The 288,358-nt window shown below is 44.8% G+C and overlaps 2 protein-coding genes and 3 pseudogenes across 2 annotated transcripts; 3 read left to right on the forward strand and 2 right to left on the reverse strand.

Annotated features, from left to right (window-relative positions):
• The first annotated feature begins 5,110 nt into the window (after positions 1 to 5,110).
• Positions 5,111 to 35,393, forward strand: CNN3 (calponin 3). Its single transcript, XM_028102044.2, has 7 exons — positions 5,111 to 5,260; positions 29,783 to 29,904; positions 30,102 to 30,168; positions 31,148 to 31,285; positions 31,749 to 31,865; positions 33,339 to 33,485; positions 34,722 to 35,393. The coding sequence occupies exons 1-7, from the start codon at positions 5,204 to 5,206 to the stop codon at positions 35,061 to 35,063; spliced, it is 990 nt and encodes a 329-aa protein (XP_027957845.1). The 5' UTR covers positions 5,111 to 5,203; the 3' UTR covers positions 35,064 to 35,393.
• LOC114207919 (small ribosomal subunit protein eS7 pseudogene) lies at positions 22,875 to 23,577 on the forward strand (annotated as a pseudogene).
• A 977-nt stretch (positions 35,394 to 36,370) lies between the features above and the next one.
• On the reverse strand, positions 36,371 to 127,421 carry SLC44A3 (solute carrier family 44 member 3). Its single transcript, XM_028102095.2, has 15 exons — positions 127,365 to 127,421; positions 126,729 to 126,836; positions 122,929 to 123,071; positions 120,018 to 120,154; positions 118,807 to 118,900; positions 98,033 to 98,193; positions 95,875 to 95,964; positions 94,528 to 94,652; positions 89,351 to 89,537; positions 78,356 to 78,521; positions 68,510 to 68,666; positions 65,801 to 65,887; positions 39,917 to 40,054; positions 37,659 to 37,895; positions 36,371 to 36,469 (listed from the first exon to the last, which is right to left on the reverse strand). The coding sequence occupies exons 1-15, from the start codon at positions 127,389 to 127,391 to the stop codon at positions 36,371 to 36,373; spliced, it is 1,956 nt and encodes a 651-aa protein (XP_027957896.2). The 5' UTR covers positions 127,392 to 127,421.
• Positions 127,422 to 176,810: 49,389 nt separating this feature from the next.
• Positions 176,811 to 177,456, reverse strand: LOC114208063 (ADP-ribosylation factor-like protein 6-interacting protein 1 pseudogene; annotated as a pseudogene).
• A 78,601-nt stretch (positions 177,457 to 256,057) lies between these two features.
• LOC114208080 (KATNB1-like protein 1 pseudogene) lies at positions 256,058 to 257,074 on the forward strand (annotated as a pseudogene).
• Positions 257,075 to 288,358: the final 31,284 nt, after the last annotated feature.

Raw genomic sequence — 288,358 nt, forward strand, 5'->3', positions numbered from 1 at the left:
TTAATTCATTTTTTTTCTTTTTTTCTTCTATTGTTTTTAGAAAATCCATGCTATTAAGAAATCAGTTTTGGAGATGAATCTGGGAGAGGAAGGCTGAGGTCGGGATGTCGTTCCCTGGCCACAGATGAGAAGAACCTCAATTTCAGGCTGTCGAGAAGGGAAGGAAAAGAATAGATAAGCAACTGATGAGAACTTGATGCCTAACTGGCTGTCAGGGAAGGGGGCAGTGGTATTCTGAATGACTTCCTTATAGGGTCTCTCCAGATTTGGGGGAGCTGGAGCTTAGACAATTTTAGGTGTCATCTCTGAGAAAAAGAATAAAAAACAATGAATAAAAAATTAAGCGCAGGGCTCTGACAGGTGTCCTGGGAAGCTAGGGGGCCCTTCTAACGTACACCTGAGAAGAGCATGTGCAGGGGCCATCACGTTTATTTGGCCTGCCAACATCAATTTCCTCCCGTTTTCCTTTGGGGTTGTGCATCTGCCCTCTCTCAGCTCTCGTGCTGCGGGAGGAACTGCCTCCTCGCCTCGCACTGCATCTCAGACGCCTGGCCCAGACCTGTCAGTCAGAGCTTTCCTCCCTGAAGCTGAGTGATTGTGGCCGAGAGCGGTCGGTGACCCACACCAGGCCAAGAAGACTCAGTTCTAGCACTTTTGTTGGAACCGTTGGGGAATTGTTCACTTTTTTGTCATGCTCTCTTTTCCGTCGTGGCTGCTGAGAAGTTAGGGTGCAAGCCTGGATCTTCTGGTGGTCAATTTGACATCAAGGGGGAAGAGAGTCAACAGGTGTGTGGAGACACTGGCTTGTGATCCCTGTGACTGGGTCCCTGAATCCAGTCATGCCTAAAGTTCTATCTTCTCCACACTTTTCTGTCACGTAAGCCAATTCAGCCCATTTTTTTCCCCGTCTAAGTCAGTTTGAGTTAGTTTTCTGTCTAACCAAAATATTCCGACTTCCATATTTGTCACTTGAAACCAGTGACTGTGCCTAGGAGGGCAAGCACTTTGACAGGTCTGCCCCATGCCTGCCTCTGGTGTGGAAGGAGGTGGCTATGGGACTGATAGATTCACAGTATCATGGGGAGTTAGTGGTAGGCACTCCTCAAAAAAAAAAAAAAAAAAAAAAGAGCGGATGTACCTTGCAAGAGTGATTTCAGGTTCTCAAGGGATCCAGGAAGTTGATTTTTGAGAAATCCTAAAGCAGGCCTGGTTTCAAATCCCAATTCTGCTCTCTATTAACCATTTGACTTTGGCCAAGTTGTATATCCTTTCTCACTGAATCTTAGTTTCTGACTGTGAATGGGAATAGATAATATTTACCATTACACGGTTATTGTGAGGGATATCTATAAGTGAGGTGACCATATAATTTATCATCTAAACAGGGACACTTTTGAGAGTGAAAAGGAAAACTATTCAGGAGACTTACCAGGACTGTGTGAGACAAAAAATAGTAGTAGTACCATGTTTCACTCTCAAAAGCATCCCTATTTGGGTAATAAATTATACAATCTCACTGCCCATAATGCATCTCTAATGGTGCTTAGCACAGAGTAGGTGCTGAAGTCTTAGCCTCCTGTGAGCCTTCTAGGGTCCCCTCTGCCTTTAATAAAACTGTTCTGTGTAATTCTCCTGCACTGTGGATTTATAGGATGTATCCTCCAAAACATTTGTTACTATTGTCCTGGTGGCAAGATACGTGACAATATGATCCACAGATTTGTATCTGTGAAAGCATCTTTTCTTACAACTGCCCAGCAACTGCTTAAAATGGGAATTTGGAAAGGTAGCATTGACCACTTTAAGAGCCTTTATTTCAGGGCGCCTGGGTGGCTCAGTTGGTTGAGCGACTGCCTTCGGCTCAGGTCATGATCCTGGAGTCCCGGGATCGAGTCCCTCATCGGGCTTCCTGCTCAGCGGGGGGTCTGCTTCTCCCTCTGACCCTCTTCCCTCTCATGCTTTCTATCTTTCATTCTCTCTCTCTCTCTCTCTCAAATAAATAAAATAAAACCTTAAAAAAAAAGAGCCTTTATTTCAGTTCAAAGTGTTCTGCGTGTTAAAGGCGTTTCTAGCTAAAATACTTAGGATTGTTGGGACACACCCTGGATGCTATTTTGTAATGTGAAATTTTACTTAAACCTGAGCATTTGCTGACACATCCTATTGGTAGAAGTTGGTCAGGATTTTCTAAATCTAGCCTGGCAGGGAAAAATTAAAGAAAACACAAAATATGGGCAAAAGACTGAACAAACACTTGATGAAAAAGATACACAGATGACAAGCACATTAATTTATTTAATTTTATTTGATTAAAATTAAAACTACAATGAGATGCCACTTCACACCTATTAGGATGGCTAAACTTAAAAAGATTGATCACGCCAAGTGTTGGTGAGGATATAGAGGAACTGGAACTCTTATATACTGCTGATGGGAAATGCAAAATGGTACAATTACTCTGGAAAAATTTAGCAATTTCTTGAAAAATTAAATAGGTACCTCTCATATGATCCAGCCATTCCACTCGTATTTATCCATGAGAAACGAAAGCATAGGTCCATAAAAGACTTGCACGTGAATGTTCGTACAGCTTTATTTGCAAGAGTGAAAAACTGGAAACTCAAATATTCAATAAGGGAATGGATATATACACAGTGCTATATCCTTACCATAGAATACTACTCAGGGGCGCCTGGGTGGCTCAGATGGTTAAGCGTCTGCCTTCAGCTCAGGTCATGATCCCAGGGTCCTGGGATCGAGTCCCACATCGGGCTCCCTGCTCCTTGGGAGCCTGCTTCTCCCTCTGCTTCTCTCTCTCTCTCTCTGTCTCTCATGAATAAATAAATAAAATCTTAAAAAAAAAAGAATACTACTCAGCAATAAAAAGAAATGAACTATTGATATATGCTACAACATGGATGAATCTGAGTAATTTTGCTGAGTGAAAGAAGCCAGTTAAAATGGAATACACAACGTATGGTTCCATTTACATAAAATTCTAGGAAACACACACTATATGTAGAGACAGAAAGCCTATCAGTGGTTGTTTGGTCAGGTAGGGTAGCAAAGAGGAGAAAGAGGGAAGGGTTACAAAAAATCCACTTTGAAGTAGACAGTGGCATTAAGTTACTTACAATGTTTTGTGACTTTCATTGCTATCCATTTCCAGAGCTTTTTCATCATTCCAAACTACAAATCTGTACCTATTAAACAATAACACCCATTAAACAAAACTCACCTTTATGTCTGTAAGTTTTTCATGACAAAACTGAACATAGTTCTTGACCATTCTATAAGGAATGAACTTCTAGTAGATTAAAATGATTGTGACTGTATGTTTTCCATCTCCACTGTACCTCAAATCTGGCCACCACTTCTCACACTCAAAAGAAAAGTGGGTGAGGTTTTGTGGATGACACATGGCCACTATCACACTACTGGAAAAACAGCCCAAACCGCTTGTCTCGCTAATTGTGGGTCAATTGTGTCATTTGTGTGGGAAGAATGACCTAATTACCATTACTGCCTCCTGTCTAAATTAGCAAATCACATATAAATCATTCACTTTCCTCCCTATTAGCCTCCCCTACCTTCCCACCCCCCACCCCCAGGCATTCCAAAGTCCATAGCCTTTTTCTTCATTTTCTCTTAAAGTTCCCTTATTCATTCCTGTTCCAGGATGGCTCAATTGCGGTAAGATGTTTAAACGGCTTCTCTTCTCCCGATTCCATGATCTCTTCTGGCACAGTAGCTGGGGTTTGCTAAACAAAACTCTTATACTAGGATCTCAGGGGTGGAAACATGTCCTAGGTGTGCCCAGGAAAGTGATGACAAGAGGTGAAGTTTTGCAGATGGGCAGACCTTGGCCAGGATACTTAGGTCTCTGAGTTTCATTTTTCTCATCTCTGCAACAGATATGATGTCCACCTACTAGCTGTTCCTAGGGGTAAATGAGATAATGTTTGGAAGACGCCTGGTACAGTGCTAGGAGCTCAGACGAATGATCAAAGTTATGCTCCCTTCCTCCTATGTATCAAATTACTTGGAGATCGGAGGAAAGAAAGTGGTGGGTAGGAAGCAGCACCATGAAAGAATGGAGGCCGCTTCTGGCCCAAAGGAGGATACTTATCTCTATTCAAAGGTCTCCTATTCAAAGAGCCCTCTAGATTAAAAACAAAATTTAAAAAGTAGAGCAACAGCCACCTGGGTGTTTGGACTAGCTGAACTCCGGATACAGATGCTTGTAAAAAGGAGCCGTGCGAATCCAGAAAAGGACTTGAAATGCCCCAGGCTTTGCCATGGCACAGTCCCCAGTTTTTTCCTCATTGCATTTAGAGGTTTAAAGACAGGGTGAGCTCAAATTTGGCCAAAAGCCTTGGCTGTTCCCGCGGCGGCAGCGGGGTAGAGGTCAGACCAACAGGTGTGGGAGGCTGCGAGGTAGGGAGGAAGGAGCAGGTGTCGAAGGACCCTCCCTGCCCCCCACGCCGCTCCCGCTTTCTCTGGCACAGGGGCTCCGAGGCTGCTCGTGGTGTTCCAGGCAGCGAGTGGAGGAGCCCTGCCCCGTATCAGAGCGCTCTGGGCCAGGAGCCGGGGAAAAGACCCCGGTAGGCTTCCCTCCCTCCGCCAGCCCCGAGCGCGGCGGCGAATGCCTGGAAGTTGACGTGCATTCTGGGCCGCTGGGAAGCCCCCAAGCGCCCGACGCCGGGGCTGGGCCGGCTCCAGTCCGCGGGCCTGGGCTCCGCCCGCGGCGCCCAGCCCTCGGCCCAGCTGGGAGGAGGGGCCCCCTTGCCGCGGGTCTCCGTGGCGTGAGGACGGGGGCGGAGGCCCGAGACCCGCGCGGGGAGAGAGCGCGGCGCCCGTGGCCCTTCAATTGGCCGACCCGCCCCCTCGTCGGAGCAGCGCGAGGAGGCGGCTCTCCATTGGCCCGGCCCGTCGGCCAATCCCTGAAGGCCCGGGGGAGGCGGTGGGGGCAGTTCGTGGGGGCCTCAGCAGCGGAGCGGGAGGCTCTGCGGGACCCAGTCGGACCGAGCTGCCGAGGCACCGCCCGCGCCCCGCCGCCGCGTCTGGGCGTCTCCTACGCCGCCCAGGGGAGCGAGCTCCGAGCATCTCGCGCTGCGGCCACTCCTCGGTGCCAGGAGCGGGGAAAGCGAGTACGAGAAACCCCCAGACCCGAGCGCAGCCTCTTCCCGTCGCCCTAACCACCATGACCCACTTCAACAAGGGTCCTTCTTACGGGCTCTCGGCCGAGGTCAAGAACAAGGTACGCCCGGGCTCGGGTGGAGGGGTCCCCGCCCTGGGCGAGGGGTGGGAACCTAGACGCCGCCTGGGGTTCCCTGGGACTGGGGCGGCGCTGGGCCGCGCTTCGCCTCTGCGCGCCCTGGCCGTCTGGCTTTGCAGGGAGGAGACGTCGGGGCGGCGCGAGAGTGGCGGCGCGTCCGGGTCCTGTCCCCGGGCTCGAAGCGCCGGCCCCCGGGCGCTCGCCCGGCTTTGTTCAGCGCCGCGGGCTGGGACCGGTGGCGGGCGGTGAGTTCCCGGGCTCCTGGGATCCCGCAGCGCCAGCTTGCAGTTACCGGAGCCAGTCCGTGGCTGCAGGACGCGCCCCTCGGGGAAGGGGGCGCTCCTGCCTGGTCATTCGCCCTTAGGTGGGGCCCGTCGGCGCGGCTGGGGACCCAGCCGCAGCCCCTGCCGTGCGCCCCGGCCTGGGCAGCTGCCCGACCCAGCGTTTTCTCCCACCCCAACCCCTGGCTGAATTCAGCCACAAGCGAAGTTAGGCGGTTACGTGGCCGAACTGGGCCGCCCATTGTTCCTTGCTTCTTCCCGGGGAGGGGAGCGTTGAGCGGTCCGCCGGCCCCAGGGACCCTAGGACCCTTCCCAGTTTTCGAATCGCGGTGCCTCGAGGCAGATTTCTGCTGTCCTGCTGCAGAAAACACACAAAGCCTGAGCGCGCCGCTTTGGGAGTGAGATCTGCTGTAGAGTTGAGATTTAAAAACAAACAGAAGTTTGTAGTACATTAGACTTCAACGATATCAAGGATATTTTCGTGGGTTGCTTTTGTTTGGGGTATATTTGCTGAGGCGGGTTGTAGTTTGGAGTGATTTGGCTTTGGTAACTCTCGGCTTTGCCACTGCGCAGCCTAAGAATGCGTTGGGTTTATCTTTGGGACTTTTGGTCTGGGAAAGAGATGAGAGGCGTCCCCCTCCCCAAATCCTCTCCTTCCTTCCTCCCTCCCTCCCTCCCTCCCTGCATTCCAAGCCCATGACATCAGGGGTTTCTGGGGGGAGAGCGCAGCCAATCGGCGCGGAACTGCGCACAGAACGCTCATTGTCTCCTTTCTGCTGTTCTGGCCAAAGCGCCACAAAGGAGGGCTGCTGCGGTTTAGTTCCCATTAACCTCCCGGGAGCCGAAGCATGTCCGCGTTGCCACCGCACCGCCCGACCGCTGGTAGAATTCGCTGCCATTGTCGGCGCTGTAATCCCAGCGCTGGGGGTGTTTGCGGTGTGGAGGGAATTGTCGCGAGGCAATGGAGCGCGCCGTTGTCAAACCCCAAGGGGGAGTTCTGTCTCTTCTCACCCTTGCTGTAGCCTGCGCAGCATAATTCAGTTGTTCAGAAATTCTGCACAGTCGGTGAAGCGAAGCGTTGATTTTAGTCCCCGAATCTAAAATTGGAACGTTGAGGTCCTTTACCTTGTCAAGTGTGTTGTCCTTATTAGAACAGTCTCCTGAACATTTTTTTTTTTAGAGGACAAAACTAAGTGGTTTGTGTCTGATCGTTCGGTTCTTTCCAAGGCTTACACATGGAGCTTTAGGATTCTTTTCAGAGGAAATCGACAAGTCCAAACTGTTGGATGGGTTACCCTGGCCTGGCTTGTGCACATTAATTTTAATTCGCCCTTGTGATTCTTGGCCGTTGGCAGTTGAGTCTCTACCTTTTGCATTGTAAATGAGGTCCTGATAACTTTGGCAGTCCTTCAAGTGACTTATTTTTCTTGGATGTTAATATCCATATTAGTTTCTTTTTGCTGACTAATGAAGCAGCTTCTGCCCTTTTCCTACTTTTTATTGAGCAGACCGACGAAGGAAATGCAGAGACTGAGGCTGGATCACTGTAATTATTATACATTTTTAAAAACAGTAAAACCTCAGTTTTCAGAGCCTTTGGAAAGCTGTTATAGCTTTCGGTTTCTGTAACTGTGGGTTTATTCCTTTAAGCACCAAAGCCGAATTTTAACAACTCCCTTCATTTATATGGGCCCTTTGGACAGTACCCTTTCATAGGAAGCCTTTTGATCTTAACAGCACAGCAGCCCGGTGAGGTGGAAAGGATTGCTGGGGCTACCTAACATCATTTACAGGTCGGGATGGTGAAGCTCAGACCGGGTGTGATTTGCTCACAATCACAGAAGAAAGTTGGAATATTCTAAGAATTTTAACTCTAAAAGTGGTATCTTTTTTTTTTTTTTTTTAAAGATTTTATTTATCCGACAGTGAGAGACAGAACACAAGCAGGGGGAGTGGGAGAGGGAGAAGCAGGCTTCCCGCAGAGCAGGGAGCCCAATGCGGGGCTCGATCCCAGGACCCTGGGATCATGACCTGAGCCGAAGGCAGACGCTTAACGACTGAGCCACCCAGGCGCCCCTCTAAAAGTGGTATCTTAGTGAAGTGCTTAGGGATATTCTTAGTGAAGTCACTCTTGTCTGCCACACCCTCCCCACTTTTGCTGTCCACCTGTCACTTCTTGACACTGATTATTCACACAATGCTGTTCTCATCTGTTCTAGGCTTGGAAATCGAATATCCATGTTTGCTAGGCCTTTGTGTGAGACATTGCATTTCAGCTGAGGACACAGAGCCAGCAGTGGAGTGGGTATATGGAACATGAACTTTGACATCGCTTGGTTTGGACACCTTTTGATTTCTTCCTGCTTTTTCTTTATGTATTGCATAACTGATATGTCGCTTAAATGTAAGGTGTTTTTTTTTTTTCCCCTCCCTTTTAAAACTTCATGTAACAAAATGGAAGAAATAGAAACCTCCTCAGGAAGCAGTGTGGAATGGACCTTGGAGTTGAGCAGTTCTGGTCCTCGCTCTGCCACTTACTGCCTTGTATGGTGTTGGACAAGTTAGTGGATATCTCTGTCCTTGTTTCCTAATCAGTAAAATGGGGGGAATGATAGTTACCACCCCTAAACATTGCATTGAGATGTGTGTTTGTAGTAAGTCCTCAGTGACTATGTTGTAGCTATTAGTTCTTAGTAATAGAAAATTGGTAATCTATTTCTTTTTTTTTTAAAGATTTTATTTATTTATTAGAGAGAATGAGAGAGAGAGAGCACGTGAGAGGGGGGAGGGTCAGAGGGAGAAGCAGACTCCCCGCTTGAGCAGGGAGCCTGATGCGGGACTCGATCCCGGGACTCCAGGATCATGACCTGAGCCGAAGGCAGTCGCTTAACCAACTAAGCACCCAGGCGCCCCGGTAATCTATTTCTTAGGCTTGTCACTGCCTCTGTAAGTATTCCATTTCTATTAAATAAGACTTTGGTCTTTTTATATTCCAGCTGTGAAAGCAGTTCATCAATGAATTGAGGAAGCCTTTGATCTTAAGTACTTTTAATTAGTAAAATTTCAGGGAAAAATCTGTAAGCTTAAGATACTTTTTTGACAAGATGATAATACATGGCAAAACATGTCAAACTTTTTACTTTTTTTAATGGGCAAGAAGTTTGAAAACAGCCTAAAAAGTAGAATCCTTCAGCATGGACTCTGAACGTCTTTAAACAACAGGAGTCCGTAACTTTGGATCTATAAAGATCATAATAGAGTAGTAGGGTCGGGGACGGCACAGAAGCTGGTGTAGACAGCTCAGTGGGGTAGGTAGACACTCATAAAGTAGTAAGGTCTTGCATGTATTCTGCAGGGTGAGCCAGACCCTTGACTGCATCTTGAGGACCAGAATGAGAAGGAATACACCTCTGTGCCCCTTAAGCTGTGAGAAAACAGGACAGGCCCTCAAGGGAAGCACAGCATCTCCTGATGCTTGGCTCTGAACAAGATGTTGGGCTCAGGGTAGTTCCTTGTAAAGTTGAGGACGCAAGGAGGCACGCCCTCACCAGTCTTACAACAATTGGGGTAGAGAGCTGAGAGGTCCCGGGGAAAGTGGAGGAAATGAGTTGTGGGGGGAGTGGGTAGAGCTGAAATTATCTTACCTCAGGATGTTTTTAGGGGGGAGTCTATCTGAACTATTAAGAAGAATGGGATTGGAATGTGTGTTCTCACTGTTTCCTGCTCACATGGAATGTATAATTTGAGCAAAGTACTTCTCACAGAATCTTCTTGGTTACAAAATGGCAGCACTCAACAGCTAAAAACCATGTTGGAAGACTTACTAAAATTGTAAATCACTGAAGAGTAAGTGAAACAATCATATAGTAATAATTAAATAGGACCAAATGTCCCATGAGTCCTGCCAGCCTGCCTGCCTTTGGACAAGCAGTTGCTCCAAGAGCGTTCCTGATCAAGGTAACCCCAGGGTGATGGTGGACTCCAGCTGTAGTTGTACCCTAAGGTGGTCTGCCTTGTTTTGCTAGTAGAGCACCAGAATCATGGTGAAAACGTAGATGAGTTTAGCTTTAGCTTTTTTTTTTTTTTTTTTGCTCCACACCCATCGTGGGGCTTGAAGTCATGATCCTGAGATCAAGAGTCCATGCTCTGCTTACTGAGCCATCCAGGCTCCCACAGAAATAGGTTTTTAATTCAGAACTTTTGTTTATTGGCTTTTTCCACCAGCCCTAAGGGTTCCGGTCTTATTCATTGATGAGATATGTCAAAATCTATATTTTAGAATATAACTTGGCATGTAGTTGGTGCTCAATATATGTTGATTTAATGAATTTATCCGTCAGGAGTAGATTTTACTATCTTTAAAAATTGGAAACCAACCCTGCTAGAGTATTCTTCGTAAAAGAATTTTGTAGTGCAGTGTGATATTTTGGAAGGATCAGGTGATTTTTTTTTTTTTACAGCTTGTTTTTCTTCAGTTTGTTTTATTAATATTACATTAGAAAATTTATTACCAAGATAATTCCTTTGTTGTTGCTGAGAAGCAAAGCAAGGTTTGTTTATTTATTTTTTTAAAGATTTTATTTACTTGATGGAGCACAAGCATGGGGAGCGGCAGAGGGAGAGGGAGAAGCAGGCCCCCCGCTGAGCAGAGAGCCCTACGTGGGGCTCAATCGGAGAACCCTGGAATCATGACCTGAGCCGAAGGCAGACGCTTAACCACTTAACCCCTTAACCGACTGAGCCGCCCAGGCGCCAAGCAGTGTTTATTGAGCAATAGCAAAGTGATAGTACGGAGCTCCTGAGGAGGGAGGGGACTGGAGAGGGTTGTCCCTGAGGCTCTTCCTTAGACTCCCAAATTAGGGAGGAACAGTAGAAGTCCCCTCTGGAAGGTTCTGCGGGATGCTAGCATGTCCCAAAGACCACCTGTAAAGTGATCATTTAGCTCACCTGGGTGGGACATCCCCCTCTTCACCAAAACAGTTAAAGAAAATAAATACATTTGCTAACTTGAGAAGGGGTGCCATGCTTTCCTCTTTAAAAGGCTGAAACTTCTTTTTTAATTTTTTTTTTCTTTTTTTTTATTTGACAGAGAGAGACAGGGGTGGGAGAGGGAGAAGCGGGCTTCCCGCGGAACAGGGAGCCCGATGTGGGGCTCGATCCCAGGACGCCGGGATCATGACCTGAGCCGAAGGCAGACGCTTAACGACTGAGCCACCCAGGCGCCCCAAAAGGCTGAAACTTCTTTACTGTGGAATTTTTTTTAAAGATTTTGTTTATTTGACAGAACACAAGCAGAGGGAGAGAGAGGGAGAAGCAGGCTCCCTGCTGAGCAAGGAGCCCGATGTGGGACTCGATCCCAGGACCCTGGGATCATGACCCGGGCCGAAGGCAGCCGCTTAACCGACTGAGCCACCCAGGCGTCCCTTTACTGTGGAATTTTAATGAAGATTATTATCAAGCTCACTGTCCTGTGACCCACAGCTTTTTTTTATTTTTTTATTTTAGGGAGAGGGGGAGAGAGCGAGCGAGCGAGCACTCGTGGAAGGGGCAGAGAGAGGGAGAATCCCAAGCAGACTCCCTGCTGAGCACAGAGTCTGCTGTGGGGCTTGATGTCACCACCCCTGAGATCATGACCTGAGCCGAAACCAAAAGTCGGACGGCCAACCAACTGTGCCACGCAGGAGCCCTAACCCACAGCTTTTTACACTCTTTCCTTCTTGGAAATTGTATTATTTGTCTGTCTCTATCCACTTTTTTAGATTTCAGAAGTAAGCTTGACGGTGCACCTGCCTGGCTTAGTCGGTGGAGCATGGGACTCTTGGGGTCATGAGTTGGAGCCCCACATTGGGTGTAGGCCTTAGTAAAAAAAAAAAAAAAATAATAAATAAGCTTGATGAGGAAGATCTTGCTGCTACAGTCATCAACCAGAGGCACATCCTTTCTCCCCAGACTGTTTCCCTTCCAGGTTGGGGTCACGGGGGCTAGTGAGTGTTTTCACTTAAAAGTGTGTTGTGAACCACAGTTATTATCTGTAAGGTTTTTAAAAAATGAAGCACAATTGGATGGTTTTGGTTTTTCAGCCATTTACCATTATACCCAGGAGAATGAGAAAATGCTTTACTCACCTTCTCGGTACGACTAGGGGGTGGGAGGGGGCTTGTCCTTAGTTTTTTTGGCGAGTTTCATTTTACTCTAGGCATTAGACTCCTATAGCATATACTCCACGTGCATTGGCTCTACTTAATGCTAAATTCCTGGCCGTAGAGGGCTCTTAGCTGTCCCTCATATGTACTTGTGCTCGGGTTTTGGGTAAGGATTTCCTGAGCCCAGAGTAGATCCTGCCTGTCTGTGGGGCCTGAGGCTTATGCAGTTTGGGGAGGGGGAGGAGATGGCAATCATTCTAAAAAATATAAAAATATGTTGCAAATTTTATGAAGAGATGACCAGGGGAATCCTTGTGAACTTGAAGATGTCTGTTCATCTTCTCCAGGTTCTTGTCCTGAGAAAGTAGAACCTAGTGGCTAAGAACGTGGACTGTGGAGCCTGTCTGGGTTGGAATTTTTGGCCCTGCTCCTGACTTGGTCACTTTGGGCAAGTAACCCGCGTCTCATCTGTAAAATAAGGATATGGGAATACCTACCTTTTATAGGGTTTTTGGGAGAAATAAGTAAGGTAGACAATGCATGTAAAGTGGTTAGCATCCATCATGCCTGGAACCAAAAGTGCACGTTATGTCAGTGTTAGCCATTGTTCCGCTTTGCTGGCTTGTTCCCTGCCGGTTAGGTTCAGTCTTGTGTTCTGAGCTTCTCTTATCTTCTAGACAGTGAGATTATCTCCAGGACTTGGACATTCATTCAGGAATCTGTTTGTATCTGGCAGATAAGGGACGACGGTGCCAAGCAGTATCTCTGGGTTTTGCTTTTGTGTCAGGAAAAGGATTTGCCCCCGGAGTCCTTATCCAAGACTCTTTCCCCTGGCGGCCTTTGCCCCCTCTGTGAAATCCCAGGGCCTCTAACCCTGTTCTCATTCTGTCCACGGTGCCCTCAGAGCCAGGGACTTCTGTGTAGAGCTAGAAGCTTTGCATTCTGGCCATGTTCTTATTTGGCTTTTTCTTCTTGAGAGACTGATTTATTTTAAACAAGATAAGATAGGTCTTTCATTTCTTGGTTTCAGAGAAGCCTCATATTCTTCCACAGTGGACTGTGGACTGTTTCTTTTCTTTTTTTTTTTTTTTTTTTAAGATTTTATTTTTTTAAGTCCTCTCTACACCTGTGAGGCTCGAACTTTCAACCCTGAGATCAAGAGTCACAGCTCCACTGACTGAGCCAGCCAGGTGCCCCTACCTCTTCGTGTGTAAATCTTGGTTGTCACTGGAGGCCTTCCGTTTTAAATGGTCTGATGAAGGCTCCACCTAGACCTGTGTGAAGTAAGTCCGTGAGCTCAGAAGACTTAGTTTTCCTCCGTGAGCTAGGGAGGGACCTTCTTCAACATCTTCCTCCGGCCGAGGGGAAGCTTCAGGATGTGATGCTCCCAGCAGTCTGCAGTGGGCAGGCCAGGGAACTGGACGCAAGAGTGAAGAAAAAAAGAGGAGGTCTTTGGACTTGGAAGGACTCTTGGGTGAGACACAACCTCAGCATTTATGGCCATTTTCGTCTTCTCCCTCACAAATTTCTGGGGGGTCCTAGTTGTGGAGTGGCTCCACAGAGCCGGCTGTGATTTCATTCTTTCCCCTTCCCAAATGTTTAGACACTGATCTTTCCTCATTGTCCCCTGCCTCTCAGCCTGCTTGGTGCTACACAAGCCTCCACACTGGGGGTGGGGGGTGGGGGTGGGGGGAGAGCAAGTGTGTGCTTCCTCAGTGCAGTTTTCCCTCCTTCCTTTTGTTTCACATGGGAGGAAATAGGAGAGAAAATAATCAATACCATGTGTAGTAAGTCTCTCCTCACTCAAACATGTGATTCCACTTTGAATGCAAAAATAGCAACAGCAATCATAGTTCTAATCGAGTATAGAAGTTATACTTACGTTAAACATCACATTGTGAGCTCGTCTGCGTCCTTGGCCCTTAGCAGCTAAGCTGGAGCTCCAGGGCCTTTCTCGAGAGTTCACATATGGCCACATCCCTTCCCCTGAATGGGCCCATTCTCTGCTCTGAAGACTGGAGGGCAATTGTCTTTGCTTTTACTTTACCTTTCTTGAGAGACCTGTAGGTTGTATCAGTCCCTCAGCCCCACCTCGCCTCAGACGCACGCACATATGCGTGCTTTGCCAGCCGGGCTTTCCTTTTGAAGTTTCTTCCTCTCTGGGCTTGATTTTTTTTTTTTCTTTTTTTAAAATTTTCTTCTTTTCCTCTTTCCAGTGACCGCTCCACCGTTGACACCCTTTCCTGCATTCCAACTTACAGCACCTTCTAAAACACACATGTCGTAGGAGGCTCTTTTTATAAGGGCCGGTGGAGGAGTTAAAGTGTTTTTAGTCTGAGACATCTCTGCCAAATATCTTATTATGAACTTTTGAACCATACCGGCGACGCCCTCTGAGACTGCAGAGTCCCCATGGGCTGGTTTGAATCAACGTTTTTTCTCGAGCTCTGCAGCCGGTTCACGTGCATCGGTCTGATACAGTGATGGTGGTGGATGCGCCCTTGCTTCTCCGTGAGTTGAAAGGACTCTAGGGGAAGACACAGAGTCTAAGGCTGCTGGCTCCTCCTCCTGCTGCAGGCGGCACAGCTTTCTGGGCTGTCGGCTCTGTGACTGGATAGAGAATTCCTATCTGGGCTTGTTTAGGAGCGTGGGGGTAGGAGAACATCTAGTGGAGGAAAAGATGTAGCCTTGGAGTCAGACCTGGGTCCAAAGCCCTGTGGAGCCCGTGACTTTCCGACAAGGCATCTCGGTATGGCACCATCTTCCTTGCCTAGGAGAAGCTCTTCTCTTTTTACTCTGATTTTGTGAATGAAATGTTTGTTGGGAAGGATGCAGACGGTACCAGAATATAGAAGTAGTGAAAGTATCCTGTATCCCTTAACCCCCACCCAACTGTTTGTGCAACTCTGAATATCAGTCGACCATTTTATTTATTTATTTATTTATTTATTTATTTATTTATTTAAAGATTTTATTTATTCATGAGAGACAGAGAGAGAGAGAGAGAGAGAGAGAGGCAGAGGGAGAAGCAGGCTCCCAAGGAGCAGGGAGCCCGATGCGGGACCCGATCCCAGGACTCTAGGATCCTGACCTGAGCTGAAGGCAGACGCTTAACCATCTGAGCCACCCAGGCGCCCTATCAGTCGACCATTTTAGAACTGAATTAGAGTCTATTGTATGGATCCCCGTTGTTTATTCATTACCTTCCTTCTGGTGGGTATTTCCTTCAGAAGTACTTGTGTAGGAAAAGTGCATAACTTTTGACCTAACATTTAAAAGTGTTATAGGTAGTATCAAATGGCTTTCTAGAAAAATCAGTTCATACTTCCCACCAAAGGTATGAAAGGGAAGGTGGTTCTCCTCTTGATGTTCAAAAACAAAACAAAACTATATCAGAGTGGCCTTGTCAAAATTCAGGTCACTTGCTTTAGTTCATTATCATCAAGTCACGAGCCACTGACATCTGAGACACCTACTCTCTCTGCCACCCCACCACTCAGGTGAGAGTTGGCAGCAGAGTGAGGTGGGGGCATCTCTTTTACAAATTATTTCATAATGAGTAGGTTTTTTTCTTTTTTTAAGATTTTATTTATCTGAGAGAGAGGGAGAGCGAGCAGCAGAGCGGGGAGAGGGAAAAGCAGGTTCCCCACTGATCAGGGAGCCCAACGCGGGGCTCGATCCCAGAACCCTCGGATCATGACCTTCGTTGAAGGCATATGCTTAACTGAGCACCCAGGCACCCCAGATAATGGTTTTTGAAATAGAAAGCCTAGGCAGCATCAAAATGATTTCTTATCAAAATGACTATAAAATAGGGGCACCTGGGTGGCTCAGTCGTTAAGCGTCTGCCTTTGGCTCAGGTCATGATCCAGGGTCCTGGGATGGAGCCCCGCATCGGGCTCCCTGCTCTGCGGGAAGCCTGCTTCTCCCTCTCCCACTCCCCCTGCTTGTGTTCCCTCTCTCGTTGTGTCTCTCTCTGTCAAATAAATAAATAAAATCTTTAAAAAAAATGGCTATCACATAGTGTCAAGCAATTTTTCTGTATGATATATTGAATTTAAAGAAGGAAATCTTTTTGGTATCCAGACAGGAATGGCCAGCAGAGCACAGATGGAAGGATAAGGGTTGACATTTATTGATTTCTTCATGGTTTATGTGAATTAAGTCATTGATTCTTCCCATCAGCTCTCTGATGCAACTGATGTAAGCGCTGTTAATGATCTCTGGTTTACAGGTGAGGAAACTGAGGCACAGTGGAGCTGGGACTCCAACCTGAGCATTCAGCTTCCGGAGCCCATGCTCTTCACTATTTTAATCAGAAGCCAGAACTCAGGGAGAATTGGCAGCTTTCAAGGGGAAGGGGAGAAGGCAGACCAGAGAGGGAAGCTCAGGGATGATGTCCTTTAACAAGAAGCCACAGGAGCCGAGATTGGAGGGGCTTTCTGGAGTGCTGCAGAAACACACTGCTGGATTTGGCTATGAGGGGTCCCTGGTGACCTTTTGAGAGATGGTCTTCAGTAGAGCAAATTTCCAGAGGCGTTAGGAAGAAGTACTAAATGGAGAGGTTTGTCATGAAATAGAAACAGGACAGTTTTGGAAGTTGGCAGCAGGTTTAATCAAAGATGTGCCTGTTGGGGCGGCTGGCTGGCTCAGTTGGAAGAGCGTGCGACTCTTGATCTTGGGGTAGTGAGTTCAAACCCCAGGATGGGTGTAGAGATTACTTAAAAATATATATGTGTGCTTGTGGTGGTGAGTGTAGCATAACGTGTAGAGCAGTAGGGGGTCACTGTGCTGGGCACCTGAAACTACGTAACACTGCGTGTCAGCTATACTCGAAAAAAAAAAAAGATGCACTTGTTTCAGACAGGATGGGGGGTGGTCTGTGCCCATCGATGGACCAAATAAGGGGGGGGGGGCTCAATACGCAGGGTGAGTGGGACCGAGGCAAGAGAGGGAAGAAGGTTCCCGTGGAAGGCGGGGAAGGAACACAGAAGAGGGCGGGGAAACAACTGAGGTGGGGGAGACCTCTCCCGTGCCCTTGTTGGGTTCGCCCTCTCCTGGGAAAGAAGGGTGTTACTGTGCTTCTGCCCTTGTCTTCCCAGGGCTGTGAGGAGCTGCGAGCGGCCAGGGTGCAGCCAGCGGGGGGCCGGGGGGGGGCGGGAGGGGGATGCGGGCGATGGGCCAGGCTCTGGATACACTGCGGACTCAGCTGCTTCTCTCGCCTGAGTCCTGCCGAGGCCCCTTTGCAGCCTGTGCACCGCTCGCTCTCCTCATTCCCTTGGCCCTTGATCAGGAAGGGATGCAAAGTTGGGTTTATTTTGTTTTTGTGCCTGGATGTCTTTAGCATGCCTTCGTGACCTAGCCCCCAAGAGACTGTGCGCACTCTGCTTCCCGAGGAGCTGGTCGTCTCTTTCCCCTGCTCTCAGCTTGCGCTACAGTCAGGTAGAATGGGGAGGTAGCCTTGTCCAGTTGTGACCTCATCGCAGAGGCCTCCTGGACTTCAGGACTGGAAAAGGGAACCGTGGTCACATGTAACTATTGCTTGGACCCTGGTTTGTATCTATCCTGTCTTTAGTGGCAGTTGTGTGGGACTTGGTAACATGAAGGTATTTGAACCTTACTTTTGACTTCATTTTTTTGGGTACTCCCCATTAAAGTGAACCAAAAACCTTTTTACTTAGGGTCTCAACAAGTGGAGAGTCCTATATCTTCATATGCTGTTTCATGATATAAGTTATAAAAATTTTTTAAAAAGAGGAAATGTGAAATTCTGTCCTTTTTGATGGAAATTTCGTATCTCATTTTCACTGGGGAGGAAAAGGCTCTGGTATCTTGCGGTTAATGTCTCTGGAAGACTCCTGTGACATCTCACTAGCCAGCATCCAGCCTGTTTCAAGTGAGGTATTTGAGCTCTGTTCTTCCCTGGTGGTATGAAGCCAGCTCTCTCAAAGGGACAGACTCTACTGTAGTTAGAAAAGGCCTTCATGATATGAGATCTAGCTGGGCCCCCAACAGGAGCTCCCGATGTACCGAAGGCTGCCTGAAAGCCTGGCGTCCTGCTTCTCCTCAGCCCACTTTCTGCCCGTGGCCCATCGGGAGCTCAGAGGGAGGGGGTGATGTGTGTTTGACTCACCTTTGGGGTGGGCAGCTGGGAGCGCTTGGATGAATGTGGTCAGCCGTGCGGGAACAGAGGGCGTTTCCCGGGTCAGGAGAGGCGAGTTCCTTTGCAAGTGCAATGTCCACTTGGGGCCTTGGAGGTGGATTTCATGCCCCCTCGGGTCACAAGACCCACCCTCCGAAGCAAACTTGCTATATCACTGATGAGTGAGTGTGCATTCCAGTGCTATGGAAAGGTCACTGCCATGATGTCCCTTGTGATTAGAGAAACAAAGGACAACTTTTCAGGCTGTCCACGTGCCGACTCACAGGTTATGGAGAAGGCACCTGGATGCCCGCTGAGGACGCAAGTGCCTGGAGTTGTAGATGGCAGTAAAAACGCCCGAGGTCTGCAGGTCTGAGGAGTGGGGAGCCAGGCGGAGCCTTCAAATCGTAGAAGCGCGACAAGGAAACAAAGCGCGGAAGAGCATCTCTGTTTTCATCTACTTTGCCCGTGGGGCTTTGGGGACAGTCCCCTTTCAGCAGGATTTCTGCAGCAACATCAAATTCAAGACCCAGTCAGCCTCCTTCCGAAGCTAGAGAATGTTCTCCAGCAGGCTTTCTCATGGGTCTCCCGCGGCTGTGCTTGGCTGGCACTCCCGTGCGCTCTCTGCATTCCTGCATGCATCCAGTACGTCTCCCTAGAATCTCCAGTGTGCCATTCAGAATAGATGGACTTCCTCTTCTAAGGACTTTTTTTTTTTTTTTAAGATTTTTATTTTTATTTTATTTTTTCCTTTTTAAAGATTTTATTTATTTGAGAGGGAGAATGAGATAGAGCATGAGAGGGGGAGGGTCAGAGGGAGAGCTCCTGCTCGGCAGGGAGCCTGATGCGGGACTCGTTCCCGGGACTCCAGGATCATGACCTGAGTGAGCCCAAGGCAGTCGCCCAACCAACTGAGCCACCCAGGCGCCCTAAGATTTTTATTTTTAAGTAATCTCCACACCCAGGTGTGGGGCTTGAACTCACAACCCCTAGATCAAGAGTTGTGTGCTCCACTGACTGAGCCAGCCAGGCACTGCTATAGGACTTTCAACTAAAAATTCAGATGGTAGGGAGCCTGGGTGGCTCAGTCGTTAAGCGTCTGCCTTTGGCTCAGGTCATGATCCCAGGGTCCTGGGATCGAGTCCCACATCGGGCTCCCTGCTCAGCGGGAAGCCTGCTTCTCCCTCTCCCACTCCCCCTGTGTTCCTGCTCTCACTGTCTCTCTCTGTCAAATAAATAAAATCTTAAAAAAAAATAAATAAAAAATAAAAATTCAGATGGTACTAGCCTGTTTCTTCTCTTGTGCCCACAGTCCCTTCTAGGTTATATAGAGCCACTCCTGGCTGACCAGTCTCTCCTTATGGGCTGTGGATGATTTTTTTCCATTCAATTTGCCTCTTCTAGAAACTGATGTCAGTTTGTCAGTGGCCCTTTTAGAGTGCAGCCCTCAGAACTGATCACAGTAATGCCACGGATATTGTTTAACGTGCTAGGGTCTAGTGGGATTATTAACTACTTTGACGGCAGAACACTGACTCAATCTGTTTTGATCACTGTGATGAGGTAGATGAGGCACCTTCATGTCAAGGGATTGTAATCCTTGCTTTGGCAAGTTGGTTTTCCTTATAAAGTAAGGGCGATGATGATTGCATAAGGTTTTCTAGTTCACATACTCCTCTCACACCTGTTTTATTTAAATAATCCTCTCCTTGGTTACCTCATAGGGAGCTGTTGTTATCAAGCACATAAGACAAGCAGTATTTTATTTTTTAATTTTTTAAAATTTTATTTTCTTATGTTAATCACCATACATTACACCAGTTTTTGATGTAGTGTTCCATGATTCATTGTTTGCGTATCACACCCAGTGCTCCATTCAGTACGTGCCCTCTTTAATACCCATCACCAGGCTAACCCATCCCCCCAGCCCCCTCCCCTCTAGAACCCTCAGTTTGTTTTTCAGAGTCCATAGTCTCTCATGGTTCGTCTCCTCCTCCGATTTCCCCCCCTTCATTCTTCCCTTCCTACTTTTTTTTTTTTTTAACATATAATGTATTATTTGTTTCAGAAGTACAGGTCTGTGAAGCAGTAGTATTTTATAAAGGATTGTATACCTGTGCAGAACAAGACAGCATTAGCTTTTTTTTTTTTTAAAGATTTTTATTTATTTATTTGCCAGAGAGAGCGAGAGCAGGAACACAGGCATGGGGAATGGAGTGGGAGAGGGAGAAGCAGGCATCCCGCTGAGCAGGGAGCCCGATGTGGGGCTCTATCCCAGGACCCTGGGATCATGACCTGAGCCGAAGGCAGACGCTTAATGACTGAGCCACCCAGGCGCCCCAGCATTAGTTTTTTTGGACAGAGTTGTATAGCTTATTGAGTATGCATGACTAGTTAGTTCTAGAACTTGCTGCAGGATTTTATGTATATCTGGAATAATTTATTAAGCTGTGATTTTCTGAATCTGAACTTTGTTTCTTTTGAGCTATTCCCAATTTAACTTTCCATTACGTTTAATAAGTATGTCTAACAGTTTCCAGGTTGTCAGTTGTTAATTTGTTACCAAAACAGAAGAGACTTGGATGCAGTCTTTCGAGCATCCAACCCTGTTTTGGCTCAGGTCCTGATCTCAGGGTCTGAGATCGAGCCCCGTGTCGGTCTCTGCTGCGCTCGGTGTGGAGTCTGCTTGAGATCCTCTCTCCTTCTCCCCCTGCCCCTTCTGCTTGTGCTCTCTCTCTCAAGTAAATAAGTCTTAAATATTTATATATATATATATATATATAACCCAGAAGAGAACAGATCTAAACCTAAGCCTCAAGGTACATATCAGTGGGAGTTCCTCCTTCCTTGACATAGATCGGCACAGTGGGCATGGTTGTTGCTTCTGACCAGGCCCTACTTCTAGAGTTACTAAACTGGACCGAAGGAGTGCCATAGACATAGGGACTTTTATGAGAAGGTAAAACAAATATGTCCCTAGTGATCCATCTAAGATTACTAGATTGGTAGATCAAGGAGATGTGGCGCCTCTAAAAACCAGCAGCATTCAAATGCAGATGCCTTTCGGAAACAAGATAGATCTTTAAATCTGTAGCATTTTTCTAGTTGGGTACTACTGTCAGTGGATGAACAATCATTTATTGAATACCCACCGTGGGCCAGATGCCCCAGGCATGTGCACTAGGGGTACAGGACTAAAGCCCGTCCTGCCCCCAAGGAGAGGACACAGGCATGTTGGATGTGGCTTGCCGTAGGTATGCTGGCTCCTGGTGATGGATGACTGCCTCCCCATGGCAAGCCCCTACCCCCCCCCCCCCGCCCCAACCCTCCCGCCCCCCTGCCCAGGTCCCTGCACACCCTCGCTCCAGGAGTCCACTGTAGCATGACAGCAGCAGGCTCTTCAGCCTGTAATAGAGAGGCCCTTGCCTTTTGCGTGGGGGTCAGGAAGCAATGGACCCACATCTAGGTTCCTGTTACTTGGGTTTATCGAGGTTTCTCACAAACTGAGCTGTTTAACATGTGCATCTTCGTTCATCGTCCTTTCTGAGTCTAGATTCTTCTGGGAATCCAGCCTCTAGGCTTACTCCTACTTGAGAATTGAAACTTCAAAGTCCCAATTTACTTTTTTAGATGTCTTCGTTTCATTATTATTTTTATAATTTTAATTCCAGGATAGTTAACATACAGTGTTACATTAGTTTCAGGTATGCGATATAGTGATTCAACATGCCCCTCCCCCCACTTCCCCTCAGATAACTGTCAGTTCTCCATAGTTAAGAGTTTGTTTTTTTTGGATTGTATTGTGTCTTTCACTCTTTTTTTTTTTTTTAAACCCCTTTGCTCATTTCTTGTCGTTTTTGTTTTTTTTTGTTTCACACAGTTAAATTATATGGTATTTGTCTTTCTCTGACCTATTTCACTTAGCCTAATACTCTCTAGCTCCGTCTGTATCATTGCAAATGGCAAGATTTTGTTCTTTTTTATGGCTGAATAATATTCCATCACATACACACCACTTTTTTTTTTAAGATTTTGTTTATTTGACAGCATAAGCAGGGGGGCGGCAGGTGGAGGGAGAGGGAGAAGCAGGCTCCCCACTGAGCAAGGAGCCCGATGCGGGACTCGATCCCAGGACCCTGAAATCATGACCTGAGCTGAAGACAGACACTCAACCGACTAAGCCACCCAGGCGCCCAACCACTTTATCCATTCATCTATGGATGTACACGGGCTGCTTCCATAATTTGTCTGTGGTAAATAATGCTGCTATAAACATGGGGATGCGTGCATCTCTTTGAAATAGTGTTTTTGTATTTTTCTGGTAAATATCTAGTAGTGCAATTCCGGGATCATAGGGTCATTCTATTTTTAACTTTTGAGGAACTTCCAGAGTGGCTGCACCAGTTTGCATTCCCACCAACAGTGTAAGAGGGTTCCCCTTTCTCCACATCCTCACCAACAGTTCTTGTTTCTTGTGTTTTTGATTTTTGCCGTTCTGACCCGTGTGAGGTGGTATCTCATGGTAGCTTTAATTAGCATTTCACTGATGATGACTGATGTTGAGCATCTTTTCATGTGTCTGTTGGCCATCTGCATGTCTTCTTTGGAGGAGTGTCTGCTCATGTCTTCTGTCCATTTTTTACAGGATTATTTTTTGGGTTCAAAGTCCAACTTTGAACTATGTATATTCTAAACTGTGGTCTAAAGGTCAGTTTCTAGATAGAGAAGACAAAATTGACATTCTGTTTTTTCTGCATTTTCTTAATCATTTATTAGTTATGCTGTTTGCTTTAGGCACTGGCCCAACTCCTCTTAGATTATTTCAAAAACTTTGTCAGTTTCATAGTATTGGCACATTAAGTCATAATGTCTTTGTATTTATTTGAGTATACATATTTGGAGAGAAAAAATTGTGCTGGTGCCATACGCTGATACATTGATCTGAAGGTCCAGCTGTCCCTTTGAGAAAAGGACCCGACTTGAAAATGCTCGTAGGTTCTTCCTAAGCCAGGGCGCTCACCGAGAAGGCCATGTTCAGTTCCAGCACGATCATGAGGCCCAATGGCAAGAAGCTGGATGAGCTGGAGTCCGGCGTCTACCAGGCTCTCCTTGAGCTGGAGAGGAACTCGGAACTCCAAGCCCAGCTAGGGCAGATGAATATAACAGCAGCCAAGAAAACTGAAGTTGGCGGTGGTTGGAAGGTTCTTACCATCTTTGTTTCCATTCCTCAACTGAAATCTTTCCAAGAAGTCCAAGTCCGGCAAGTCTTTGAATTGGAGAAAAAGTTCACTGGGAAGCATGTTGTCTTTATGGCTCAGAGGAGAATTCTGCCTCAGCCAACTTGAAAAAAGCCATACAAAAAACGAGCAAAAGTGTCCCAGGATCTGCCCTTTGAAAGCCGTGCGTGATGCAATCCTGGAGGACTTGGTTTTCCCAGGCAAAACTGTAGGCAAGAGGATCCACGTGAAACTGGATGGCAGTCTGCTCACAAAGGTTCATTTGGATAAAGCACAGCAGAACGACATAGAGCACAAGGTTGAAACTTTCTCTGTTATCTGTAAGAGGCTCACCAGCAAGGATGTTAACTTTGAGTTCCAGAGTTTCCGTTGTAAACATAAATGGCGGGGGGAGCTCGTAGGTGTCCCTCCTGTTTACCTGAGGCAAATATGGCTTTCCATCTCTCTGGAATATATAATCATTCCCCATCAGATCTTAACACAGTTCACACCATAGAATGAGTCTCAGATTCTGTAGTGACCTTGAGGAAGGCATGCAATCTACCTTGACCTTCTTATGCCAAGTGTAAAGGGATTTTCTCTAGAATTCCCACCTCTGTCCCCCGTAAGCAAGCATTTCTGCTTTTTAAAAAGTAGTTACTTCATCCTTTTCATCAGCGATAATCTGAGAAAGAATGGGAATTTGGGATGCAGAGACAGGCAGGAGTGAGCTTTGAGATGAGTGGTGATGGGCACTATCCCAGATGAGTCCCAGTGGAACTGTTTGAATTGGAGACCGCAAAGTGAACAGGTTGTGGTGGGGTTTGGCTAATAGAAAGCTTTGTGCCTCTGAACTCAAGCCCGTATAAAAGGAGAACATTAACTCGGATGTGTCAGGCCCTGAGATGTGCCCTTCTTTACCCGTGGAGCGGTCTTCATGCTCACAGTAGTCCGGGAAGGAAGGCTACCTAGGAGAAATGGGTCATCAGGACGAGGTTACTGACTTAGATCAAACTGGAATTGGGAACACAGTTTTGGGAAGTTTTTAAAGCTTGACTGCAAGGCCTGTGATCTTGTTTGTTCTATCTGTCATGTGAATGAATACTTTAAAAATTTGCAAAGGTGTGTGTGGGAGGGGGTAGGTAAGAAAATGTCAAAGCCTGTTCATTGTCTTGCATGAGGTATCAAGAATGGCAGATAAGAAGAAGGGAAGAGGCATCATGGTATTTCAGATGGAAATCTGTTTGGTCCTTATATTAGGACAGTGGTGGTCCCAGTGGATTCTGTTCTTTATTTTATTTTACGGTTTTATTTTTAAGTCATCTCTACACCCAGTGTGTGGGGCTCGAACCCGCAACCCTGAGATCAGGAGTTGCATGCCGCACCAACTGAGCCAACCAGGCTCCCCTCTATTCTTTGTTTTAAATACGCTACATTATTATTATTACTACGACTACCGCTATTACTATTATTTTGCAAATGTCTTAACACACCTTATTAATAGGTATTTGTTGGGGCACCTGGGTGGCTTAGTCACCTGGGCATCTGACTCTTGATCTCGGCTCAGGTCATGATCTTAGGGTCTTGGGATCGGGCCCCCACATGGGCTCCATGCTCAGTGTGGAGTCTGCTTGTCCCTCCTTCCCTCTGCTTACATGCGTGCGCTCTCTCACAGATAAATAGACAAAATCTTTAATAGGTGTTTGTCTCCTTCCAGTAGAATGTAAGCTTTTCAGGGCAGAGACTTTGCCTTTGAAGCTAACTGGTATGTACGTAGTAGCCACTTGAATGACAGACGGGGTAACGGAGAAAGACGTTGACGGAAGAACCCACGGGGCACCTGGGTGGCTCAGTCGGTTAAGTGTCCAACTCTTGTTTCTGTCTCAGGTTGTGATCTCAGGGTGGTGGGATTGAGCCCCGAGTTGAGCTCCACCCTCAGTCTGCTTAAGACTCTCTCTCTCTCAAATAAATAAATAAAATCTTTTAAAAGGTGGGGCTGCCTGGTCGCTCAGTTAAGCATCTGACTTCAGCTTGGGTCATGATCTCAGGGTCCTGGGCTTGGGCCTCAGCAGCAGGCTCCCCACTGGGTGGGTAGTTTGCTTGTCTGTCCCCCTCTGCCCCTCCCTCTGCTCATGCTCCCTCTTTCTCAAATAAGTAAGTAAAATCTTTAAAAAAAAATTAAAAATCCACGACACAGGAACATTTGAAAGAGAGGGGAGCTGCATTGAATATGATGGTACTTACAGGGTTTGGGGTAATGCTGGATTATCTTGGTGGCATGCAACAGGGAGCCTAGTGATCTGGAATTGTCTGCTTCCAGGTTTTACCACGCACTGTGGTAAGAATACATTGTGAGGAGTATACGGGAAAGACACGTCTTCATTCTTTAGTAGATTCTAGAACATCTCTGGGCATAAGTAGGGCCCTCAGACAGTTCTTGTACATACATAATCACCGTCCCTCATGCTGGGTGCACCCCCACCTTTTCACTAAATTGCACTTTGGCTGAATGCTCCCGGCTTATGCGAGGAAGCACCATAAAACAGTGCAGGAATTGCACTTTGGGATCTCTTGTTGAGATGGTTTTGAAGCTCGATGTCCCTCACTGCTCTGTATCCCCTTTTAGGGATTCTGGTGGGGGAACTGCTCAGACCTCAGTGCCTGGGAGGGATGGCTGTTGGCAACCAGCAGGCTCTCATCTGCTCTAGTGTCTCTCTTTATTGTTACAAAGCCTAGGCTCTCCGGGCTTGTGCTTGTGAGACTGTCTGATTCTCACGGTGTTTTATACGTGATTCACCCTAATATACGTGCTCATGGAAGACAGGTGCCTATCTCTGGGAAGGGAATAGGATGGGGGGGGGGGCAGGTGAAGAGAGACTTGTGAATTTTCATGGTCTCAGGGCTTCTCAACCTTGTTTCCATCATCGCTTTCCCAAAGAAAGTCAGTAGAAGTTTTTCCTAATTGCTTCCTGACTCCCACCACATTTAGTACAAAGGAATAGAGTTTGTTGGGGAGGGTCACAGATTCTTGTCATGTCTCCAGGGGTTTTCACTGCCCACCACGAGAACCTATTTTCACCCCTTTGGGGGGGGCAGTATCACCCCCATTGAAAATGTACTCTACATACTCTGTACCATTTATTATTTTTTTTAAACAAGTGTTACTTTAGAAATCCAAAAGAACCGTCATGCAGCTAGACCGGATTGAGCTGCCCTTGAACCAGAGGGTGACTCCACACTGTTGCTCTTCGTTCCGAGGAGCGAGGGGGGAGGGCGGGAAGGGCAGAATGCTGATGCCACACGTGGCCCTAGTGTCAGCCCCAGCAGGGGAGGAAGGGGGGCAATGAAGGCGCCAGCGGGGTGGGAGAGGACAGGCAGGAGGGCAGTCACCCGGCCCCAGTGTCCCAGAGGCCTTTTTCTGTCTTCATTTTCTTCACCTCTTGAATGTATGATCATATTCGGCAAGGGGGATGTTGGTGAGCTTGAGTGAAGAGCTTGCAGCAGGTGTACCCAGTCAGGGTACCTAAGTCACTGGGAAGTGTGCCTGCCTGTGGGGGGAGGGGGGGACAGGGCGCTGGAGAAGTGGTATTCAGTGGTGTTGGCGTGGCGGGGGGAGGAGACATGGCTGAGAGGAAGGGGGCCGCTGTGCACTTGGGCAGACACTGAGAAAGTGGCTTGGGAAGATCAAATAAATCTTGGAGAAGAGTGAAGAAAATATTTAGAAATAACTTGGAAGAGCGATTTAAAAAAAAAAATTTATTAACATAATGTATTATTTGTTTCAGGGGTACAGGTCTGCGATTCATCAGTCTTACACAATTCATAGTGCTCACCATAGTACCTCCCCAATGTCCATCACCCAGCCACCCCATCCCTCCCACGCCCACCCCCACCACTCCAGCAACCCTCAGTTTGTTTCCTGAGATTAAGAGTCTCTTAATAGTTTGTTTTCCTCTCTGGTTTCGTCTTTTCATTTTTCCCTCCCTTCCCCTATGATCCTCTGTCTTGTTTCTCAAAATCCTTGTATCAGTGAGATCATAGGATACTTCTCTTTCTCTGATTGACTTATTTCGCTTAGCATAATATGCTCTAGTTCCATCCACATTGTAGCAAATGGGAAGATTTTGGATTTTTTTGATGGCTGCATAATATTCCATTGTGTATATATGTATGTATGTATGTGTATATATGTGTGTGTGTATATATATATACATACATACATACATATATACACACACACACACACATACACCGCATCTTCTTTATCCATTCATCTGTTGATGGACATCTGGGCTCTTTCCATAGTTTGGCTATTGTGAACATTGCTGCTGTAAACATTGGGGTGCACGTGCCCCTTTCGATCACTACATTTGTATCTGTGGAGTAAATACCCAGTAGGGCAGTTGCTGGGTTGTAGGGTAGCTCTGTTTTCAACTTTTTGAGGACCCTCCATACTGTTTCCCAGAGTGGCTGCACCAGCTTGCAGTCCCACCAACAGTGTAGGAGGGTTCCCCTTTCTCCGCATCCCCGCCAACATCTGTCGTTTCCTGACTTGTTAATTCTAGCCATTCTGACTGGTGTGAGGTGGTATCTCATTGAGGTTTTGATTTCTATTTCCCTGATGCCGAGTGACGTTGAGCATGTTTTCATGTGTCTGTTGGCCGTTTGGATGTCATCTTTGCAGAAATGTCTGTTCATGTCTTCTGCCCATTTCTTAATTGGATTAGTTCTTTGGGTGTTGAGTTTGATAAGTTCTTTATAGATTTTGGATACTAGCCCTGTATCTGCTATGTCATTTGCAAATACCTTCTCCCATTCTGTGTGTTGTCTTTTGGTTTTGTGGACTGTGCTTTTGTTTTGCTTTGCTGTGCAAAAGCTTTTTATCTTGATGAAGTCCCAATAGTTGCCTCCCGTGCCTTTGGCGATGTGTCTAGGAAGAAGTTGCTGCGGTTGAGGTCGAAGAGGTTGCTGCCTGTGTTCTCCTCAAGGGTTTTTGATGGATTCCTGTCTCACATTTAGGTCTTTCATCCATTTTGAGTCTATTTTTGTGTGTGGTGTAAGGAAATGGTCCCAGTTTCATTCTTCTGCATGTGGCTGTCCGATTTTCCCAACACCATTTGTTGAAGAGACTGTAGTTTTTCCACTGGACATTCTTTCCTGCTTTGTCGAAGATTAGCTCACCATAGAGTTGAGGGTCCATTTCTGGGCTCTCTGTTCTGTTCCATTGACCTATGTGTCTGTTTTTGTGCCAGTACCATACTGGGAAGAGCGATTTTTAAACAAATCACAGTGAAATTTCCATGATGTATTAATTAATTTTGATCCTGGCTACATTGCACAGTGTTAGTTGTCTTATTTCAATGTAAACTCGTTTAATTTCCATTTATAATTCTGGTTGAGTAAATCTACAGCTTAAATAAATTATCCATTATTCTGCTAGAGGAATAGTGTCATTTCCCGAACTTGGGAGGAAAATGCAGATCAAGGACTGCTGTCTCACTAAAGGACACACAGTGATGAGTGGAATCATCTGCCCGCGCCTTTTGGTGGTGAGGGTCCGGGAGAGGGTTCCTCTGTGTAACTAGAACTTGAAGGGCCGCTCTATAACAAAAACGTCATCAGACTATTTATTTCACTAATGAAACCTAGTCATGTTTCTGGAAACAAATGTTTCTGTGTTCATTCCCATTTCCATGGACGCTGCATCAGTTGGTTGCAAGCGCATCGTGGTCTCCATCCCCCTGGGTGTTGTCTGCGTCTTGGTGGCATTTTCACCTGTGTAATGAGAAGAAAAATGACACCTAATCTCCTCTTCTTTCCAGCTGTGCTCTTCTCCTTAATTGGCTGACCAGCCTCTTTAATAGTCCTAGGATAAGGAATAGCTTGAGAACTTGAGCGTGTGATTTTTAACAATATTTTGTGTAAATTTTTTTTTTTAATTGAGGTTTCTGGTCTAAGTATGAACAGATCTTTGAAAATCTGTGTGTACTGGGTTTTAGCATGTATAATAGTATAGTATCTGTATTGCTAAGTTGCCTTTATCATAGAATTCTGTAAGTAAAGAGTTAAATTTTTTTTTAGTTTTATTAAGTGTTTGGATGTCAGGTACTTGCTAGGTCCTCACGGTCTAAAAGTGACTTGTGACTTCTGCGAGGAGTCTGTAGGATAGAGACTACATAAACAGCGCTTCAGTATTGTACTGCAAGGACAATAGTGTAAGGAGTGTGTGTGTGTGTACATGCACAGTGTGCATTTGGCTAAACAGAGGCATAGAAACGTCTTGGCCAGTTAAATACTGTGTAAAAATAGTTGCACGTGTCAGAATTCTACTGCCCTCTTTGCGGGGGAGGGGGATGTGATTAATGACTTAATTTTTAAAATTTAATATGGCTGGTGCCATATTGTAACATGCGGTTAACTCTTGTCACTTCCTGTGTGTCATGAGTGGAAATCTGTTTTCTCTTGATCCGTAGTTTCTCCTTCTCTATCCCAGTTCTCTCCATGTACTATTCAAATTTTGTGTAACAACCGCCTTAACCAAAAATTTTTTATTAGTTACTCAAGCTGTAATAGTTGGTTAGATTTGCCAGTGAACTCCAGTGAGTATAATTTACTGCATGTCACAGTTGTGGTCTTAATGGATAATAAAAGAGCAAGTTGAAGTCAGCAGTTTTTGATGCTTTAGTGAAAATTCTTCCAAACTTGGTTGACTTGTATTTCAGATCGCTTCCAAGTATGATCATCAGGCAGAAGAAGATCTTCGAAACTGGATAGAAGAGGTGACAGGCATGAGCATTGGCACCAACTTTCAGCTGGGCTTAAAAGATGGCATCATCCTCTGCGAGTAAGTTGTGGCCATTTCTGTTCTTCCGGTTCTTTCCACGGGCTTCTGTGTCATCCTCCTTCCCAATCCAGGGTGTCAAACCTTGACATTTCGCAGATGTTTTTAATGCTTCCTTTACTGATGCAAAAAACCCAGCTTTACGTGCCAATCCTTGTTTTTCTATGGACAATAAACGTCACCTACACTTTTCTTTTCAGGCTCATAAACAAGCTACAGCCAGGCTCAGTGAAGAAGGTTAATGAGTCCTCGTTAAACTGGCCTCAGGTAATAGACCAGCAACCTCCAGTTATTCTGTATGCAGCAAAGACTTGATTCGTTTTAAAACAGACATTTTAGCAGAAATTTGTATACATGGCTATATTTTTTTACCTTGCTTCCATAATTACTTGGAATTAGTTCCGTGATTATCAGATGCTTAGCTTAAGAGTTTTCTTATATTTAGTCTTATCTACTCTCAGGATTCAACACAGCTAATACGGAGAAATACAACCTAGACCGAAAGGATAAATGAGGGGAAAAAGCAAGCAGTTTAACATAACTGCTAATGGTTGACTGTAGAACACCGTATTAAGCAGTCTTAGTTCATGAATGGGTGTGATTAAGTAAAATCGGGTATTTTGAGTATGTGTTTTGAGATAATAAGGAAAACAGCAATTAGTAACCACAAAATTTATGTTTAAATTAAAACATAAATTGTTAATGTGAGTAACCATGTACCATTTGACAAAATCTTAGCCCTGGATAGCTCTGACAGAATCCCAGAATTCTTTTTTTTTTTAAGATTTTATTTATTTATTCCTGAGAGACAGAGGGAGAGAGAGAGAGAGAAGCAGAGGAAGAAGCAGGCTCCCAAGGAGCAGGGAGCCTGATGCGGGACTCGATCCCAGGACTCTGGGATCGTGACCTGAGCCGAAGGCAGATGCCTAACCATCTGAGCCACCCAGGCACCCCCCAGAATCCCAGAATTCTTAAAAACATTGTAAGGATGATCTTTCCTTCAAAGAACTGAAAAAAACATGACTGCATAAAATTATTAAAAACACCATTATGTGACCCACTATGAAATACTCTTCACTCTTTCCTTTTCCAGAGAGGGCTGTGCTTAGTATGTATCTGGCCAAGAAACCTTGCCAAGTAGCTTTCTGCCTGGCATCTTACAACTAACTAGTCGTGAAGACTTAGAATTCTTAATGTGAATGTCTGTATTTAGCTCCCAAAGTTATATGACTCTTTTCCTTTATAGTTGGAGAATATTGGAAACTTTATTAAAGCTATTCAGGCTTATGGCATGAAGCCACATGACATATTTGAAGCAAATGATCTTTTTGAGAATGGAAACATGACCCAGGTTCAGACTACGCTGGTGGCTCTGGCAGGTCTGGTACGTATATGTCTTTAATGGCTGATTTTAAAAGTCCCACCGTGTTGGTGATGCATTGCGTCTTTTATCTCCCATGGGAAACCAGGCTAGTCAGGGAGGGGCCTCTGTCTCCTTCATAATTATTAGCTCTGTGGAAAGGCTGCTGACATCAGCTGTCTCATAAGAGAGCTTAATTAGAATACTTACGTTTCAGAGCTACATGTATTACTGAATGGCCTTAAATAGGTTTTTCACCTCTAGTCTGAGTATTACCTAATGAAGCCTTTATATCTGGACAGTATCATTTCAGGGGTAAAGCGAGCTTACTGAATAATCCTGATGCCGAATCTTTCTTAAGAAGCAGTACTCACCGGCTCTCAAGCTAGCTCAGCCCTTCCCTTCAAATCCTCGCTGTGCTATAAAACCGTTGGCAGAATCTCCATTTTAGTCTTCCTTTTTAGTTAGTGTGCAAATTTCTCTCTAGGCTAAAACAAAAGGATTCCATACAACCATTGACATTGGAGTTAAGTATGCTGAAAAACAAACAAGACGTTTTGATGAAGGAAAATTAAAAGCTGGCCAAAGTGTAATTGGTTTGCAGGTAAGTAATGTATTATTGCTTGATCAGTTACTTCGTCAGTATCATTAATTCTCACTATGCAAAATGTGTCTCTCATGAGTAAGGAATGGGTAAGATACACCAGAATGTAGGTTTTGGGGATGGATATGTAGTTTATATAATTTATGTCCATTTAAAGCCCATGAGACATTGAGGATGGTTTTAGAAGAAACTTCCAGCATGCCATTGGACTTAACAATTGTTTCTCTAGGAAATGCTTCCCCCCCGCCATTACATTGTCTTTATTTTTTAAGGAAATGTACTTTATAAATTCCTAAACGTTATTGACCAAATTACAAAACCTTAATGCCAAAGTTATTTATTTGCACGGTATGGTAGCCACGTGCTATTAGAAATAGTTCAGGGTTTTTGGTGTTTTTTTTTTTAAGCCCCCTTCACATTGTTCCCCTGGAGGGTGTCACAAAACCACCACTACTAAATGTCCAATATGCTAAGGACTTTACTACCTCTGATACCTGCCCCTCTGTTGACTGAATCTATGTGAGGTGAATTTATTTTTGTACAGTACAAAATTGTACCTGGTAAGAAATTGGAAACCTGAAATTCCAAAGAGTAGTCAGTTGGTTAAATTATAACTTAACAAAAGGAACTCTAGAGTAAGGTAAAAATGATAGACAAGAATTCCAAGATGAAGGAAAACAAATCAGGTTATAAAATATTATGGTCAGTGGGATCACAGTTTTAAAGATGCACATGCATATTTTTCTATGTGTAGCTCTTTGTATGCATGTGTATTGATATATACACAGATATAGAAGGTAAATCTAGAAGGATATGCACAGATGTTTACGGCTAATATCTGGGTGGTAGGATTGCAATGATTTTTTTTTTTTCCTTCCTTCCTTTTTAAGGAAAAAGACCAACAGAAATATATCCCCAGCTAGTAGAACTGGGTGTACCGGTTGGTCTTAAAGCCATATTCTCAGTGGAGAAGAGAATTACTGTTCCTCTGAACTTCACATTCCTCATTCTTTCTATGTGGCTCTTTTTCCACGAAGATGTTGGTGATTTGGATGAAACTTTAAAGAAGCCCTTGTTGAGCTGCCAGAGAAGACACCTGGCATTTGCTATCACATTTTCTACAAACATCTAGAGTAGAAAAGCATAGTATGTAGCCTGAGAGTGCTTCTGTCCCTTTAAATGGCTGAAGCAGGTACCTCTTGGTTTGCTTCACTGTGCTGTAGACAGTAGGGAAGAGAGGAACAGAGGAAATTAATTACTTGTAATTCTGCCCTGTACAAACTTGTTGAAAATTTTCTTTTTAACATGAGCACCTTGAAATTTGTGAAAGCATGGAGATTCTGTATCTCGCTAGCCTCGGCACAAAAAGGGACCTGTCAATCATGCCCCTCCACCTCTTTAGAGGTAGTTTTGCTTGTCATAGATGTTGTTGACTTCTGATAATCAGTGCTCATTTTATTTTTAACTTAAAAGATGGGAACCAACAAATGCGCCAGCCAGGCAGGTATGACAGCCTATGGGACCAGGAGGCATCTTTATGATCCCAAAATGCAAACCGACAAACCTTTTGACCAGACCACAATTAGTCTGCAGATGGGCACCAACAAAGGAGCCAGCCAGGTAAGGACTGTCTTTTTATACTTGCAGCAAAGAGTACAGAAGGACTATTTAAATTAGCACTTACCTCATTCTTATTAACTAAGTTCAATTGAGGTGGTTTTTGTATGGTATATTTAGAGAGTACATTCCTTCAGGAAAATAGATTTTGCTGAGAAAGCAAAAGAGTCAGAGGACCTTTTCTGTAGCAACACAAGTAGGGTGTGTGGCTCATGGCTTTTGTTGGCAGTTAGAACAGCCGGCCTTTCTACCTGACCAGAAGAAAAAAGATAAGTTTATTACGGCATGTTTATTTCTTGCTCCAAATCCAAGTAAATTGCTCATTCGAATGCCTCGGACTTTTATTTTTATAGGATCCCTTAACTGGTAGGTACAATTATCTGGAGTTCTAAAAAGGATTTAGCCAGCATCTCTGTTAAATGTGTGACTAGAAGTAGATGGAACTGTAGCCTGGTGAGGAGGCCAGTATTCTAATACCACGCAAGATGCAAGTATGTTCCCTTACAAGGAGGTTCCCTTAATCACCAGAGACAGGCAGGCCTCCCGTTCCCACAGGAGTGGAGAGAGAAAGTGTGAAAAAGCTTTTTCCTAATGACCTCAAGATGAAATTTACCATTTGCCCTTTCTGGAGCACGTCCTGCCCGTCTCTCGTAGCTGCCATTCGAGTCTGCTTTTTTTTTTTATCGGTTAAATCTGGAAGTGTCTGCTTGGCCTAAATGGAGAAATGAGGTATGAGTTACTGTACTCGTGGCTGGCTCTTGGAGACTCAAGTCCTTAGGGACTGGTTGGCATAATTTCTGTTGAATGTGTGAAGAGCTTCTGAAATCGGTGGCCTGGAGAGAGTATGTGGTCCTAATAGGTACTCACCTGTAACCTTCCAGGCTGTGTTTTTACATTCTTTACATCTAATCCTCTCCTAAATCCAAAGTGGGTGGTATTTTCTCCATTTGCATATGAGAGACCAAAAACTAAAAGGAAGCTAGCTGGTTTTGAGGCGATATAGCAGTTTTATAGCACAGCGAGGATTTGAAGGGAAGGGCTGAGCTTAGCTTGAGAGCCGGTGAGTACTGCTTCTTAAGAAAGATTCGGCATCAGGATTATTCAGTAAGCTCGCTTTACCCCTGAAATGAAGGTATTCCATGAGCGTTCCCATTCAGTGTGAATTTCATAATTTATGGACTATTCCCAAGAACAGACTTGAGCCGCAGTCTTCACTTTTCTCCTCTGTTCTAATACCAGGCGGGAATGTTAGCACCAGGTACAAGAAGAGACATCTATGATCAGAAGCTAACATTACAACCGGTGGACAACTCGACAATTTCTCTACAGATGGGAACCAACAAAGTTGCTTCCCAGAAAGGAATGAGTGTGTATGGGCTTGGGCGGCAAGTATATGATCCCAAATACTGTGCCGCTCCCACAGAACCGGTCATTCACAACGGAAGCCAAGGAACAGGAACAAATGGGTCTGAAATTAGCGATAGTGATTATCAGGCAGAATACCCAGATGAATACCATGGAGAGTACCAAGATGACTACCCCAGAGATTACCAATATGGCGACCAAGGCATTGATTATTAGATTGACACAGAGGAGCTCAGTATTTAGCCCATTGTTTTTATTCAGTGAGAACCAAGCTAGCCTTGAGTAATTTTTATCTTGTCTTCCTAAAACACTATTATGCTTATTGTACCTAAAAGAAATACTGCCTTACATACATTCCCTTTTCCTTTTTCTGCCTCTTCCCTAAATAGTTGCCTTTTAGTGCTGTAACAGTTCAATCCTACAGCAGAAGCAATAACTCGCATATGAAGTAAAAAGGAATACTGTGGGAGGGGAGTACTCTTGTACAGCCAATTCTCTTATTCAAGACCTATGCATTTTTACAATCTCCGTAATAACCTGGGATTTTCAGACAGGAAGTTTTTTTTTTTTTTTTTTTTTTACAGTTTAGTACTTGGTTTCTACGAGGAGGACTAAACTCATGCTTATAGCTACGTGTGGTCTCCGCCAACTAAATTTAAGATGCAGCATTTTAGAAATTTACATATCAATGTCTCTACAGTATTGTTTGCTAATTTTTAAATAAAGTCCTGATCCGTGTGCATTTGTGATTATATGTGTACTCATTCTCTTCCCTAAACTGACAAGATCTTTTCAGAGCCGTGTTTCTAAAGGAGCGCTTACAAAATGGGCCCGCAGACGTTCAGGTCTGGGTGGTGCGTCCGCTCTTCCTGTTTGTGCCAATGTATCGATGTAGAGTTGCTCTGTGCTCTTCGACTGTATTTATTGCTGCATTTCTCAGCGTAAACTTATCCCATTGTATTTTTTATAAATAAATATTTTTTTTGAACATTCACACGAGCCACAGGCTGATTATTTTCTGGCTGACTTCCAGAGAGGTGAAGGCAGATTTTTAAAACGTCCCCTTTTCCCGGTACCGTTCTGTTACTCTGTCATTGCTTGACTGAATCCACATGACAACACACTGCTTGGCACCGAGGCTTAGCAAACCGAAGGGACCTGCCCACTGTACACAGTCAGTGATCGCCAAGATTCAAACTGTTCTTTGACCATGGTCTGACCCTTGCTTATGCCACTGAGAAGCACATGCCTCCAATTCACCCTAAATCCAACTTGGAAGAATCTTAAAGTCATGCTGAGGAACATTGGTGGGGATGGGGTGGGAGTACTTTATATTCATATCCTAAGTGAATATTAATAAATTAGGAATAGAATCTACTTTTATGGTATTTTCTGGTATTCTAATGGCCAAACAATAAGGACAAGAAAACGAAGAATAGGGTCCATCAGCCTTACCATTTATTCTGTGGAATGGCTCTTAGAAGAAGGCAACCTTCCAGGGACAGCTAACCAATGGGCACCTATCACACCACGGGCTGGAGTTCCATTCCCTCCTCGTTCCTTAATGAGCGCTCAGCTCCCTGCGCCCTCGCGTTTACTCTGTTGATCCTTTTTACAAAACTCTGAAAAACAAAAATGCGGGAGACCGGTGTTATGTATCCGCACTTTGGGCAACCACTTACTTGACCATTTCATTCAGGGGAATGTAATCCTTAAAGTTTTCCCTGTTGAATTAAAATATTTTAGGGGGGAGATTTCCGAGTGGATTTTTAATCGGCAAAGTGCAAGTCGGAGAAAGAAGCCCCAGTTAGCTTCCTGCCACCATCAGAAACCATTTCCTTAGGGTACATACAACTAAAGTGCTATTTTTGTTTTGTTTTGTTTTGCTATTGTATTTTTAGGTTTTATATGGAGGTGGTTGAGAATACATTTAACTTTAAAACCAGAGAAGTGCTTGTTAAACTTCAGTGCCTGGCCGAACTGAGGAGTGCTTTGAATGCTGTTTCAAAGCCAAAGGGCTCTGGGGCCGGCTGGGTCAGTTGGTGAAGCGTGCAACTCTTGATCTCGGGGTTGTGGGTTCAAGCCCCATGTTGGATGTAGAGATTACTTAAAAAAAAGCAAAAGGGCTTTAACACTTAACTTTTATGGCAACAGAATGAAAGAAAATTACTAAAACAGCACTTCACCCAGATAGCACAGAGACTTCATTCAGTTGTTAAAATATCCCTGTCTACACCTGATAAGACAAATAAGCAACAACTATGTTGGAAACAGCTGCCTGTTCTTTGCAGATAGAAGCTGAATGGGACTTGACAGGGTGTGGCTTCTGCATCGGTGGGCCTCGGTTAATAAGGGGCCTGAGAACCGCAGATCTGTCGATACTGGCACAGAAGGTGCCACGTGTGTCCCCTAAAGCCCGGAGGGGCTGACATGATGCTCAAGGAGGCAAGAAAGCTTTGGAGAAAGATCAACTATTAAACCTCCAGGCCACCCAAAAGGCCAGACCAAGCCTATAGCACCAAAGGGACTTGGACTGCTGTGTCCGGAACACCTGCCCAAGGTCATGTGGTCCGTATTCATTGTTCAGCTTCACTTCTCTCCAGGGAGAAGGGTTCAATGAGGGAAGTGGGTTCAGCCTCAGGAAACAGAACCCGAGCCGCACTCCGGACATTCAGGCTGTGTGGTAGAAGCCCACAGAGCCCTCTGGAATAGAAAATGAGGTGAGGTATGAGCCCCCTTTATGTGCGACTCTCTTACACTTTGGAGATTTTGAGCATTGAGATGGCAACAGGAAATGAAATGTTTGCTTACCAGAAACTCTTGGTCCATAAAGTAGGGCTTTTCTGACGATCCATCATTTGTTTCCAGGTCAACAGCAAAACACAGGAAGAGTGCATCCAGCACAGTTTCAAACACAGATAAAAAACTATGGGCTACTAAGTAGGCAAAAAAAGTAACCAGCAGCAGAGGGATCACCCACACCTGGAGTGCACGGTTGTAGTTAAATGCCATGAGTCCTCCAAAAACAGTGAAACACACCACCAACACCTGTCCAAGCAAGAGTTTGTTGAAAATCTTTATAAACTGGTTGGTTAGAATATTTTAGAAATGATTTTTGTCAGTTACAAGTGATAATTTCATATACATGCATATGTATGTGAGTGTGTGTGCCCTATTATAAAGAATGCTTGTCAGAAAATGTGGTTACAGTGAAATTAAGAAAAAAATAAGAGCCGTGATATCTTTTGATACCAAAAGAAGGCCCAGTTAATTTGGAGGGGGGAGAGAGTAGATGCATTTACATATTATCTGTAGACATAATGATACTTCAGAATTTTTAGTTTTTTCATTTGATACCCCCATAAGCATCTTCATTTAAAAACTTTTTAGTGAGTGCCATTTCAAAATAATGGCGCAACAATCCATTGAGTGGATATACTGTAGTTTAATATGTGATTGTTTTTACCAGAGGGATTAAAGTAGAACGGCATTCCAATGCTGGCGGGGGAGATAATAGGATTAATCCAGGCTTTTGCCATATGTAATTATTTCCAGCAACATAATTATAGACCCATGATGTACCTAATTCTTTAACAGATAAAATGGAGTCCATCTGGAATCCCCATTGTCCTTGGATAGCCACAAAGATGGACATGAATGTCTGAATGCTACTTTATTCCAGAAATACGGGGAAATGGATTATTGCCTAAAATAAAAGTCTTTTATAAAGACTTGAGACTTTTTGGAAGTAGTTATTAGACAACATATCACCCACAATCTTACCAAACTAACATAAACAATATTATCCGTTTAACTACAACTACAAAGATTATTTAGGCTGTTTTGAAAGGCATAATCAGTTTGTGCTTCTAGAGCTACCGTTGCATGAAAAATCTCGGGCCCAGCTGAGCCTTACAAAAATGTGCAACTAACATACCACCTGCGAAATCCACACATGTTATAACTTGTTACTGACAGTTAACTCTGATAGTAATGCACCAGGGACCTTTACCAAATGCCACAGAGGCACAAAATGCTAAATGAGCCAGGAGTCCTTATTTGACTTTGGCCAGGTTACAACCAGAGACCAAGATCTTGTTCACTTTGGGACACCACTGAAAGCCTCAGCATTCAAGTCCTTCAGGACGAATGGCTGGAAGAAGCCAGCATGTCCAGCTTGGAATAGTGAAGATGTGGCAGGAAGGACAGGAGGTCTGTGGTCAAGAATCTGAAGGGCAGGCAATCAAGTGGAAATGGGATCAGGCAAACAGGTGTGCAGAATTAGGCCCAGTGGGTGACAGTCACATGGAAAAGGACACACCATGTCACATAGTGTAAAGAACCCTCAGCTTGAAGCATGGTCAGTAGGGACTATCATACCACTTTCATCAATATTTCAGTTGCTCTTCCCTACAACCTAGAAAGGCCACGTGTTCTCTTTAGTTCAGATATGAAGACTGAGGTTTGGAGTTGTCAAAGACCCCAAGTTCAGGGCTTGTCCTTCACACCATGACATGGAACTCTTAAGATGCTCATTCACTGCACCGCATACAAGACTACATACAATTTCTTGAAAAATACTATTCAGATGACAGCAGAAATGCACCTCTGGCCCCATTTGGGACATTAACAATCTGTCTTTATATTTGTGGACTTAATGCCCTTAAATAATACAGACCTTGTATTAGGTTCCAATACTGTTCCCTTATATTTTACCACAAAAACCCCAGAAAATACATCCATTTTATGAGGCTAGTAGCATTTTCATTTTAGATATGAAAAAGCGGGACTCAGGACGGTAGAGAGAATTGAGTATCGCTAAGAGTTAAGGGCTAGGATTCAAATCATGACTTTATCTTTTGGGGGATCCTGGACAAGTTATTAAACCTTAGTTTTCTCATCGGCAAAATAAGATGCCTCACAGGATGGATTAAATGAGAGAATGAAACACAGCACCCACCAGAGGATAAGCACTCAAGAAACATTCGTTCTCTTTCCAAGCCTTGCTGTATGGCTTAATGTTTGGATCCCAAGTTCCTTTATTTATTATTTTAGTGAGGACATCTCACCTTTCCTAGAAAAATTATGAAGTCTCCAAAGCAGTTCACAGATGTAAAATGACTTGAATTCTTGGATAAGAGTTTGAGTGCGTCTTGTGCGGATGTACAAAAGTCTGTCCCGTTAATGGCAGTTGCAGGGTAGGCATCCTGAAACACAAGACAATGATGAAAAAGATGAGGATTCTTATGTTGTTTCAGAGATAATATAATGACAATACCAACTTATTTGCAAAATAAAGAAAAATGGTTACTATACACCATCTCTACCCATAAAAAATCATTTCATTTGCAAAGTCCCCATCCAGTCTCTGATTATAGACACATACGTTTTCATACAGTATGTGTCTAAATGGAAAAAATAAACAAGTATTTCTGGTCATTATGGTAGATGGGACATCCCACTACAAACACATGGAAATGATGGGTAAAGCGTCAACTTTTTTTTAACGCACAGCAGAGTTTGAGGGCAGAGAAGGAAGTTTAGGTGCTAGAACCAAAGCAGACCCTAGCAGTTAAGGACAGCTGAACTCACAGGCTCTCGATGGGCAGGAAATCAGTAAAGGCTTTAGAGGTAGGGAGCCAGGGACTTAACCCCTTAGGGTAAGAAACAATATTCAGGCCCTTGCTAAGGAACTGAACTCCCGGCATAAATTCAGACTCAACCAACCATCCCGGGAAAGTGGTGGGTACAGAAATACACGATCTGCCTGGGACCACTGAAATTACTAGAGTCTGGGCAGGAGCAAAGCAAAACCACTTCCTTGTAAGCCAGGGAATGGTGGAGTCCCACAGACAACCACCCTTGAAGACAGGTAATGCTCACAGGAAAACTTTTCCGATGGCCCAAGGAAAAGAACATCACAACAGACAAGAGAATCTGTACCCTGAGAACAGTCTGAAAGTATTCAAGAAAGTATGTTTAAATGCTAGGACAATGGGGGGCACCTGGCTGACTTAGTAGGTACAGCATGCGACTCTTGGTCTTGGGGTCGTGAGTTTCAGCCCCATGTTAGGTGTAGAGATTAAAAACAAAATCTTAAAAAAATAAAAAAGATGCTAAGACAATGCAAAGAATAGTGACCATAGGAATGAACAGCTTGGTATGAAAAGGGAAGAGAAAGAGTCAAAAGCAAACCAAATGGAAAGTCTAGAAATGAAAAAATATACAATTTAAGTGGCACAGTGTCATTACATACCTGGCTTTTTTCCTTTATATAATAAGCATTTTCATGTTCCTCCATGGCTTTTATAATTTTAATTTTTAATAAATACATGTTCTATCAGATGTGTGTGTAGCTAGGGCACATCTAGACTATTTCAAATATTTTGCTATTATAAAAACTATGCAGGGGCGCCTGGGTGGCTCAGTTGGTTAAGCGTCCGACTCTTGATTTTGGCTCAGGTCATGATCTCAGGGTCGTGAGATCTAGCCCCGTGAGGGGCTCTGCACTCCGCGGGTAGTCTGCTTGAGATTTTCTCTCTCTCTCTCCCACTACCCCTCTCCCAACTCGCACACACTCTCTCAAATAAATAAATCTTAAAAAAAAAACAACAACTATGCAATTATGGCATAGAAATTAAGGCATCTTAATTTCTGGTTTTTGGAGAATTTCTTAAGGATAAATTTCCAGAAATGGGATCACGAAGTCAAAAAGGACAAGTGTATGCATTTCTGTGTGTTTATGTTCGCAAGAGAAGATTTCTTGGATTTTTCCAAAATACCTTCTTATGACTATATGATAATTTCAAAACCATCTATTTCTTATATTTCCCTTGAAACCTTTAAAAATGCTATTTGCCTTGCAGTTTACAACACAGAATTTATAACTTCCCTGGGAAAATACACTGTAATACTACCTTCTTGGGTTTTGGCATTTCTTTTGGCCTAGGAAAAGGACGACAGTTTTTTATCTCATGATATACAAATGAATCCTTTCCTACGCCCACTCAAAACCATTGTAAGGAAACCAATTTGGAGTCTATTATCATAACCCACCTCCCAGTGTTGCAGGTCTTAATCAGAGTAAGTGACAGAGGAGATGGAGAATAAAGGGGCAGAACTAATTTAACAAACTCCCTCTTCACCAAGGCCAACTAGAGAGTGAAGTTTGGTTCTCAAAGACAAAGGCTAGGTACCCACCTACCCCCATGGGGTATCCTGCTTGCCTCACAGGGGATAATTCTCAGGTGTCAGATGAACTCCCTGCAGAAATGCCTTAACAGTATTCCACAAAGAACTTCTGGTTCCTGACTTAGATGGAATGCATGTGAATTTTGCTTTTAAAACCCCAAACTGGTTGTTGCAGAAAGCTGACCTCAAGGTGAGGGCTTCAGTCTTGAGTAGGGATGTGAAAACTCATTTGCTCATTACTTGACTAAGCACCTTCAATCATCTAGGATTCTAAGAGCCCTTATGACCAACCAATTCATTATCCTGAAAATACATTTGTCAGGTACGTGGATAAAGACTAGCATCATCGTTCTTTTATAGACTGGAAACCAGGATCAAGGGCATTTCTCCAGATCCCCCGGTAAATCAGAGAGACTTTTTACCCCCTTTAAATTTCTGGACATGACACTATCAATTTTCATTGGGACAAAATGCTATTTAAAAGCGTGGTGGGTAAGGTAACCACAGTCTCTGGGTTCAAATCCCAGTTCTACCACCACCTGGCTGTCAGTCTTGGGCGAATGATTTAACCTGTCTCCGACTCCAATTTCCTCATCTATAAAGTGAGTTACGGCACCTACTGCAAGGGGGCGTTGGGAGGATTAAAGAATATACTCCCTATAAAGCAGTTAGCAAAGTGCCAGACACACAGAAAGCCTGTAGTCAAGGGGAGCTATTCTCATCCAGACGTCAGCAAGGATGACCTCATTTACAGCTGGGAAATACAGGCCACTCTTCAGCACTGAGGAGGTGTGGAAAGGACCCACAGTTTCTTTATCCCTAGGCTTTGATCCCTTGTGCTCTCAGGGATCCAGTAAGGGGAGGACTTGCTTCCCAGACCACATTCGGGGGCCCAGCACGGGAGGAGGGGGGGTGCTTTCTCAGCAGCAGCTCAACCACATGCTTCTCAGTGGCTTTCTTTGCATTCAGGCTCTGTCCCCAGCCAACCACCCACTCCCCACCTTTAAACTGGGGTTCTTAGGGTACTTCCCAATTTATACTGGGGAATACAGGTTTTGCGGGGCCTTCCTTTTCCTGCTGATCACCGCCTCGTGGTCAGTGTAGTGCTACTGTTTATAAGCAATAAAAATAGATTTTGCTTCTTGGCTAAAATGATTAAAGGTTAAAAAGGTAATTTCTTGCACATGTGTTGACTCCGCAGATTTTTGGGGGCCTATAACCATTTATCTTTTCTTTAATGTATCATGCCCACTGAAAGACGGCATTAAAAACCACTCTGACCGGGGAAATTATAGATGCCTTCCTGCAGTTACTACACCACTAGTATTTTACCACAAGGTTCAACCCTGAGTGCAACAGAGAGACCTAGAATTAATGTCTGAATGAAGAGCTGGAGGAGGGAAGCATCACTCGAGACACAGGATATGGATTGAAAATTTCTGCTGTTTCAGCATTAGCTAATTTATACTTATTCTCAATAGAAGCTGCTTCCTTGTCAGGCAGCTGGAAGATGGATTACCCTAAATGTTCAGTGTGGTAAGTCCTTGCTTGGAGCATTTAATATTTGCCTGGGCTGACAGAACTCCGTGGACATGCTAAGCTAATTTGCAGACCCTAACAATATGTGGAAAGGATTGGATATAATACAGATTAGGTCATGTTTTGTTGGTTGTGAAAGTTAATCAGGAGATCCTGAAGGCTAATCTTTAAGCAAGAAAAGAGTCGTTTCAGCCTCCTAATTTATTACCAGACAACATTCAGTGTGCATGTCTCTTTAGAGTCCCCGAACAAGTGGCTATTTCTGTGTCTTGAAACTGAATGGAAAACAAAGATTCTCAACTCGACAATGGTAGCACCTCAGCATTTTATCTCCATTCTCATTCCCTCGCCCGGGGTTAAAGACTCCCTCCAGCGGGGGTTTGATTAGTTTTCAAACTCTCATGGACTGTCACAAGCACGGGGTGGGGGGGTGGGGGTGGCGAGGACACAAACGAGGAAGGGCCTGCATGACAGTGAGGACTGCTGAACGGTGAACTGTAGCTCAAGCACAAATGTGAAAGCAACATGGAGAAGCACAAGCTGGGGGTGAAGGGGAGGAAGGAGCATGGGGGAGGGGAGCAGTGAGGAAGACTTCAGAGAAGTGGCAGGGAATTGGGGTGGGCGGGTGCCGAGGCTGGGCCAAGGCAGCAGCAGGGGGCAGTGGATGAGACTGAAGGGCCCCAGGAGGAGTGTGGTGGGAAATGGGTCCAGAGGAGCTGTGAACCAGACCTAGGTGGGGCTGAAATGCCCTGCTGTGGAGCAAGGGGAGAGACCAGAAGTTTCAGGATTCCTGTCATTTTCAGCCTGTGCTTCTGGGAGCTCTCCCAGGGCAGACCTCCCCTCATCACTGTCTCCTGTTTAACCACAAAGCCCTGTACCTCTTCTCACCTACTCCTTTGGGGAGCCCCAAACACCTACATAGTGCCTAGGGGGCTCTGCTTAAGTTATGCATATATGCAGTGCAATCAGCCATCCACTGGGCACGGTGGTACCATTAGCAGTCATAAGCCAGGGGCCAGGCCCCAAGAAAGTGAACCTTTCTCTGGGGAGAAAATAAGAATATTAGGAATTGTAATATTTGTAGTCCTCTTTCCAGGTACTCTGCTCCCCTCCACCCCGCTTCAAGACATGCCTTAGTGATATGTCCCAGATGGTTCACCCGAGTCCTGACAGTAGCTTCTTAATTTGTTTCTGTGGCCTTTCTCTTTTCTCTTTCTTTTCTTTTTTTCCCGTCGGTAGGCAAGTGTGAAGCTTCTGTGTGTAAGGCAATGATAATAAAGAGTAATGGCAAGCATTCATGGAGTGCACACTATGCGCCATGCCCTACTCATATTCTACATTCCCCTGAACGCATGAACTCGTTTAATCCTCTGCAAACCCCAACTGGATGAGAAGGCTGTTGAGAAAATGCAATCACAGAGAGGTCAGTCAGGTCGCATGCCCCCAGGTGCACACAGGCAACCCATGTTGCGTCACTTACAAGAAGTAGATCTCAGACTCATTCAGGCCCATCTGCAGGAAAACATTTACTTTGAGCTGTACTTTGTGCTTTTCCTTCTAAAAGGTTCAAAATAATAAAGTGGTGCTCTCAAGAGATGTATCATTAAAAATGGCTAAAGATGTGGCAGGGTGGCCCAGTGGAGAGGGGCTGGGTTCCAAGCACATTGCCTCTGACGACTGGCTACGTGACCTCCACTTGTAAAAGGTGCCTGCCTGCTCTAAAGTTCCGCACTAAAGATGCTTTATGCTTGCCCTCTACTTTGCAGTGGCCCAGGCACCCTCCTTTTATCATGTTATATAATCACTGAAGAAAAAGGAAAGGGATTTAAGTATACTTTTAAGTAACAGACCAGCTGGATTACCTCCGTAATTTGAGAGTTGTCCAAGAATGTTAATCGCACCTTTGACACAGAAAGAACATTTCTGCTCCCTAAGTCAAAACTGAAGCCAGCACAGTTCAGCCCTGTGTCCTTCATCAGCTAAGGGCAGTCGTTTGTCCTCGCACTAAACTGAAGTGGTTCCTTCTTTCGGTGGAGGAACTGTGAACCTGAGGTTCTACTGATTCTTCAAAAAGGTAAACAGAGTTTCCCTCCGTATAGGCAGGAAGGCATGTGCCAAAAACCATGCCATGAATAGCAAGCTTTATTTCTGGAATGCCTTCCTAATATAAAGTCCTTATATTTATTAACTCAAAAATACAACAAGAACTACTAAAACAAACTTGAGAAACTGGATGATGAATAAATAACCCTGGTATTCATACTTCCCTCAAAACTAAGAGAAACATAGTGAAATCTGAGCCCAGATACATCCCCATACATCCGAGCGTCCTTCCTTGGGATTACAGTAAAAACTGCAGGAACTGCCCCAAGCCAGTTTCATCTTGAGCTCTGTTTTTATCACAAACACATGCCCAGTGAGGCATATACAAACAGCCTCTGGGACTTCCAAGACCTTGCATTCACCCTTCAGAGCTGTTCAGGAGTTCACCAGTCACTAATTGCATAAGTCCAATGAGATGGTGAGCAGGGGCATCTGCCCGTCCCCTCCAGGGTTGGGGCCAGGTAGGAGGTGGATGGAAGAAGGAACATGACTTTGATGAGACCCGCTGCTGCCTGTAAAGCCAGGGCACAGTGCTGTCTTGTTTGCTCTTTTTAAATTTATTTGCTCCCCCCCATTTTTATTTAAATTCTAGTTACTTAACATGTAGTGTGTAATATTGGTTTCAAGAGTAGAATTTAGTGATTCATCAAATATATATAACAGCCAGTGCTCATCACAACAAGTGCCCTCCTTAATACCCATCCCCCATCTAGCCCATCCCCCACCCACCTCCCCTCCATCAGCCCTTGGTTTGTTCTCCATAGTTAAGAGTCTCCTATGGTTTGCTTCCCTCTTTTTTCCTCCCTTCTTGATCATTTTTAGAATAATGGCTTTATTATTTTTATTTCCACTATAAGAAAATCAAGCAACATAGAAAGAAACAAAGAAGCAAGGAAATCATTCTGATCCCACTCCTAAGAAATAATCATTGCTAACATCATGTGGACCATACTCCAGCATTTCTCTGCAAATATAGCAGACAGAAGGAAGAATGGATGGACAAGCATGTTATAAAATGAAACATACTCTCTATATTATTTTATTTATTTATTTTTAAAGATTTTAAAGTAATCTCTACACCCAATGTGGGGCTCGAACTCACAACCTTGAGATCAAGGGTTACATGTTCCACCAACTGAGCCAGCCATGCATCTCTCTATATGTTATCTTAAATAAAAATACTAATGTTAATTTGACTTCAACAGAAGAAAATGAAACTAAACTGAAAGTGAAGGAATATTTGAATTTCAGGCAAATCTATCTTCACAAACTAGCCTTTGATTTCTAAAAAAAATCTTTCTAAAATCACTATTAAAAATGTTAAGAGATTACTTACTTAACACTGTGTCTTAAATTAGGCAGCATAGGTGGTGAAAGATGAGGTGGATGACCCCCCGGGATGACCATACACAAGAGCATTCTTTCAAGTTTAGAAGTAGCTGTTTTGCTTAATTCACAGAAACAAACACAGAAAGGCAAGCAAAATGAGGAGACAGAGGAATATGTTCCAAATGAAAGAAAAAGACAAAACCTCTGAAAAAGAACTAAATGAAATGGAGATAAGCAATCTACCTGATAAATAGTTCAAAGTAATGGTCATAGAGGTGCTCACCAGCCTGGAAAGAAGAGAAGAACTCAGTAAAAACTTCAACAAAGAGATGGAAAATATAAAAAAGAACCAATCAGAGTTGAAGAACACAATAACTGAAACAAAAAACAGACTAGAGGGTATTAACAGTAGACTAGAAGATGCAGAAAGAATGGTCAGTGATCTGGAAGACAGGGTAGTGGAAAGCACCCAAGCTGAACAGCAAAAAGAAAAAAGAATTTAAAAAATGAGAATAGGTGAAGGGGTCTCTCGTATAATATCAAGTAAACAAACATTATAGGGGTCCCATATGGAGAAGAGAGAGAGAAAGGGGCAAAAAACTTATTTGAGGGGTGCCTGGGTGGCTCAGTCAATTAAGCATCTGACTCGATTTCAGCTCAGGTCATGATCTCAGGGTTGTGAGATTGAGCCCCGTGTTGGGCTCCAGTGTGGAGCCTGCTTAAGATTCTCTTTCTCCTTTTCCCTCTGCCCCTCCAGTCCCCCTAAAACAAAACAAAGCAACAACAAAACAACAAAATTTACTTGAAGAAATAATGGCTGAGTATTTCCCTAACCTGGGGAAGAAAACAAACATCCAAGTTCAGGAAGTACAGAGAGTGCCAAACAAGGTGAATCCAAGGAGATCCACACCATGACACATAATTTATTGTCAAAGATTAAGGATAAAGGGAGAATTTTAAAAGCAGCAAGAGAGAAGCAACTAGTAACATACAAGGGAGACCCCATAAGACTAACAGCTGATTTTTTTTAGCAGAAACCTTGCTGGCCAGAAGAAAGTGGCATGGTATATTCAAAGCGCCGAAAGGGAAAAACTTACAATCCAAAATATTCTACCCAGCAAGGTTATCGTTCAGAATTGAAGGAGAAATAGAGTTTCACAGACAAAAGTTAAATGAGTTCATCACCACAAAACTGGCCTTCAAGAAACATTAAAGGAACTTCTTTAAGTGGAGAATAAAAGACCACTGTTAGAAGAAAGTTATGAAAGGAAAAAATTTCACTGGCAAAAGCAAATAGACAGTAAAGGTAGTATAGGAATCACTTATACAGCTAATATGAAGGTTAAAAGACAAAAGTAGTAAAGTCGATTATATCTAAAAAAAATTAGTGAAGGGGCCTCACAAAATAAAAAGATGTAAAATATAACAACATATACATAAAAGGTTAGGGAGGATAAAGAAGTTCTTTTAGAATGTGTGTGAACTTAAGTGACCGTCAACTTAATATAGACTGCTTTATACTTAGGATGTTATATATGAACCTCATGGTAACCACAAACCCTATCATAGATACACGCAAAATAAAGAGAAAGAAAGCCAAACATAACACAATGAAAGTCATCAATCACAAAAAAAGAGAGCAAGTGAAAAAGAACCGGAAAAAAACTACAAAAACAACTAGAAATCAATTAACAAAATGACAATAAGTACACACCTATCAAGAATAACTTTAAATGTAAATGGTCTAAATGTTCCAATCAAAAGACATAGGGTGGCAGACAATGAATTAAAAACTGAGACCCATCTATATGCTGCCTAGAAGAGACTCACTTCAAACCTAAAGAGAGATACAGACTCAAAGTGAAAGGATAGAAAAAGATACTCCATGCAAATGGAAGTGGAAAAAAAAAAAAAAAAGCCAGGGTAGCAATACTTATATCAGACAAAATAGACTTTAAAACAAAGGCTGTAACAAGAGACAAAAAAGGGTATTACACAATGATAAAGGGATCAATCCAATAGCAGGATTTAACAATGTGAATATCTGTGTACTCAACATAAGAGCACCTAGATAAACAAAGCAGATATTAATAGACATAAAGGGAGAAACTGACAATAATAAAGTAATAGTAGAGACTTTAACACCCACCTACATCAATGGATAGATATCCAGGCAGAAAATCCCTAAGGAAACTGTCTTTGAAGGACATATTAGACCAGATGGACTTAAGAGATATATACAGAACATTCCATCCAAAAACAACAGAATACATATTCAAGTATACATGGAACATTCTCCAGGACAGATCATGCATTAGGCCACCAAATCAGTCTCAACAGATTTAAGAAGACTGAAATCATATCATGCATCTTTTCAGATCACAATAGTATGAAATTAGAAATGAATTATAAGAAAAAACACAAACACACAGAGGCTAAACAACATGCTACTAAACAACTAATGAGTCAATGAGGAAATCAAAGAGGAAATTTAAAAATGTATAAAGACAAATGAAAATGCAAACACAACAGTCCAAAATCTTTGGGATGCAGCAGAAGAAGTTCTAAAAGGGAAATTTATAGTGATACAGGCCTACCTCAAGAAACAAGAAAAATCTCAAAACAACAACCAAATCTTACACCCAAAGGAACTATAAAAAGAACAAATAAAACCCTAAGTTAGTAGAAGGAAGGAAATAATAAGATCAGATCAAATAAATGAAATAGAGATAAAAAAAAAACAATAGAAAAGCCCAATCACACCAAGAGCTGGTTCTTTTAATAGTTAAATTAAAAAGCCTTTTGGCAGACTCATCACAAAAGAGAGAGAGAGGACCCAAATAAATAAAATCAGAAATAACAGAGGAGACGTAATAGCTGAAACCACAGAAATACAAAGGATTATAAGAGACTACTATGAAAAATTATATGCCGATAAATTAGACAACCTAGAAGAAATGGATAAATTCCTAGAAACATATAATCTTCCAAAACTGAATCAGGAAGAAACAGAAAATCCAAAAAGACTAATTACTAGAAACAAAATTGAAATGGTAATCAAAAAACTCCCACCAAACAAAAACTGAGGACCAGATGGAATCACAGTTGAATTCTACCAAGCATTTAAAGATGAGTTAATCCCTATTCTTCTCAAAGTATTCCAAAAAATAGAAGAGGAAGAAAAGCTTCCAAATACATTCCATGAGGCCAGCATAACCCTGATACCAAACCAGACAAAGACACCACAGAAAAAAGAAAACCACAGGCCAATATCCCTGTTGAACATAGACGCAAAATCCTCAACAAAATAATAGCAAACTTCATTCAACAATATATTAAAAGGTTCACTCATCACAGTCAAGTGGGATTTATTCCAGGGATGTAAAGATGGTTCAAATATCTGCAAATCAATCAATGTGACACACCACATTAACAAAATGAAGGATAAAAATCATATGATCAACTCAATAGATGCAGAAAAAGCATTTGACAAAATTCAACATCTGTTTACGATAAAAAATGGGTTTAGAGGAAACATACCTCAACCTAATAAAGGCCATATATGAAAACCCACAGCTAATGTCATCCTTGAGAGTGAAAAACTGACAGCATTCCCTCTCAGATCAGGAACAAGACAAGGATGTCCACTCTCACTACTTCTCTCAACAAAGTACTGGAAGTAAGTCCTAGCCACAGCAATCAAATAAGAAAAAGAAAAGGCATCCAAATTGGTTGAAGGAAGAAAGAAAGAAAGACCACTGTCTTTAGAAAGAAGTAAAACTGTCACTATTTGCAGATGACATGATACTATACAGAGAAAACCCTAAAGACCACCAAAAAACTACTAGAATAAATAAATTCAGTAAAGTTGCAGTACACAAAATATACAGAAATCTGTTGCATTTCTATATACTAATAACAAAGTAGCAGAAAGAGAAATTAAGAAAACAATTCCATTTACACTTGCATCAGAAGCAATAAAATATCTAGGAATAAACTTAGTCAAGGAGGTGAAAGACCTGATCTCTGAAAATTATAAAACACTGATGAAAGAAATTGAGGACACAGAAACAAATGGAAAGTCATACCACAAAGAGTGGAAAAACTAATATTGTTAAAATATCCATATTACCCAAAGCAATCTACAGATTCAATGTGATCCCTATTAAAATATCAATTGTATTTTTCACAGAACTAGAATAATCTAAAATTTCTTTGGAACCACAAAAGACCCCAAATGACCAAAGCAATCTTGAGAAAGAATAAAGCTGGAGGTATCACAATTTTAGATTTCCAGGTATAATACAAAGCTATAATAATCAAATCAGTATGGTACTGGCATAAAAACAGACAATGGATAGAATAGAGAGCCTAGAAATAACCCACACTTATATGGTCAATTAATCCACAACAAAGGAGGCAAGAATATTTAATGGGGAAAAGACAGTCTCTTCAATAAATGGTGTTGGGAAAACTAGAGAGCTACATACAAAAGAATGAAATGGAACGACTTTCTTACATCATACACAAAAATAGATTCAAAATGGATTAAAAACCTAAATGTGAGGGAAACAAAAGCAAAAATAAACTACTGGGACTACACGAAAATAAAAAGCTTTTGCACAGCAAAGGAAATCATCAACAACAACAACAAAGGAAACCTATTGAATGGGAGAAGATACTTGCAAATGACATATCCAAGAGAGGGCTAGTATCCAAAATATATAAAGAATTTTTACAACTTAACACTAAAAAAAAAAAAAAATCACTCAATTAAAAATTGGGCAGAGGACCTGAATAGATATTTTTCCAAAGACATCCAGATGTCCAACAGACATATGAAAAGATGCTCAATACCACTCATCATCAGGGTAATGCAAATCAAAACCACAATGAGGTACCACCTCATCCTTATCAGAATGGCTGGGATCAAGAAGACAAGAAGCAGCAAGTGTTGGCAAGGAGGTGAAGAAAAAGGAACCCTTGTACACTTGGTGGGAATGCAAATTGGTGCAGACACTGTGGAAAACAGTATGGAGGCTCCTCACAAAATTAAAAGTAGGAATATCACATTATCCAGTTATTCCACTCTTAGGTATTTACCCAAAGAAAATGAAAACACTAGGGGCACCTGGGTGACTCTCCAGTCAAGCGTGTCTGCCTTCAGCTCAGATCATGATCCTAGGGTCCCAGGATAGAGCCCTACATCAGACTCTCTGCTCAGTGGGGAGTCTGCTTCTCCCTCTCCCTCTGCCCCCCCAACCCCGCTTGTGCTCTCTCTTAATAAAAAATCTTTAAAAAAAAGAAAATGAAAATACTAATTCAAAAAGATATATACACCCTATGTTTACTGCAGCATTATTGACATTAACGAAGATACGGAAGCAATCCAAGTGCCCATCAATGGATAGAGAATATTACTCAGTTATAAAAAATAATGAGATCTTGCCATTTGTTTTGTTTTGTTTTGTTTAGATCTTGCCATTTGTGACAACATGGATGGAACTAGAGGGTATTATGCCAAGTGAAATAAGTCAAAGAGAAAGACAAATACATATGATTTCACTTATATATGGAATCTAAAAAACAAACAAAAAGCAGAAACAGACCCACAAATACAGAGATGATGGTCGCCAAAGAGGGAAGGAGGCAGAGTGGGTAAGGGGGAGTGGGAGGTACAGGCTTCCAGTTAGGGAATGAGTAAGTCACGGGGATGAAAGGCACAGCATAGGGAACAGTCAGTGGTACTGTAATAGTGTTGTCTGGGGACAGATGGGAGCTGCGCTTGTGAGCACCGCGTAACACACATGAATCACTATGTGCTATATCTGAAACTAATGTAGCACTGTGTGTCAACTATACTTCAATAATAACTTTTAAAAAAGAATAAAGATAGAGGTTTAAAGGAGATTGTCTCCCCAGAGAGTAATTGCTAAAAAAAAGGGGGGGGAGGCAGTGAGAGTCCCCCACACTTTCTCCCACCTCCTGATTTTAGTTACTATTCTGCACTTCACAGTGTCTGCAGGGCCCCTCCTGATCCCTCTATTGCAAATGATATTCCTTCAGCCAAGATGATCTTCCAGAGCCCCCCGTACCCCCCCACTCTCTCTGGGAAGCTAACATTTGTTGAATGATAAAGGAGGGTGCTTTTGGCAAACAAAAATGTTTTCCAAATAATATTTCTTCATACAAAACCCAAACTCAATTGATTGGTACACCTGTTCTTTCGGTAGAATGTTAGGATTAAAAGGCACCCCAGACATCACCCAGGAAAATCCTCTCATTTTACTGATGAGGAAAAGAAAATCTCAACATGCTCAGGGACCAGGCGAAGGTGACAAAAATGGAACACGGATTAGGCGTTCACAGCCAGTGTACCTTCCTCCCACAAATCCAGAAAAAGCCAAATGAGGCAACTGCATCTTGCTGAACCTGACCTGTCACGGGCGTGTGAGCAAAGCTCTGCACTCTTCAGTGAAAACCCAGCAGCACAACAATTTGATTAAAAATGACGAGGCACGTGCAGGATTCAGGGCTGTGAAGGACGTGCTGCCTTGGTCCAGGACGCCCTTTACCAGCACAGAGGGCTCTCGCGTCCGTTCATCTCATCTAGCCTGTGCACCATCAGCAGAGGGACTGACAAGGCAGAAGGGAGGCTCGATCTTCCATAGGGCCAGATGAAACTTGTGGATCCGTGAGACGGGAAAGGCCTGTTTTGTTGTTTTGACTTCAGGCTTTATCAGATAGATGGTCTGTCCCTGGTTAGTGAAGACCCCTAGTTTCCGGTCCTCCTCACCCTTCTCCTTGACAAGGAACTCCAGGCAGCAAAATGGAGCCTCTAAGGCCACCGATCTGTGGTCCTACGGAGCACCACACAGTAGCGCTATCACCCTCCATAAGCTCTTCCGCCTCTGGGCCTCAGCTTCTTTGTTTGTACAAAGGGCGTAACACCACCTGATCTGCAGCATCCCTGAGAGGATAAATCCAGACTACGTATGTAAACTGTTTACCGCGGTGCCTGGAATACTGTAAAAATGCAATAAATGGCTGTTACTTAGAGACTTTAGGAGGCTGGTTCTTCAGAACCATAAGAGAATGTCAGGCATCTCTGATTTGAAGCTCAGGACGGTGGAAATGTCAAGAGGGGATGGAGCGCAGAAGGAATGTTTACACGTTTTCATATACCGCGTGATCTGGGGAGGTTAAGTCACGTGTCTGTCCCTTCATGAACACGTTTTTGGCGGACACAGGCGAGGCAAAGACTGACCTGTAGGAGAAAGGCCTGCTGCCAGAGAGCTGGGTTGTGGAGAATGATTATGGGTTTGTACCGTAACTTGGCCCAGTTTGCAGCAAAAAACCCATAAGAAAAATGCATTTGCTTAAAGACACTATAATAACAGATCTTTTCTTCTTGAAGCTTCAAAAGACTATCAGATCTTCTACTCTAGCCTCCTCCATCCACAGGCTCTTCTCGGAGAGAAGTTTCCCTGGAAGTCAGTCCGAGGTGTGGTAGTGCAGCTCTAACGAGAAAGGGTAGCTCTTCCAAGCTTGTGTTTCTGTTTTCTTTATTCCCTCCCTGCTCCTCTTAGCAGATGCTAGAAGCTGCATGAAATGGCACGAAGCCAGGGCTGGTGCTGAGAAAGTTCAGGCCCTCACCTTCAATCATGCTTCCATCCACAGACAAGGTCAGGGCTGGGGACAGGGCACCGAGCCAGGTCAGCAGCCTTGTATTCTTGGGACCTCACCAAGTTTCTTTGCTGCCACCTTGATGGAGGCAGGACGTGGGCCCAGCAGGCAGGCTCAGAGTGCCCCTCCCCGCCCCCACAGTACCGCATCCCAAGGAAGGCATTTGGCCTCAGCTGTCCCCCTGCCTGGATGAATGCTAGTCTAGCAAACACTCCTCGCTGCCCCGCCCCGACGCCAACCGAGGCATTCTGTAAAAGGTGGAAGGAGGAGGAAGATGAACCCACTTGAAGAACTGTCAAAGCCTGGATCCGCGTGCCAAAACTTTTAGGCACTGCCTAGCCCCACCTAGATAAAGAAGCAAATTGAACCAAATTCCCTTAATTGCTTCTGCTCCTAGTTTTCACAGCCCTTGTTTCTCAACCATCTATAGAGATGAGACTGTGAATGGAAGGACTACCCAGCTACCCCAAATCGATGTGTGATGACTTCCTCTGCTCTCTTGACCTCTGTTTCTTTTCCCTGGGTACTTTCTACTTTTCCCCTCCTTCACATTCCCCACTCAAGGAGGACTCAGGCTCTGTGCTCATTCCCTGAGGTGAGGTTGGGGGCTCTTGAGGGGTGTGGGCAGGAAGACACCCAATCTGCATTAGCTTTTGCTTTCCAACATTTTAAGCTCTTGAAGCTCTTACCTACCAGTGGAGGAGGTGAAGGAAGGGGATTCTCAGTGTGAACCAAATGTCTCAGAGTAGGAGGTGAGCATGTAGGCCTTCCTCCACCCCTAGATTAGATAGTGAGACTCCCCTGGGCTGACGGAGGCAGGGAAGAGATCTGTGGGTCTGACCACGGGTCCAGGTCTCCTTTTTTTTTTTTTTAGCAGAGCACCGAGAAGTGGCAAGACTCTAAAGGGAAGTGCCCACTCGGAGGGTGTGGGTTTGCTGGGAGCAAGGGGATTCCAGAGACCTAGGGCTTTCAGCGCTAAAACCAGAACATCCCAGACGAAGCAGGAGGGTTGGTTAACTAAGCAGTGCACATCCAGGCAGATAAGACCATGAGGGGCCTTGCAAAAGATTCCTGCTTCCCAAGTAAAGCGTGAAGATGGGATGCCATGAACAGGAAAGGGGGATGTCCCAAGGGCAACCTGTGTGTACTAATGCTTGGGGACACCTGAAATCTCCTATAAGTCTAAGAATAACAGCTGAAATTTACTGCCAGCCCAGTGTCATGGGAGCTCCAAGTCAGAAATTAGGTTGAGAAACATGATACAGTACTCCCTACACAGCTGAGTTTGTGACTGAGATTCACACCTATGTGGAAGTCAGTCCAAGATGACACACAGAGGCCGGAAGCCAGAGCACCATGAGATTCCAACTTGTAGCAGAACTTGAGTTAGTGACTGGGGCATTGAAGTGGCTTTTATTACCTCATACCTTTCAGGTTTTAGTTTATGAATGCATCCTTTAGTCCCTGGCCACCAATCACTTTTTCCTCCCAACCAGTCTCCATGTCTAGGACAAAGATAATTGGGGGAGACAGCTGAGGAATGTCCTCCCAGTCACTGTCTTGCTTCGAAGGGCATGGAAGAGAGGAGGGGAAGGCAGGGGCTCAGAGGTGGGCATGTGGAGCCCTCAGACAATAACTGTTCCAGAAGCATTCCCAGATAGAAAGAAATGACATGAAGAAACCTCCTTTCCATCACGGGAAAGATTAGATTTGGGATAGGAGCTACTCAATAGGTTTAATTTCATCTCCCACACTAAATGAATTTGGGAAATGTTGAAACTAATCTATAATCTTTACATTTTTTTTAAGTTTTTACTTAAACTCCAGTTAACATACAGTGTGATATTAGTTTCAGGTGTACAATACAGTGATTTAACACTTTCATACAACACCCAGTGCTCATCACACGTGTGCTCCTTAATCCCCATCACCTGGGGGGGGGGTTAAGTAACGTTTACATTTCTTAAGCATTTAGGGTAATGCTGAGAACTTGGACTGTGAAAGTTCCATCTTCCATTCTGAACTACCTCTCCCAACCCAGCCCCCACCCTGACTGGGAATCACAGATGATGGCAAACCCAGCCTCAGTGGCCCAGCAAGCATGGTGCCCACAGCAGACACGAGCCTGTGGATGGGAAGGACACAGGAGTCCATCTGCAGTTGCCACAGCCCCACATAGAATACTGTTCATCAGAGCAGTGTTTTCATGTGTCACCTGCTTCCTTATTTATGAGGAAATTAGATTTTACGAATTTCAAAGGTAGTTTTCACAGACCAATGCAACAGATGACCTTTAAACCAGTGCAGTTGGAAAAAGCCCCAGTTGCCCTTGATAGGCAGTGACACAATGGCCCAAGACTGCTGAAAAATGGGAGTGAAGAAGAAAATGAGCGTTAGATGCAGAAGAGAGGGGCCAAATGGATGGCTGTGCAGGGCATGTTTCCTCAACCTCAGGCCACAGTCACTTCTTGTTTCCTGGTCATGGGTTTAGATTTAAATGAAGACTTTCCCTCACTATCACCCTTCGTGAGGGGAAAGCCTGGGCATTATTGTGGACTAGGGGGACTGGAAGGGCCTCTCTTAGCCATTTAACTGCCCCCAACAAGTCATTAGCGCAGTGGTCCTGGGAAGAGAAAGGTGTAATCTGAGGACTTCCCTATGGATGTGGATACACTTCTAACTGAGCAGCCTTCATGAATAATCCCAGGAGCTCAGCATGACCCTAAGTGCATAGGAAAGAATCAGTGCTCATCACTTAGTGGGCTGGTGATCATAATGACTTCCATTTATGTGGTACATACCTCTACATGCCAGGCACAACACCAAGAGCTTTGCAAACATTATCTATTTAATTACCTATAATAATAATCCTGGGGGATGAGCATTGTTGTACCAAACTTGTCTAGCTAGGTAGACTTCCAATATTTGGTGAATGAATGAATGAATAAACGAAAGCAACTAAACCCTCTCCTTCCCCTCACAAAAGAAACTAACACTTATGGAGCATGTACTGAGCCAAACAGCATCCTATAATATATGTATTATATATATATATTATAATATATATATATAATATATATATATATTAGCTTAGCTGACCCTCTCACTGCCTTTGAGGTAGGGTTAGGAATTTTGCTTTATATATGGGGTTTGTCCAATGTCACACAATAAGTGGAAGAGCTATAATTTGAGCCCAGACCCGTCTGCCTTCTTCCCACCTCATCAAACTGCTAGGAAATGGGTATATGGTCCAGATCCAAGGAGGGGGGAAAGGGGAGTTCTCATAAGATGTGGATAACTGTTGGGGCACCTGGGTGACTCAGTAGGTTAAGTGACCAACTTTTGATTTTGGCTCAGGTCATGATCTCAGAATTCTGGGATCAAGACCTGCCTCAGGCTCCCTGCTAAACAGGGACTCTGCTTGTATCCCTCTCCCTCTGCTCACAAACACACGCTCTTTCTCTAAAATAAATTAATAAATCTTAAAAAAAAGAGAGAGAGAGAGAGAGATGTGGGTAAATGTCTTCCAGAGAAAAGGGAGAGCTAAAGTGTAAGGAGAAGAGAAGGGGCTTGGAGAAGGAAGCTGGGCACTTGAACCCTTAACTACTAGGCAGTAAGCTTACAGGAGAGACCCCACAGGCAAGTATACACTGTTGGCTGGGCCTGGGACAGGGTGAGCTGGTCTGTCTGTTTCAGGAATGAACCATTAATAAGCTGTTCCTACAAAGCATTTTCTGACATGTTCCTTAGGTACTCAAGGTGATTTTTTAAAAATGTTTTAACACATTTAAAATTTTTTTTTTATTTTTAAAAGATTTTTATTTATTTATTTATTCATTTATTTATTTGAGAGAGAGAGAATATGTGTGTGAGCAGGGCCAGGGGCAGAGACGGAGGGAGAGAGACAAGCAGACTTCGTGCTGAGCACAGAGCCCGACATGGGACTCGATTCTAGGGCCCTGAGATCAAGACCTGAGCCCAAACCAAGAGTTGGACACGCAACCAACGGAGCCACCTAGGCACCCCTTAACACATTTTTTTTTTTAAAGATTTTTATTTATTTGACTGAGAGAGAGAGAGAGAGAACACAAGCAGGGGGAGCAGCAGGCAGAGGGAGAGGGAGAAGCAGGTTCCCCACTGAGCAGGGAGCCTGATGCAGTTCTTGATCCCAGGCCCCCGAGATCATGATCTGAGCCGAAGGTAAACACTTAACCAGCTGAGCCACGCAGGCGTCCCTTAACACATTTTTTAAAGACTTTACTTTTAAGTAATTTCTACACCCAACATGGGGCTCAGACTCACAACCCTGAGATCAGGAGTCACATGCTCCTCCAACTGAGCCAGCCAAGCCCCCCTCAAGGTTTAGTCTTTATCTGCTTGACTCTTAGGTCTCTCGGTTGTTCAGAACTTGGGAAAGGAAGAAGGAATGATTTATTAGGTCTCCAAAAACTTCAACACTCAGCTCTATTACTTTCCTACTGTTCCAGAGCAGGCTGCGACTTAACTTCTCTGAACCTAAGTATAAAACATAAAAGGAAAAAGGATACTAATCATAGCGTCCTCACAGGATTATTGGTGAGTTTGGAGATGGTTAATACGCGTAGCTAGCACAGCACCTGGCACACACAAGCGTCTGGTAAGCAGAGGTATTCTTGTCTTCAGGAGTTACACACCATGGAGAGTCAAAGTCATGAATGCCTGACACTCGGATGCCTCTCAGGAGGGTTTTCTGATTAGCTGAGGGCTGCGTGCACAACTGACCCTCCCTTCCCCATGGTGAGGCAGTCATTCCCTCAACAGATACTAACTGCCTCTCTGAGTAGGCAGAAGAATTTCAAGTCAGGAAGGACCTCAGAGTCCAACCCAAGACGGCAGCTGTTCACTGGGCCTTACCCCAAAGGAGGAGAAGCCGCTGAGGCCCACTTGGGGAAGAGGGCTTGAGGGCCTCACCCTCCTGAGCCCTGACCCTTGCAACACACCCACAGCAGGTGGGAGCTGGGCTCCAGAGAGGCTGCTCCCAAGAAGGCACATAAAGCCATGGCCCTAAGCACAGCAGGCTCAGAGCCAGGCACCAGGAAACATGAGGATACAGTCAGTTTTACCCCAGACAGTCTGGGGCCCCTGACGAGTAGGTGTCTCAATTCCTTTCTATCTAAAGCCAGGGTAGTAGCATCTGCCACCAGACAGCTGGGCTGTGAGGATTAGCATCGTCTAAAAATGGGCCTTAATGCAAACTATCATATTGACACACATGTTAGCTTCTTCCTGAAACATGCACACTTGGGGGCACCTCTCCAGGGCCCTCACCATCAGCTGGCCACCCCCAGAATAGCTGGGGAGTGGCAGGATCCAGGGCCACCGCCGTCATGAGAGACTGTGAGGAGGCCATTATGGCGACGTCAGCCCCCGAGAGCACTGTGTCCTTTCAGGAGACTTCCTCTCATTTTCATAATCTAGTGAGAGAAGTTGCACAATATTCGTTACTTTTTTTTTTTTCTTCCTGATTTGTACATGCTGCCCTGGGGAGAGAGGAGAAGTCACTGGAGATCTGCCAGTTGGCTTGGGATGAATCAAAACCAGACATAGAGAGGTCACCGAGTGCCTTTGCTATTGATGGGACGATGAGAAAGAAGATCATTGAAACCGAGCTAACTGCAAGGAAGGCCGGCAGTGGGGCGAGGCTTTGAGATATTACAAAATCAAGCCTGCCACAAAGGCTCGGAAGACAGAGACCAACATTATGTGCACTGAAAAAAAGGGACTGGCAGGCAGTGTGGGTGGCAGGGGTGGGCGAAGAAGTAGGGAGGGGATGGGGGGGTGTGTTTTCCAAGCAGCGGCAAGTTTTTCTCTGCCTTGGCCTGGACAAAGTCATCTGGGGCCTTTTGGAGCAGTATTGTGTTAGGAAGACAGGAAGCTATGGCCATTTCTGATCAACTTCGTTTCTCACACCCAACAGATGCCAAAGGACCGCAGGCTGGTAGCTTTATGGCCTGCATGAAGGCAGACATGAGTTGTCTTGTCTTCTCCTCCAGTGGCGGGGCAGGGCATGGGGAAGAGATGCCCACGGCGGAGGAGGGAGGCAGCTACATGATCCCTGCACATACAGAACTCGGGGGCTGGAGATCTGGGCAACATAAGCCATCGCTCGCCGCTCTTTGTGATCCCAGGGCAAGTCCTCAGCATGGATAAGAAGTACGGTGTGCAAAATCCAGAAAAACACGCAGTTCACACTCTCCCCATGCTGCCATGCAGCAGTGTGGCCTCCGCGGGGGCCCACCCCTCAGCTGGGCACCACAGGGGTCTGAAAGCTGCATTCTCATTCTGCAGGAGCCCAGTAAGGTGGAGGGATTCTCCCCAGGGCTAGGAAGCAGGCAGGAGCCAGCTACCGGCTGCCCCTGACTAGGGCCGGCTATACCGAGAAGCTCCTCCCAGGAGACTGGAGCGCAAACAGTCATTCTCAAATCGTTTGCTCTCTTCCCACGCCCATCCCCACTTCTGCCTCAAGAACAAAGGATTGAAGAGGAATGCGGTGCTCCACACGATTAAAAGACAACGAATTAAACAAGAGCCAAATAGTCAACAGAACTAAAATGTTAATTAGGACAAGAATAACTGCAATTGAACAACAGAGCCAATCCAAATAATGCTGGTGGTACGCCCACAGCAAAGTGTTCTTTCCCCAGTTTGCTACGCCCAGCTCTGTGCGCACATTCACAAGCTTTGCAGCGTTGCCAGGCATAGTCATGGTGGCCTGATGTCTTGACAGAGTAATAAATCTGAGTCCTCAGGAAACCAAGTAAAACACCAATTTTAGTTCATAAATAGCACATTTTAGTAAGCTTTAGTAACACACTATGTACTTTACTGATTAGTTAATAGCTCTTGGTTGTAGGCGAAAATGAAAACCCAGGCAATTTTGCCATTTGCCTGTGAGAATTGAAGAAAGAACATTCTGTAACGTTCAGATCAGCTGGGAACCATCAGGAAGAGTCTTGTGGCCAAGCAGTGGGTTTCAAACTTAGAGGAACACTGATCTAAAACTAACATCAGAGTTAGGATAGACATCTGTGTCATCAATGGACAAGAGATGTGCGCTTCGGGAGACATTTCCATGAGGAACTGTGTGGGGACACCCTAAGAAATAAGAGGTGTGTCGCTCCTGCCATTGCGTTAGCCTGCAGAGCCCCACAGGGGAACTTCTCAGTCAGGCTCCTGGGACGTGCTGGGCGGGAGGGGGGAGGCTACAGGATCTCTTTGACTGAAAAGCTCTGAGAACAGCCAGCCCAGCCTCCCAGAAGCTTTGACACTGACTTGCCTGAGGGGAGAAGGTGGGCCCTGACCATCCCCCCAAGACTTTTCTGGATCTATCATTGCATGATTCATCCTTCACCCTTTTCAATACCCCTACGCCTTTCCTTCCTCCTCCACAAAGATCTGCCCCGTAAAAGCGTGTGCTCAACTGTGAGCAATCTGATGGGCCTGGCCCCTGTGGGAGATCTACCACAGAGAGTACTCACGCCTCCCTCTCCCCTAGTTTAACGATGCATACTGGTGAAGGGCTTGGGTCCCGGAGGCGAAATCCATACGGATTCAAATCCTAGTTCTGCTACTAGCTATGTGCCCTCTCAAGCCTCATCTATAAATCGGAGCTACTATCTCATAGGGCTGTGGGGAAAACGAACAACTGATATGAAGGCAGGGAAAGGGCTCAGAATACAGCTGACAACACAGTGAGTACTAGAAAGCCCAGGGCTCCTGCTGTCCTTATCAGCTGGTGACCTCCAGCGGGTGCTCTCTGCTCTAGGACAAATGCAAGGTCTTCATGAACCCTCTCCTCATCGCCAAGATTCCCCTTTCGGAACTTCCGTGTTCCCTTTTCCAGCACCCAAACGTGCACCTCTCTGCACTGTTACATTAATGTCTCCCACAAATGCCTCTTACTGTTCCCCCATCGCTCGGGCTAGCTTGTCAGCTCGCTGTGTATTGGCTCTGTGACCACAGTCCCCTTCCCCTCTATGCCCGGGGTTCAGATGGTTCGAATACAGTATAAACAAGCACATAGGTGTTGGATAAATAAATGTGGGAGGTGTACCCGGGTCATTTTTTCAGGTATACACATATTTGGTCTTTATGGTGGAGAGATAAGTAATAAGACATAATGCGCGGGGTTTGGTCTCCCAGGCTACAAGTGAGTTACTGTGTGGCCTTAGTCAGGGTGTCTATAAAATGCAGCAGCTACCACCTGCCTGCCCCCCACCCCCCACCCCGGGGCCAGGGCAGATGCGCTGGGCTTTTAAGCAGCAGTGGTGAAGCACAACCAGCTCCTTGATGTTAAGAGCATCTGGGTTCTGATGGTAACAAATAGGTCTCATTCTCTTTTAGCATTTCCCAGCTCCGATTGCACCAAACAAGGCCAATAAAATAGGCCTCAGCGCTTTTAGATCAGATTTCCAGAGAAATCTTCCCCCCAGTAACTCATGACTGTGCCAGGAGATTTTTCAAAAGGCTAATCTAAATTCCTTCTCACTTTAGGCTCCCTTTCCTTTGTCTTCTGCCGAACGAGATCAACAACAGCCCTGACCACCATGATACGGTGATCACCTTTATTTTTAAATCTTTATTTCACTCTGTTTCCCAGTAATTGATCTAGACTAGAGGGGACTGTTTCCTCCCTATCAGTATTCCCATCATTTTTTTTCTCTTCTTTTTCTGTGCTTCCCCCTCTTTCTCCCTCTCCTAACCCTCGGGCCTCCCACCGGTCCCCTGTTAGCCCGTACTGTCTGGTCCTGTAGGAGCCACCCCAGGTGAAGGACGCTCTGATGGCTGGTTTAGGCCGAGGCCTATGGTACCAGCCCCAGGATCAGAATTTGAAGGACGCAGCCCTGTATGCAACACTGATGCCCCATGAGCTGCATCCAGGCTAGCTGAGCCTTTTGGTGAGTCAGGCACCATCACTCTCCTTGACCATCTGGTATAGAGTCCTTTGCCTTTATAATGCTAATTAAGGTGTGACTAATACCAATGCTACTCATAATCTCTGAAACTGAACTCCCACGGGAAAGGGGAGTGGGTTCATACGAGGTGGTGGAATTTCAGAGTGCAAAAAATATGTCCCTTAGGATAACAAGGCAGAGGAAAGAAGCATAAACATGGTACAGGACAGTGGCTAACAAATATGGTTTGGCAGCCCAGCCCTGTCTTCAAATGAAACCTTTGGTGGTATCCCACTCCTAACTCCGATCGGAGTGGCGCTGCTCTGTGTGGAAGGCAGAGTAAGGTGGTGGAGGCACGGGGCCAGAGCCCACACTTCTGCCTCCTCACCCCTGCTCTCCTCTCCTGACAGGGTGGTTCCTGCAGCATCCACAAGGAGCCCCCATGCTTCCATGAGTGAAGGAGCGACAGAGACAGCAAGAGGAGATGACAAATCAACTTTAGGGCCTTATGGGACCATGTGGCCAACATACCTGCAAAATGACGGTCCCATCGCTTTTGTTTTTTTAGTTTATGTTTCTTAGCCTTGATTTTCATGGATATATATATTTTATCATAGTATGTTTTTGTAATGCATCTCAGAATCTTTGCAGAACAAGTTGGTGTCTGGATATGTGCACACCAGTGCTAGGAAGAGAGAAGCTGGATATCACATCCGTGGCAAGCCATTCATAAGGTCTGGTTTCACTTGCTATACGACTCACCACTCTGAAAGATGCTATTGTATTTTTAAAAAATTTTATTTATTTATTTGAGAGAGAGAGAGAGCAAGAGAGCACAAGCAGGGGGAGCAGCAGAGGGAGAGGGAGAAGCAGACTCCCCGCTGAGCAGGGAGCCCGATGCAGGGCGCTCGATCCCAGGACCCTGGGACCATGACCTGAGCCGAAGGGAGACACTTAACCACCTGAGCCTCCCAGGCACCCTAGGTACTATGGTATTTTACTGTGCTTTATACATGATGACTTAAAGCAAACCGAATGAAAACTAAATACACTCTAAAATAAACTCCAAGATTCTTAAGAGCCTCAAAAGTAGAACTTTACACTCTAAGACTACATTTTCCCCTGAACGATGACAGGTATTCTTAATAGCACTTATAAGATGTTAAACATGGATGGCCTAATTAGTCCCTTTACTTTTGCTTGTATATTTATTAGGAAGAGGGGCAATAATAAGAAACACTTTGCTGGGCGCCTGGGTGGCTCAGATGGTTAAGCGTCTGCCTTCCGCTGGGTCATGATCCTGGCTCAGCGGGGAGCCTGCTTCTCCCTCTCCCACTCCCCCTGCTTGTGTTCCCCCTCTCGCTGTGGCTCTCTGTCAAATAAATAATAAAATCTTTAAAAAAAATACTGCTTTGTGTAAATTTGACTAAGGGCTATTAATTTCCTAAATTATCTACAGAAAAATGTAACATATATTTAAATGTCCATTAGTTTGAAAGACGCGAGAAAAAAATCTGAAATTCAAACAATTGCAGTATATAATTTTTTTCTGATTTTTAAAGGAATATTTATAGCTTGAAAGGGAAGAGCTGGTGAAATATATAAAAATCAGAGAGGCAATTCTTTTCCTATTTCAGGAAAATTATAGTTCTTGAAGAAGACATTGACAATTAGCTCTCAGTTGACACATACTCATTATGCTGGAATTTCTAGACTCCTCCCCTTTTTATTTCTGAGAAGGGAAACACATTTCTTTCAGAATTGGACGAATGGCTTTAATGACCTATATCATCTACAGCCCAGAAGTCAGATCCAACAGACAGCCTGCTTTCCTCTGGTCAAAGCTAAGAATAACTTTCACATTTTTAAACTGTTGGGGAAAAAAAATCAAAAGAAGAAGAACATTTCTTGACAGGTGAACATTACATGAAATTCCCATTTCGGTGTCCATAAATAAAGGTTTTTGAAATGCAGTTATGCCCCTTCATTTGCATTTTGTCTGTGGCTGCCTTCCTACTAGGATGGCAGAGCTGAGACTGAATGGCCCCAATGCCTAAAATATTCATACAGTCTGGCCTTGCACAGAAAAATTTGCCGACCCCTGACCTAAGAGATGGAGCCCACTGGAGGGCCCCCTGTGTGTGTCCCTGGGGCACACGGCAGGAGACGTACCTGGTTGAATTGGCGCAGCCATTTGTCAAGACACCAGAAACAGCAGAAGCAGCATCTGAACACGCACCTGGACCACACACCATGCTGCTGGGATCGGGGTCAGAACCAAAGGAACAGAGTCAGAAACACAGGAAAGAAGGAAGCAGGTAGACACATAGTACGTTTCTGCAGACACGTAGTGCGTTCCTAACTTGGAGATTCATGCACCTGGGGAAGCACGCAGTGTGGGAGACGTTCTATTCTGCAGGTGCTATTCCTACTACGAATTATTACATTATCCCTGAGGAGTGAAGTTTCTCTCCTGTGGACTTACCTTGTGATGACTGCTGTTGCCCTCAGCAAAAAGGGAAATGGGTTATAGCCCATATTTACTAGCAAAGGTAAACTAGGCTTTCTGGTTCTAGTTAAAAAAAAAAAAAATCTCTTTCCATCTTCCCCTAAGTGTCATCAATGATACAAATTGCTTTTATAAACCAGTTTGTATTCTTGAAAAATCCACATCCCAAATCACAGTGAAACAAATAATGCATTGCAGGTATTAATTACATGCCCATATAGAAAGAAGAATCAAGTTTAACTTTTTTTGCAAAAAAAAAAAAAAACCCCATACTGAGATTTTCAGGGCTAAATTTCAAGGGACAAATTAGTCCTTTGAAATATAATTTGGACATAGGCATAGCTCAAGAATGAATAATTTAATAAAACTCTTGGAGGAGGGGTGATTGGATGTGTCCTACGGACTGCCCAAAGGTTAAAAAAAAAAAAAATCCCTGTAAACAATCCTGAAATAGTCCTCTCTGAGGACCCCAGAAGTAACTCAGCCTTATATGGACATTTTCTTGTCCCACCGTTAACTCAATTGGATGAAATTTTATCTGGATACTTTTCAGCCTGGCTATGGTTGTGAATGAGCCATTTCACATAAGGAAAGCTCACACAGTGGCGGTGCGAAGTGTTTAAGTTAGACACAGTATGGGGAAAACCGCGTCTTTTTAACTGAAGAAAGGACACATCTCTCCAGTAGTGAGATCACTAAAGGGGAGTCTGGCCCCTTGATCCTTCTGGGATCTCAGGAGTGATAAATAACCTTTTAGACTTCTGCCAGAGAAACCAACCCACCGACTTCTCTTTTAGATTTATGGAAGGCTGCTGGCCCAGAGTTCAAGGTGCCTAGCTCTTGGAAGGATGGCAAGGTCCCCTACTGCTCATTAATTTGTGATTATCTATTGCTAATGCATATAATGAATATATTTAAAATAGAAATCTGTTCTGCTCTTCAAAAAAATCCTTCTTGAAATTGAAGGATCAATTGCAAAATGCAGGAGACAGAGGAACTAGATTTGGCTTGGAATTGGAATGCCTCTTCAAGTCACCAAAATGCACGTATATTTTTATCGCTTGAAATTTAGCCCTGAAAACCTCACCATAGGATTTATTTCCAGAAAAGTCAAACTTGATTCTTTTTTAACGTGGGCACATAATTCGTATCTACAATGCAATCTTTCAATAGAAATGTAAGAAAATACTCTATGCTCAGGGGAACCGCTTAGCATGTATTTCATGATAAGGAAGCTAGATAATTTTATGTGAAATGCAATCCATTATTCCGAATTCATATACTAATCTTAAGTCTTGATTATAGACTTAAAAATATCAAACAATTTAAAATATAGGAATAAATCCATGTGTAGAATTTCCCCAATTTACTAAGGACACAAGGTTGGAATCAGGTAAACTTGCAAAACTCTGATCAAGTCACAAGCACTGAGGTGGGGATGGGGGGAGGGATTAACAATCGTGTGAGAACAGAAAAGTTGGGAAAAGTCCAACCTTCCCTTTTTTGGCAGGCCAGAAATACCATGAGAACAGCTGTTTTCCTGGTGTTCTGGTTTCCACTGGCATTCATAACCAAATGTGCATGGAAATAAAAACCAGGGAGGAGAAAAACCCCCAGGCACAAAAGCCCTACAGTTTTCTCTCTTTTGACCTGAGATTTAGGTCAGCTTATCCATTTCTCACTATTAAGCACATTTTCTCTCGCTGTCTCTCTCTCTCTCACACACACACACCCTCTCTCACATACACACACGTGCATGCATGCGTGCACACACACACATACACACACACATTCTCTCTCACACTCACTTATTAAAACTCCCCCCACACACACACACCAGTCACTTCCCATGGCACCCTCTAGGAAACAGAAAAGGAAGGAATATTTTAGCATTAAAACAGAAACAAACAAATATTATTCCTATCTTGTAGCATATTTTCTTACTTAAAAAAAAATCTTGTAGTATATTACTTAAAAAAAAAAAGGCAGGATAAATGTCTACAAAACTTGTTAAAAGTTTTATCTGAAAAATCCCTTCCGTTTGTTCAGCATTTAGATGAGAAGGAAAACCAGCTAACTTAGAACTACTCCCTCCCCAACCCACCTCCACCACCTTGTGGTCAAAAAAACAAACCCCCAAACCCCAAACAACAAAACAACAACAAAAAACCCAACAGACAAAACATGCTAGGGACAAAAAGGTAGCTGGGGCGGGGGTGGGGGTGGGGGGCGGATCTGAAGAACACTGAGGCTTGGGAATGGCCACTGTCACAGGTCCACACTACTGTCCTGGGACCTGTGGCAGCTGTCCAGTCAGTACCTTTTCTGCCCCTTCAAAACCCTCTGCCTCGTGCACTAAGGAGCTGCCTTACCTTGCCTTTCAGAGCGTTGGAAATGTACATGAGAATGGTTCTCGGAATCCTCATCAGAGTGATCAAAAACGACCCTTTTATGGCTGTTCCTTGATGGTAGCAGAAAAGAATGGAGAGAGACCAAAGGATTGGGCGATCAGGAGGGTCGTTTTTATTTCTGGGAATAGGGGGGAAAAGATAGCATTTAAAAAACACCATTTAAAACTTCTCTCTGGTTCAAATCATCAACGGTGCTAACATTTATAAAGCAGCAATGCAATTTGGCAAAGCTTTTATACACGTTCGTAGCTAAGGTTAAATTATTTCTTGGACTAACTCCTTTTCATGGCATTCAATGCTACTAACAAAAAGAACGGAAAATTAAAAAAAAAAAAACACTGAGGAATGAAAATAAACAAGCTTTCCTCTTTATCATGCCTCCCCCCTCCCCCAATCCTGTAAGTTTTCTCTTAATCTCATTTTCACTTTCAGAAGTTTAATTATATAATCATTTCCAAGGTCTACATTACATACGTAAATATTGCCAGCATTAGCTTGGTGATTAAAATCACCACCAAATCAGGTGACCAGGAAGGGCAGCCAGCCACAGGGACACCGGTGAGCTCCAGCTTGATTAAAGGGACAGAAAGTTTCGGCTTCTACACAGCTCAAGTCTCCTAAAATCCAGCTGATTTCTACTCTGCTCTTTAAAGGTCACTTCAGTGTGAATCATTTGTGGAGCATGTCATGACACAGCAACCAAGAACGCAAAAGCCAGTTTCACAAGCAGGGGGGAAACAAAAAGTAAAAAAGAACAGAATGGGCATGGCCTTCATCCTACCCCAAACCTGCAAGATAGAAGAGAGGCAGGGCTGGTGCCACCCCTCCCCTGACCATCTCAATTCCCGCTGGTGCCAGTTCTAGAAAATGAGGCCCTTTCCAAGAAGCCACCTCACTGATTCCAAGTGAGGCTTGCTTACTTCATAATGGATTATTCTACAACTCGCTCAGGTCGCTAATAAGCCACTATGAATTAAGGTTGTGACAAGAGCCTAGGTTTTGAGGGAGAAGAAAGGAATGCGGCCAGAAAGGTCTCAAGAGTTGGCAAAAGGCTGTATTTTGCTGTTACTGAAATCCTCCAGGAAGGAAAGGAGAACCCGAAAGTCCTATTGGGTGCGGAGTAATCATGATCCTGTCGCCCCACAAAAAGGGTGATGTGTGTTTCAACTCAGTATTATTGAAAATAGGAAATACCAGGGAAACTATTGCTGATATGAATTCATGTTGGTCTGATAAACTAGAAGAGTAGTACCGGCCAGGAAAATCTGACACGGTTTTTCCCTTTCCTCAGCTTTTTTTTTTTTAAGGAAGGAAGAATGTTTACTTTTCCATTTAGGAGATTTATGTGCCTTAGAACTTATTACAGTGCTCGAGAAGATGCAGGGGAAAGAGGACAGCACCTGCTTTCCATCTGGTAGGGAAACAAGTGACTCACAGGCCACGCGAAGGGGGCTCTGGAATCTGGTCCTCCAGGTTTTGAAGTCTGGGCTTGCGCCTCATCTTTCTGAGAAGGTTTTGCTGGGAGGGGATTAACCACTTCAGGCAGCAGCGGGGCGGGGGGGGGCTGCCGTGGCCCGTGACACATCCTGACTGTGACTCCAGCCTCTCCAGGGCTTGGGTGGAAGACGTGTTAGTTCCAGGAGCTGGCTTCTCACGTGACGAGAGAAAGTTAAAAGGAAGACCCTTCCAACTCAGGCCAGCTCGTGGAGTCAGGAGGCGTTCAATACCCACCCCAGCCCCCCATTAGAAACCACCCTCCAGGAAAGGGTTAAATGAGTGGCGTGTCTTTGAGGCCTCCACCTTCTCTTGTCAGACCTTTCTCCGTGGTCAAAGGTAACATCGTCCTGCCCTGCCTCCCCTGCTGTGTTTGTGGCCACGACCTTCATCTCTGTCTCCTTCACGAGCAGCAGAACCCGCCCTCAGGAAGAGGACCTGATTATATCCGACGAAGCTTAAAATAATACTCCTCACTGGATTTCATCGTCTCTTGAGAAGTGGCTTGCGGGGTGGCAATGCAGGGCCGGGCGCGTCGGGCACCCCAGTGAGGAGCTGAGGAAGCTGGGGCCTCCCGTCAGGCCTGCCCTCTGTCCCTAGGGCTCACTGCGTGTGCAGCACCTTCCACCCCGCTTCTGTGGGGGTGGCATAAGGAAGATCTGGGTAGTGTGGGACAGCAGGTGACCCTAGCATGTGCTCCCCACAGCCTGGGCCCAGCTTCCCCCTCCTTTTAAACTTGCGGCTGTCCTGTGGGAGCTGGAGCCCCAGGACACCACAGCAACTCCAGGCGCTCGGCAGAGGCTCTAACCTTCCCCTCCATCCGAGTCCTGTGGCAGCTTTGGGTCACGGCACACTAGGGCTGTGCAGCGACCACTCGTCCTGCGGAAAACACGGCATCAGGCCAAGCAAGCAACTTCAGGGTCCTAGAGGCAAGTGTCACGCCAGTGAGATCCGGCCCAGCACTGGGGACTCTTCAACAGTATGAGGAGTAATTGTGTGCTGAGGCTCCTGGACAAGGACCAGCCTGAACGGGAGGGATGGCCTCCAGTGTAAATCTGGTCCCCAGCAAAGGGGCGCTCTGTGGTCCCTGAAGAGACTATCCTTTCCTGAGGTTTCTTTCAGCAACATCACAGTACGGTCCATCCTTCCAACCCTCTAGGAAAACGAGATTGTCTTTATTATGAAGAACAGGATTCTGTAGCTGTCCTCAGCGCCTCCTGTTAGGGTTAGGAAATCCAGCAGTCTCCTGCCTAAATCCCAAAAGCTCGGCTGTTCACCCATCCCCCTCATTGCCTTCTCAGCCAATCAAGAGCTGCTGGAAACCATCTTTGGGATATTTGAAAGCGATGATGAAGTCATGCCTCAAACGCCCCTTCTCCAAGTTGAATGGTTCTAGTTCCTTCCTATCACCATCCCCAGCCACATCTTTATGGCTCTCTATTGACCCCTCTTCAAGCGAATGGTTGTAAAAGAGAAATTTTACAGGTCACCGTATCCTGGCACTTGATGCTCTCTGCATGAGCTCTTCAGCCCTCATGATGCTTACGTGAATCACAAAGATGAGCTGGTGAATCCTCCCCCTGAGTGCAGGCCAGAACATGAGATAATGTCAACCTTGGGACAAGGGAAAATCTTAAGGTTTCAAAATTCAGCACCATGTGAAAAAGAAAGTGGAACTCCTTAATAAAGAAATAGTGCTCTAAGTTAGTTGACACGCATTTTATTTGTACCAAAGTAATATGTAAATATCCTAAGTCAAATAGCACGAGGCTAACCAGGGAAGATAGCAGTTGGCTTTCTCCACTGCTCATTTTCTTTCCCTAGAGGTATGTTAGCTATTTCTTCTGTAACTCACCCCACACTTCCAAATTACATGTTCTTTCTGCCATGTGTTTTTTTCAGCCTCTGATATTGTCTACTGGCTTCTCACTTTTTTTTTTTTAGAGGTGGGGGGAAGGGCAGAAGGAGGGAGAGAGAGAATCCCAAGCAGGCGCCACAAGTGTCGTGGAGCCAGATGTGGGGCCCCATCTCACGACCCTGAGATCATGACCTGAGCCAAAACCAAGAGTCAGATGCTCAACTGACTGAGCCATTCACCCAGGCGCCCCTGATTTCTCATTTGAAACATGTTTGTCAATTGTTTGTCTTATACAACCTAAACATTTTCCCATTCTCTCCTTCTTCTCAATATAATTATATTGAACTTTTTAGAGTTTTTCCCAGCTTTATTGAGATATAATTGACATAAGAAATTGTGTAAGTTTAGGGTGTACGATGTGTTGATCTGATACTTACATATTGCAAATGATGACCACCACAGCGGTAGCTAACAATGTTGTATAATTACATTTCTTTATTGTGGTAAGAGCATTTAAATTCTACTCTCTCAGCAATTGTCAAGTATATGATACAGTCTTATTAACCATAATCTCCATGCTGGACATTAGATCCCTAGAACTCATTCATCCTAACTTGAAGCTTGTACCCTTTAACCAACATCTGCCCATTTCCCCTAGCTACGTCCTCAAGCCCTGGTAGTCACCACTCTACTGTTGCTAAATTTCTATTGTTTTGGCTTTTTTACATTCTGCATATAAGTGAGATCATACAGTATTTATCTTTCCCTGACTTATTTCGCTTAGCAACAGTGCCCTCAAAGTCCATCCACATTTTCCTCTTTCTCATGACTGACGAAAATTCCATTGTGTGTGTGTGTGTGCGTGTGTGTGCGTGCGTGTGTGTGTGTGTGTGTGTACCACAACTTCTTTATTTAGTCATCTGTTGATATTTGATTAACATTTGGGTTGTTTCTATAGCTTGGCATTGTGAATAATGTTGCAATAAACATGGGAGTGCAAATATCTCTTTGAGATCCTATTTTCATTTCCTTTGGATATATACCTAGAAGTGGGATTGCTGGGTCATAAGGTAGTTCTATTTTTTATTTTTTGAGGAAGTTCCATACTGTTTTCCATAGTGGCTGCAACAGTTTGCATTCCCACCTATAATGCAAAGGGGTTCCCTTTTCTCCATATCCTTGCCAAAACTTACCTCTTGTCTTTTGATGACATCCATTCTAACAGGTGTGAGATGATATCTCCTTGTGGTTTTGATTTGCATTTTCCTGATGATGAGTGATGCTGAATACCTTTTCATGTACCTGTTGGTCATTTGTATGTCTTCTTTGGAATGATATCTATTTAGTTCCTCTGCCCGTTTTTTAACTGGATTTTTTTTAAGAGGTGACCTTTATTTTATTTATGTATTTATGTATTTATTAAATCTGTGCATTTCTTTTTTTAAAAAAAGATTTTATTTTAGAGAGAGAGAAAGTGTGCTCGTGCAAGTGGGGGAAAGGACAGAGGGAGAGAGGGAGAGGCAGAAAATCTCAAGCAGACTCCATGCTGAGTAAGGAGCCTGACCCTGGACTCCATATCAGCCTGAGATTGTGACCTGAGCTGAAACCAAGAGTCAGACACTTAACTGACTGTGCCACCTTGGCACCCATTTATTTTCTTTTTTAAAGATTTTATTTATTTGTTTGAGAAAGAGAGTGAGAGCGAGAGCGAGCATGAGTGGGGGTAAGGCCAGAGGAACAAGCAGACTCCCCACTGAGCAGGGAGCCCGATGCGGAACTTGGTCCCAGGACCCTGAGATCATGACCTGAGCCGAAGGCAGATGCTTAACTGACTGAGCCACCCAGGCGCCCCTATTTATTTATTTTTTTAGAGGGAGAGAAAAAGACAGCATGCATGAGTGGGGTATGGGGGGAATGGGCAATAGGAGAGGTTGAGAAAGAGAATCTTAAGCAGGCTCCACAAGTGCGGAGCCTGATGTTGGGCTTGATCTCATGAACCTGGGATCATGACCTAAGCCAAAATCAAGAGTCATACACTTAACCAACTGAGCCACCCAAGTGCCCCTTAACTGGATTTTTTGTTGTTACTGGATTATATGAGTTCTTTATATATTTTGGATATTAACTTATGATATATGTGATGTGCAAATATTTTTTTCCATTTCATAGGTTGCCTTTCATTTTGTTGTTTTTTACTGTGCAGAGGAGCTGAACAACCTATATCTTGAAAACTACAAGAGTTTGATGAAAGAAACCAAAGAAGACACAAACAAATAGAAAGATATTTCGTGTTCAAGGATCGGAAGAACTCATATTATCAAAATATCCATACTATCGAAAGCCATATATAGATTCAATGCATTGCCTGTCAAAATTCCAATGACATTTTTCACAGAAAAAGAAAAGGCAGTTCTAAAATTTGTGTGGTATTACAAAAGATCCTACATAGTTGAAGCAGTCATGAGAAAGAACAAGCCTGGAGGCATCACACTAATTTCAAAGTATGCTACAAAGCTATAGTAATCAAAACAGTGTGGCACTGGCATAAAAATGACACACAGGGGCACCTGGGTGGCTCAGTTGGTTAAGCGACTGCCTTTGGCTCAGGTCATGATCCTGGAGTCCCGGGATCGAGTCCTGCATCGGGCTCCCTGCTCAGCGGAGGGGTCTGCTTCTCCCTCTGACCCACTTCCTTCTTGTGCTCTCTGTCTCTCATTCTCTCTCAAATAAATAAATAAAATCTTAAAAAAAAAAAAAAAAAGACACACAGATCAGTGGAACAGAATCAAGGGCCCAGAAAGAGAAAGGGATAGTTCCTTTAATAAACGGTGTTGGGAAAACTGGATAACTACATACAGAAGAATGGAATTACACCCCTCTCTTTCACTACTCACAAAAATTAATTTGAAATAAAGACTTAACCATAGGAACCAAAACCATAAAACTAAAGACAACACAGGGAAAAAGCTCCTTGACATTGGCCTTGGCAATGATTTTTTGAATATGACACAAAAGCACAGCCACAAAAGCAAAAATTAATAAGTGAGACTACATCAAACTAAAAAGCTCTGCACAGTAAAAAAACCAACAAAATGAAAGGCAACCTATGAAATGGAAAAATTTATTCCTAAGTATTTTATTGATTCTTGATGCTATTGTGAATGGGGTGGTTTTATTTTTCAGATATTTTGTTGTTATAGAAATGCAACTGTTTTCGGTCTGTTGATTTTGTATCCTGCAACTTTACTGAATCCATTGATTAGTTCTAACAGTTTTCAGTGGAGTTTTTAGGCTTTCTCTCTATATAAGATCATATCATCTACAAACAAAGACAATTTTACTTCTTCCTCTCTGGATACCTTTTATTTCTTTTTCTTGCTCTGGCTAGGACTTCCAGTACTATATTGAATAGGAGTGGTGAGAGTGGGCACTCTTGTCTTGCTCCTGATCTTAGAGGAAAAACTTTCAACCTTTTACCATTGAGTATGTTTTAATCAACGTTTAGTGTTTACATTATCTGTACATAAATAACATTCACAACTGATCTAAGTAGTGTATTTTTTAAAAAAATTATGTATTCATTTATTTTTGTTGAAGTATAAACCAAGTAGTTATTCTGATTATAGTTTCTTTCCTATACAACTTTTGGGTTTTCCTGAAGTTAATAATTGTTTCACATTTTTTATTTGCTTGGTTTCCCATGGGCTTTACTGAATGCTTCAGCAAAGTATAAATCTTTTCTCTACTTGTTCAAACACATCTGGTATTCTCTTAGTTTCCTCCCCACCCCCCCCCCCCCGCCCTTGGACACATGCCTCGGGGAGCCCACTGCTCTCCTGCTCCTCCTTGGACTGGATATTTTTTTATACCTGCTTCATAGCTACCCTTCTGGGAATTCCCTATTCTTTACTGTGTTGGAGCCCATTTCCTGAAACTCCTATTTTCCTCCCTGGCTTACTCATTCATTTCAGAGGAGAACACCCTTCCTAGGAAAGGAGATAGGGAGCAAAATCTCTTGGGATGTTGCAGTCCTGAACATGACTTTATTTTCCTTTACCCTTGACTGACAGCATGAATAGGTATAGATTTCTAGTTTTGAAAATAATCTCTCGTTAGAATTTTGACAAGTTTGCTTCATTGTCTTCCTAGTTCAGAGTTGCTGTTGAACATCAGAACCCACTCTAGCTCTTGATCCTTTGCCTCTGATCTATTTTTCTCTTTAGAAGCTTCTGGGATCTTCCCTTTACTCATGTCCTCTAGCTCTGGGAAATTTTCTTTGATAACTTCCTTTCTCTTTCCTTTGTTCTCTATTTCTGGAATTCATATTAGTCAGATGGTGAGTCTCCAAAATGTATCCTCTAACTTTTTATCCTTCATTTTCCATCTTTCTGTCTTTTTGCTCTGTCTTCTGGAACAATTTTTCAATGCTATATTTTAATCCTTCAGGAGAAAAATTTCACTTTTGCAATCATATTTTTAATGACTAAGAGATCTTTTATTCTTTTTTTTTTGTACTTATTTTATGGATGCACTATTTCTTTGTTCTTTCTGAGGATATCATAGGTTTTTATATTTTTTTTGTAGTTTTCTTCTGCTGCCTGCGTTGTCTCTATTTTCCCTAAATTCCCTCTGTTTTGTTCATTTCGATCTTTTTCTTTCACTAGAGGTTTTCTGTGAATGTTGAATCATCACTGGCTACCAATTCAATTTAAGACTGAGGAACTATAGCGTGAACTGGCAGCTCTGTATGAGGGGTGACAGTTTCCTGGTGAGTTCCACTGTCTGGTTCAGTCAGGGAATCACTTCACTGGAGGACCCCTCCCCCACCATATGGCATTATATGCAGGTCTTTACTTTGGATTGGTAAGTTCTCCAAAGAAGAATCCTCTAATCTCTTGTCAGGGGGATATCAACGTTGCTGTCAACATCCTAGGAGCTAAGCCATGGAATGCCCGTTGGTGGTGGCAATGGGGGTCCTCACTATGCAGTTTTTAGGCTTTTACTTATCTCCCCTTCTTTCAATACAGAGCCTTACGCCCAGCCTCAGCTGTGCCAGATACTCCAAGTCCAGACCCTTTCTGGTTTACCCCTCCAGAAAGCAAAGCTCCTATCTCCTGTGGGTTTGGAGGAGAGGCCCTGGAGCCTAACTGTTCCTTAGGAAGACCTATAACTAACCATCAAAAGTACATTTTACACTTGAATTCCTGGCCCCCTAGGTTTTTGTGGCTCACACCAGCCCATCTTATTTTCCCCTCCTCTCCCAGCCAACACACACAGACAGGCCTTTTTAGGTTTGTCTAGTCGGCTCAGTTGCTACTCATCCATCCTCTCTTCAGCTTTCAACATTTGGTTGATGTTTCTTTTCCCTGTCATTTCCTATTGTCTCTGTACATTTATGCCTCTTTCATTCTTTCATGGTTTGGGGGGAGGGGAGTTGGAGTAGGAGGAGGGGTTGGAGATACAGCTATATGCTTCACTGGAAGTCTAAACCAAAAGCCCCCACGGAAAATGCTTTGGTTTTGTGATTCTTAGGTAACACAAAATCACTACTGTCAGACAGTTGTTATCTGCTAGCCAACGTGGTTAGAATAATCTTTGCTCCCGTACTCAGGAGCAAGCAGCTCATGCCACCCACCTCCAGTGGCTCAGAGGTCCTCAAGGCCAAGGGCTACAAGCCTTGTGTGCATCCCCACGGAGTCTCTAATGATGAAGGCTCCCAAACAGCACCCCTGTATTAAAACCCACAGTGCTCCTTATTGTCGGGAGGTAATTGCTCATTGGGATGAATCATCCCTGGTTGACTTTCTTACCCCCACAAATATTCATGCTTATCTGCTCATTTGGTCTGAGAGATTAGAGGCGGCTCAGCCCTATAGGGAATAAACTTCCTGTCCTCAGTCCAACCCTGTCATTGTCCTGGCCTGCTGTGCTTGCCTGCGGTTTTACCTTTGCCCCATGGAGAGTCACACACACACAAACGAGGTAAAAAGTTTGGGGAGGGGTGTGTGTCCTCAATTATTTTGATGAGGTAATGGGGTGAAAACACTTAAATAAGTATCACGGTGAACAAAGAAGCAAGTAATTAATTCACTAGTACTTAACACGAACTGTATTTTATAGTTATATACAATTTCCTTAGGGTTTAAAATTATTTTCCAAGAAAACACTTCCCTCATTTTTTACAGAAGTCAACCTGTCCTTTCAGATGTCTTTCAATTCTAAGCAGCTGGATTATGTCCCTGTTTTGCTTCCCTCTAAATTTTCTAGCTTAAGGCGAAAGAGCTTGGAAATGTGACACATTTAAGGTATAACATTTCTTTTCACTACCAAATGAGCATCCTGTTCCAATTTTGACCTTAGTCTTTGACTCCTGCCAACCCCTTTTTAAAATTCCAAAGTATCTTTTGTGATACCGGACGTGAAGCACGTAGACAAATCAAGAGCAGTAATCCTACCTGTTGAAATAGCAAGTGACCAGTGCCCCGGCTACCGTCATTTGCTGGCACGCGAGGATGAATTCGCTGGTCCAGATGAGGCCAATTAAATGGTACCACCACATATACCGAACGCCTACGAGAGGCTGATACTCCACTTGGCCACCTTCAATAACCCGTGCAGCTCCTAAAGTTTAAAACACAAACATGCTTTATACCAATGTTTTCCAAAGCATGGAAAGATGATTCAACAGGCCACACTTCCTTGTGGCTGGCTGTTGTCATCAGGTAGACGCACAGATGCCAAAGTAAAGTTGGTAGCATCCACCCTCATTTGAGATCTTCATAGCACACACTGAAAAATGAGAACACACATTTAACTGATGAGTAATATCAATAACAATATTCATAATGACTGATGGGTAGGCAATTTGCAAGACACTTGACCTATGTACTCTAACGCTCATCCCACTTTGTAGAAATGAAAATTGAGGTTTGGAAGAGTCAGGGAACTTTTCATAAAGTCTCACTGCTCATGATTAGTGGAAGGAGACTATAAACCCTGACACACTGGATTCTAACATCCATGGTTTTTCTACCATACCACTTTGTGATACAAACAAAACTTGTTATTAGGACTATAGCCATTAGGACTATATTCTAGAACCCTGCTTCCACAAAAATTTAGAGTTTATAAACGAGACAAGGATCTGCATTTTTTTCAAAGGGATTCATTTCGGATTTCATTTCAAGGGCAAACTCTTCTAGCACATTTAAAATACCTATTGGGTCTCAGTGTTAACCTAGGTTCATAGCTCAGCTTGAACTGGGTAAGCTATTCAGTCTCCTTAGGTATAATACCAATTTCCTGCTGGTAGTTTGAATGAGATTACACGGTAAATGCTTAATATAGGGCCTGGTCCATAGAACTTCACTCCATAAGTGATAGTGATTTTATTAAATTTCAGGAGCTCAATACTGTATTAAACCAGGCCCACAGGGTCATCCCAAGAGTGCTCTGCCATTCACATGGCCAGTCCCTGTTTTATTTGCCCTCATCTAAGGAAGCCCCTGAATTAGCTCTGCAATTCAATTCAATTCAGGTTGGATTTAGTAAATCCAAATCCCAGCTCTGTGGCTATGTGTAATTTCTAGATGTTCTCCCACTATGTATTTAAAATTATTGTAATTATACTAACTACAATCCTAAAACTACTCTAAGTCAGAAAATGGGCATTTCAGTCTTTAGCAAAACCTACAACTGGAACGACATTTAAATAGTTTCATATTTTCTTCCTTAGCTATAAATTGGTTTTAGGCTCGTAATTCCCATGTCTATAGACATTCACAAGAGGGTCTCTGCAAAGGAAGTTGGAGAAGATAATCGTGCTGTAGAGCAATCTGATTCCACGGACAGAGTTCGTTCCTTAGGCTCTGTGTTCTGCTGAACAAGACTCACATTGTGAGAAACAGTGGAGCAGCTTGATTTACAGAGAAGTTAATATTTTATTGAGCACTGGGCTCTTTCTGGCTGGGAGGCAATCTCTGTCTCAGGTACGGCACTGATAAATGTTGATGCTTTTCCAAAACGGGTGTGTTTCAGAAAAGCATTCCCAGCACTAGAGGAGGTGAGCCCCTCACCACTAACGCAGGGGCTTAGGCAGATCAGGTCGGTGGGGACTTGAAGAATCACTTCATGGAATGTCAGAGTGACCAGGGCCAGCCAACAAACACACTGTACTTCCTGCAAGGTCAAGTCCTGGGGATAGATGGCAGTTTCGCAAGAACAGGCCTACAACGTCACAAACAGTTTGGGGGTGGAGAATGTTCCCACAGAACAGGAGGGATGCTTTCTTTGGCAGACAAAAGGTAAATACAGAGCCCTGGCCGCTAAAGGGGGGCTTCTTGGCTGCCCTGTGCCAGCCCCAGCAGGGGCACACTCACATTCTGGCTCGGCACACTGATGGCAGTAGCGACTGGAGAGTGGCTAAAGTGGTAAGTCCAGGTTCATACAAGCCTTCCAACCCTTGGCATTCCCCAAAGCAGCAGAACCCATACGGTATTCTGGTCACTGCTGTTTTAGAGTATCTTCGTCTCAGCGACCTTCGATTTGTTCCTCTGGTTCAGTCGTATCAGGCTGTTTCTAGACTTTCCTTTAGGGCAGGGTTTCTCAACAAACCAATTCCCATTTTGGTACAGATAATCCTGTTGGGGGTGGGGGGCTGTCCTGTGCCCTGTAGGATGTTTAGCATTCACCCTGGCCACCACCCATTAGATGCCAGGAACAACCCCCCCTCCCCTCGTCCAGTTATGGCAGCCCAGAAGGGCTCTAGACATTGCCAAGAGCCACCTGGGGGCTAGACCTACTGCTCAAAAACCTCTGCTTTAGGCAAACCTCCTCTGAAGAATCAGATCAGGCGCTCAGGCCTCAGGCTGAAAGCCTAGGAAGCAGCGGTTACCGCCTGTGGGTGGGGCAGGCCTGTTTCTGCGCACAAGACTGCCCTCTCCTGGACGACAGTGTCAGTGCAGGCACGAGCCTCCATCAGAGGACCCGCTGCTTTGTTGCCGAAGACTGTTAAACTATGGCTACTGCTATGTGTAGCCAACGCGTGTTAAGGGGAACTAGACTTCAGACAAATGCCAAGCTACACATAGATCACAGGGATGATGGATGATGGATGATGTGATCAGACAGATCACAGGGATGATGGTACAAAGGGCACTGAACTCAGAGAGGACTTGGTCCCAGTCTCAGCTTTGACACATGTGATAAGCAACCTGGGCCTCCACTCTCTCATTGTCAAGATGAAGAGGGTGGTCAAGATGAACCCTGGGGCAGAGATTACAGGCTTGGGCTTGAGTCCCACAGGCTGAGATTCATATCTCTGCACCATCCCCTAATGGCTGACCAGCCTCGGGCAGGTTATGGGACCTTGTAACATCTCTGTTCCATCACTTGTAATCGGAAGACACAAATACCAACTCCTTGCACCCTGGTGACCCCATCTAGTCTTGTGGCTCCGATGGCCACATATGTAGCTGCTATGGGGATTAAGTGGCTAAGACCCTGGGAAGAGTGAGTACAATACAGGGTTAGCTATAACTGAAAGACAGGTAGAGAGAATTCCAGCTCTGGAATTAACAAATGTTTATTAAGTATCTACTGCATGTTGGAATGATGCCGGACATTAGCCATTAAGGGGAGAACATGAAAGAAGCAAACAAAACATCAGAAAGAAGATACCATCTGAGTGACTATCAGGAACTCCCATGTTGCTTTATTCATCTACTCATCTCCCCTTCTTCTGGACTGTTTATAATTCCTCCTTGAGCTTCTAAGGTTTTTTTTCCCCATTGTTACTCTCTGTCAATGACCTTACTTCTGGTTTCTCTGAGGAAAGTGGAACAACTGGAAAACCTCTGTGGGTGCCTACCCCCAACATCTACCTGCTGTCAGCATGAGCAAATAGCCCGACCCCCACTTAATGGGATAAACTGTCCGTGATCCTAAGGCTAACCCCTCCTCTGGAACCCCTCCTCATCTACTGATGACAGCTCTTCAGCAATTCCCCCCTCCTGCTTCCTTCATCCAAGTATGCCTCTCAACAGAATCATTTTCAACCATCTCTCATCTTTAAAAAACAAAACACAAAACAAAAAAAACCCCCTCTCTTAACTCTCCTCCAGCTTCCTTGACATTTCTCTGTTCCTCTTTAAAATTTTTTTTAAAGTTTCTTTCTTTCTTTATTTTAAAATAATCTCTACACCCACGCTCTTCTGAGTGAGCCAGTCAGGCAACCCCTGTCCCTTTTTATGGCCAAATTCCTCAAGATTGTGCCTACTTAACTCTTTTCAATTCTTTTCTCCCTCTTTCCCTTAAACCCACTTGGATCATGATCCACTCCCCTGCACGTCCCTGAAGTGGTTTTGTTGCTAAATTCAGCGATCAGTCCTCGGGCCTTATCTCGCTTATCAGTAGCATTTGACCCGCAGGACGCCACTCCCGTACCCCTGAAGCCCTTCCCTCACACTCCAGCACAGCACACGTTCCGTCCTCCTGCCCACTGGCTGCTCCTGGTCAGCGTCATTTCTGTTTTCCTCCCCAGCCCCTGGATCCCTTACCACTGAAGGTCCCCAAAGCACAGCCCTTGGATTTCCACTCTTCTCCCTCTGTACTCATTCTACCCTCGCGGTTTTAAATACCATTTATATGCTTCCAGATTCCCAAATGCAGATCTCTAGCTGGGACCTCTCCAGAAACTTCAGATTCGAACAGCTAATTGCCCACTTGACATCTCCATCTGGCTGCCAAAAAGATGTTTCAATTAACATAATCAAAACCGATTAGATCTCCCCTAAAATGCTCTACTCAGAGTCTTGCCCCAGCTTAGCTGATGGCAGTCTCATCCTTCAGTAGCTAGGTGTCATCTCTAAATCTCCTTCCTTCCCACCCTCCACTAACACATCAGGAAATCCTTCAGAAGAGCCACAGACTCTGGTAAGTCACACCTCGTCCATTATTACGCAAGCATCATCTCCTCCCTGGATGGCTGCTATTAAAATGTAAGTCAGATCATGTTACTATTCTCCTTAAAACCGGAATGACTTCCCACCTCAGATTAGAACCAGACTTCCTACAAAGGCTGCAAGGCCTAAGGATCTGACCCCATGCCCTCTCTGACCCCCTCCTGACCATGCTCTCCCTCGACCACCCCGCTCCGGCTGAGGGGGTCTGCTTGCTGTGCCCCCAGTACCCTTGCCTCTTGCCGGTCCCTTTATCCTTGCCTTCTCTTTGCCAAGAACACTGTCCCTCCCCTTATATAGCCTCATCGCTCCACCCGTACCTCTTTCAAATCTTGAGGCTCACCTATCACCTTCTCAATGAAGCCCTCCCTACTCACCAAGTTTAAAATTGCACTCCCCCTTAAACATTTCTCATTCCTCCTCTCTGCTTTAATTTTCTCCATGCCACTTATCAACTTTTAAGGTACTGTAAAATTCACTTACTTATTTTAATGCCCATCCCCCCTCTAGCTTCCAAATTAGAAGGAAGGCTGTATCTCTAGCATCTATAACAAGGTCAGATATAGTAAATGTTCAATAAATATTTATTGAATGAACAAATGAATGAATGAATCAACCTTCCTCAATAAATCCAATGACTATAGCTCCAATATATCCTGTATCCCTAATATATCTTACTATAGAGATCTGAGATAATTTTCGGGTTATCATCAACACAAACAGGAGGAAATTCATCATGAAGCTAACCGTAAGTCCAGATATTACAAACATGCTTTAAAGCATTTTGAAAGATTAAGGTGATACTCATGATCATATACATGACAGTTTCTCAAGGAAGGCGGTCCAGCCAGTCGGGATAATTTCCCAAAGGAAGCAGGTCCAACTTGGAAGGGCTCAACTTTCTAGTACATTCTGTGCACTGGCCTCTTCCAGCAAATTGGCTCAAGTGCCCTCCTGACATCCGTCCTGCCTGTGTCTCCCACTGGCTCAGCTTCTGCTCTGACAGCATGAAGATTAGGGAAAAAGAGAAGAAAATCTCACTGACATAGAGCCTGTAATTTACCAAGTTCTTTCTGTGTATACATCTCATTTAATACTCACAGCACTGATGTGAATTCACCTACTGATTCAGGATACACTTACTGAACTCATTGAGGGGCTGCACACTGAGGTAAGAGACACAGAAAGGAAAAGACACGGCCCCTGCCCTCAAGATGTCCATACTCTAGGGGGATGGTAACACACAAGTCATTGTCTTGCATTACTGTTCTTCGTAGGACTCATCACCATCTGACATATAATATATTTACTTTATTCCCTCTCTCCCCACTCACTAGTGCCTCTGTCTTGCTCACGGCTGTACCTCCAGTTCCCGGGGCTGCAATGGATAGCTGTTCAAAGAATGAAGAGTGTAAAAATTGCAAGGAAAATGAAGAAGCAATACTAAGTATGCTTGGGGAACTTAGAGATTTTCTAAGAACTACAATGCTCAAAACCATTCTTGAAGAATGACTAGCTTTCCAAGCAGTTTGGGGTGGAGAATTGGGGTACAGGCTGCAAAGAGGAAGCATTTCCAGATGAAGCTCATGGCAGGTGCAAAGGCACGAATGTTCCTGGAGACTGTTTTCTTTTGCACCATCCCAAAGGGACCATAAACTTCAAAAAAGCAGGAGCTGTTTCAAATCTCTCTTGTGCAGGTTCCCTCTACCTCTTCCCAGGACAGGTCTGGGCTGCTAGGAGGCTTTATCTTCTAGATCTGTCAGAACTTAAAAAAGAAAATTTTCTTGTAAACTATATTCTCAAATATGCCAGGCAGGGCAGAGAGTAAAGCTGAAGCTGGGACCAGATACTCTTTAGCCAACAGTAATTCCCAACATAAGGAACATATATGGTCCCTTATTTGCAAAGCAAAGCTCCGGCCCCATCTTAGCCTCCTCGCAGCCCTGTGAAAGCATCATTTTTCCATTGCCAAAATGAGAAAAGGGAAGCACAGAGGATTAACGTACAAGGAAGGCCAGAGCCAGCCGGGATCCTGGGCCCCTTGATGGGAAACCTGTCTGACCCTGCTGCCTCCTTTCCAAGCAGGGCCCTTGGCCGTCCCAAGCACACTGAATGCATCCCTGTGATGACCCTTCTAACTGTAGCACATGCGGAGGGGAAGTGCCCCCCAAGGTGGGCTTCCTCCACTGTTGACTCTGGGGTTTCCAGGCCACCTTAATGACAACCGGGTGTACTGAGCCCATGCGGGCTCCCTCCAACCTGCCAGCTGCACCTGCTGGGTTCCCAAGGTTATGACAGTTTCGCTTTTCCCCACTGGATTTTAGTAGTCACTGTCACATGGCTGGTAGCAGACAGTTCCTAATGGGCGAATCAACGTCACTGCTGGAGGGCCTTGATATGGTCTGCTGAAACGATCCCCAAACAAGCCAGAATTTGTCGACTAGCTCAGAGACTGATTGATAGCCTCTAGAGAAATAGCTCAACTGGGCAAAAACAGCCCAAGGTCACTTTTTTCTGTATTTCTTTTTCTTTTTTACACATTAAAATATTAGGTCTTTTTTAAAGATTTCATTTATTCTTTTGACAGAGAGAGAGCACAAGCAGGGGGAGCGGATGGGAGAAGGAGAAGCAAGCTCCCCGCTGAGCAAGGAGCCTGATGCGGGGCTCGATCCCAGCATCCTGGGATCATGACCTGAGCCGAAGGCAGACGCTTAACTGACTGAGCCACCCAGGCGCCCCAAAATATTAGTTCCTTCAACCACCTGACGTGATAGAAAGCTCCCAACTATTACCCACTGAGGACAGCCCCCCATCCCCTGGCCACATGGGATACAGACTGGACAACTGGAGGGCTCTATAACCGCCTGAGGGGACGTGAAGGGAGACAGTCAGGCACTGTGCCGGCCTCTCTGACCACCCACATCACCTGGCTTCTTTTCACAAGCGCTGACGGCAGCTCTCAGTCTCCCACAAGTGCACGGGGTGGGGGGGGGGCGGGCGTCTCCCGAAGGTCAAAATGACATGAAGCCTAGAAGCGATGATCCGCCCAGACCCAGAGTGGTGGCTCTGGCATGGAGTGAAAAGGCCTTTGAAAACAAAGAAGCTCTGTGCACCTGGGTCGGCCCACAGGTGAATGGGAAGAAGAGTCAGGTGCCCGGAGGGGACAGACAGTCTGGTTTTTAGGGTGCCTGAGCCCAGGAGCAGGGAAGGCCAGAGCTCCCTGCCACACCTCCTCTCCTGCAAAGCGGAAGGTCTGCCAGCACGCATGTCTATGTTGGGTCCCAGGCACCTGGCTTTCTTTCCTGCCCCTCTGCCCCTCACCCTCAGGCCTGGTTTCCTCCGTCCACTGACAGAGAACGGCCACACTTCAGTACCTGACCTCCGAGGTGGTTCCAGAATGCCGTGCTACCTTCGGCCCCCGGAATCCCCTACTTGTCTTTCTGCCTCCCCTGCTCGCAGCCCTGGGGCAGACCCTATTTCATGACCCCAAAGCCCCGGGCCCAAGTCGGGCCTAACGGGGAACTGAAGGGACATCGTGCTGGCCGCTCACCCCCGAGGCAGCCCTGGGACGTGTTCCTCTCCGTCTGCACCCCTAACTCCCAGGACTGGCTCTCTCCTTGTCGTCTGTGACCAGATCCTCTCCTGGTGTTTGCCTGTGACCCCTCATGAATCCCCCTTAGCTTCTTTCTGTATTTTCTGATCTGGCAATTTCTAGCCCATCCTCTGAGAAACCTTCCCTGACTCACAAAGTAGGGTAGAGCCTCGTTCCGGCGCTATAGGAGCTCCCCACATTTCTCCTACCATGACATTCATCAACCTTCGCCGGACTCTAAGTGCTCTGAGGAGAGGATGCCTCTCCTCCCCAGTGCCTAGCCAAGGGCCCCAGCCCCACAAGGCTCCCCTAACAGTTGTGAAGTAAAAGGCAAGAATGAATGAACGTGCCTCGCTCCAAGGTAGCATGGCTTAAGCACAGGGACGATTTCCTTCAGCCAGACTCACGGCCCAGAAGGATGGCTATGCCCCAGAGGCTGGAGGAGGAAGGAAGGTCCTTCCCTGGTCCTGAGTCATATTCCCAAGACCTCACCCTTTCTCTGGTGATTCTTTAGGGCAAGGGTTCCAATACCACCGTCCATCACCCTGTGCGCCATGCCCCGCCACCCTCTGGTACCCTCCACTCCCAGCCCACCCTGGCTTCGACCTCTGGCTCCGCCCTGTTGTCCTGTAACCACAGACCCCAAACACAATACTGGGGGCCCAGGCCACATCTGCCAGCCAGCTGCTGCAGCCGAGTACTGCTCTGACTTGACAGACAACTGAGGAGGCCCACTCGGTCTCCCAGACACAGGAGATGCGAGAGGGCAGAGATCACACGGGTTCCATCCTAGGGCTCTGGAGCCAGAGAGAGCCCCGCACTTCCTAGCGGGGTGACCTTCCACAGAGCGCGTACTCAGAACCTCAATTCTCATGCTTGGAACTTGAGCATAACAAGCACAGGACAAGGGGGGACTGCCATGCTTAACGCAGAGAACATAAGAAAGTTCCCAGTACACAGCCTGGAATTTCGGCACTGTTCAACAGATGCTTGTGTTCCTGCACGTACCAAGGCTCCTGCCCTCCTCTCTGACGGGAACCGAGACTGCTTCAAGCGAACAAAATAGAGCTGTTCGGTGTTGCCCCAGCTGAGACTTCCAACTGTCCCACAATATCTGTTCTTTGCTTTTTCTTGGCACTAGAACCTCTAATTTTTTAACTGTGTGTGGCCGCCCCAGATGAAACCGTGTCTCCTGGCCTCCCTCGCAGGAAGGTGTTGCTGTGTCACGGGGATCTGGCCGGTGCGGTGGAGGCGGACATGTTGTCACAACTTCTAGGAGGGCTGAGGGAGGGAGGGCATGCTCATCTTCCTCCCTGCCACCTTCCTAATGGCTGATGTAGGATATGGTTGGAACCCAAGTGTCCATTTCTGCTACCAGATGGAAGTGGGGCAGGAGGTCAGCCACAGGGCGCTGAGATGAAGTTGAACGCACACACCTAGGGCTGCCATCTCTAGAGGGCCACGCTGGCCTGGGGCTCCTCCTTGTGGACTTCATTTCCGTGAGAGAGAAAATTACCTCATGAGAGAAAATTACCTCATATCGTATTTAAGCCCCTGGTTGTTTGAGTGTTCTGTGACTCCCAGACACACCTCATCCTGACTGATTACGGTCCTGGTTCTTCCTGGATAATTATTCTGAGTTCACTGCAGGTCTGCGGAGAGCTTCCAGAGAACAACAGAAGAGAGTGCTCCTACAGCATCTCTGGAGCTAGAGGTAGGGGCTGTGTCTCCCAGGGAGGCTGCTGACCATCTTGAAGCCAGCTCCAATGGGTCAGCTGACTCCAGAGGAGAGGGAAGAGACCCCAGTTGACTAAGAATCTACTACACAGCAGTTGTTCTTACAGATTTGACTGGAGCTGATTGGAGACAAGATAAACTTGATAAAACAGTAAGGAATCACATTAGGCTTGTAGATTCGATATCTACTGTGGCTCTTATCTGTCTGGTGATGGTTGGTCTCAGAAAGCAACTTACTCTTTGGTACTCCTGTCAGAGTGTGAATGTGGGCCTTAACCAAATCGAACAGAGGAGTTAGAGAAGATCTAAAACTGGACCAAAGTGTGCTTACAGACTAGCTGCCCATCCCCACACTGCTTGTTACTAGCCCACAGCGAGATGAAGAGCTTGCACCAGAACACAGACCGACTGCTTAACGAAGCCCAGTGTTTCCTTCTGCCGACATTTCCCTCCCCCCATTGTGAGATTTCTCGATAAATGAGTGGTATATATTCCGACACAAGCTCATTACCTCATTTCAGACAGTACTTTAAATAGCACTTCTTTGCCCTGTTATGGGGCTTCAAAAAAATATCGTTTGCCCTACCTCAAATCAAGTGAATCATGATCTCTGAGGAGGAGGCCCAGGCAACTGTACTTTAATAAAGCTGATTCTGAGGAATCCCTCTGGTGGAAAACCACTGTATAGAGATAACAGGACGGGGTGAGGGGGTGGGATTCAGGATTGTCTTCTCAGGACCTAAGCAATGTGACCATGTGCACTTGCTTTAAACGTAAGCTGGCTCTGCTGGGCACAACAGACTTTTAATAGGGCGATCTTCTTGATCATTGATGTGAGAGGAGTTGGCAAATTGCCGTGGATAAAATCTGAATCCTTCTTTCTAGAGGCTTTTGTTCATATTGTAGTTTTTCTGAAAGCTCTTTCAGTCCTTACTGAATTTATTCTCTCTTGGAACAAACCCAGTTTCTTTAATGCCAGTGTGAAAGAGGAAAAGGGTTTTCCTGCTTTCCTCCATGACAGGGCCCCGGCAAGATTACCACCACTGTCATCGGACACGCCTCGTTGCAGGGGAGGTTTGGTCCCCATGAAAACAGGTCAATGGCTCCAAAATGGCAGGGTCTTCCGTGCCCACCTCCGAGGTGATGGAACCCAAAGCTCTTACCTGCAGTCCCCAGGCTCAGCAGCACAGCTACCCAGAAGACCCAGAAGAAAATGAGGATGGCAAAAGTCCACAGTGGTTGCAACAGCAGGAAAGGAGAGTTGCTGATGGCCTTATTTATGACTTGAAAAAGTTCAACTGTCAATTTTATTCTCTTTCTGAGGACAAAAATCAAGCCGAGCAGAACTGCCTGGTGAGAAAGGGGTTAGAATAAATGACTCAAAATAATGAAGAACTGAGAAGCAAACCTTCATATTTCACTGATATCTCAGCAAACAGTTCTTTATCTACTATTTTTATTATAATTGAACAGAAAAATGTTCAAATGCTAACTGAGCATCTACTATGTGCTGGTCCCTATGAGAGACCCTGCAGCTGGAAGAGTGAACAAGACACAGTCCCTGCCCTAAGGGAACTTGAGGTCTGGTCAGAGAGCAAGAGAAAATGCAAATAAGGTACTCTAGGGTCAGAGAATCATCTTCTATCCCTTACCTCCTCCCCACAATACCCAAAAGACTCAGAGAACGCTCAAGGATTGCAAAAGGCAAGGAATGCAACTATATGGGGAAAGGACAGTGATTATGCCTCAAAGCAACCTTCTGTGCCTTCCTCTCTACTGGTTTTGGCCTCCCTCCATGTAAATTTCACATTAAATTCACCCCCACAACCCAGTCCAGCCACCTGCCATCTCCTCACACCCTTCACAGGAGAGCTTCTGCACAGACTAGTCTCCATCTGCCATCCACACTTTCATACCCTAACCTAGAGCATGGCATGTGAATCTCTGTCCATTCCTCTTTTCTTAAAACTTTCTCCTCCCTTCACTTCTGTGATCACTCTTTCTTTTGGCTCCCCTCCTACTTCTTCAGTTGTTTCTCAGAGTCTTTTGGGGCTATCTCCTATTCCTTTGTGGTCTTAGCATCCTTCCTAGCGGCGGATAACCTTCATTTCAAATAAGAACCTCCAGATTTGGGGCGCCTGGGTGGCTCAGTTGGTTAAGCGTCTGCCTTCGGCTCAGGTCATGGTCTCAGGGTCCTGGGATCGAGCCCCGCGTCGGGCTCCCTGCTCCGTGGGGAGGCTGCTTCTCCCTTTTCTCTTGTCCCCTGTCCCCTGGCTCATGCTCTCTCTCTCAAATAAATTGAAAAGAAGAAGAAAGAAGAAAGAGGAAGAAGAAGAAGAACCACCACCACCACCACCTCCAGCCTCACCCTTCTCTAGGCGCTAGATGAGTAAGCACGTCAGTTCCCGGCCAGGCCATGAACATCCGACTGTGTCTCAAATTCAACTCGTCGTGAGCCAAATTCATTATCTTCACATAAAAATCTCCTCTTCCTTCTAGATTCCCTACTCCAGAGGCCCTAATTTTTTTGGACTCTTCAAGAATAAGTAAGGTTCCTCTCTTGTATATTTCCGTATTATCCCAAACTTACCAACTGTAGCACTTGGCATTTTCTACTGCAAATGTTCACTTAGCTGAATTTCCCATTAGGTTAAGCTCCCCAAGAGCAGAGCCACCCCTGGTGCACAGCACAATCCCAGTCACCTGCGTTCAATTTCCTAGATCTCTCAGTCTCTAGTCCCACAACTGATCACAGCTCAAGTCCTATCCTCAACCATCTGTACCCTAATAACGTCCTCATTAGCCTCTTTTTTTTAATGTAATTTAATTTTTTTAAAGATTCTATTTATTTATTTGACAGAGAGAGACAGCAAGAGAGAGAACACAAGCACGGGGAGTGGGAGAGGGAGAAGCAGGCTTCCCGCTGAGCAGGGAGCCCGATGAGGGGCTCGATCCCAGGACCCTGGGACCATGACCCGAACTGAAGGCAGATGCTTAACGACTGAGCCACTCAGGCGCCCCTAGCCTCTGTTTTTAATCCCCTTGGCTCCCAACCCCTACTACCCCTTTCCCTCCTCTAACCCACAGCTAAAGGGCTCTCTGTAAAGGGTAGCGTCAATGATGTCATTTCCCAGCTCAAAATCCTTCAACAGTTACCTGTGCTTCTGGATAAAGATCAAAGTCATCATGATCCCAGATCAGGACCTTACTGGCATAGCCCCTCCCCATACCTGTCTCTCAGGCTTCTGCCAAGAGAACCTCCTACAGGTCTTTCTTGTGTCCATGTGACTCCACATGTGTTATTCCTTTACCCTAAGATATCCTTTCTCTTCCAGCTGGCCTGAGGCATTCCTGGCCCAAAGGATCTCACAGTCTAGTGGAGGAAAGTCGAAGGAAGGTGGGATAAACTAAAACTGCTCCCAAAACTGGGAGCAGAGCGTCCTGCCCCAGCTGAACATGCCCAGACACCCCTAAGTTGTAAAGGCTAAGTAGGAATTTCCAACTCTGCATTTTCTACTATCAGTAAGAAAGAGGGACCTTTTTTTGGTCTTACTTAAAATTTTCATGAAGCAAAATTATATGATCTTTAGGTAAATAAACTTGGCTTCTAGCTCCCGAGTGGAAAGCTAACATATGCATATTTCAATGCATGTGTGTTTTACAAGTTATATGCACGCATACACTACTCCTCTCACATTCTTAAGTACACTGCAAGGATGTTCATTAGAAGCGTAGAGTCAACTCTAACCTGACCCTCTCCCCAGTCTCAGCAGGGATCAGCATTACCTAATGGGGATGGCACTGGGGGTGCGAGCGAGGCTCGGCTGGGCAGCAGGGCTGATGCACCATGGGGGTCATGTCTTGACTTCATCCTTCTGGGCTCTAAGCCTCCAGGAGCTGCCCTTCAGCCTGTGCTCCTAAGCTGATGGCCTGAGGTGTGTGTTTAATGCCAGTCACCCTCTTTGCTTCATCACAGCTAGCGCTTTTTGTGAAACTATTTAGATAATGTTCATACGCAGCCCCCATCTTCCCAGAACAATGTTTTCAAGTTGATTTGTAAGTTAGCTTCTGGGAACTCAGGAGACAGGACCATATATCCACCCAAGTGTCCTGGTAGCGGACAAGGATTTCCCTGGGAAATCTTCACTAGATGAGACTCTTGGTATCCGCTGGGCTCCAGCATGTAGGGAGGGAGTGGGGGGAGATGAGCGGGATGGGGCTCCCACGTGAGCAAGCAAGAAGGGATGAGGGTTGAAGGAGGGGACCTTTCTTCTGCTTCTATTCCCCTCTTGCCAAGGTTGGTTTGCCCCTCTCTTTTGCTTCTCTGGACAAGCGGGGGTAAGAAAGGCGGAGGGAGGGAGAAGAGGGGCAGCTGCTAACTCCTCTTCCCCCTTGGACACCAGCACTGGGGACAGGGAGTGGTGCCTGACTACACGACATGATGTGACTTTCCCCGTCTTCCTTCCCTCACCTTGTGCCGGGGTCCTGTGGGAGCCAAGCTGGGCTGGCGGGGGGAGCAGCAAGCGGGCAGTGGTTTTCTTAGGCGGGGTTATCCTCTTGCCCTGTAGCCAGCCCCACTTTCTCAGCCCCAGGTCTCCAGTCAAGGGCATTAGGGGTGGCTGAGCTTCTGTGGCGGATGCTCCCCAGTGAGCAGGGAAGTCCATGGAACCTTCAGGAATACCCCCATTTGACAGATGAGGAGACCCAGGCCTAAGGCCAAGCCATTCTGTGAGGTCACATGGTGGGTAGTAGGCCATGGGTCTGAACGCCCACCCGAGACCACAAAGGCTAGAGTCTTTCCCCGTGTAGCACGTCATGCAGTTGCTTGCTTTGTAATTCATCTAATCAGGGGACAGGTGCTATTGGTGTGTTTTGTCTTGCTAGCTCTGTTGCCTAGTACAGGACCCAGTGCACGAGAGGGGCTCAGTAAATGGCAACGAACAATCTAGGGCTCTTGTGAGGACATGTCCACCCAGCAACCAGCACTTGGCAGGAACTTAGTAAGTAGCGGTGACAAAAGTACCATGTGAATGGTGTGGGAGCTGGTTTGCTGCTACCCTCTGACACAACCCCTGAACAGTCCTCACAGACACAGGTGAGAACAGCCTCTCTGCCTTCACAGCCTTCCCTCACGCTAACCTTACCTCAGGGAAGAGAAGTCACCCCTGACTCTGGAGTCTGGGTGGCCATTAAAGGTTCAGTGTGTAGAGACAAAGGAAGCCCTATGGAGGGCTCAGGGAGAAGGCGGGGCTGTCCCCCGCTGCCCAACCGCTCCAGCCTCCACCTGGGGTGCAGGGGGTCGCTTCTCCTTCAGCCTCCTTACAGGCCCTGGAGCAGCTGCAGGCCTGGTCCCTGCCCAGGGCAGGACAGATCAGGAACTTTCCTTAGTCATACACTTGCTCCCTGAGATGCACTCCATGTGACGAACACACACACCTGAAACCTCACTAGAAAGGAGAAAATGTGGAGACTACTAAATATGGGAATGGAAGGCTCTCCTTAGCCGAGAACTGGTGAGAGAGTCTGTGCTCGCCGGCAGAATTAAAGGGCTTGTGGGAACCCTAGCTGTGGCCCATCCACAAACGGTGAGTAAGCAACACACCAGCAAGGGTGGCCATGGTGGCCTAAAAATCAGCCCCAGCCCCCGTCCAGGGCCTTGTGATTCTAAGGCTTTTAATGCCCCCTGCGGAGTGACCTGAATGATTTTCCAAGCTCCCTCCTCCCACAACAACCATATCTGCTGCCTCAACATTCTGTTAGCCGGTTTTCAACTAGGGTGTTCACGGGGGAGGCAGTGGGTTCTCTGAACACCAAAATCACTCCGTGGCCCATGGGTTTGGAAATAAAGGGCTTTCTGTGTTCAAGGGCAGTGGGAGCTGCCACACCCTGGAGGGGGCAGAGCATCCATTGGCCTGAACGGGGAGGCTCCTCACAAACAGGAAACAGGAACTGTTGTAAGTCTGCACCCCCCCCCCCCGCCCACTTACAGCGTCCACCTTACTGCCACTTGGGGGTAAAAATGGTTCTACTGTGTTCAAGGAAAATGAATCAGCACAAGTAACAAATCAACCTCTGAGAGCTGGCAGAAATGACCTGGGAAGAAGGTAAAGCCTTTTTCCTGTCTTTTTTTGAAGGTTTTGATTTATTCCTGTGTGGGTATTGCAAATAAAAAAGAGAACGCACTAAACATGTATACATTCACCATACTATTATGTATGCATACTCTGAGGTTAAAAAAAAAACCCACCCAAATTCTAGCTGTTTTTAGTTAAAATCCAATTATTTGGATTTCAGAGTTTTAGCAGGCTACTTGAACTCCTGCTGGAAGGGCGTTTCTTACCGTGATTACTGTAGATAGAATAGCAAACCCCAGCAAACACTTCATATTTTCCCTTTCTGTGTCCAATTCTATGCTGAGGTCATGGGTATAGTCGTAATACAGCCACCATAAGACACCACAGACAACTAGAAAGCAAAACACCAGGGCAACTCAGCACAGATGCATGGGTAACTTCCCCCCCCCATGTGGACCACACATGGGGTGGCCTGGCTCGGGCAGTGCGTCCCAAGGGCCTGGGGCTTTATGGGTACCACCCAACCCTCCAGAGGAGCTGGCCAGGGCCAGGGTAGCCTCCCCAAGGACCGTCCGGGCCCGCAGCGGCTGCTTGTCTTTGGGAGGCATGGGGAGGGGATTCCAGAACACAGGTGCGTCCTGTCAGCCCAGCCTGCAGACTGGGTATGGGTGTGAGCAGGGTGGAAAGTGCACGGGCAGGGCAGTGAGGGGAACACCATTCAAGTCCAAAGTCTAGAACTGCCCGAGGAGCTCCACTGGCGCCGACCCCTGCGGGAACCGGGACGTCAGTGTGGCACTCACGAGCCTGGGTGGGTAGCCTGACATTGCACATGCCCTCCGTTTAGGCACTACCTGCACCTACACCGCCACCAGTGACTAGAGGAGGGTCACACTGGTCTTCCCTTGTCCTAGGCGGGAAAGGGTCCGTCATGAGGGGCTGTGCCCATCCTCCAGCATGGCACGCTGTGCACCTGTGAGCCATAGGGCTCTAAGTTGCTGAGGGCAGAGTTGATTATTCAGGGGCATGAAACCCTACAGTCATACCAATTATTAAAAGTTCAAGTATCCCATGCCAGCTGGTAAATAGCTGTTACCTTGAACTTCCTGTGTGCCCCTCTCTCTCAGACCCCCTTTCCTGACAACCCCTGGATGGACCCACATTCCGGCGACAAAAGGGGAACCCGTGGGCACAGGGAGGGTCTTTGGGACCCTGCCCCAGCTCAGGGCCTGAATTGTTTTAGACTGGTGGGAGCCTTTGCATGACAACTGTGGGGACCTACATGTCAACAGCTGACGTGAAAGGTCAGAAGACACTCTTTAAAAGCAGGCATTCTTTCCAACAAGCCTTGGAGTCTGTTAATGGTAGGGCCACGAGGACCGCTGGAGAGAGCGGCAGAGATCACAGACCGGCATCAACTTGGCAAGTATCTGCAGGACACAAGCACGTCCCTTTGTTCTCTCTGGCTCTGAGTTTTCTCATATGTGAAACGCTGGGGTTGGATGAGAGACTCTCTGAAGCCTATTTAGCTCAAGAATGCCAACTTTTAAGTTCCATACTTAATGGAAAGGCTTTTCATTTAATCAAAAAGAAATCCATCAAGTAGAAATACTTACACAACAGTCCCAAAATAATCAGTGCGATGAAAATGTGAACCAGGAGGGTGGTGATGAATCGGAAGGTGACTATCATGCCCAAAGACAAGGCTGAAAAATTAAGCAGAACATAAAAACCCCAACAGCACTCTCAAGGTGTGAGAGTGATGATGACAATGGCAGGGCTATCATGACTCCCAGAAGAGGGAGGGCTGAGGAGTTCCTTCAGTTACTAAATATCTTCGACATCTACTAAACAAAAATAACAAGACACACCCAGAGCACTCTCTGAAGCATATAGAAATTCAGTCTGCTATAGTAAGCCAGTTTCTGAAGCTCTAGCATTCTTCTTGCATTAAATTTTTTTTTTGTTAATTAGGTCTTATTCCCAAATACCCAAAATGTTTTTTTTAAGAATTTATTTATTTGAGAGAGAGAGAGAGAGAGAGAGAGAGCATGAGCAGAGGGGCAGAGGGAGAGGGAGAAGCAGGCTCCCCACTGAGCACAGAGCCCAATCCCAGATCACGACCTGAACCTAAGTCAGATGCTTAACTGACTGAGCCACTCAGGTACCCCCCAAAATGTTTTTTTTTAAGTTCAAATGAACCATTAAAAAATTTTTTTTTTTTTACCATACTTAACTCTTTTGACTTCTTATTGAGCTTATGTATAGTTTTAACTTTAAATGTTCTCAGGTATTCTTATTAAATATGAAAAATTAATGCCTTTTTTATTTTTAAAGATTTATTTATTTATTTGACAGAGAGATAGCACAGATAGGCAGAGAGGCAGGCAGAGGGAGAGGGAGAAACAGGCTCCCCGAGGAGCAGGGAGCCCGATGTGGGGCTTGATCCCAGGACCCTCGGATCATGACCTGAGCCGAAGGCAGACGCTCAAACGACTGAGCCACCCAGGCGCCCCAATTAATGACTTTAGAAATGACAATTTTAAGGTTCTAATGTTTTGGTAAGCTGTATATGTAAAAAATCTGCACACTATTGTCCAGTACTTGGGCTTTTAGGCTTATGCATTTATGTTAAGCGTTTCAGTGAATTTATAGATACTATTTTACTTTTTGTCTAAACAAGAAATCAGGATTACATATAGATATTTTGGTGTAGTGGTTAAGAATGTGGGTTTGGGGATCAGAACACACCCTGGGTTAAGTCTCAGCTCTGCCACCCAGTCTAGTCACCACATGACTTTGGCCAAGTCACTTAACCTAAGCCTCAGTTTCCCCTCCTACAAGTGGTGACAGCATTCTGACGAGGTTTTAATGAGTTAAGAGTAAGCACAAGGCCCAGCACATTTGGGTCATAAGAAATCGGGAAGTTACATAAAGATGACGAGTTAGGCATCCCCAAGCATTCAGGAATTAGTAACCCTCTGGTAATGAAATTACAGAACACTCAACTTGTAAACTGGTAAAATCATGGCTGACCAAAGAATTTCTTTCAACCAAACAGTTGGGGAGCAGCCACTGCAGAAAGGGGTAGACAGCAGGCCATTACTACTGCCCACAACAGCAGAATGTGTTAATTTGTTCAAAGACAAAGTTGACTCTTAAAGGGGTTCTTCAAGTTGGAGGACAGCAAATAGGAAGTTAAAGGGTCAGGGGTGGGGGTAGCTGCTTCCAGAAACGCCCGGAAGAGGCATGTCCTGGCTTGAGGCCTCGACGTGCCTACAACCCAAAGCAGGCAGCTGGCTACATCAGGCCACTGCTGTCTGATGCTATTTAACATGATGCACGTGCCTCCTTCCCTTGCTCACCAAGCAACCTTCTGACCTGGCTTACTTATGGAGAGAGGGCAGTCTGGCCAGAAGACAGGCATTTCTGGTTCCCCTGACAGTTGTAATTTTCACTGCCAATTCGCAAACTGGCCAGCTTGTGAATCTGCTTTGCACACCCATGCTTACTCAGAGCTGAGGACTAGGCTCTGGAACATGGCCACTGTATTAAGGCAAACCCACATGCAGTTGAGGTCTCTTGGCAGAGAGCCGGCTGGTGTTCCCCTAATACTATTGCCCCCTCTCCCACCTGAACCTAAAATACTGAAAATATTTATGAAGAAAATATGTGAAGTTTTATCTTTAAGTCAAGAGGATAATTTTCACTGTACAACGTTTAAGTGCTAGAAACTTTGGCACAGTCACTGTAAGAAAACTAACTGAAAATTACCTAATGCAAAGATACACAGGCCGAGGATTATGTCTCTTCCTGACATTATTCCACTTAGAATTCGATGGAGGATGTCGACATCATTTATCAAAACAGATGCAAACAAGGAATAGCACTCAGGCGTTTGAGGGATGCATCGGTTAAACAAGGGGAAAGACTTGCTAAAAAGGAAAGAAAAAATGGCAGAGATGTTTATTTAATTACTTGACTTAAAAAATGTTTATTTAAAATTCTCAACAAATAAGAAAGCATAAGATCTGCAGTAATAAAAAGTTTAGCATCCTGTTTGCTAAATACACTTTAGAAAGCCAGGCAACTGTGCTCTCTTACAGTAATCAGCTGATGCTCTGGGTGGGGAATGATGATGGGGACCCAGGGAAACCAGAAATCTATACTTGGAGAGTGACATTTCTGACTTATAGTGGCCCTTCTTAGACACAAACTCCAACTCCAGCACAAGAGTTGCATGTCTTTAAGGAACTGTTAGACACAAGGGGGCTGGTTCAGTGGGAAGCTGTGTCAATGAAACATGCAGCTTTATTCTATCCTCTTTAAGGAGGTGAATAAAGCTTGACAGGCTTGCTCTGAACAGAATGGGTACTTGGTAGTGATGAATGTATGAATAAAGCTGCGGTTGAGAACTGGTAGATGAAAAAGCTGACCTTCTTGGGACCTCTTCCTGAAACATAAAAATGCTCAGGGATGTTCATCCTTTTTTTTTTTTAAATTTTATTATGTTATGTTAGTCACCATACATTACATCATTAGTTTTTGATGTAGTGTTCCATGATTCATTGTTTGCGTATAACACCCAGTGCTCCATTCAATACGTGCCCTCTTTAATACCCATCACCAAGCTAACCCTTCCCCCCACCCCCTCCCCTCTAGAACCCTCAGTTTGTTTCTCAAAGTCCATAGTCTCTCATGTTTGTCTCCCCCTCCGATTTCCTCCCCTTCATTTTTCCCTTCCTACTATCTTTTTTTTTTTTTTTTAACATATATTGTATTATTTGTTTCAGAGGTACAGGTCTGTGATTCATCAGTCCTACACAATTCACAGCGCTCACCATAGCACATACCCTCCCCAATGTCTATCACCCAGCCACCCCATCCCTCCCACCCCCCACCACTCAACCCTCAGTTTGTTTCCTGAGATTAAGAATTCCTCGTATCAGTGAGATCATATGATACTTGTCTTTCTCTGATTGACTTATTTCGCTTAGCATGATACCCTCCAGTTCCATCCACGTTGCAGATGGAAAGATTTTTTTGATGGTTGCATAATATTCCATTGTATATATATACTAACTCTTCTTTAAGGGATGTTCATCCTAATGATTCTTAATGAGGCCACAAGCACCTTCACAGCCTCCTGCCTTTCTTTCCTTCCTTGGGTCCCCACAGTGAAAATAATCCCAACCCAAGAAGTGCCAAATTATCTGAAAAATTGCTAAAAACCAAGTACTTTTTGAAGTGTGTGAAGATGAAACATCTGAAAGAACCCAAATGCAAACCGTATTATATTGTCATGAAGAAAGAAATGGCTTCTGAACTTTCACTGAACACAACATAGAACATATGGAAGAATCTTTCTCAGGAAGTCACAACATTACAGAAATAGTTCCTGAGTCACTGAATAGTGATTCAAGAGGAGGGTAATACAAATAAGCAGCTTTTCCCTAATTAAAAAATTTGAAGGTGTAATACATTCTCATGGCTCAAATTCCAAAAGGTACCATAGAATAAATAAATAGTGAGAAATGGCCGTTTTTTTCTCTTTGAGGAAAAATACATTTCTCAGGCAGCCATTGTTTTTGTTTCTAGTATATCATTCTGTTTTTTCTCTTTTTTATTTAAGATTTACTTATTTTAGAGAGAGAGCATGCATGGGTCAGTGAGCAGGGAAAGGGCGGGGTGGGGAGAGGGGGAAAGAGAGAGAGAGAGAGGGAAAGAACCCCGAAGCAGACTCGCCGCTGAGCATGAAGCCTGACACGGCTCGATCCCAGGACCCCGAGATCATGATCTGAGATGAAATCAAGAATTGGCCGCATAACTGACTGAGCCACCCAGAAGCCCCTGTTTTTCTTTAAGTAAACTCTATGCCCAATGTGGGGCTCAAACTCACAACCTGAGATCAAGAGTCACAAGCTCTACCTACTGAGCCAGCCAGGTGCCCCTCTATATATCATTCTAGAGACTTTTTAAAACATGTGAATGTAATAGGAAATTTAAATGGAAGTTCACAGCTGAAGCTCAAAGATAATAGAAATTATACTCCAAAATGAGACGTTAGACCCCATCGTACTGGGCTTGCCAAAAAAAAAAAAAAAAAGTTAGAAAACTGGTTATTCTTTTTTTTTTTTACTGTAGTGAATAGCAATTTAATATTCTTTTTTTATTATGTTATGTTAATCACCATACATTACATCATTAGTTTTTGATGTAGTGCTCCATGATTCATTGTTTGCGCATAACACCCAGTGCTCCATGCAGAACGTGCCCTCGAAAACTGGTTATTCTTAAACCCCTCACCCACACTGGGAGTTGAAGATTAGAAGAACATTTTAGAAAATAAACTTCTAATTTTGGAGTAGTTTTCAAGTTACAGAAAACTTGCAAAGATGCTACGGAGAGTTCCTATGTATACCTCACTCACCTTCCCCTAACATCGTTCATAACATAACCACAGTACATTTGTGAAAATTAAGAAATTAACATTGTTACTATCCTATTAACTAAACTACAGTCTTTACTTGGATTTTGCAACTTTTCATTAATGTCCTTTATTTTCTCTTCCAGAATACAATCTAGGATGCCATGTTGCATTTAGTTGTCATGTGTCCTTTGGTCTATGATAATTTCTTAGGTTTTCTTTGTTTCCCATGACCTTGACACTTTTGAAGATTCATGGTCAGGTATTTGGTAAATTGTCCCTCAGGTTTTCTCATAATTAGATTGCAGTTACGGGTTTGGAGAAGAACACCACAGAGGTGAAGTGCCCTTTCCATAGAATCACACTGGGGAACATGATAGCAACATGACATCGCTGGTGAAGTTAACCTTGATCACTTGGCTAAGGTGGTTGGTATCTGCCAGGTTTCTCCACTGTCACGTTACTATTTTTCTAGATTCTTTGGGAGGGAGTCACTGAGCCCAGCCCACCCTTAAGGGGATGGAAATTAAGCGGGAAGTATCTACATACATTATTTGGGATTCTTCTGTAAAGATTTATCCCTCTATGCCCTCCCCCCATTTATTTAATCATGAGTATTTATTCTTTAGGTTATAATCTAGTATGCTATTTATTCTGTTGCTCAAATCATTCCAGCTTTGGCCACTAGGAGGTCTTTTAGGCCGGCCCCTAGGTAATTTTGAGCACATCCTCACTTTCTGGTTCTACAAGATTATGCCACCCTTATGTTGTATTTTCCTTATCCAAGTCCTAAAATCAGTCATTTCTCCAAGGAGCCCTTGGAAAATGGTATTTAGAAACCAATATCTGGGTACTGGGTATGCTCATTGCTACTGGGATGTCACTGATCCTAGGTCCTCTTATAATCAACCCTAGTATGTACTGTCAGAATGCTAACTAGTACCCCTGTGAGAAACAAACTTACCTACTAGAGCATGGTGCCTATGTACAGTTATTTTTGTCTTAGTTCACAGCATTTAGTCATAAAGCTGTTTTCCAAAGTTACATCATAGGTCAGTTCCTTTTCTCTCTTCCCCCTTCAGTGAGGTTATGTCATATATTTGTATTAAGTTAAATTCATTTGTCATAGTCTATCTACATTCTTGATATTTTGATTTTATTTATTTGGATACAGTAAAGTTGACTCTGTACAGGTATTGATAAGTACATTGGATCATGTAAAAGAGCAATTCTAAAGAGTTTTTCATTTGTTTGCTTTGTTTTTGTTTTTTGAGAGAGAAGAATGTTCATGTGAATCCATTCCTGTCCCCAAGGGAGAGAGGGTGAGAGATACCACTCCTAAGTCAGATGAGAAGGGTTTCCTAGAAAACTCAGAGGGCTTAGATGACCCCATGGGTTAAGGTCTGAGCCCTGAGAAGTGGAGGCTAGTGTCCTTGGTGTCCAAGACAGCTACATGGAAGACAGTGGGGCCCTTAGCAGAAAGAAGCTGGAGGTGGCTGTTTAAGGTCCCAGGACCAGGGAAGACTTAGCAAATGAACATCCAGGGCAGAGATGCATTTGACCACATGAAGAACACTGCAGCTGAGACCGCCAGAGTGATGGGAAGTCTCCAAAGAACCCAGAACACGTCCATGGGAGAAAACTGGCTGGAACATTTCCCAAACCCAGGAAACTGGTACTAGTATCGATCCAGTAAAAATGCTCCTGTTCCCTCTTATGCCTCTTCACTTTTGCTGTGCCAACCCTGAGAGTCAGAAGCCTGTTTCAGTAGACGGTGAGGAGGAGGAGGAGAGAGAGGACTGCAGCCCCCTTCCCTGACCAAAGCCTTCCCATCCGCTCCTGGCCCGAGAGGGGGGAGGGAGAAGTTTCAACTGTCAGTCAAGTCTGAAGTCTATCATACTGGGCGGAACATTTTAATTACTGAATGGAAAGTATCTCTTACCATTTAAAGTGACTGAGTAATTATTACTTAAAAGTAACCACAGTGGTCTTGGGAATTGTGTTTTCATTCAGGGACAGAGAAAAAACTAGTCCCACTGAATAAACGTAAAGAGACAGAAAGAAAGTAGAAAACGGAGAAAGAGAAATTAGGAAAACAACCTCATTTACAACTCCATCAAAAAGAATACCTAGAAATTAACTTAACCAAGGAGGTGAAAGACCTAATCTTTGAAAACTATAAAATACTGATGAAAGAAATTGAAGACAACACAAATGGAAAGATACTCCATGCTCATGGACTGGAAAAATTAATATTGCTAAAATGTCCATACTACCCAAAGCAATCTACAGATTCAGTGCAATCCCTATCAAAATACCAATAGTGTTTTTCATAGAACTAGAACAAATAATCCTAAAGTGTGTATAGAACCACAAAAGACCCTGAATAGCTAAAGCAATCTTGAGAAAGAAGAACCAAGCTGTAGATATCACAATCCTAGACTTCAAGATATACTACAAACGTGTAGTAATCCAAACAGTATGGTATTGGCACAAAATTAGACACATAGATCAAGAGAACAGAGAGCCCAGAAATAAATCCACACATTTATGGTTAATTAATCTATGACAAAAGAGGGAAGAATATAAAGACAGTCTCTCAATAAATGGTGCTGGGAAAACTGAAGCTATATGCAAAAGAATGAAACTGGACTACTTTCTAACACCACACACAAAAATAAACTCAAAATGGATTAAAGACCTAAAGGTGAGACATGAAACCATAAAACTGCTGAAAGAAAACATAGGCAGTAATTTCTTTGACATTGGTCTTAGCAACATTTTTCTAGATATGTCTCCTCAGGTAAGGGAAACAAAAGCAAACATCAACTATTGGGACTACACCAAAATAAAAAGCTTCTGCACAGTGAAGGAAGCTATCAACAACACAAAAAGGCAACCTACTGAATGGGACAAGATATTTGCAAATAATATATGACAGGAGGGTGGTATCCAAAATATATAAAGAACTTATTCAACACCTAAAAACCAAATAATCCAATTAAAACATGGGCAGAAGACCTGAACAGAGAGTTTTCCAAAGAAGACATATAGATGGCACAAGACACATGAAAAGATGCTCAACATCACTAATCATCAGGGAAATGCAAACCAAAATCAGTGAAATATTACCTTACCCCTGTCAGAATGGCTAGAATCAAAAGACAAGAAATAAATGTTGGCGAGAATGTGGAGGAAAAGGAACACTTGTGCACTGCTGGTGAGAATGTAAATAGGTGCAGCCACTGTGGGAAATAGTATGGAGGTTCCTCACAAAATTAAAAATAAAATTCCCATATTATCCAGTAATTCCCCTACTGGGTGTTTACCCACCAAAACCAAAAATGCCAATTTACATAGACACCCCTATGTTTTTGCAGCATTATTTACAATAGCCAAGATATGGAAGCAACCCAAGTGTCTGTCAATAGATGGATAAAGAGGTGGTATATTTAAACAATGGAATATTACTCAGCCATAAAAAGAATGACATCTTGCCATCTGTGACAACATGGATGGACCTAGAGGTTATTACGCTAAAGGAAATAAGTCAGTCAGAGAAAGACAAATACCATATGATTTCACTTATATGTGGAATCCAAAAACAAAAAAAATGAACAAAAAAACCTCATAAATACAAAAACCAAACTGATGCTTGTCAGAGGGTAGGTGGGTAGGGGGATAGTGAAATAGATAACAGGGGATTAAGAGGTACAAAAACCCAGTTATAAAATAAATAAGTCACGGAGATGAAAAGTACAGCTTACGGAACATAGTCAATAATACTGGAATAACTTTGGTGACAGATGGTAACTACACTTATCATGGTGAGCACTGCGTAACATATAGAATTGTCGATCACTGTGTTGTACACCTGAAACTAACATAATTATATGTTATACTTCAATAAAAAATAAAACCAGAAAAAAACATCCACACAAAAATAAAGTTCTTTCTGATTACACCCTGTAGGCTATGTTTGTCTGATACGACACTTACACAAATACATATATATATGCATACACACACGCACACTTATACGTATATAAACACCTAAATTACACTTAGGATATAGCCTCCTTTTTATGCAAAAGGTAGTATACAGCATACCGCGCTACAGTCTGCTTTCTTTTTTAAAATTACAACATCTTGACGCTCTGTCTCAATCAGAATATAAGGGATTCCTTTTATTTTTACTGAAGTAAAATTTATGTAAAGTGAAACGTACAGATCTTAAACATACAATTAGGGACCTTTGACAAATATAGATGTTTAAGCAACCACCCCTTTCAAGGTATAGACCATTTCTATCATCCCAGAAAGTGCCCTTAAGCCCCCTTCTGATCAATCTCCAACCCGTATAGGCACTATTAATCTGATTTCTAGAACTATAAACACTTTTTTAAAAAAAGATTTTGTTTCTTTATTTGTCAGAGAGAGAGCACAAGCAGGGGGAGTGGCAGGCAGAGGAGAGGGAGAAGCAGACTCCCCGCTGAGCAGGGAGCCCGATGCGGGGCTTGATCCCAAGACCCTCGGATCGTGACCTGAGCTAAGGCAGACACTTAACTGACTAAGCTACCCAGGTGCCTCTTCGAATTACTTTGTGTGTGTGGTAGGAGGTAAGAGTCCTGGTACAAAATGAACAAGTGTCACTTTTTCCCTATGTCTTTCCACTTATTTCAGCATCATTTGTTGAAAAGACTTCTTTAACCCCATGAAATTACTTTGGTACTTTCATTAAAAATCAATTGACCATGGTGGCGCCTGGATGACTCAGTCAGTTAAGTGTCCAACTCTTGATCTCAGCTCAGATCATGATTTTAGGGTCCTGAGACTGAGCCCTGCACTGGGCTCTGCGCTGAGCATGGAGCCTGCTTGAGATTCTCTCACTCACTGCCCCTCCCCACCCTGCTCTCATGCACTCTCTCTCCAAAAAAAAAAAAAAAAAAAAAAAATCAACTGACCATGTATATGTAGTTCTATTTCTGGGCCCTCTGTTCTGAGCCAATTATCTCTTTGTTTATCTTCTTTCCAATACTGCTGTTAAAAAGAAAACCACAGGCCCCAAATGGTGTCACTTAGGCTGAGTCCCCAAACTGGGGCTTAATACCTAATACAATTTCAACCTTCCCCAGAAATGTAATCTTAACCAGTCCGAGGAATTTTTTGATGGGTGCTAATGAGCCTGCCGCATGGGCCCTCTCCATCCTCCAAAAGATGATGAGGCAATCTGCAAGATAGCTGCTCTTCTCCTAAGGGAAAACAACCTTGCCTGGAACAGTCCTTTCCTTTGGCTTTCTTGCCCCGCCCTCTTTCCTATAAACATCTTCCGTTTGTAAAGCTCCCCAGAGCTCCCCTCTACTTGCTGGGTGGGGTGCTGTCTGATTCATGAATCATTAAATAAAGCCAATGAGATCTTCACGTTGACTTGGTGGAATTGTTTTTTAACAGGTTTTGGCGGCGTGGGGATCCGAAGCTAACTTCTGACGGCATTTGGGTTCTCGAGAAACACAACTGTAGCGTCCTGCAAGGCCTTCTGAGTTCATGGTTTTTCTCCCCACTTCCTCTCAGTTTCAGCCATGCTCCTCGTGTTCAAGCTGCTGATCTAACTGGCTTTCCAGTCCAGGGTGGACAGGTCAGTCTGGACTGACAGGAGGCTCGAACAGAGCACCAGTCTTTAGCCCTTGGTTCAGTCTACAGTTCTGTGTTAGAATCCCTTCTTAGTTCCCGTCCACAGTCACCGTGAATGGAGTCTGCTGGTTTAGTCCACACAGGGGATTCCTGGTGATTCACACGGCCTTCTCTTGGCCAGTCTGCAGCGCCATGTTTTGGTTACTGCTGGTTTGTTGGGGTACACATTTGTTTTTTTAATGTAAATAAAGGCCATTGCTAGTGGGGCTCTTGGAGACCAAAACGCTGCAAAAATTGGTGGGAATTGGTGGAGCATTTAATAGCTGTTAGAGTACTTGCCATCTAACAGCTCAGACTCCTGCGTTAGGATGCTTGGTCATGGATCAGATTAGATTGACACTAGGTCACCTGCCAACCTCAAGAAAACTTCCGTGCAATGAGGCACGCAGTAAAACACAACCCTAACCCAGCAGCAAGTTCTTCTGAGGTCTTAGTTTGACTCTGAGAAACCCAAAGGCCTAACTAGAAGGAATGGGATCCTTTGCATCCAGAGAGCTGAGCATGCCATCTTCTGGTGCTGAGCACCTGCTCATCTTATGTCTAAGAACGACAGTCCTAGAAGTTGCAGGTATCCAGCAAGATAAAAAAGTTTTACCAAAAATAACGTAGAATTGCAATGGCCATTATGGGGAACGTTCCAGTTGGACAAGATCATTCATTTAAGAAGTGCACTTGAAAGCAAGAGTTTCCAAAATAAACAGAATGGGGTACCTGTTTTAACTGGCTTGCAGAAGCCTCCAAAAGGTTTCAAAATTCCAAAATAGTTTCACTGGACGATTCATTAAAAAAGCTAATGAAAAAAGAGAAAAGGAACCTAAAGCAAGACTCTAAGACTGCCGTTAACTCTTACTGTTCCTCTCTAGTCTTCATTCAAGTACTTACCCTAGTGAGCCTCAGGCTGAACTGCCTTTCCCTTCTGAAGAGACTCTTAACTGTGACCTTTTGAAATAAGACCATTCCAGGCTACTGGTGATCCTCTTCAGGTATCTCTCAGTCCTTGGTTAAAGGTCGAACTAAGGTCTAGAGTTAAAACATTTCTTAAGCCCTGGGAGGATCCTCAAGAGTTTTTATAAATAGATTACCTCTTGAACCCAAGTGAGGGAGGGGAATAAAAATTCACATTGTCCCTTACTTTCTACATAGAGACCATGGGGTACTGACTCTTTCTGTCCTGGGAATAACTATTTCCTTCTTGATTGTCTCCTTCTGTGTCTTAAGAACGAGGCTTGGCTTTCTGTCTGGGATGTTCTTTGGCTATCTTTGACAGTGACTCTAGATCTTGTGAAGATGCTGTGTTTTACATAACTCTCTTCGAGGACGCCTCTTGCGTCTGTAAGGTTAATCCTGCCCAAAATACTGTCCGTCCTGGCTGGAACCTGACAAAACATTTGAAAGGACTTAATAACTCTAGAATCAGAAATTTGGTCAAACTGGAAGCTGATACTCAGAGCCTGAATTTTTAGTTTAATTTATTGTTATATTTTCTTTTTAGGTCTTCTCCCTCCAAGCTAAATGCACCCAGAGGAAAATGTACACCATAGGTGGATGGGTGTGTCAGTCCTTTGACATCAGTTAAGTGGCAACCCCATTCTCTGAGGGGTTGAAAACAGTTGTCCTGGGAACACCTGGGTGGCTCAGTCAGTAAGCGTCTGCCTTCGGCTCAGGTCATGATCCCAGGGTCCTGGGATGGAGCCCCGCATCGGGCTCCCTGCTCGGCGGGAAGCCTGCTTCTCCCTCTCCCGCTCCCCCTGCTTGTGTTCCCTCTCTCGCTGTGTCTCTCAGTCAAATAAAGAAATAAAAATCTTTAAAAAACAAAACAAAACAAACAAAACAAAAAACCCCAGCTGTCCCGGTTTTACAAATCCAGTCTTTACAGGACGAGAGGTGTGGCTCCAGAAACAATTCAAAGACAGCCAGTCCCTTTTACCAAATCCCAAACCTCCCCTGTTTATCTCAAAAGGCTGGTAAATGTAAACCTTCCGGCTTTAAGGGGACGGAAGTCATAGTAGGGAGCGCCTGCGTTTTTTTTCCTGTGCCTTTATAATGTGCGTGTTCAGCCTTCTGTCTGGTGTTCTCGGGGGCTTTTCCAGATTGCAGGGAGGTATTCTTATCAAGGAAACAAAGGGGGGGAGTGAAAAGGTCATTTGGAACTTGACTTGCCAAGGACAAAGAACACCTCTTCAGTGTCTTCTCCACAAATTTTTAAAGCTTTAGTCATCTAGACAGTTCAACTTAACTTATTTCATCTATTGGAAAAACCACCTCAGATCCAACTTTTATGACTAGTAAATTTTGTACCTTTTTCATGGCAGGTCATTTTAAAATAGAAGCTGGAAGGCAGCTATGCTCACCACTGTAACCAAAACAGAAGCTGGAAGTTTTCTGTGTCTCTGAATGCTCACGTGTGTCAAATGAAAGAGAACTTCAACTGCCTCGTTTTCGGTTTTTTTTTTGATTGTCAGTCTGTATTTTCTAACTAAGGTCTTTCCAGTTTATCTCTTATCTCAGGCAAAAGACCCTGAGGGCAAGACATGCCAGATGGGAATGAAACTATCCCTCAACAGTAAGGACTGCCCAGAGCCTGCAAGACCCCACATGACTGACCCCAAAACAGTGACTGGCTTGACCTTTGTTGACCACCTGGACCTACCCACCGACCTTTGTCCCCCACATTTTCCTTATATAAAACCAGGAAATATTTGTGGCACTCTGGAGACCAACTTTGGGACACTAACCCATTGCCTTCCCGGTGTTGGCCAAACTGAAAGAAATTCCTTTCTTGTTTCATCACCACTGGTCTGTCTTTGGGTTTTGTTGTTGGTGGTGAGTGGCTGAAGGCATGCATGCATATGCTGTAGTTATATGGTATTTTATACCTCCAGATGGTATTGCTGAAATTAATCTGTAAAAGAGCTCTATTTATATAGCTTGAAGGCAAGTGCTTGTAAGGTTTGGCCATTCTAAAACTCTTGGAAAGATAGAAACTAGAAACCCAAATGTTTTTCAAGTTCATGTGATCTGGAAAAATATTTAATATTAAAGCAAACTTCAGGTTGATGGTTTAATTAAAACAGACATCAAGAGTAAATATAAAACTTTTATTCTACCTGAGTTTACTAGCCTAATAAATTCATGTTAATGCTTGTAAGGTCTGTCAAAAAAAAATAGCTTAGGATAATGACTGACTTTGCCTAATGTTGAATGAAGTTTTTGTAGGTAATTAACATAATTATTAAGGATAAGTAAATAGATGTAAGCAAGACAGAAGTTTATAAATGAACTTTTCAGCAATATTTATGTCTACTTAAATAGTTTTCTCAAATTTTCTTTTTGGTAATCTAAAACCTTAAAGTTTTGCTGAGTTAGGTTAAATGATGAGTTAAGTTAAATTTATTAAATACCTAGATCATTTCCAAATAAGACAAAATACTAATACATTAATTGTTAAACATAGGTTTATCTACTTTAACTTCTCATTACAGAGAAATGAAAAGATATTTGTATATGTTAATGCCATATGGAAAAATTTCAAAAGGCACATGCTTCTAGAATTTTTGAAATGTATTCATAAATTTGCAATTTTAAAGAATGGGTTATCAGTATGTTCTTGTTACTGTAGGTGTGTTTCCCAGATGGGCTGAAGCTTTTTCCTGCTGCAAGGCTGACGCCCCCATGAAAGCAAAGAAATTGTTAGAAAATATGTTTCCCACTTGAGGTATATTTTCCCTCATCTCCAGTGATCAAAGCACCCACTGCACTGAGCAAATCATACAAACCTTAACAAAACTTTGCAAATGTGGTGGTATTCTCTCAGAAAACTTTCTGCTGATCCTATCTCATGCTAGTATGACCAGCTACTGGTCTTTAAAGCCTTATGTTAAGGCTTACCATCGACAGGATACACATGCTTTCCCTGACCCCCCTGTTCAAAGGCTCCTGTTGGTCACAGTCTGGAACCTGGTGACTGGGTGTTTTGGAAACATCATTTTTAAAAAAACAGCTCTTGAGCTCCGTGGGAAGGGACCTTACCAAGTGCTCCTGATCACTGACACAGCCGTAAGACTAAAAGACATAAGAGAGCCTTGAGGACACATCTTACAGCTAACAAAGGCTCCACTGACGTTGGTCCTTTGCACACATCGGATCCTCTAAATCAAATTGATGGGGAAGAGATGTAGCTGACCTTGAGGTGGACTGCTTCCATTTGAGACACCAGATTTAGACTTCATACTTTAAATAGAAAACCCCCCTTCCTTCTTTTCCTTTCCTTTATTCTGGCATTGGCCTGGAAAGATAACACCTTCATCTGTATCTCCCTGCTCATTGCTAAGTGGGGGTAACCTCTTGTTTCAGGCTAGGAGAAAGTCTAACTGTGCCCCTAACATTTCACAAATAAAATAAGACATCTAATCAGCTGACTCTCCTTAATTTCCATTTTGAGTTAATTTATATTGACCTACCAAAGAGGCTTTCAGGATTCAGGACTCACTCCTTATGGCCGATCCCTATTTCCCTGGTTAGGGATAAATGTAAATGAGGCAATGATTGAAAACTTTCCCTTAATTCTTAAAATTACTGCAAAATCTGCTGTTAAAACAATAGCAGACCAACAAATATCCTTAGACTCTCTAGCCAAAGTTGTCCATAATACCAGAACAGCTCTTAATAATCTTTCAGCTGAGCAAGGAGGTGTCTCTGCTGTGGCCATCACCATGTGCTGTACCTGGATTAAGACCTTCTGGGGAAACTGAAACTCAATTACATAAAATCACAGAACAAAGCACTTGGCTTAAAAAAGGTGACTCTTTCCACAGGGTCTTGGCGCCATGGCTCTAAAGTACACTCCAATATTGTGAGTTATCCTGTTTATAGTAATCATCATCATCTCCCTGGGGTGTTGTATTCTCTGAAAAGCCTTACATCCATGATCGCAGCCGCTACCCACCAAGCAAATATCTCCCTAAGACCGGAATGTCTAAGGCACAAAGAAAATGACCCACTTCAAGAATGTACGTCTGAAACCATGACCTGGGAATATCACAGGGGTTAGGCGAAAATGTCCTGACCTACGGATACAGCGCAAAGGATCAACAAAACCCACAAACACGCCAGAGCAAGGCACTAATGCCTTACACTTTGCTCCTGTTTCCCAGTTACTCGGAGAGTCTGATCAAAATGGGGTAACTGTTAACAAGAAACCCATGGGCTCAAAATGGTGTCACTTCGACCAAGTTTCCAAAACAGGGCTTAATATCTCATCTAATTGCTCTTTCGACCTCCCCCAGAAGTGTAGTCTTAACCAGACAGCCAGGAATTTTTCAATTAGCACCACGTGGATGAGGTAATCTGCTTAAGACTCCTTGCTTTTCCCCTCAGGGAAAGCCCCCTGGCCTGGAACAAGTCTTTCCTTTTGCCAATAACTTTCTTATCCCACCCTCCTTCCTATAAAAACCTCCCCTTCAACTTCGCAGAGCTCTCTACCTGCTGGGTGGACGCTGTCAGATTCATGAGTCAGTTAACAAAGCCAACTAGATCTTCAAATGTAGTCCATTGAACTTTGTTTCTTAACACCACATTGTCTTAATCACCATAACTTTATAGTAACTCTTGAAATCAGGTGGTATGAGCCCTCTAACTCTGTTCTTCAAAAATTGTGTGTGTGTGTGTGTGTGTGTGTGTGTGTGTGTGTGTGTGTGTGTGTGTAACTCTTGGTCTTTAGCGTTTCTGTATTTTTTTTAGAATAAATTTGTCAATTTCTAAAAAAAATTATGTTGGGGCGCTATGCTGAGTCTGTAGGACAATTTGGGGAGAAATGACATCCTAACAATATTAAAACTTCTAATTCACCAATAAGGTCTATCTCTCCACTTATTTTGGAGTTCTTTAATTTCAGAAAGGTCTTTAAAGTTTTTAGTCAAGGTCTTCCATGTCTTCTGTTAAATTTATTCCTAGTTATTCTATATTTTTCGATGTTGCTAAAGATGGACTTTAACAATGATTCCCTAATTGTTGCAAATGTATAAAAACGCAATTTGACCTTGTATCTCACAATTTTGCTAAATTCACTTAGTAGTTACTTTGTAGATTCCTTTGGATTTTCTATATAAGCAATTAGGTCATCTGTAAATAAAGATGATTTCATTTCTTTTCTATTTTTCCGTCCTCTCTTTTGCAGTTCATAGGACTTCCATTACAACGCTGCATGTTAGTGGTCAGAGCAGATATCCCTGTTTTGTTCTCATCTTAGATGGGAAAGCATTCAATAGTTTACCATTAAGTGTAACATTAGTTGTAGATTTCTCACAGATGCTCTTTCTCAGACTGAGAACATTCTCAGCTATTCCTAGCTTGCTCGTCTCTTATTAAACAGACAGCTAAACAGTGTTACTTTATGTAAGCAGCCGGCTACTGACAGCCATGTAGATTGTTTTCACTCTTCCGCTATTACAAACACTGTAATAGGAGTAGACCCAAATGCTTTCAGAAATTTAGTACATGATAAAAGTGGCATCTCAAATCAGTGACAAAATGACAGGTTACTGAACAGGTAGTGGTGGGACAACTGGACAGGCATCCAGGGGAAAAGCTGGATCTGTGCCTTAAATGAATAAATTCCAAATGGATTAAAGATTTTATTTTTTTAAATTAATTTGGTTTTTTGCACAAATGTCATATCATAGCAGTATAAGTGTACCTGCAGATTAAATTTCTAGAGGTAGAGAGGTGCCTGGCTGGCTCAGTTGGAAGAGCATGTAACTCTAGATCTCAGGATCGTGAGTTTGAGCCCCACGTTGAGTATAGAGATCACCTAAATAAATAAGCTTAAAAAAATAAATTTCTAAAAGTAGACAAGCTTGATTTAAAGGTATATACATTCATCACTGGTGAATACTGATGCTTTGCCCTCCTGAGATCCCTGCCTCAGCAATGTAGGAAAGTGTCTATTTCCCGACACCTTTGCTAGTAGAGCATATTATCCAACTTCATATGCTGTCATCTAACCACTGGAAGTGTGAAAACATTAGATTCTTACATAGAATTTCCCCTATCACAAGGGAAGTCCAGTCTCTTTTTTTTTTAAAGATTTTATTTATTTATTCGATAGAGAGAAACACAGCGAGAGAGGGAACACAAGCAGGGGGAGTGGGAGAGGGAGAAGCAGGCTTCCCGCGGAGCAGGGAGCCCGATGCGGGGCTCGATCCCAGGACCCTGGGATCATGACCTGAGCCGAAGGTAGATGCTTAATCGACTGAGCCACCCAGGGGCCCCTAACTCCAGCCTCTTTTAATATGTTTAAACAACACTGCTTTTTCTTTGAAGCATCTATTCATATTTTTATCTCATTTTTATACTAAGATACTATTGGTCCTTTAAAAGTTAGATTAGCAAGATATTTTATAAATTAGAGAAACTAATCCTTTTATATGAACTGCGACTTATTTGCCTGTTAATTTTGCTTCTTGTGTTTTGTCAGGCAGAAATGTTTTAGTGCGGCCAAACTTAACCCATTTTTTTATTTTATGTCTTCTGAGTTATAAATCATAGATAGAAGCCTTCCTTACCTTCAGGTTATGGAAGAATTCTCCCATGGCTTCTAGTATTTTCTAGTTTCACCATATACATTAAAATCTTTAATCCGTTTGGGGTGCCTGGGTGGCTCAGTGGGTTAAGCATCCGACTCTTGATTTGGGCTCAAGTCATGATCTCCCGGTTATGGGATCGACCCTGTGTTGGGCTCTGCTGGGTGTGGCTTGCTTGAGATGCTCTCTCTCCCTCTTCCTCTACCCTTCCTCGCTCAAAAAACAAATTAATTAAAAAAATAAAATCTTTAATCCATTTGGAATTTATTCATTTGAGGCAGAGATCCAGCTTTTCCCCTGGATGCCGGTCCAGTTGTCCCAACACTACCTGTTCAGTAACCTGTCATTTTGTCACTGATTTGAGATGCCACTTATATCATGTACTAAATTTCTAAAAGCATTTGGGTCTATTCCTGGATTATGTAGTATCTTCCATTGATCTTTCCACAGATGAACTAGTACTGTCACCAGCTAGACCCCAAGACATGACCTTTATTGCTAGCCTGCTTGTACCCAATGACCTTTGTCCCACATTTTCCCTTAAACTCTTCTTTTCAGCTTACCTCTTAACTCAGACAAAAGACCTGAGGGGCATAGCACCCTCTGATGGAAACCAAAACTGCCCCCCAAGCAATAATGACAGCCCTGACCCAGGCCACCCAGACCAGTTTGAGCTTAGCCCCACCTCACAGCTGTGCAGATGGACCATGGAGTGACCCACGGAGTGACCGACAGTTACCTTTATGACATCATAGTACTAAAATCTCCAAAGAGAAGCACAAGCCTCACTTACATAACATACAATGTGTGTAAGGCATATTTCCTCAAGATACGTGTGCGACCTGGTGCCTGCTTCTACATATGGGGACAAGGCTTCCCTTTCTAAATATTCATCCTCACTGTAAATAAAAGGAACCCATTCACCCTTGCTCAGGGAGTCAGGGCTTTGGAAGTTATTCCTCGTGATCTCCTTATTTGCGGCAAATAAAATTTCCTTGTGTGTAACTCACCTGGTGTGTGACTCACCTGGTATAGTTTCTATCTGTGACTCACCAAGCAGCAAACTCACCAGTATTTTAGTTATTAAACTTTATAATATAGTATGTTTTAAAAACTGAAAGGACTAGTCTGTTTTTCTCAGATTTTTTTTTGCTTTTTTTAATTTCCTTACAGATTTTAAAATCAGCTTATCTAGTTATTGAAAAAGATTCTGTTTTTTGTTTTATTTGTAATCATGATAAATTTATAGCTTAACCCAGGGAGAAATGACATCTTTATAATGTTGAGTCATACTGTCAACAACACTGTCTTTCCATTTGTTTAACTTTTCCTTGTAGCTTAGGAACATATTAAAGTGTTCTTTTTATGGTTCTTGTACATTTCTTTTTTTTAAGATTTTATTTATTTATTTGAGAGAGAGAGAATGAGAGATAGAGAGCATGAGAGGGAAGAGGGTCCGAGGGAGAAGCAGAGTCCCTGCTGAGCAGGGAGCCCGATGCGGGACTCGATCCCGGGACTCCAGGATCATGACCTGAGCTGAAGGCAGTCGCTTAACCAACTGAGCCACCCAGGCGCCCGGTTCTTGTACATTTCTTATTAAATTTGTCTCTAGGCACTAAAGTACCTAGTTCATTTTTGTCTGTATTTTTTTCTCACTGTGGTAAAAGCTGTCTTCTTAAAAATATATGAATGCTGCAGATTTCAGCATATTAATGTTTTCTGCCACCTAAGTAAGTTCTCCTATCATTTGTAGTTTTTCGGTTGTCTTACCACCTGCTGAGTAGTAATTTTTACCTCCTGATCTCTGAGTTTTAAACCTCTAATTTCTTTTTCTTTTCTATTATGAAACAGTCTTAACACCAATGAATCTGAATTGCTGCTAGAGCAAATGTTTTCTGAGCTTTCAGTTAGTATTTCTGAGAAATAAGATCAGATATAAATTTAATGTCATTTTGTTTTTCCCCAAACACAATTCTCCATAAGACCTTAATTTTGTCAACATTGTTAGGGTGGTGCTTTTCAGGGATTTTATAACCCTGTGCTAGTAAAGAATGGCCCATCTCAGCCCTAAGGGTGACACAGAGAAGCATGTCAAATGTGGGTCACCCCTGGTGTGTGGTTGACCAGTTGCCCATTGAACACTTCATTAGTTGGGGCAGGGATATGACTTCAGGCCACAGACTGTGGTTTCTTCCCCACTTCTGCTTTTCCTCTCCCCACCAGCCTGGCCATTCAAACTTGCAGGAAGTAATTCAAAGAGCTGACTGTATATTTAGATGGCCCTGTTGGAATTCCTCTGGTCAAACAAAGCACTGACATGCATGGGCACCCACATGGGAGGCTAGGACTAGAACTTACCGGATGGAAAAACCCAAGCCTTTTAGATTTTAAATATACAGGGGACTCAAAATACCATATTATGTTGAACCCCAAGGGAAAAAGATATCCTTGCTTGTTATCTTCTGCACTATTTTTTCACTGCTCTTAAAGGCTCAGACCTTGGGACACAAACCTTTTTGATATACAACCACTGCTCTAAAAGGGTCTGTTACACCTCACAGAGGAAGAACAAACAATTGGTTTACTCAACAGAGGTATTTAGAAAATGTTCTTTGGCCCTATGGCCGCACTTCTCAGGATTTCAAGCTTTTACTTTTGGCACTGCTCTTCCATGATAAATATGATAATCTCCACCTTAAACAAACTCTTGCTTGTGTAGGGAAAGGAAACGGAGCCCTCAAGGCTATTTCTCTCTCCCTGACTCTGTCCAAGAAAGGCCAATCAACAGGTTTGTCTTTCCATGAAAAGGTCTAGAACAGGCGTGACAGGTAGAAAAATGGGGACCCTAGGACACAGGCTATGGGGTTCCCCCGACCCCACCCTGGTGCGAGCCCAAGGAGGCCATTTGCCAGGCAAAATAAAACCAATGCAGCCTTGACTGTTGGCTTTGGATTACAGAAACTAATATGGACACTGCTGCTTGTGCTGCCTTACCCTGTCCTTGCACCAGGTTTTTCCACCATAAAATAGGGATGAAAACAATGCCTGAAGCACAGTGGTTTCGTGAGGTCCAGATGAATGAACACATGTCAAGAGCTTCGAAAAGTACCTGGCAACTATCAAAACCTCAATAAATGTTCACCATTATCATCAACAACATCAAGATATAAGCTTCCCATGGAATTACAGCTGCCATTCCATTTATAGTAAGAATTTATCCACCACTGCTTAAGCTGCAACCTGAAAAAATTCCATTCTCTTTCAATTCCCTCTGCAGGCACAGTTACAAATTGTGTTCCTTAAAAAAGTCTTTCTCAAAAGACAAATACTGTATGACCTCACTTCTATGTGGAATCTAAAATAGTCAATTTCACAGAAGCGGACCAGGAATGGTGGTGGCCAGGGTCTGGGGCAGGGGGACTACAATGATGGTCAAAGGGTAGAAGGTTAAAACAAACAACCCTTCTCTCCAAGTGTTAAATAATTTAACTTGCTACAACACTGTAGTTTATTTTTTTGGCTTTAGTTATGTTTCACTGAGATACGTTAATGATATCTGACAAAACTCAGAATTCTTAAAATAAGATATAGAAGTATACAATGGGTACTCTCCTCTGCAAATAATTCTCTCCTCTTTCAGTTACTTGTAACACAAAGTATTTATTTTAGAAAAGGATGCCAGGAAAACGGTTAACTATATTTTTCCTCCTGTGCAGCTAAAATCTACCCGAGTGTTGTGTTTTAAGCACCTACGAGATCAGCATTTTTCAAGCTATGCTTGCAACCCATTAGATTATGAAATAAATTACTGTCTTAAAAAAGTGAAATAGAGTTGGAACTATTAGTATGAATCATATACAGCAAGGGGAAATCTTGTTGTGTGAGACTTCTATTTCTGTTTTATACTCATAAGTATGTATGAAGGTATACGTCCACAGTACTGGGCTGGTGATGGTATAAATTTCGTACTGTGGGTCCCAACCAAGAGTTTGATCAACACCGTGCTAGACAGTGGGCATAATACCTTGTTCTGCTTAAATTATCATTACTTCTCAGGAATTCTGCACAGAGGTCTCCTTCACTGTAAACATACTGACAACTTTTAAAAGAATGGTAATGCAAAATAAATCCAAGTCCTCCTTCAGAACATCTCAGCTTCCTGACGGTGGCCATGGGTAGTGATTACATTTTCCCAGTTGCCTTCTCAATGGCTCAAATGAGAGCCACTTACCATGGCAACACAACCCCGGCTTCCTCATTATTCTACAGATACTTGTGAGGTGCCTCCTATGTGCCAGGAACTACACTAGCTGATAGGAATGGCTGATGCTAGGAGTTCACAAGTAGCATCCTGGAGAAGGACCTGTTTTCAGTCCTCACTGGGAAGATGTGCATGGTGGCCACTTGGCCTTGTCCGTGTAGGTCTGCTCCTTCTAGAGAAATCTTAGAGCTATAAGAACTAACAATGTCTAATAAAAGAGCAAAAGTAAACCATTTCTACTTTGTGATAAATAGTTGGAGGAGAAAAAAATACATACCAACTACCTTAGAAAACCACTCAATTGGTAATGATTCACCTATTAATTCTGCTAGCTCTAGTGTTGTCCTTTTGTGACTAAGTGTATCTTCATTGTTGACTTTTCTCCTCCTGTGGCCTGGTTCTAAATCCATTGTCCATTATATACGTTGCAGAGAGTCCCTCCTTCTTTATCCCTGGCCTTTTCTAGACGGTGGGCTCTACCGGATAATCTCCTCTGTGCTTCTGACAATACTCACAAGAGCAACAGATGCACATCAAATACCCCATGACTTTTGTTGATGGATAAGGAAAAAATATGGAAGCTTCTTACCTTGGAGGAACTGGTAGCCTGGGGCACAGTGAGTATGCATTTGGATTCTGGGTGTAGTTGATGGAATTCAGACTATAAACACACAGGAAGGACCCTGGAAGCAGAAGACACACACACTGTACCATCCTCCTACATTGTGCTCAGCTTTGTAGGGGAGCCAGGAAGAAAACCATAGTCCTTTTACCAAACCGGAAGGAAAGGGAATACATCACTCAGATTTAGAAAACAGGTCTACAGGTGACCTAAACACAGAAAGAATAAGCATACAATCATACAATTTGAGGTCTCTTACCCTCCCTCCCTCCCCTAAATCTCAATTCGAAACTAAAAGTTATATGATTGGCATGAAAATCTTTTGAAGGTTTCTGAAGATAATTTGTTGTATAGGCTTGATATTTTTAACCCAGCCTTGCAAATGATTTTTTCAAAATCTGGCACACCATTTCACAGGCAGATAAACTTCGCAGTGGGTTGCCTCAAATTTTTTTACTTTCCTCTGCTTGTTTAATCCTTATAACGTAAATCTCAAGAGTGGGCTCAGAGCCAGGGACTTCAGTTACATTAGTGATTAGTGCAAGTATCCATGAGCACCAGCATTTTTTAAAAAATTTTTTATTGTTATGTTAATCACCATACATTACATCATTAGTTTTTGATGTAGTGTTCCATGATTCATTGTTTGTGCATAACACCCAGTGCTCCATGCAGAATGTGCCCTCTTTAATACCCATCACCAGGCTAACCCATCCCCCTACCACCCTCCCCTCTAGAACCCTCAGTTTGTTTTTCAGAGTCCATCATCTCTCATGGGCACCAGCATTTTAATGAAAGAACATTTTAATGAAAGCCCAGAGCTTGCAGCCCCTCTCTAGGACTGGATGTGCCCGTGTGCACAGAGCTCTCTGACCTCTGTCCGACCCTACCTTTGGGCCCTACATGTCAGTCTACGCCACTCTCTATATGGAAGACCGTTCCCTGGCAGTGAGCAGAGAACAGCTAGGGTTTCAGAGAAATACCAGATAAGGCTGAATGAAAGTGCACAAGCCCAGGAGAAAACATTTATGGCCTTTTCTATGCAAGAAGAGGACAATTTCCAGCTTTGTGGAGAAGGCAGGGTCAGGGTAAGCTGTCTCATCTAGGTCTGCACCGGTTCCCCCACTGTGGTTCCCAGCCTGAGGGGGAAGAGTGAACCCCCATCCCTTGGTGCCTACCATTGTTGTCTGCAAAGAGCTGGACTTCTTCCAGGGTACTGAGCTGCTCTTCAGGACATCTGGACACACAGAGGATGGTGGAGTTGAGCCTCACGTCTTTGACTTCCGGGTTGCAGGAATTCATAAAGAACACATGTCTACGAAACAGATGAAACAGAAGAAACAGAAGACTATCTGAGAGCATTTCCTCTCATTGGGTTTAATGATGGGCCTTAAAAAAAATCCCCATGTTATCAAAGGTGGGAATAATAATGTCAAAACGTTTATAACCAAATGCCTCAGCATAATTTACCATGTATTATGCCTGCTGGGGGTCATCTAGGGAGATATGTAGGGTAGGAACCATGCTCAAATGTCTCCCCTGGGAGAGAACACTAAGGGGTGATCTGAGGAAGTCATTGAGGAAGCGAAGGGACTGAGTAAACTGCCCAGGGAGGGACGACTGGGTGGCTCAGTCAGTTAAGCGTCTGCCTTCAGCTCAGGTCATGATCCCAGGGTCCTAGGATCGAGTCCCACATCGGGCTCCTTGCCCTGTGGGGAGCCTGCTTCCCTCTGCCTGCCGCTCCCCCACTGCTTGTGTGCTCTCTCTTTCTCTGGGAAATAAATAAATAAAATATTTATGAACAAAAAACAAAACTTCCCAGGGAATGCAAGATCATCAGGCCAGGGCATAAACTACTCAGTGAAGTCCACCGAAGACAGATTGGCACCTGAGCGTTCAGCTCTACTTCAGATAGCTGAACTCAGGAAAGTGAGAAGTGGAAAGGGGAGAGCTGAGGCTGTTGAGAACAGCCTGGCCCACCCCTTGCCTCCCAGGTTGAGAGCCAGGAAGCTCGTGAGACCCATCCCACTCAAGCCGTTCCACCACTGGGTAGACGGGGCATGAGAACAAAGCGGGTTGTTGCCCTTAATGGGGTCATGAGCCAGGCGAGCAGCGGTAGCTCCCAGACCACACCCAATGCCTCTCCAGGCGGCTGAGATCAGGAGAAGCCGGAAGAGCCCAGGAGGCTGCTAGGGAGGCCGTCCTCTAGGGGAGGGCCCTGGAGAGGGGGTGCTGGGAGGGAGGGCGGGAGGTGGTGTAATAGGAAAATGGGGAACACATCTCCTGGACCTATGATAAATACATACTTTATTTAATTTTTTTTAAAGATTTTATTTATTTATTTATTTGAGAGCAAGAATGAGAGAGAGAGAGAGAGAGAGAGAGAGCGTGAGAGGGGGGAGGGTCAAAGGGAGAAGCAGACTCCCTGCTGAGCAGGGAGCCCGATGGGGGACTCGATCCCGGGACTCCGGGATCATGACCTGAGCTGAAGGCAGTCGCCTAACCAACTGAGCCACCCAGGCGCCCACTTTATAATTTTTTAAAATTGTGGTAAAATACTCAGAAAATTTTACCATCTTCACCATGTTAGGTGTAGAGTACCTCCCAGGTTGGGCATTAAGGACATTCCCCCTGCTATGGGACTGTCACCACCACCCACCCACCCGCCCACAGAACGCTTTTCACCTTGCAAAACCCAAACTCTACCCATGAAGCAATAACTCCCCTGCCCCTGGCAAGCACCATTCTACTTTCTGTCTCTGGAAATGTGACTCCTCTAGGTACCTCATAGAGTGAAATCATAAAATATTTTTCTTTTTGCGACTGGCTTATTTCACTTAGCACAATATCCTCAACATGGACTCACGCTGTAGCCTGTGTCAGAATTTCCTTCCTTTTTAAGGCCGAATAATATCCCATTCTATACATATATATACACAACATTGGGTTTATCCGTTCACCTGCTGATGGGACACCTGGTTGCTTCTACTTATTGGCTACTGAGAATAAAATATATACTTTACAATTTGAAGAGGACTTGACAATTTCTCAGCATGCACGGGTACATCTGGGCAGCCTCTTCTTCCTTCTTTTTTTGTAAGTGACCCACAGGCGCAGGAGGAAATGCCTGCAGGCAGTCCACGTCCAGCGGAGCAAAGCCCCTCTGAGGAGCAACATTCAGGGGTAGAAGAGGCCTGGTCTGAGATCTGTACTTGGTGACTTCAAATTTATATTCAGGACCTATTTAGATCCATAAATTTTCTCTCCTAGGAGGTGCTTTTGATCATCAAGTCTCAAAAATTATTACAAGGTGGTCCTCCTCTTAGAAAAATCCTGGCCACGGATTTCTGTCTCTCTTCTCCCCTGTCTCTCTGTTGGAGTTGGGAGGGGTGGTGACACCACAGTACCACAGTTGAGAGTGTATCCTGGGGTGGGAGTGGGACACAGGTCCCCGGAAGGCCCAGTTGGGACACAGGTATTTCCACTGAGATAAAATACTGTGGGTGGTGTGCAGTTGGTAACATGCAATTGGTAACACGATTCTGATACATTGTGGAGAACAACAGTAGCAACTAACATATATTAAGCCTTAGCTCGCGCAGTGTCTCAGTAGATCCTTTGGGCGCCTGGGTGGCTCAGATGGTTAAGCGTCTGCCTTCGGCTCAGGTCATGATCCCAGGGTCCTGGGATCGAGTCCCACATCGGGCTCCCTGCTCCTTGGGAGCCTGCTTCTCCCTCTGCTTCTCCCTCTCTCTCCCTCTGTCTCTCATGAATAAATAAATAAAATCTTTAAAAAGAAAACAAAAAAAACCACCACCTTGTGAGGTGGGTATAATAACCAGTTGAAAAGATGAAAACTCGACTCTGCCCAAGGCCACACAGCTGAAAAGTAGCACAGGCTGAATCTGAGCTTAGGACTAACTGATTCTAAAACTTGTGTCTTTATGACCACACACACCCCTCCGTTTTTTATGAGATGGGCTGATAGTTTTAAATGGAAAAACAGTTTCTAGGCTCTGAATGGCTCATCGATATAGTTCTGAAATATAGTATAGCCCCTCTGGGTTGGGGAGTTACTTGAACACTTACTTTTTCCGCGTCATGTCCTGCCCTGAAAGAGGGGCCCCTTCCACTGGGGAGTTCTTCTTGCCACACACATTGCCAAAGCTGTCGTAGCCAAAGAGAAGTCTTCCCGTGGCACCTGCTGCCACAGAGTAGCCTGTGATGAACATCTGGCAAAACCCAAGTGGCACATGAGAGCCTGGCCAATGGGCTGAAGACTTGCCCCCCACCACCCCCCCGCATCCCTGATGGTGTCGATACAAAGTGGAGCCAGGTAAAAAGCAAATCTCCCAGCATCACCATATGCTCTCCTTCAGCAACAATATCAGTAACACCAGTCAGTCAGGATGCTGTTACTCTCACGCTTGCTCTAACGGGTTAGGTAGGGAGAACATTCTTAAAGGCTGAACAGATTTCTGTCCATGTTCTTACCTCCACATACTTCTTACCCTCTTTTCCAAGAGTCTGTCATTTTTTTTCTTCTGGGTCTAACTTCACCAGGGCAACTCAAATCCCACCCCCCCACCCAACAGGTTCTTGCTTTATCTAAGGGTGCCCAGGGCCACTGCTACTTCGTTCCTGGAGCTTCCTTTCGTCTCTCTCTCCTTCCTCTCCCCCCCCCCCCCCCGAGTTGCCTTCCCTCGTTCCTGCCTTCCCTTCTTCCCCCCCTCCCTTCTCCTCGCCTCCCCCTCCCTTTCTCTCTCCATTTTTCTTTTTGTCTTATATTTAGGGGACTCGGACACTCAGGGGCAGAGGCAACACAGTAGATGTGTACCAAAATACTGCTCATAACAAGCAAGAAAATGGTATTTGGGGGTAAGTGCTTAAGATGCACAAAAGAAAGAATCTCAGGAATTCTGGACATCTTGCAACCTATAGTCACTTTTATCCAATTTCTTTTTTTTTTTTTAAAGATTTTATTTATTTATTAGAGAGAGAGAGCGAGAATGAGAGATAGAAAGCAGGAGAGGGAAGAGGGTCAGAGGGAGAAGCAGACTTCCTGCTGAGCAGGGAGCCCGATGTGGGACTCGATCCCGGGACTCCAGGATCATGATCTGAGCCGAAGGCAGTCGCTTAACCGACTGAGCCACCCAGGTGCCCCACTTTTATCCAATTTCATCATGAATATGGAATATTTGAAATTTCAGCTCAGATGACTGTTGCATTGTATGCATGGACGGGTCCTCCACTAAGATTGCATATCTTCCAGAATGCAATCTTAGTGTGGTAAGTTTCCCAATTTACAACACATAGAGTAGCATTTAATAATTAGTCCCGACATGATCATTCCAGGAGGGAGGATATGGTACATCACTCAATAAACTATAGTAATGACACCCCATGTTCCAAAGGTACGTTGTCCCAAAGTCAAATATGTTGCAGATATTCTTCATTCACTACAATTTAGAAATCAAAATAACAGTCTTGAAGTGCCCAGCGTGTGCCAGAGACCATTACGGGGGGTGGGGGGAACATAAAGATGAACAAAACCGAGTGCCTGCCTTCAAGGAACTCAGTCCAGAAGATGGGCAGGCTCTCTGTCCCGGCCCCTCCCCAGCACCTCCTCAGTTCCTGGTCAGATTTCAGGAGGTGAGCATCACCTTTGCTGGTAGACAGTTCCCTCACCCCCTCACTTAGAGGGGGTGGGGGTGGCTGCTGACCCAGCCCCAGGCTGCTTCTCCTGCCCGCTCCACTTGGAGTGAGGGAAGATCCTGACTTGGTCTGGACTTGGGAGGAAAAGGAAGCTGGGCTGCTGCCCAGCTCACCAGAGAGCTAATAAGGAAGGGGTATTTTCCGTTGATCAACATTCTTTATGTTAGTATCTCCCTTGGGAAGCTGGTGGGAGGAGTGGAAGTTTTGTTTTGTTTTAGGGCGGGAGGGATTTGGTTACACACGAAGTCCCTGCCATACCACTACTACTACTTTAAACCATCAAACTCTGTTTTAATTTCCAACACACAATTACAATCCCATATGATGGGTGATATAGTACGAGCGGATACCAGGTATGGTGAGGCTACCAAGGAGGTCACTGTCAACGATGCCAGGGAGGATCCAGAAAATGGAGTCTTAAAAAGGAACGGGAAGGGCAGGTGGGGGAGGAGACTGCAGAGGTAAGTAGAGGCAGACATGGTCCAGAATTTGACACATTCTGTTCTGTGTGTCTTATGCAAATATAAACAAAAGGCTGGTACCCTTTGTCTTTTTAGTAGACTGCACGTGGCTCTAATTCCGGCCCCTCACCCTAAACCTCCCTAACTGGGGGCAGCACCAGCAATAACCTCGGTCTAGCATGTGCCTCTTTACCAGTCAGGATGTCAGAAGACCAGGAAGCTGAACAGCAGAGGCCGAAAAACACACCTTGCCCTGTTTTAAGTATCCCTGGTTAAAAAAATCTTGCAGGAGATAATGAAAGGCCGTTAAGCTTGCAGGACTCTCATTATTATTCAAATGCAGTAAAGAGAATGCGGGCATATTGAAGACTTCAGATTTATTCTGCAAATGACATGGAATTTGAAAGCAGTTTCCAGCTCTGTGCCAGCTCTCAGATGGTTCATAATTCTTCAGGCTGTGATGGGCCATCTACACATCCTTTCCCCAGGTGGCTGTTGGGCTGAGAGTTCGGTAGTGATGTGCTAGGTTTGAACCCTGGAGGGGCTAGGGAAGATCACTGAATAACATGAACAGCCTGAGGTCAAAGCTGCCTGGTGCCTGCAGCTCAATAGCAGGCCCAGCAGAACAGGAGCCATCTGTGGGGCAGTTAAGGAGGTGGTGTAGGTACACACTCTCTTGGCTCCTGTAGGAGGGCTCAGAGGGCGATGACATGACAACACATAACAATCAGTTACATTTCTCAGACCCAACCTTCCACGGTACCTGTAACCATGTCTGTCATGAGAAACCAGTAGGTAAAGTCAACAAATGAATAAATCCTTTTTGAAAAAAGAGGAATTTGGAAAGAGGAACAAACATGGTATTTCAGGGTCTGTTCAAATTGAAATCTTTGCAACAAAGGTAATTACTATGGGGTTGATGTAATGCTGCTTTATAAATTAATCATTAACCATGTGGCAAACAGCATGCCCCAACCTAGACTGGATCATTTCATGAACCTGATCTTTCAAGAAGCTGAGTGGGGCTCCTTCTTGCTGTTACCTACAACTCTAAAGTAAGTATCAAAGCATCAAGATTTAGCTGCCGAGAGACCCTCCCAGGACTAAAATGGCACAGCCTGATGAGGTCTATCAGCAATCCTATCTAACTGGAAACTAGAACGGGAAAAAAATTATTACCTAACTATAGAGTTTATATCAAAGGCTCATTTCCCAGTTAGCTGCTAAACATAACACACCAGGCGTGTGTATGTTATGCTCAGCTAAAGTGAGAGCAATTTATCTCTAGGCTCACCCTGGATTTTCCTGTATTATGAGAATGGCAAACAGTTGACGAATATTTTGTTTGGGGGGGGCTGAGATGGTAAAAGAAGTTCCATGCAGTGAGCTCAGATAAGAGACCACACACTGGCCTATTAAATAACAATCTTAAAAGGTGCTTCTCATTTCCTAATGGAGTCTCCCATTAGAATATGGCCTTCAGCAATAAGCTTTTCCAATTTAGCCAGTCACCTGATAGGAATTCCCCAGGACTGATGTTTATTCTGTGGTAATGGCAGATGTCTCTCACTGTAGCACAGACGTTAACCTGGTACCACCTGGAACCCTAGGCTTCCCCGGGGAAGGCACCAGGAAGGCGATTTCCATTTGGGCACAGTCATTTCAGGGCACACACTGGGTGTGCTCTCTTCCCTACTAGGCACCCATACTTACCAAACCAGTCCAAAAGAGAAAGAACAGGAATAGCCATGTCGTATCTGTGCACTTCCGATAAAGCTGAGGTCTCCACCCTCTTTGCCGGGGGGTTCTCTCTGCAGAAGCCTTCCAGACCGGGGCGGGGGGGGGGGGAAAGGGGGAGGACTTGAAAAGAGGATAAATAAACATATGGGTCCTAACCTGCATCCAAACGTACTGAAGACTGTTCAAAGTAACTTTTCTTTCTTTTCCTTCTTCCTTTCTTTTCCTTTTATTTATCTTATTTTTTAAAAATGTGGCCTCCCGAAGTTTTCAACGGAGACTTCGAAACACCTGCTCTGTGCGGAGCGGACGTGAAGTCCCCAGTCGCCAAATCCTTACCTGGACGTGCACCAGCGGGCGGCCCCAAGTTTGCGCTCCGCAGCCAGCTTCTCCCTCGCCTCCGCCCCAGCATCTGAGTGGGGTCCTACGTCCTTCCCGCCAGGTGTCCCCAGAACTCGGCGGGGCCGGGGCGGGGGCTTTATCCGCGAGGATTGGGGAAGGCGGAAGCGTGCTCGGAGGTCGCCCGAACCTTCTCCCAGGACCCCTAGCCTTCCCGCGGGGCCTTTTTCCCTCCGGGGCCCCGTCGCCCCGGGGTGCGGGGCGGTCGCTCACCAGGTACTGGGCGCCGGGGCACTGCATCCTGCGCTCCGGGGCCGGGCGGGGGTGCTGCGAGCAGACGCCGCACTCGCGGCGGGAGCAGCGTGGCGGGGAGGCCCAGCGGCCGGAAGGGGCACAGCGCCGCCCAGCGGCCGCCTTCCAGAGCCGCGAACTTGGCCTTCGGCTCCACCTGAGCGGCTCCGGGCCCGCCCCGTCAGTCACCTGTCCGCGGCAGTGCCGCCTTTTTCTAGGGCCTTCGGCCTCAACGACCTGCGCCGTGGCAACTCCTGGGATATCCATTTCGCCGACCGAAGCGCAGACCCGGGCCTCGCCACGATCCTAATTAACGCGTCCGCTCCTGCAGAGAGCAAGAAGTAGAAAGTCTCAGCAAATCCTTCCGACCGTGGGGTGGGGCGGGGCGGGGCGGGGGGAAGGTGTCGTGCTGCGTTATATGTAGCTGACAGGTAAGTAGCGCTTACCCGGTGCCGGCTTCTCTTCTAACGGCTTCACAGGCATTGTTAAATAATCAACTAGGCAGAAATCATTGTTTTCTGCGAAACAATGAGGGCAATGAGGCACAGGAAAGCAGTGATGGCATATGCTAGTAAGCTGTAGAACTATGAGTTGAACCCAGGCACTCAAGCAGGCACTTTCAAGGTGGTTCCTTGCCAACACTCCTGTGAGGGATGGCAAGAGCAATATGAATCAGGAAAAATATCACGAAACTAAAAGAGAAATATTAAGCATGAAAAATGTAATAATTGGCATGAATGTTCATTGATGCTATTTATTAATAACGTGGGATAAATATAGTAGAACAGATACAGCTGAAGAGGAATTAGAGATTGGAAGAATGGTTTCAGCAACTCTCTAGAGGCAGAAGGAAAAGGCTGAAAAAAGGAAATAGGGCAGTTTATTTTAAATTTCCTAATTAATATCAAAGATAGAGCTAGAACAGAAAAGGATTGATATAAAAATAGAAAGGAGGAAATATTTGAAGGCCTAACGGTGGTTGAAATAAAGAAACCTCAGACTGCATGGGCAAATCTCATGCCAAATATATATTTCAAATATCTTTTTCATTTTTTAGGAATTCCCTAAAAATCCATTTATTGGAGCAATGGACCAATTACCCAACTAGTTCTCATCAGAATAACAGCGCTCCTACTCTGACCCACGGATCAGTCAACTCACTTGTCACACGACTGTACCCTTTAAGCCTCGCTTCAAACCCTCCCCTTGCTGTGTTCAGCAGTCCTCAACGATTGCATGCCCAAGTTGCCCAATCTAATCAGCCTGTCTACGTTGGAGGACCCAACTTATACCAGACCCTGAAAAATCTATAAATATCTCATCTTGAAACACATCAAACATGTTTATATTAATAAATTTATAATAGTACTAAATAAAAATAAAGCCTCATTGATTGCCTTTAGAAGTTTCTAGGGGTCACACTCATTATTTTGAAAACTGGTTAAGGAAAGGGAAAGAAATCAAGCACATATCCTGCCTCTCCTATATGAACTATACTTTAGGGTAATCACATAACTGATTAAGGAGATTTTTCTTTATAGAAATATTCTGGCTTATATAGGTGCAGAAGGAATGATAGAATTTTGGATATCACAATCTGCCAAACATGACAACAAAGGGACAATCAGACGTCAGTCTTCCCCCAGTGGAGAACACATTGCCACCTGTGAGGTAGTCAATCCAAAAAGTCTACTTGAATCTGACTACCACTTTATAAGATATATAGGGAATAGAAGAACAAGTCAAATGACATCACAGGGATGCCATCAGCAAAATCAAGAATGGGAGAGTCCCAGACACATGACCTAATTTTAATATCATCCACAATAGTAGCAGCAGCGAGAAGATTATAAGAAAAAAAAAAAGACAGAGGGAAAACCTATAAATTAAGAGACTTGGAAGGTATTTTAACATATAGCAGAAGACATTGTTTAGCTCCAGATTAAACCAATTGGAAAAATGAAAGGAAAGAACTTTCAGAGAACTATCTGATTGGATATTTGATAATTTGAAGTAATTTATATTAAGGAATTTGGGGATCTGATGATGTCATTAGGATTACATTTAAGGAGAGTCCTTATTTATATTTACATACTGAAACCTCTACAAAATAGTAGGCTGTCTGGGATTTGCTTCAAAAAATCCAGGGCAACCATTTTCTTACACCATACACAAAAATAGACTCAACATGGGTAAAAGACCTAAATGTGAGACAGGAATCCATCAAAATCCTAGAGGAGAACACAAGCAGCAACCTCTTTGGCCTCAGTGGTAGCAACTTCTTGCTAGAAACATCCCCAAAGGCAAGGGAGACAAAGGCAAAAATGAACTATTGGGACTTCACCAAGATAAAAAGCTTTTGCACAACAAAGGAAACAATCAACAAACTAAAAGACAACCCACTGAATGGGAGAAGATACTTGCTAATGATATATCTTAGTCATTAAGGGGTTAGTATTCAAAATATATAATGAACTTACACAACTCAACACCAAAAAAACAACCCAATTAAAAAATGGGCAGAAGACATGCACAGACATTTCTCTAAAGAAGACGTACAGATGGCCAACAGACACGAAAAAATGCTCAAAATTGCTCGGCATCAAGGAAACACAAATCAAAACCTCAATGAGATACCACCTCACACCAGTCAGAATGGCTAGAATTAACAATTCAGGAAACAACAGATGTTGGTGGGGATGTGGAGAAAGGGGAACCCTCCTACACTGTTGGTGGGAATGCAAGCTGGTGCAGCCACTCTGGAAAACAGTATGGAGGTTCCTCAAAAAGTTGAAAATAGAGCTACCCTATGACCCAGCAATTGCACTACTGGGTATTTACTCCAAAGATACAAATGTAGGGATCCGAAGAGGTATGTGCACCCCGATGTTTATAGCAGCAATGCCCACAATAACCAAACTATGGAAAGAGCCGAGATGTCCCTCAACAGATGAATGGATAAAGAAGATGTGAGATACACACACACACAATGGAATACTACTCAGCCATAAAAAAGGAATCTTGCCATTTGCAACGATGTGGATGGAACTAGAGGGTATTATGCTAAGCTAAATAAGTCAATCAGAGGAAGACAATTATCATATGATCTCACTCGTATGTGGAATTTAAGAAACAAAACAGAGGATCATAGGGGAAGAGAGGAAACAATAAAACAAGATGAAATCAGAGAGGGAGACAAACTATAAGAGACTCTTAATCATAGGAAACTGAGGCTTGCTGGAGGGGAGAGAGGTGGAGGGATGGGGTAACTGGGTGATGGACATTAAGGAGGGCACGTGATGTAACGAACACTGGGTGTTATACGCAACTGATGAATCACTGAACTCTACTTCTGAAACTAATAATATACTATGTTAACTAATTGAATTTAAAATTTAAAAATATTTTTAAAAATCCAGGGCAAAGGGCAATGGGCAGAGGTGTGGGGGGAAACAAGACTGACCATCTACTGTAATTGCTGGAGTTGGGGAAGTACACGTGGGGGTTCATTAAATTATTTTCTCTACTTTTTGTGTGTTTGAAGCTTTATACACACACTCCCACACACCGAGAGTAAACCACAGTGCATGCCCCCTCTGGAGCCTCCACTTAGGAAGCCTCTGACACTTTCTGTAGGCAGGCCCCTGTTAGTGAGCATACTTACCTTTTCTCCTGTTTTACTCCCCATCCCCTCAACCTGAGTGCTCAGCCGGCCCCACACGTTCTTCAAGAGGCAACAGTCCCTGCTTGCCTTAGGATGGTTGTGTCTGCAGCTCTATTGGCCCAGCCAGGTGCCACCCTCTTACGGTTTTGCTCCCCTTCAATGTCCTCTGCAACCCCCTCTGGGTCCCTGGTGCTCCTGTAGCACTTTGGCCAGAACGTTTTTGCCTCTTCTGCTGGAACCTTCCCACCCCTTCCTCATACCACCATTTCCGCCCATCTAGCCCTAAGTTCTTCATGGTTCTCATGCCTGTCCTTCCTGATATTCTAATCTGCGCCTCTTCAAAGGCTTTGGCCCTTCCTTAACTTCTAGTTGCTCTCTGCAGAGATGCTAGACTTGCACTCCTGTCCCAATCTGGCCAGATGGAGATGCAATTAGAACCACACAGGTTGCCCACTGCCGCTTTGGGTCAGTCTCTTAGGTGCAGGCTAAAGTTTGAGCTAAGCTTCAGTCTGCACATCCCATTGACACTGCTTTGGAGCCAGCACGTTGGGGAAGGTCAGATTTCCCACCCCGCATCCCACTTTCCTCAAGCTTCCTCCCCCGCCTCACTAGCTCTGTGGCTGAGTTCCCAGCATGCTTTGAACCATAGCCTGACACCCCATGGTTAAGATAGTGTGATGTTGGAGGTAATAAAGCCCCTTCTCTTCCAGGAATAAGGGCTCCCCTAGGACAATCATTAGAGGCTCCAGAGGAGGCAGGACCATCAACTCAGGCCTGAGGGTCCAGATCTTTTATCATCTGACTTTTCCTGTCAGCCAGGAAGACCCATCCCTCAGATTGGAAGCCAGAAATGAGATAGAGGATACAAGGGGCCTTGGGTTTGAACTTTGGTTGGTCCTGGAATAGCAAGATACATTGGACCGAGAAGGGGGTTGTGAGGAGCCATTTGGCTGTGAACAGAGGAGGGAGTGGTGGTGGGTAAGGGAGCCAAGCAAGGTGTGTGTGTGCAGAGGAGTCCCAGCCCTCTGGAGCTAGGATGCGGTAATTTCAGGGTGAGGAAGTTGGAGGTTCAGAAAAGTCTTACTTTTCTCCTTGAAATCTTTGGATCAGAAATCCGGTCTTTGGAACTTTGATTATTTTTAGCCTAATCTCCATCCTACAAGGATTGACTGAACATTTGCTTTGTGCCAGGACTTGGGACATCTCAGCGGGCATGGACCCCAAGGAGGAATATTTGCCCCTCCATGGAGGTCATGCTCACCTGGGGCTGGTGATGAGCCATGTGGTGGGGGTTCGCTGCCCAGTGTGATGGTCCCCGGAAGCTGTCATGGAGAAGGGTGTCTGAGCTGAGTGGCAAAAGGTGAGTAAGAGAAGATGAGGCAGAGAAAGGTGGGCACGGCATTCCAGGCAGAAGAAACAGCACAGATAAAGGCTTGGCTGCATGGAAGCGCATGGAGAACCCCAAGCAACATGGGATTGCTGGAAGGTGAACATGAGCAAGGGAAGAAGGGAAGGGGAGAGGGTATGATGAGTCTGTGGGCAGAGAGCGCCCCTCCCCCCATTTAGGGACCGACAGGCCACACCAAGTTTCTGCTTGTCTTTCTGTGCCTATATCTTTCCCATTTGCCCTCTCTTTGTAGAACAGGGATCATTTCTATAGTTTGTTACGAGAACAGCTTTTGGAAATTGCTACCCTGCCCTGGTTGTGCTCAGAGGACCGGAAGGAGCGGGGCTTGTGTCCTCCTTGGACCTCAGAGGAGCTGGAAGCAAGAGTGACAGTTTGGAGGCTGGGCATTTGGGGGGGGGGTGGACAGCGAGAACCAAGTGAGCAAAGTCTCATGGGCAAGTGAGATACAGGGACAATACAACCACCAGGCTCGCCTCCTAAATGTGATCCTTGGAACACATCTCTCTTCCAGCCCCACGGAACTTTCAGTTTGGTTAAAAAATTGTTTTTTAGGGGCGCCTGAGTGGCTCAGTTGGTTAAGCAGCTGCCTTCGGCTCAGGCTGTGATCCCGGAGTCCTGGGATCGAGCCCCACGTTGGGCTCCCTGCTCAGCGGGAAGCCTGCTTCTCCTTCTCCCTCTGCTTCTCCCTCTGCTCCTGCTCTCTTGCTTGTTCACTCTCTCAAATAAATAAAATCTTAAAAAAATTGTTTTTATTACAAATGGTTATATATATTAAATTATATTATTTATGTTCATATATTCTTTTGTATATATCACATGTTGCATAAAATTGTGTTACACATATGTGTCATATATGTAACACATCTAAGTTGTAAGAGATAATAACATGAACATTCCCAAATCTACCAACTACCGTGAGAAGGACAACATTACCGTAATGCCCCTCCTCAAACACAACCCGTCAAACCTTCAATCTCAGAGGTAACTACTGTTTCGAAGTTTGTTTATCAATCCCTTGCCTAAACCTACTTATGCTATCTTAAACCTTACATAATAGAACGTCTTTGCTTTCTAAGGGGATGTTATAAAAGGTGGTGGTATCTGGCGTATAGCTGGCAGAAACATTTTTCACCCAACATTTTTTCATGTTTGGTTTTAAAACTGAGGCTGGTCCTTCATAGACTTACCCAGACAAGTTAACCACAGACTTGTTCACCATAATACGGAAAAGCAGAACAATCAGATTTCTGAGTCTTCAAATTCTGCTCAGTCTAATCTGTTTTCCTTTGTCCCACCATTTCCATGTAGTCAGATTTCAGTCTTATTTGCCTATCAATCAGCTCTTCTGATCTCCCCGGTGTCTACATTTGAGTAGGGTGAGCTACAAACAACCTCAAGACACATCCTACTTTCCTTCACCAAGTATTTGTCACTGTTGCTAGGACACCTGGTGCCCGCACTGGTCTGCAGAAATGGTTTTCTTCTTCCTAGGTCTTTCAGTGAATGACAACAGTTCTAATAACAAAGCCACCAGAAAGCCTGTAGAATCATTCTTTACTGGGACTGGGGCCTGAACAGAAGGAAGTATGACCTGATCCCTCTTGTGTGTTCTGGGGGACATTAGGCCTTTATTAGCTTCCGAGGGCTGCTACAACAAATCACCCCAAATTTGGTGGCCCAACACAACAAAAATGCATTTTCTCACAGCTCTGGAGGCTAGAAGTCTGAAGAAGCCTCTAGAAAAGGAGAATCTTTCCTTTCAGCTGGCTCCGAGTGCCCCTGGGCTTGAGGCTCCATGGTTTCAATCTCTGCTCTGCCCTCACAAGGCCATCTTTCCTGGGCCACCATGTGCCTCCTTTTTCCTTTTATAAGGACACCCTTCCATCGGATTTAGAGACTACCTGAGTCCGTCTGGGATGATTTCCTCTTAAGATCCATACCTTAACTACCTTTATTCCAAATAAAGTCACATTCTGAGATTCCAGTAGAAGTATCTTTTTTTGGGGGGTGGGGTGGGGGACATTATTTAACCTACTATAGACCTGCAGATGCTACTTGAAGAAAATGTCCTGTGATTAGGTACATCTTAGAAATATACCCCTGTCCATACCCCCTCAGAGCATCACACTGTTCATCAGTATATTGCATACTGGCCCACAGTGTGTGTGTGTGTGTGTGTGTGTGTGTGTTAACAACTATTAACACTGTTTTGAGAAGCGCTGTTAGGGACTATACATTTTTGGAGGACATGGTCAACTTAACAGATTGATATATGCAGGGTCTTCAATAGTGTGGGTGGAATGATTTCCCAAGACACCTAGAAAGCCCTTCTTCCCATGGCTCACTGACCTGCCATTGAGGTCAGTGCTACCTCCAATTTCTTAGAGACAAAAGCCTTTTAGTCCACACTGAAGGAAAACAAATACAAATGGCCTTTGGAGAGGGCATTTGAGTAATAACTCCATGCAAAGATATGAATGACTGATACCAGATTCTTTTCTTACCAAAGGTCTTGATAGAGGGCAGAGGATACTTAGACGTTGAGGCCAATAGGGCTTCTGAAGATGGAGGGGTGGCATGCAAGGGCCGACCGAAGCCTGAAAGTCGAACCTTCTCAGGGCCAGTACTATTATTCCACAGTTTCACACTTTATGACTGGAAGTGCTCATCTCTTTAACCGGAATTGTAGGACTACATTTGCATTTTGACACCAATAATTGATACATAAAGATATCATCTATTTTTTTGCTTCTTGCCAAATACCTGATATCAGAATTTTTAATAGATACAGGTAGAATCATCTAGAAGGCACATTGAATTTTCTTTTCCTTTTTTTTTTTTTTTAAAGATTTTATTTATTTGACAGAGAGAGAGAGAGAGAGAGAGAGCACAGTCGGGGGAGAGAAAGAAGCAGGCTCCCCGCTGAGCAGGGACCCTGACGTGGGGCTCGATCCACGTCAGGGGCTCGATCCCAGCTCAGGTCTGGGATCATGACCTGAGTGGAAGGCAGCCACTTAATTGACTGAGCCACCCAGACACCCCGAATTTTATTTTCTAATATTGTTATATTTGATTACCTGTGGCCTTTTCTCTCTTTTCATTCAACAGGTAACCCGTCCATTTGGATTAAGTGTGTAGTATTGTAAAAATGGGAAAAACAACTAACCACCAACATGAATATGTACTGTTTTAAAAATTCTTACATGCAAACATTGTGGGGGGCAAGTGTGCCTATTTATTCTGAATTGTATCAATCCAGCAGTCTCATCTTTTTCTGCTCTGGGTGGGGGGAGAGGAAAAGGCAAGAGAGAGAGAGACAAGAAGGGAGGAGGGGCCATGGTGCTCCTGATGAAGAAAGAGCAGTAAGTCAAGAGTGTGGAAGCTCGTCACCAGCTGTAGGAAATTAGGCAAACCTCCTTTCTCTCTAGGCCTCTTTCTAACATGAAGGTCTTTTTGACATGAGGTCTTTTTCGAGCTCGGAAATCCTATGATTTAAAATTACATGGCATAGGTATAGAGACCCAAAACCCAGAATAAACAAAAGGAAGCAAATGACAGAGATGAACAAAAATAGAAGTGACAATATACTAGAGATGATCAATGAAAACAAAACCAAACCTTATTCTTTGAAAAGACTGAAATAATAAAAAAAAAAAAAGGCAAGCCTCTGTAAGGCAGATCAATAAAATAGGTTGGAGATAAAATATGCAAAATACCCAGCATGTAACAAGGACAGATATTAAGATAGTTTTCCGTGATGGGACACCCCTTTCTACTTTGCTTTTTTCTTTCCCATCTTCCTTAGTTTCCCTCTTCTTATATTTTATTTCTATTCTTATTTTGCCTTCATTCTGTATCCCCACATCATATCTGATGTTGGTACTTGCTCTGTTAGACCCCTGGGGGTTGTAAACCTCAGACCAGCGTTCTGGCAAAGCCCTGGCGGTGAGGGGTAATGTAGTTGCCAATTTTGTACAGCAGGTGGCGCTGTAAGCCAGCGGCTGGGGAGTCAAACCAGCCATAGATTGTTTTTCCCGTTGGTTCTAAGATCTTCGTTCTTTTTAAAAAAGATTTTATTAATTTGACAGAGAGAGAGAGAGAGAGTACAAGCAAGGGGAGCAGCAGAGGGAGAGAGAGAAACAGGCTCCCCGCGGGGCAGGGAGTCTGACCGGGGGCTTGATTCCAGGACCCCGGGATCTGACCTGAGCTGAAGGCGGAGGCTTAATCGACTGACCCACCCCGGCACCCTTAGATCTTTTCCTTTATTATTTATGTTTGCATTTTTACATTTCCAAAATTGTGAGGCATCTTACACTCAATATGTAGATTTACTGTAGAATTTAATGCGTTTGAAAGCTGTTACTAAATTGATGTTTCTTCTTAACAAATCTTAACATTGTCTTAGACTGGAGGACGTTTGCTATGTTATGAACCTTAGCACAACCTGGAATGCACTGATGACCCATGGATAATATTCAAAATCACTAAACGTAAGTTCTTACTGTAGAATTAAAAGTGATGTACTCTCGGAGGGCCTGGGTGGCTCAGTCAGTTAAACATCTGACTCTTGATTTCTGCTCAGGTCGTGATCTCAGGGTCGTGAGATGGAGCCCTAGGTCAGGCTCCCTGCTTAGTGTGGAGTCTGCTTAAGAATCTCTTTCCCTCTCCCTCTCTCCCCTCCCCCTCAAATAAATAAATAAATCTTTTAAAAAAATAAAAGTAATGTACTCTTTAGTTGTCAGGGAATCACTGCAGATTTGGAGTTGGACAGACTCAGGGGTTTGGAACCAGGCTCGGGCACTTACCAGCTGTCGATCTTGGGTAAACGTCTTACCCTCCATAAGCTTCAGTTTCCTCATCTTTAAAATGGTGAGAACAATGGCTAATTTGGAAGATTGTTATTGTATGCCTGCTATATAACGTGGCTCACAGCAGTTTCCATGAACTCCACCTGGTGTTCCATAATTTTCAAAGGCTTAGGTTAGCAACAGAATGTGAAACAGACCCTGTTAATTTACGACAAACAGGGAGAGTGCACCTGTGCTCTTCAATGAGCTAGCTGATTGACCTGGGGCTGTGGCTACCCGGCCCTTGTTGGGCACACAGCCCAGATGGCGCTGCTTTACCATCTCCAACAGTTTCGTTCCTGGAGCAGAATCTTCTGGGGCGTTTGTTAAGCAGGTAGATTCCCGGGCCCACCCAGATCTGCTAAATTAAAATCTCTGGAGGTGAGGCACAAAATATTCTTTAAAACAGGTTCTCCATATTGTTTGTAGGGACACAAAAATATGGTAACTCTGACCAGACTAGTTTTGGGATCATATTAACTTAGCTTAATTTCTGTAGTACTGTGTTTGAATGATACGATGATTTTTAAGCTGCTCATTGGGCAGTGGAAAAACAAGACTAAAGGACTGCTCTGGTTCCTGCTGTTCTTTCTGCTTCCCCATGTGTTGCTCATCTGTCACCAGCCAGCTAAGGGGCTTCTACTAGCGAATGGGTCTTGAACCAGCAAGAGGAATAAGTTCCGGAGATTTCATGCACAGCATAGAGATTATCATCGATAATACTGTGTTTTTGCTTCCAAATTGCTAAGAGGCACCATCTTAAATGTTCTCAGCCCAAAATAGAACTGGAAATTCTGTGACGTGGTAGAGGTGTTAGCTCAACCCTACGGCGGGGATGATGTTGCAGTGTATAAATGTATCCTATCATACGCTTCGTACACCTTAAACTTACCCAATGTCTTATGTCGATGCTTTCTCAATTACAAAAAGTTAAAAAAAAAAATGAATGGGAAAAAAATGAATGGGGGCAGGTGGGATGGTAATGCCGATGATATAGTCAGAAAATGAGAATTCTAAGTGGGTGAAGGTTCTAGATACCTGATGTCTAACTTTTTAAATGTCTCCACTATTTTGACATTTTTTGATGAAAAAGGATTTAGTCCACAAATATATGCTGATGGCTTCCCAAGTCCCAGGCTCAGACTGTTTCTCAGTAGGCAGAACACAAAGACTAGAGCACCTGATATTTGGAGCTGGGAGAGCCAGTTGCACCGGCTCACCCCACACGGCCAGCTTTCTGGGAAGAGGGCCTCCCAACACCGTGCCACCCTGTCAGTCACGACTTGTGTCTGTGCATGCATTCTTCCAGCTGCAGGTCAAGTAATTGTTGGTCGGACTGTCAAGGCTCCGGTTCTATTTCTGAGGCCCCTCAAACTATCAAGTTGCCTGCTGAACTTAACTTTATTCCTCCTCAAACGATTGATTGCCTTGAGGGTAACTTAAGGTGCCAAAAAACTTGAATATTTAATCTGCATCTATACACACACGCGCACATACACAAATGTGTACATTTGGGGGCAGGTCTAGCACACTATCGCTTCTGTACACTTGGTCTACTACGCTCGGTCAAAATTGTTTTCTAGGACACAGTTAAATGACGGGGGACGAGGCCACCGTGGAGTAAAGCGCACACCGCCTGCACATCAGCTCAGGATGGAGCAGTAGAGGGCTCCATGGAGGGGAGCATTTGCAGATGTGAGTTACTCACCACCAGGGGACCCAACTGTCACTGTCACGGAGCCTACAACGGCACTCAGAGCAGGGGAAAACAGACTGCCGTGTCCCGTGTGGGTTGGCATAGCGATTTACTTTTTGGGTGTACTATTTCAGAGACAAATGGCACTATAATGAAACAGAATAGAGTGGCTGCTCCAAATCGGGGGTATGTGTGCCTTATCTTTCTTAATTAGGGTCATTCGTAGGAACAGAAATTGTTGTAGTGTGTGATCATGTTGAGAATTATTGGGAACAGCTTGCGGGGCTGGGGGTGGGCAGGCTCGTTTGCCCAGTCCTCTCTGCGTCCGGCCACTCTGTCCCGCTCCCTGCGCCGGGGTCTGCTCATTACTAGGTGTGCCTCTTACTCCTCTATGTCTCTCGTGTCCTCTTCTATCTCATGCGGCTACACGAGTAGCCAAATTTAACGGAGGTATAACTAGCATAGGACATTATGTTCCGGTGTACAACATAATGATTCGGTATATGTATACATTGTAAAATGATCATGCAGTAAGTCTAGTTAACATCCATCCCCACTCAGTTACAGAATTGTTTTTCTTGGGATGAGAACTTGTAAGCTCTACTCTCTTAGCAACTTTCAAATATGTACCACACTATTATTGAGCATAGCCAGCATGCTGTCCATTACATCCCCACGACTTACACTTCTTTTATAGCTGGAAGTTTGTACCTTTTGATTTTCTCCATCCATTTCACCTACCCGCCACCTCGGGCAACCATCAGTCTGTTCTCCACACCTAAGAGCTGGTTTTTCTGGTTTTTGTTTGTAAGTTTCCACATACAGGAGTCCCCCTTATCCACAGCTCTGCTTTCTTATTCTCCCCCCTCATAAAGGTAACTCAGAGGAGCCCTGGATGAAGTACAGCATAATAATTAAGGGCTCAAGGGGCTCCTGGGTGGTGCAGTTGGTTAAGTGGCTGCCTCTTGATTTCGGCTCAGGTGATGATCTCAGGGTCGTGGGATCGAGTCCCACGTTGGGCAACGCGCTCCGTACGGACTCTGCTTGGGATTCTTTCTCTCAGCCTCTGCCCCTCCCATTCGTGCTCACGCTCTCTCTCAAGATAAATAAATAAATCTTTTAAAACAACAATCAAGGGCTTGAATAACAATCAAGGAACTCTGTCCCTTACTATTTGTGTGGAATCGGTTTTCTTATCTGTAAAACAGGCATAATAATACCTACCTCTTTGCTGTGGGAATTCAATGAGATTAGCTATGCTAGTCTTAACACAATGCCTGATACACAATAAGTATTCAATAAATACTAGTTGTCACTTTTCTTCTTTTTCCTCTTCACCCTGACTTTCCCACTTCAAAAATATTTGTTTAGCCGTGCTTGCTTTTGTACACTGCTTCAAAAAATTTTTTTGGAGCAAGGCTGCATATAAATGAATACTCGATATTGCTAGTGCCTTTTTAAAGAGTTCTACCAATGTATGAGAGGGATTCCAATGTAGGGGATGAAGTAGACAATAAGGTCGGTTGTAATATAACAACATCTATCCAAAGACGTAAAGTGCTCATTACCTTTGACACAGTAATTTCATCTTTCTCACTCTACACATGAAAAAAGCTGAAACAGTTTTATGTACAAGAAAAGCTCACTCACAGAATTTTTTCATAGTTCTGTTTATAACAGCTAAAATGTAAAAACAATTCGAAGGTCTTTTAAAGGAGAAATGGCTAACTTACTCAAGAAAATTTTATTCAGTCATTAAAATAATGTTTTTGAAATTATATGGTAGCATGGCAAATACTTACGATGTAATACCAAGGGGAAAGGACAATTGACTTTGTTGTGTCTGTAACATGACTACAGCAGCCTAGGATGGTCTGTAAACAAAGAGACTGGAAGGAAATATATTAGCATGTTAATGGATTTTGAATGGAGAAACAATGGGTGACTTTCAAATCCCCTTTTCCACGTGCTTCTGTAATTCCCAGTTTTCTTTAATAATGAATTTCCCACCCACACACAATGCCATTTAAGGACTGTTCATAAGTCATGGATAAACACAAGAGGACAGCTCAGATTGAACTGTTTTCTTTGGACAGGATGTCATCATTATTAAGAGAAATTCAATCGCCTAAGCTATGATAGTGGGACAGGGTGTAGCTTGGAGGCTTATGTAATGGGGCAATTTAATATAGATTTCTGTCAGCAGCCTTCCTTGTACTGATAACGTGAGAGAAAGCAGAACACCTTTAGAGAAGGTGACGGGGAGGCAGAGTCTTTGTACCATTCACGGAAGTTACAGAAATTCCAAAATCAGGGAAATGGAATTCCAGAGCAGAATTCATAGCCTATTAGGGGAAAAAAAAAAAATTCCTTCAAACCTTATCTCTCAGTGGTAAGCAAAATCCAATTAAAACATGTTTTACTGTTAACGCCTTTTTAGTATTATTTATTTTTTAGCCTACAGCCATTAAAGACATTTTAGAACTCAATGAGTTATATACTTTAATTTTATGCTGTGTATTGTCTTTTCTGATTACAAATTTTAAATATACAAAATATATAAATTAATGAATGGAATTCATTATTAATCATAGCACCCAGAGAAGGACCCCTGTTAGTTAGGATTTCTGATGTGAAATTTCTCTCTCTTTCTGATAGAAATACAGCTAACATTCCTTGAGTGATTACCAAGTGCTTGGCGCTGCTTGGAGAATTTTACATGTGATAACTAAATTTATTCTCACAGCAAACTTTTGAGGTGGATACAGGAATTCTCTCCATTGCATTGCTGAGATTCTTGTCTAACACCATGCAGCTGGGGGGGTTGGGGTGGGATGCAGAGCCAGGACGTGAAACCCAAATGTTCTGGCTCCTAGTCCATGCACTTAATCTTTCTCTCCACAGCTTTAATGTATTTATAACTACACTACAGGGGGATCATACTACACCTAATGTCTTGTAACCTGTTTTTTTTTTTTTAATGTATCTGAACATCATTCTAGGTCAATGGAGATCAATCTACTTCAGTATTTTTAAAAGCTGCATTGTATTTAATCGTGTGGTATCTCATAACGTCTTTAACCATAATCCACATGGCTGGACATTTAAACAGCAATGGAATGCACATTCTTACATGAAGATGTGCATTTGAGAGATTATTTCATTAGGATAAATTCTTGGACCAGAAACATCTGGGTCAAAATAAAGATTTTCAAGGCTTTAAATGCCTGTTGCCAAAAAAAGGCTGCCAAGCAAAGTTGTGCGAATTTACATCCCCCCCCGGCCCCACAGAAGAGTGTTTTCCTTTACATCCTAGAGCGTTTCTCAAACTTGTGCAGCTTGACCTACTGTAAGAAATACATCGCACATAGTGATTCGGTATATACACATTAAACAAAACTTACTATTTTCCTGACCTGATGCAATGACCTTTTTCTCTCCTCTCCTTTTCAAAATTTTCTTAAATGCTAGATATGGTGCACTACGTTAATTACATAATCCATGAACGGGTAGTAACTCACAGTTTGAAAAACACTATGTTAATGCTTCAATATTAATGTTCTCTTTAGTATTTGCCTATATGATAATCTGAAATAGTGGCAAGTTATTGTTTCTATCTTAATTCTTTTAATTACTGGAGAGGTTGAACGTTTGGAAAATCATATTTTTGGAAAGATTAAATTTAAGTTCACTGCTTCTCAACTTCTACTGCACGTTAGACTTTTAAAAAATCCTATCCTTTAGTTAAGTGCTGGACCAAATAATTTCTAGAGATTGGGCCCAAGTATCCAAATTTGTGGTCAAGGCTGAGAATAAATGCTGTAGATGGCTATAGGAAATGAGAGATTTATGTGATGGTGTTATTCATGACATACCTAGATTGTTACTTTGTAAAACTGCATTTGGTTTGATGTCCCTTTCAATTTGATACTTATTTTAAAATTTATTTGGCACACATTTAAATAAACAAACAAGTTAAATATGATTAACTTTCTGAAAGGTTTGATTCAATTGTAAGAGTTCTGAGTATTAAGCATGTGTCACTTCCAAGGGTCACTCCTTATTTAAATTAAAGACCTCTAATATTTTTTGGAAGTCTACTGTGTGCAAAGCACAGTGCCAGACCTGTCAGGTTAGAAGATGAGCCAGCAGCTCACCATGTAATAGGCACCCCAACCTACGTGTGCAAATAACTACAACACCAGAAAGAAAGTGATAATTTCATAATCATATGAATTTAGAAATAAGACAAAAAATTACACCTCCAATATTTATTTGAGAGAGAGGAGAGAATGAGAGAGAGCACGAGAGCAGAATGAGGGGCAGAGGGAGATGCAGACTCCCTGCTGAGCAGGGAGCTCGATGTAAACACTACATATTTTTAAAATATCGTAGTTATCTGAAGGGGTGACTTAACCCCATCTTAAGTCTGAAGTTAAAGAAGGGTCCTAATTTTGGTGTATGAGCTGTTAGCCGCACAAATCACAGTTATGCATATTTAAGTCTGATTTAGTAGAGATTTATGGCAAAGAAACTCATGGGAGATAGTGTGGATTCTCATGAATAAAACCACATTATGGAAGAACCAAGGTGCTATTTAATATGTCAGGGTTTCATCCAATAGAGAATTCCAATTGTCTCCTGGACAGTCCACCTAGATGGTCCTCTTGAACCCCAAACTTAACATGTCTCCCCAGTAGAAGTCTTAGCTGCCTCCTGCCTCTTCCTCAAGCCATGTTCCGTCCTCTAATTGTGGTGCAGTGGACAATTGTGTGCTTTGCAATAAGACAGAGGTTACTTTCCATCTCCAAAGCTGTTTCCTTGGCTAGGGAAATACACCACTTGCTGGCCCAGACCAGTCTGGGGGATTGTGGGTGGTCTGAGGGCCTGAGCACTGGCTGCAGGTGCTGACCGTGTGATCCCGTCTCTGAAAGCTCAAGAAGGCCAGCCTGGGACAACACTCCCCCTCCCTCCCTCCCTCTTCCTGTTTTTGCTTTTCTGTTGTGCATGGAGAGGACTTGAGAAGAGGAGGGACGCTCACGGGAAGCTCTCAGAAGGCCACTAGGACCAGCCTCTGGTCCCAAGACTGTCCTGGAGAAGTCAAGACTACAGAGTAGTAAGTGTGCAGAGGGTATCAACTTGATGGCTGGCATGAGGGAGAGATATAGATGGATTCCAAAAGTGTTCCAGAGATTGGTGAATGGCGGGTGACTAAGAGGAGCTGGGGGTTGAAGTCAAAGGGGGTCATTCATGCTCTCTAATGGCATCTGTCTCTAGTCTGCTGTTTGGTCATATGTGGCACTCCTCAAGTCTCCAGCTTCCTCTACTCCTGCTCCCTGCGAAGTGTGCCAGAGTAGAAAAAGCTTTGTCCTTGAGGAAGTTACTTAACCTTTCTGTGCTTCAGTTAACGCAACTATAATAACTGGATAGATGACAGCCTGTTAGAAGGGGTGAGCTCTGATGGCCAGGTTCAGGCCCCTGTACACATCCAGCTGGGCAAGTGCCCAAGATCTCAGATGATCGCAGGGGATGTCGACAAGGGGGGCCGGGGTGTGGTGGGTGGGCTGTGAGCTTACATGGGGTCCCGCCATCTTCTCTCGCGGTGTAAAATGTCCACCCTCAGGCAGTACAGCCCTTGGCAGAGATGTTGCAGAACCGTTGTGGATCCAGTCAGATGATGAATCAGCTGATCAGTTTTTACCTGCCCTTCACCTACTTAGGGAGAGGACCAGGGGAAAGAACAGAAATTCCAGCAGTCTTGGAGACTCAGATTATTGGAGTATGGATTTTCCTCTGGTTGGCCATGGTTACTAGAGGTCAATGATCAAGTCATCAAACCCAGACACAGGACTTTTAGAGCTGAAACATGGAAAACAAGGGAGAGCTACATCCTGTTGGGTCACATCCTGTTCACGAAGGCAGGAAGTAGAGCAACAGACCAAGATGGTTAGAAAAACATGACGCTTATGAAGCATTTGCACGCTATGTGTGTATGTACATTTTGGTATACAATTTTTTAAGGCGCTGTGAATCAAGGCTCATATATCATGCTTTTTGGAAGTTCTCAAGCTTCTTGTGAAATAAAACTGGCCAAAAGCCAACACTTTATTATATGACTGTTGCTCCATCAGTAATCATACCAATCTAAGAAATAAAACAATATCCTATTTGCCATCTGAAAACTGGTCATAGGGCACTCTTTCCTCCAGGAATAGGAATGCAAGGCTGGGAATTTCTCAGTGGCAGTCTTAGCGAGTGTGAGATTGTGGCTCTTGGCCAGAAATAGGAGATTTATTGCCTCTCTCAAAGGGAAGGATGGATTGTCCCAGCATGGGCAGTCTGCAGTGGGTCTCCCAGGAGGCACCAGGCTCGTGTGGAATCGCTGGCACATAGCATCTCTGCTCAAAGCACAGCTTGGCTGTTCTTTATGCAGCTGCCTCAGCTGATGAAAGGGCTTCTTGGCCTCAGGCATGCGGAAGTCCCATCTGCTCCTTTCTCTTTACCTCCACTGCTCTCACTCACCTTCTCTTTCTTCTCTCCCCTTCTCTTGCATGTATTTCTTGGTGAGATGCTGCTTTGCATGAGGGTGGGATTAAGGAGAAAGCCACCGGCATCACTTGGGTTGGATGTTGATTGTTAGCATCCTTCAGGAAGCGATTCGAGAGGCCCATTCGAGCTCTGGACTATCTGGTCACTCAGGACTGCGGTGCCTCTAAGATAAGGCCAGCATTCAGGATGGTGGTGCTCGAACTTCTGGATTGCTGGTACCCCGAATCTGCCTTTAAGATTTAAAAACCATGTGCTTTGCAACTAGTTCTCAGTGGTTTTCTGACATTCTTCCTGAATTTCTTTAGTCTTTGTTAAGTAATTGTGCTAGGAATGCACCACAGTTACTAGGAAATTAGCTCTTGGGAATATCCATGTGTCATGGAGCCTTCCAGGAGGTAGGCTTGCTAAAGGCTTCACTTATCATCCAGTGGTTTCAGATTTTAGTGTTTAGAGAAAGAGAGAGAGAGAGAGAGAGGGAGAGGGAGAGAGAAAGAAAGAAGAAAGAAAAGAAAGAAAGAAAGAAAGAAAGAAAGAAAGAAAGAAAGAAAGAAAGAAAGAAAGAAAGATATTGATGGTGTTAAGATCTACGCATGCATAGTGTAGTTTTTGTTCTGAAGATTTTAAATAATGGAAATCCAACAGAAATATTGCATGTAATCTTATCCTAACATAAAATTATGTTTTTATTTGTCCATATGTTCTTCTAGTTTCTGTGACAGAACCTATTTACAATATCCTAAATATTTTATATTTTCATGAATATATATTCATGCATGAGAGATTTTTTAAAAAAAATGACAATTAGACCCATTTTTATTGCTCATGGACAGAACAGCTGAATGACCACAGTAAGTTGGGGGTTTCCTTTCTGGCTTTGCCCCTGGGCCTCCAACATTTCAGTATTTCAGTTCAGTCTGTGCAAAGTGGGAGCTTATGACTAGCGACCTTACAAATCTACCGGGCGGAAAAATCACTGGTGCATGATTTCAGAATGACCGATGGAAAGATGTGGTTCTCAAATGCTGTGAGACTTATAGGACCTCAAGATCCGTGCAGGTCACCAGGCAGACCTGCCCCCCTTCTGCCCTTACCCTTTTACTGCTTATTTTTCTTTTTCTGCTCACCGTTCCCCACCATTCCTTCCTCAAAATCCTGTGTACATCCAAGAGTGAGGATCCTACTTGCTCATCCCTGTGGTGCCTGTTGTATGATTGGCAATGGGCTAATTACCGTTCTTCCTCCCTTCTCGTTTACTCCTGCTCCTTGATGAGGGAGGCGCCCTTATCCCCATAAGCCCCACTTTGCAGGAAAGGTAACTGCGTTAGTGCTGAAGTCTCTTGCTCCAGATCTGCTTGTAAGGGATGGAGGTACTGTTGCCACACAGATCTTTGCAATTACATCTTTCTTTCTTTTTATTTTTTTAAAGATTTTATTTATGGATTTGAGAGCAAGAGAGAGCACACACAGCGGGGTGGGAGAGGGGAAGGGAGAGGGAGAAGCAGAATCCCCGCTGAGCAGGGAGCTAGATGCAGGGCTCGAGGGAGCTCCATCCCAGGACCCTGAGATCATGACCTGAACCAAAGTTGGAGGCTTAACCGACTGAGCCACCCGGGCACCCCTCTTTGCATTTATATCTTTCTAATTATAGATCAAATGCTTTCCCAGCCCTACCTTCCAATGCAGAGTCTGGTTCAGAAATGGTAGAAATAGAAGGCATGTTTTAGAGTCAGCTGCTTAGGGCCCCTGGGTGGCTCAGTTGGTTAAGCGTCTGCCTTCCACTCAGGTCATGATCCCAGGGTCCTGGGATCGAGCCCCACATCGGGCTCCCTGCTCAGCAAGGAGCCTGCTTCTCCCTCTCCCACCCCACCTGCTTGTGTTCCCTCTCTCGCTGTCTCTCTCTCTCTGTCAAATAAATAAAATCTTAAAAAAAAAAAGTCAGTTGCTTATTCTTGGAATGATAGGATTGCTCTCTATTGTCTTTTGTTTTTGTACTTTGAATTTACTGTCACTGCCTTCTACAAGCTGGGGGACATTCATTAATAGACATAATTGTTTAGAGAATATGGTTTTATGTAATAGGTAAAGGTATTTCAGAAATGTAAACTGAAGGAAAAGAAATATGGCATGTTTCCAGAAGTCTCGGTTCCTTTTTTTTCTTCTTTTGTAAACTATTTGGTTGGCTCCATTTAGAATCTAATGTTAACTGCCTGGAGGATAAAAATAACTTCTTTTGTAGTTTTACCTCATACAGCATCAACATATTGTGACTTTTCATGGAAAGATCCATTTTTAGAAAGAATGCAAGGCACCCCCAGGCCCATGAGTAATAACTGTTTGGCAAGATGATGCTTATGTCAGATAATCACTCTAGAGTCCTTCTTTGGAAACCTTAACGAATTGTTTTTTATACAATTTGTACGTGTTGTTTTGTAATATGTTGAAATCCGACTTAATAAAAAAAAACCCCAAAGGATATATGTATAGGGCCTTGGGAATTCCTTTTACTTCCTGTACAATGACTCACAATTTAAATGTACTAAGTTGGGTAGAGGAAGTATCTCTCTACCATTGTCTCACAAAAATATAAACTGTAAACCGGGAACAGAAACTGCAGACCTCTGCATGCTCCTCTCCCCTCCCTTAAGCAGAGGTGGTGTCTGTGGATAGTATTTGAAGTCAAAATGATGGATGGGCCATGAATGGGATGATCCTGGAAAGAGAAAGGGAAACCTTTTCTCTCCTGTGCTTAAATTCATGACATTTGCCTTTTATTTTTGGTATGACTCTCCCCAGGGTCAAAAGTCCTGTCATCTAATTCAAATACAGGCAGAACTGATTCCCTACTCTGTTTGCAGAATACAAATGGGCTAACCAACATAGAAGACAATGACTAGAATATGGAATTCCAAACTTTGAGAGTCATGGTTTTCTAGAATTACATAGATGAATACCAGGGAAGTTACAGTGATGCTTCCTGAGTTAGATGAGTGGTCTCCTTCACCTCTGAGATTATATCATTCTGTGACTTCACTCTGCGAGGTCTGATAGGTTCTTCTGGGAGGCAATTTTTCAGCCATCTAGAATCTCAGAGATGTTTGACCAAAATAATCTGTTGAATGAGAGCTAGTGACAGACACTCTCCTTTCTGGGGAAGCAGGGCTGATGGTAGCTGGGAAGAACTGGTGACCTCTAAAGGAAAAGCAAATTTAAAGATATAACCATTCTTATTTCCACTGGAGAAATCACCATCATCTTGACATAAAAGTTACATTTCATCTAAAACCTATCATTTGTAAATAGAGCCATGGTTTTTCTGCTACTAGGTTTGGGCAGCTCATCCCAGAGTTGTACTTTGCTCTGTGTGTGTCTATTTATTGCACAAACTGATAGGTATAGTTTCGTTCAGATTTCCTACAGCCATATTATTTGGAGTGATAGTTTCATCAAGCTGTCAATTAAGTAAAAAATGTATAGGTTTAGAGAGAACATAAACATGATCTGATTTGAGTTTTGTTTTGTGAAAAATTTAAAAACCGTTTGAACCATGCACAGAACTTTCCAAGTATGAAAGATTTGCAAAGTGTGGCCAAACAGGCCAGTGAAGTTGATCCAGGGTTTCCAAGATCCCGGATGGCACCAGATCTGAAAGGCTTACAGAAGCAGGCTTCACAATTAACTTAATTTCTTCTCTCTGTTAATGGGAGTAAGACTTAATACAGTTAGAAGTTTAAATTTTCCAGATGATTTTCTCAGGCGTTGAAATGCAGTCATCTTGGCGCCAGGTAATCATTGCTATAAACTGGGGAGAAGGCGGTACATAAAGGGATGGAATTGTACCTGGGCCGTGTGATACTGTGCGTTCTTTGCTCTGACCCAGTGACCAAACCCTTCCCAAGTGGAATAATTGCAAAGAAGCAAATATCTGGAAGGAGAAGGAATCGAAGGCATGTAAATAAATTACAGGGTGATGAAGGCAGGTCGCCAGCTTTTGTCCAAACAGATTCTCATAGTAAAAAGAATGTTTCTGTTTGGGGAAAATGAAAGCTGATGAAATAGGAATAAATTTGTATCTACAAACTCCAGTGTATAAGAATGAGTCCAGTTTTCGAAAACAGCTTTATTGAGGTGTAACTTACATACTGGAGAGCTCATCCACTGACACTGCACAGCTTATGGGTTCTTAGTAAATTTATGTAGACTTGCCACAACTATAATTCAGTCTTTGGGCACTTCTATTACCCCCACAAATTTCCTTTCTGCCTGTTTGTAGTCAATCCAGGCTCCTACCCTCAGCCCCAGGCAACCGCTGATTGCTTCCTGTCTCCATAGTTTTGCCTTTTCTAGGAATTTCATGTAAATAGAATCGGGTAACATGGAGGCTTCTGTGTCTGGTGTCTTTCACTCACGTGACGTTTTGCATCTCATCCGTGTTGCTGCACCTGTCAGTAGCTGTTCTTTCCACGGCTGAGCAGGACACCAGTGTCTGGGTAAAGCACAACAGGTTTATTATTCACTATTTGATGAACATTTAGATTGTTTCCAGTTTGGAGTTACAATCAATAATGTTGTTACCAGCACTTGCCTACAAGTTTTTGTGTGGACATATTTTCATTTTTCACAGATAGATACTTCAGAGTGCAATTGCTGGGTCAGGTGATAAAAGTATGTTTAACATTTTGAGAAACTGAAAATGTTTTACAAAGCTGCTGTACCATTTTATTTTTTCACCAACACTATATGACTTGGCATGGTCAGTCTTTTATTATAGTCATTCTAGGGGTTAAGTATTTTATCGAGGGATTAGTTTGCATTTCCCTAATGACTACCAATATTGAGAATATTTTCATGTGCAAGAATTACCCATGTTCATATCTTTTTTTGGTAAAATATCTCTTTGAATTTTTTGCCCATTTTTTAATAGGTTGTTTGTCTTATTGAACTGTAAGAGCTCTTTGTATGTTTCACTTATAAGGCTTTCGTCAGGTGTATGATTTGCAAGTCTTGTCTCCCAGTTTGTGACTTGTCTTTTAAATATAAAAGCTTTTGGGGGCCTGGGTAGCTCAGTCATTAAGCGTCTGCCTTCGGCTGAGGTCATGATCCCAGGGTCCTGGGATCGAGCCCCATATCGGGCTCCCTGCTCAGCGGGAAGCCTGCTTCTTCGTCTCCCACTCCCCCTGCTTGTGTTCCCTCTTTCGCTGTGTCTCTCTCTGTCAAATAAATAAATAAAATCTTAAAAAAAATATATAAAAACTTTTTTTTTTTGAGTATAGTTGACATATGTTACATTAGTTTCAGGTATACAACATAGTGATTCAACTTCTCTATATGTTATGCTGTGCTCACCACTAGTGTAGCTCCCATCTCTCTTTTCATTTTCTTAGTGGTATCTTTTTTAAAAAATATTTATTTATTTATTTAAGTAATCTCTACATCCAACATATGCTCGATCTCATGACCCCGAGATTTGCTTGCTCTTCCGACTGAGCCAGCCAGGCGCCCCTTAATCTTTTGAAAAATAAACCTTGATGAAGTCCAATTTAACATCTTTTTTCTTTTATAGATCTTGCTTTCAGAATCCTCTCATAAATATTTGCTTAACCTGAGGTCACAAAGATTTTCTTCTAGCATTTTTATAGGCTTAGAACTTACATTTTGGTCTATGATCTAGTTAAAACTATGCATGGTGTGTACAATGTGGAGTCAAGATCTAAGTTCATTTTCTGGTTTGTTTTGTTTTGTTTTTGCATGTGGATACCCAAATGTTCCAGTACCTTTTGTGGAAAAGCTATCATTTCCCTTATTGAATTGCCTTGAAATCTTTGTAAAATTTCACTTACCCTGAATGTGAGGGTTTACTTCTGTACTTTATACTCTGTTGTATTGATCCATATGTTGTTCCTTACCCCAGCAGCACACTGTCTCGATTACGGTAATATGATAGTAAGTCCTCCAATTTGGTTCTCGTTCAGCTTTTTCTTTTTCTTCATTATCCTAAGCCACTTGAATTTTCATATACAATTTAGAAATAGCTTGTTAATTTCTACAACACAGAATCTCTTATCTTGTGACTTTGCCCAACTTATTAGGTCTAATAATTTTTTTGTAGATTTTGTAAAATTTTCTTTCTACGAGATTGTTATCTGCACATAAAGACAGTTTTGCTTCTTCCTTTTCAATATGTATGCCTTTAATTTCTTTCCATTCCCTTTATTGCACTGGCTAGAACCTGCAGTACAATGTTGAATAGAAGTGGTAGGAACAGACATCGTTGCTTTATTCCCAGTTTTAGCAGGAAAGCATGTAGTCTTTACCATTAATTATGTCATTAGCTATAGGCTTTCCACAGATGCCCCTTTTCAAGTGGGGAAAGTTCATTTCTGTTCCTAGTTTGTTGAGTTTTTAAAAAAAATCATAAGTAAATATTAGATTTTGCCAAATGATTTTCTGTATTTGTGGAGATGCTCTTACGGACTTGTCTTTTATTCTTTTGTTATGGTGTATTACATTTATTGAGTTTTGGATATTAAGCTAATCCTGTATTCCTGGGATGAATTCCACCTGGTGATTTTTGGTTGTTGTTGCTAGATATGGTTTGCTGTTTTTCTGTTAAGGATTTTGCATCTGTATTTAATGAGGGATGTTAACCTATATTTTCCTTTCCATGTAACTTTTTTGCCTGGCTTTTATATCAGGCTAATACTGGGTTACTAAAATGAATTTGAGGCCTTCCCTCATCCTACAGTTTTTGAAAGAATTTGTATAGAATTGACATTGTTTCTTCCTTAAATGTCTGATAGAAGTCAACAGTGAAAGCCATCAGGCCTGGGTTCTTCTTTGTGGAAAGATTTTTAATTACTAATTCCATGTTCTTACTTGATATTGGTCTACTCAGATTTTCTACTTTTTTTGAGTCAATTTTGATAATTTGTGGGGGTTTTTGTTTGTTTTGGAGTTTGTCCATTTCATATAGATTATCTGTTTTGTTGGAATAAGTTGTTCATAATAATCCTTTAAATTTCTGTGGGATAATACTGCTTGAGTTGGGTTGTTATAATTTTCCATTGACTTTAATCACAAGGGCTTGGTAATAAGTACTAAAAGATGATGTAAAGAATCTCCTGTATTCCATTGGCGCCTGGGTGGCTCAGTCGTTAAGCGTCTGCCTTCGGCTCAGGTCATGATCCCAGGGTCCTGGGATCGAGCCCCGCATCGGGCTCCTTGCTCGGCGGGAAGCCTGCTTCTCCCTCTCCCACTCTCCCTGCTTGTGTTCCTTCTCTCACTGTGTCTCTCTCTGTTAAATAAATAAATAAAATCTTTAAAAAATAAAAAAAAATAAAAAATATTTACTTGGAAAAATATTTGGAAAAAAAAAAAGAATCTCCTGTATTCCAGAAATACTCTTCCTTAGTTCCCCTGTATGCTAACACTCTAGTTTTCCATTGGTAATCAGGATTGGTCACCCTCACCAGTATAGTGACTCCTTTCTTTGCCTATTGATTCAGAGTTATGAGGAGACCAAAATGGCAGGGTGGCAAAATTATTGCTATGCCTCCTAGTGGAAGCATTTCCACTCTTGGAGCCAAGATATGTAGAGCAGCAGAGAATTAGGCTGTGGGTGCAAGAACCAAAAACTTTGCTGGTAGATCACTAAGAGTAATAGTGGTGCCACTCCCATGTCCACCTCTTGATTCCGGAATCTGTGAATCCTGGCTATGGGAGAAACATTACCCTATTTGGACACTGATTCAGAGCATATACAGCCTTCTGGAGAACCTTAGTTCAGCCCTGGTAGGTATTGTCACCTAGCTGGTGCTGTAACTGAGTTCTTAAAAGGCCAAGCCAGCTGCTTCAAGATGGTGGACAACATGGTAAGAGCAGTTAATTCCATGAGCATGGGCCCATGGCTACACTTCATTTGCTGTGAAGTGAGTTCCTTGGTAAAAAACAATGTTGTGTGGAATACCATGATGATAGATAAGGCATTCTACAAGTCTGCGGATGGTAGTTTTGGCAGAAGCACTGTGTGCAGGGACCACAAATCTGTATCTAGAGTGTCTATTTCAGTAAGAAAAAAACACTGTCCCTTCCATAATGGAAGAAGTCCGATGTATCAACCTGTCACTGGAGAGCTGGCGGATCACTCTGGGGAATGGTATTATATTGAGGACTCCATGTTGGTCTCTGCTGCTGTTGGGCACTCAGTAGTGGCTATAGCCAGGTTGACCTTGGTGAGTAGAAGTCTACGTTGCTAAGCCCATGTATATAACTCCATCCCTGTCACCATGGACGTTTTGTTCATGAACCCATTGGGCAGTGACATGGGTGGCTGGAGAAAGAAGCTGACTGGTATTTACAAAAAGGGTCATCCTATCCACTTGATTATTAAAATCTTCTGCTGAGGTTACCCTTTGGTGAGCATTCACATGTAACTCAAATATTTTCATGTTTTTCACCCATTCGGTCTAAACACACACTTCCTTTTTTAAAATTTAATTTTATTTAAATTCAATTAATTAACATATAGTGTATTACTAATTTCAGAAGTAGAGTTCAGTGATTCATCAGTTGCATATAACACCCAGTGCTCATTATATCACGTGCCCTCCTTAATGCCCATCACCCAGTTACCCCATCTCCCCACGCCCCTCCCCTCCAGCAACCCTCAGTTTCCTATGATTACGAGTCTCTTATGGTTTGTCTCCCTCTCTGATTTCATCTTATTTTTCCCTCCCTTCCCCTATGATCTTCTGTTTTGTTTCTTAAATTCCACATATGAGTGAAATTGTATGTCTTCCTCTGATTGACTTATTTCGCTTAGCATAATACCCTCCAGTTCCATCTATGTTGTTGCAAATGGTAAGGTTTCATTTTTTTGATGCAATACTCCATTGCATAAATATATGCCACATCTTCTTTATCCATTCATCTGTCAGTGGACATCCGGGCTCTTTCTACAGTTTGGCTATTGTATACACACCCTTCTTCCCCAAATTTCCTTGTTATCAATTTTCCAATCATGTTCCTTCCAAGTCCTTGATCACCCAGCCAAACCGTTGGCCATAGTCCATGAATCAGTCCACAATCACACATATGGCCATTTCTCCTTCCATATAGAATGGACAAGCAGGTACACTGCTTGAAGTTCTGCCCACAGGGAAGAGTTCTCTTTACTACTGTCCTTCAGGGATGTCCCAGAAAGGGGCTGTAAGCGCTGCAGCCGTCTGCTTTCATGTGGGGCCTGCAAATGTTGCAGAGCCATCTGTAAACCAGACCTGAGTTTTTTGTCAGTCAACTGGTTGTAGGCGATGCCCCTTGATGCCACAAATGGAGTCTGGGAGAGAAAAAGTAATGTGGAGGCCGGAAGTGGAGACCATGGGTAAAGGGCATTTGGGCCACTTCTTCATGTAATTTGCTTGTGCCTTCTGGGTCCACTCAGGACTGACTATATATGCCACTGGAGTTCGATGACAGAGTGCTGCTGTGCATGCCTAACTTTATGTCTTGATGGGTCAAACAACACCCAGTTCCTGAGGGGCAGCTCAGGTCTAATGGTAACGAGGTGACTCACAGTTAAGTGTTCACTAAGACCCAGTAACTGACCAAGAGGAAGGTAGTTGTACAGAGAAGATGACAGGGCTTTGCTTCTAAGGGTTTGTGCCCTGATGTACCTGTAGGGGCCTGACAGAGGCTCCAAATGGCATCTCTCGCCTCCACTGACACTTTAAACACTCTTGGATCTGCCAGGCTCTATGGCCCAAGTGGCATAGTAGCTAGCGGGGTATGCTGGATCTGCTGCAGAGACTTGTTTTTCTGGGCCCCACTCAAACCAATCAAAAAACTAGTAGTTTTTCAGGTAGGCCAGAGTAGTACACCCAAATGAGAAATATGTTCCTTCCAAAATCCAGAGTCCCACTTTTTGGTGGTAGGAGGGGCCAGATACAACAACTTATCCTTTACCTTATAGAAGGTGTATTGATGGTATAAATTTTTGCAGTGTAGTGAAGTTCAGCCTCCTCTTCATTCGAGGTTCTGGATCTGTAAACCAGCTCAAGTCCTGGAATTCCTTGAGGGGTGATGGATCTCTATTTTCACGATTCAAGTTAGACTTCAGCTCGCTTGGCTTAGAACTCTTTTTAAAATATTTTATTTATTTGAGAGACAGAGTGTGAGAGAGAGAGATCACAGGCAGCCGGGAGGGGTAGAGGGAGAAACAGACTCCGCACTGAGCAGGGAGCCTGATGTGGGGCTCGATCCCAGGACCCTGAGATCACGACCTGAGCCGAAGGCAGATGCTTAACTGACTGAGCCACCCAGGCGCCCCAGCTTAGACTCTTCTTATACAGATAAGTAAGAATTTAATTGACTGCCAAGGTCACTTCTAGGGACACCATGATCAACTAGTCAAGGCCATAGGTCTCTTTAAGTCCTACTATTCTGATTACTGCTGTCCAGTAGGGTAACCACACCCCCCCTTGTCTTTGGCAATTAAATGTCATCACTTGGCCCCCTGCTACCCCAGGATCTAATTATCCCCATTGCATCCAAGGACTGTAATTTAATGATAACAGTTACTACCATGGAGATTACTGACCGCAGAGTTCTTGAAGGATGCTAGGGCTCCCTTAGAAATTAAATCCTCATAGTCACAGTGGAAAATGTGTCCCCTGGACCTTCCTAGGTTGAGTGAGCAGGTTTACATGACAAATCCACTCTAACGTCCTAGTCACCCTAAGCTTTTGGATACCTCCTTCTCCAGTCCACCAAGACAGTTCTGCCATTTCAACTTCACTTAGCATAGACTCTTCTGGTCCATGCTTGAGCCAGGCAACCAAACTCTTCGAGCCCTTTCTAATCCCTCAGGCTGTAGCATTCAGTTCAGAATCTCTGCTTAGTAGGCCCATATCGATCAATTTGGCCTGACCCAACCTTATGTTCCTTCCGCCGTTAAACCACGCCCTTAGTATCCACTCCCATACAGTTTCCCCAGGTTTCTGTCTGGGTAAACTGGAAAAATCATGTACTTCTTTTGCAGTGTAGTACACCTCCTCATGGGTCACATTTTATTCCTCATCTTTCAGGGCCTGCTGGGATTTAGTCTAGTTACAGGCCTGGAAGCAAAGAGGGGTCATGGAGGTGGATCCTGAGGAGGATCAACCCTGTCTTACAAGGCAACTCCCTCAGGGGAGGCCTTACGACTTCCTCGGGCAGTGCTGATGGCGGTGGAAGGGCTGTTTCTACTGGCAAAGAAAGTTCATATGAACCCCCATTTTACTTGACCAGTAAAAATGTTCTACCTAGTCATTTCGAAGACTCAGCCTTGTCCCAGGGTTTTAAGTATTCAGGCATTAGGGAGGCCCCTCCGCTTCTAGGTGGTCTCTAGTTACACCTATTTGCCCATTCTCTGTATGCCCCGCAGGGCTGTGCCTGGGCTCCAGGAATCTTTTGGTGGGTCTGTAACCACTGAGCCATTCCTCCCTGGAGTCTTGTCATTTCCTTTCCACTTCCAGGAACCTCTACTTCCTGTCTTAACTGCTCCTCAAGGACACTGTTCCTGTCCTGACCTCTAGAAGAATAGGGACTTCTTCTATTGCTCTAGAATTGACATCTGCTTTCTGTTTTGCTGAAATCCCCTCTCAAGAAAGTACAAGGCTCAGCTTCCTGATGGAAATGAGGGGAAGGGAAAATCCAGGAAAATCCAAATCCACAGTTTATAATTTTAGGCTATCACCCTGTCGTGGGGATGAGATACCAACGTTGTTGAATATAGAGGGACATACCTCCTTACACTTCTCGAGAACTTCCTTTCTCTAAATCCATTAGGCATGACAGATTGTCTCCAGAATGGGCACTATTCCTCCCTTCACATCCTCCCCCTCTCGCCTGGGGGGGCAACGGCTCATGTTTGAGGCGTTTGTTAGTGTTACAGTCTGAGTGACTAGCTTCTGCTGATAAATCTTGTGTGTGGATTGTGGGGACAGCCAGCATCCAAAGTAAACAGTGATTGCCGTGGAGAAGGCCGCATGGGCGGCCTGCTGGCCACACTTCAGCCCTGCGGCTGCCTCTTCACATCCTCACGGTCACTGCCGACTGTCGCTTCCCCCAGGCTCTGCTGGAAGGGTGGCCCAGGTCTCTGGGGGTGGCCCCTCGCCTCCCTCAGCTGGGACCTTAGCAACTCTGCCCTTCTCACCAGGAATTGGGCCTCCTGTGCCCTCACTTGGCGGGTGATGGCAAAGAGTGCCCGGGCTCCGCACACTCCTTCCTATAGAAGCCCCCCATCAGCCCAGCACCCAGCTGTGCTCTCCGGGCAGTAGGAGGCGATTCTCTGCAATGTGCTAGAAAAGAGGAAGGCCTAGGTTGTAGCACACGCAGCTGTTCAACCTCATTTATTCCTCTACACCTTTGCTTTTGACATTTCCTCTGCCTGGAGTGCCTTTATTTTTTCCTTTTCTCCTGGGGAGATTCCCACTTATCCTTTAAGGCTCAGTAAAAACACCCTCTTCTGGGAAGATGCCATGTCTCTCCCCCAACCCTTTGCTCCCACAGCTTTTTGTTTCTGACTCTGTCATAATACTTATCTTATTTGTAGCATATGAGTTATTTACCTGCCTGGGTGCAAGAACCTTTTTTTTTTTTTTTTAAACTCTTTATCCTTAGAGTGAAGGGTTATGCTTGACACATATTGATGATGATGATGATGATGATGATGATGATAACAGCTATTATTCATTATATACTTAGCAGTTGCCAAGCACAGTGCCAAGAGCTCTACACACCTGGTTTCACTGGGTCCCCATCACAGTTCTAAGGGTAGCTGTTGGTGTTATCCTAATTTTGGGTGAATTTTGTTTTTGTTTTCCTTTTATTTAGAGAGAGAGAGAGCATGTTCGAGCCGGGGAGAGGGGCAGAGGGAGAGGGAGAGAGAGAATCTCAAGCCGACTCTGTGCTCAGCAAGGGGCCCCACATGAGGCTCTATCTTATGACCCTGAGATCATGACCTGAGCTGAAATCAAGGGTCAGATGCTTAACTGACTAAGCCACCCAGGCACCCCAATTTTTGGTAAATTTTTAGGAATTCCTTAGATGGAGATGGAGCAGAGAATTTCAGTTTAAAACAAGCAGCAAACAGTGGATCAAGAAACACTACATCAAAAACTAATGATGTACTGTATGGTGACTAACATAACATAAAAAAAAAATGGTAAAAAATGAAACAAACAGCAGGAGCATGGGAGGGACAGCATGGCCTGTTGGGGGCAGGATAGATGGTCCTGGGAAGGGATATAAAAGAGAAAAATAAGGGCTGGAAAGGTGAGCTGGTGCCATATTGTAGAGGCTCTTGGATGCCCTAAGGCACCGCATTTTCTTGGTAGACATTAGGGAGCCATCAAGGAGGGGCCAGTGTGAGCTGAGCCGGAGCCTAGAAACCAGGAACAAGGGGTGCCTGGTGGCTTAGTCGGTTGAGCATCTGACTTCAGCTCAGGTCATGCTCTCAGGGTCCTGGGATGGAGTCCTGCGTGGGGCTCTGCACTCAGCAGGGAGTCTATTTGTCCCTCTGCCCCTGTCTCCTTCCCCCTTCTCTCTCTCTCCCTTCCCTCCCCCCCACCCCCTCCCTCCCCCCTCCCCCTGCTCATGCTCTCTCTCAAATAAATAAATAGAATCTTAAAAACAAACAAACACTAGAAACCAGGAACAAGCTGCAGTAGTGAGCTTGGTGAGGTCCGGGCATCATCACACATCTTGGGGGGCCAGTGGAGAGTGAGGCACCAAGCTGGGGGCTGCAGTCCAGAACCAAGCAGCACAGAAGGAGGCCACCAGGTGCTCACAATCAGGGGAGGACCCAACGCGGAGTCATAGGGGCCATCGGAAATGTCTGCACCAAGTCTGGTAGGCGCACCAAGAAAGGAAGGTGCAGGGCCCCTGGGGCTGGGGGCATCAGTGAAGTTTTTAGGGGGGGTAATGCTTGAGCTGGGACTCTTATTTCCCTGGCCAGGAAGGTGCGGAGAGGCAGAGGCAAGGCGGAGGGGGGCGCCAGCAAGAAGACAGCACCAAGGCTCCCACAGCATCACCGGTTCAGGGGCCCTGCTGGGTTTTGTTTGTTTGTTTGCTTTGTTTTACAAAATTTGTTTTGCATAAGTAATGCTTGTTTACTGTAGAAAATGTATCAAATACAGAAAACAAAAAGAATAAGTTTATTATCCTACTACCTAGAGATAATTATTTTAAAAATTCAGTGAATATTCTTCCACTTTTATGTATGTTTAAGAATAAATGTGCATACAGATATGTGGGTGTACGCATACACCACACGCACACACACACACACGTGCCAATAAGTGGGAAAGTGCAGGCATACGTGCTGATGTCTCTCTACTTCATCTCTATCTATACTGAATATCCTGCTTCACCTGCTTCAGGGATAAAACAAGTTTACTTTTCTCGAATGTTCCAACAACACTCACTTAGAATGTCCACCAGCCTCTCCTGATGGGAAGTCTTGTCTTCCTCTGGGGTTCAGGAGTAATTTCTAGGACTAGTCAAGGAACCCTCACCTATTCCTCAACCTCTCCTCATGGTACTGCTCCCCATCTGACCCAGATTTAAACAGAAGAGGAAACTGTGGAGGGACACTTCATTCCGACTGGAAAGAGAACACCTCCTGGACCAGGAACCATGTCTTTCTTGTCCACTGCTATCCCCCCAGTACTTCAAATAAGACCCGCCATATAATACGTGTTCAATAAACATCTGAGTGAATGAATTCACACTTCCTCTTGTTCATGCAGTGAACATGGATTGAGCATTTTTGATGTGTTGAGTTCTGTGCTGGGGGTTGGAAGTGCACATGTAGGCAACATGAAACTTTCATCCGTGATGAAGACTTAAAGGTGAGCAGCTTTAAAAAGCAACCTAGGCTTTCATGGGAGGTGGTGAACTTTTCTGTGAAGGAGGTATTCAAGCAGACCACTGACCAGGGTTGTGGAAGGATTTCCTGCTTGGGAAGGGATGTTGGACTAAATGACCACTGATGGCTCTTCTAAATGTAAAAGTCTATGATTGAATAAATTTTAGATAATCTTTTCTAACTTAAGAGTCATAACAACCAAATAAATCACAGAAGGATTGCAAAGAGGCTGTATTTACAAATGAAAGGCAAATATTCTCTTGGGATCCATATGTTTGTTGATAAGAAATGAGATTTCTTGAGAAGCCTACAAGAGGTTGTTCTCAATAAGAAATGGATCATTTTTAAATAATGGAATTGCAGAAGTATTAACTATCAGAATATGTTTAAATATTTGTTCTTTAATTCAATCTGTTTACCATAGTCAAAACCTATATTTACAAAATAGCGCAGAACTCCTGGTGAAAGGCACAGCACGGGGAATATAGTTGATGCTACTGGATCAACATCGGAAGGTGGCAGATGGGAGCTACACGTGTGGTGAGCAGGAAAAAAAAAAAAAAAAAAGAAAAGAGTACCAGGTTCTGTGCACTCCTTCCTTTGGAATCTCCAAATGCAGCTGCAGGTACAAAAGGCTCCGTGAACCACACGGCCATGGGCGCTGCCATCACCCTGTAGGAGGAGAAAGAGGCTAACCTCTCAGACCTACCGCTCTGCAGACGTGTCTCCCGTGAAGCTTCTCCAGAGGAAGTTCCTCCAGCCTCTTGCACTTGGGCCACAAGGACACTAGCTGCATCTCCTCATTCTTTCCTTTTGGGGGCAGAGGCCGAGTTCCCCGTTGCCCCAGGCAGGAGGGAGGCAGTGCGCAAGAAAAGTCAGACCTGGAGGAAGGGGCAGGGCTTGAGCCAAACTCTGCTTTTGGCCGCACAGTTCCCCACTGTGGCCCTCCTGATGTCCTGCGGTTCACCTCCCCGGAGCTTCACCCCAACACCAGCCAGCCCTGGCCTCTCGGCACTGAGCCTCCATCCTCTGTCCTGTCCGGCAAGACCTCATTCTAGGCCACATTTTAATCACCTGGGCCCAAGGACGAGGCTACTTCCGCCTTCCCGACTCACCTGGAGGTCAGTGCCTCAATGCCCGGGGAGCAGGTGGAGGCTTGGAGCTGCCCGCAGGCAGGGCGGAGAGGGGAGAAGGGCTAGAGTGGAGGGTTTGCCTCTCCCTCAGACCCAGAGGACCCCGGTTTCTATCTCATTCTCTTGGTAGTCTCACTCTGGCTCCTTGTGGCGTGGACTGTGGTGGAGGAGACTCTCTCACAAACATGAGGCCCAAGGCTCCCTGGCTGGTCTCAGACCTCAGAAAAGGAATGGGGAGCAGAGGAAAGGTGACCTCTCCATGCGGGCTCCTGAGGAGAGCGTGCATCTTAGTCCCATGGTTTTACCTTTTGCGGTGTTACAGTCTTTGAAAAAATGGCAAAAAAAAAAAACCCTTATATATAAAAATTTGGAGTTGGGATGGTTGAGGAAATGAGTTCTGTGTGTGGCATATAAATTTGAACTCAAGAAATAACGGCTTATTTCTATAAAAGTTTTTATTCCATACTAATTTTACCCAGTAGTTTTGAAAGACCAAGTGCTTGAGCATTGATCCTCCCTTTCAGATGTGCCACGAGTAGACGAGTGGCTCTTCCCTCTGCTTCTGACAGATGAGGAGACTGGGGCCACAGAAAAGCCAGAGGACCTTCTTAGGCGAGAACCTGGAGTCTCTGCCCTGAGTGCTTTCTTGAGGGCTGTGGTCAAATGAGCCACGTCTGAGCATCGCAGAACCCCTGACACACAACTAAGTTCTTCTTCTTTTTTTTTTTTTTTACAACTAAGTTCTTAAAAAATAAATGCCAGACAATCAGCAACCCCCACCATAGAATCTCTCACGGTGTCCTGTACTTTTCCTTTATAACGTGAATTGCAACCTTCAATTATATGTTTATTTGTTTGATGTCAGTGCTCTCGCAGCCACATTATGAGGACAGAGACCACTTCCGTTGTGTCCACCATCTTGTGTGCTTAGCAAGGCGCCTGGCACCCAGGAGGTCCTTGCCAAATAAATGTTACGTTAATGAATGAACAACCGGCTTTCTTGTAACAATTCTGCACAGTCATGACTCTTGGCCACAAAACTTTTTTGCCTCAGCCGCTAGTCAACTAAATGGAAATAATAGTATATATTTTCTCGAGAATCAGTTGCCTCTCTCTAAGTTGGGAAATGCCACTGCTTGGGCAATGCAGCTGTTCCAGGAGAGGTGCCAGGTTGCTGTGTCCTTGGCAGCCATGGCTAATTTTTTTTTTTAAGATTTTATTAATTTCACAGAGAGAGAGAGAGATTGAGATCACAAGTAGGCAGAGAGGCAGGCGGAGGGAGAGGGAGAAGCAGGCTTCCCGCTGAGCAGAGACCCCGAGATGGGGCTCGATCCCAGGACCCCGGGATCATGACCTGAGCCGAAGGCAGACGCTTAACTGACCTCATAGCCATGGCTAATTTGTCCTCTTTCTCCACCCATGAATTAACTGGAAGGAAGATGTTACCATTGACAAGACCCAATCAAATTATAAATTTATACCCCAAACAAAAGTACTACCATGGTATAAAGGAAAATGAGATGAAACATCTCAAGGAGCTCCTGGAGTAGAAGCCCTTTGAAGGCCATCATTTGGCCATGACTCATCAGTCTAGGATCTTCTGTGGAGCTCTTTCTGTGCCGCACACTGAGCTGGGCCCACGGGCCCACAGAAGCTGCTCTGAGTGAAGACACGGGCACACACTGGTAACGAGGACACGGTGTACATGTGCTGTGGGAGGCAGGCCACGCGCTCAGAGAAGAGGCCTTCTGACCTCCACGGAGTCTTGGAGACAAGCGAAGATTAGCCAGCAAAAGAAGGTGCTCCAGGTAGAGAGGACGGAATGATGAGAGCCACGAAGGCGTGGGAACTCCTGGCAAGTCTGGAACCCATCCCTGCCTGTTTTCTTAGAGTGTATGTATGGTTTAATGGCTATTGTTCATTCTGGCTCACGGTAGCAGTGTTTGGTGGTGTTTGTTTCGGGTGACAATGGGCTTTCTCACCTTGCAGTGGTTACCACGTGTATCTCTGAAAAACCAGAGTCCTGGTCAGCTGGCATGAGTGGGGAGATGAGAAGGCATCCTGTTTCCAGCTCTTTCCTGTAACAGAGATCCCAAGAGACCACTATGTTTCCATATTTATGATTCATTTCAAGGTCTTTCCAGGTTTGGGAAACGGGAGACCTCTTGCCTAAGCTCTTCCAACAGAGGTGGGAACTGGAGCCTTGGGCCTGGGAGAGGCAGGTGGGCTGAATGGGCAGTTTGGCTGGCTTCCCCTAGACACAGATGTCTGAAACCTCTGTGGAAAATTCCAGGGGGCTGCATGCTTGCCCCCCAGCTGGCTTGTGGAGGAACCAGGCCTTAGCCAGTTGGGGTTGGTTTATCTTTCGGGTGGACCGCTGGGCAGCAGGCCCAGGAGAGGCACACCCTCAGTTCAGCCTGTTCCTCAGCACAGCGAGCTGCCTTGTTTTCCCTCAAGGCTGTCTTTGTTTACACTGATTCTACTTGTAAAATAACGTGGGGGGCAGGGAGGGGAGGAGGGAGGGCAGGGTTTTGTCCACAGGTGAAAGACAATAAGGCCTGGCTTTCTGTGAGCTCATTTTGCTTCCACGTGGAAGCTAGCGCTTCCTTTCTGACCCAGGCTTACTCAGGGCTTTGTAACACCTTTGTCACCATGAAGTGATCAGTGGCCCATGTTATTAAGGCTCCTGAGAATTTCCACATTCCAGGGCTTTGGGTCCTTACCAGCCGCTCAGGTTTCTGTCCCCACGAACTCAGGGGACTCATAATGTTCTCATTTCTAGTTTCTTCTGATCAGCTGAGGAAAGCAGGCGGCTCAAGGTTGTAAAACACTTGAACCTAATTGGGAAAAGTGGGCATTTAGCCTTTCTACTCAGTCAATGACCCCTTTGCTCTCGTCTGGTCTCCTCCAGATTTGGGACGCAATGCTGCTTTGTTCTTTATCTTGCGTCTCTTTATGTCCCCTTTCTCCTCTGCAGCCGGAACCGCAGACTCGAAGGCACCTTGGGGACGATTTAGCCCACCCCCTGCAGGGCACACTTGAGCACCCAGACACGTTGACAGCTGTGCCTGAGATCACACGGTTATTTAGCAGAGGGGCTGGGTCCAGGACCCAGGCTTTCCTGCCTCCCAGCTCAGCTGTCTGTCCACCTGCACTGCCTCCCTCCTCATATCCAGCCCCAGGTATTTTATGAAATTCCTTCCCCCAACTCTTCATGGCCCTGTAACCAGCGCATGATGTTCTTTACGTAGATGATATTTAAAAAAAGTGTTGCCTAACTTTTGATTTGCTTGGGGTTGCAATACCACCTTGCAGGAAATGCACTGGGAATGTGTGGGGAAACTCTGCAAAGCGTCCTCTATGACTTTGGCATTTGGTTTTCAAAAAAACCGGAGCAGTGATGTCATTCACTCTTGAACAGAAAGAACAAAACCAAGCTTGTTTTCAGGGTCTAGCCCAAGCACTTCATGCAGAGGTTGGAATTCTCTTATTGACCATCATGCTGAGTACAGGGCATTACCTGTGAATTGTCAAGTCTCTGGATCTTTTGGGCTTACATGGAAAAGCATCTTCTCCAACATGGGGAAGAAAGTATAGGCTTTGCAGTTTCATGCAAGTAAAACCCAAGTAATATCCTCCGGAAGGCCAACTACCACTGTGGCCTGCTTTCTATGTGCCCGATACGGTGCCCTGTTATGTGGTACACATGGTAGCTCATTCAATCATCAGCCCTAAGTGGTAGAATTTATATTATTCCTAATTTTATGAATGAGAAAAGTGGCTCGTCCAAAGTCACACGGCTAGAATGAGGCAGAGCCTGGAGTCAAATTGGGTGACTATAAGCCTTCCAATTCAAAAGGGTCCGAAGACAGAGCAGGAGGGCTCCCGGGGACAAGGCCATTGAGCTGCAGTCTCCCCTAGAGGCTGGGCTTCTGTTCTGTTCTTCACGTTCAGACTCCTAAAGGGGACAGGGCAACCCTTGTTCACGTCTCTTTTCCTCTCTGTTCCCATCTCCGACTTCTATCCCCATGGGAGGATAAAAAACAAGGACGGGAGGTCCAACCACCTCCACCTGCCCTCCCAGTGTTTGGCGCCAGTGGCCACAGCAATGAGGATGGCCCAGACTCTGCTGTGATGGGCTGGCACCTGGTCTCAAGCTCCTGGCACTAGGGTTCGGAACACAGCTGCCCATGCTCCACGGAGGACAGAGGGATGATGTTTACCAACCTCTAGTCTCTGAACTCAGTCTAGTGGCCTTTCAGAAGTCACTCTCTACAGGAATGAAAGTTATGGAGAAGGAATTTTGTTATCCTCTACACACGTCTATGTCAAGTTTATGATGGCCAAATAAAACAAGTATAATTTGTCCTTCCCAATAAGCTTAAACAGACATGGCCCAGAAACATTTTCTCCGGGTCTTTAGATGATTACTCTTCTCTGTCTGGTGTCAGGTCAACAGAAAAATGTGACACCCTAGTAGTGAAAGCCCACACCAGGGTTTGAGCAATATCTGCATAACTGTTAGATTTTATTTTGTTATTTTTTTAACTTCATCATACACCCCTCAATAGAACTAAAGACTCCCTGTCCTAAGGCATCTCGTGATCTAATAATGTTATTGGGAAGTCACCGGGTTTTATTGTGGGTATTTCGTAAATCAAAACAATAGTTAATGTATTTTAATCCGCATAAACAAGCCTATTAAGAAAAAAAAAAGGAGGAGCTATCCAACGTCAGGAGATTCATTATTCTTGGAGTTTGTTGTACTGTCTGTAACAAAAAGTTTTTTGTTTTATTTTTGTTTTTTAAACCAATCGCAGAACCATTAAACATGGTGGTGGGGAGTAACCCTATAGGACCACTTCATAAGGAGCAGTGAGCACTTGAATATGATCAGTGTTTCTTTCAATTTGGGATACTTTGGGTGCTCTCGGGGAATGAATGAGAAGGACTACTACGTATAAATCCCTCTCTGCCTTAGTCTTATAGCAGGATGCTCATTACATAAGGAAATGGGCAAAGGTTAGAGAGGTGAGCAGAGTCCGGTTGAATTTACCCAGAAGGTTCTCCCAGATCAGTGGGGGAAACAGAAGAATGTAGCTTTTTTCTTCTCATCTGGATTGTCTGGAAATCCACCTCCACTGGTATGAGGAGAATTGCCATCACTCTGTGACCTCCCAAGGCCTTCCAGGATTCCCAAGGACCTGGAAGCTCTCAAGCCAGTCAAACTCCTTTAAGACTCAGCATGCTTCCCAGAATCTTCTCTGTCACATGGAAGACTGGAAATTATTTCTTGTCTTGATGATTGGCTTCTGGTCCATTTGAGGATTCAACAGCCAAATGTGAAAAGGGGGATGCAAGATGAGGACTAGATCTAAAAATTGTTAAGGCAGAAAACAGACATGTTGATAGTCTGCATTCAAGGGCATAAATGAAAATTTCCCTTTGGGACATCCTAGTCATTTTGGAAGAAACAATTGGGTAGCCCTTCCTCCATTATTCTGGTCAATATGGTAGCAGCTGACCCTGTGTCCCCATTTCAGAACATCTAGGGAGTTAATTTTGTTCATCACTGTATCTATAGCATGTAGGGCAGTGGCTGGTACAAAATAGATACACAATAAATACTAGGATTGAACGAATGCTTAATCAAAGGAGGTAATTCTCTCATGCTGTCAGGATAAATGTGGAGGCTGAGAAATATGTTCTGAGAACTCGGCATGAGTGCTTGACAGTTTCCTAAAGAAGCAACATCTTATATAGTGACTGGGAGTTATTGAAATAGTGCTCTTGGAACCATGTACCCACCTTGTACGCACTTATGGCTTGACCCGAGGCCCTCATACGGCTATCATACTATTTCCATGGAAAAATGCATCTGAGTTCCAAGAAGCAGCTGATAAATGACCTTGAGAAATATAAACCAAACTTAATTGAGACCTGCCTGAAACTCTAGGTCAGCTGTGGCTGTTTTGCTATTTGTCCACAAATAAGGCATTGCTGGGAAACACGAATGGCCTTTGTTCTTGTGGTTAATTTCGAGCAGGAAGTGTGGTATAGTATCAGGAATGTAGACTTGGACTTTATAGACCACCACGTAGCTATAGACGTTGCCTCAAGCGGCTCAGGAAGACCAGAGGACCTTAAATAAACCACGGAGGAGTCTTTCCAGGTATGTTAATATCTTCGATGCTCTGGCTGAACAGAATGTGGCCCAGAAACATCAGAGCTGGCCACCAGCAATCATGACTTTCTATGAGATGCAGATGAAGCAGAGCATTTTCTAGGGCTATCATCTTAGAAAATCCTAAGTTTGGGCACGAGGCTGCTTAATCAGCTCTGAGGGATAGCTGGGCTATCGTGCATAAGGAGCAGCACTGTTGCATATTGATGCTCGTTTGAAGGGATGTGCTCCACGTAGACTCATTCAGGCTCTCTTGGAGCCTGGAGCTGGTATGAGAAGCAGGCAGTCTCAGGTGGTACCTGTGTTGAGACCCCAGATGTCCAGGCAGAAGTCTGACACCTTGTTCTTCTGCAGGAAGACTCTGGAGCCTCAGGGGAAGGTGGGGAGTTTACGTCTTTCTGGCCATAAAACAGTGTCACCCTGCTGATAGAGGAGCTGATACTGACTTTGAGAGAGTTCCAGCCTGACTGCTTCGATGTACTTTCTGGGACATGAAGAAAGGGGCTGGCAGGTCTGGGCTGGGGACAAGGACAGTGTTGGAACACACTAAGCAAGAGAGAGATTTTTAAGTAACTGGAGAGGTTACGGGGTCTCAGGATGTGGGGAATCCAGGTAGGGGTGAGGGACAGCACTGACCTCCTGAATAAAGGCAGTATCAGCAATCACTGTGTCCCCTTTAGGAACCCGCCTGGTAGCGCACAGTTGCAATGCTACCTAGTGACCTCATGTGTGGGCAGGAAGAAAGCCATGAAGGGCATAACCAGCCTGAGCAGAAACGCTGACACTATGTCAGCTTCATCTTCAGGGAGGCTCTCTTCAAGTGGTGGCAAAGATGAACAGCTGGAGTGCCAAGTTCATATCCCACCAGCTTTGTTACCAACGTGGGAAGACTTTTTTCCTCTTTCCCAAGAGGGCCAGTGGAAGTTCCAAAGCTGATGCTCATCGGCCCAGCTTTGTAGTATGACTGTGACCTTGACTGGCCAGGCCTGGGGGATAGGTAACTACTTTCAAACCGTTGGACTGAGACTGGGGGAGAAGTGGTTCCCCAAGAAAACCTGATTCCTATCATCTAAGAGGAGAGTGAGAGTGCTGAGCAGCAAAAACCTCACATTTCCACACGTCCTGACTTAGAAATACGTGATCGAGTATAAGTCAAATAAAGAACTAGTCACCTAAGGTCTTCACGCAGCTGCCACTGTTCCTAGAAAGTGAAGGGGTTTCCCCTGGCCTGTTCTAGAATATTTCTTAAGATAAAGTACGCTCAAGAACTCGGCTCTGGAAAAGTAACCACGTGATTAACAAGCATATGGCCTGGAAGCTGGGGGAAGGGCAGGCAGGAGGCCGAGAGAGAAAGCTCACGTCCCTTCAGCAATAGGCGGTATTACTTAGCATAAAGGAGGAAATGAAGCAAGAACTGACATCATGATGTGGGGGATTTTTTTTTTGTTTGTTTATTTTTTGCAAAAAAAAAAGAAAGATGCAGTGTCTGCATTAACATACAGCCTCACGGGATTCCAAGTAATTTCTGTTACTGTGATATTTTTAGGGGACAGTGACCTTCTTGATTCCTTCTTTATCATTTTCTAAATTGTGAGTTAATCTAATCTGGCAACAGATTCGTCCCCATCAGGTAAAGCTCCTGTCATTCTTCAGTGGTACCTCTTCAAAGACTCTTGCCAGATTCATGTAAGGAAATATCCTTTTTCTCTCTTCCTCATCAGCATCTCTGCTTTGGGACATACCACTATGGTAGCACTTGTTGTGTGCCACGGTGATTTTTCACTTGGCCTAGAGGCTCTGTCAGGTAGGCGCTGTGAGATTTGAGGTGCAGCATTTGACTTCTCTGAAACACAAACCGGGACAACGCTTCCTTCCACACGGGGATGCTGCCAGAATCAAATCAGCCGATGCATGGCAAACACTTAGCATGCTATCTGACACGTAGCGGGATCTTGGAAATATTAGCAGGTAGCATTTTAGTGTTTATTCTTATTTATTATTTTTTAAGATTTTATTTGTTTGAGAGAGAGAGAGAGCATGAGCAGGGGGAGGGGTAGAGGGAGAAGCAGACTCCCCGCTGAGCAGAGAGCCCAACGTGGAGACTGATCGCAGAACCCCGGGATCATGACCTGAGCCAAAAGCTGACACTTAACTGACTGAGCCACCCAGGCACCCCTATTCTCATTCTATATAAGTGGAAAGGAAAAAAGAAAGAGAAAGGATAGGGGCATAAAGGAAGAGAAGAAGATATGGAGGGAAAAGGAGAGAAGAAGGAAATATGGGAAGAGTTAAGAAGGTAGCAATGCCAGGTTTGTCTGGAAGTAACAGCCATGTAGCCAGAACTGGCCTATTTGGCTAGGAAGGCTCTTAATGTTTTGGAGATGAGGAAATGGAGGGACCAAGAAAGGGGAAGGAGCGTGTCTAAAACCACGGCATTGGCAGAAGAGGGGCTGGAATTTGCAACGACGTGGATGGACCTAGAGGGTATTATGCTAAGTGAAATAAATCAATCAGAGAAAGACAAGTATCCTATGATCTCACTGATATGAGGAATTTTAGAAACAAGACAGAGGATCATAGGGGAAGGGAGGGAAAAATGAAACAAGACGAAACCGGAGAGGGAGACAAACCATGAGAGACTCTTAATCTCAGGAAACAAACTGAGGGTTGCTGGAGTGGAGGAGGGGGGGCGGTGGGTGGGATGGGGGGGCTGGTGATGGACATTGGGGAGGGTATGTGCTATGGTGAGCGCTGTGAATTGTGTAAGACTGCTGAATCGCAGACCTGTACTACCGAAACAATTAATACATTATATGTTAATACAAAATAAAAAAACAAAAAAATGCATATAAATCAAAAAGGAAGAAGAAAAACCAAGAAGTGGGCTGGCATCCAGGCTCTCCTGGGGCTACTTCTCACAGTCCCTGCTGTCCCTTGGGTTAGCCTTTTATCATCTCCATTCTCCTTAGTCGGTGCCCGGGCATCCACACGGCTTGAGACAAAGCTTAGCTGACCTCTGCCACCAGGAGAATAGGTCATTTCCTGTCCACCTTCAGGATGGAGACTGAGGAGAACACAGGTATGTGGTGGGAATTCAGTGGTATCTGTATCTTCGGTGTCTCTCCTGTGAAAACCAGAGGACAACCATTAAGGAGTAACACAGTCCTGGTCTTAATCCAGTAGGCACCGTGGGATCAAACCCTACTGCAACCATACTGAGGAACCTTGACTCTAGATGCAAGCCGTGGGGCAGTGAAAGGGGAATAATATATATATATCCTTCTTGAACACAGGTTTGGACTTGACCGCCTACAAAGATTACTGCCTTCCTGAGGAAATGGGCATGCATTTAGCTGATCCTAAGAGCCAAAACAGAGCATCTGCTGCTCTTCCTGGACAGAGTATCAGAAAAGAAACCCCTCCCTGCGTGAGTGGATTTGGTTCCTCAGAAACTAATGAATAATAGGAAGACTCGAAGGGGATGTATGAAAGGGAATGTAGGAATGAACTTGAGATAAGAGAGCCACATTGAGCATTGTAATGTCTGTAATATGCTTAGAACATTTTGTCATACGCAGTGTGTTCTCATGTATGTATTACAGAGTTACGAGAGAGCCAAGATACTGTCATTTGTCCTAATTGAGAATTTCCATCCTAGGGTAGAAAGCCAGCCTTCTAATTAGGAAACCTGTACCCAGAAACAGCTACTGCAAAAGCTTTGATGATCTTTATCTCTGACCAACAGCAGAAGCTTTACCAGTTGGCATAATTAATGTTAGAAATAGGTTTCTGTTAAAAAAAAAAAAAGAAAAAGAAACAGGTTTTTGTTGATGCAATTGGTGGCTTTTCAATTAGCATAATGGATCTACTAATGCAGTTTCATTAGTGAGATTGCTAGTGATAAAGATATGTGGATTTTAGAGTAGCTCCCTGCCCTTGCTTGAAAAGAGTATAAAAAACTAGGCAGTCCTGTAGCTCTTAGTGATGCAATCCTGCATCCAGAGTTGAATTCCAGAGATTCTAGTTGCTTGGTGCTTATAAGATTAATTGAATTCTGGGACACCTGGGTGGCTCAGTCGGTAAAGCGTCTGCCTTCGGCTCAGGTCATGACCCCAGGGTCCTGGGATCCAGTCCCCACGTTGGGTTCCCTCCTCACTGGGGAGTCTGCTTCTCCCTCTGCCTCTCCCCTGGCTTGTGTGCTCTCTCTCTCTCTCTCCCCCGCCTCTCTCAAACAAGTAAATAAAATCTTAAAAAAAAATTAATTGAATTCTGCTCCTAGAATATTTTCATGCTTTTCTGAAACAATGATGTGATGTCAGAGGCTGTAGCAGCCATGCCTTAACTACGAAGGACAAAAGCTAATATTTTGAGTGTATTAATTATCCAATACTGCTCCATGAAAGGGAGATATATACAAAATGACCTCCAAAGGCCAAAGGGGCCATAAGACTGAAGAATAAGGCTGACAAGTACAGCTTGACAAGAAATGATTTATTAAAGGGATTTACACGTCTTGGGTGGTGGCAAGAGAAGACCTCTGCAACCCCACCTCCTGTAAGATCTGTCTTTGACCTGTTTTCATAGCCTTAGAGGCTGGGAGACCACTCACGAGGAGAATGTTTGAGAATCACAGTCATATCTCCAATGCAGATCAAGGATGTTATGCTCTAAGAGTGTACTTAAGGGTGTGGTTAAACAAAAGGGAAGAATGGTGGTGGTGGTGGTGGGGGGTGTGTGTGCTCAAAGAAGGCTTCAGGTCACAGAGGGGTTATCATGGCGGATTTGTCCGAGATGGCATCAATCTGGTTCACATAAATACTCCCTAATAAATTACCCCAAAACTTAGTGGCTTAAAAACTACAAAAATCTCCCATAGTTTCTGTGAGCTAGGAATTTGGGAAAGGTTCTGGTTTAGGAGTTTCTCATGAGGTAACAAGAACGTGTTGGCCGGAGGTGTAATTATTTGAAGGTTTGACTGCAGCTGGAGGACCCACTTCCAAGATGGCCCTCACATGGCTGGCAAATGGGTACTGCCTGCTAGAGGGAGGGCTCAGTTCCACTCCATGTCAGCTTCTCCATGTGGCATGAGCTTCCTCACAACGTGTTGTCAGGGTTCCCAGGGTAGCATCCTGAAAGAGAGAGCCAAGTGGAAGCTGTGTCCTTTCTGTAACCTGGCATCACCTAGCATCACTTCCACCTTACTCTGTTGATTGGGTTCAACAGTCTATGACCCCTACCTAGATTTGAGAGGAGAGAACATAGACCCCACCTCTTATGGGAGGAGCATCAGTCACATTGTATGAAGAGCATGTGCTGTGGAAGAAATATATAGGAGTGGCTATCTTTTGGATATACAATCTGCCACACTGTCCTAGTCTGCTCGAGCTGCCATAACAGATACCATAGCCTGGGGGGCTCACACAACCAATATTTCTTTCTCACAGTTCTGGAGGCTAGAGATCCAAAATCGTGCTAGCATGATCAGGTTCTCGGTGAGGGCTCTCTTTTTGGTCGTCTTCATATGGTCTTTTCTTGGTACGTACACAGGGAAAGAAAGACCCCATGTCTCTTCCTCTTTTTATAATGGCATTAATCCCATATGAGGGCCTCACCCTCACCACCTAATCTAATCCCAATAACCTCCCAAAAGCCTCACTTCCAAATACCGTGGCATTGGGGGTTAGCGTTTCAACATAAGAACTTTGGGGGAAGGGCACAAACATTCGGTCCATAACATACATTACGTAAAGGTGGTAAAGAGAAAATAGAGAAAACATCTAGGTCCTCGATACCATCATTGTGCTTCTGAAATAATCAACTTTGGAAACACTTCAGGATGTCTTATTTCATAAGATAGTACATTTTCTTTATTGATTTATTTGGGTATTCTATTACTGTAGCTAAAAGTGTTTTACTTGGTATAAAAGCTACAGCAAAAGACTGGGTTCAAATTTTCCCAGGGCTATTTAGATGATATTACTTCAACCAGAGCATTTAATCTCATCCATTTATTCAACCAGAGCATTACATCCCATTCATTTAATCCCATCCATTTATTCAGTCCCATCCATTTATGTTTATCAATGGCCTTCAGTGTGCCAACCAGGTACTGTTTAAGACACTAGGGATGCAATAGTGAGTAAAACAGACAGAAACCCCTGTCGTCATGTAGCTAACACTCTACTATGTGTTCTGTGGTCTCTCTCTGCGTGTGGGTGGTGGTAGGGTGGAAGGCAAGTGAGAAACCAGATAAATAATTAAAATGATGTGAGTGGTAAGGAGGCCTGTGGAGAAAAATGAAGCAGGGGGGGGGATAATGTGACTGGGGATGTCCTCATGCAAAAGGTGACAGTGAGTAAAGCCTTGAGGGAAGTAAGGGAGAGAACCATGTGCAAAGGCCCAGGTGGGGACAGACCTGTGTGTCTGGGGAGCATGAAGGAGGTCAGTGGATCTGGGGACTGACAATAGTAGGAAAGGAGGACAGAAAGCTCATGGGAGGTGGGAGGAAATTGTAGAGTGACGTAGGAAGTCATTTGAGCTTTGGATTAGAGTTAATGTGACCTGACTTATATTTAACAGGATCCCTTTGGCTGCTATGTTGAGAATTAGATGGAAGAGGGGCAAGGGTGGAAGCAGGGAGGCCAGGTGGGAAGCTACTGGAATAACTCCTATGGGGAACAGTTGGCGAAAGATTGGCAGCAATGGAGGTGCAGGAAGAGCTCAGATCCTGGGTATGTTTTGTGAGCATTTCCTGACAGATTGGGAGTGGGGGATGGGAGAAAGAGAGGTGGCAAGGATGACCCCAAAGTTCAGGCCTGAGCAATGCTACCGGAAGTGTTTCAGGTTTCTATCGCTGCAAAACCAGTCATTGCACCACCAGCCATACAATTTAGTGGTGCAAACAACAGCAAGTTGTTTTGCTCATAAAGCTGCAGTTTGGGCAGGGCTCTGACGGAACAGCTTGCCTCTGCTTACTTAATGTCAGCAGGGCAGCTCCAGTGTTGGGAGCTAGCTTCATCTGAGTGTTTGCTCACTCACATAGTGGTGGTTGATCCTGATCGTTGGCTAAGGGTGGGTCACCTAGATGTGGCCTTCCTACATGGCTGCTTGGCTTCTTCACACCATGGTGGCTGGTTCCAAGGTTCCAATTATGAGTGGCCTCAGAAAGAGAGAGAGTCATGGAGAACCTGTACCAAAATTCCTTTTTCCTCAAAAGTATTTTTTTTAATTTTAATTCCAGTATAATTAACACACAGTGTTATATTAGCTTCAGGTGTACAATATAGTGATTCAGCAATTCTGTACATTACTCAGTGCTCATCACGGTAAGTGGACTCACCTATTTTCACCCATGCCCCCACCCACCTCCCCTATGATAACCCCCAGCTTGTCCTCTATAGTTAAGATTTTTGTCCTTTTGTTTTGTTTCTTTTTTTGAGGGGGAGGGATTCCAGCTTTTTCTATTTTTCCCCTTTTACACAAAACAAAGAAGAAATAATACAAGATTAAAACTGCAAAAGTCGTTAATTGGTAGAACACATATACACAAAAAAATCCAGATAGCAAGGTAGGCTTATCTACAATGAGGAAACACATGTAAAAATCAAGGTGGTTTGTAGTTTTCATAGGAAACATTAAAAAAACCAAATCAAACATATGCTACAATGGGTGTCACTGTTTACAGTAATATTGAAGGGGAGAAAACAATAATTATTTAGGGACAGATATACCACAAGATCCAGCACCAGTGCAATAAATTCACAAAACTATATTGCAGCTAGTTAATCAGAGTTTAAGAACTGTTCCCAAATGTCACATTTTCGGCCCTCAGAGGTTCATTCCTACAGATTCCAGCTATTCTAAATTTCTAGCTACCGAGAGGGAGAATGATTCTAAGACACTTTCCAAGCAGTTACAAAATCTCTGTAGACCAGAGACCATCTGTCGTCGCCAAAAGTCTGCTCTCCCCAGCAGCCCTTGCACTCTTGAGAGAGAGAGAGAGAGAAAGAGAGAGAGAGAGAGAGATCTAGGAAAAAATCAGATGCCAGCATGAACACCACCTTCTGAGTCAAATCTCTGGGGACCAAAGCAGCCAGCAGTTACCTTCAAATGAGAATCTTGAGGCTTACCTTTAAAGGCTTAGTCTGATCTCGAAAAATTCGTAGGCTAAGATTATTTTCTACTGAAACGAATCTTAGACTAAGTATAGGAAGACTTCTGTCCTTTTATTGGCTGGTGTTGGAGTGAAGGTCATAGACCTGAGTCTTAACCTATAGTAGTAGTCAGCTGAAAACCTGAAATTAAAAATATGCTCAAAATCCTAAACACAAACTTCTGGAAGCCTGCTGTTAAAAAGCCTCTAAGGAACTAACGTGAAATCTAAGAGCAAAGGAGAGACGAGCTCGAAGCCTGTCATATTCCCCATTTGGGAGGGAAGATCAATGTTTCTTACAAATCACTAAGTTTTGCACAAGGCAGAAACCAACACGTACTAGGGCATGGAATTGGTTTCATTTTATTCCAGAGGTTTCTTCTCCCACAGTAGAGAAACAGCATGAGGAATGAATCTTAACTGGTCTCTTCATCTTCGTCAACTTGGTCTCTGTATTCATGAAGCCAGGCAGTTCAAGCAGATTGTGGAAGCAGACAGTAGAACCAGCTTCCTGTAGCCACAGACCTCTAGCTTGGATCTAGCTTAAGCAAAGATCAACTGGAACAATTATCCAAAGTCGCAGTTAACTGTACTAAAAGGTGAAGCTCACCACTATATAATTTTAAAGGAAGTTGCCTAAAAGTAAGAATTCAATTAACCTGGGTGAGAAAAATCAAAGCAAGTCATACTCAGAAATGAGTTGTCCATATAAAGCCAACTGATGAGAATGCGTCCAGCTACACGTCACATGAAGACACTATGCATAAAGCCTTACTTGACAAGTCTGAATTTCTACGAACTAAGGGCAGAAAGAGGGAGAGCAAAGAGCTACTTCTGTAACATTTTAGTATCCAGACAGCGTAATAGAAACTGTTCCCAAGGACAATGTATATGCCATTCATTACACTGAATAAAGCAGATTCATTATTCATTTTTCTTTTCTTTTTGTTTGAGAAGCTTATTTATCTCCCTTTTGGCCATTCCAATGTACTTCAAAATGATTCCATTCTGGTTTAATCCCGGAAACAACAGTCAGAAAATCACTATCAGGTAGGTGAGCAGCCAGTTTTGGACTTGCTGTCCCACCCAAGGAACCACAGCAAGAGAAACAATCATGGTCATGAAGTACATTTTAGGCTTTTCTTCCTTTAGTATAAAGAGGCGTTTCCACCAGCCCACAGCTCTGCGTTGAGTTTTTACCAGATTGCTACAAATTTCATGGAATCTTTGCTGTTGCTCAGTGGTCCATTTACTGGAGCCAAAAATTCTAGGAGCTAGAATGGGAACAAGGTAGTCAGCCAAGCACAAAAACATAACAAAACAGGAAACACGGGACAGAGCAGATGGATCTAGATAGTAGATAGTCAGAAACACCAAAGAAACCACACCCATGATGGCAGGTGGAAACCAGGCTCTTTCGCATCTGAGGACTTTATCAGCCATCAGCATCACTTCTCCCCATCCCTGCGGCTGTTCTTCCAGACTTGCAGTCTCTGCAGCCAGCAGGTTGGTGCTGTGATTATCTCCCTCTGCCATCGTCCCTGAGGTGTTGCCTTAGCGGGCGCAAGCCGCCCCCCAAACAAGCTTTCCACTGAGACCCACACAACAGCCCTCATGCCTTGTTTTGTTTCTTAAATTCCACATATGAGTAAAATCATATGTGATTTCAAAACCTTGACTGCCTTATTTCACTTAGCATTATACTCTCTAGATCCATCCATGTTGTTGCAAATGGCAAGATATCATTCTTTTTACGGTTGAATAATATCCCATTGTATATATATACCCCCTCTTCTTTATCCATTCATCTGTAGATATTTGGGCTGCTTCCATAATTTGGATATTATAAATAATGCTGCAATTTTTTGGTATTGAATTGTATAAGTTCTTTATATATTTTGGATACTAACCCCTAAATGACTAAGATATGTGATTTGCAAGTATCTTCCATTCAGTGGGCTTTTAGTTTTGTTGATTTTTTCCTTTCCTATGCAGAAGCTTTTATTTTGATGTAATCCCTAAAGTTTATTTTTGCTTTTGTTTCCGTTGCTTCTTGAGACATATCTAGAAAAATGTTGGTATGACAATAGAGAAATTATTGCTTGTGCTCTCATATAGAATTTTTATGGTTTCAGGCCTCACATTTAGGCCTTTAATCCATTTTGAGTTTGTTTTTTGTGTATGGTGTAAGAAAGTGGTCCAGTTTCAATCTTTTGCATGTAGCTGTCTAGTTTTCCCAGCCCCATTTGTTGAAGAGACCATCTTCTTCCTGTGCATATTCTTGCCTCCTTTGCCAAAGATTAGTTGATCATATAATCATAGGTTTATCTCTGGGTTCTCTATTCTGTTCTATTGATCTATGTGTCTATTTTTCCACCATTACCATATTGTTTTGATTACTACGGCTTTGTAGTATATATTGAAATCTGGGATTGTAATACCTCCAGGTTTGTTCTTATTTTTCAAGATTGATTTGGGTATTTGGGATCTTTTGTATTCCATACAAATCTTAGGATTATGTGTCTAGTTCTGTGAAAAATGTTGTTGGTATTTTGTATATCAAACTTTTGACATCGCTGTGGGAGTATTGTGGCACTTCCCACACTTGGTATGCATCCAGGCAGTTACGAAGTTCTGCCAAAAGTGGAAGAGAGGGAAATAGACTCCATCTCTTCATGGGGAAATGGCAAGAGCATATGAGAGTGGCTATATTGTTGTGGGGCTTTTGGAAAATAAAATCTGCCGCAGATGGAATGGCTATTTACTGACATGAAGAAAACTAGAGAAGGAGAAGGTTAGAGTGGGGTGAGATCAGAACCTGGTATCAGGAGTTTGAGATAATTTTGACATGCCCCTTGGACTTTCAAATGGAGAAGACAAGCAGGCAGGTGGATATGTGAATTTAGAGGTCAGAGAGTACCATCTGTGTCTTGTCAATATTTAAGATCAGAAAGGCAGATAATATGACCAAGGAAGTGAGTGTAGATAGAAAAGAATGTGATCTAAGCACTGAGTTCTGGGGCATCCTGACATTTAGCAGTAAGCAGAATGTGGGGATAAGGAGAGGCAGGGAGATGGTTCGGTGCCCTGGAAGCCAGGCGAGAAAGGTGTTGAAGGAGGCAGTGGGTTATTGTTTCCAAAGTCTTGTAGTTTACGATTCTGTGATGGTAAACACCTGAACAGGTATTAGTATTCCTCCTTCAGGCTGTTAGGCTCTGTCAATCCAAATTCTTCTCTCTTCTGCTGGACCAGAAGCTTCTGGAGGGCAAGGATATTAGCTGTAGTCACCTCTCGACCCTCTAAGGAACTATCATGGTGTTCCCCACACAATCGATACTCAATAAGTGAGAGTAAACAGAAATTAGCAACAAAGAGAGACCCTAAGAGTTCAAATCCCTTAAAAGGGCAGTCATAAGCTTGATGAAACAGTCGATTCTCATTATTTGTGTTAGTTATGTTCCACAAAGTTTCTGTGAACACTGAATCAGTAAACACTGAACCATCACCCCTAGTGGAAACAGATTCCCACGAACCTCTGGTCACAGCAGTTTCCTCTGCCCATTAATACATACTTGTTTTATGTATGTTTCTGTTTAAGGCACCTTATTAGATGCTGTTGATTCATTAACATTGAACTCACAACCAACAGCACTGTAACTCAGGCCTGCCTGGAGCTTGTCTAACACATGTCCTCTCTCCATCGGGCCCCTTCCCGCCAGCATGTCAGCACATGCTTGGGAGTCACTCTAAACCACAAAATCACCAACAAAAGACACCCAAACGTGAAAAACATGGGGCGCCTGGTGGTTCAGTAGGTTAAGCGTCTACCTTCAGCTTGGGTCATGACCCCAGGGTCCTGGGATCGAGTCTTGCAACAGGCTCTCTGCGCAGTGGGGAGCCTGCTTCTCCCTCTCCTGCTCCCCCTGCTTGTGCACATGCACTCTCTCTCTCTCTCTCTAATAAATAAAATCTTAAAAAAAAAAACGTGAGAAATGTGACACTAAATAGACCGTGAAAAGGATGTTTGTAGAAAGAGTGGAAAGTAGAGCGTCCCCTTGTTCAAACTCAGCTGCCTTGCTCGGACCGCAGCTAGAAGGGAGTGCATTTGGTGCTTCAATGTTTTGGTGTCTTTCATGACCACAGAAGGACCGGGACTATTGATTTGGGGATAACAGATACATTTTAGCCAGTAGGCACATTTGCAAATATGAATCAAGAGGATGACTGGATCTCATTTGCCTTAAACTGAAGGTAAAATGCCAAAGAACAAGGGTTTTATAGCTTTTTCTCTGTACATCCATTTGGAAGGGGTCCTAACTTCTGTATATTTTAACTTTCAAGATATTGTTACTACTTTGGGGCTTAACGTCTTGCAAAAGAACTCAAATTATAGTTTGTTTTGACCTCATTCATTTAAATCAGATTTTATTACTTTGAAAATGGCTTTACATTTTTGAGTCTATTCACTTTGGTCAGCATGTTCTTCCTATAGTCCCATAAAGTGGATGGTCTGAGGAAGTTTTTGTCTTCAGGCACTGGGGTCATTGAACAGAATAAGTTGGCATACTCATTTAACACTCTTGGGGGAAGCCAGGCACCTAGAATGCCACCATAGCACAAAGGTGTTTGCCTGGGTAGGCTTTCAATACTGTGTCAGTGGCAATTTGCATAAGTTCCCTGGAAGACTCAAAAGCCCAAGAACGTGCCAGGTAGTTGAAAGTTGGGAAAAGTACAAACTAAATAGTATTTACAGGGATTGAGCCAGATAGCACCAGCGCTCCCAGGACAGATAACCACCTCTCTCCCTGCTGCGAGCTTCCCAGGAAAGAAAAGTCAGATTTGGGTTTAAGGGAGAAAATATCTTGCTCTTTTGGGTTTATGATATTTATTTATTTATTTATTTTCTTTTGGTTTTAATAAGCAATTTCCTAAATAGCTAAATTTAAGAAGAAAATGAAAAAGAGAATGAACAGAAATGTGAACTCCAAATTCCTTTAAAAATGCCCTTATAATTTTCCATGGAACAATTTTTTGTACAGTTAAGGAAGAGCAACTTCATCACCTTTTCTGGCATCCTCAAACCATTTGGTTGCTAATTCCTAAAAAAGTTATTTAGCTCATTGAAGAGTAACGTGTCTGCCTGATGAAATGCCCACTGGCTGCTTGGAGCCGGGGAATCCCTCTGGGGAGGCTCAAGGGCAGCCGCAAGGGTATGGCTCTGAGTCCAGTTGCTGTTGGAACCTGCTGCAAAGCAAGGGCAAGATAAGCTGAGGGCCTCTGTGGGAGAGAGAGCAGCATCCCCACATTAGGCTGATCAGCTTTCCTCAAAATGTTAAGTCCTCCTGCCAAGGTAATGGCCGGGCTTGTGCAGAGGCAAGAAGCAAGGCAGGAAGCCACTGTACTTGTTTTGCCTGGAAGTTAATCTTGAACTCGCAGAGGAGCTTTTAATGTCCTGTGGAAGAAACACTCTTCAAATACAGCAACCCCGCCATTCTGGGAGCCAGACTGCCATTGACCTGAGCTTTCCCAGCCACGAAAGTTTTGGAAAAGGCAGTCACAAAACCCAACCACTTTCCTAGGGCCAGAGAGCCGGGCAGATGAAGGAGGAGGCCCCAGGAAAGGTTTAAGCGTTAAAACCCCACTGGCATAAACAAGAAATGTAACGGCAGCTAACTCAGGGTTTCACTAACAACTGTTCCTACGGAAGTAAGAGTTTCCTTACTGTCAACTTCACCATTGTCGTTCTTCTTGGGGAAGCCTTCCTCTCTGTGATGTCTCCAGGCAAGCAGTGGGGCACATCTGCATGTGGACCTCAGTCTCCCCACCACCTGAGTCCACGCCAAGATGAGTCACAGCCAGCTGACCCATGAAGCCAAATAGCACACGGCTCCTAAGATGTTGTTCCTCCGGAATGAGAGCGTTCTTTATTTTTTCATTACCTAAATGATATGCTCTTTAATAAGCCTCAAAAACGGTCTGGCTTAGAAGACTACCGACAATACGTTTATGTAGCCATTTCCTGTTTTGAATATAAAGAAAGAAGTATATGATTTTCATTCATAGACGTTTCTCACCTACGCTCATGTTGAGCAAATATGTTTTCAAGGAGAGCAACATTATTAACTGTCTTCGGGGGGGGGGCTGTTTCTTTGGCCCTCCTGGTTTGACTGGGTTACTGGGTTCCTTTCCTATCCTCAATGGCCAGGGATGCGTGATCCGAAATCGCACGTCTGGTTTACAAAAGCCAAGTGTTCTGGTGAGTGCTCTCTTGCTCTCCAGCTGGGGTGACCAACCATCATGCATTTCCCTGGACTGAGAGTTGTCAGTGCTAAACCCAGGAAAGTCCCCGGATGAGTCGGTCCCCTTATTTCCATGCCTAGGGAAGCAGCGGAGTAAAGGATTTGCCAATGTGAGCTCTGGAGCTCATTGCCTGGGTTGGGACCACTCTCCATGATTTAACTTGCCACGTAACCGTGGGCAAGTTACTTACCCTCCCTGCTCCTCAGTTTTCACACCTAAAAACTGGGGGGGAAAATCTACCTTTTAGGGATGTGGTAAAGCCAAAATGAAATAATTATGTAGAAGGCCTCTTGGTGTGCCACGCACATAGGAAGGGCTCATAAGTGCTGGCTATTATTGTTGTAATGATTATGATTTGAAGGTATAGTAGTGAAGAGGGCAATCCTGTGGGAAAAACAGCAAGTGATATACCTGATCTCAGCTCAGGGCTATCAAGAAGTGGTCAAATAACACTCATGACAACCTGAGAGGGTGGGAAAGTGTTGGATTGTGTTCTTCCTTTTGGAAGTTGTTTATCAAAATGGATTTGACTTTGAAAAGTTTGGGTGCCCTAGAGGGCCAAGTTTCCATTATCTGGAACATCCAGGCAGATGGATTTCTTGGATAGGGGAGGCAAAACTCTGTCATGCTCAAGGCTCTGCAGGCCTCCTAAGTGTCCTCGATGGGGCTCCAGACGCCAGAGGGGCCGGGGGTGGGGGGAGCCTGTGGTTTTCTGGCCTCTCCCCAGGGCACGGTATCAGGCTGCAGACCCTTGGCATATGCTGTGGAAAATCTTCCTGCACTGGCAGTGGGGATCCAGACACATGTGTTTTAGATCAGTGTTAATAGAGTCTGCTTCTGCGGCTCTTACTTCCGGCCATTTGGTCTGCAAAATTTTTGCTGAGTCGTTTGACCTCGCGAATCTTCTGAAACAGTCACATGACCAGAGGAAACTGTTGTGGGCACACAGCTTGCCCACGGGCACGTATTCTTGCAAACTTGATCCGGCCAGTATGCGCAGATCACATACCGTAGTGCCCTGCATTGAATTAGGGACCTGGAACTTACTGGGCGCAGTAGGGCCAGGCTTTGTCCGCAAAGCGCCGGCCTTCTAGTGGGAAAGACAGGTCCGTACCCTAGGACTACTAAGCCAGACCTTTAAAAGTTATATAAACAAAAACATAAACTAAGTGGCTGGGTAGCACAGAGTAATTCATTCTGTCTGGGGAGAGTTGCAAAGGAAGGCACACGAAGCTAGGCTTTTGAGAAAAAGTAGAATATGCAGAACTCAGATGAGCTGAGACAGGGCGAGAACATTTGGGCAGAGGGTGTGTGCAAGCCGGAAACCGTGCACAGGTTCATGGCATCATGTCGGGCGCGCAGCATGCTGGACTGGACCACAGGAAGCACAAAGTGGGGGTTCCTGGGAGAGCAGCTGGGCCAGCTCATGGAGGATGGAGTGAATGCATGACCACAGAGTCTGTACTTTCTTCCACATGCAAGAGGAAAGACTTTTGAGCTAGGGAGGGGTAGAATTACGAGGCCTCGGAAGGATGATTTGGGCCAGGAGAGAGTCAGTGCGCGGTTATATGTAGGGGGCAGGAAGACCAGAGAGGGCAGAGGTCTTAGTCATGCAACACAGGTTAAGAGTTGATGAGGCCTGAACTTTGGAAGTGGCAGAGAGAATGGCAGGAAGGAAAGGGAAGACACTAAATGAAACTTTGGGAGGCAGAAGGAGAGGATTTATCTCCATTTGTCTACATCCAACTCCACTGCGGGAACTGAGCCAGGAGGCGCAGCCACGAACAGCAGAAGAGCGGCAAGGGTCAGAGGTTGCAAAGCTGAGGGGCAGGGGGTTAGTTAGCCTAGAAAAAATGCTGACTAGCACCTCAGTGATAGCTTGCTGTACACGAGAGACAGCAAGCACACCTGTTTCCGCATCTCCTCCAAAAAAGGCTCAAGTTGAGGTCTGGAGAGTGTAGAGGAGATATGAAGAAAGAACTTCCAAATGGGGAAAGAGAGGCCAAGAGCAGGACACGTTTTACCTTCAGGATGGTTTTGTTTCTGAGCTTCGGTCTGTGCGTCACTGCCTGGCCATGGGAAGAGATGCATCCTCCCATCGCCTTACTGGAAACCACCTCAGTCCTTCCTTGGTCAGTGGCTTCCTCTTTGAACAGAGAAGACAGCATCACTGTTACTGAAAGGAAAAACAAAAAGCACTGGATATGAATTCACCGTTGGAAGTAGCCGTATAAAATTCTTTTGTTAATTTCAAATCAACGGATCGAACGTAACAGGTGTTAAGTGGGTTTGTGATCGTGTGAACTATCAAAATCAAATCTCCTGAAGTGGCCTATGACAGAATGCCACTTCAAAGCCGCTTTGGCAGGAAAAAGGGTGGATTGCAAGGTAATGGGGGCATCTGCGGTCATGCAAGACAGGAAGTGACTGAGAGTCACTGCGTTCCCAGAGCCCCATTCCGTCTTGGCTTCTGTTTCTCCCAAACCGGCTGCCTTCTCTCTCTCTCTGCAGGCTGACCTTCACCACCTCAGCCACCCCACGCCACACATCTGAATGGCCTGTGCGCAGGTCACAGACAAAGCCAGTTCACGTCTCTTTATCTTAATTCCAATCTCCCGGGGACCCTGTTCCCCCCGGGGGGAGTAATCCATATAGCTCCAGCAGAGCTGCTGAAAGGTGTGCCCTGCTGCGGACGGAGCAGGGCAGTTCGCAGGCAAGCGTGTCATGGGCTGGCGTCCCTGTAAAAATCATGCCACGATAAACTCGAATCTTGTCTGAGTGTGTGGCAGGCTATTTGAGATGCAGAGACCAGGAATGTGTTAAGAAAGATAAAGAAGCACAAAATCACTGAGAAGAGTCACCATCCAGAATTGTAGAATCGTCTGATGCGATTAAATTATCTAGTCAAGCAGTCAGCCAAGAAAACGTTGACCGGCCTTTGGCATCCTCGAAACCGAGGAAGGGCCCACCAGGCATTTCGGTTCTGTGAACACACAGGAGCTACCACTTCAGAAGAGTCTTCCACCATCAAGTTGTGGCCGCTTTGTTTTAATCACGTCCCTTCCCTTCTCAGAAGTCCTGTGTATTTCTATTTTGTCATCTTAAGCTTGAGCTCCGAGGCCCATACCATCACATCACACCACACTCCATCCTAACCCATTCTTTTTCGTTCCTGTTGCTTATCTCATGTCCTACCCGACCTCCATGGTTTCACGCCCAGGCGGGCTGTAGAGCCCGTTCCTGGGTCTCGCCCTTGAAGATTCTGATTCTGGGTCGTAGGAGTCTGTGTGTGTGTGTGTGTGTGTGTGTGTGTGTGTGTGTGTGTAATTTATTTATTTGAGGGGGGAGGGACAGAGGGAGGGGAGGGGGCAGAGGGAGAGGGAGAATCCTAAGGAGGCTCCATGCCCAGCAGGGAGCCAACGTGGGGCTCAATGTAATGACCCTGCGATCATGACCTGAGCTGAAAACAAGGGTGAGCCGCTTAACTGACTGCGCCACTCAGGCGCCCCTGTATATTTTTTCAAAAAGCTTTATTGAGGTATAATTGACATACAACAAGCTATTCGTATTTAAATGTACATTTTGATAAGTTTTAATATAGGTATATGCCTGTGAAACTATCACCAAAATCAAGATAGTGAACATATCCATCACCCCCAAACGTTCCTCATGCCCCTTTGTCACCCCTCCTTCCTGCCCTTCCCTTCTTGCCCCTAACCCCTGCCCTTCCATCTCCAGGCAACATGCAGTTGTAAGAAATAATACAAGAGAGATCCAGTGCATTCTTTATCCAGTTTCCCCCCAGTGGTGGCATCTTAAAAAACCATAGTATAATATCACAGCCAGGTGATGTAGCCAAGATATGAAATCATCCCATTTCCACAAAGATCTTTTTTGTTGCCCTTTAATAGCCATATACCGCATCCCTCCTCTCAACCCATCTCTGACCACTGGCAACCAGGAATCTGTTCTCTATTTCTATTATTCTGTCATTTCAAGAATGTCACGTATATGGAATTGTACACTGTATAATCTTTTGAGATTGGCTTTTTTCACACAACACAATTGTCTGGAGATTCATACAAGTTAAGTGTATCAATGATACATTTCTTTTTATTGCTAAGTAGTAGCAATATGGTACCCTATGGATAGACCATAGCTTGTTTAGCCACTCACTCTGGGTCTTTTCACCTTTATTGAAGTATAATTGACAAGAAAAATAATGAAATATTTAAAGTGTACATTGTGATGATTTGGTAGGCATATACGTTGTGAAGAATTCCTTCCCTTGAGTTAATTTAGCACATCTATCACCTCACATACTGACCTGTTTTTGTTTTGTTTTGGTGAGAACATTTAAATTCTACCCTCAGCAAATTTCAATCATAAAATACAATGTTATCAACTATACGCACCCATGTTATACGTTAGATCCTCTGACCTTATTCATTTTATAGCTGAAAGTCTGGACCCTTTCAAACCAGCCCTGCCTTATTTCTCTCCACCCTAGGCACTGTTAATCACTTTAGTCTCTGTTTCTATGAGTTTGACTTTTTTTTTCTTTTTTTTTTAGATTTCACATTTAAGTGGTACCATGCATATTTATTTTTCTCTATCTGATTTATTTCACTTAGTGCAATGCCCTCAAGGTCCATCCATGTTTTTCACAAATGGCAGGATTTCCTTCTTTCTTGTGGCTGAATAATATTCCATTGTGTATATGTACCACCTTTTCTTTATCAATTCATCTGTTGACTGACACTAATGTCATTTTTCCTATCTTGGCTATTATAAATAATGCTGCAGTGAATTATGGGAGTACAGATATCTTTTCAAGCTCCTGTGTTCATTTCTTTTGGATATATACCCTGAAGTGGGATTGCTAGATCATATGGTAATTCTATTTTTAATTTTTTGAGGAGCCTCCATACTGTTTCCACAATGGTTGTACCGATATATGTTCATACCAACAATGCATGAGGGTTTCCTTTTCTCCACATCCTCACCAACACTTGTTATCTCTTGTCTTTTTGTTGCTAACCATTCTGACAGGTGTGAGGTGATATCTCATTGTGGCTTTGATTTGCATTTCCCTGATGATTAGTGATATTTCCTTTTTAATGTACCTGTTGGCCATTTGTATGTGTCCTTTGGATAGCCATTCACTCTTTGAAGGACATCTGGGGTAGTTACAACTTTTGGCTATTAAAAATAAAGCTGCTACAAATATTTGTGTATAGGTTTTGTGTGAACATAACTTTTCATTTCTCTGGGATATACACCCAGGAGTGCAATTGCTGGGTCATATGGTAGTTGCATGTTTAATTTTAAAGATTTATTTATTTATTTGAGAGAGAGAGAGAGAGAGAGAGAGAGAGCATGAACAGGGGGAGGGACAGAGGCAGAGGGAGAGGAATCCTCAAGCAGACTCCCTGCTGAGTGTGGAGCATGATGCAGGGCTTGATCCCATGATCCTGAGATCACAACCTGAGCCAAAACAAAGAGTCGGTCAGATGCTCAACCCACTGGGCCACCCAGGCGTTTAATTTTATAAAAAGCTTCCAAACTGTTTCCCAGATTGGCTGCACTGTTTTACATTCCCATCAGCGATGTGTGACCCGGTTTTACCAAATCCTTACCAGTATTTGGTGTTGTCATTATTTTTCACTTTAGCCATTCTGATAGGAGTATAGTGATATCTCACTGTTGTTTTAATTTGCATTTCTCTAATGGCAATTATGTTGAATATCTTTCAGATGTACTTACTTTCCAACTATAGCTTCTTCAGTAAATTCATTTCTTTGGCTGTCTTCTATTTTCATGGATCATTTTTTTAATTGTTGAGATTTCTGAGTTCTTTTTATATTCTAAATGTTTGTCCCAATCTTTTGTTTGAAATATGGTTTGTAATATTTTCCTCCAGTCCATAGCTTGTCTTTCATCCTCTTACTTGGGTCTTTGACAGAGCAAAAAAAAAAAAAATAATTTTGATAAAGTCTAATTTATCAGTCTTTTATAGATTAAACTTCTGGTGTCAAATCTAAGGACTCTTGTCTAGCTTTAAAACCTGAAGAAGTCTTCTATTTTTTTTTTCCTAAAAAATTTTAGAGTCTTATTTTTTACATTTAAGTTTGTGATCTATTTTGAGTTGATTTTTGTATAAGGTTGAAGGTGTAAATCAAAGTTTATTTAAAAAAAATTTTTTTTTGCCTATGCGTGTCCAATTGCCCCAGCAACATTTGTTGTAAATGTGATCTTTCCTTCCTTTGAACTGCTTTTGCACCATTGTCAAAAATCAGTTGGGCATGTTGTGTGAATCTATTTCTTGGTTCTCTGTTCTGTTTGATTGCTTTATGGGGCTATCCCTCTGCTAAAAACCACACTATTTTGAGTATTTTCAATGTATAGTAAGTCTAATATTGGGCAAAGTGATTCTTCCCACTTTATTGTCTTTCAGCATTGTTTTAGCTATTCTAGAGTCTTTGCCTTTCCTTATACATTTTAGAATAAGTTTGTATATATCTACAAAAAACCTTGCTGAGATTTTGTTAGAAATTACATTAAACCTAACTCAACATAATAAGGGTCATATATGAAAAACCCACAGCTAACATCACAGTCAATGGTGAAAAACTGAGAGTTTTTCCCTTAAGATCAGGTGCAAGGCAGGGATGTCTAGTCTCACCACTCTTATTCAACATAGCACTGGAAGTCCTAGCCACAGCAGTCAGACAACAAAAAGAAATAAAAGGCACCCAGATTACTAAGGAAGAAGTAAAACTTTCACTATTTGCAGATGACATGATACTGTATATAGAAAACCCAAAAGGTTCCACCAAAAAACTACTAGAACCGATCAATGAATTTAGTAAGGTCCTAGGACACAACATCAATATACAGAAATCTGTTGCATTTCTATACACTAATAATGAAGTGGCAGAATGAGAAATTAAGAAAACAATTTTCAATTGCATCAAAGATAATAAAATACCTGGGAATAAACTTAACCAAGGAGGGGAAAGATCAATACTCTGAAAACTACAAAACATTGATGAAAGAAATTGAACACAATACAAACAAATGGAAAGACATTCCATGCTCATGGATTAAAAGAACTAATATTGTTAAAATGTCTATACAAAGCAATCTACATATTTAATGCAATCTCTTTCAAAATACCAATAGCATTTTTCACAGAATTAGAACAAATAATCCTAAAATTTGCAAGGAACAAAAGACCCTGAATAACCAAAGCAATCTTGAAAAGGAAGAAAAAACTAGAGGTATTACAATCCCAGATTTCAATATATACTACAAAGCTGTAGTAATCTAAACAGTAGGGTACTGACATAGAAATAGACACATAGATCAATGGAACAGAAGAGAGTCCAAAAATATACCCACAAGTATACAGTCAATTAGTCTTTGACAAAGGAGGCAAGAATACGCAATGGGAAAAAGATAGTCTCTTCAACAAATGGTATTGGGAAAACTGGACAGCTACATGCACAAGAATGAAACTGGACAACTTTCTTACACCATACACAAAAGCAAACTCAAAATGGATTAAAGACCTATATGTAACACCTGAAACCATAAAAATCCTGGAAGAGAGCACAGGCAGTAATTTCTCTGACATCAGTCATAGCAACATTTTTTTAAAGATATGTCTCCTGAAGCAAGGGAAACAAAAGCAAAAATAAACTTTAGGGATTACATCAAAATAGAAACCTTCTGCACAGCAAAGCAAACAATCAACAAAACTAAAAGACAACCCACTGAATGGAAGAAGATACTTGAAAATGACATAGCTTAGTCATTTAGGGGTTAGTATCCAAAATATATAAAGAACTTACACAATTCAACACCAAAAAACCAAATAACCCAACTAAAAAATGGGCAGAAGACATGAACAGGCATTTCTCCAAAGAAGACATCCAGATGGCGAACAGACACATGAAAAGATGCTCAACATCACACATTATCAGGGAAATTCAAATCAAAGCCACAGTGAGAAATCACCTCACACCTGTCAGAATGGCTAAAATAAAAAACCCAAGAAACAACAAGTGTTGGCAAGGATGTGGAGAAAAAGGAACCCTTGTGCACTGTTGGTGGGAATGCAAACTGGTGCAGCCACTGTGGAAGACAGTATGGAGGGTCCTCAAGAAATTAAAATTAGAACTACCCTATGATTTAGTAATTCCATTATTGGGTATTTACCCAAAGAACATAGAACACTAATTCAAAAAGGTGCATGTACCCCTATATTTATTGCAGCATTATTTATAATATCCAAATTATGGAAGCAGCCCAAGTATCTACACATGAATGGATAAAGAAGAGGTGGTATATATATACAATGGGATATTATTCAACTGTAAAAAGAATGATATCTTGCCATTTGCAACAACATGGTTGTTGAGTGTAATGCTAAGTGAAATAAGTCAGTCAGAGAAAGACAAATACCACGATTTCACTCATTTGTGGAATTTAAGAAACAAAATGAATGAACAAAGAAAAAAAGAGACAAACCAAACAACACACTCTTAACTATAGAGAACAAACTGATGGTTATCGGAGGGGAGGTGGGTTGGGGGATGGGTGAAATAGGTGAAGGGGATTAAGAGTACACTAATCGTGATGATCACTGAGTAATGTACAGAATTGCTGAGTCACTATATTGTACACCTGAAGCTAATATAACACTATAGGGTAATTACACTGGAATTAAAATTAAAAAAAGAAATTACATTAAACACATAGATCAATTTGGAGAGAAGTGACATCTTTAACAATGTTGAGCCTTCTAATCCATGAACAGGATATGTCTTTCCATTTACTTGGGTTTTCCTTAATTTCTTACATTAGCATTTTTCAATTTTCAGCATACATATACTATACATTGTTTTGCTAAGTGCATGTGTAAGTATTTCATTTTCTTTAAGTGATTATAAATGATATTGTTTTAATTTTGGTATCCATAGAAATATGATTGTTTTGTATTTATCTTGTATCCTGTCTTCCTGAACTCACTTGTAAATTGTAAGAGGTATTTTTTATTTTTTTGTAGATTCCTTGGGGTTTGCTGTGTAGATAATCATATCATCTGCAAATAAAGACAGCTTTATTTCTTCCTTTCCATATGCTTTTCTTCAAAAACCCGTATGCTTTTCTTTTTTCTTACCTTAGTGCTGTGGTTATAATTTCCAATGTTATGTTAACAAAGAGTGATGAGAACAGATATCCTTCCTGTTTCCACTCTTAGAAAGAATCCAGTCTCTCACTAGTAAGTATGATGTGGGCTCTAGGTTTTTCACAGATGCTCCATATTAAGCTGAGGACGTTCCATTCTGTTCCTAGTTTGATGTGAGTTTTTATTAGGAATGGTTGTTGGATTTGTCAAATGCTTTTTCTGCAACAGTTGAGTTGATCATATAGTTTTTCTTTTGGAGACCATTAATATGAAGAATTACATTGATTAGTATTATTATAGTATTATAGTTTTCTTATATTAAACTATCCTGCAGAGCTGTGCTAGACTCCATTTGGTCATAGTCAATTTTTTTTTTAATATGTTGTTGGTTTTGATTTGTCAAATTTTGGTTAAGAATTTTTGCATTCTCTGTGACGACAGAAGATCATCTTGCACCAGGTAGCTGAAGTTAGGGAGGCACTTAGACTCAATGTTAGCAAGACTGCCCCTCCAGTCAGAACGGTGTAAAGATAAAATGGCCTTTGAAGGATAATCATGTCCTGTCATGGGGGCTATTCAAACTCTGGCTTAATGACCACTTGACAGGAATCTTGTGGAGGAAATTCAGACGCCAGCTTGGTGGGAGTGTGACTGGACAGCTTTACAATTCCATTCCAGCCAGAAAGCATGTGATTTCATGAACTCCATTGCCCTGATTCCCAGTGCTCCAGCATTTCCTGTCTGCAGCTGGGAGGTGGGCTGGGCTTGCCCCACCCCCTGCGGTCTAGCGCCCCTCCTAGGAGGTACAGCAGAGCGGTGGAGCAGGCAAGATGCCCCAGGGCCTGCATAGAGTCTTTGACCCTTGAGATAAACTGCTGCCCTGTGTGTCTTGTGCCAGATGACGCTACTCCTCTCCAAACCCCAACCCCAGTGGGCTCTTTATTTCTGTGACCCTGGGGTCACTGTGGCTTGAGTCTTGCAGGGCTGGAACAGAACAAGCTGGAGGACAGACTGTTTTGTAAGTGTTTCTCTGACCAAGTTTGTACTTCCTTTAAAAGACCTTTCAGATGTTTTTCTCCCCCTCTTCTTTTCATTAACTTGAAAACAGCAAATCATATTTTACCAAGAGAGAAAAAAAATCCCTCATGCAGAGGATTTCTTCTCAACTCATCCCTTAGTAAACACTGTTTCTGAGTGGGCTTCCAACCTGGCCCAGCACTGGGTCTACCAATATCACTCACAGTGCTTGAGAAAGTAGATTCGGAACCTGCAGCCTTGATTTGAAAACTACTGTCTCTGCTTCTGTTGTATTCCATGCTTGGTTTTTTTGTGTGTGTGTCTGGGGGGAGGTTTTTTTGGTTTGGTTTTGTTTTTGGTTTGTTTTAGAGAGGGAGACAGTGGGGTAGGGGCAGAGGGAGAGAGAGAATCTTAAGCAGGCTCCATGCTCAGCATGGAGCCCGACACGGGGCTCGATCTCACAACCCTGAGATCATGATCTGAGCCGAAATCAAGAGCCAGACGCTTAACCGACTGAGCCACCCAGGCGTCCCTGTTGGATTTCAGACCAGGAGGTGAGAGATGTTTGTGGGGTGTGTGTGTGTGTGTGTGTGTGTGTGTAGTCAAGGGCACATCAATTGTTTTGGCAGGTGGTGAAATAGAACGTCAATTATCATGACAAAAAGGGGCTTGTGGACTGGCAGACTCCTGTCTCATCATGGTGAATAAACTCAGATCTAAACTCTTTAGTGTGATATGAAATATACTCATGGAGATCCAACTTTCTGTCTGCTTCCTCTCCTGCTCACACTCCTATCCTTTCCTCAACAATCTGCCAAGTCACTTGAAATTCTTGCCTTTAGCACTGCCGCTTACATGTCTCCAGGGATTCTGGTTAGAAGGAGTAGGTACCATGGGATGGATGTCTCATTAACCTATTAGTACTCATCTTAGCAGGGATTGCTTTATCACAGGGTCTAGCAGAGAACCTGGATTCTAGAGTGGAGATAGAATGGGACCTAACACAGCCAAATTTTGGTGGTGAGGGGAAGTGAAGCAAAGGGCCTGATGTGGGCAGAATCTAGAGAAGGAAGCAGGGCAGTGAGGGGCCTATTGGGCAGCTATAAGGATCAAATGCAAGTGCGAATATGGCAGGGAATGTGTGCATTTTATGCCTTATCCCATGCAAGGGCATTTCCAAGATGAGTACTTGGTTTACCCTCCCAGAGCCCCAAGAGCAACACAGCAAAGTCTTCTCCAGGGGCTGCTTACCAAAGATAAAGCAGAAGAACCACAGAGGTAAAACCCGCTGGTCCCCAGGGATGGCTGGGCTCATTTCCAGGATCCCTGCAGAGGCTTTGGAATAGCAGGAAGGGTATGGTGCTTGAAGGCAGATGACTTGCCTCCAGGCCCAGCTCTGCCACATATGTACCAGCTGAGAGATCTTGGGTTGGCCTCCATTTCCCCACCCATCAAATAACATCAAGCATCTGCATCTTCCTGCTGGGTGGCCTCACACACTCCTGTTACAGCAACTACTGCTAATATACCAATGTCTCCCAAATCCCAGTCACCGAGCCAGTCCCCTCCTGAGTTCCTCCTGAGCCCTGAGTCCAGTCTTCCCCAAACGTCTCCATTGAGGATTCACAGGCCCTCAGAGCTTAGCACGCCCCCATTGACCCACTTACCAGGTTTCTTTCCAAACCTGCTCCTCTTCCTGGTTGCACTGAGGTAAATGACACTGTCATCCCCCCATGGGCCCAAAAAGAAAGCTAGATGTTTGCCCTAGCCTCTCCTTTACCTCCCACATTCAGTCACAAGCTCTCTACAGGCCTCTTAAATGTCTCTTGAACCCAATCCTGCTCTCCAGCCTCACCGCCACTGCTCTGGGCTGAAATCACACTGTCTCTCTCTGGGACCAACGCAGTGACCTCCTGTCTCACTCTTCAGTCTGGTGGCCCTCCTGCATGATTGCTTTTCTAAACTGCAAAGCTCTTGTGCCTCTCTTACTTAACACCCTTAGTGATTACCTATTTATTTCCAGTGGGGTAAGAATCTAAACTCCTTAACATGTCCTAGTTCCCCTCTTGACTCATTTCCTGCCCATCTTCCCTCCCCCACTTTTTGCTCTACCTCTTACCATGCTCAGCTACTCAGAGTGCCACACATGGGCAAGGCTCTCTGTTTTATAACTTGAATGGTCTGCTCCCTTGCCTGGCATTCCTTTGACTCCCATTTTGGTCTGCCTAGCCCCTATTGAGATCCAGATTCTTCCTCAAGAAACGACCCTGGTCCACCTGAGCCAGAACAGGCTGCCTCAAGGCTCCTTCCTCCTCTCACGGAAGCTATCATACTGAGTGGTGACAGTGACATTGTCTCTTCCCTCAGGGGTCTCTGAGTTCCTCAAGTGTGGGCAGTATGCCTCAGTCCCTCTGTCTCCCATTATCTGGCACGGTGCTGAGCCCTCCTTTAGTGCTTGCTGAATGAGTGAATGAATGAATGAATGAATGAGTCTTGTCACCATGCACAGTACTTGTGAGGAATTAAATGATGACATGTGAAAATATTTTGCAAACTGTAAATGCGTTAGGGATATTTTTGAGAATCAGGGGATTTAGGGAAGAAATAAACATGCAAGGCAGGGCCCCCTGGACAGTGAAACAAGAATGAGGTGGAGCCATGATGGCCTAGGAGTCAGGAGAATACCGGGACGGCTCTGAACACAGCTCAGACAACCCGGGACGGCCCATGAGAGGAGTTGAGCCTCCTGAGAAACCAGTCTGGGCCACACGTGCGTGGGGCAGACATCACTGTATGACCCTGGCTCCTCACCCAGCACATCGGTCCTTCAGTCAGGCGCTCTGGCAGTGAGAAAACACATTTCTAGCTTGGAACCAGAGCTTCCTTATGTTCCTGTGACCCTTCGTTAGGGGGAACATGCAGAATTCTGGAAGAATAAACTCATAGTCTTTATTAAAGATGTAGACTAGATTTTAATGGCATTTTGGCTAAGGCCCTGGAATGCCCATGTTCTCCTTGCCAACAAGACTTCTTCTCCGAGAGAGAGAGAGAGAGAGAGAGAATGATAGCAAATGGGAACACAGTACTGCTATTTCTGTGCGCTGTGCACAATACCCAGTTACATCTCTGCCTGCCCCCCTTCCCTGGCCCCAGCGCAGAGCACGGTGCTGGGGAAGCCGAAGCAGAGCATGCTGTTAGGGCTTGCAGCTGAGGTGGGGCCTCCATTCCCCTCTCAGAGCGAATACAGATCTCAGGTTTTCTACACTCCCTGGGCTAGAGAGACAGAAGGACAGAGACATGCAGAAGTGGCCAGGCCTTGATGTGGGGGTGGGGTGGGGATGGGGTAGTGATGGGTCACGGACATGTGGATGTTTCCATCTCACAGAAATGTTATAAAAACTGTGCCCTGAATACCATAGTGGTGCAATCATATTGGCAGTGATGTTACCTTGAGGAAGAATAAAAGGGATGTGGACAAGAAGGAGGGTTTCTTCTCCTTACAGGCTCTATGGAGTAAATGAGGGCCCCCACATGTCCAGGAAGGCAATTAGATAGAGCACTCATTAGTTAACCATACGTGTTTATTCAATACCGTTATGGGCCAAATTGCGTCCTTTCCCAAATCCCTAGGTTGAAGCTCTAACCCCCAATGTGACTATATTTGGAGACAGGACCTTTAAGAAAGTAAGTAAGGTCAGATGAGGTGAGGAAAGTGAGACCCTAATCAGATAGGACTAGTGTCCTTAAAAGAAGAAGAAGGCAGCAGAGGAAGATGTTCTGCAAGCCAGGAAGAGAGTCCTTCCCAAAACCCACCTCTGCCAGGACCTTAATCTTGGGCTTCAAGCCTCCCATGAGACTTCGAGAATTGTGAGAAAATGCACGTATGCTGTTCAAGCCCCCCAGCCTGTGGATTCTGTTATGGCGGCCCCAGCAGACTGAGACAAATACCCACTGTGTGCATAGTTCTTTGCCTCTGTGGGTCACAAATGAAGATCCCTGGAAAGTTTCTGTGGGATTTTTCCTGTTGGAGTCCCATTCTTTGAGTCTCCTTAAGTGTCATTTCTTCTTGTGACAGTATGGTTTAAGATAAAATTGTGGCCTTCCCAGAAGTTTGGAGAGAAACCACCACTCATCCTTCATTAAAGGCCATTCCCTCTGGCTCCTCTTTCTTCTAAATTCAGAAGTCTGTGCACCCAGACTTCTGAATTTAAGTGGGAGAAGGGTCATTCTCAGTGCCTTGAGGCATGGGCTTTCTGCCACAGATAGACTCAGTCCTGTGGCCCCCTGCCAAGCTGGGAGGGAGAATGTGGGTTCTGAAGTCCCCAGATCTTTCCAATGTGCTGCATGAGTGTATTAAAATTCCCAGTCTTACTTAAAATAAAACTCCTAAGAGACACATACATCACTTCAAGTTTCCTCAGAATTATCATGACCTTTTTTTTTTCAAGGGTTAATTTTCAGAAGGGGTTTGATGCTTTACTGCAAATAAAGAGCTTTGTTCAGAGAGTTATTGAAGTCAAGTACCATCATGCTTCTGAGCTGCAGGGGATAGAGTTCAGCTTATATAAACCAAGGTGGGGGGCCCCTGGTCCACTGACAAAGTGGGCATTGGTACCTGTCACTGTGATCCCCCAGCTGCAGGAATGGTGCCACTCACAGAGGCTTTCATCTCACACTGATGTCCTGCTGGCGGGTGGAATATGGAGTGGGGACGCCAGCCTGGTATGTTCCAGAGGACTTTTACGGGCAAGCAGAGGTGGCTCCAACCACAAGTCCAACATGGGATGACACCGAGAGCAGAGAGTCAGAATTCAGGGAGGTAGCAAGATGGAAACCTGCCCTCAGGAGAGAATATCATGATATGGTGCATCCTTTCCTCTTTGCCCTTAATTTCTCGACAAAGTCAGGAAAAAGGAACAGGAGGAAAAGTTGAGAAAGGAGAATGTTGAGCTAGGTTTTAGTTCAGAGGGAAGTGGGCCTACCTGTGTCCTTCCGTCCCACTCAGAGGCCTACTGAAACAGCAGCAAAGATGTGTACAAGGGAATCAATTCAATGGTGCACCGTGCAGCCGCACATGTCAGCAGAGCTTTTGACAATTTTCTAGAAGATGGAGGAAAGCAAATGGGATTGAATTGCCAAGTAAACCACAGAGGGGGAAGCTGTATCTGAGGTATGAAAGGATGCTGCAGTGAGAAAGTCAGATTCTTAGAGGGAGAGCTGTCTTCCTGGGGGATCTGGAAGGGGTGGCAAGCTCTGAGTTGACAGAATGGTTAAGTAGGACCGGAATGTGGGTTGGCCATCAGGATGACTATTTGAAGGGAGATCTGTGGAGCAGCTAAACCGGTTGCCCACCTTCACTCTTACCACTTCCCTGCTATGGGTGCAGACCAGCTGGCCATGTACTGGTCACCTTCAGAGATGAGTGAGCTCTTTAGGGGAACTCAGCAGTTGGCCTGGAGAGGGCTAGGGCTCCTTGAGTGAGGGTAGTCCTTCCAGAGTGAGGCTGTCCTTGTGTTGGCCCTGAAGAGAGGGCATGCAGGGGTTGAGGAACGTCCTGTCAGCCTGGTTTCTACCCCTCTGTCTAAAGTGAGCAGTGCAAGTCCATATGCTCTATCTTTTAACACATATTTGTAAATGTGAGTGGATATACCAAAGACAGCCAGAGTTCATGAAAATTAAACATTTCAATAGAAGGGCTGAAAGATAAAGTTGAGGAAATATTCCAGAATATAGACCAGAAAGACAGTGATGTAAAATATGAGGGGTACGTTAAAAGACATGTAGGATCAAGTCAAGATGTCTAACATCTATCTGGCAGGAATTCCAGAAAGAACATAAAGGGGAAAATTTATTAAAGGAAAGATGAGAGTTTTCAAATTGGCAGGAGCTGTGGGGGCTTCAGCAAAAAGAACTTTTAAAAGGACCCATATATGTTGTGATAAAATTTAGAACAGGAAATGCAAAGAGAAGATTCTCAATGCTTCCAGGGAGTAAAGATAGAGTACCATAAAAGCATAAGAATTAACATGGCTGTGGCCTTCTTGTCAGTAATCTTGGATGCTAGAAGAGTAACTTAGTGGAACAATGCCTTTGAGTCCTGAAGGAATGTGATTTTTTTAAATCTAGAATTATTAATTCAACCAAACTATTTACCAAGTATCAGGGCACACAAAGAGTTTTTCGGTACAATACTACTTAGTCCTTCAGTTAATAATATTTATACAATTATAATATTACAAAGACTGACAATTGATTTTCAATTCTCAGAATGTCTATAGACAAAACAAAGATTTAAACATTCATCCACTGTCTTTGCTTGTTTGGGTTGCTATAACAAAATACCACATAGCCTGGGTAGCTTATAAACAATGGAAATTTATATTTCACTGTTCTGAGAGCTGAAAGTCCAAGATCAGGGTGCCAGTGCAGTCAGGTGCTTAAGAAGGCCCTTTTCTGGGGGTGCAGACTGCCAACTTCCTCACATGGCAGAAGGAGAAAGTAAGCTTTCTGGGGCCTCTTTTGTAAGGGCACTAATTATATTCATGAGGGATCCACTTTTATGACCTAAGCAACTCCTAAAGGGACCACCGACCAATACCATCACATTGGAGATTAGGATTTCAACTTATGAATTGGGGGCAGGAGACTCAAACATTCAGACCATAGCACCGAAAGATTACTTGTTTGGGGGCACCTGGGTGGCATAGTTGGTCAGATATCCGACTCTTGGTTTCAGCTCAGGTCGTGATCCCAGAGTCGTGAGATTGAGCCCTACATTGGGCTCTGTGCTCACTGTGGAGTCTAGTTTCTCTCTCCCTCTCCCATTGCCCCTACCTGCCCTCTGAAATAAATAAATAAATTTTAAAAGAGAAAGAGAGAAAGAAAGAAAGAGAGAGAGAGAGAGAGAAAGAAAGAAAGAAAGAAAGAAAGAAAGAAAGAAAGAAAGAAAGAAAGAAGGAAAGAGAAAGAAAGAAAGAAAGAAAAAGATTACTTGTGTGTGTTCTCCAATAACATGAAAGAGGAATCCAAGAAAGAGAAAGTCATGGGATCCAAGAAATATTAGAAATAACTTAAGGATGTAATTAAAATTTAAAAAATCAACATGGCAGCAACTGGTACATACCTAGAAGACAATGAGATGAAACTAGGTATGTTTAAGAAACTGGATATTCTTAATGATATGGTAATGAGGATATATGTTTCTATTGTTAATTAGTTTAAAAAAGAAAAGTGGAAACCCCAGAAAAAACAAAAATCAAAGGTAAAATCCTAATCCAAATAAGAAACAAATTAAGGTATAGTTGTGAGAAACTGATTAGGGTAAGAAAAGAGGACTTACTTGATTTTGACTTTTGAACATTCTCTTTTGAGTAGCTTAGGATTATTTTCTTCCTTCATTCTTCAGTAAATAATTTTTATATATTTACAGTGATAAAAACTCTTCAATGATTTTCAAATTTTAGAATAATTTTTTGAAAAAGTATGAAAGGCTAACTTTGGTTTCAGAACAGAGTATAACTATTACAAACCCAATAAATATATAAAAGGAACAGGGCAGTTATGACAGAGGACAGGAGGTGAAGGAAGTAGGGAGGGGAGTGGGGAGAGGGACAATTTCCTCAATTACACAATGAGGATAAGTTAGCACAAATCCTCATGGGCCACAGTCAATAAATACTGTAGAAAGTTGATAAATCAAGAAATTGTATAAGCTTTTATTTAGTATTTTGTGGCAACCATCAGAAGAACTAGAATCAGGTTGGCTGAAGTTGGTTACCATAGAAAGTGGAACAGGGTAAGGAGGGGGAAAAGGAGATTTTTCATAATGTTATACAGTATATGAATGTAATTTTCATCACAAGTAAGTATTACTTTAAAAATGTAAGTGGAGTGACACCTGGGTGGCACAGTTGGTTGAGCGACTGACTCTTGGTTTTGGCTCAGGTCTGTGATCTCGAGACCCACGTTGGGCTCTGCACTTAGCTCGGGGTCTGCTTGTGTTTCTCTGTCTCTCTCCCTCCCCACCACCTCCTATGCTCTCTCTCTCTAAAATAAATAAAATGAATCTTTAAAAATATATATATATAAGTGGAGATAATAATACTATTACAAAATGTTGGCACTGGTGAAGTAAACAGACTCTCTTATGCTCTATTTGCAAGAATGAAAATTGAATTGGTCCAAACTTTTCAAAGAGCAATTTTGTAATATTAAAAAGAACCAGGTTCTCCCTCTAATAATCATAGTATATAAATTTCCAATCCACAAAAGTGATGTAAAGCAGCACCTGGCAAACCAACCCAAGAGGGAGGCGGTAGAGTACACAAAGGTCCTTCATTGCACATGAGCGTGAACATGCACACACACAAGCTCACACTGCACTATGTATCTTACATATTGACTCACTGAGAAGGAACATCAGCCGCCCAGGTTCTTCAGATTCTCCTGTCTCCAGATTTAATTCTTGCTGGTGATCCTTACATGGAAGGCTGTCTCTGTTGGTTTCTCCATCTTTATATGACTCATTTTGGCTTACTTTTGTGGAAGCAACTAACTGGAGAGTTGGGACTTTTCCCTCCTGACAGAGTCTGGGGTTAACCACAGTGTTCCAAAGCTCATGGGCGCTAGCCAGCCACTTGGAGGAGTGCCGTTGAGTCTGTTTGTCCTCTCCTTGTGGTTACTCAGAAGAGGCCCTGTCTGTGTTCCAAATGTGGTCAGCCTATTAGAGAGGCGTCCCCCGTGGCCTGATATGGTCACTCTCCCTGTGTCACCATGATGTTATGGGAAAGAGAACACCATTGCCTTCGGACAGCCTTGGCAATGGCTGTCCAACTTGATTTGAATAGAGAAGCCAGGTTCTTCCAATGATCTGATGATGAGACTCCTGGGAAATGCTTATGGTCAAACTATAATTTTGTGGAGCAAACAGTTAATATAATTATTCACAACAGCCCTTAATCTCTACTTTTGTTGAGAAAATTGATACTCAGCCATGGTAAGTCAATTTGTCCATGATCATTCTGCTAGAAAGTAGTCAAGTGTAGATTAAAATCCAGGTCTTCTGATTCCTAATCTTGTGTGTTTTTTTTCACACCATTCTATTTTTTTTGTTTTAGAACTCCTTAGTGTGATAGTTGTTGGCATTAGACAAGAAGATCTTTACTCTGCTTTGGAGTTTTGTAGAAATCCCCCATTCTTTATGGTAATATCGAGCATCTCATTTCATCCGGCTTTGGACTGGATCTCAAATTTGCTACTTAACAACTGTGTGCCATTGGTCAAGTTCACACAACATCTCTGAGTTTCAGTTTCCTTGTTTGTAAGACAGAGATACTAATATTTATCTCCAATGAAACCTCACCAGGATTGTTTCAAGGTTTAAATGATATATAGCAGACACTAAGTCGGAGCTTAAAGTGGTGGTGGTGATGGTGGCTGTCAATGTGAAGAGAATGATTTTAAAACATTTTGGACACATTAAACAGCCTTTCCAAATTTCCTCTTCAGATGAGTTCCTAATTAGCTACTCTCTGTCTTCTAAGATGTCAACTCATCTTCACAATATTAACTTGAAAAGTAGCTAGTCATACTACTTTGTTAAGATAGCAGTTTTGAGTTAGCATCTCTCTTGCCAAAAGCAAGTAGAAGTGTTATGTATCAGACAGTGAGCATCCAACATGTGCATAATGTAATCAGATGACAGCAAGTCCCATTCTAAATGTGGTTGCTCCAGGAGATACGGAAGCTGTGTGCACGGTAGGGGGCATTTTCCATTGATGGGACAGTATCCTTTGTAGCAGGGAGAGAGGCATTTGAGTGCCAGAATCACAGGTGTTCAGAGAAGTGGGTAGCATCTGTACTACCGGTAAATTCATGCTTTCCAAGTTCATAGGCAAACAAGTGGAGACTATTCATAACAGATTTTGCATGTTGGAGAAAACAAATGTCAGACAAGACCGTGAACTTCTGGGCTCTTCAAAGGAGGGCAGGCAGGAGACAGGGCAGAAAGTAGGCATCTCGTCTGCAGTGAGATACTGTGGCATTGGCTCCAGTTATCAAAGGGCTGGAAAAGTTAAGCTGTTGCCTGTGAAGTGGGCGAGGTCCATGAAGATACCAAATGCAGAGGAAAAGAGAAGGAGCAAAGGTACATATAGGAAGATAGGTGTAGCTCACCTGAGACTTGTTCTTTGCGCTACGATGAAGTGACCATACCCAAATGTACATATGGGATAGACCTAGGGTCCCTGAGTGTGGTGAGGCTCACAGAGGGGCCTCAATTATATGTCTACTCGGGGGAGCTCTGAGAAGTCAGGCCATCAGAGGCCCAAGGGGTAAGAAGCCTGCTTGCTTCTTAGAAGAAATGAGGCTAGAATTGTAGGCTGGATCTTCAAAGTCTTGGAGTAAAGGATAGAAATTGAGGGTGTACCAACCCTGAGTGTGGAACGATGAAGCAGAAAGAGCGAATTCCTCTGGCAAGCTGGGAAATTCTCTCTGACTAATCAGATGTGTTGAAGGACTTGCATATCTTCAAACCCAAGTCAGCAAAAAATGCTTTGAGTAGGACTCAGAACTTAAGTAACCTGAGCTCATAAATTTAAAATATTGAGACAGTTAATAATAGACAATGAAAGAGAAAGAAAAAGCATTCGCCAAAACTTCAGAGCAGTGGTGCTCATAGAGAAGGGAAGGGAGCAGTTTTGCCCCCGACGCCTTCCAGAGGACATTTGACAACGTCTAGAGACATTCTGGGTTCTTAAACTGGGAGGAAGTGATATTGGCATCTAGTGGGTAGAGATGGGAAGCGATGTCGCTAAATATCCTACAATACACAGGACAGCCCCCCAGCCCCAACAAAGAATGATCTGGCTCAAAATGTCAATAGTGCAGAGGTTTAGAAACCCTGGTTTAGAGCTGTCATCCTTTGTACCACATATGTCAACCATTAAACAATGTAATTAGTTGAGTGGAGAAACACCACAAGGGAGAACAGAGGTTTTTGCTCGAAACCAAATAAGTCACGAGATTAATAAGATTGTTGCAAATGAGAAATCTTAGCTTTTCCCCACAAATCCTTTACCCTAAGCTTTTCAAATACAAAGTAAGGTTAATTTAATAGAACCATATTTTTTTTAAGAAAACTATACAAATTTTTATAATGGCATTGTGACAGCTTTTAGACATGTATTATTACTTATAGTTTGTAAATCACATGAATTGCCTTATTTAATGTTTATAATTTGGTATAATTATCCCAATTTCATAGACTCTGAGAGGTTAAATTTTAATATTTTTTGGACATCCGCTATGTGCCAGGCACTGTGCTAGGCATTGTGGTTGTCACCCAGACAGATAAAAGCTTAGTCTAAAGAAGCTGAAAATCTCCTAGGGGACACAGAGATGTGATACATACAATAATAGAAGTATAAACACAGCCATGGGAGAATGGGGGAGGAAACCAAAGCCATTTGCCTGAGGTTTACAAAACTAGTAATTGGCAGATCTGGAACTTGTCTTAAGGTCTTTCGAGTCTCATGTTAAGTTTTCTGTCTTGATAACAATGTAACTCCCTTATCTTTTCCAGAGATGTAAAAACAAAACCGAAGAAAATCATTCAAAAACACATCCATAAATTACGGAGTGGGTGAGCATAGAAGCAGCGTTGAGAGGGTGGTAGGATATTAAAAGGGAAGATAAGACCTAGCACAACAGAAACACAAAGAGGTTGCTGGCTTCAAACCCACCACTGGGCTGTTCTTGAGGTTTGCAGCTATATTAAGACCGACGCCAACCCTCTCCACCCCCCAACCAGAATGGTATGACTTTGAGTTGGAGGAGCAGGAAACAGAAATCTCTTGTGGTTGGGCTACGTCCCTTCAGATGTTGCCCTGCTTCCCTTCCTCTGGAGGAAGCCCCATGTGAGGAATTCTCCATTTAAGGAGAGTGTCTTCGTGAGTGGGAGGAGAGGCCTAACAACCACAGGTAAATATGGGGGAAGACACAACAAGTGGCCGCCTCCTCACGGAGTCAAATTCCTCTGGGCAGTTCTTTCTCGGCTCTCTTCCTCCCCCAAACCTGGATGGAAATATGAAGCCACAATTCATTCCCAGTTACTCATCCTGACAAACAAGAAGCTGATTCCAACGAAGTATCATTTTGCAGCTCTTTGCTTCAGCTTCCACTTCCCCGGAGATGTGCTTTTGGCTGCCCCCACTTGCTTCAGTGCCTGGGGGACTGGGGCAAATTCAGACGGTGCTGACTGCCTGCGCTGGAGGGCACCCCGCAGGCTTGGACACGGATGCCCAGGGACTGAGTCGCTCCCTTTGTCCTTCCAGGCAGAGAGGGGTGGCGATGGGACCCCTGCCAGTGACAGAGAGTACTCATTCTTTCACTCAGGCCAGGGCTTTGTCCCTGGGGGACAGAGCAAGAGGTAAACACAAAACCTGATTTGCCTGCGCTGTGTGGAACCACAAAATCTTGTTGTTGTCACGGGCCACTCCCTCCCTCCCTCCCCAGCCAATTCCATGTTCCGGAGGCTGGGCTGCCACTGGTTTATGCTGCACATTGCTCCACAATGGACACAGCTGACTGGACCAGAGCAACCCCTGACCCGCCCGGACCAATCACATCCTCTCCTGGGAATTTGGGGATGGTGTCTCGAGACAGTGAACACACGCCAACTAGAGGTTTCTCTCCTTTGCTCTGTGTTGTTGAAATTGCCCAGGGAATTTTGAAAACACACACACACACACACACACACACGCTCACACACACGCACGCTCACACACACGCACACGCTCATACACGCGCATGTGCGCGCACACACACACACGTGATCTATCTATACTGAGCCTGCTCCGAAGAGCCTCCTGGTGCAGCTCGGAGTGGTACAATCACATGGAGGAGCAGAAAGAGGACAAGGAGGTGGACCCTCAGAGAGAGGTTGGAATGAGAGACCGAGGCTCTAGAAGGAGAAGTCAGTGATCTTGATACCTGAGAGGTTTCTAGTTCTGGGTTCCAAACATCCTCAGGCCACATTGTAGCTCCTGCTCTTCAATCTTCCCTTCCAAATGTTTCTTCTGAAGCTACTTTGAATAGCTTCTATTACATACAACAAAATGAACCTTCACTAAATCCCTCACACAGCCCGTCTGTCACTGGCCCCTGAATACTGCTGATTTTACCTCAGAAATTGCTCTTAAGTCTCATCCTTGTGGCCTCTTCAAAGGGGTTCTTACCTTTACCCTCCCTAAGTCAACTCCCTGGCCTCTTCTTTCTCATCCAGCCTCCATATAAAACAGATCTGATTCACTCACCTTCAAATTTAGAGTCCTTTATTGGTTCCTCATTGCCTGTTAAAAATAACAAAATAGTTCTCTATAAATTGACCTGTAAAAATATCTCTATTATGTTACTAACTGGAAAAAAATTGCAGATCATTAGGATATAGGTGTAGAATACTTTAATTTTTTTAAATGTGATTTAAATATGTATAAAAATCCTTGCTTAAATTTAGGAAAAAGAAGGGACATTTTCTAACCATTAGCAGGGGTTTCCTCAGTGGGATCGTTTTAGATGGGCAGAGAGGAAATTCCCATCATGTCTTACTTTTATAATATTGAATAAATGATAGGGAGTATGGTGATTTTAAACTTTTTCTATGTTCTTCCAAAATATTTAAATGTCCAAGGTCCTTTGCATCCTGGCCCCCATGTGCTTCTCAGTATCCTTTCTTACTATTGTGCCACATGCTTTCTGAGCTTTTCAGTCTTCCCTAAAGCTAGCATCCTCTTTCATGCCACCACAGTACCATATTCTGTGCCTTCTGCCCAAAATGCCCATACTCAATTCTTCATCTGAAACCCTTATGCTTTTCTGTTTTGGCCTGGCTCAAATATCCCCTCTGGGAAGCCTTCCTAGACTGATCCATCCCTGACACACGTCAGACTTAGTTGTTGTGTTCCAGTGGCCCTGTGGTCCCCTGTTTCTGTGTCTGCCGTAATACCACCAAACTGTGTTGTAGCTGATGAGGTCACATGTATTTCTCCCCAACTTGAGGTAAGCGCCTTAGGGGTGAGGGCTGAGGTTTATTCATCTCTGCCTCTTCCATATCTAGTAGAGAGCTGGACAAATAATGGCGGCACAGAAAATCTTGATTGGTTGAATGAGTGAGTGAATGAGTGAATGAATGAATGAGTGAATGGGTAAATGAAGAGTGAGTGAATGAATGAATGAGTGAATGAACGGGTGAACAGGCTCTTGATCACCAGGTAGAGCCATGATGTAGTCATAGGATTCCCTGCCTCTACCAGATAAAGCTGACCAACTAGAACTCATCCCAGCCCTGTTCCCGAGCTGGACTCCAGCACAGAGTTGTTGCTTTTCACCAGCTTGCAGGGGGAGTTACCAAGCTGGGTTAGTAACTGTTGATGGGGCCCTTTACACGTCACAAAGATCAATTAGAAATGTATTTCTAATGGTTGGTGACTAATAATGAAATCATGAGGCTATGCCTATTCTAAAAAATGTCTAGGTGATGGGTCCGAGCTCATGTCTGGGTATTTGCTACCCCTTCACCCCCAATGCTGTACTCTAAAGAGAGCTCTTTAATTGCTGTACCCCTGACCACCCCCCCCCCCCACTTCCAAAGAGATAAGATTCCTTACTGCTGGGAGAGGAGCCAAGTCAAGCTATGTAATAAAACCATAAGGGAGGAGGAGAAATGGGGGTGGAGAGAAAAAGCAGTCATGGGGACAGGGAGTAGAGGAGTTCTCTTCAAGATATGAACACAGCCCCATCAGAGCAGCTATGAGCCAATGAGACAGAAAAGAAAGTTCCGTCAAAGTTTCAGAGTCCCTATCTATGTCTGTCTTCTGTAATGAATTGCATGAGGGACGAGCAAAGAAGGAAATTCCTTTTAAATTACATGCTGGTTATTGTCCTGTGCTTAAACGTGGCACAGTCCCAAGGCCAACACCCAGGAGTCTAAGCTTTGTGAAAGTGGCACCTATAAATAGGGGAGAAGGCCCTGCAGAAAGACGAAGCCGTGCCTCTCAGTCAGGGCTCTGCTTGCACCCCAGCTGCCTCTGTCACAGAGAATACAGCCAGCACAAGCAGAGGAGGCAGGTGTCCCAGCACCGGTCAGTCTGGCTGCCGGGAAGGAGACAGCCTGGACGGTGATGCACTAGACCTTGGGCATGGAGTGGAGGGCCACTCAAACAAGGTACTGTCCTCACCATTCACTGGGGCTTTTAGGCCAGGGGTGTCCGGGAGCCCATGACGGCAGGTTGGAGGGAGGAAGGGGAATCTGTTTGGGAGCAGGTTACAGCCTGACGTGGGTACCCTAGGGCAGCCTGAAACTAGCCAGGCTCCCACCCAGGCCAGGGATGCCCCAGGAGCTGCCGAACCACTGGGTCACAGAGACCACTACCAGTAGGTGGTGGCTGTGAGGCAGCCAAAGTTTCTAGTATCTCAACAATGGTTTACTCAAAGAGAAGTCTCTGGGACATGCTCAGAATTCCCCCCCACCCCCCCAATAGAGGCTGCAGATTTTAAGATTAGAAGAGGGGAAGATCCATGGGGCAAGGTCAACATGAGAGAGACAGCCGCACTTGGGGGTAAGTCACTATGGGGAGAGGGGCTCTTGATCATGGCAGCTCCTGTTATCCAGGCTTATTACTGAAAAGTTGAACTTGGGTGAGCGAATAGCGAAGGCAAAGCAAAGTGGCTCGATGAATGGAGGCAATATCTTGGATGGGAAGCAGTGGGGTGCATTGCACTATAAAAGCCAGAAGCCCTGGGGTTGAGGCCTTGCTGCTGACATTATAAATACCACTGGGCTCTCCATTTTCTCATGTGAAAGACAAGATCTGTACCATCTCCTACATGAAAGTGGTTAGCATGTAGGATGCATTCATTCACTGAGTTATTCTATAAAATACTGGGGGCCTGCTTTGTGCCAGGCACCAGGCTAGACTCTGGGCACATGGGTGAGCACTTAGCTGTGGTCCCTGCCCTTACTGGGCTTACATTCTACCTGACCAATTAAAATGTTGGTTGAATCTGGATCCCTTGCTCTCTGCCTCCACCCCGCCCCCCCCACCCCTTTCCTGTGGAATGGGCTTCTACCAGTACTTTTAGAAATTCTTAGCAGGGAAGGGAAGACTCAGAACAGCACGTTTTAGAACAGGTAGGAAAGTGAAACTGATCTCCTGGTCCCAACCATCCTTGCCAGCATAAGAGATTTATGGGAAAGATAAAGAGGTTCTAGAATAAAGCCAGGAAATGATTACAGCCTCCTTCCAGGCTTTCCCAAGAAAACCATAAATCTTTTCCAGGCTTATGCCAACAGCAAAAAGAGTCAAACCAGCATTAGAACAGTTCTTCTGAAACTGGTGGGATATTTGCCAGGCTATTTTTAGAGACCGATTAGAAGGCTCGTGAAGAGGACCATAGATGAAAAATTAAAAGAACTATGCCGATGATAAAGGTAAAAAATATGATAGAAGTGGCCTAATGAAGGTTACATATACACCAGGTCTTCTCCTGCTCTGTGGAGAGTTATTTAAGATACAATGTATGTGGGAATCTTTTCAGTTGGATGTAGGAAGTCACCTCCCGACTCTAAGAATGGTTGGATGCCAACAAAGTGGAGGGTTATGGAATGAAATCAGCTTTCTTATGTTTGAGCAAACAGACTTGTAGATGAAGTAATCAAACTTAGCCCATCTGAATGTTTGTTTTCTGCTGTTATCCGTCAAGGCCCAAGCCAAGGAAACGTCGCACAGTGAGGATGACTGCCATCTCTGGTGTGTTAGCAAGCCTGGACACTGACTGCCATCTCTGGTGTGTTAGCAAGCCTGGACACCTGTAGGCTGAGGCCGTTCGGGGCCCCTCGAAGACTCTGTTCTCAAGTCTCCCTTTGGGCCTCCAGCCCATCTTCCACCTTCTCCATCAGTTTCATTGTCCAAGAGGCTGCCCGGCAGGAACTGTGCAAGAGCTCCCTGCCCTTGGGCTTGCAGCTGGGCTCGGCTAAGAGGAAGCACCGGCAGGAGGTCCTCTGGAAGGGCTGGAGCAAAGTGAGGCGGGTTATCCATTCAGCCTCCTCCCCGATGGTTTGACGGCTGCTAGATCGCTTTAGGGAAGGCTGCATGCAGCTCCTACTATGTGACCTCCCCTGCAGCTACAGTTCTCACTGGGCTCAGGGAGATACCTCCCCACCCCTCACACCTTCAGTCTTCAGTCCTAGAGGTGGTAACAGGTATAACCCTGCTCAGACCTCTGTAAACAGTCCTTCCATAAATTCTCCTTGGTCAGCTCTTTTGTGTGTGCCACCTGTCTCCAGCTGGAAATCTGGCTCATACACACTATGAATCGGGCTTGAGGAACTTCTGAAATTCCATTCAATGTTTACTCTAAAAAAAGGTTTTGAACAACTACTTTATACAAATGCTAAATACTGAGGGGCTTAATAATAACATCCAAACCTTTATGAGTTTTTGGTGTGTGCTAGTTCCTAGACTAAACAGTTGATGTGATTTAATCAACTCAATAATCTTGTGATAAGTATGTTTTTAAACCTGTTTCCAGGCAGCTCAACCAATGTTTACTGGGGTTCCATATGTTGCCTGAGCCCATACCACTAGAAAGTAGAGGAGGCAGGATTCAAACCCAGACAGGTTTCATTTCTAAGCTTCTATTTTATTTATTTATTATTTTCTTAATTCTTTTTTTTTAAAAGATTTTATTTATTTATCTGACAGAGAGACGGAACACAAGCCGGGGGAGTGGGAGAGGGAGAAGCAGGCTCCTCGCTGAGCAGGACCCTGGGACCATGACCTGAGCCAAAGGTAGCTTAACCGTGTCCCTAAGCTTGTATTTTAAACTTTTTCTCTTTATGGCTTCTTCTATACACTAACTACTATGATAGGATGGTCAGGGAATCAAAAACCAAAGAAGGAGGGAGGAAGTCTACCATGTGCCAAGAATCACGTACAGAAAATGGGTCTCTATTTTCTGAACTGGAAGTTTAGTAGGGGTGCAAAAGGACACAGAGCACAAACGAGGAAAAGTTTCTGGCTGAGCAAGGGGGTGAGAGAGGGACTCTCTGCAAGGGGAGCATTCTGTGCAGTCATGTGCTGCTACCTGTCTAACAAATGGTCCTCCAGCCCTCCCCAAAGCCCTGATTAGTAGTGTTTGCCGATTTCTGTGGTGTGAATACTCCCACCATGGAGGGTGTCAGGCCAGCAGTATGACGTCCCAGCAGGGGGAGTGGGGAAGAGATGTGCACTGCTGGTCCGTGAGAAACAGCACAAGCATCACCGGACTTATGGCAAGGATGGGGAGTCAGGCACAGCATGGTGTGTCTGGGGCACTATGAGGACATGAGCTCTGCCGGACCACAAGGGACAAGGAGTCAGGGCCAGTAGAGCGGCTAAACACTGGATTTTGAAACCTTAGTGAAAAGAGAATATAAGATATCTCATTAATATTTGTGTTGATTACATGTTAAAATCATATTTTAAATGCATTAGGTTAACCACATATTTATCATGGATGTCATCTGTTTCTTTTTACTTCTAAAAATGTGGCTACTGGAAAATCCCAAGCTATACAACTGGCTTGCATTATATTTCTTTTAGACAGCTTTGGGCCAAAGAATCTGGACTTCATTCAACGGGCAACACAGAGTCTTAGGAAGGTTTTAAATGGATGTGGTCTGCTTCCCATAAAGATCCATCTGGTGCCATGTGGAGTTTGTGGAGGCCACGCAGGAGGAGGGAAACTTGGGAGCATCCAGGCCAGAGGGATGCCAGACGGCATGAAGGCAGAGGAGGTGGGAATGAAGAAGGAGAGAGCCGCCTGGACCGGACAGGGTGGCCGACTGGTTGTGGGAGGTGAACAGAGGGAGGAATCAAGGGTGATCAGGTTTCTGGCTTGGGCAACAGTCTAGATGGAAGGAGGATAAACAGAGAGAAAAGAACGGGAGGGATGCAAATTTCCTGTGGGAGGAGAACGCGTTCAGTTTCAGGCACGATGTGTCTGAGGTGCCAGGAGACTTGCAACTGGGTACGGGGCTCTGGAATCCTGTTGGCACCATCTTAAAATCATATCCCAAGTCAGCCATCTCCCACCACCTCTAATGCTACCACCCCAATCCAAGCGACTGTAATATCTTATCTGGATTTTTGCCACAGCCTCCCAGCTGGTCTCCTTGCTGATGCGTTTGCCTTGTTTTTTCTCAAGTCTCCATCAACAGCTGGAGTAGGGTTGTTAAAAGGCACATCGGAATGTGGTATGCCTCCACTCCCCATCTCCAGGGAGTTCCATGGCACCCAGTGGTCATACCACTCTGTACAATGACCTAAGGCCCAACGTGAGCTGGCCCTGCTACTCTGAGCACTCTTTCCCTCAGTGATTCTGCTGTAACCACACTGACCTCCTCGATGTTTCTAGAATCACCAGGAACCCTCCTGCCTCAGGGCCTTTGCGCCTGTCACTCTTCTCTTGCATTTCTGAGGCGTGGTTTCCCTCACCTCCTTTGGGTCTTTATTCAACTATCCCTTTCTCCATAAAGACTTCCTGCTCACCCCATCTAAAATGACACCCCCACTCTTTCCTTCCTTATTTTTTCATTAGCTCTTACCTCTATTAATCTCATACAATAAATGTTTCTTATTTATCATTCTTTAAGGTCTGTCTCCCTCATTAGAATGTAAGCTCCGTGAGGCAGAAATTTTGTCTGTTTTATTTTCTGCTGTGTCCCCTGTACCAGGAATAGTTCCTGGCGCATGGTAGATACTGGATTGATATTTGTTGCATGAACCAATAAACTGCAGTAAACCAAGGGGGTGAATCCATAAGTTCTAGAAACAGACCCATCTTGGAATCCCAGCTCTGAACTTGTCACTGTGACCTTGGACTGGTTCTTTAACATCTCTGAGCCTTATTTTTCTCATCTGTGGAATGAGGGATTAATAGAACCTCCCACAAAAGATTGTTGTGAGGATGCAGCCAGTCAAGAAATATTTCTGGAACCCCTCCCATGTACCAGGAGCTGTGTTTAATGGGAATTCAATGAGCTAATGGCACTATGTCTGCCATATTGTAAACGCTCCGTAGATGTTAGCATTTACTGAGTATTAGCAGGGCAGGGAGTGTTAGACAGTCAGCAGACAGGGCTGTGGGATGCTGATCTGGGAGTGAGTGTCCTGGGAGAGGCTGAGCTGGCCCGGGAGTGGGGGTTGGTGAGACGGTTGGGGGTGGCGTTGGGAGGAGACAGGACTCTGCTGACTGCTGAGTTCACAGGGATGGAACCATGAGGGGGAGCTGGGAAGCAAGCTGGACTTTAAAGGCTGTTCAGGGGGTAGAAGGGGAATTCTGGTGTCATCATCAGTATACCAGTGCCAGAACCCCGAAGCACTATAGAGACAGACTCTCCCCAAAGCCACGAGTCATTCCTCCCGGGAGGTATGACACTGTCGCCCTGAGAAGAACACAGTAACGTGGCAGGGTCCCACCTACTTCAGACTGGGTTAGGGCTGGACTCGAGTACTATGCCTTACTACTTAAAAACCCCATGAAAGAGCTAGAGCCTCATCATGGGCAGAAATGGACAATGCCTCTTTGTTACCAGCCAGAGAGCTCTGAGGAGGCAGAGATCTGAGGTTGCTGTCCCTGTCGGGGCCTCAGATGGCGCAGAGATGAGGGTCAAGGCACAGCGAGGTCACAGGTCAGACAAGATGAGAGCATGGAGGCCTGGAGGCCCTGCCCTGTCCTTCCAGACTTGGCATGGCTCTGGCCCTTGCTGCCCTCGGCTGTGCCTTACCGTGGCCTTCCTGGTAGATTTTTCTGGAAGACTTCCCAGGGGCCTCTCAGCTCCCCAATGGAAATTTGGAAGAAGTCCCTGCCCTATTTTCAGGTCTAGGCCCTAGTGATGAGGGAGCCCAGGATAGCAGTTATTTAGACAAGAGCCCCTCAGGCACTCTGGCTCCTTCAGTGCCCAGGAGGTATCTCCCCTCAGGAGGCTTTGTGGTGCCCTGTCTCCACAACACACAGTAGGGGCCCCACTGCATTATGGCACAGAAGAGGCTGAGAAGTCAAACGCTATAGTGCAGGCGCAATTGCAAGGCTTAGCCACCCCCTCCCACCCCTCAATAATACATGTTGCATGAGAGACACCTGCAGTTCAACACATTGTCAAAAAGTGAACCCCTCTGTCACCACCACCTAGGTGTTGAGGGGACCACTGCCGGTACCCCAGGATCTGCCCCCATCCCTTTCTGATTTCTATTGCTTGCCTCCCCCTAAAGGTAATTACTCTGTTGCCTTCTGGAACAATCATTTTGATGTTCTGTTGGTTTTGTTTTGTTTTGTTTTAACAAGGCAGCATGGTGCCGTGGAAAGAACGTGGCTTCTGGAGCCAGGAGGAATTCCTTCACATCTTGGTTCCTCTCCTTACTAGCTGGGTGTCCTTGGGCAGACTATCTCACCTCTCTGCGTTTGCTCTCTGTATTTGTGGCATGAGGATAACGACTGAATGCAAGCTCATAAAGTGTTTTGAAAGGTTCAGTATGCATTCGTACATGTGAAGCCTCGGGTAGTCTGGCCGTTGTTCACAGCATGCCACCTGAAAACACACCCCTGAGCAAATGTGGTCCAGGGGCTAGTTTTCCAACTCTGGATTCATGGAATCACACCATAAACCACCCAACAAATAAACAAACAGGTGTGCGGAGCCCATATGATAAAAACAACAATGGTGATGGAAGAAAAAAAGGATGGGCCCGTTGCTGAGGTTCTGGAAACCGGAGAAGCCTGACGTGACGGGCAGGGGGATGAAGATGAGAGCACCGGAGGTAGCATACACAGATAATGAAGAGCTCCACAGAGAAGTGTAACTGAAAGGACACAGCCTGGGGCCGAGGCATGGGGGGGGGCTCTGGGGCTGCGAGGCATCTCGCCTCCCACTAACATGCACCAAGGGAGGTCACAGGAGGACAGCGTTTGGGAATAGGGAAAAGCTTTGCTCTTGTGGACCTCACTGCACTTCCTTCACAAGGTGGTGGAGCCCACTTCCCCATTCTGCCTCTGGTTGCATAACCGCACATTTCCAGTCCCGGCCGCTGGGCTCAGTGCAGGTCACTGAACGCACAAGGCGCCTTTTGTTTCAGGGCAGCCTGGACAGGGTTCCAAGCCACAGGGGCCCTTCTCTCAGAAAGGAAGAGCCTTGTGCTCAGGGAGCCAAAAGCCCCCACTCCCAACTGTATCCTGACTAGAGTGAAACTGGAGATGTCAAGCTATTTCATAAAACTGTACCAAATACTTAGAAGTGCCAAATACTTCGTGGAGTTCATGCGGTTTTCTTTTGAAGTTACAGGTTCCCCTTTTGCTAAATGTTTACTGACCACTCATTCCACTCCAGGCCTTGGGCCAGAGCTTTCCATGCATCTGCCTACTTGATCTTCTAGTCAGCCTGGAGCCGCGGCCCCCTAGCCTTCTCTGACTTACAAAAAAGGAAACAGAGACATGGTAGCTTGCTCAAGCTCACATGGCTGATAAGTGAAGGAGGCCTGGCAAAGGCCATGTTCTTGTCCAGTCACTGTTCGGTGTCTCCTCATTTCCTTGTGCAATGGTCCTAGGTCTGCCACCAGTGGGCTGTGTGACTGGACATGCTGCTGTGGGCGAGACAGCAGGAGGAGGCCTGTTTGTAAGGAGGAGGCGTGTGGGTCCCAGGCTGCTGCATTCCTGGATTCACTTCACTTCACGGGGGACCTCCTGAGATGCAACCCAGCCCTGGGCTCTTGGGGGCTCCAGGAGACGTAACATCATGGCCTCGGGCCTCCTCAGGGAGTTTCTAATATAACTTGGGCCACAACTGATGGTAAAGACAGTGAATAGTTAATTTCCCCAAGTGTGATTTGGACCAGAGTAGAAGGGCTCTGGGAAGGCAGCTGAATGAGTGGAAAGACGGATCATCTTGAAGGAAGAGCAAATCCTCCTTAATATTTCCTGAAAATAACTTCTCTGTTAGGCAAGTCATCACCATCTGGCTCCCAGTCAGCCCAACCTGCCCAACCTCCAGCTAGGAACCTTGGGCAGCTGATGGACATGCTTCATTTCAAAGAAAGTACAAACACTTAGAGGGTGTGTTTTCTTTTCTTCCACATGATATACTTTCATGTGGCTGCACACGGGATGAAGAGGGTAGATGGTGAGGAAACAGAGCCAGGGAACTAGAGGGCTAGCTGGGATTGTGCAAAAGTCACGGAGTGAACCCAGGGGTGGGGACACCACACACGCAGAGGCTGGCTGCTCTGACCCTAAAGATCTAGGGCAAGCAGAACCCCAACTTGAGTGGGTTGGGGCCATGACATGGGAAACGGAAATATTGGATTCCCGACGCTACCAAGTTTAGACTGTCATTGCGAACTAGAGTGACCGTACTGAAGTGTTGAGCTTGGTTCACTAAGTGAGCCAAAGAGTGAGTCTTAGATTGGTTTTGACTCACTCCTGTGACACCTCAGAGCCTGGGGAGAGCAGCGAGCAGCCTCTGTCCCAGGATTCTTAGTCTCCCACCCTCTCTCTTCCTCTCCTGAGTTTCCTTAGGGTTCTGTGCCAGCTCTGTTGCTCATTCCAACATTACGAGGGGCGATGCCACCCATTTCCAAGATTTTAGTGTTCAGGCTGATGCTCTCAACTCTGGAAGTCTGACTGGGAACTGGGTCTTGGGAACACGGCTCCATCCCATTTATCTGAGGACTCAAACAGTTGGCAATTTTGATTTGGTCCCAGAGCAAGAGAGGGCTCTGCAGTAGGTCCAGCCTGTGGCACATGCAGTCTTGCCCCTAGGGCTCCATAAACTGGAAAAGTCCCCTGGGGCAGGAGGTATCTGTGATAAATAAAAGCACCATGTGCATTTGGCGCGTTGTATCTGGAGAGTTGCAGTGTGGATCTCTAGGTTCTGGAGCAGGGGCATGTGATCTGCAGCAAAAAAAGTTAGCACTTCTTGAAAGGCAAGTCTTGGCAGGCTACTGAACGTGGGGAGAGAGTGAACATCTTGCCAGAAGTCATCAAATAGTTTTACACCTAGAACTATCTCTCATGGACTGAGTGCTGTTATTCCCACTGTCATGAGGTTGGAGAGGCCAGGCTGTATCTCTCTTACACTGATCATGGCATATCCAGGTCTGGTCCTGAGCAGCTCCAGAGGGTAGGAGTAAGCTAACTGATCAAGTTGACCAGACTCACATATCCCCTTTTCCCATTGCATTGGTGCCTCTTGGCAGAGGAGAAACAGAAAATCCAGGCCTAGCTCATGAGGGCTTGACCAGATATGCTGGTGTGAGCTGAGAATAGACTGTGTTGTGTCAGAGCTCCACTCAGGGACTCTGCTAAGAGTAAGAAAGCACGAGAAATCCTCCCAATGGGCAGAGATTCAGGTAGTGTACCTTGTCATCCAGTTTGTGAGGAGAGAGAAACGGCTTTAGGTAAGAATATACTGGGGAGTCCTGAGCTGCGGTAAGTGATTTGGCCGCCTGGTCAGGGGTCTGGAAGGAACAAGACTGGAAGATTGGGGTTGAGGTGATACAGGAGAAGGGTATACAGAGGAGGCCTGAAGTGTAGACATTGTTATACATGAACGCCCAGCAGAGAATCCCCTACAGAATCAGAGAGACTCAACAACCAGGTAAACAGGATGACTTGACGGGTAGATACCAAGTGGCCTGCTCTCAGTCACCCCAATGCTAGTCATGGATCTATGACTAGAGTTGCCATGGTGGCAGAAATGGGGACCATGCATACACCCAACAAGGCAGGGTAATTGCCTCTGATCATCATGTGGAGGTAGGATTGCTGCTGCATCATGGGGACGGGGAGGAACAGGTTTGGAACATTGGGAGACATGTCTTGGTGTCCAGTTCTATTTGCAGATGGGCAACTATAGCAACCACACCTGATAAGAGCTTGGTGACCAGGGGTCCAGACCCTTCGGGGATAAAACTCTATGTCACCTCAGCAAGCAGGCCACCTAGACCAGCAAAAGTGCTGGTGGAGAGTGAGAGGAATCTAGAAGGAGTGGGGGAGGAGGGAGATGGTGAGCGTCAGTCCAGCCGAGGGCCCAGCTGCAATGGGGGGATTTGCCTGCTGCTGTGTTTCTTCTAACAGGCCCATGCCTGCAACTTCCTTTGGAAGACTGCCTGCCAATGACTAGACTGCTTTGCCCACGAGTGCAGAGCTCAGAAGGGCCTGGGTGCTTCCATTTCCTCAGGGCACCCCTTAGCCAGGGACTGACAGACGTTGTGAGTACAAAGCCTGGCACTCAATGGAGACAAACTCACAAGTCGCTCCTTCGTGACACTTCACCTGAAATCTCACAGCCTTGGCTCCCTCCAGCTCCCAGGCTTGCTTCCCCCACTCTTGGACCAGTTTCTTCCAGGGGCTGACCTTTCTAATCACTGGCACTGGCACTTTCCTCGCGGGGTCGGCTTCCAGGTAATCTCCCATCCCTTAGATAATGGGTAACAACAGGTCATATTCATTGAACATTAACCACGTGCAAGACACAGTAGTAAAGGCTTTTATGTGCCCTGATCCATCTAATCCTCCAATCAGGTGAGGTGGGCACAGTTGTAAACTCTCAGCAGCACAGCCTAGCACTTGGGGGCACAGGCCCTGGAGGTGGTCAACTCCGAGGTTTAATTTTGGTTCTGCCAATGGCCAGCTGTGTGACCATAGCAAGTTACTTTCCTCACCTGTAAAATGGGGACGAGAGCAGAGTCTGCCTCATAGGTTGGTTATGAAAAGTCGATGAGTTACTGCGAGTAAAGCATTGGAAAGTGCTATGTGGGTATTTGTTAATGAACAACTACTTCACACAAGGGGCAGTCCATACTTACAAAGACTAACTTGCGCAAGTTCATCCAGTGAAAGTGGCACGGTCAGGATTCACACCCAGATCAGTAGGATTTCAAAATCTTTTTTTTTTTTTTTAAGATTTTAATTAATTTGAGAGAGAGACAGAGAGTGATTGCGCAGGTGGGGAGGAGAGGGAGAAGCAGATTCCCTGCTGAGCAGGGAGCCCGAGACGCCGGGACTCCATCCCAGGACCCTGGGATCATGACCTGAGCTGAAGGCAGACGCTTAACGACTGAGCCACCCCAGCGCCCCAAAACCTCCTGTCTTAACTATGACTCCACACTGCCTCCAGTCAGGCCGACAGCCGCTTCCTCTGCCTTCAAATACTTCAGGAGGCCCGCTTTTCCCCAAGGCTCCCTGCCCAGCCCTGGTTTGTCTTTGTTGCAAGGCAATAGGAGGAACCTGGGGCTCCCAGTGGCTACCCCTCAGTTGAGGTTGGCTCTCCCTCACTTTGGATATTGCCTTGTCTTGGCGGGGGGCTGCCATGTGTTCGTTCTCAAAGGGATCTCTCCACAGAACTACATGTTTTTCATTTCATCTCCCCACCCACCCCTGCCAAAAAAAAAAAAAAAAAAAAATAGAGACTTTGCTTTGTTCCTGAAGCAATGGCTTATGGGTACTTTTTTAAATTAAAAAATCCTTTTGTCTGTTTCCCCAATTGCAAAGGTAGATGAGATGATAATCTAAAGCATATGGAAACATGTAAGGGGAGAGGGAAAACTCTCACTTGCCACCCATGTGGCTTTCTGAGGCCGCTTCACCCACCCAGCCTTGACTCACTGGGGATGTCACTGGCCTCTTAGTGGGCCCAGGGATGACACACCTGGCAGGCCTGGCAAATGTCCTTATAAGGCAGCTGCTGTGCTGGGCGCTGGCCGCTTCCCTGGCCCACATTGCAGCCGGCCATGATGCAACAGCCCTGTGCTGGGACGGGCGGGGAACGGCTTGCTCCGAACACTCTGTAGCGCCGCTCAGGCTGCCCTACTTCCTTCTCTGTTGGTTTGAATGTAAGAAATCAAACTCCAGGAGAACCTTAAGGCTGAGGCCATTTATTTCCATGCCATATATTTAGCAACAAAACATTTAGCTGCTGTGGGCCAGGCACTTGATTCCCTTGGGGTCACTACTTAGAGAAAGGGAAGAGGTCCAGTTGTAGTGCTGTGCTTCAGGCTGTACAGGATCTGACATTATAGCTTCTTTTTTATTTCTTTGGAGGCACTCAAGGTCCGTCCAGGTCCCGGGACTTGGGAAGGGAGGGTAGAATGGAGAAGGGACGTTGAACATATAAAGTCATATGCACCAAGCCCAGTGCTTTACATACATTTCTTCATCTAATCTTCGAGGTGACCTAGGAAGTAGGCATTTGGGATTGTAGCGGAAAGTTTCCCTGAAATGTCTACTCCGGTTTTTCTTGCTTTTCTCTGGATCCCAAAGTCAGCCAGGAGGAGACTCGGTGGATTATTTACATTATAACCTCACAGGTGTTTTCTATTTCAACCTTAGTCCTTACAGCTCAGATCAGTCACCATGGTTTCCTTCCAGCTCAGATACCCAAATAAACTACCATGGCCAATGGCAGATGCTTGATCTTCCTGCCGGTCACAGCCGCCAGAATCCTGGAGCCCAAATCCTTGCTGATCTCTGACTCCACCCCCCCAACCCCATCATGAGAGGAAATGCCCCCACACCCCAATCCCTGCACCTTCTACAGCTCAATCCCTGGGCTTGAGGTTCACACCCCATGCCACCCCCTCAGTCCTTCTGCTCAGGATCCAGCTTCTTTGCTGGGTAAAAGACCCTAGGTCAAGTCGATGCCAGGGGGTTTCCGATAGCTTCACCTTGTTTGGAGAAGAGATGCTGCGGGAATAATTGTCTTTATGACCCAGACTAGCCTAATTCCTCCCATGGCACGTACTCTCCTATCTCCTCTTTCATAGCTCAGAAGACAGGTTTCTCTCTTGGACAGCCGGGAGAAAATTCCACTGGGAGAACTGGAAGCATATCCAGATGGCTTCTCCGGGTTTGAAATGTCAGCCACCCGCCCCTCTGCAAGCTCCCCCGCCCTCCTGTCCCTCAGTCTTCTTCTTGCTCCCCCACTGCAGCCACATTGGTCTTCTTGCTGCTCCTGAAACACACAAGGCTAGCTTGCCAGATAAAATACAGGATTCCCGGGTAAGTTTAAATTTTGGATAAACAATGAATGATTTTTTAAGTGTAAGTATGTCTCAAAGTATTTGTTGTTTATCTGAAATTTAAATTTAATAGGTGCCCAAGTTTTCTTTTATTTCTTTATATTATTATTTTTGCCACAACTGGTCAGAATGCCAATCTCATTCCTGTCACTGGGGATATGCTTCCCAGGTCAGTGGCAGGACTCCCTCCCTCCTCCCCGGACTCTGGTCTCTGCCCAAATGCCTTTTCTTCAGGGAGGGCTTCCTTGACCCCACATCTCAAAGAGCACCCCCCTCTGCCCCCTCCCTCCCACCTCTCCTCGCCCCATTTCCCTCATAGCCTTGTCCCTCCTGACTTTACCTTGGACGTTTGTTGGTGTTTGTCTCTCTGCTAGCGTGATCCTGTCCTGAAGCCAGGGGTTCTTTGTCCATTTTGTTCACTGCCCTTTCTGCAGGGTCTAGTACAGAGCTCGGCACAAAATATTTGTCCGCAGCCATTTGTAGAGAGAATGGACTGTTCCCATAATCAGAAGAGAAGAATTTTGAGTTTCCAGGTCAGCCCAAGAAAGAGAAGGTAAGAGAAGAAGGCCCGCGATAAGGGGCGGTGGGGGGGGGAAGAATGGGAGCAGAGAGAGGGGGCAGAGCGCCAGAAGATGAATTAAGAGGAGGCAGGTGGGTTCAGCCACATGCAGGAGTCCACGCAGGCTGCGGGATTGCTTTCGCACGGGGCCGGCCTAGGGAAGCAGCACAATGTAGAGTTTCAGAACTTGGGCTGTACCATGCAGACTCGGAATTTGAGCCTGAGCTCCACCACCACCTCCCTGCGGTAAGACTTGAAGCACTGAATGAAACTCTAGGCCTCAGTTGACCTATCTGCTGTAAGGGAATAACAATATCACCGACATCCTAGCGTAGCCAGGAGGCCTAAATGAGATCTCAAGCAAAGCTCTTAACACAACATCTGACACCTGCAAGCTCGCAGGAGCGACAGCTGTGAATGCTCCTTCTACCCACAGCCTCTCTCTTCCCATCACGCAATTCACCCGGCTGTGGCCCCTTTGATTTTTACTGACTCTCCATTGATGACCATTTTCCAAAAAGAAATGTCTTTTTGTTTTTGGTCTTTTTTGGTAATCATGGCAGGACAGTGACGGTGTCCATGGCAGTGATTGGAGAAGAGCAAGCAGGTGTGCTGTGGGCACCGAGGGTGAGGTCACGCCAGGATCATCGTGGGGGGACACAATCCGGCCATGCCCCGGGGGCTTGGAGGTTTCTAGGAATGAGTTGATGTGGCAAATGTTAGACCTGGGGTGTCAAGGACCCATGTCACTGAGCACACGGGACAGGGTGCGGCTGTGACTGCAGAAGCCAGTCTGGCCTTGACCTGTGTGGTCTCTGTGACCCTGTGCATCCCTTAGCCACTCAGCCTCACGTTCTTCCTGTGGAAAATGGGATGATATTTCCTGATCTGTCTTCCTTACAGGTTTGGATGACCAGAAAATGAAAGACGAATGACAAAGAGCTTTGGCAAGGCTAAGTGACTAGATAAAGCCCAGGATTGTCATGATGTCATCAGCATTGTCTGCCGAGGGGAGGGGTTCCCGACTGGCTGGCTGTGGATCACTGGCTCCAGGAAGGGGATGCCTCATGGACACCCTGTACCTCGTAGACACATGTCCTCTTCCTGGCGCCAGGACAAACCGCACTCAGAGATGTACCCACATGAGGATAAAATGACACAAGGTCCACCACCGCATCCCCAGGTCAGGCCAGCCGGTGTGTGCCTGCCAGATGTGCAAAGGCAGGAAACTAGCCCTGGCTCTGAGTAAACATCTGTGCTCTTGGCCATATTAGTAATTGGCTACGCTTTTCTAGGATTGGACACATCCATGAAAAGTCCCACGGTCCCAGGCACCAACGAGAGAGACGGCAGGCTCCAGCCCCTCTCCTATCACAGGCTCAGTGTTTCTGGAGACTTCTTAGGTAGCAGCACTGTCCAGGGCCAAATGATGCATCCTGAGGCAGACAGGCAGGGCCAGGATGTATTGGCGCCCAGGGCCTCAGACTGGGAGCCTGGCCCAAACTGTGAGGCCAAGTCACCCCTGAGAAGGAATTTTCTTTTCCATTTGGAGGCTCATTGGCCAGAGTGGTCCCCAGACTGCAGCAGGCAGGGTCCCTGCCTCAGATCCTGCAACTTCATGCATTTGTGAGGCAAATATTAGCCAAATGGCTACTACACTATGTATTAGATGCTAGGAGGACGTTCATGAACAAAACAGAATTTGAATTTCCCTTTCTTCGTGGAACTTGCATTCTCGTGGTGGTGGGGAGGGGACAGACAAGAAACAATAACTAGATTATGAGGGGCGTTAGCAGATGATAAATGATGTGGACATAAGCAGGACGGGGGGAGGTAGGAGTGAGTGCAGGGTGGGGGGGAGCAGTGAGTTTCACCTTAAATAGGGAGCTCAGGGCAGGCTCATGCCGAAGGTACCACGAGAGCTGATAGGAGGTGAGCACCAGGAAAGGACCACCCGACTGCACAGCTAAGGAAGTGTGCAGAGGGGAGTGAAGGTGATCACCTACGCTTTGCCAGCCTGCATGTGGTTACTCAGTTTACCACAGCAATGCATTTGTACTCATTGGTGTGAGAGGGCATGAACAGACCTTAATTGTCAGAAATCACCCACACAGAGCCACAGTCTTTCTATCCACTGATACCTTTCTTAAATACTCAAAATCATGACTCAAATTAGCAGAAAAGCTAAATTCCTCTGAGTGTATCAAAGAGCATTTGCCTGGCAGCATGAATTAACGCATTGGTGGTCTCCAGTGTGTAAACATTTGATCCAGAGCACATGTGATTATATATATATTTTTAAAGATTTCATTTATTTTATTTTAGAGAAATAGAGAGAGCATGTGAGCGGGGGTTGGAGGCAGAGGGATAGGGAGAGAGAATTGCAAGCAGACTCTGCACTGAGCATGGAACCTGATGTGGGCTTGATCCCAGAACCCTGAGACCATGACCTGAGCCAAAATCCAGAATCAGATGCTCAACTGACTGAGGCACCCAGGTACCCCGATTATATGGATGTCAATTTACAGTTGCTTTTTAATGATTTAAGGTACTTATTTTGTGTAGCTCTAAAATAATATTTTTAAATAGAAAGTCCACAGAGTCCACAAGCCAAAAGGTAACAAAGAATATTGAACGAGGAGCTCCCTCCTCCTGATCCCCAACCAGTGTTTTTCTTCACTGTTAGTTTTTTGAATCCTACCAGAGATATTGTGTTTATGTGTGTGTGTGGTGCGCATGAGTGAGTTTCTGGGCTACCCCAGAAATAGACCTTGAGGCAAGGATTTAAATACAGCGGTTTCTCTGGGAGGAGCTCCTGTGAACCCCCTGGAGGGCCTAGGGAAGGGACACTGGGAAGGGAGGTCAGCCAATGAGGAGAAGATCAAAAAAATTGCTCTGTGGACAACCTGAGCTTAGTTGCACTGGGAAACTCTGGGAGCCGGCACAGGACCCATGGCTAAGTGTTATTTCTCCTGAGGGGAAATGAAGCTGGGGTTTTATAACCAATGGCATTGTTTGAGGGCCGCGGGCTGTGGGCAACCAGCGACGTGGCCAGGCACAGCGGAATCAGGCCATCAGAGAAAGAGCTCAAGGAAACGCCAGGGCTGGCTGTGTAGAGTGTGCCAGTGTGCGCTGCAATGTTAAGGAGCAGCAGGTATGGACAAGGCACCAACATTCTTCTAAAACCATTCAAGTGAAATTTGAACCAGACACTTGCGGCGCTGGGGCTCAGTCCTGTGAGTGCCAGGCTTTCACGGAGCCGAGTCTGGAGGTCATTGGCATTCGTTGGCACTGTGAACAAAGCCTTCCAGGGTCTGGCTCCTGTAAACTACTTCTGGTTCCTCTCCCACCTCAGTCTTGGTCAAGTGCTCACGATCTGTGCTGGAGGACCCCCAGGCGTCCCAGGCAGAGCGCAGGATCTGCCCTTGCCCCAGTGCTCTCTTGATCTGGGGGCAGCTTTTTCCTTCCTCTTCCCTGCCTCATGCTACTTGTTCTCCCAGATTCAGGTGAGTGGAAGAATCACCTTACCTTTCAGCGTAGTAGAAGGCTCACCTAGATGACATAAATGGCCTTTAGCCAGGTGTGTGACAGAGACTACATTCTCAGGAGTGTAGTCTGCCTGTCTCCCCATCGGTCTAATGGCTTTGGGGAGCCTTCTGCTCCACCCCCGGGCTAGACCAGGCTTCTGCTCTGCTCACTGTCCTAGCACCCTGGGCTCACCTCTGGGAACATCCTCTTGCCTGTCTCCAATTGTGTTGGGAGCTTCTGCTAGGCAGGAAGCAGGATTTGCTCATCCCTGAACCCTCATTGCCGACAGAGTGCTAGGCGCACAGTATGGCTCATAAATGCTTTGGAATAGAATTGAACTGAGGGTACTACACAGTGGCCCATTTTGCATTATTTGTGGGAATTCTGAAGAAGGAGAAATGGCTGCATAGAACGTGGCCCATGAAGGTTTGTTAGGTGGGCCTTGTATAAGACATGCACACATAGGTTGTTGTCTCATTCTTACAGGGAACTTGGACCTGTTTTTTCCTTGTATACAAGATGGTTTCTGCTCTTTTCTTTTTATTTGTCTAATCAACAGTCAGTCACTCAGTCCATAAATACTTTCTGAGTCCCTACTATTCTAGGCGATGGGGATACAGCCATGCGTATGTCAGAAGGAGACCGTGTCTCAAAGAGCGTGCATTCCCTCGGAAGGTGTAGGAAAAAAAAATCCTATTGAATGAGGGCTTCAAGCAAAGCAGTAAGGGTTTGGAGTAGACATCGAGGAGAGAATCCTCTCTTTCAGAATGGGCCCTATAAGTGGTATTGTTTTTAATTTTGATTGCCACATGGTCATTGATATTATAGACAACTATAATTGATTTTTGAATGTTGATCTTGTATCCTACAACCTAGCTAAACTAAGAGGGGTTTTGTTTGTTTGTTTTTAGAGTCCTCAGAATTTTCTACATTAGTCATTGTTATCTGACAATGGAGATAGTTTTATTTGTTCCTTTCTGATCTGAATGCTATCACTGCGGGATTGTCAACTGAGAGAATCATTCAGACAAAAAATGTATTTAATCCAAAAAATTCTGTTTTCTCACTCCTAGATTATTTCCCCACATCCACTGGGTGTTCAGGGAACAGAGGCTCACTCTTACGTTAGGTCAAGCAAATATTATTAATAAAAACATCTGGAAGTAATAAGATAAAGCATTATGAAGCCAAAGACAGAGGATTTGGGGAATTTTCACATCACGCCTCCCCCATGAGCAAGGGTCACTGAAGGGTGATTCTGGGTACTGTTTGTTCTCCTAGGTGAGGGCCACCCAGGCCTCGGGGCAGGCTTTCTCGAAGCCTCCCCAGCGGAGATAAGCAACCCCTCTTCCAGGACAGGCGGAGGTCGCAGCCTCCTGAAGGTGGGCTGGGAGCAGGGACAGACCCCTGGTCTGAGGAGAGGGTGGGGGGAGGCCTTCGGAAATCTGAGGAGGTTCTCCTCTCACCTGGGGTCCAGATAGCTTTCCAGGGGCAGGCGTGGGGCACCATTGTTTCCTCTGTCTCTGAGCGGAGACACAGCTCCCACAGGATCCTGCCCAGTGTGGGTTTAGGTGTGGCTGGAGAGAAGGAAAACAAGATCATGCTCTGGTTCTCAGTGGTAACAAATCTGGGCCGTGCAAGGAGAACTGTGTCCTTGATGTCACCAGGAAACCAAAGCCAGGGCTGGATGTCCGGACCCCAGAATCGTCCACGGAGATGGACGCACCATGCTGTGTGAGCAAAGGGACTTTGTACAATGAAATCTCTGTTGCAGTTTTGTAATCACAGTGCTATTTACTCCTCTGATAAAGTGCTGGGCAATTCGTGGCTGGAATATACTAAACTACTCTGTGTGCGATGCTTAATCAACACATTTGTTAAAAGTGGATGTGTTTGAGGAGGCTAGAACAAAGCGAGACCAGCTCTTCCTGGCACATGCTTGGCTATGGGGAGATTTATTTAATCTGGAATAGTAAGATATTTTCATTCACTTTCTGGAAAGCAAGAGATGCAAATACATTTTTTTTTTTTTTTAAGCTAAGGCTCTCCTAAAGTGGTAAATTGGAAGAAAATTTAAAGGCAAAATGTAGCTAATAGAGAGTACTACATTCTTATTGTTTCTGTGGTCTAGACCACACCAACCGCAACAGCTCTAATAGCAGTATTATAATAACACTTTTAACAGCTGCAAAATTGGCCGCACTCAGGGGAGTAGCCAAGGGAGTTTTATCTCTGAGATCCAGATCCTGGCTCTATGAGAATGTTCAAACCAAATGAAGTAGGTGCTGTATCTCCATCGGGTGCAAGACTCACCTCCTTATACTCCATGTGGATTCCAGTTCCTTCTAGTCCTCCACTCATCTGGTGTCCATAGCACACTAACCCCCTCTCACTGCTCTCCCCAGTACTGACCGTTGGTTGTCAAGTGGAAACTCCTGTCACTAGGCCCACCTCTCTGGGTTAGCAGATACTAGGACAAGGTATGGGAACTCCAGATATCTACGATAAGAGCTTAGGCAGTCTTCTCTCCATCGTAGGCTCTTCCTTAGTCCAGCCTGACCTGCCCAGGATTCCTGGGCTCTCTTCTCCTTGCCCTACAAGTCCCTGACCCATCCAGAAGTATACCTACCCTGGACTCTCAACTTTGCAACTTCTCTCATCTCTTGTCTTCTGGTCTCTCAGTTTCACTGACCCTACTAGGAACCAACAGAGCATGGTTGCCTATGATGCCATCAACGGTGCTTCTGAGGTGAGCAGCCATGGCATTGCAGCCGCCCTCTGAATCTTAGCTTGAGAGGGCACAGATGACCCGGATCTGCCAACATCCCCCTTTGGATCTCAGGACAAAGAGCAGTGGCTCATGGGAGGTTTGATTAGCATTGATCCCTTAGCATCACTTTGTGTGGGCCTTGCCTTCTACCCTCCCTAGCTAGGATGGCCTCTGTGGAAGGATGGAGTTTTCACCTTGAATTGCCAAAGGGTATTTCCAGGTAAGCTGGTTATAGGAGTAGGCATCTGATGTGCAAGAAATCTCATGTTCAGTGGGGGATCTGAGGTTGCATTGCTTTCTTTTATTGGGGCTTATGAACCTCCTTCACTCATAAAAGTTGGCCATGGTCATTTCTTTTAATTTCAAAAATCCCGAAGAAGGACTTAACTTGAATGTCTCTAGAAAGATTACCTCGGACAAAACTAATGAAAATGTGCCCATATGCTATCTTGGCTGAATCCTTATCTGAAAGAGAGGATTCTCTCCTCGATGTCTACTCCAAACCCTTACTGCTTTGCTTGAAGCCCTCATTCAATAGGATTTTAAATCCAGTGGCTAATGACCCCATGAATTCATTGATTTGGTTCAATGATTCTAGAATGACTTTTCTCTCAACCTTTGTATTTTATATCTCATTAGAGAAAGAGATGTTTTGTTCACATGCTCATTTATTCCTTTATTTGCACAACAAACATTTGTTGGTTTTCTCCTATGCAACTAACATAGTACCAGGTACCAAGAATAACGGATCACCACCAACCCCCCCCATCAAGAGGTTCACCTTCTATTGTTGGAGCCAGATAAAGGCACTGACACATTCCATGACAGGTTACAGGTGCCGGAAGGAAGGAAGCAGTGGGGGCTATGGGAGAAGGCCCCAATTCAGAAGCACTACATTCTGGGTTAAGTGGTACTAAAATTGAGTTTTGACAAGTGAGCAGGAGTTGGCCCTGAAGATGAGGGTGGAGGAGGGCTTTAAGGCAAAGGAAAAGTTTGTGCAAAGACAGAAAGACACATGAGAGCATGGTAGGCTAAGGAGCTTTATGGCTTTAGCCCAGCTGGAGTACAGGATAGATTATGGGGAGTGGTAGAAATCAAATGAGGGGGGAAAAAAAAAAAGAAATTGAGGAAGTGTATTAGAAACCTGTCTCCAGAGAGAAAGACCAATAGGCTAGAAATATATATCTGTATGTATATAGATGTATGTGTATATATATGTATATATCTATATCTAGTTATCTATATATAAAGAGATTCAGGATATGAAATTGGCTCATATGATTATGAGGCTGGCCAGTCCCAAGACCTGTTGAGTGAGCTGGCATAACTCAGGAGAGCTAATGGTTTACTTTCAGTCCAAGTTCAAAGGCCTGAGAACCAGGAGAACTAGTAATGTAGTCTATGTCCAAAGGCTGGCAGGCTCAAGACCTAGAAAGAGCTGTTATTTCAGTTCACAGTTGAAGGCAGGAAAAAACCTGATGTCCTATTCTAAAAGCAGTCAGGCAGGAAAGAATTCCCTCTTACCTGGGGGAGGATCAGAACCCTTTTTGTTCTGTTCAGTTCAGGGCTTCAACCGATTGAATGAGGCCCACCCACCCCAGGGAGGATAATCTGTTTTACCAATTTAAATGTTCACCTTATTGAAAAACACCCTCACAGAAACACCCAGAATGATGTTAAATCAAGTATCTGGGCATTCTATGGCCCAGTCAGATTGACACATAAAATTAATCATCACAGAAACATAGGCACGAACCAGTGAGAGACCATTTCAAAAGACTGTGAAGTAGTAGAGTCAACTTCGGATTACCTTCTCAAAGAGAACCAGCTTTTCTTTTTTTTTTAAGAAAAAAGGTTTTATTTATTTATTTGACAGAGAGAGACAAAGCGAGAGAAGGAACACAAGCAGGGGGAGCGGGAGAGGGAGAGGCAGGCTTTCCGCGGAGCAGGGAGCCCGATGTGGGGTTTGATCCCAGGACCCCGGGATCATGACCTGAGCCAAAGGCAGATGCTTAACGACTGAGCCACCCAGGCGCCCAGAGAACCAGCTTTTCTTATCTGCCAGTTCAAGGGGTGGTAGATTGAGAAAATGTTCCTTCCCCCCTTTTAAAATCTAAACACTTTCTTAAAATTACAATAATGGATATCATTTACTGTGCACCTACTATGTGCTGGCTGCTCAGCAAGCATCTTAATTCTCCTGCTAATCCTACTCCCCACTAAGTTTACTGTCAAGGGAGGGGATATTAGTGCCATCTACTTATGGGAAAACCGGCCTCAAAGAACTGTATACTCAATGCTTACAGTACCTGAACACAGCAGGTATTCAATAAAGATTTGTTGCATAACATTAACCTTCTTGTTAAAGACCATATCCCTGACCCCAGAACTGAAGGACTTGAGGAAAAACTAGTGAGCACGGGGAAGGAAGAAAATATGTGACTTGGAGTTGGGGCAGGGGGACCTCTGAAAATTTATCTGACTCTTCCATGAGGTAGGCCAACATGACCGAGCTTGAAAAAATTCCAATAATTCCAACAGAGTTTGTCAGCCTCTAGTACAGCTCCTTGAAAATGACCTTGAGCAATTAAACCACACATTCTAGCAGATAACAGCTCTAGTTCTAGTTGACTCAGAAATTTGACAGCCCCATTCCTGGCATGCTTTTGAGCATAATTTTCTCCCTGTTATGAATTCATACTCAGAATGCTTTTGTCATAGCTGGAAAGATAGGGACAATGTATGTTTTCAGAGCTGTGTGGTTGTCCTTTGATGAGCAGTGTTCATTCCGTTTGTAGGGAGCGGAGGGTGAGGAGGAGGGTTGGTTATTGATTTCACAGATGTTATGTCGTTCAGCCTCAGCGAGATGTTTTTCAAGGGGCTAAGATTCTCCCTAGTAACTTATTAGCTCTATCTGGAAGCATATTAAGTCTTGGAGGTCACATGATGCTGTTGATGTTCCTCAGCAGCGATTCATGGCGTAGAAAGGAACCTTAATCACTTTGCCGAGGGTCTTCCCAACTTTCAACCCAAGGGCGACTTTGCCCCAAGAGCACTGGACTTGAGCATTTCTGACTGCCTCTCTTCCCTTCCACTTTGTTCTACTCCCTTCCAAGGCCATGAGGAGTCTGTTTTTCATCATCAAAGAAAATAGATGGATTAATTTTAAAAGGAAATTTAGCTATCTCATCTGAGCTTGCCAGAAACTTGATAAGGAGATATCAAAAAGGACAATTCAATTATTTTAGGCAATTGGTGAACCTCAGAAAGGAGGAAAGGCGGGAGTAGTTTGAGAAAGAATATTCATCCAGGCAAGGGCCCCGGGGGAATTCCCTATTGTCTAAAACCGGTATGAGTCATGTTATACAAGAAAGGTCAATGGTTGCTCCAGGCAGGGACAGGTTGAGGGGTAGCCTTGGCCTTCAATCTAAAACTGGAAAGTGAAGCCAGAGCCTTTGTTTGAGGTCATATCTCTCCAGGATATCATGTCTGCCTCTTCTGACCACTGCTCTCACTACCACATTCAGCCGAATTACCATCACTTTCCCCCTGGGTTACTGCAAAAGCCTACTTCCCGATCTCCCTCCTTTCCACAAGTCTTGCTCTCCCCCTTCATGTGGTCTCTTCCAGTCACACTGGTGCCATTGCTCTTTCTCTAACTCATGAGGCTCTCTGTGCCACGGGGCATTTGTACTTGCTGTTTTCTCCGCCTGGAATGCTCTTCCCCCAAATAATTATATGGCATGCCCCCTCATCTTTAGGATTCTGCTCAAATGCTTCTTTCCTGGGATGCCTTCCCCGGCTATGCTCTTTACAATTGCAGCTCCTGCCTACCCTCCCTCCCTTAGTCCTCTCTTTCTTGATGTATTTTTCTCACTAGCATTTGTCACGACCTAACATACCATATATTTTATTTACTATGTTTTACCAATCCATAAGGCCAGGATTTTTTGGTCTGTTTTTTTCACGGTTGTAGCCCCAGTGCTTAAAAGCATACTTAGCACACCCTAAACGCATATTACGTATTTGTTGAGTGAAGACATGAATGAATGAAGCATTAAATGAACAACTAAAATATGCCAAGCCTTGAGCTGCATGTGCAGGATGAAGAAGGCACACTGCCTGTCCTGACGAAATTCATAATCCATTTTGAAAGTGCTAAGAGAACTGGTAGTCAGTTGTTTTTGCTGGGAGACACAAAGACTCACTCGAAAATGCCCTCAGAAATTGAAGTTGATGTTAAGGATACCTGTGGGTTAAACTTGGCCTAAGAACGAGCAAGCCACCAGGAGCTGAAGGCAGCACAGGGAACCTTCCCCTTTCCTTTTCTCCCACAGTCTCCCTCTATGGTAGTGTTTCTGGCCCATCTCCAAGGTACCTGGTTTGTTCTGCTCACCTGCCATGTTGCCCACCCCATTCACAGCTCTCTTGTCTAGACCCCAAAAGAGCTGTTCTGCCTGATGTTCATTATCCGCCCCCCCACAGGGCAGAGTCCCTCACATCTCATGGGTCACTGGGCCCACCCAAGGGTGAGCTGTCCTTGACCAGGTACCCACTCTTAGAACAGCCTAATTCTGGTTCCCTAAGAGGGACCCAGGGTCAGGTCACTCAGCCAAGAACAGGAAATGAATAGTAAAAGACAGTTTGGAATTCACTGAAGTTTTACATGGATTACTTACAATTACAGAAAAATTTAAAGTATAGATAAGAAAAATAGTCTAAAATCCTAGATGCTATTAACATCTGGTATACCCTTTCCCTTGCGCATATGTATTCTTATCCTTCTTATAAAACACTATACCCACGATGCATATTATTGTATATTTTTGTTTTTATCACTTATTAGCCATAACTCATGAACATCATTTCATGTCTTATCTAGAGATATATTGGTATTTAATTATTGAATTGTGTTTCATTTTGAGGGTGTATTATAATTTATTCAAACAATTTCCTATTCTTGGTTACTCAGACTCTACCCAGTTTTTGATGTTATGAAAAATGCTGAAGGAATAGTTTTTTTTTGCTGGGGTTTTGTTTTGTTTTTTAGAGACGGAGAGAGAGCACAAGCACAGGGAGGGGGAGAGGGAGAGAGAATCCCAAGCGGGCTACATACGCAGCATGGAGCCCAACACGGCCTAATTCCATAACCCTGAGATCATGACCTGAGCCAAAATCAAAAGTCAGATGCTTAACCAACTGAGCCACCCAGGCATCCCTGAAGGAATAGATTTTTTTATATAAACCCGTGATAACTTTCCTAAAATGAATTCTTAGGAGCAGAATTTCTGGGTTAGAGGGCATGAATATTTAAAAAATAATAATACTTAACATTTATTGAGTAGTTGCTATATGTTGATTACACATAAGAGTAACAACACACGTGAAGTAGACACCCTTATACCATTTGGCAGATGAGGAAACATGCATGGAGTCAGGAAATACCTTGCCTAAGACCCCACAGAAGGTAAGTGGCAGAACCAGGATTGGAACACAGGACCTCTAGCTTGGAGTCCTTAACTTCTACATGGTTTTGCCTTCCTGAGAGAGTAGGAAGGAATGTTTGTAAAAGAATAGAAACTATTAGGGTCTTGAAGGAAGGACAGCCTACCACAAGCAGGACTTTAACCCAATAGGCCAGTGGATAGACCACTTGCTATTGGTGGACACATTCATTTATTTGACAATGACATCATGACGGCCACCAATGAACCATGGTCCCCCACTGGTGACTTTGGATACAGCAAAAATGTTTCATTTTTGACCCTTTCAAGGTAGAATTTTCTTGCTGCCATCTTGAGCCCAACTAAAGCTCCTTGCTTGAGAAAGTGTTGCCTTTACTCATGAAAGGATTGGTAATTTGGCTGGAGATATGACTCATTTGTCTTAGTAACCTACATTTCTGGAAAATTACTAGGCTGTACCTAACTATTATAAAAACTCACTCTTAAATTTTCAACGTAAGGTATATAAGTTTTACCTCAGGTGATAGAAAGGAGAAGAATCACAAAAAAGGGGACTGTGAGTGGCTTTCAGAGAGCAGGCTGTGGGGGAGGCCAGGTGGCTTTCGGCTGGCTCTCTGGTGGCTGAGTCATACGTAGATAGGTGTGTGCTTGGGGCAGGATAACAAGTCTAGACTTTATGAAATAACAGTCCTCGGGTCATCAGTGGTGGAAAGACTAGGTGTGACCCAGAAAAGCAAACATTTGCTTTCACCTGTAGTTAGTTTATGACGATGTGAAAACTTCACCTGAAAGCTTTTAGCTTTCTCATTGGTACAGAGACCACATGTTCCCAATGAAGAATTGGTGCAAATGGTCTGACATATAGTTGTCTGAGCCAGAGTAGCTAGAAGACCATTTCCGGGGAAACTAGTACAGTTAGAGAGTGCCCGAGTGTTTGACACTGAGAATTCTACCCCCTCCATCTTTTTAAATCCATTTGAGATCTATACATTAAGGTACTTATACAGTTAAAAGTATAAAATTATTTTACATTTGCAAGCATATGCAGAAAGGACATCCACCACCCAATTTCCTAGAACAGAGCTCTCCTTACCTGTGTAGAGAATGAGTACCAGACAGCAGCACCCCTGAGAAAACACTGTGCCCTGAGTTTATTGACTTGTCCATCACTTTCCATCCTACCTGGGTCTTCAAACCTGTGACACTTTCTCAGGCATGTGGCTTTCTTTGCAGTGGGCACTGTTAGGTTGCTTTCTGCCATGGACCTGGTGCCCACCGTCCTTCTCAACTAAACCACAATTCAATTCAGTATCCCCTCCTTGGTAAGGACCCTGTGCTTCTGGTGGGCTGGGACCACCCCCAGCTTCCAGAGGGTGGGTCTTGATGCAGTTAAGCCAGTCCAAGTGACCCCCATCCTTTTGCTATTCCTAGATCAAAGCCTGAACATGTGATTAAATTCTGACCAATAAGAAATGAGACGATCCTGGGGGAGGGTTCAGAGAAAGATTAGTTCCCTCTAAAAGAGAGGCAAAGGGATATTTCTTTTATTTGACATTTTTGTGTTTTCGCGTGGTACTTGCATCCATGGCTGCCATTTTATAACCACAAATTGATAATCTGAGGACAAGCCAGTAGATTTGCAGAAAAGTGGAGAGAAGCTGGGTTCTCGATGATGCCACTAATTTGGGAGCCGTTCTATCACAGAGCTTTTTGTTTTGTAAAATAAGAAATGTTCCGTGTTGTAGAAGGCTTTTTGAGCTGAGATTTTCAGTTCCTTGCAGTCCAAAGTATTCTAATACAATCCCCCAATGTTTTCATACCCAAAAAGTTTCTGACCAGCGCTAGGTGATGTTAGAAACATCTAGCATCTCCTCTTCCAGGGAAAACATTCTAAAAGGCATCCTGGCAGGGCACCTGGCTGGCTCAGTTGGTAGAGCATGGGACTCTTGATTTTGGTGTTGTGAGTTCAAGCCCCACGTTGGGCATAGAGCTTACTTTAAAAACAAAAACAAAAACAAAAAAACTGGATTTAATTAAAAAAAAAACTTAAAAGTCATCCTGGCTAGGAGTACAAATTAGACCAAATTTCATTACTCCCTTTTGGAGGTGAAAGAAGTGGAAGTTGATTGATACACACTCCCAAGTCACTAAAGTAGTTCTAAGAACAGTCACCAGTGACTACATAACCAGAATTTGTAAAAGCATAATTTGGGGCTCTAGACTTAAAATGTTGGTAGTAAGCCTTTAAGAATGATAATTTTTGGCATACCAAATGTTTCCAGGCACCAATCTATTCCACTCTGGGAGTGCCTGGAAATTGCCAATGAATTTCACAAGTTCATTGCAATAGCATGTAGTATTTCAGCCCAAGACAAGATTAGTAATAATAGATGTAAGTGAATAATCTGGCTGTAAAGCTCACAAAATCACAAAACCAGTTCCATTTAAGGATAGGCAATACTGTTTGGATTAAGACATGACCCAAGTTTCATCCAAAATGATCATGAAGTTTTGAAAGCAAAGAATTTTTCCATGACTTAGAATCAAATTTTTTGTTAACTTGCAAACTTCTTTATCTTCCTTATATTTAATTCATATAGAACCTAGATATCTGATACATTGTCATCCCCTGACTAGCAGATAGACATATTTCCTAATTTAATGTCCAATAAAATAACCCAGAAACAGCTTTCTTCTAAAAAGCTCCAGAAATCTAGTATATTATACTCATGACCTAGAAGTAGTTTTACTTTAGAAGATAGCCAGACCTGTGACTTTTGTAGGTCAGGTGTCCAGGAAGTTCCCCGAATCCCTAAAATTCACCTCTCTTAGCCCATGTGACCTAGGACTTAAAAAGGGCAAGTAAAACACAATAGCACGGATGGGTTGCCAAAGCCAGAAGCAGGCAATGTCCTGGGCCTTGTGTATTACTGCTAGGAAAACTTGGGTGCACATACCCTCTCTGGGCATTGAGGAGAACAGATTACAGTTTGGTAGAGATAGGGGCTCAGAATTGTTACGATTTGGACCTTTTAAATAAAAGACTGCGATTTGGGGGGTGCCTGGGTGGCTCAGTCGGTTAAGTGTCAGACTTGATTTCAGCTCAGGTCATGATCTCAGGATCGTGAGATCGAGCCCCGCATCAGACTCCACGTTCAGAGTCTGCTTGAAAGTCTCTCTCTTCCTCTCCCCTGCCCCTCCCCCCACTCACATGCTCTATAAAGAAAGAAAGAAAGAGAGAAAGAAAATCTTAAAAAAACGAAAGAATGTGATTTTTATTTTTTAATCAAGGGCTGATGCACTGGATAGTCTCCATTTGCCCCTTCAGATGGATCGTCCTCTGGTCCCACCATGCTCTGTGCCCCAGGAGGCAGAAGATTTGCATCAGCAGACCCCTTTGTCCTCTGACCTCTGGTTGGGTTTGCCAAAGAGGCTCTAACAAGAGACTGGAAGGCTGGAAGACAGTGAGGTCTCTTTTATTCTATTGTAGGAGACCAGAATATGCCACCCCAAAATACGTCTCTTTGGCATCGGGATTTTTTTGAGTTGATTATTTTGAAAAACAACGACACAGGCGAAGCTCTGAAAACAGAGAAGTTACCCTTTTGCAAGGGAAATGTACATTAATAAGGAGATCTCCATTTCTAAGGATGTCTCCTTCTCAGGACCAGGAAGAGAAATGTGACTAAATCACTGGAGACTCATTAGGGGTGAAAGCACCAACTTAAATGTGCATAACAAACTACTTTTGTTTATTGTCCTTTTCCTGACCACCCCATAACTGGCCTCCCCACACCTTCTTTCTCTGGTTTAGCTGAAGAGGGTAATCTCTGAATTTAAGCCCAAATTTTAGCCACCTCTTTGAATTACTCATCCCTGAATTTCTCCCGTGTATACATGAGACATACGTGTTAAAAAAAAAACAAACACAACTTTATTTTTTTCTTGTGGATCTGTCTTTCGTTAGAAAGATCTCAGCTGAGAACTTAGAAGGGTAGAAGGAAAATTCTTCCTCCTCTACTCTGTCATCTTTCTATCCATCCCGTTGGTTCTGTTTCTCTGGAGAACCCTAATACTGGTGACCTCCCTCAACCACTGAGGCCCCTGCTACAGGAGTGGGGCCAAGCCAAGGCAGGGCAGGCTGCCTCCCGGGGCTGGACAGATACTGCCATGTAGTCAGGAGACCTCACGGTGACAGGCAGGAGTCTTGGTGCATAGAACCTTCCTGGTGAGTGCTCCCGTACACAGTCTAGGCTTTCTCTAAGCACCTGGGAGGGCTTGACCACCATCCCCACCCCAGGGACTCTGCTCCCACCAGAGGGGAGTTACAAGGCTTGGATGCCACAGTGTGATGTGTGCGTGCAGAAGTGAAAGGCTGGATTTTTATGTATGGAATTCTAGACCTGACCAAAGACCCACTCCCCTCAATCCCTTCATGCTTGCTTGGGTGTCTCCGAGAGGCTGAAACGGGTCCAGAGAGCAGGCACGGCACGTGCGCACCGCGTTGCTGCACCAAGTGCCTGACAAAGTCGAAAAGGAAGCAGACTAGGGCGGCGCCCCTTGCAGGAGCCCGCCGTCTCTGGAGGACGAGGCTCAGGCCCTCAAAAGGCCATAGCGGAAGAGCCCCTGGTTTCCATAGCTGATATGGGGTTGAGCGTCATCGTACACAGAATTACTGCAAGTCATAACGTGGGGCTGCCATTGACCACCGGCGGAACCTTGCCGGAACCCCTTTCCTGTGCATGGGGCGAGGCCCAAGGGAGCAGCTGGGCAGAGGGGGTCGGAGGGGTGTCACAGAGCAGCCTGCAAGCCAGCTGTGAAGGGGGCACACCCAGCTTGCAACCGAAGCTGAGGCAGAGGAAAGACTGGAAAGAATGAAAAGGGTGGAAGAAGAGAGAGAAAAGGGAATTTACAAAAAGAATGAAACGTCCTGCGCTTGACTCTGGGCACGACACACGCATTTCTCACTGACCCCTCACCACAGCACCGGGAGGTGCGCGCTGTTAGTACTCCCGAGACAGGCAGGGTGTCCATGGGAAGCACGTGGCCAGGAGACCTGCCCACCGTCACCCCGCGAGGATTCGACTGCAGGGCCTGGGTGCTGGGGGGAAGCAAGGAAGCGAGGTGGGGGGACAGAGGACATGTTGAAGACCGGGTACCCAGGATGATGAGCCCCTGCGTGCTGGTTTCTGAGGTCCAGGGCTGGGGAGCTGGGGACAGGAACAAGGGATGCAGGGGCATCTCCTCTAGGATTAGAGAGGGCAATTCTTTAGCATCTAGGGTGGAGACTCCAAACAACCACTTCATGTTTTCTTTGGATTCTTCTGCCTGGATACATGTGCTCTGCAAGTTGCACTCTTTCTTACTGAGGTTTGTCTTCCTTCTGTTTATTTACCTGTTCCCTTGGAGCTGCGAGGAAGGGCTGAGGCCTGTGGTCACTCTACTTCTGAGTGAGAGGAGGAACGGGAAGGAATGGAAGCAAGGAGGGAGGGGACTTGTAAGGCCTGCTGTTGTCCCAGGAGAGTCCTTCAAAGCCTCATGGGAAATTGGCCCACCCACGGCTGCCCTTCCGTAAGTGGATCTTTTGCTATAAACAGCCGACCCAGAGGCCTCTGTGCAGGCCCCTTGCTGTGCAATTTCAGTGGGCTCACATGCTTCTCCTGAGGCCTGTGCCTTTGCCAAATGGACACAGGATCCTGTGGCCGGAGGGGTAACTGGAACTGCGTGGGCCAGGCAGATTCCATCTCGGGCGAGAGCCTCAGTTGGAAGAGCCTGAAGGAGGTTTCAAAATCAGGCAAGGCAACGTCTGCACCAGAATCCCCCCGTCCCTGGGCCGTAACAGCCCCACCAAACACCCAGAGCCCCAGTCTGAACCCAAGTGGAAACAGAGTCTTATCTTTACCCACTGCCTGGAAAAGCCGGCTTTCGGCCCCCTGTCTGGGTATTTCACACTCTCTCAGGGAGCAAGGAGGCTGTGATGGTGGCGTTGCTGACCAACAGCCTCTCCCTGTCCCTCTCCTTTCCTGAGTGTGAAGCATCTGGACTTCCACTGCGCTGTCTTCCACAAAGGCAGGCAGGAGACAAAGGTCAGCGCAGGCCTGGGAGGAAATGCGGTCAGCCCGGCCAGGAATTAGGTGGGCGAAAATGAAAATGGATTTTCCTCTGTGACCCTCTTTAGTTTCTTCTCATGGTATTCCTGAAACCAGGGTCAGGAGGTTGTTTAGTTCATCACCCAGGACCAACCCACTCCAGAAGACCATCCCTCCCCCACTGTAGGGACCAGTGGGGGAGGGATCGTGGGCTCTCTCTTGGTGGCCTGCACTGGTGCTGACTCATACTTTCCAACAACAACGAGGCAGGCCTCCTGTGGAGGTGGACCCTCCCGGGCAGGGTCCTTCTGCATGCTCAAAGTTGGCTAAAAACGGACTCCTGAACCTTTGTGTGTGTGGATATGCTTTCACGAGTTGCTGAGATACAATTCATATACCACACAATTCACCCTTCACAGTGTACAAGTCCATGACTTGTGGTATAGTCAAAGGGGGTGCAACTATCACCACAAATTCTGAACATTTTCATCACCCCCAGAAGAAATCCCACACCCCTCAGCCATGACCCCTCTAATATTTCCCATCTCCCTGCTCTAGGCAACCTTGAATCTGCTTTCTGTGTCTCAGACTTGCCGATTCTGAACATTTCCTCTAAATGGATTCATATATGTGTCTTTTGGGACTGTCTTCTTTCACTTGGTATACTTTTAAGGTTCATCCATGTTGTAGCATGTATCATTACTACATTCCTCCTTATGGTGAATGATATTCCATTGTGTGGATGTAGCACATTAATTTAGCCACTCGTCGTGGACTTTGGGTTGTTTCCACTTTTAAGCTATTATGAAGAATCAGCTATGAACATTTACATACAAGTTTTTGTGTGGACGTGTTTCTCGGTCTGCTGGGTATTAAACCTAGGAGTGGAATTGCTAGGTCATGTGGTAAGCTCTGTGTTTAACCTTTTGAGAAACTGTTGGAATGTTTTCCAGTGCACCATTTCCTGCACCATTTTGTATTTTTAGTGGGTTATATATTATCATATGTTATAAATGTGCTATAGCCAGCCTAGTGGGTGTGATTTTATATCTCACTGTGGTCTTGATTTGCATTTCCTTGATGGCTTGAACCTTGTTTTTGATAGAATAAACCTATTTTAGAACTTTTAACCTTTCATCTTTTAACCCAGACTCCAGATCTTTGCTCATTTTGTCAGTCAGAGAGGAGTAGAAACTTTTCTCTGGGCCATGAGAGCATCCACTCACTGACCACCTTGAAAAAATGTGGGTTTCGTTCCAGCATTTTCTGAGATTCCTTATCCCTAATCCCTTGTCAATGACTATTCTTTGAACTTCTCACATCTCTCTTTATAAAAGTAAACAGAAAAAATGAGGGAATATTGTTCTGAATTTAAAAACACAAAAATACAATTGACTTCAATGGCTCAGTCAGTTAAGCATCTGATTCTTGATTTTGGCTCAGGTCATGATCTCAGGGTCATGAGATTGAACCCAGTGTCTGGCTCCATACTGAATGTGGAGCCTGCTTAAGATTCTCTCCCTCTCCCTCTGCCCTTTCCCTGTCCCCTTGCATGCATGCTCTCTCTCTCTCTCTCTCTCAAAAACAAAAATTAAAAAAAAAACACACAAAAAACACGAAAGAGACATAACCAAATCTAATGTATACATTGTATTTGTATCACGATTTGAACAAACCAACAATAAAAAGACATTTTGGAGGCATTCTAAAAAAAACTGAGTATGCACAAAGTATATTTTGACATCATAGAATTGTTGCTAAATACGTTAGGCATGATGATCGTGCTGTGGTTAGATAAGAAAATGTTTTTTATCTTTACGTTTTTTAGAGGTATCTACTAAAATAAGTAGGGATAAAAATGACACAATATCTAAAATTTGCTTTTAAATATATCAGAAAGGAAGAAAAAGAAGTAGATGAAGCATGGATGGCAAATTTGGATGATGGGATATGGAGGCTCACTCTACTTTTCTCTTGACTTTTATATGTGCTTGAAATTTTTCATAACAATAATAAAAATTATGGAGAAACTCCAAGATTGTAATGTAAACTGTGAAGTGAAAAACTCCATAAAATATTTGGGTCCTGGTCTGTAGAACACTGCCCGTCTATGTTCAGTTGAAATCTCCTTAGGTCTAATACATGAAAAGTAACAATTGATTCAAACATATCTTATGTATTGTATTTTAACTTAAAACCAACTGTGTTAGTCAATGTTTTGATATCCCAAGCTAAGGCTTTTTTTTTTCTTTTGAGTATGGGTCCTTCTGTTTTTGTTTTTAGATTTTATTTATTTATTTGACAGAGAGAGAGAGCACAAGCAGGGGACAAGGCAGAGGCAGAGGGAGAAGCAGACTCCCCACTGAGCAGGGAGCCTGATGAGGGGCTCCATCCCAGAACCTTGGGATCATGACCTGAGCTGAAGGCACACGCTTAACCCACTGAGCCACCCAGGCGTCCCGAGTATGGGTCCTTTTGATTGGCATTTGTGTTGTTTCTTTTATATAGACTACAGTCAGAATGTGTCACCTATGATTTTTAATTATGGCCTCTTCAAAGTGGAACAAGAAGATATAGACAGTACACCGCAGAGTGTAGAATGTTTCCGTATTTTTCTTATTTGTTACCAAACACCAACATTTATTCCATACAGCAAAATCAACTGCAAATATTTTTAGGAATTTAGTTTTGTTTATTCCTTACTGAGCATTTACTTTTGTTTTTATATGACGAACAACTCTCTTCTGTGCACTCATACTTAATTGATATATAAAATATCCAAGTCAATCACATCACCTCCATGACAAGGACTACTTTAAACAGGCTGGGGGACAAGCACGGCTGACTCTTGGTCATCACAGAGCTCAGCTGGTGGGAGCAAATTGCATGGTTCCACACGCAGGAACATGGCCAGGACTGAAAGCAGCAAGCAGGGCAAAGGGAGGTGGGAGATGAAGTAAGGAGGGTGAGTTTTCAATCCAGTGGTGTTGGCTACTGCACTTTCCTCTACAGAGGTTAAATTTGATCCACTGATTCCCACAGCAAACTTGTACCGAGAATGGGGGCTAGTGACCACATTTCAAGCTTACTAGACTGAGTTGCAGCCACTTTAAATGTCAACTCATCTCCCTCAAGGTTGGGAGTGGCTGAGTATATGTTTCCATGCTTGGCAGCCATGTCCTTATAGAACACAATGAGCTCTTTGTGGGGGCAGAGAGAGAATGATAATCAATCAAGGAACATCCGAGTTGGGAGGGGCCATAGTGGCCTCTACTGCAACCATCCCATTTTACAGATGAGGTGATTGAGGTCTAAGATAGATGCGGTGGCTTATTGCTGCTCTGACCACCAGGCTGACCATGTTCAGCGAACACAGATATGCTAAGTACATATTAATTTTAAACTTCTGCCCCAAATTCTCTGAAGCTCAGAGAGACACTGTGTCACTGGATGATAATAAGAGGAGCAGAGTGGTCACTGGAAGTGCTGACAAGGTGACTATAGAATATAAAAAAGACCCATTGTTGAGTGAGAAAGGATCTTCAGTGACCATGTAGCCCAAAGCTTTTATTTTGTAGTCGAGGACAGCAAAGTTCTGAGCAGGTAGCAACAGAATTATCTGAAACGTGGGCTAGAAGTAAATGTTTTTTAAAATCATGGAAATTCATCAATTGAAATATGTAAGAGCTACTAAGAGCCCCCCTGTTGCTTGGGTTAATTTTATCTCATGCATCTCTATCTCCAGTGCCTGCCGGGGCACATAGAGGGTTCTCAATGAATATCCTTTGAATTGCATATACGAAGCTTATCATTCAAGTCAGCACAGCTTGAGGCACAAAGATTAAAAGATAGTCTAAGATCACAGCTGGTTGAAAGGGTAGGAAAGTTTCCTGGAGGAGAAAGCCTTAGGGTAGGCCTTGACAACGGATGGGGGGCGGGGTGGGTGGGAAGTAGAAAGAGTGTGTTCTCCGCAGAGGGAATGGTGCATCTGGGATGTAGAGGGCAGGGTGCCTAGAGTTTGGGGAACATCAGGACATCCAACTGGCCACAGTGTAGTGCTGGGGCTGAGAAGTAGGAGTGGTGGGCTTGTCACTGAGGGGCCAGAACTCTCTGTCATGAATTCTTCATGAAGTCTGGAGAGGCTTAAGGTCTTGAGGTGGGGAAGGACATATAAGACTCATCCGTAGGAATGAGACCCTGCAAGAAGCTTATACTCAGTTCAGAGACAGGAATTTTCTACACTTCATCCAAATGCTTTGGCTCTATGAAAAGGTCAGAAAAACATTGGTGACTGTCTTTCTTGGGAAATATTTCAGATCACTGAAGTTGTTAGGGAGATAAGCATCCTTCTGATGGTTCAGTCAGAAAAACATTAATGACTGTCTTTCTTGGGAAATATTGCAGATCACTGAAGTTGTTAGGGAGATAAGCATCCTTATGATGGTTCTCATGATCCAGGCCCATTCTGGCTCAGAAAGTATAAGGACACCCAAAGATCAAATTTGTTGGAGGAACGTGTTTGCTAAACATTCTCAGTTTTTCAGAAAAGTTCAGGCTCAGTTCAAATTTGGGGCCGAGGTTTGAGCCAATGTTGATTTTATCAGCGCCCATGTGCCCCAAGACCTTAGAGAAAAGGTAGTTTGTATTAGTTCTGATGATGCCGCTAGAGGAAACAATAATGATCATCTACTGAGTGTCTCCTATGAGGCACTCATATTGTCAGAGGTAGATAGCATTAGAGGTATGTGGCAGGTATTGTTGTTGGCTAGCTTTCCCAGCACCCTGGCATTGGTGGTCATATGACCAGGGACTGGTCAATCGTAATTGCTCATCCTGCCTAGACAAAACTGATTGGACCAAGGAGTGGGCCTAGGCACCTGCACCCATCAGTCCTTTCCTGAGACGGATGCCTCTGATGCTGGGAGTAAGGAGCACGTTCTGCTGGGTTAAGCTGGGGGTACGGTGGCCATTGTGACGATGGCACCGCGGTGCAGCCTCTACCCCTCCCTGCCCAGTCCTGCTTTCTTTACTCCCTCACAGATGTGGCGCCGGAGCACTCGCTCAAATACCTTCCTGCTTGCTAACCCCTTTCTCGGAGTGGTTCCCCAGCGAGCAGACCGCAGAGGAAGAGAGAAGGAGGAGAGGGGTGGGGGTGGAGCGGTGATACCTGATTTTACAGAGAATTTTCCTTCTATTGCATAATATAACTTAAATATAAATATAAGCATTCAGGAAGCACCATCCAAAATCTTTGCCTAAGGAAGGCTCAAACCAGCCACCTTTCCATCAGCTGCAGGGAATGCTAGCAGAGTGGAGAGGTAGTTTTGCCCAAAGGCTGAGAGTGACCCAGATGGCCTCTCAAGGATGCTTCCAGCTTTGAGTTTCTATCAATTATGCCTCACATATCTAAGAGCTGTCTCGAATAGATGATTTCAGAGAAATTTGCAGTTTGCATGGGTTAGATTCAACGCCCTTTTTGCTGAGTGGACACGTATGATTTATGCCTCTGAATAAGCAGGGGTAACACAGCCTTTGGCCAGCCTGGGAGCTCTGTCACCCTCACTGCTCTGTCACTGATCACTGTCCTCAGGTCTCTGGTGGGCGAAGCTAGAGCAGGCATTCCAAGAGCTAAGGCATCAATAATGTTCTCCAGAGCAGGACAGAGACCCTCTCCCAAAGCTGTGCGGCCAGGGGCTGAGGCTGCCTCACACACCACGGGCTGAGGGGCCGAGGTGGGGTGGAACCTGCCTGCCCTCTGCTTGCTGAGCCCTGGGACTGGGAGACACTGTACCCCACCCGGGAGACAGGACGCCTTTGTCCGGTCTTCACGTAGGCACCGCACTGATGGGTTTCTCCCTGCGAGGAGCACATCCTCCCTCCTTCCCATCCTTTTCCCACCTTAATTAAAAAGAAGCTCAGGACACCAGCATGAAGGATTGCCAGGAACTGGGACACACCTGTACTGGGCAGTTTTGTTCACAGTTCATGGGGCATAAAAACTTGATTCACTTTCACATTAAATAGGCTGATTGGATATGACAACTAAATCCCTCATTGTCATTTCAATGACAAAAATGATTTGGAGCACTAGGGAAAGAACTTACTTCATTACTTACTATTTAACTTTTCATGCAGAGAGTTCACAGAGTTTACTTGTAATCTTAGCATATAATCAGACAAAAAGATTAGAGCTGGGCACATAGAGTTTACGGAAAAGCTTAGAGTGAGACCAAAGATGGGCAAATATAACTTTCCTTTTTTTTTTAAGATTTTATTTATTTATTTGACAGAGAGAGAGAGAGAGAGAGAGAGAGAGAAAGAGGGAGAGCACAAGCAGGGGGAGCAGCAGAGGGAGAGGTAGAAGCAGACTCCCCGCTGAGCAGGGAGCCTGATCCAGGACCCTGAGACCATGACCGGAGCTGAAGGCAGATGCCTAACCGACTGAGCCACCCAGACGCCCTTCTTTTTTTTTTTTTTTTTTATGCCCAGGCCAAAACGCAGGTATTAGTCAACATCTTGAAAACTTTCCTGTGGAGGTAACTCTACCCTCCTGTACCATAAGTACCTGAAGATGAACGTCAGGTCCTGCCAGAGGCACATGGCAGCTCAGACCTCGTGGCCAGAGCCTCTTGGTCACCCTGAAGGGGCAGAAAGACCTTAGTAAGGGGCAGGGCAGACCATTTCTGGGAGGTGACAGACCTGGCAGTGAGACATGGGCTGGGGGTCCTGGTTGGTAAGAGCAATTAGCATATTTGTGCCCTAAATCCTGGTTCTGAGTAGGTCAGGAAGAGCCTCTCTAGAGATACCAGAGTCAATGAGAAAAAGAATTGGCCTTGAGTTGTTCTCCAGACCCATTTGGCTTAATGTTAATACAAGAATGCATACAACTAAATCACAAATGAACAGGCTAGCCTGAATGAGAGGCTCAGTGGATATCACCTGCTTGGTGTAATTTGAGTAACTCTTCTTTTGAGTTTAACTTGACTTTTACTGAAGAACTTCTTTCTAACAGGAAAGGAAAGTAGTAACTCACTAATACTTGAGCAAGAGTGGGTTTGTCGTGCAGAACCAACAGAACAAGAAGAGAGGTCTGAGAGTTGTAGGGAGGTTGGAATGAAGGTAGGTGGGAACTTGGAAGCAAAGGGGGAAGAGGGCCAGAAGGCAAGTTTATTCTCATCCTGCAAGCTCACCTTTTCCGTGAGCTTGGTCTGGGTTAAAAGGAAGGGCCATACCCAGTCCTAGCCTCTGTTTTGGAGCACTGTGTTGGGACACGTGTATTTCCCTATGTTCTACACAACAGGGGTGCCTCAGACTTCCAGACATAAACAACAAATCCCACAGCCTGATGCTCCTGACTCAGGTCTGGGCCACTGGCCCCCACGAGGATCAGAGAACAACTAGTTTTACTAAAAACTGAGCCTCCCTGTGCAAATCTGTTTTGAATTCCAAAGCTAGCATGAAGCGTCTAAGAAAATAAATACAGGCGGGAGTAACTGTTATTAGGAATATAGCTGCCCTATTTATTCTGTGGCGTTAGGTACCTAGAGAAAGTCCTCCTCCTACAAACAGAAGAGCATGCAGGATTTGGAGAAAAAAGCAACAAAACAGCCAGAGAGGGTGCAGCTCTGGATTATCTGCATTCCTTGTATTCCAAAATGTTCTTCCGCACAAAAGATCTTAGATCACGTGGCAGTGCACCTATCCACCCTCCTATCCATCCAACCACCCCCCCATCATCCGCTACCCTTCCACCCACCCAACCAGCCAGCCATCCATCCACCAAACACTACTTGATATGCATTACATATGCCAGGCTAAGGACAATCAGCCACAGATACTCATGTCCTCACGGGGCAGGCAGGAAGTCAGTAGTTCTTTTCTTTAGTTAAGGAAATACTGACAGACATAATAAGGCCCAGTAAGATGTTGGATAATATAGATGTAAAGAGCACAGACTGTGGAGTTAGCTGTGTTTTAACCATGATTCTGGCCCTTTCTGGCCATGTAGGAAAGCCTTTTAGTGCCTCAGTTCCCTCCTCTGTAAAAGTTAAAACCTAGGGTTTTCTCAATATGTTTGTCTTCATGTTCCCAGAGGTCCAGCAACAGTTCAAGCCAATGGTCCTGCCAAAATGAGGGAATAATAATAACTCTTATCCTACAGGCTTGCTGTAAGAACTGAATGAGACAATGAATGTAAAGTGGTTAGTATAGTGCCTCGTACATATAATGTGCTAAATAAATTTTAGCTAGTATTATTCAAAATAGGAAGACCATAGTGAATTCTACAGAATCTAAAAGGTAGTGGGTGGGGGGGTTTCCTAAGGGGCAGAAAGATGTGTCAGAGACCATGACCAGGCTCTGGGGACACTTTACAAATGCCCCAGCCACTGGGCATGGAGGGAGCAGAGCAAGTTGGTTGGTGGGGAGAGGGCTAAGTTAAAACCTAGGATTTTCTCAATATGTTTGTCTTCATGTTTCCAGAGGTCCAGCAATAGTTCAAGCCAATGGTTCTGCCAAGAAGCATCCTGGCAGGGGCGCCTGGGTGGCTCAGATGGTGAAGCGTCTGCCTTCGGCTCAGGTCATGATGCTGGAGTCCTGGGATCGAGTCCCGCATCGGGCTCCCTGCTCAGCGGGGAGCCTGCTTCTCCCTCTGCCTTTCTCTCTCTCTGCCTCTCTCTCTCTCTGTCTCTCATGAATAAATAAATAAAATCTTAAAAAAAAATCCTTAAAAAAAAAAAAGAAGCATCCTAGCAGGGTGAGGCAGGGGATGGAGGAATGTGCCCAGGAAGAAGGGGGGGTGGGGCAGGTCAGAAGACGTAGGTGGCAGAAATCTTACAGGATCCCAATAAGGGCAAAGCCTCAGCCAGGGAGTCTGCTGAGACTTTGACAAGGCAAATGTGAGCCTGTGGGGCCCTGGCTCTTCACTATTAAATATTCACCAAGGAAGCAGCTGATAAGGAGGAGAAGTTGGAAGGGAGAAATGTCAGGTCTAAGGCCAAGGGGTTCCATGGTCAACATAGCAACTTCCAGAAACCTATAGAATGTCGAGAAGGGAGAGACCCTGGCTGGGAATCAGACATCTGGGTGATACAGAGAGCCCAGATAATGCTGTGTCTGGCAGAGGAGAGAAGTAAACACCCTAAAGATGTCCCACATGCTTCTTTTGGCTAGCTTGTCCCTGGAACACGGGAGTCAGGGTTGGGATGGGGAGAACGCTGTGATTCATAGGAAGAGCCTCCCTCTGATACTGCGACTTGCAGTTAAACTTCTCTTAAAGAACTCTTTCTGTATATCTTGAAGGTGGAGGGAGGTATCTGGACACCCCCTGCAGATGGCAGTGAGGGCCATCACCTGCCCACTTCCATCTCAGAGGGACACGATAGATGGAAGCCTGATGAAGGCTGGAGGCCCAGAACAAAGGAAGGAGGGGTCGCTGAAGAATCCTGCCTGCTGGCCCTGAATCTGCTCTGGGAGAGAGACAGGCTAGGGAGAGGGTGGTTATCTCCAAGATGATACACTACAGAGCTCACTGCTTTAGGGGCACACCCCCCTGAGATCCTGGCAATGCTGCCCCAACGATGCTGGGACAAACTGGCCACATTGGTCCAGGATGTGCCACGCGCACGACACCAGGAGAATCCCACCTTGTCCCTTAAGACACGTCAGGCTGGACTCATATAGCAATTCATAGACTCATCAAAAATACAAATCACCCCCTCAGACATCTGCAGATTCTAAGGAGGCTTGTTCATAATCAGCCTTGGCTCGGAGTTCCTGTCCCCAATGAATTCAGTTTCTAACTCTGCTTCCTGTTCTGTAGATGCTGGTCTGGTTTCACACCAAGGCAACCCATGTGTGGAGCTCGGCCCTTTCCTTGGGCTTCCACCAAACCTGTGTGAATGCCCGTGAAACCGGTTTTCCTGGAGGGGCGAGGCAGCTGGGACAGGGTCACATCACAGCAGAACAAATGATCACAAGTTGTCAAGTAGACTGCCTTGTTCTTAGCAGTGTGTTGTCCCACCAACCATGTGGCTTGTCATCTTTTCTCGCAGCCCCTCCACAACTAAACTTCTGCTCTCCTCCACCCCCAAGTTCCTGTTAAATCCTAATTCACAAAGATTCAATTATTAGATTAAACATTAAGATTCAATTATTAAATAATTTTTGATGTGCCTGTCTTCAGCTAAGGCATGATTCAGGATCTCACTTTCTATCTTTAGATATTTATCAAGGTTTGCTCTTCAACAAAGATAGGCCCCTCTAAGAGAGAGTTAAACTAATTTTTGTTGTGCTTTGCTGGGCCTCATTGAAGGTAGACCACAGAAGGGGAGGGACGCTGCTTCTCTTCAGGCCCTAGAAGAGCTAAGACTTCTTAGGCCCTGTGAAACGTGTGCAGCTGGTTCAGGAGGCAAAGGTGGCCTGATGAGGCCCTCCTCCTTCCTCTGCCTGGGGAAACATTCCCTGTGCAGGTAGGAAGAATTACATGCTGGCTTCATCTCCAAAGATCAAGGAGTAACCTTGGACCATGGTGACAGGTGCTCTTTCCAGATCAGATACTCATCAAAGAAGCTAACCCAACACCTGGAGGTCACCCCTGATGAAGGTATTTCTTTTAGTAAAAATCAAACAAAACTTTAACTTCCCTGGAAAAAAGGTAATGGGGTTGTTCCGAGTAGTTGCTATGACTACTGTCTTGCTAGGCTATCCCTAGAAAAGAGGAAGTGAGCCATCTCTCCCCTGTGCACTCACTGTCCACCCGGGGAATACGCAAGGAACAGAAGGGACTTGATAGTTGCTGACGGGTCCAGCAACTCTTCCCTCAGCAAAGACTGCTCCTGGGTGGAGTATCTTGGATGTGCAATCCCACTTAGTCTTCAGAGAGAATCTTCAAAGATTCTCTAAGAGATGTATCTCCACTCTAGAGATGAAGAAACCAAGGCTTGGACAGGTGAAGTGAGGCACCCAAAGCCTGAAAGCCAGCTGTTGGTTTGAAGTCCGTTCGCCTTCCTCCAAATCCCGGTGGCTTTGTATGATCACCCCCACCCCCACCCCCATCCCACAGCGACTGCTGTAGAAGGGAGCAGAGCTGAGAAGAGCACAGGACGCCGCCTGCAACCAGCAGAATGCAGAAAGGAGCAGTAACACCGAGACCCCCAGAGGGCCTCTGCCACCACAGTCTGTGATTTCCTTTGGTTCTTGGTAAGATTCCTTTGGGAAAACTCTAATCTGTCTCAACTGAATGGAAGGCAAGGATATGTTGTTACTGTCTTGTCAGGAGGATGGCAGCTGGGACTTTGAAAACCCTCTAACTTTTACTGCAAATGCCAAATATGATCATGCCTCTTCCCTCTGAATTTATACCTCAGAGGCACCTGCTAGAGAATCTTGCTTTACAGCATACAGGGTACTTCTTCAATCGCTTTATTTTGAACAACAAAATGAAGACGTATTAGTCTTAAGCCACCTAAAGCGATGCTGATGTGGGATCCTGTGGTCGACTGACTCCTAGCAATATGGGAGAGTAGGGGAAAGAGAAATATGACACACATTTGGCCCTTATTCCTGGGGATCTGCCCCCTCAACTGTTGAACATTGGAGGCCACAGTGAACAAACCATATAAAGATCATGTTAAAAATCAATATTACCACATACTATCTTTTAAAAGTAAGTGGTTACCGTATGAAATCACAAATAACGATTATTGTAACTTAGAGTAAATTTTCCAATGACAACATCAGTCCTAGATTTAAAAAGTGCTGAAGGTCGTCAAGGAACCTGGATGGATCTGCAGCTGATGAGCTCTGAAGGCTGGTTTGAAGACTGAGACACCAAAGCATAAGGCACGTTGGAAGAGTTTGATTAAATGGATTGCATTGTGAGGGGGTAAAGGCCATATGTCTGTATCACAAACATGATGTGATTTTTAAATATATCACTTAAACTCTTAACATATTAATCAGGAATAGTGAACACTACACCAAAAACTAATGATGTACTATGTGTTGGCTAATTGAGTTTAAATTTTTTAAAAAAAGGATTTTTTTTTTTTTTAAAGAGCAGGGGAGGGACAGAGGGAGAAGCAGCCCCGATGCCGAGCTCCATCCCAGGACCTTGGGATTATGACTTGAACCCGAGGCAGACACTTAACCAACTGAGTCACCCAGGCACCCCGCTTAAACTATTAACATGTTAATCAGTGTTTCTAAATTAACAAATAGCATATGTGATTTTAAGTATGTACAAGTAATTAAAAGATATTAACTATTAACTATTATATGCAGTTTTTCTCTTTCATTTCTATCCTGACACATTTTTATATTCACATCAACAAAGTCCTCTCTTCAACGTTCACTGGGTAAATGGGGATGCTCTACTATTCGGAGTCACCTCACACGCAGCACTTACTCAATGTCTTCCATCCACGACTTCACTATCATTGAATGGCGATATCCTAACTCATACCCATTTTAGCCTGACACACAGTCTGTCCTCAGTCAAACATTGTTGAGTTGTTGCCGTCGTTTTAGAGATAGAGAAATAAAGACAACCCTGGGATAAAAGACCGGGCCAAAGCCCACAGCCGATAACAAGCAGAGCTTGGCCGTTTCTAGAATAGTTTCCTGACACCCCAGCCAAGGCACAAGCCATTATCTCAAGCTGGAGAGCAAGGAAACGTTTCCTCCTCGGCTGGGATCAGAGCCGCAGCACCGGGCAAAGACTGTCCAATGGCTTGGCTTGGAAGCCACAGAGCTGGAGGCCATCTGGAGACACGATGCTCTTGGATCTGGCCACTGCCCCGGGCAATGCCACACACGTATATTTGGCCTTTTGCTAATTGGTTATCCACTCTTGATGGCTGCGAAGCAGAACTGACAACATTTGGTTTAGAAATTCCCACTTTTTTTTTTTTTCCATATCAGACCTTATCTCTTTTCTCTCACATTCTTTTCATCGCGTGATAGCGGCCCTGCAAGCTGCCCATGGGCTCATGTGAGCCGCACTGCCTGGGAACTCACTCCCAGCACCTTTCTGGAGGGGACAAGTGCCATGGAAAATTTTCAGATGTGTGGTAACGCACAAAATACTAGGAAAAGGGCTTGGCGGAACAGGCATTGCGGCGAGGTTGCTAATGTTGCAAGTTGGCATGTGTTTTGGTCAGTGACACTAAATTTAGTCATGTTTAGAGGAAGTTTTTTTATTTTAATCGCATTTTATTGAGACGTGGAGACATATTCTCATAAGTTAAAAAAAAAAATGTGGTCTCCCAATATAATTTTAAGAACAACACTTTAAAGAAAGGTTAACATTCCCTTAACTAAGAAGCCAAGGGAGTGTGTGTCTGTGTGTGTTTCGATCTTCCTCAGTTCTGGGCAAGTCGAGCTTTCAACGGCAGAACTGTCTCTTGGCGGGGTCATGCAGCAGTCCTAAGAGGTATTTTGGCTGTGCTGCCTTCCCACCACGTGACTGATCAAAAAGTCCTTCTTGACATCCCAAGCTTCCCTTTCCATGCGCTCCCTAGGCCCCAGCTAGCTCTGAGTTTCCACCAGAAACATTCCTCCTAGGGAGTCAGTCGGGCACGGCGTGCCTCCTTCCAGGCACTTAGGTCCCAGGAGGGTAGGGAGAGAGGAGAATTCAATGGGTCCTCTGGGGCAAGGCCTTCATCGTTGCCATGGAAAAAGGCTCAAGAACCAAAGGCCTCAGTCTTCAGTAGAGACATGTCAGGTCAGACTCTGAGAAGGCTGACTGGAGGTCCCTCGATGGGCCCCAGGAAAAGAAAATCCTGACCAAGGGGTCGGATCCCAGCACCACTCTACTCTTTGCCTTACCTCTCCCCTACTCCCTGCCCCCAAATCCCCCTCTCTGAATGGGCCTCAAGGGGCCCACCTCTGAGTTTGGCTAGGCAGGGAAGAGCATTCCAGATTCAGACTGCTGGCAGGGGTGGGGGAACACTTTCACTTCTTGAACTTAAATCACCATTGTCAAGAACAAACATTTACTATGCCCCCTCTGAGGGACAGCCTTTAAGTCACTATATATTTACTGTTTCAGAGGGACCAAAAGCCAAAAGATCTAGAATTTGTTGGCATACACATCATTCTTTTCTTCCCTGATTTACACACACATATCAGTCACCACCTAAACCCTACAAAGGAGTCTCATCATTTCAAAGATAAAGCCCAGACCTATGAAGGGCCCTCAGGATCAGACCTTGCTTATCCCTCTGGCCTCACACTGTACCACTGACCCCTCCTTCGGTGCATGCAGCCATCTTGTCTTCTTCCTGGGGAGACTTTCCCTGGTCCTTCAGTCCTAGCTGGACCTCCATCCTTGCCCCAATTCTGCACGCTCCTAACAACTCAGCAATTCTCGCAGGACTTATATCATTATAGTCAAGCAATTAACTAGTTGGTTATTTATTCCTCATTCCTGAATGTCAGCTCCCAGAGGGCAGAGACCATCTCTGTCTTAACCACCGCCCCCCCCAACCCCCCCACCCAGGACCTTAGGACTGTGCCTTGCACATGTAATGAGTACAAAATATTTGTTTGCATGAATAATGAATGTGTGTTTGAATGAAGAATGGGTCGAGGTGTCGGAATGTCTGGGCAAGTGCATGGAATATGGGGGTATGTCTGACTCAACTGACTAGTTCCAGGAGCCAGAAGCACACAGCCTGGCTGGGTGGTAGTGGCAGCCAGAGGAAAGGGACAGGGCAGTTCAGCCATAAAGCATTTCATAAGAAGACCTCAGGCTGCCCCGCTGGCTGGGCTCCTCCAATGTTGAGCAGAGAGAGCACTCAGCGATTTGTCTTTCTGGTTCCATGTTTTTCCAAGCAACCCAAGATTGGAAGGAAAAACGGTTTCAGAGGAAGTCCAACATTCTTTTATTCTTGAAAATCTGGAAGTCCTCATGAGGAACAGGACAAGTCTGAGGGGCCATCTTCATTTTTCACCCTGCACAGCCCAGAAGGGACCCTGTTCATCGTGGGCAGTAGGAGAGTCATGCAGGGGTTTGTGGGTCTCACTGAAAGAACGCTGTTGGCTTTGGAGTCAGAAATACTTGGGCTCGAATCTCTGTTTCCACTTGCTAGCCAGGTGAACTCAGGCAAGTGGCTTAACCTCTCCTTGAACTTCAGTAGCCTTATCTAAAATGGGCACGATTACTGGGTTACTATAGGAACAAACAGATCATAAGTGAAGTGTCTGATGCAGCGGAAAGTAAAGAATAGCTAAAATTACTGCGGGCTTATTGCTGTTAGCTCCTGGAGGGACGTTTGGCTTTGGATCACTGTGAATTTTGACTTTTTTTTTTTTTTTTTTTTTTTTAAGTTAGGGGTTATGTAATGATCCACTACAAGGCAGGGGTTTATATAGCTGTTAGTTTGTTTCTCAAATAATAGAAAACATTTTTTTTTTCCCTTTTAACAGGTCCTCGGTTGAATTTAATCCAATTACAGTGCTGTTTGGGAAACTTTATACTGTTAGGATTATCTGCAGCAATCAATACTCCCTTGGCTGAGGGAGAAGGGGAGCCCACTCCATTTTGCTGTCCTGGAAATGCTGGGCTCAGGTGTGGAGGCCCACTGCCAGGCAAGGTTAGAAAGAACACACACGGAGACACACATTCCTGAGCCATGAGTGTGGGGCTCTTGTCTGCTCCTTATAAGGAGCGAGTTATCATCAGTCCTGCAGAAAGGTCACTGCTATCTCTCTGTCCTCAAGTGCCTGAAATCAGTTTTCCTCTGAGGGATGGGGCGGTGATTAAGCAGGGTAAATATGTCAGCACTTCACATACCCAATTATGAGGATGTTGACAGACCCTTGCAGCAGGGCTGGGTTTTGGGTTTTTGTCTGATCCTAGGGACTCTCAGGAGACATACTTGGATGAGTCCCCAGCCCCTCCCTGCCAGGGGCAAGTAAACCTGAAGATCCGCTTTTGCAGCTAGAGAGCCAGCTACAAAAGTCGGCCTGGTTGAAAGTGCTGGAGCTGGAGCTGTTCTCAGGGCTCCACTGCACCATCTCGCACCCCGGGCACAGTCTGACATTCCACAGTCTTGCGTGGATTGTGGTGCTTTCCTGGGCCCACTGCTCTGGCCTCCCCGCCAAGACCACAGGCCCCTCCTAAGCACATACAGCTTGCACCTCATCTGCAGCCCTGCAGGGCCCAGCCCAAGGGCTAGGAATTAAATGGGTGCTGGGGAAAACCTCGTTGATGACTTGATGGAAAGTTGATTAGGTTCCATGACCCAAAAAGCCTGGATGATGCCCTCCTTTCTATTCTTTGTTGAGAATGAGCCCAAGGTTGTTTAGAGCTGCTTATCTGAAGGCCTTTAGGTCTCTTCCACCTGACACCCGTTCCTAGTTGTGCCTGGAGCTGACCAGGCCCCAGGATTCCACTGTCCCCTATCCCTTCCTCTTGCAGGCGGCCACTTTTAAATCCACTTTTAGATTCTCCCCCAGGCCCATGTGAGCGAGCCCTGCTGAGCGCCCGGCACTGTACTCAGACATCAGGGCAAGAGAAGTCGAGGCGCCATCCTGCCCAGGGAGGCTTTGTGCAGCTCAGGAGTGAACACCTCCATCTGAGCCCTTCCCCATCTACTTTTCTTCTATCCCTGGGGACTTTTTAAAGCTTTTAACGTATCAATTTCCTGCTGTCATTTTCTATGTCCCCTTTGTGGTTCTCTGACATCTTTTACAACTTTCTTGTCTTTTATGGGTTTTACTGTTAATCGCTATAACAGCAAATAAGAATAAGAGGCATGAGGAAGTCACAAAGGTTCTCATATCTTTCCTTTTAGCCGCTGTTGGTAAAAGGTAAATTGGTGCAACTTTTATGGGCAGGAAATTGGCAGTATTGCCTTGAAAAAGTTATCTGCTTTAGCTCTTTCCCTTCCATCAGACGTTTATGACCTGAGAAGGGCGGGGCCAGCCGCGGGGGGTGGTGGTGGGGGAAGCCGCGGGGGGCGGGGCCAGCGTAGCCCGCGGCTGTCCCCGCCTGCCGCTTGCTGCCCTGACGTGGGACCTGGCCCGGAGCGAGGCGTTGCTCTAGGGTGCCGGGCGCCGTTCATAAGCTCCAGGGCTGGGTTGGGGAGCCAGTATTTAAGAAATTATGGCATCTGAGCCCATAATATTCAAAAAACGGAACTTTTGTAGTAATACTGAGGATCACTCCATCGATGTTACAAAAAACCCCCCAATAAAACCAAAAAACAATGTCTAATCTCTCTAATAAGAGCATGATGAAAGTTAAGAGATTTCCAAAATGGTTGGCTGCTTACATAAACAGAACAGTTAGGACAAGCTACACAATGCCCAGATAAACTACATGGGTGATCTATGGCAGAAGAATGAAAGTTCATCCTTTTCCAAATCCTTGTCACAGAAAACAGTCTCCTAGAAGTGGGGTCTGGGACAAGGCAGAGAAAAGGAACTGGCTTGTGTCGGCCTCCCGCCCGAACAATTACCCCATGAGAATCCAACAGATTTCGTTAATTCCAGTGATTCTTCACCGGCAGGAAGCCCATCATCAAAATATAGTGGGTGTTTTCCTCTGAGAAACCTCAAACTTAGCAGGAATTTGAGACTGAATGTAGCTTTGACTTTCCAAAGAATGAGAAGCACAGGTGAACTTGTAGCTTATTTGGTGATGATAAGAGCCTTCCTGTGCTCACCAAGAACTTTCGGGAAAGAAAATACATCTCACTGGACTACTGGTGGACTTGTTGCTTCTAGTAAAATCACTACTTAGAAGCAAATTAGAAAAATATGTGATAATTGGTTTAATGGGGCTTCAAACATCATAAAGGTGGTAGTTAGAATAATCATCCAAAACAGAAATTATAAATAGAAATATTCAGATTTTAAAACAAGAATTAAGTAGATTGTGGGAATAGGGAAATCATGTTACTTTTGGTTTCAAGATATACTGGTAGTGTCGCTGAGGATGCAAAATGCTTACTTATTACAGCTGCATTCAGAGACTTCCTATTTGTTATCTGAAACATCCCTGGACTATGAGACTTCCAGAAATATGTCTCAAATGAAAATTTTGATCTATGGGGAAAGAAATCAAAACCATTTTTTTCTTGTAAAAAAGCCACATCAAGAAACCACTAAAGAAATCTGAACAATCTATTTCACATCGAAGTGGAAAAATATCCAAAAGGAATAGCTTCAGATTCCACGAGGAAAAGTGCCCTATGAAGATCGTTACTTTTGCAGCATTTGAGATTGATTCATATAGTTATTTGGTAACATTGTTGAAGAACTACTGGGTCTTAATACAATACTGCATATTGCATAAGGATATAATTTATACTGTGTGAAAAAGAGCAAGACAGGACGTGTTCCTAGGAACCACAAAGACCAATCGTCAAGATTGTGCTTCAGAAGAAGGCACCGAAATGTGTGCAGAGATTTTCTCACATTGAGAAGACTTTGAAAGTTTAAAAAGGTCATAGCAAATAATATTAAAATTTTTTTGTCCCCACGGATACTGTGAATGTAAAATGCCTTTGTTATTAGTAAGCCAATGTGTTATGATAGCAATATCTGTTTTAAAAACTTAAAACCAGCCATGCTTCTGGCACGATAAATCATGAAATTAAACTAAGGGTTTATGTTTAGGTCAAATGTTGTTGTTGAAACTTAGTTCATACAATTTTTAAAAGTTGAGAATATTTTTAGTGTCTGGTTTGTTTTGTCTTGCAAGAATTATGATGTCATGTATGTATGTGTTGTCCCTATAGAAAAGAAAAAAATGAATATATTTGTATGATGATGATGCCTAACTGGAAATGTCTGTGAAGTCGGTTAATTTATATTCCATTTTTATTGTATATAGATTTCTAGTATTTTTAGTCCTGTATTATTTAAGCTTCCTTCAAGTAAATTTACTAAGCTTTTCTTTAAAAAAAAAATTCATGTGTTTTGATCAATCCATCTGCAAAATTGGAGAACAGAAAAATATGAAATAATTAAAAACAGATGTCTATACAATATTAATGATTGAAAAAAATCTATTATTTTGAAACTTTTGAAAATGTTTTTAGGAATTTTTAATGATGTGAAAAAATGCTCAAAATATGTTAAGTGAAAAGAGAAAAGAACGAATACATTCCCAATCACAAAATGATAGGAGATATATGTGTGTCTGTGTGTGACTGTGTGTGTTATGTTAAAGTCTACCAAGATGTCAGCATGTTAATGATAATTCTTTCTGAGTGTTGGGAACTTAGGCAATTTTTATTCTTTTTATGTTTTTCTGTGTTTTCCAAAATAGCTATCATCAAATTTTCTACATGATCAGGAAAAAACTTAATTGGAAAAGAGAAAAGTGTACTTGAAAAACAACGAAAAACTTAAAACAGAGGGCTTACTTACAACAGGGCTGGGGTGGGTATTAGTGTCCCTGTTTTCTGGATCTAGAAGATTCCAAGGCTCAGGGGGTTAAGTCCCTTGTCCAAGGTCACACAGCTCTCATGGATGGACCAGGATCCGACAGCACCCCCGTCTCATCAGAACATCTCAGGCACAAGCTGCTTAACTTCCCTTGAGTAAGGTGGGCACTCACTCTCCACTTCCTGCCTCCTACAGGCTGAGCCCACCCTGGTCCAGAGGGACCCTGCCTCCCTGGGAGCTCCCTGCCAGCAGGAGGGCCAAAGATGCTTTCAGAGAGAATAAGTATGAATCTAGGACATGCCCAGGCCCCAGCCTAACACTGCATTGCTCCCATCTCTACCCCCTGCGTACCCTTGCCCAGCCCTGGTCTCTCTCTAAGTGACATGCAGGTCACAGGGGAAGGGCACCAATACCTGTATCTCTTTTCTGCCTGTGGTCACATTCTTTGGCTTTGACAGTTTTGAACTAAGCAGGTGTTGGGGAGACTGCCTTCCCCAGCACTTGGCTCTCAGGAACCCCACTAGACTGTGTAGGGCCTGGGGGCTGGGAGTGGTCGCAGAGCAGCTCCGAGGGCTCCTTCCTGGCTGCCCCTGGGCTGGTTGTGGAGAAAGTGCCAGGGAGCCTCAGGGCCCCTGGAGAGGACACTGTCAGGAAAACTCAGCAGGAAAGTGCCTGCCGCTCTACCTCAGGCCTGTGGGCAACGCACCTAGCCTTTCTGAGGCCGGCCGAGGGGCCCAGGAGACCACACGTGGGAAAGCACATTGTAAACCGGTAAGCTCTACATACATGTCAGGTGTGACCAGCCAGAAAGGGACAGGAATCAAAGGACCCGAATCGAATAGTGAGCAGTGGGAGTCTTCTCTGCTTTATTAACTGCTGGATCCCCAGCACCTAGGATGCTGCCTGACACACAGTTGGCACTCAGTACAAACTGTTTAAATGAATGCACAGAGGGTCCCTGGCGGCTCATCCCCTCTCTTTCAATCTGTGGCATTTCACTTATGTGCCAAGAAAACAGGTGCTGTGGGAAAGTAGGAAAAGGCACTGGAAGGGGATGTTTTCTCGCTGTGTGAACTTGGGCCAGTGCTTCGTCACTTGGGGCCTCAGTTGCCTACCTATCAAGTGGGAATAATAATATGATCCACAGACGTCATCCCAAGAGACCAGCGAATGAAAACGCAAGAGGATTAAAAACTTTCATGTATGTGGTGCTTTTTGCCAGCACACAGCAGCCCAGGCAGGGACTCTTAAAAGACCCCTCTAGATCCTCACCTAGGTTCCAGTGAGAAGTCAGTCTCTGAGGTGAAGAAAATCTTTTATTTATTAGAAGTTGCTTGTATTAGAATGAGTCAAGTTATCTGTGTGGGTAGAAATGTGTTTATTTAGAGATTGAATTCCTGATTTGTGTCCAATATTTCCTAATGACCCATTTAAGGGAAGGGAAATACGCCCATACAGAACCAGTTAAAGTCTCGAGAAACCAATAAATCTCTGCATTTATCTAACAAATGGGCCAGCTCCTGACTCAGCTTCCTCAGGTCAGGAGCCTTGAGGGAATGTAGTGAGCCTCCGAAACAGATACAAAGCTCTTATTTCATCACTGAAATACCTTTTCTGGAAGGCAGTGCTGAGCTGCAACATGCAAACTAGCTTGGCTGCAATCCTCAGGGTCCCAAAGTGCTTGCAGTGATGGCCTCCCTATTATGTATATCAGATTTTCTCAGTGGCTCTCCTCCCTCCTGTGCTCACCTGTAGCCCTGCCCCTTCCCCCAAATCCCTCTCTGCTTGCTGGCTGGGCCTGGACTCTCTTTGATGAGGACAAAGTTTTCCATTGGTGGTTAAAGAGATAGCCTAAATAAGCATACATGGTCAAGGGTAACTGAACCGCATTTCTGTCCTTGGTTTCTCCATTAACACAGAGTAGCCTCCCTCATTATCTGCTTCTTGGACCCAGAGACACAGGAGGAAGACCTACAAGAAAACACACACCCAAGTTTGCCTTTTGTCCATGAAGGCCACGGGTGTAAGGTCCACAGCCTACTGTGCTGAATAGAGCCGTGAGCTATCTAGGCATCATCTAGCCTTGGACAAACCCCTTAACCCCTCCAATCGTCAGTTTTCTTATTTGTAAAATGGGGTGGTTAGACTGGAAAATTTCAAGTGCCTCTCTAATCCTCAAAGAATGCTGCCCCTACGTTCCCCAAGTCACCTGCTCCTGTGTGAATTCACTAGAACTTCAGGGATTCTACCTCTTGCCCTCCTGGAGTGAAAACAGACCCAGGGACACCTGATAACAGTGCTCTGAGGCTCTCCCTGTCTACACTCGATTACATGTGAGTCACAGGAAGAGTCAGGTCTATGTGGGTTCTTGGTCTTTGCTGCTTACTAGCTGTGTGTGATCTTGGAAAATCCTTGCACCTCTAGCTCTTTATCTCCAGAAATGAGTGATACACCCTGCCTGGCAGAGTCCATGGGAAGTTACGGCTTTTTGTTTGTTTGTTTGTTTGCTTAGGATAATGCCCGGCTCATCGCAGGGGTCCTCTTGTCACTGGCTCCCTTCCTACCTTCTTGCTGAGTCATATTGGGCTGGATGTGGTAGGAAGAGGGAAGCCAAAGAACAACCCCACAGGTGTATCAGTTAGGCTAGAGCTGAAGCTGCCATAGCTGAGAGACCCACAAATACAGCAGCCTTAACGTGCCCAAGCTTAACTTCCCTCTTACAGAGGTCATAAGATAGTCAGAGGTAGGAGGTTGGTGACCCCCTCTCCTCCACGAGACCCCAACTTTCCACATCCTGTTCTTCTTCAAGACCAACTCAGAGCCCACCTCCCTTGGAGCACCCCCCCAACCCCGCCCTCTCACCCACAGGGATCGTGCAGCTCAGCTCCTCCCAGGGGGCTCAGCAGGCACTGCCTCATAGCACTAGGTAACTTTGCACCACCAGACTGGGGGCTACTTGTGGTCAAGGGTCATATCTACTCCGATCTCAACTCAGCTCCAGGAAAGTGCTTAGCTTAGTGCTTGGCACATGGTAGGCTCTCCAGAAGGGTTTGATAACCGCCCCCCACCCCCGCCCAGTGATTGCATTCCTGGAGCCATGAGCCAGCCATGATTATGAAAGCTGAGGTGTTTGCTTAGTCATCACTGTCTTACATATTTTTTAGCTTAATTACTGTGCAATTTCTTCATATCCTCCAATAAATGAAAGACAAAAAATGTGTATCTTTGGGGGAGGGTGGATGTGTAAAATTCATTCTCATGAAAGTCCTTGACTCATCACAAAAATTCAAGAAACGTGCTTCTTACACACAGGCGCAGGGAAATACCAATTTTCCTGTAATGTGCAAGTTAGGAACCCTTGGGTGGAAGAGTTGGCTGGGATGCCCATGGAGTGAATGTCTGAATTACTGTAAATTTTAGAGAATCCAATTTTTTAGTGGGAAAACTTACCATAGTCGTTAGTTTGGGTAACTGCTCTGATTTGAGTGGCTTATGGCTAGCAATCCCAGGAAGCAATGGAATTCAGTCATCTACCTCAATGTTTATTTCACAGTTTGTGCACTGAAGGCCAAATCACACTCCCAAGTGAGCAGATCAGCGGACGTTCTAGTGAGATATTTTATAGCTGGCATGTGGGGAAGGACATAGTTTGTTTTACCTGCCTTGAAAGTTCTCAGACAAACATACTTGTGGACATTCCCAGTGTTAGATCCAACTTTAAGTTATTTCTAATGGGGCATCTTGGTCCTGCCCATGGCTGCCTCTTTTAGCCTAGTTCTATAGTAAGTGAGATATGTGTTCTTTTTTGGCACTGGAACTTTTATAAATATATGTACTTTTTTATGCTTTTACAAATATATCTATCTGCTTTGGCTACTGGTTAAAGCCTGTGACTCTAAACTTATCCAACCTCGTAAACGGGAATGCCTTGTACAGTTGTGCAGGTTGTGCACCGCATGGCTCCAAGATGTGCTATTTACATGGACCATGATGGCACCTCCAAAGCTTATATTGGTATGACCTCCACAATACTCTAGGAAAGCCTTGTCTCATAGATTACCTGCAAATTTCTCAGCAGATGCTTCAACTCTCTGCCATTTAGTGTTCAATAAGAGCGTGATTGAGAGAAGCTATCCCAAGAGCCATGAAGCATGTCTGTTCCTGGGTACTGAAGGTTTGTTCCTGAAACAATCCAAATTAATAAAAAGCTGTGACTCTGGACCACATTGTTCTGACCCTGCGTGCAATTGCTTTTACTTAATTAGGCTCTGGCATAAGGCATCAACCACATCAGAGAATGTAATGAGAAATATTATGAGCTTTGCTGTAGTTCTGTAAATGTTCTGGTGGAGGAAATTACTCACAATATACAACCTCTTCAGAAAGGCTCACGGGAGAAATTTCTCTGTGGTCCTAGCATCAGGAAGAGTTATGATTTTCCTGAACAGTTTGATCTGATAGACAGGTGTTCTGACTCATGTAACTGAACTGTTTTCATATGTGTTACCGACTGTTGGAAAGCTGAGGGGCAAGTTGGTGGCCCAATATTAACTAGCGTGAAGACCTCACAGCATGGGTTTTATGTTCTTGCCTCATTCCTGGCTTCAACAACATTAATAAATTCAACAAAAGCTTTTGAGTGCCTACCACACACCAAGCACTCCTCTAGATCCTACCCTGAACAAAACAGACAGAAGTTCCCATAAGGAAGCTTACATTCTAGTGGGGGGAGACCTGGTGAACAAATTACAAATGGATATTGGTAATATTGTCTACGTATTACATATATAATTACCTACACATGCCCATGTATATAGGTAATATTACATATATGCTCATGCATTATATATGTATTATAAAGAATTATCTATACATACACATATATGTAATATTATATATGCATATAGGTAATATTAGTATGGTAAAGAAGTAGAAAATAAATCAGGGAAGGGGAAGATGGTGGGAGAGGTAAATTTTAAATAGAGTGGAGATCTGAGAAAAACGTTCTGAGAAGATAGCATTTGAACAAAGCCTGAGGAGGTGAGGGAGTGTGCTGTGTGGGTCCCAGGGGAAGAACATTCCAGACAGAGGGAAAGGTAAGTTCAAAATTCCTGAGGCAGGAGTGTGCTGGGCATGTTGAAGAAACAGCAAGGGGGCCGTCGTGGCTGGATAGCAGTGAGTGAGGAGCGAGGTGGGGACCCCGAAGAAGAACCGCGGCGGGCCTGGGCGGGCTCTGATGCGCTTGGACCCCGTGCCGCATAAGATGAAAAGCATCCGAGGGTTCGCAGTGGAGGAGTGACTAATTCCCAAGGGTCACTCTAGCTAATGAGCTGAGGGCAGACAGAAGAGACAAAGGCAGACCCAGGAGGCCAGTTAGGAGACAATTGTAGGAGTTCAGAGGTGATGGGGCCTGAGTCACCTGGTAGCGGGGGCAGGTGAGAAAGGGGCATATTGTAGGTGTACAGTCAACCCTTGAATATGGTAGCGGAATAGGGGCATAGTAGATTCGGACATGTTACGTTGGAGGGGCTGGCTAGACACCAAGTGAGGATGAGTGAGCTGGAGTTTCAGGCAGATATCTGGGCTGGGTGTACGCAAAGTGGGGGGTGCTTGGAGCCATGACACTGGAGGGGGAGATCACAGGGTGAGTGCGGGTAGAGAGGAGGCGCCCCAAGGACAGAGCCCTGGGGAACTGCAAAGCTAAGAGTTCACCTAAGTGTCTTATCCTCATTTTTTTTTTTTTTAGGCTGGTATTCAACAAATTGTATTATTTTTAGTTCTATAAACCTCCTTACATTCTACTCAGAACGAAACAAACTTAGTTGAAACCAGTGTTGTAGCACTGACATCCTGTCATCTGTGTAAGAAATGTTTACTCAGAGCCGATTACATGTCAGGCATTAGGAGCTGGGGATGACCAAATTTTCCAGCCTCCTGAAGCTTGTGTTACAAAGTTGAGAAGAAGGACAGTACTTGACATGTAAATAAACACACAAGATGGTTTCAGATTTTATCAGGTGCTATAAGGGAACTAGAACAGGTAAATACACGGTAACTCAGGACAGGAGCTGTGGCTTCACTGAGGACATGCTATGTGAACTGAACCAAAGTAGAGAGAAGGAGCCATGCAGGGTTCTAGAGGAAGAGCATTCCAGGCAGAGGGAGCAGCCAGTGCAAAGGCCTGAGATAGGAATGAGCTCGGGTTGTTGGGTGACAGAAAGTAGGCTGGCTGGTGTGGCTGGGGCACAGTGAGGGGGGAGAGGTGCAGGGGCCAAAGCCAGGGAGGGGGAGGGGGCCGCTCAGGTTGAGTCTTGCCAGCATGGCAAGAACTTTGAGTTTTATTTTCAGTGCATTGGGAAGTCACCACAGAGTCTCAGTGGGGCAGTGCCGGGATGGGACTTACCCTCACTGTTGAGTGTAGCACGGACCGTAAGGAGCAGAGACTGGCTTGGAGGGTGTCACGGTGGATGAGGACCCAGCCAGTGGGGGCTGGACGGGAGCAGTGCAAGCGGGAGAGGGCGCAAGCGTATTTGAAGGCCTTGCCGAGGGACCGAATGAAGGCAGAGAGAAGTCTTCGATGACTCCTGGGTTTTGGCTTGAGCAACTAGATGGATGTCATTCCGTGGACAAGAGACAGGGTACACTGGAAGAGGGGCAGGTTTCCCCAAGAAATGAAGAGTTCCTATCCAGCTGTGTTACATTTGAGATGCACGCTGGTCACTTTGCAATTCTTCACGTTATCTACAAAGAAAGTCCCACATTCATTCAGTGTTACATTCCTACCAGCAATGTTTCAGAGTTTCAATTTCTCCACACCCTCACCAACACTTGTTATTCTGTATTGTTATTCTAACCATCCGAGTGTGCATGAAGTGATTCCTCACTGTGGCCTTGATTCACATTTTCCTAATGACGTGGGATATCTTTTCATCTGTCAGTTTCTGGCCTGCAGGGTTTTGGGTCCCCAGGCTGGGATGCCGGGACATGGCTGTATTTAGAACATGCTGTTGACCTTCCCATCAGATCTAAGGAGGAGCATGTTTCATCAGGGTGTGAGCAAACATCGAGGCCATTTCTAAAAGCAGATGTGGTTTTTGCCTGAGAGCCTAGCAAAGGAAATTAACTTTGAAAGTTTTAAAATTATTTCACAAACTAAACAAGGGAAAAAAAAAACTAGTATGAATAAGATCTAAGAGAAAATCTATTAGAAGAAAATATTATTATTTAAGGATTTGCTTGGAGGATATTTATTTGAAGCGAAACCCCCTGACTCCTCTTACCTAGCCAGGCCAACACCACTGTCCTGGACATCCAGTGATCCTATAATATACACAGATAAATGGTACTTTCTCAGGACCAGTATTTCTTCCTTCAGAAAGACCTCAGGCCAGCCAGCTCACACACAAGATGTGTCCAGACTGCTGAGAGGTTTATTTGAAGTCCTCAGTTGCTCAATCACAAGATATTTGGTGTTCCCAGCCTGCCGTTTGGGGATTAGAGGGCTGACTTTCTGGTGGCCTGGAAGAAGGATTACATCACCAAAAATCTCTTAGCCTAAACTGGATTGGAAACAAATTTGATCTTCACTTATAGGGCAAACCAGGAATTCCCTAAAAATGAGCCTGCTGATCAAGCAGCAATCCTACTGAGAATTCCCACCTTAGTTAGTTGGGAAATCTGATTCCAAACCTGAATGTCTCTCTCTTCTTCCATACACATTCTCTCATCCTACGGGTAAGTACCGCAATGAATCACTTAGCTCTTTAGAGCTCAGAGTAGTAGAAATCTCAAACCAAGGCAGATTAAACAAACATACAAGTTTGCAATCATTTACACGATTTTCTATTCCCTAACGGGACTTTTGTCAGACCCTGGTGGGTAGAACAGCTTTGCCCCTCTGGAAGACAGGTAGCTGGACAGACAGTTAGAGGAGGAAGGAGGGCCGGCGGGCAGATGCTGAAGGTGGCACTTGTATATTTTGTAAAGACCTGGGCTCAGCACTTCGTAGCCATGTGGTTTCGGGCAAATTACTGACTTTCTATGAACCTCCATCTCTTCCTCTGGAAAACTGAGCTAACTTTACTTACTTGGGAAGGCTGACTTGAGGCACAAATAAACAGTGAGCGTGTGAGCACCTGGCCTAGTAAGAAGTCATCCACGAAGGACACTGTCGTTATGTTGTTTTTTTCTCCAATTCTTAGTATGAATTTTCTTTCATTTCCTTTTCAGACCCCCTCCTAGATGCCAGACCGCAACCCCAGGAATAATTCCAGACATTCAGAAGTTATTCAGCAGAAGCTGTCTGAGATGAAACAAATCCAGGTTTCTGGATGAACAGACTATCGAAGAGTTAAATGGATTTGATCATTTAACAAATACTTGTTGGTGCCTATTATGTTTCAGAGACTGTTCTAGGTACCAGAGAAACAGCTATGAACAAAACAGACAAAAATCCGTGCCCTCATGGAGCGTTCATGCTAGCTAGAAAAAAGAGAGAGAGAGAGAGAGAGAGAGAGACTCTGAACAAATCAATCATTGAAACACATTGGAGGGGTGCCTGGGTGGCTCAGTCGGTTAAACGTCTGCCTTCGGCTCAGGTCATGATCCCAGGGTCCTGGGATCGAACCCCATGTCAGGCTCTCTGCTCATCTGGGAGTCTGCTTCTCCTTCGGCTCCTCCCCCCCGCCCCCCAGTCTGGCTCATGCATTCGCTCTCTCTCTCAAATAAATAAAAAAATCTTAAAAAATAAACAAACCAAACACATTGGAGGTGAACTGGTGCTGAAAGCTCTGGAGAGAAACAAAGCAGAGGCGGAGGATGTGGAGTGGTGGGGTGAGGTGAGGCTGGAGATGGGTGCGGGTGTTCCTAAGGTCTCCAACTCTCAGTTCTAAAAGCTGAATTCTCTGGGGGTGGGTTAGCTTTCCTGGGCTCATTTCTAAAGAGGCATCACCTTCCTTCCAGGGCAGCCAACGCCCAGCAGCCAGGCTCAGGGGCAGAAGCCAGGCTGCCACAGTGAGGGAGAGCCATGTCGAGGTAGGCAGACGGAAGGAGACTCTGGGCAGCGCTGCACACCCCCAACCCTGGGAATTAGATCACCTTAGGAAAGATTCTCCACCTTGGCTCTGAGTAAAAAAGCCCTGCGCTGTGCTTCCTTAAATAGCACTGGACAGAGACCAGTTTTGTACACTTCAAAGCCCTTCCCTGTTTGCATTGTATGAAGGACACATTCCTATCTAAACTCATCCAGACTAACAGCGGCTAATTTCCTAGCAGCTCCTCCCTAACAGTTCTGGCAAGTTTATACTCCAGGAAAAAAAAACAAAACAAAACCCTTCAAAATTCTTTCTACGTGTCTGCCCTACTACTCAGTCTCCACCTCCAGGCACCATCTTTGACCAAGTTCAAGAGGTAGTTCTCTTCCTTTAGCAACTGTTAGGCCCTGTGTGATAGCAGTGCCGAGAGCACTCTGCATAAATAATCCTACAGCTTGCATTTACAAGGAGCCACCTCAGGCTATTTCTTGACTGTATGGAATCATCAGTTTTCTGCCTCATGATAACTTTAGTAGGAAGCCTGGACAAGTCTATACAGAAAAGGATTTAGAATCACATCATGGGGCGCCTGGGTGGCTCAGACGGTTTAAGCATCTGCCTTCGGCTCAGGTCATGATCTCAGGGTCCTGGGATTGAGCCCCATGTAGGGCTCCCTGCTCAGTGGGGAGTCTGCTTCTCCCTCTCCCTCTGCTGTTCCCCCTGCTTGTGCTCTCTTTCGCACTCTCAAATAAACAAATAAAATCTTAAAAAAAAAAAAAGAATCACATCGAGGGAGGGTAAAACGAGATACAATAGGGGGGCTTGCCTCTTGGGTATTTGCTATGTCTGACCTAGTCCCAACTTCTCATGTTACAAATGAGGGAACTGATAGAGAATTGAGGTGACTCTATCAAGGTCCTACTGCCAGTGAGAAGCCGAGCCAGACCTAGAGTCCAACCATCTAGATGCTCCCCTGAGAATTGCTTCCCACCGCCCTGCTGCCGCCCCTCTGGGGTCCCAGCCTGTCTCCTACTTCCTCTGCCTCCTCCCAGCGGGACTGCTCACCTCAAGCTATCGTGGACCCAGCCAGAATGGGGGTCCTTGCCTTGCAGAAATCTACAGTGATTCACAGGAGCTTGGACTCCTGATCCAGAGCCTGATGCGATGCCCTTCTCTCTGCCGTCATGTTGCCCTCAGAATTATCATCCCCGTCTGGGTGGGCTCAGACTTGGGATAGGATGCACAGAACCACTTTCCTTTTTTCCTCAGAGTGATGCTGACACACACTGCATTTACTTCTTTTAAAACTTAGCTTACATGGCCAAGGATAACTGATGTATTTGATGAGAAAATACATTCACCTGTAGAAGTCGCCAGAAGGGAAAAGGGACCAGAAAGTTTCTTTTGTTTTTAATTTATCATGAGATACCTTTCTTTTAAAAATAAAATAAAATAAAATAAAATAAAATAAAATAAAATAAAATAAAATATAAAATAAACCCCAGTTTGACTGCTGATGTGCCTTTCCCTTTGGCCCAGCTCCTGGTCTCCCCCCAAGCTCTCCGCTGGTCATCCCCTCCTCCTGAAATGCTCTGTTCTTGCCGGGCAAACCCTGTCTTCCCCTTCAGTGTCTAAAGTGCTCCTTTGTCTTGGGGTAAGAAAAGAAATTTGTTTAGTTCAACAAACTCGTTGAGTATCTCAAAGGTGCCAGGCATGTGCCGGGCACTCAAGATTTAGAAATAAATACAATAGGGCCCTGCCCTCGGGAAATTTAACTGGAACTTACAATAAGCCAAAGAAACACAGAGTAGAGCCGGTGACTTTTAAGCTTTGCCCTAAATCCACTCTTCTTATGGTCACGCACTGCGTCTCTTCTGGTTCCCACTCCGTCCCAAGCCCCAAGCACAGTGCCTGGCACATGGGGCCAGGAAAGACTGGTGACTCATTGAATCACTGATTCCTTATGACCACCCTACAAGGCAGGCAACATTTTTCTCCTTTTACAGATGAAGAGCTGAGGCTGCCGGCGGCTAAGGGCCGTCTCCCAAAGTCTCCTGCTAGTGATGAATCAGGCATTTGTTTACAAACCCTTTGCTTTTTCTCCTGTGTGGCACATCATACCACTTCCATTTCTAGACGTAGTATTCTCATCTGTAAGTTCAGAGGAGCAGCCCAGATGATCCCACAGTCCCTTCCAGCTCTGAATTTCATAGTCAATGTCCAAAACTGGTGCTAGCATGCATACCTGTTTTCCCTGGGAGGCTTCTTACGTGTTTTTTTCTGAACATCCGTTTCTCCCGCCCCCATTATACTACCAGCTTTTTGAGTTTAATATTTCACTTTGTAACCTATTTGTAGCACCCCCAGTTCCGTATTCTATGCTCAAGGACCTCTCATTTTTTAAAGTCCGTGGCTCCGTAAACCTGCCTTATCTGGACTAAGTAAATCACATGCTTTACTTCCCGACACCAATAATTTCTCAAGGATAGTAGCCAGCTTGTGGCGCTCTGGGGCAGGTCTCAAAGAACCCCGTGCCTTAAGGTGGACAAAATATTCCTTGGAAATGACAATTCTTGATCTTGAAGGGAAAAATGCAGACTTTAAAATTTTGTGGGATCCTAAAACTGCAGTTCTATACACTAACGATGAAAAATCAAAAATGAAATTAAGAATTTCATTTGCAATAGCATCAAACAGAATAAAATATTTAGGAACAAATTCAACAACAAATTCAACAAATTCAGTGGTACACTGAAAATTAAAAAAGCATTGTTGAAGAAAACTGAAAACCTAAATACATGGAAAGATAGCCCGTGTTTGTAGATTGAATGACTTAATATTGTTAAGATCGCCACACTCTCTCAGTTGATCCACAGATCACACACAGTCCCTATCAACATCCTGGCTGGCTTTTTTACAGAAATTGACAAACTGATATTAAAATGTATATGGAAATGCAAGGGGCCCAGAATAGCTAGAACAATCTTGGAAAAGAACCAGGTTAGAAGGCTTATACTCCCTGATTTCAAAATTGCAAAGTATAGTCATCAAGACATTGTAACACTGGAATAAGGATAGAAATATAGATCAGGAGAGCAGGATTGCGAGTGTAGAAAGAAATTCTTACATTTATGGTCAATTGATTTTGACAAGGGTGCTAAGGCAATTTGATGAGGTAAAGAATAGTCTTTGTAACAAATGGTTCTGGGACAAGTGGATATCCACATACAAAAGAATGCACTTGGACTCCTAGCTCACACCATGTATCAAAATTAACTCAAATGGACGAAAGACCTAAATACAAGAACTAACAACATGAAACTCTTAGAAGAAAACAGAGGTGTAAATCTTCATGACCTTGAATTGGGCAACAGTTTCTTACGTGTGCCACCGAAAGCACAAGCAACCAAAGGCAAAAAATAGAAAGGTTGGATGTCATCAAAATTGAAAACTTTTGTACTTCGAAAGACACTAATGAAGAAAGTAAAAAGACAAGCCCCAGAATGGGAGAAAATATTTGCAAATTATATATCTGATAGAGGTCCAATATCCAGAATATATAAAGAGCATTTAAAAAGTCCAGAATAAAAAGACAAAGGATATGTTCACTATACTTTTCTGAGTTGTCCTACATGCAAGTACATGTTTTTAATGTTGTCTGTCTTCTGTGCTGTAAGTTTGCTATTAAAATATATTAAACTATATTAAAAAAACCCACAAAAACACACAACTTAAAAATGGTAAAGGAGGGGCACCTGGGTGGCTCAGTCGGTTTAGCGACTGCCTTTGGCTCAGGTCGCGATCCCAGGGTCCTGGGATCGAGCCCCGCCTCAGGCTCCCTGCTCCGCGGGAAGCCTGCTTCTCCCTCTCCCACTCCCCCTGCTTGTGTTCCCTCTCACGCTGTCTCTTTCTCTGTCAGTTAAATAAATAAAATCTTAAAAAAATGATAAAGGATTTGAATAGACATTTCTCATAACAAAATATACAAATGTTTAATAAGCACATGAAAATATGTTCAACATCATTAGTCATTAAGGAAATATAAATCAAAACTATAAGATGTCACTTTATACACATTAGGATGGCTAGAAAAATAAAAGGTACTAACAATAGTGAGGTTGAAGAAATACTGGAACCCTCCTTCATTGCTGGTAGGCAGGTAAAATAGTTCTCAAAAAGCTCAACATAGAGTTACATGATGCAGCATTTCTACTCCCAGAGGGGTGTGTTTGTGTGTGTGTGTGTACATACATATATGAAAACATTCGAATGCACAAAAACTTGTACATGAATGTTCGTAACAGTATTATTCATAATAGCCAGGAGGTGGAAATAGCCCAATACCCAACAACTAAGGAATGGATGAACAAAATATGGTATATCCACACAATGGAATATTATTTGCCCATCAAAAGGAATGAAGTGCTGATTCGTGTTACAACAATAGATGACCCTTGAACACATTATACCAAGTGAAAGAATGCATTCCCAAAGACCACATTACACGATTCCATTTATACGAAATGTCCCGAATAGTCAAATCCACAGAAACAGAAAATTGAACAGTGTTTGCCAGGGGCTAGAGGGAGCAACAATGGGGTGACTGCTAATGGGTACAGTTTTTTTGGAGGGGGTGGTTGGTGATGAAAATATTCTGGAATTGAATAGTAATAGTTGTACAACTCTGAAAGTGGTGAAAATTAGGATATATAAATTTTATCTCAATAAAGCTGTTTAAAATAAATCTTGTGGGAAATTGAATAGGAAAATGAGAGAGGCTAACTGAAAATCCCAGGCTAGCCCCCATTCTTAGCACCTGGAAGGCTCCCCACCACCACTGTGGCAACATCACACCCACAGAACCCTAAATCTATGGATTTTCAAGGTCTGTCTTACCCACTTAGCCGATGATTCCTCAACCTCTCTCTGATATCCCCACTGGGTGATTCCCTAGCTATGCTTGACTTGGCTGTTTGCCCCCCCTCCAAGCTTTTGTTGAGTGTCTACTGCTTGCTTCATTCTGGGCTAAACATTGAGAATACACTTTGTATGGCTGTCTCTGTAATGTAACAAACATTTATTTGAATATTTATAATGTATCAGGCATTCTACTGGTTTCTATTCATTTTTGTTTATTTGTACCTCTTTTAGTTTTGGTTCTCCCAGAAGCAGATCCTGAGACAAAGATTCAAGTGGAAATAGTTTTGGGGGAAGTGCAGGCAATCCTTGGAGGGGAGTAGGAAGGGATCCAGGGAAGAAAGGAAGCCAAGAAAGCAGCTCCCACAGTGAGCCACTAGAGCTTCAGCCTGAAGGGGAACTCTCAGGAAAGGTGCAAACGCGCCTCGAAAAAGTCCCTGAACTCCCAAGGGCCAGGTGGCTGGGAAATGTATAGGCTACTAAATCCGGACTCCCTGGTTGAGTGCATGCTGGGCATATGCTAATTTCTCAGTATCTCTGCTGCCCACAGACGCATAGGTTATGCAACCCTCCCCAAAGGAAAATTCCCCAGATCTGAATTGGGAGAGGGGGGAAAGAACCATTGGGCACAAATGCAGATGTGGGCAATTGGTAGTTGGCAGGACCTGCGGTCCAGGGGGTGTGCGTGGGACACTAACAACATCAGCTACAATACCTTCCTCCTTCAGGGTGCCTGGGTGTCTGACTCTTGATTTTGGCTCAGATCATGATCTCAGAGCTGTGAGATCGAGCCCCGCGACAAGCTTCGGGCTGGGCATAGAGCCTGCTTAAAATTCTCTCTTTCCCTATCCCTCTGCCCCTCCACCCTCCATGCTCTGTCTCTCATAAAAAAATTATTAAAGAAAATACCTTCCTCCTTCCACACACTGGAAATGGTGTACGAGGATCCACAAAACACATCATAATGCCATGAATTAGGCCAAGGTAAAGGAAAATAAGTCTTTCTGGTGAGGCAATGAATAGCCTCCTAATCAACCCGGAAAAATAGATGCTATTTCTCAGCATATTCTTTGTCAAACACTGGATCTCCAAAAATACCTCCAAAACTACCTTTTGAAAAGGCAAAACTGAGTTGCCAGCTTGTCGTTATAAATGCGGTCACAAACTTACCAGAGTCTCAGTAGGGGTGCTTATTTTTTCCATTATGAGAGTAATAATTCTAGTAATAATTCTAGAAAATGTTTGGAGAGCGGATTTGTGGATCTGGGTGTTTCTGAAGTAAAGATTTTGGTCCATTCTTGGGGGAAAGTGACCTCATCTTAAAGGAATGAATGCTCCTGAAAAAGAGCTGTATCAAGGTCCCAGTGGTTTCATGTTTCTAAGAGAGAACTGGACCCTTTTCACTCTCCAAGAGGGTAAATAAATTTTTATGTTCCAAGGGCTTGATTTTTTTGACTTAACAGGCCATCGTGTCCTTTCCAACAAGCTGTTAAGCCTTACTGCATAAGAGAAGGAAGACAACGAGAGTCATTGTGCCCAAGAGCTGGGGTAGGGGGCAGTGCCCAGGGGGAGGGGCTCACTAATGGGGGCCTCAGCTGCCAGGACGCCTTCCCCGAGGATGGTCTGAAGGAGGGTTTGCTGTCCTCAAAGTGCCCAGTGATGGCATGGGTTGGGGTGAGGGCACTAGTGAAAACATTCTGCTAAGGGGCTTTGCTGGACTTGTGCCTGCCCCTGCCCCAGGGCCTACCTAAGCCGTGGGGGCCGGCTAGTGAGAGCAAGCACCCGATTGACTGATGCAAGTGTGAGGAAGTGAAGGTGCACCTTCCTTTTCACACCTCTCTCTACATCCCAGGACACCTGGAAGGCATTCCCATTTCTGCGTCTAGAGGCTGGACAAGAGCTGCTGGTGCATCCCAAGCTGAGAGGTGGGGGACGAGACACAGAAATGTTGTAAGAGTTCTGCATGCTTTCCCATCCCTGCAGGCACAGTTAAGGGTGCTGGCGCCCCAGTCTCTGCAGAACCCTTCCACCTCCAACCCTCCTGGCAGATGGGGGGGTGCGGTTGGCTCCAGCTCTTCCCCCCCCTCCACACGCTGTGGTACCTACACAAATGCAGCTTCTAACCAAAAGACCCCGCCCTCTGAGAACGGTGAACCCCGATGCTCAGGAACACTGGTGGTGGCATTCACCACCTTCCTTGTCCCCAAAGCCAGCAGCATCTCGGGCACCAGAAACTGGTTAAAGCTGCCCGGGATTTTGACATTTGGGTATTTGCAGCAGAAGATGCTTATCAGTGGAAAGAATAAGTCTGGTGTCAGAGCAGTGAGTGCCCAAAAGTGGCAGCCCGGGGGTTCAGGGTCCCTTACCTCTGCAGGGGTGGGGGTGCACGGGGGGAGTGCAGGGTGATGTGGGAAACAAAGGCAGAAGAAAAATTATTAAATTTCCTTACTACCTAGAGCCCACTGACAAGTCCTTGAAACAGGCACTCAACTGCCTCAATGTTAATAATTTGCTAAGGGCAAAAGGCAATCCTAGCCCAAACCCGCCCCCCCCCCACCCCACCGGGATCCTGTAAGTCTACCTTAACATATAAAAATTCCTTCAGAAACTTCCCTTATCTCTAAAACCCCCAAGATACGTGTTGGCAATCATCCCCCAAGCATATGGCCCACTGATAATATATCTGAAGGATCTCACGACTAAGGTTTTATTAGATGGTAACAAATGACCTTTTCCCAACAACAGCTAGCCCTCTCAAGGTCCTGGAAACCTTGCTTCCAAAATTCCTTAGAGATTTAGGCTATCCCTAACCCCCTCCCAACTTGAAAGTATATAATGTGTCACTCCTCATGACCCCAGTGCAGCTCTTCCTGCCCACAGGTCTTGCCCCTGGGCTTTCATAAAACCACCTTTTTGCATCAAACATGTCTCAAGAATTCTTTCTTGGCCATCAGCTTCGAACCCTAATAACATCTTTCCTACATCACATGACACATGTTCCTCCAGTCGCCCCTGCTTGGGGCCTCAGGGGGACTGAATGGCTTTTATGTGGCCTTCCAGACATGGATGAAAGCCCAACGGTCTCTTGGCTACCGCCTCTCAGTTCATGGTAAGCCTCCCACTACCCCCAGGGACAAGGGGATCCAATGGGACTGAATCTTGGCTTGGGTATCCTGTGGATCACATGCATTTTTGCTTAAACTGAATTCAATAATACATAAGCCACATGTGTTGGGAGAATGACGGCCCCCCAGGGTTGTCCATGTCCTCATCCCCAGGACCTGTGGCTATGTTAGGTTGCACAGCAAAGGGGAATCAAGATCACAGATGAAATTAAAGTTGCTAACCAATTGATTTTAAGAGTGGGAGAGTAGCCTGGATTACCCAGGTGAGCCTGATGTGATATCAAGGGTACTCAACAGTAGACGAAGGAGGCAAGGCAGGAGGGTGAAGTGACGTGACGTGAGGACTCAGTGTAACTCTGTGGACATCTTGGTTTTAGCTCCGCGAGACCCATGCTGGACTTCCGGCCTCCAGAATGGTGACGTGATACAGTTGTGTTATAGTATGCCACTGAGTCTGTGGCAATTGGTTACAGCAGCCATAAGAAACTAATACACTAGGTATTAACTCGAGAAATAGCTCTCCAGCTATTGATGAATGTTGTAGAGTCTTCAGAACTCTGCTTCAAAAAGGCAACCGCTCTTGCTCCATTTTCTGGGTTTCTCCAGATCTTGTGTTTCAAGAGGAAAATAAAGCTCCTAGAATTCATGGCTGCAAAACCAGTTTGACGAGTCTCAACTAAGTGGGGAATGAGTATAATAAGGCGGCACTTCCCCCAGCTGCCACCTTTGCCCATCCAGCCCAGTCTGGATCAAAATTCCAATCTCACATCCAGTTGAAACTTCACCTTCCCTCTCTCCCTGAGAAAGCCCCTGAACGGAGGCCCCCCTTGGGGCAGTCATACCTCTCTGGCCAGCATTAGTCCGTGCCATTAACCTCTCCTCTGGGTGGGTATTGCCCCACTTGGCCAGTAGGCTTGTTGCCAAGCCACTAGCAAGCAGCCTCCTCAGCCCTCTGCCCAGGCTGTTCCCACAGGCCTTCTGCTTTCAGAAACCTCCAGGTTTGGGCCTCAGAGTTTCATGGATGCCTCTACACGATAGGAACATAACTTGTGCCTCCCAAGAACTTTCCCAGGCCTGCTACATTCTGCTCCACTCAGCCGGCCCCCTCTGTCTTAGAGCATGGCCAGCTCTCCACCTCACTTTGGGGAGGAAGTAATCTTCCCCTGTGAACACCGCCCTGGTGAGAACTTGTCCTTCTCTTCCCCAGGTCTCTGCTTATATTGCAGGACGGAGCAGAGGTGAAGGTTGCAGGGAGTCAGCAGGGCCAGCCTGAAGCCTCTTCTAAAGCATGGAGTGAGTGGTCTGGCCCTTCTTTAGAATGAGGGGCTCCTAACACTCTTGTCCAGTATAGCATGGGCCTCCATTTTCCCATGAAACTTCCCATTCCAGCTGCCTTTCAAAAATCCCACCTTTTGGTGATGCCTTTTCTAGAAATCTCCTTGATCAGTTTTAACAACGACCACCCTATTAAGACAGAGGATCTGCAATGCAGTTCCCACAGAAGTGGGAATTTCAAAAGTTAAATTTCAGCCCCACAGAAGTGGAAATAGAAAAGAACCAAAAAGTTTTACTAAATATGATAACTTGGTATCTGGGGTGGAGAGAAGCTAAGCCTGAGCCTGAGACACCCCTGAGGAAAGAGCCCTTCCCATTCTCTGAGCTTCGAGCTGCTGAGAGACTGATTCTGGCTCTGGGCTGGAGTCACACTAGGGCTTCTGTGAGCCAGCTCCTCAGGCCTCACCAGTTACCAGGTGTAGATGAGGCCACATCAGCAGTGATGTGTACCCACTTGTACCCTCTCACCTGTTCCTACAAGGCTTTCTCCCAGGAACCACCTCTCAGTCCCAGGGGTCTGTGTTCCCAGAGGGGCTCCCCTGGGCAAGTACACCTGGACCGTGCAGTTACTGTTCTGAGCGCGGCTCTCTGACCCACTGGAGACATGAGTGCTCGGCGGAGAGGGGTGGGAAAGCGCTTTTCCCCCCTCCTCACGCACCGATAAAGGGTCCCAGAGTCGTGCTACTTGTGCCCTTAAGTCTTAGAGACGTACTGGTGTCATCTAACCAATGCTTTGCACTTACAATATTCTAAGCAGTTGATAAACATTAACTCACATGACCTCATAGCAACCCTCTGCGCTAGGAACCACACACAGAGGGCTCTGTGATAGAGGGAGCCGGCCTGGACGGGCTTAGGTAGCTCATCCAAAGTCACTCAGGGAGTGGTGGGACAGAGCTGGAATTTTTTTAAAAAAAACATGTGATTCTCTATGTTTTCCTCCCAGCCCTTCTCCCTGTGGCCCAGTGAGCCTGGCTGAGGACAGACTCAGGCTGAAGTCAGAATCATGCCTGGCCTCTCACACCTGATGCTCTGCTCAGCGTGGCTCACCGTGCCCAGCTATCTCCCTGGAACGAGTTCTCCAGAAGGCTCCTATAGCCCCTTAAAAATAAACCACTATCAGCAGCCCAAGCAGCACCAGAGCGGCCCGAATTCCCAGCAGAGGAGGAAGAAAAGTTTCCACTCTGCTGGGTGCAGTCCCCTTGATCTGATACAGAATTTGGGATCTAATGCTGACTGCTTTCCTCTCAGGCAGGATCTTTAGAGAAGGACCATTTTTTTTCCTTCTGGCCGGCGGCTGCTGCCTTCTCAACCCAAGAGGCTATGTTGGCCTAAAGAAGAGCAAGGAGGAACATCACAGGCTCAGTAGGCTGGGCTGGAAGTAATGGCTCACGATCCCTGAGCTGGAGGAGACTCACCTCAGAAAGGTCCCTGGGCTCCTCCACTTGCTCCAGGAGTAATGGTCCGGCCCCAGACTGAACGCTTGGTCAACAGGGAAGATTCACCTTTCCTTTGCCCTCTAAGTGCTCCTGATGAAAACACTCAGGTGTGATGCAATTGAAAACAGAGTTAAAAAGACACCTGGTGGTTTCAATCTACCCTCAGCATGAGGATGAAGGGGCTTTACACCTGCATGTTCCCTTGCCCACATTCAGAACCTGGGGTGGCAGGGGTGGGCGGAGCTGCCTGCCATCCACGGGCCACGGCGTGTGGCACCACAGAGTCCGCGGGCAGGACGGCGGCTGGCCAAGCACCCAACAGTGTAGACGAACAAAAGCTGGGGTACTGAGGAGAAGACAGCCACCCTCCCCCAGCCCTCCCTTCCCGCCAGGGTTTGGTCTGATTTCTTTCAGTGCTTATAAGCAGCTCATAAATACGAATAAGCTCTCTGGCACCTGGAAGCAGGCAGAGTGACTTCCCGAGTGAACTTAGGCCAAGGTTAGCCCCCCGGTGCGGGGGCAGGGTGTTGCAAGCCTCTGCCAAGTTGGGGTGGCCTGAGCTGGGCAGGAAGGCTCGCCACTGTTCCCAGACAGTTAAAGCCAAATTGGCCATCCTGCAGACACATTTCTCAGTCACAGAAACTTCCCAGACTGACAGGCATGAACACTGAACCCTCCCCGATACTCAGATATGCGGCAGCTTCCAGAAGGTCCAAGAGAGCCCCGGTCTCAGAGAACACTTACTTGCTGATGAGAAGCAGGAACCACACCAACATTCCTGCCCAGCCCCCCACTACAGCTGTGTGCTAAGTTGGTGTAAGAATTGTACGGTGGTGCTCTGAGCTTGTACTCAGGCCACTGACGCACGGAGGAAACGTCATTACATACGTGCAAGGTTCATTCAAGCCCATTTCCCTGAACACTTACATGTTCATAAAGAGAGAGCTATACAAAGCAACACCCCCTGCCCCCTCCCCCACTCCCTGCCCCTGCTGGGGAGAGGCTGAGAGGCCAACACCAGCAGCGCTGCATTCCTCTCCTTGGGGTTGGGTATTCATTGTGCCATTTCCACGCAGCCTGCTGGGTTTCCTCTGTTCCTTGGAATGTCAGGCCTCCATCTCCCTGCCTCGTCTCCAGGCCTGGGCCTGCGTGGAGGAGGCAGCCGCGGGGCTGCCTTACCCACACCCACCCGTGCTCCCCCTTCCACAGGCCCGCGCGCCCTGTGACTCTGCCTGAGGGATTTCTCTGCCTGCAGGAAGGTGCTCGGTCCCCAGGCAGGCCAGACCAGGCTTGCTGGGAGTTCCTGCCCTCCACCAGTGTCAGAGGGAATTGGCAGGCGCATCTCCCAGCTTCTGGCCCCGTGCGTGGCGGGGACAAGGCCAAGCAAACTCTATCCCATCCCCCAGACGTCCCCAGTGGGAAGGAGAGCAGGGTGACCTGCTCATTCAACGCAGTCTGAATGTGTTTCCTTCCCTTATCAGCCCACTTAAACCCACAGTAGGTGAGCAGTGTTAGAAAGAGTGAGAATCGAAGAGACAGGGCCTCCTTTGTGATTCCATCAAGCTTAAATCCAGGAGAAAAGCAGACCCTCATGGCATGGGCTCTTCCCGCCATCTCGGATTAGTAATTACGTCAGCAACCACAGGGTTTGGGGCCCCTGGGACACAACTGTGGCACACTCATCCTTCTTTCTACGGTGCCCGGCACAGGTGTGGCACTTCATAGGTTCTCAGTAAATGCTAAACTAGGCAGAGCTCACCCCAGGCAAGTTCACTTGAAAGGGGCTCTTCAAAGACCTCCCCACCCGAGGAGAGAGAAGGACTCTTTGACTTTCTAACCATCTGAAGCCCTTAAGGAACAACAGTGTAGGCATCGTGCCATCCCATTTTTCTCTAGCACTGGAGGAGTCAACTTTCACTGCAGGGCCCATGAGCTGACTTGGGACTCCTTCCTTGGGAGGCAGTCTGCAGGGGAAAGCGTGGAGGGGGGGACCTGCCTTCCAGGGCAGGAGACCAAGCCATCCCCTGCACAATGCCCTGTCCCTCTAACAGTGAACAGGACGTGCAGGCCTCCTTTACAAGCTGTGTCTACGAAGCCCATGCTGGGCACTGCTCCCACGAGGTGATAACATTTGGTCATGGCATTTATTCATTGCACATAATCGGAGGGCAGGGAACCAGGAAGGTGTTTAAAAATCCTGGTGAGAGCTGAGCTTGGGACTAAGCTGGAGGAGTGCTGTTTCTTAGAACCCTACTGAAAGAGTCCCTAAAAGTGAAAGAAGGGAAAAGAAGAGAAAAAAGGCTGCAGACACTTGAAATGAAATCAAGTGATATTCGTCCCCCCACTCCCCAGGTCTCAGACAGCTGGTCCCCAGAGACTCCCAGTTACTGCCTTGAGGTCTCAGAGTCTACGCATGCTGCCAAGTTAGCAAGCATGGGTTAAGACCTGGGGAGAAACTGACGAACCACTGTGTCTGGGCTTTTCACTTCCTTGGCCTGAGTCATGTCAAGCAAGCTCACCTCTCCTTCCCAAGCCACGCGGAGAAACGGAGAGGGTGCGCAGACCTGGGTGTGGTGTTGCTGGGACCTAAACCAGCCCCCAGATTCTCTGGCTGCAGAGCAGCCTGGCCAACTCACACCGGTAGCACCCCTGTGTTCTTGGAAAAGGAAGCACCAAATGGAAGGGGAGGAGGAAGGAGGCTAGTCAGGCCCCTCTGCGCAGGCGTGAAAAGTTTGCTAGGAAATGGCTTTAAATGTCACGGATAATACACTCCAGGAGGGACCCAGTGTCCACTGGGCTTGGCCCCTGGGAAGTATTCAATATCTGCCGGCTACTCTTTATTTTTCCACAACTGAACTGTACATCCCTTGAGGGCAGAGGCTAATTCTCACAGTCTTGGTTGTTCTCTGCGGGACTTGCAAATAACACATAGCCAGGAACGTGCTGATCTTTGATCTTCTATTGTATAGCACCATTTCCTTCAGGAGAGAAAAAGCTGTGAAGTCGTGAAACTTGGTACAAATTGTGAAAAAGTCACTTTGTCCAGTAAAATGATTTCCGATTGCGTATTTTAAAATAATTAACCTGGATGTCCATACCTATCGTTTGTCCTGCAGTGTTTAGACAGGGATAATAGCTGAAAGCTGAAATAAGCAGAGCAAGCCAAATATAATCTAGAAACATCTATCACAAATGTGCAGCCTGTTTGGGTGGACATCACAATGAGTCTTTAGGGGAGCATGCACAATTATACTTTCAGAAAACAAACCTTTGCCTGAGGCCTGACTCTTGGCAGACAAAACGATCTGGACAGGCATCTGCCTGCCCCAAGGATGCACCTCGGGCAGCTGCTAAGTGATGCCTGGGCAGACCATGGCGGGCAAGCAAGTGTTCTGTCACTCTGTCTCAGTTCCGCGGCAGGATACAGTATCACTGTGGTCAGCTAAGACCAGACCCTTCTGCTCTGATGTTCCCTCACACCCGGTCTTGCTGCTGTATAATGGAAAAGGGGCTAGATGTGGGTTCAGGAGGTGGCCTACATTCATGTTCCAGCCTAGCCACTCATTAGCTGTGTGACCTTAGTCGACTCCCTCAACCTCTCTGGGCCTCTCTCATAAAGGTCAAACACCTGTAGATTTCTGGATGGCAACATCTATAAAATGAAGAGGGTAGGGCCAGACAGCCTGTGAGGCCAGTTCCCACTCTAAATCCTGGCATCCTCTGAGCTGTGGGAGAGGGGGTTTCGAGGAGGCAGCTTGGCTGCTGGCAGCACAGGGCAGGAGGGTGCTGGTGCCCGGGCGCTCTCAGAGACCGCGGTCTCATTCCTTTTTTGGCCACTCCCAGGATGTACACACAAAGGCACGTTGCAGAGTACCACCCCTGGGGATAGATGGCAAATAGTCATTTGAATCATTGAATAGATTACTATTTGCTGAGGACCTCCTGCAGAACAATGGGTCATGTTGTGAGTGGTACATAAGCTGGACACAGTAAGACCCTTGCCCTCAGGAAGGTCAGGTCCAAACGTCAGCTCTGTCTGCAGCAGACCCTGGGGGCCCTAGGCATACAACGACCTCTCTAAGTGCCCTTCCTCATCTGGTAAACAAAGAAGATGAAACCTATTTTGCTTGTTATAAGAATTAGAGAGGATATGTGTAAAGCACATTAGACTGTTTCTAGGACTGGATTGTTAAGAAATAAGATATCTTGTGGCAAGCTCCTAGCATGGTGCCTAGCACCTGGTGGGTTTGAAATGAATGGGAATTACTGTAGTTATTATTAATATACTCTCATCGTCATTTCCAGTATGGGCAGCATTAATTAATGCTTCTCGGAAGAAAGGAGACCGGCGAGGGCCCTGAAGGAGAAACGGGGCTCAGTGGATGGTAGGTGAGTTGCAATCCGAGACATCTCGTTCCCTCCTTGACGCCCAGCTATGCATGGCACATCTCATGTCCGTCATTCATTCTTAGGCACCCTTAGACTCACCCTCCCACAGGGCTTTCTAACAGGAAACACAACTGTCAGCGGGTTTTTCGTTTTTTCAAGTTAAAATCAAGTTCAGCCCGCATGCATTTCTCTATTTATTAACCGTACACCGCATGGCCTCACGAGCAACTGTCTCCTCCTCTTTGAAAGAGGCAAACCCTGATCTCTTTGTGCCCGTCTAGGAGGCAGCTTTGTTATCCTCCGTTCAATCTGGGGGCTTTGGAGGCTCTTCCCTTAAATGGGGTTGATGCAGGCTAGGTCTACTCCACTGCCCCCAGAGGAATGTAAGAAATCCCTTAGATCTCTAAGGAATCTGGATTAATAGGGCTTCTTGGTGGGCAAGGAGACCTGCTATAAATTCTAGCATCTTAAAGGCTTTCAAATTCTTGCTTCTTAAAGCTATTCCTTCAATTAACTCCATATACATCGCCACATTTTTTTTTGCTTTTTTCCTATGCTCCTATTTTTCTCTGAAACTATATGACAAAATATAACAGTATTTTGTTAATATTAATAAAATAAATTTTTAATTGTAGGAAGGGTTTTTTTCTTCTTTGGCCTCACCTCACCTCTCCCCTTCTTTCTCCCACAAAAGCTTTATTTTCTCAAGTGCCTATGCTTCTTTCTGTAGTGATATTCATCATAATAGTTGCAATGTATTGAGTAATAAATACATTCCAGGATGAGCAAAATTCTTCACTTACTTTATTTCATGTAATCCTCTCATTGACCCCCTGTCCTAATCTCCTATTATGACTGTTCCTATTTTATACTTGAGAATGGTAAAACAAGAGAGATTAAGTAACTTTCCTAAGGTCACACAGCCAGGAGAGTAAATCTATGGCTTGAATCCAGAATGCCCAATGTGTTCTCTTCTTTATTATTCCACTACATTCTCCAAGTTTCTAGAGACTATCAAGAATCCTCTACGTTGCTTTTGGCGGTCCAAATGATTATATTCCTGAGGGCTTAGCAGTTGCTCCATTCTCGATAAATTATTATATCCAAGGAAGCAATTATAAGACACCTGAAAGCAGCTGCCCAGGCTGGCGTTTTGATCTAAATGTACTTGAAAGTGAAACAGTCAGCCATGTGGCCTTGCAAACATTGTGGAAACCACAACTTAATACTCTTAGGATAGCAGACCCGGACTGGGACACCCCACATATTCCCCCACTGAAGCCAGGCTCTGTTATCCCTCTAAAAAATCCTTCAGATGTTTTTTTTCTCAGTAATAGGATAGCCTAGCTAATGACAGTTTCCGCCGTTCGGAGCCCCAGACAGCGGGATCACCAGGAAATAAAACAGCACAACTGGGAACAGGCAGAGTCGGGGAAGTGCACAGGGGATGCCTCCGCCAAGGTCATCTCCTCCCCACACCTCCACCCCCAGAAGGGTCTCGCAAGCCGCGTGTTGCTCCAAGGAAGGACTACTGCTCTCTCTTATCTTTTTGACTCCACACCACTTCCTAGGCTTCTGCATTTCTGCAACTTTTCCTCCCCACGGAATAACTCTAAAGTCTTAATTCTAATGTACCAGGTCCACAGTATTTGTGTGTCATTTAGTAAGAAAATCAGACGGACGGTTGTTGTGAACGACATCCCAACATACCTGTTATATCTGCCTGACAACCAAAGAGATGAAAGGAACATGTCCATGGCAGAAATGGATGGTGGCCTACGGGTGGGTTAGGCATGGAGCACTACACCAAAAACTGATGATGTAATGTATGGTGATTAACGTAACATAATAAAATAAAATTTTAAAAAATAAAATTAATTAATTAAATGAGCAACCGTTAGACTGAGGTGGTTCTAGAGTCATGGCAGCCTATGGAAGAAACCAAAATCTAAGCCTGTAAATGCCTCAAGATTATGAAATCAAACCCTAAGGACAACCAACCACAAACAGCCAACGAGGTTGAAGCTATGGCCAATCAAGTAATTTCCTTTCTTTGCTCCTATACTTTTTCTATGTAAGTCCCCCCAAACACATACACCCTCAGCTCCTGTCCTTGAAGAGCTCTTGACAACTTCCGGTTTGGCACTGCCCCACTGCAATCAATTTTTTGCTTAAATAAACTCTTAAAAATTTTGACTATGCCTCAGTTTATCTTTTAACACTTAACCCTCTGAGTTCCCAGAGCTAACATCTTCAGATCCAAAGAGGGAATCCCCTAGCAGTTATCAACTAAGAAAGGGGGACAGTACCTCTTGAAGGATCCTTGGAAATGTGAATGGAGATACGGTTGTCACAGTGACTGGGGGGTGTTGCAAGCGTATAATGCAGAGGCCAAGGATGCTAAACATCCTGCAGTGAGGGGACAGTTCTGCACTATGAAGAACGTTTGCATCTCAAATGTCAACGGCACTCCTGTGTGGGTCCTTGCCCTCAGAGTGGTGCTCAGCTCTGGATCTGGTCTGGAACTCTGCACAGCCAATCTGAGCTTTATCTTCAGGGGACTTTGTTGAAAAAGGATGGATGTCATCATCATTCTCATCCTCAGTAAATGTATACAGAGAGCCTGTGACCAGGAAGGCAGGGTGCTTACCTAAGGGAAAGTAGGAAAATGCTTTGAAAATCAAGTGGGCTCAAAGACAGAACTGTCAGTCTGCTACAATTGTCCAGGAAGCTTGAGTTTAATTTAGGAATGTAATATGCACCCCCCCACACGTTTTTTTCTCTCTCTCCTCCTAGATAAATGAGGGTTGGCTCCGTGAAGCCAGGAAAAGCAAAATCCTTACATACACATTTCCAGTAGCAGTTTCAATCACTGTACTCTCTTCTCATGTGATGTACTTTCAAGCCTACAGGCTTCTCAAAATAATGAAAAGACCCTTGATTTACACAAAATGTTGACAAGGCTCTGCTCGGCAATACAACTTCAGTCTTATCATTTGAGTGGGCATTTCATTTTGTTTTTATTCCAAATTTTGCCCATACAAAATTACACATAAAAATTATGTGATTCTCTGACATTCTGAAATTATTTTCAAAATGGAAACTATTTATTATGGTCAAAATTGCTGAAGGTATTTTGCCCTAAATACTCACATTTTTTTCAACTGCTGAAGAAATTGATGAGTTATGCAGGAATAATATGTTTTATGACTTTAACAAAAGTCTGCATTTTCTGAAAATCGATGTATATACTTGAAGACACACCTACTCTGTGTTCTAAAGTAAACTTTCCTGCATGAGTTTTCCCTCGAATGACCCTGGTGCTAACTCACCATCTTTTCCAGGGCTCAGTGCTAGTGCCCTGCACTTGGTTCCTTGCATAGGCTTCTGACATCTTTCACCTCTGTGTGTGACACCTAAAGCTGCATTTTCAGTTCCGATCTCTCATCAGATACCTAGTGTCACATCTAATATTGACTAATGTGCCTTTCGAATGGAAGCCCTATTTCCTTTCCAAAAGACAATGTCCCCAGACCACTTCTGCCTTCTACTTCCCCAGTGTTGTCAATTCTCTGGGCTCCTTCGTAACCCTTCCAATGAGAGAGAGATTGAGGAGAAGGAAGGGAAAGAGAGGGGGTGGATTTAAGTGCAATCTTTAGTCCATAATGCCTATACTGTTATTATCAGCGCCCGCTCCACCACCACGCCCTGCTGCCCCATAACAGAATATGAAATCTCTGGGGCTAGATGCTTCTTTTGTCCCCAGAATCCACAATTAACGAGCAGTCCATAAGTTTGACAATGATGAAGACAATGACCTCAATCAAATTTCCTTTGATGATGGGGAGCAATAACTTGAATAATACATAACAGAATTCTAAAAACCCAATTCAAAGTAGATTAAGCAAAAGCAAATTTATTAGCATAATAAATTGAAAAGTCCAGGCTTCTAGGACATAGAGCACCAGCAGAACTGGGTGTCCAAACACTGTCAGCAAGGACCTTCTTCAGCTCTACCTTCCCCTGTATCAGTTCCGTTCTCAGACCAGCCGTCCTCACATCAAGCAAAGACAATCAGCAGCATCTCCTACAGCTTTGCACCACCACAAAGAGAGCGCCCCTTCCCCACTGTTCCCTCCAAAGTTCGGGAGCTGACTCCCATTTGCTCTGATTGGCCCAGTGTGGTCATCTGACGTGCCCACCCCTAAACCAATCAGAGATGGCATGCCCTCAATGGCTAGGTTTAGGTCTAGACCCCCCCACCCCCAGAGCCAGGGTGTGGGGTCAGCCTCAGACAAAACCCGTGGACTTGGGTGGAGGAAGTGATCCCCTAAGGAAATGGAAGGTGCCCGAGAAAAACAAATGGACACCAGGCTGGCAAAAACAACAGGTGTTTACCACAATTCCTAACAATGATACCTACCCACGGGGTTGTGATAAGATAAAAGGTTTTTTTTTATCATTAAGTAGATAATTCTGCGTTTCCACGCACAAAAATAGAGATGGGTTGCATCGACACTACAAAGAAAGGCAACAACCATTGTCTGCGCCACTGGCTGGTCAAGGAAGACTCCAGGGGCAGTGGAAGGCATGTTGGGTCTTGTGGACAGAGTCTGGGGTGGTGGGAAGGATCTTGACTGTGCAGATGTGGACTCTGGTCTTGGCTGCATCTTCTTTTGGCCACGTGAACTTATACATGGCACTTAGCCTTTCTGAGCCCTACTTTCTTCAACTGTGAAATGAGATCCATCACACTTTTTAACACCCCATTCCTGTGAGGGTTAAAATGTATGCAAAGCACACATGGTGCCTGGCACAGCACAGATAGTCATTAAATATTAGAAATGTTTACCCCTTCTGTCCCCCCTGCCTCGAGGACTCACTATGTTGCTTTATTGCTAATGAAATTTCAATAACATAAGACATCTTAATATTGAAATCTGGAACCTAGAAAATCTTTTTTTTTTTTGTAGACAGAAGTAAACCAAGTTAGTCTTTTTTTGCATTGCTATTTAGACATTTTCTAAATCTCCCAATTGATGGGGGAGGGAGATCTGGAAATGGAACCAGGAACTTTGTCCTAAATATCGATTAGCCTGGGCCCTGGACTTTGGTTTCAGATGTTGTTATCACACTCTTAACACACCAGCTCACACAGTGCACAGGCCAGGGAGCAGCTGTGGTATTATGAAATGACTGCCCAAGGTGCAAAAGTGCAGCTTTTAAGGCAGCCTGTGAGTCAGCAAGGGGAGTGAAATGTGAGTAGGGAGACCATCACCGATAAGGAAGAAGTGACTAAGAGAACAAGCCTTTGTGGGCATATTTTCACTGGATACTTTGTGCAAAGTTGTTGGGGATGAGGTCACAGAAGTCACCAAGAATATAAAATGGGGGCTTTCTTCCGAAGGTGATAAAGGAAATCCGTGTCCTAAGATGGCCGACCGAGCCAGCGAGAGAGTCCCAGTCCTTGCCCCGGGGCTCTTCCGGGTTCTTCTCCCTGCCCCGCTTCGCGCACGCACCAAAAGTGCCAAGTATGCAGAAGTAGAAGTGCATAAATTGCCCCCTTTGTTTGTGCTGGGGCTTAGACCTTTGGAGATCACTCTCCTCTGAGCCCGCCGGCATTAAATAAACCTCCTATCCTCCAAGATCTGCGAGTGCCGCTTGGTTCTTCCATCGGGCGATCCAGTCCAGGTTCTGTAGCAAAGGAAGTCGGGAGTTGCTCCAGCAAACACCCACACCAAGTCCTTTCTGCTAACCCCTTCCTTCCACCGTT

This window comes from Eumetopias jubatus, unplaced genomic scaffold (assembly GCF_037043125.1).
Source record: "Eumetopias jubatus isolate StellerSeaLion01/CBP00866 unplaced genomic scaffold, mEumJub1_p1.0 scaffold_4, whole genome shotgun sequence".
Taxonomy (NCBI): Eukaryota; Metazoa; Chordata; class Mammalia; order Carnivora; family Otariidae; genus Eumetopias; species Eumetopias jubatus.

Bases quoted from the DNA above. Each gene is read 5' to 3' on its own strand.
- SLC44A3 (XM_028102095.2), bottom strand. From the start codon at position 127,391: ATGCAGTGCCCCGGCGCCCAGTACCTG. The intron at 120,155-122,928 runs GTAAGTGTTCAA...TCTGTTTCGTAG, and splicing joins CAGGACATGACGCGGAAAAA to ACATGTGTTCTTTATGAATT. The intron at 36,470-37,658 runs GTAAGCAAACAT...TTTGTTTTTCAG, and splicing joins TTATGGACCAAGAGTTTCTG to AGTTTTGTAAAAAGGATCAA.
- CNN3 (XM_028102044.2), top strand. From the start codon at position 5,204: ATGACCCACTTCAACAAGGGTCCTTCTTACGGGCTCTCGGCCGAGGTC. The intron at 29,905-30,101 runs GTAAGTTGTGGC...TTTTCTTTTCAG, and splicing joins GATGGCATCATCCTCTGCGA to GCTCATAAACAAGCTACAGC. The intron at 33,486-34,721 runs GTAAGGACTGTC...TTCTAATACCAG, and splicing joins CCAACAAAGGAGCCAGCCAG to GCGGGAATGTTAGCACCAGG.